This window comes from Desmodus rotundus, chromosome 11 (assembly GCF_022682495.2).
Source record: "Desmodus rotundus isolate HL8 chromosome 11, HLdesRot8A.1, whole genome shotgun sequence".
NCBI classification, from domain to species: Eukaryota; Metazoa; Chordata; class Mammalia; order Chiroptera; family Phyllostomidae; genus Desmodus; species Desmodus rotundus.
In genome coordinates this window covers 75,420,619-75,702,573 of record NC_071397.1, presented here as the reverse complement: position 1 = coordinate 75,702,573, position 281,955 = coordinate 75,420,619, and the positions used below count along the sequence as shown (strand labels likewise).

General features: G+C 36.8%; 2 protein-coding genes, 1 non-coding gene and 1 pseudogene across 8 annotated transcripts; 2 read left to right on the top strand and 2 right to left on the bottom strand.

The window, feature by feature from the left end:
* Window positions 1-38,840: 38,840 nt before the first annotated feature.
* Window positions 38,841-189,348, top strand: THEMIS (thymocyte selection associated). Of its 6 annotated transcripts, XM_071219660.1 has the most exons (6): window positions 46,464-46,553; window positions 79,461-79,527; window positions 90,043-90,201; window positions 108,822-109,280; window positions 122,389-123,440; window positions 189,202-189,348. In XM_071219660.1, the coding sequence occupies exons 3-6, from the start codon at window positions 90,057-90,059 to the stop codon at window positions 189,346-189,348; spliced, it is 1,803 nt and encodes a 600-aa protein (XP_071075761.1). In that variant the 5' UTR covers window positions 46,464-46,553; window positions 79,461-79,527; window positions 90,043-90,056. The 6 variants fall into 6 exon arrangements, with proteins under 6 accessions (XP_071075760.1, XP_045044683.2, XP_071075764.1 ...); XM_071219659.1 differs by lacking the exons at window positions 46,464-46,553; window positions 79,461-79,527 and adding an exon at window positions 38,841-38,954; XM_045188748.2 differs by lacking the exon at window positions 79,461-79,527 and having other exon boundaries at window positions 46,291-46,553.
* Window positions 189,349-228,572: 39,224 nt separating this feature from the next.
* On the top strand, window positions 228,573-234,017 carry LOC112297244 (protein LEG1 homolog; annotated as a pseudogene).
* A 41-nt stretch (window positions 234,018-234,058) lies between these two features.
* On the bottom strand, window positions 234,059-234,166 carry LOC112297466 (U6 spliceosomal RNA). The gene has a single exon (XR_002974037.2). It is a non-coding gene; the product is annotated as a U6 spliceosomal RNA (small nuclear RNA).
* An 11,545-nt stretch (window positions 234,167-245,711) lies between these two features.
* Window positions 245,712-259,295, bottom strand: C11H6orf58 (chromosome 11 C6orf58 homolog). The gene is made up of 6 exons (XM_024552170.4): window positions 258,988-259,295; window positions 255,003-255,089; window positions 253,107-253,291; window positions 252,097-252,197; window positions 248,049-248,287; window positions 245,712-246,120 (listed from the first exon to the last, which is right to left on the bottom strand). The coding sequence occupies exons 1-6, from the start codon at window positions 259,289-259,291 to the stop codon at window positions 246,005-246,007; spliced, it is 1,032 nt and encodes a 343-aa protein (XP_024407938.3). The 5' UTR covers window positions 259,292-259,295; the 3' UTR covers window positions 245,712-246,004.
* Window positions 259,296-281,955: the final 22,660 nt, after the last annotated feature.

Genomic DNA, 281,955 nt, shown 5'->3' with positions numbered 1-281,955 from the left:
TGTAAAAAAGATAAGGGATAAGATTAGAAGAAATATTTGTAAATTACATGTCCAATGAAAGCACCAGCATCTAGAATATATAACAACACTCAAAACCCAACATCAGAAAATGTGCAGAAGAAAAGGCATCTCACTTAAGATGACATGCATATGACAAATAAGCACATAAAAGGATGGTCAACACCATTAACCATTAGGAAAATGGAAATTAAGACCACCAGTTTTATATAAAATGTAAAATGGTAAGGGCATTCTGGAAAAGAGTATGGCAGCTCCTTATATCAAACTAAACATGAAAATAACATACTATCCAGCAATTGTATTCCTAGAAAAATAAATACTTCGGTTCACACAAAAACCACAGCACATGAATATTCACAGCAGCTTTAATATCCCCAAACTGGAGACAGTGCAGAGGTCCTACAATGGTGCATGGTTAAATAAACTATAGTGCATCTAGACTATAGAACACCACTCAGCAATAAAAAGGAGTGAACTATTATATAGGCAACAACTCCAAAGAATCTCCAGGGAATTATTCTAAGTTTTAAAAATCATAGAAAGAAAAGCCCACCCCCAAAGGGCTTATGTTGTCAGGTTCCATTATGTAACCTTTTGAAATGACAGGATTTTAGTTATGGAGAACCAATTAGTTATTGCGGTGGACTAGGAATGTGGGAGGGGCGGGCAAATGGGAGATGGGAGGTGGGCGTGGTTACAAAAGGGCAACACAAGGGATCCTTGTGATGAAAGTATCTTCCCTGTGGTGGTGGATGCATGAACTTACACATGCAACAAAATTGCAGACAATTAAATATATACACGTGCAGGCACAAGTGAGTAAAAGAAAACTGGGTAAATCTGAGTAAGATTGCTGGATTGTTTCAATATCTATATTCTTGTGATATTGTACTTCAGTTTTGAAAAGAAGAGTCAAGCTTCCCTGAAAGGTGCAGCTCAAAGAGAGCTAGTTGGCTGACCAAAGATGTGCTACTGAACACACTTTGCTGAGCAGGTGATCCAGCCACATGCAACACGCAACTACAAAAACTTCCAGCCACTCTCCAGCAGCAAATAATCCAGAACCATGTCCCCATTATATTAAATATAGAGGAAAATATTAGGTGGTCATTAACTCCTGAGTCCACAATCCCTTTTTCAAATAAAGACAGTACGCTTTTCGGCATATATCTTTTATTATTAGAGTGTTAGAAACATGCAAAAGAAAGGGAATAGGAGACAGGATTTTAATCCAAATCTTGTGTTTGTCCAAAACCATGCCCAAAAGAGTGAAACCAGAGAGAGAACGCAGAAAGACAAACATATATGGAGCAAGCAAATAATCAAGGCAGACAGTCATATGTGCTATGCAGAAGATTACAGCTGATGATTTAACATTACCTGGATAGTTGCAGAGAATTAAGGGAGAGGACCCTTTCAATCCAAGGCCCCCAAAACGGAATGTGTAGAAGGAGGACAAAGTGGCTGGTGAGGCAGAGCACGCTGAGGAGAGTGATACAGTGTGAGGTCAGTGAGAGTGGTCCCAGCACCTGAACTGAATAAGCTGGACCCAACAGTTTGGATCTATGATTCACCGTGAAGCTTCGTTCTCTCCACCCTCGCATTGCATAGAGTTCAATGCATTGCACTGCACATGGCAGATTTCAAAAATGTTTGTTAGATATAATTGAAGCCATACCTGGAATCCGGGCTTATCTCTTCTCCAGTGTATTCTCCACAACATCGCCGAGTGCCTCTGCTTCTTAAAAAGCACACAAATAAATCCCTCAGGCATCTGCTTCGGGGATCTTTCCAGGATGATTTTTTTTTTGGTTACACTGTATAGCTCATTCTCCTAAGCACTTTGGCATTTCATTTATAGTATTCATAGGTTCAATGAGCTCTTTAGTAAGTAATTTGACTCTAGACCATGATAAACAAAAAATAAATCAGGGCCTAAGGGGACTATAGCAATTCATCCAATTCAATATCACTGATTGAATGGAAGAAAAGCCTTTCCCCCATTCCAGTCCAAACATGTAAATGATAGCTATATATAAATATATTTTATAAATGCAGAGCCTACAATGAAGACTAGAAATGAAAATCTCATCAATCAGAATTGAAAAGGCAGCATAGAGAAATCGATAGCAGTGAGTGGGCAGTGGTGGGGGGAGGGGGAGCTGCGCTGTATAACCTGGAGGTATCAGGACAGATGGGCAGGACCAGAGCCAAGCTGAAGTCACATGGCTGACTGGCAGTAAGAGATGTGCTGGGTTCCTGAAATCATTTTAAGTTTAAAAAACCAGTTCCAAAGTGTAGATGCTGTAGGATTCCATTTATGTAACCTTTTTGAAAATGACAGAATTTTAGCTATGGACCACCTGTGTGTGCATGTCTGTGGCCTAAGCCATACAAGGCCAGGAGAAAAACAGGCTGCAGAACAGAACAGAGGAGAACTCTCCTCTACTTAATGTGGACTGAGAGCCAAGAAGCACGTCTTTTACCCTGAGTGTCAGTCCTGAGACTGTGTTAGATTCTTCGGGCTGTCATAACAAATTACCACAAACGGGGTGGCTTACAACAGCAGAAATGTGTGGTCTCTAAAAGTTTGAAGTCAAAGTGTCAAACTCCTTCTGACACCTGTAGGGGAGAATCCTTCCTTGTATCTTCTAGCTCCTGGTGGGTGGCTTGGCATTTCTTATTTGGCAGCTACTTCCCTCCAGTCCCTGCCTTCGCCTTTACATGGTGTTCCGGGTCTCTCCTCCTCCTACAATACCAGTCATCGTTCATTAAGGGCCCACCTTACTACAATATGTCTTTACTTTAACTTAACTAATTTCATCTGCAATGAGACAATTTCCAAGTAAGTTCACATTCTGAGGTAATGGGGCCAGGACTTCAACGTACTTTTTGTAGGACACAATCCAGCCACCAACACACAGCAGTAGGTAACTAACACACTCAGCCAATGATTCAAGTGTGAGGGTAGAATGAAGATATCTTCAGGCACATCCGGCCTGTGACGGGGGTGCACACAGAACTGCCTCTCCAGTGGTTGCTGCTAGAACGTCTTTTCCCACACATTCATGTGCCCATGCAATGTGGTTTCACTGTATTTTAAATGTAATATAAATGCTATAGCGTGGGTATCCTGCTGCTCCTTTCTGCTTTTCACGTATGTTTTTGAGATCTATTTACATTAGAAAGCTGGTTCATTTTTTAAATTGCTTTACTTTATTGTAGAGAGCCGAGCTATTTTATCAAAATTTTCTCTTATGGATGAATGTATGCTATTCTCTCTTTGCCTTTAAAAAGTGCATATTTTTTCTCTACTTGCGTCTTAAGAGCTACTCTCTGGCCTTCTCTGCCTGCCAGTGTGTCACGGGAGGCTTAGCGTGAGGGACTGACCACATTACCTGGGTTTTGCCAAGGCAAGACACCAATAGGAGATGAGCTGGCAGGAGGACAGGGAAGTGATGTTTTCTTTTGCTGGTCTACCTTTTGTATTCTGGCTACATTTCTCTACCAACCGACCTCATGTCTTTAGCACTCCAGATTCTGATAACACTTCTTCATCCTCTTACCCTTCAGAACTAGGGATGATGATGATGAGTTTTAGCCCTTGATATTTCCAGGGTGCTTTACCAACTTTCATTGATCCCTAAACAGACTAGTTCCACTATAGTGGTCTTTGTTTTGTTTAAAATCCTCAGTTCATTATTTGGGTATGTCATCAATTTCTTGCCAAAATTTTGACTGATACAATAATTGGTTCCAGAAGTGGCCCTCCAGACAATGTTCATCAAATTGGATAATGGGATTGGGTCACCCATAGATCTGATGAGTGCCTATGGACTCTTTGCCAGGTGAAAATGAGACCCTGGTAATCAGAGGCAAGCAATAGCTGGTATCTTCTCTAAAACAAATCTGTCTCTGAAATATGATGTACACCTATTGCCCTGGCAAATGCTTTCCCTTTAGTTTCTATCAGTAAATATAACCTGCAGAATCTCGCCCTCAGCCCGCATTCAGCAGCCCTCCTTTGCTGTCTTTTATCAAAGCTGTGCCTGATCTCTGCCATGTTATAGTCTAAACCGAAACAGTGATCCTCAAAGTGTCACCTGTGGGCTGGCTTGTGGTTTATGTTTCTTTCTTGTCACCAGTGAATTACAGATTTGCACCAGCATGTGAACCATTTCGCTAAGTGTGCTGTTCAGTCCAGCTGACAATTTCTATCTTAGCGGGATTTTTACTGAAGGAACAAGGTATTGATTTGCAGTCTGGGGCAAGCTGTTTATCTTATTGTTGCAGAAACGTACCTTAAATAGCTGGTATTCTTGTCTAGAGGGGCCTTGATCATCTTGATATACAAGAGAGTATCATGTTGGGACATAATCATTTGACTCTGTCATCAAGAAGCAGCTCACAACCAGATGCCTTAGGAAGACAAAGCGTGACTGAGGAAGGGAAACATGTGAAAGTTCATTGACCTCTGATATTATGACATTTCTAGGAGGACAGTGGTGTGAAAATGTCAAGATTTTGCCTCTTAAATTGTCTCTCAATATCTTGCGAGACAAGTTGCCGCACTTTGCACAGCCCAAGGCAGAACGAGCCCTAGCACTTAGTATATTTAAGGCATTATATTTGTGTCTATTGCTCTGGCCCATCTACCAGGTAACCTGTAAGGCTCCCTGTTCCAAGAAATATGTGGGGCAAGAGAGGGCCTGAGGCAGATCCAGGCTGCTGCGCAAGCTGACCTGCCACTGAGACCTGTGACCCAGCAGCCTGACTGGCACTTGGAGAATTTGTGGCAGATACAGATGAGATATGTAGCAACAGCAACATGACAATGAAGATTCCTGAGGTTTTGGAGGAGCAGTATTTCCTTTTCTGCCAACTACTATTTTCCATCGATAAAGCTGCTTTGGGTTTGCTACGTGGTCCTAGTAGAAAATGAACAGCCAAGTATGGTACAAAACACCAGCACTATGAACATGGACCCTAGGAATGGCTACCATCAAAAACTGAGGGTGACCTGACCCAAGCAATTACAAAGTGTGTGGCAGCATTCCCTTTGGAAGTATGATTGGCATGTATGAGGCAGACCAAACAGAAAAAGAATTCACAACTGTATTTCAGGTATGGTAGCTCAGTCCCTCTGACAGCTGCTCCCCCTCCTCGCTTCCTCTCCCCTAACTCACACCCAGGGCCTCTTCGAGACGCCAAAATTCATCTTGGTTTTAATAGTTTGGTACCAGATTGTCTGTTGGCATGGCAGCACCATTCCCACTCCCCTTGGATGGCAGGGTCTGGAACAGATGTTGGCAAACCGCTGTCTGTGAGCCAGACCCAGCCCACCACCTGTTTGGACTGCTCCTGAGATCAGAATGGCTGTTGTGTCTCCAAACGATTTGGGTTTTGGGGGGGAGAACCAAAAGAAAAACATGAGTTAGTAGCACGTAAACATTATCTGCGATTCAAAAATTCAGTGTCTCTGGTGCCTTCTATTCTAGAACGGCAAAGCGTAAAACATTGACCATCTGGACCTTTACTGAAAAATGTTAACTTTTATCTAGAAGCCTGGGAACCATATTGTCCCAAATTCTTAGTAGATTAGATTCCACTGATGGATGGTGCTCATGGGAGGCTTAGCGGAAAGCAAAGAAGCAGAAGGTAGTATTCCCTTGCTCGCTGTAAAGAAATTTCACGGACTTTGGCAGGCAGCTAGTAGGGTTTTTTGCCAGAATCTTCTAGGCATTCTCTTGTGAATTAACCACAAAGACCCAGCAGAGATCACAAAGGACCCCTCACTTTATGATATCCTGAATTCTGATGTTTAATCTCTTCTTCCTGGAAAAACCTGCAGTGGGTATTTCTGACCTCCTCAAACCTGTCCTGAGTCATCATGAAAAGCACCGAATCAGCAAGGAAAATGGGGCGGCTGGCACAGGGCTCCCAGCTGCAGCTGGAATTATCTGTTCTGTGAGAGCAGAGAGTGGAGGAATTCTCACTATTCTGGAGAATCAGGAGAGGTTTCACTGAGGAAGGAAAGACTGATCTTAGATCTGAAAAACTGAAAAAGTAACCAGGCAAAAGGCTCAAACTTCCAGACCAACAGGAAATGTTATAGGAATGAGGGCTGGTATGCAAATATTCTTCCTTTATGAGGAAGAATATGGTACAATAAAGAGAAAAATGCCGGTTGGAGGGAAACTTAGAGAGCAATGTGCAAGATTAAGCAGGAGAAGGAGAGAGCCATACAATCCAGGTTCTTCTGCGCTGTGTTAAGGATTAGGATTTTTTCCTCTTGACCAATGAGAAATATTTCCATGATCTCTGTTGGTCATGAAAACTCTGTGAACGGGATGACATGAGAGATGGAGCTTTATTAATGGTTGAAAGAGTGGTGAGAGAGGAGGAATTACAAAAAAAAAAAAAAAAAAAAAAAAAAAAAAAACCCTGGGGCCAAGGTGTTGGGAATCGCCCTGCCTGGTTTCAGAAGCTATAAACCCCCATGGCTAAGGCTGAGTGAGAGACCTTGGGACCATAAGCCACTAAGGAGACAAAGCTTATCTCCTTGGCAGGGGCACCGCCTCTGCACACTTTACCATGCTTGGCCCTGAGCCTGACTAGTTAGCCAATGACGGGTAAGATTCCTCAAGGGAGGGACAACCTAAGACAGGTGTGGTCACGAAGAGGCCCTCAGGGAAGGACTTGGGGGGCTATAGAAAAAGGGGGTGATGGACCCTCGCCCCTCGGCTTTGACAGAGCCTGAGTCCTCATTCTGTCTGCAAGAAGTCTCCTAATCTCTTGGCTGCCTTACTTCCCCTGCCTGATTTAAGCCTGAAACAATGACAAAGGGCGGTGCAGCCCAGTGCTGGAAAGGGCAGGTTCCCTGGGGCGATCAGGCCTAAGAAACAATACATAAAACCCTGTGAAACCTGCTTTGCTAATACCCTCAATTTAAATGATAAGGGTCCAAGCCTGAAATGAATTTGTTTCCCAAAATCTTATAGCCCTTTAGCTAACTGACTCAGAATAAGCCCTCAGAGTTCTTTGTTATCTGTTATTTGATCCGTACTGCCTGAGGATGATTGATGAGCTTTACCTGTATTCCTGTGCAAATTGAACCCAATAAAACCCATTGAGGAAAAGGCTTTTGATCCTTCTCCTTTGAGAGATCGGCCACCTTTCCTCCCCAAGCAGATCATGTCTTGGTAGACTTATTCTCATCCACGGCGGCTAGGGGGGCCCTGTGGGCGGAGCCCCCCCCCCACAAAAAGGTATGTTAGTATGTACCAACCAGGTTAGCTGTAGCAGAATACAGTGGAGATTAACTCAAAGCAAGTGTGGAGGCCTAACATGCTAGAGGTTTGGACTTAATTTTGTTGCCAATAAAGTTATCCAGCGACTTTAACTACACTCTCCTAGAACTGTTTCTTATGGTAATCATAAACAGAAATATCAAATTTCAATGTAGGTTGAGAAACACTGTTGCCTTTTGTTAGTGTTGTGTTTTGTGGTTCTTGAAATGAGACAAGGAGGCTTAAAGATACAGGAAATAGGTGGCTTTGGTAATGAGTTTGAGTTTTATATATTAAAAGTAGCTCTTGCAGAGTCTTTCTTTATGCTAGCCCTGTAGAAACAGAGGAAATAGATTATGGCTATTTGAATATTAGGCTGTGTCTTAGTTACCCAGTTTTTGCAATCTTATCTTGAGAAGAAGGCACTGAAAAAGATTCTAACTGCCATTTGACACACAGGCTTTTAAGAGACAAGAAAAAAATAATTTAAGTATACATTTAAAAGCACTATTTATTGTCTTAGCAAGAGGAGCATCAAGAAAATGATTTAGTATATACTTACAACAGCTGGGTAAGAAAAAAGAAATGTCATTCTGACAAGTTAGGAAATGGTGCAGGTCCGTTTCCCTAAAAAGAGACCCTGAGGTTGACGCTAGCATGTAAACAGTTTATGGGGCATATTGAGAACGGTTATGAGGGTGAGGAAAGCAGGATGGGGCAGTGGGAGGTTTTCTACAATGTGGTGGCAGCAGAGCTGGGGTGGCCTCTCAGAGTAGCAGGTTGCCTCTATTGACACAAAGAAGCCAGGCATTTGTGTCCCTGCATTGACCAGTCACTGGCTGCAGGTTACCCAGAGGGAAGGTGCATCACTTTGGAGTAAGGAAGTTTCCACAAACCAAGGGTAATTCCAAGAGAAGGGGTCAGTTAAGAGCTGTCAACAGTTAGTACTGCTGATGCCTGGGGGATGGGTTTACAAAATCTGAGGAAGGATCTGGGTGGTACACTACAGTGTTCATTACCACTCAACCCCATGTATTGAATCCATTTATTTTGTATAATGAACTCACGCCGTTTGGAGTCAGCTCTTCCAAAATTCCAGTTGGTCTCCATTACCAGAAAAAAGTACAAGAGGAAGGTTAACAGCACAAACTTTAGATCCCTCTGTCACAGCAAAATTTCAAAGATATCCATCATCTTCCTCCTCTACTACTCATTCTAGAAATACCTCATTCTTGACTAGCTTCTCTGCTGGTATTGGCGGCTTATGTAGTTGAGTGATACAGACTCTCCTCCATGCTTTGCCCTAGCCCAGCTGCTGTGCTGAGTTGTTTACTGTCAATCATGAGCACAGGAGAACCAAGAGACGCCCCAGGGGATTATTTAGCCAAAGGAATTCTTCTGTACCCTATTGTGTACCAACAGCCTTGCTTCCCCATGAAAATCAGGATCAATTAAACCTTCCACATTAGTGACACCATTGCTTGCCTGCCAAACTCTTGAGTATAAGGAGTTTGAAGTGGCCAGGGGTCAACTTTGACTTGAAGTTTGATGGGACTGTATGTCCTCTGGCAGAAGTATTCTCTCTGTGGGGACAGAATATCTAGGGCCACAGAGTCTGGAGTTGAAGGTATAGGAAACAAAACTTCAGTAGGTTACTGAGATCAATGATAATTAGAGCTACTCTTACCTGTATCCCTTGGTCCCTTTAGCCATATATTTACATGTTGGGGATACAGCACAATATAATGGATATTGATTGGGTCACATTCATCAGCTCTATTATTCATACTGATGCCACATCTGCACATTCACAAGCTATTCCATTATTCCATCAAGCTGGTAGTTTCTAAGTAATACAAAATTTCATAGGATGAGTGGGTCTTATGGTTATGCACTCACTACTGTACTGATTTTTCTTTAAAATGCTTCCTTAGATTTTGTCGTTAAGTGGAATCCCATGTTGGTGGTTCCAAAAGTCTGTAAGACTTTGGATAGTGGGCCAGTGGTTGAGGCCCTGGATGCAGGAGAGATAACCCATACTCAGAATAACTGTTGATTCTAGCCAACATAAATTGTTGGTAATTGCAGTACAGGGTTGGGCAAATGTAAGTTTTTAGTTGTTCATTTGGAAAGTAATACAATAATTAATAAATAACAATATAAGAATACACTCTGTTTTTTGTGTACTTACAGCTGTAGACCTTCTTTAGGGTCTATGCCCACTCTTCACAGAAGAAATTTTATGTACTCAACTTGCCACCAAGGCCAAGTGACTGGTTCATCTCTTCAAGGGATGGTACCACATTGGGAGCTCAGTCTTCGTTTAAGCTGCTGTCAGGTTGAACATTTGCCAGTGGCTAAATGAGAGGTGACCAGCTAAAATGGGGGTGGAGGGCCAACTTAAGTCCATAAATTGTTTAATTCAGTATATGGGTGCAGCTGAAAATAGATTTCTCCTCCGCTGCAGCCCTACTTACTGGTGGCCTTGAAAGACAGTCTAACAATTAGCTGTGTAGTTCTGCCCACTTGGTTGCAGTGAACATTCTCTAGTGTCAATATATAAGACAAGGATGTTCACACTTCATGCCCTCTCTGTAGATATGTCTACACACATCTTCTCCAAATCTCCTTATCTGCCATCATTCCGTATTTCTCCTTCCTAGACCTCAAACAAATAGAAAGCCATCTGGCACTATCCATGAATCTGTGTATATTCCAACATGACTACTCCTCTTTCCACGCAAAGTGGATGACTAGTTGCCCTGCTCAAAATTATATTAAGTGCTGTAATTTTCTTTAACCACTGTCTTTCACGGTCACCACTAAGTGGGGCTGTAATGGAATAGCAGTCTGTTTTCAGCTTGCACCCATATACGGAATTTAACAATTTATGAACTTAACTTGCCCCTCCACCCCCATTTCAGCCAGTCACCTCTCATTCAGCTATAGCCGTACCGTGAGAGAAGAGCGCCGGTGCAAGAGTAATGCATGGCATGGGGGTCTGCAATACCCTACTGTGTAGTTTACTTGTCTTCCTTTGCTTGCTTCAGGTGATATTACTTCCATCCTACAATGAATTGATTACAGCTAGGTCTGTGTGATCTTATGAGTTGGTGGGTTTGAGAAAACTCTCCTGAAAATGAGAGCTCAGTCCCCTTTGGTGCTTCATACCTCTGGTCAGATGCTCAACTTCCTCTAGGGCCCAGCAGCAAAGGGCTGTTTTTCTAATGAGTTCTCTGCTGGCTTTGCTCCAGAACCCATGCTAGGATTCTTCTATTAGGAGGTAGCCCAAATGCCAAAGGATATTTTTCCTACCACAGATAAATTTAACACAGTAAGTCTGTGGTTTCAGGACCCAAGCAGTTAGGATGCTTGAAGTGCAACTTGGACCTGCTCAGAGTCCTTTCTTGCCCTGGATAACCCCACAGGCAGCAGGATTCTGTCTCCAGAACTGAGGAGTTCTGCTAGACACTGCCCTTCCTTCAACTTAGGAAGTGAAAGATGCTAATCTTTGTTTGCTACTTTGGGCAATTCTTTATTCCTTAATTTTTGATGTCTTAGCCTGCCCTAGACCTTTGAAAACTTTACAAATGTGGCATGTCACTGAATCTTTGTAGATTTTATCCACCACATTCAGGAGTTATTATTCTTTGCCAAATCCTACAATGTACTTATCACTACTTGCTCATTAAGTATGATTAGCATTTTTTCATTGAATGGTGAGCCAATTTAACCTTTTGCAAAATGTCCCAAATGGCAAGGTCCTTTTGGACTATTTTCTGACAGATGGTGGTAGAAAACGGAAGCTCCCAGGCAAAACCACAACTATGAGCCTCCCTACATCCCGTGTGAATGTGACCCATGTGGTCCTATTTCTGACAGGGATGGAACGAACTGACTTCCCAGATCAGTGGCCCCATATCACATTTCTATGGCCATGGTAATTTGTTCTAGTTAAGATAATACATCTGGAGTGTCCATTATAATGGAAGTTCCTACTTAATTGGCTGTTTGGTAATCATGGTTACCTAGAGAATCCTGTAGGTGTTTAAGAGGGATGCTAATGTCGGATATTTCCCAATGTTGCAATATTTTTAAAAATTTTATTGAGATATAATTAACATACCATATAATTTACTATTTTAAACCGCACGACTCAGTGTTTTTAGTATTCTCACAGACTTGGGCAATATTGTTTCTTAACTTACATCTCGTGAGGAAGTTTCAAGGGATTCCCCTCAGTTTTTTCTCTATAATAGCTCTTACCTCACAAATCAGGCAACCAATTTGGAGATTCTGCCAAAGCACAAGATACTAGATTTGGAGACTAGTACTGGGTGTGTCCATGTACTTAAGGAACTCACTGTGAATTGGGTTTGGACCACAACTCCTTTTATCATCTGACCCTCACTACCAGTCCAGTGGGGGTCAAAAATGAGGATGCTTTCAATAGTCCTCTACATGTTTGGGTATTCCTCTTTTTTTCAATGTGTAGTAACAAATGCCATGGTTCTCTTTGGGAAAGGGCCGTGGGAATCATTATCCACATACCTGCCATCCTTTCTGATGGTTGACTACTAACCAGCCTCTCCTACAGTCACTGGATTCCCAGATTTAAGAACTAGCTCGAGTCTGGAAACTGAGTAGTGAATCATGGCTCTGCTAGTGAACCAATGATTTATTTTAGTTGCACAGATTGAACACTCTTGTAGATTGTTCATTTATCTTGCTCTGGTAACAGCATGTTTTATTAACTACCTTCGTAGCTCTCTGTTTGCCAGGCCTCGCTATTCCTCCAACATATCATGTCGTTAGCTCTAGACTACAGAAGACAGCCTCTTTAAACTCTTAAAATGTCATTTCCCATCTCCCAAGCACATTCTTCAGTAAATAGAGCGTCTCCTGGGACTTCCAATAGATTATGGTCATCTGGTGATTTTCCTGGATTTATGTAGACTCTCAACTCTAGTATGCCCATTTTTGAGCCCTTTAATCCTATTTTTACCATTTGTACTGACAGTCTTGATATTTCCTATTCACTCAGTATGAGTCATCACTTTCCCAAGCATTTTGGACCCAATCTAACAGTGTAATAGCACCGTCTCCCAAGTTCTTGCCAATATATTAAATCCTGGGGTGATTTATAGTGACCCTATCCTGATAAAAATGTCCTTATCCAAATCTGGATCCCATCCCCCTTGTCAGAGCCCTCCCGAGATCCAGTCTCATATGATCTCACCACTCCTACGTGCACACGTAGCTTCAGTCCTTCATTGCCTTTAGTATCTGGAGGCTGTCTTCTCTTAGTGGGCCTAACACTTTTCTAACCCAGTTATATTGTGACCCAATTCCAGCAGTTTTTCTCATAACCAGAAGAGCAAGTAGGGCTGAAAAAGTATGGTAAACAAGTAATCTATTGTCTTTAAGTCAGGAACCTATACTTTGTATTCAAAGAAAGGGAGAATTCAAATCATTCAGCGGGGTGAGATATTTCTGAAGCCCAGGGGTTCAGAGGATTCTAGATCTTTAGGATCCCTCAGTACATTTTCCCAGATGTCCCCATCCAAGTCTCAGGGCCCTACTCTTTCTCCATCAGTGCCTGGATCTGGGTGTGTCGGACCTGCCAGGGTTAAGAATTCAACCTGCTCTGGAGCAGATTCTCTTATAATTAAGTCCTAGGTCAAATCCTCAGGTTTTTCTGCTCCCTAGCTGTAGGAAATAAGAGTATATGGTGTCAGGGAAAGTCATTGATTTTACTACTAGACCTTATGTTGGTGATTAATAGCCTTCAGCTTTTCACTGTGATTTTTCAATATGTTTATTGCCCCAGCAATAATGACCTGATTCCATCTCTCTTAAAATTATTATTTCTCCAAAGCTCTCAAAATCCTAAGATATTACAGCCACATATTCCATTCCACAGTATCTCACCCCAGTTCACCACTGGTCAAAATGCCTAAGAATTACACTGCAAGTGACGGGGTCCTTATTGCCACACGGCCAGTGGCGGATCTATCTCCAAAATGACATTTCTGAGTTTGTTTCCTAGGTGTACTTCCAGTATCGACTTTCCAGTACCAACTTTCTTAGGTTGCATTCCCCACGAAATAACCTCCGAGGTTCTAGGATTTGCATGCAGATTTATTGGAGAGTTCCTTTACTAGGGAACAAGATAAGTGAGAGGTGAAAGAGGCAAATACTGTAGAGGTTGAAAATGAACAGTGATGCGTTGCGGCAAGGCCTCACCTAATTCTATGAAGGTTTCTGAAACTGGGATAACCCTTCAGAATTGTCAATATGCAGAATATATGAGCTCTGTCCAGCAAAAGCCCAACCATTGTTAATATAACAAGATTGGTTTGTGTCACATCGATGTAACCTGACAGCCAAAGAGAGGGGACTGGAATGCACGTGCATGAACAATTCACTGTACTAGTCAGTGGGGGTGATAGACCACTGAGCGAGCATATGTACTGTGTGGCCATCACATTCAAAATGACTGAGAGACTAGAACAATGAATCTGCATCAAAGTTTGTGTTAAGCTTGAACATTCCTCTGCAAAAAACTATTTGAATGATTCAGGAGGCCACAGCTATGGCCAACTGGAGACTGGCAGCTTCATCAGGACAACATGCCCACTCATACATCATGTCTGGTGCAGAGGTTTTTTTGGTAAAACATCAAATCACCCAGGTGACTCAGCCCCACTATGGCCCAAATTTGGTGCCCTGCAACTTCTGGCTTTTCCCAAAACTAAAATCACCTTTGAAAGGGAAGAGATTTCAGACCATGGATGAGATTCAGGAAAGTATGTCTGGGCAGCTGATGCCCATTGGGAGAACTGCGTGAGGTCCCAAGGCGCCTAGTTTGAAGGGGATTGAGGTGTCGTTGTCCTATGTACAATGTTTCTTGTATCTTGTATCTTCTCCAATAGATGTTTCCACTTTTCAAATTACATGGCTGGATATGTTCTATACAGACCTTGTATAATTTTGTAATATTTGTATTGCAAGAAGCAAATGTAAAGATGAAAGAACAGAAAAACTAACCTTTTGGGGCCAGTCCACATTTAATGATTAATTTTTTCCCTCCAGCAAAATTTGAATTTAAAGAAATTCCTGCCACCATACTGTGTTTGAAGACCCAGAAGAGACAGGCACTGAGGATTTTATAATAATGCTATAATCAACTTTGGGCAGAGGAAATTTTTCAAAACTGACACCTCTGATATTAAGAGTTCTTGGTTCTTAAAGAAACACAGGGGAAAAATCTCTTATAATTTCATAACTACTTTTAAAGAGTTTTGACTAGTTCTGTTTTGCCACTTGTTGTATCTACTGTAATAAATGCTAGAGGAAGCATTGACTGAATTCTACTTGGGTTCAGGTACAAACTGCCACCTATTCGCTGGGTAATAAATTAGTTTCTTAATTGTTCTGTGGCTTGATTGCCTCATATGTAAAATATATGGGAATAATAATGAACTTATTTCATGAGTTGACTGTGAGAATTAAATGAATTGGTAAAGTATTTTGTATAGTGACTAGCATCACTCAATCAGTGATCATGGTTATTATTTTATCTAAGCAGTTGTTTTGCTCTTCCTTTATATGTAATCTTCATCATTTCATATGGCCTCTTAGCTGATTGGATATGTCACTGTGTCTTCGAAACTGTGTTGGTCTTTACTGAATGTTTTAGATTCCACTTATGCCTATTGGAGGGGATGCAAAATGGTTGAAAGTATGAAATCTCTGTTAGTCCCTTTATGCTGGGACTAACACTACAAACCGAGTCCTTTGGTACCAAAATAAGAAGTGTACTCCCAGCCCAGATTTTGCTATATTTCGGTGTTATTAGAGATCATGAAAATTACTTTGTATTTCTTTTTAATTATTTTCTGACACATTAAGGCTCTACACAGAATGGATGCAACATTGTAACTTGTTTATAGAATAATCTAAGGTACAAGAAGGAAAGTTTAATTTTTCTTGACCATTGCTTACAACCTGTTTAATTTTAATTTGCTTTCTTCATCCCTTGATGATATCTAGGGCAGACAGATACCATAGCGTTCCAAGAATTTACAATTAAAGTATATGTGTTATAAATTCTAGAAGAGACCATGACATGACCTAAATCTTAATCAAGTGAAAAGCAACTCCCTTTCTTTATTATTTTTTAATGTATTGATTATGCTGTTACAGTTGTCCCATTTCCCCCCCTTCACTCCACTCCATCCTCCCCACCACCTCCCTCCCACATTCCCCTCCTATAGTTCATGTCCATGGGTCATACTTATAAGTTCTTTGCTTCTACATTTCCTATACTCTTCTTACCCTCCCCCTGTGTATTTTCTACCTACCATTTATGCTACTTATTCTCTGTACCTTTCCCCCCTGTCTCCCCCTCCCACTCCCCTGTTGATAACCCTCCATGTGATCTCCATTTCTGTGGTTCTGTTCCTGTTCTAGTTGTTTGCTTAGTTTGCTTTTCTTTTTTGTTTTATGTGTGGTTGTTAATAACTGAGTTTGCTGTCATTTTTACTGTTCATATTTTTGATTTTCTTTTTCTTAGATAAATCCCTTTAACATTTCATATAATAAGGGCTTGGTGATTATGAACTTCTTTAACTTGACCTTATCTGGGAAGTACTTTATCTGCCCTTTCAGTCTAAATGATAGCTTTGCTGCATAGAGCAATCTTGGATGTAGGTCCTTGTCTTTCATGGCTTGGAATACTTCTTGCCAGCCCCTTCTTGCCTGTAAGGTCGCTTTTGAGAAATCAGCTGACAATCTTATGGGAAGTCCTTTGTAGGTAACTGTGTCCTTGTCTCTTGCTGCTTCTAAGATTCTCTCCTTCTGTTTCATCTTGGGTAATGTAATTATGATGTGCCTTGGTGTGTTCCTCCTTGGATCCAGCTTCTTTGGGACTCTCTGAGCTTCCTGGACTTCCTGGAAGTCTATTTCCTTTGCCAGATTAGGGAAGTTCTCCTTCATTATATTTTCAAGTAAGTTTTCAATTTTTTGTTCTTCCTCTTCTCCTTCTGGCACCCCTATAATTCGGATGTTGGAACGTTTAAAGATGTCCTGGAGGTTCCTAAGCCTCTCCTCATTTTTTTGAATTCTTGTTTCTTCATTCTTTTCTGGTTGGATGTTTCTTTCTTCTTCTGGTCCACACTGTTGATTTGAGTTCCAGTTTCCTTGTCATCACTATTGGTTCCCTGTACATTTTCCTTTGTTTCTCTTAGCATAGCCTTCACTTTTTCATCTAATTTGTGACCAAATTCAGCCAATTCTGTGAGTATCCTGATTACCAGTGTTTTGAACTGTGCATCTGATAGGTCGGCTATCTGTTCGCTGCTTAGCTGTATTATTTCTGGAGCTTTGATGTGTTCTTTCATTTGGGCCATTTTTTTTGCCTTGGCACGCCTGTTACATAAAGGGGCGGAGCCTTAGGTGTTCCTCAGGGCGGGGTAATGCTGGTCGCTGGGCTGTGATGCTGTACGTGGGGGAGGGGCTGAGAGGGAGCAATGGTGCTTGTTCCACTCTCTACCGGATTTCAGTCACTCCCTTTGCTACCCACAATCAAACTGGGCCCTCTGGTGCTGATTCCCGAGTAGGTAGGCTTGTGCACGCTCTAGGCCCCTGTGGGTCTCTCCAATGAACTCTCCTGTGAGGCTGCGAGTTTCTCCTGCTGCCGCCTCAACCCCCACGGGTGCCTTCAATCAGAGGTTTGAGGCTTTATTTCCCCCAGCTGGAGCCCTGGGTTACGTGGTGTGCTTCGCTACCCTGCTGTTCCTCCTGGTCTATCTATGCATGAATGTGGGGCCACGGGGTCTACTAGCTGCGGCCTGGCCTGCCCTGCTCCACAACCTGCCCCCTCTCTGGGTCTGCCAGCCGCTGCCCTGTCCAGAGTCCTCTCTGCCTGACTGCCTGTCTCCATCCCTCCTCCTGGTCTGGATGAATGTTTCTTCTGTATCTCTTTGGTTGTTGGACTTCCATACAGTTTGATTTTCTGTCAGTTCTGGTTGTTTTTTGTTTTTAAATTGTTGTCGTCCTTCTTTTGGTTGTGCAAGGAGGCACAGTGTGTCTACCTACGCCTCCATCTTGGCCCACAACTCCCTTTCCTATCCCAACTGAAGCCGACCTGACACTGTGGTCTTGTGTGAGTGGAAGGTCTGTTCATTTACTCTCCCTCCCTTATAACTGACAAAAGAAATCTGAAACAGCACAGTGATGGAGATAAGAGATTAAAGCCAAGGTGTAAACTTTTTATTTATTTTTTATTTCTTTTGTCTTGCAATTTTATCTTCCCTTGGCTACCACTGAAAAGCAGTCAATGCCTGCTCTGGGGCAGACACCCAAAGGCCAGCCTGTGCTACATTTCGTTCTTTGGAGAACTTGTGGAGACTTCTGCATTGCACCGCATGGTTTCCTGACACCAACGATTCCGTCTATGGCTGACATCTGGCCATACGCAGCTCACCTCCTCTACCCGGTGGGTTTAACTCACTGTCTCTCACTGCTAAGCTTTCCCTGCCCCAGCACTCCACCTACATAAATGGGGATCTTCAACATGAATTTGTCCCAGCTCTGTCATAGCAAACTGTTGAGAATAATGGCTGTGAATGGCTCCCTGGCATAAGGAGCTGCTTCTGTTATCAATTGAACTTCAATGTTATACAGGTGAGAGGTAAATATATGATTCTATGTTAATGTATGTTCCCAAACTCCAAAGAACACAGGTTAAGCTATTGAGTGGTATCTCATTGTACCGCACCTTGATGCAGTGAGGTAGGGAGGGTCTGTGAGTTTCTGAGGCTCAGTAAGTATGGAAGTAAAATCATCATCTCTGGATTATTTTATTGGGCAGCATAGCCCTTGAGTGGAGAAGGGATGAGGGAAGGAGGAAGATGAGAAAAGCCACAGCCCTTTCCTTCAATCTAGTAATGAATATCTAAAAAGATAACTTTACATCTAAAACACCCTTTCCATATTCTTAATCTTCCCTTTATATACCTTGACATATATAGTCTGATGATGGTAGGATTGTTTGCTATGCCTTCTAAAAGTCCTACAGAGGTGTGTATATTGGCTCTTTTTTAGACTGAGTGGGCTCCTATTATGTATGGCTTATAATATTGGTAATTTAGTAAAAATTCTGAGATCAAAAAAGTCCAACCCTGGCCAGTGTGGCTTAGAAGGTTGGGTGTCATCCTGCAAACCTAAAGGCCACAGGTTTAATTTCCAGTCAGGGCACATGCCTAGTTTGCGGGTTGGGACTCCAGTTGGGGCATGTGCAAGAGGCAACTGATCAATGTTTCTCTTTCACCTTGATGTTTCTCTCACTCTTTCTCCCTCCCTTCCCTTCTCATTAGAGTCAGTATAAGAAAAAAAATTTTCTTTTCTTTATTGTTGTTCAAATACAGTTCTCTTCATTTTCCTGCCACCACTCTCCCCCGCACCACCCATCCCCACCTCCCACCCTCAATCCCACCCTCCTTTGGCTTTGTCCATGTGTCCTTTATACATGTTCCATGATGACCCTTCCCATTCTTTACCCCGTTATCCTCCTCACCCCACCCCCACCCCTCTGGTTACTGTCAGTTTGTTTTTTATTTTAATGTCTCTGGTTATATTTTGCTTGCTTGTTTGTTTTGTTGATTGGGTTCAACTTATAGGTGAGATCATATGGTATTTGTCTTTCACTGCCTGGCTTATATCACATAGCATAATGCACTCCAGTTCCATCCATCCTCATAAAGGGCAGGAGCTCCTTGTTTCTTTCTTTCTTTTGTGCAGTATTCCATTGTGTAAATATACCACAGTTTTTTGATCCCTTTATTTATTGATGGGCACTTAAGCTGTTACTAACACTTGACTATTGTAAATTACACTGCTATGAACACTGGTGTGCATAGATTCTTTTGAATTGCTGTTTCAGGATTCTTAGGGTATAATCACAGCAGTGAAATTGCTGGGTCAAAGGCAGTTTCATTTTTAGTTTTCTGAGGAAGTTCCATACTGTTTCCCACAGTGGCTGCACCAGTCTGCATTCCCACCAACAATGTGCTAGGGTTCCCTTTTCTCCACAACTTCATCAGCACTTCTTGTTTGTTGATTTATTTATGATGGCCATTTTGACCAGTATAAAGTGGCATCTCATTGTGGTTTTAATTTGCATCTCTCTGATGGCTAGTGATGCTGAGCATCTTTTCGTATGTCTTTGGGCCCTCTGTATGTCCTCCTTGGAAAAGTGTCTGTTCAGGTCTTTTGCCCATTTTTTAATTGGGTTTTTTGTCTTCCTGGAGTGGAGTTGTGTGAGTTCTTTGAATATTTGGAGATTAAACCCTTGTCCAAGGTATCACTGACAAATATATTTTACCATATGATTGATTCCCTTTTTTATTTTGCTGATGTTTCTTTAGCTGTGCAGACGCTTTTTATTTTGATGAAGTTTGGTTTCTTTATTCTTTCCTTTATGTCCTTACTCTAGGAGACATATCAGTGAAAATACTGCTGTATGGAATATCTGAGATTTTCCCGACTATATTCTCCTCTAGAACTTTTATGGTATAACAACTTTTATTTAAATATTTTATCCATATTGAGTTTATTTTTGTGTATGGTGTAAGTTGGTGGTCGAGTTTCAGTTTTGTGCATGTAGCTGTCCAGGTGGCCCAACACCATTTTTTGAAGAGGCGATTTTTACTCCATTTTATGCTTCTGCTCCCTTTGCCAAATATTAATTTACAATACAGACATGGATTTATTTCTGGGACCTCTGGTCTGTTCCACTGATCTATGTGTCTGTTCTTATGCCAGTACCAGACTCTTTTGATTATAGTGACCTTGTAATGTATTTTGATGTCAGGTATTGTGATCCCTACTTTGTTCTTCTTTTTCAAAATCACTGTGGCTATTCAGGGTCATTTATGGCTCCATATAAATTTAAGGAAAGACAAAAATTTCATGATCATATCAATAGATGTTAAAAAAAGAATTTGATAAGATACAGCACCCATTTATGATAAAAACACTCAGCAAAGTGGGAATGGAGGGAACACACCTCAAGAAAATAAAGGCCATATATGAAAAACCTACAGCCAACATCATACTCAACAGGCAAAAATGAAGAGCTTTCCCACTAAGATCAGGAATAGCAAGAGGGTGTCTGCTTTCACCACTTCTATTCAACATAGTATTGGAAGTCCTAGCCACAGTGATCAGATAAGAAAAAGAAATAAAAGGCATCCAAATTGGAAAGGAGAGAGTAAAACTGTCATTGTTTGCTGATGACATGATAGTGTACATAGAAAACCCCATAGACTTCACCAAAAAACTACTCGACCTAATAAGTGAATTTGGCAAAATAGCAGGATACAAAGTCAATATTCAAAAATCAAAGGCATTTTTGTACACCAACAATGAAATATTAGAAACAGAAATCAGGAAAAAATTCCCTTTGCTATAGCATCAAGAAAAATAAAGTACCTAGGCATAAACCTAACCAAGGAGGTAAAAGACCTATACTCAGAAAACTATACAACATTGAAGAAAGAAATTAAGGAAGATACAAATAAATGGAAGCATATATCACATGCATGGATTGGAAGAATTAACATCATCAAAATGTTAATTCCATACTATCCAAAGCAATTTGCATATTTAATGCAATCCTTATTAAAATATCAATGACATATTCCACAGATATAGAAGAAAACATTTTTTTTAAATTCCAGTTTATCTGTGGGGAATGTTGAATAGTTTGCTTCATCTGTTTGTCCCTTATTTTTCTCATTTGCAAAAGAGAGAAGACAATAACACCTACACAGAGAGTTGTGAAAATTAAATAAAGTAATGCATGCAATCCCCATTGTTGTTTAGCATAGATCTTAATACATATAAGAATTCAATCAGAGTTAGGTACCATCATATAATCTGATATAATCATTTAACTGTAAATAAATATGGATAGAATATGTATTTATTCACTTAACTGTTGTAGGCACTTTGGAAGGAGTAATGAAAAAAGCAGAAAGCTCTCATGAAGCTTAAATTTTAGTAGGGGAGACAAATAACAAACAATAGAGTAAGATATATAACATGTCAGACAAAAATTAGTGCTATGAAGAGAAATAAACAGGGAGAGTGGCTCGGGAGTTCGGAGAAGTGTTGTTATTTTAAATGATGGAAGGACTCACTGATGAGGTGACAGATGAGCAGACATCTGAGGTAGAAAATATTATTCATCTTGTTAGAAAATGTATTAATTAAATTCAGTATTACAATTTCCAAAAGTTTGGTATAATTTATAACTCAAATATGTAACTAAATATCATACCCAATGAAGAAAAATTACCTTAAGCCGAGTGGATTAATTCAGCTTTTCAAGACACAAATTATACTATTTATAAAAAATATCAACCAGTCCAGCTCAGAAATCTTCCTATTTTTTTTTTGATTTTTAGCATGCCTTGTGATTTCGTTGTTGAAAGTCAGACTTATGGTATTAGAAATTAAGGTAAACAGGCCTTTATTGTGAGGTTCTGTGTTAATCTGGCCAGAAATTGGCCTGTGTCTAATGCTTGTCATAGCTGTAGTGCTATTGGCTTCAGATTCCTCCGGTGTCCTCATTTTTGTCTCCTTGTTGTTTGGGGAGTTTCCCTAAGAACTTCTTAGAGTCTGTTACACATTGCAGCTCTTTGAGCTCTAATCTGTTGCTATACTGGAGACCTGTTAGTGTGGTAGTAACGTGTGGGGAAGGGAAAGTGAGCCATAATCTTAGGACGGCAACTCAGTCATTTAGTGGGCCTGTGTCTTTCTTTCATAAGCATTCGACTTTCATAAGTGTTTCTTTGCTTTCATTCTCTTGTTAGGTGAGCCAGGAAGTCTAGAGGCAGCTGGAGCTGAGCAAGGCTAGAGTAAAGTCCTTCCCCCTGGAGAGTAGGCCTTTGTTATAGAGAATTCTCTAGGTACATTTCAAAAAAGTTATTTTCCCTCCCCCAGCCAGAGCCAGGATAGATATTTCTTAGCTCTTTGTAGTAAAAGCCCAGGTTCCCAGAGTAAAACCCATAAAAGTATAGGGGTAAGATCTTACTTTTTTTTTTTTTTTTGAAATAATTAAGTATAGAAGTATAGCTTACACACAGATATGCACAAATCAGAAGTGAAATAAGCCAGTCAGAGAAAGACAAATGCCATATGATTTCACTCATATGTGGAATCTAATAAACAAACTTAACTAGTAAGCAAAACAGAGACAGACTCATAGATGGAGAGCAGATGACAGCTAGTGGGGGGGTGGTTAGGGGTGGAGGGATTGAGAAAATAGGAAAAAGGAATCATGGACATGGACAGCAGGATGGTAACCGCTGGGCAGAAGGGGGTATAAGGTGATTAATGGTGATGGAAACATACACAATAATGAGTAAATCAAATGAAAAGGAAAAAGAAAAAAGAAAAAGAACAGCTCAACAAATTTTCACCAAGGGAAAATACCCACATAACCAGTAACCTGATCAAGAAATAGATCATTGCCAGCTTCCTAGAACCCGGCTCACAACCACTTCCAGTCACTATTCTCTCCAAGGTGACCGTTATCCTTCTCATAGGACTTGTTAGTTTGACCAGTTTTTGCACTTTATAAATCAAACTGAAGAAATTCTTTTGTGCCTGGCTTTATTTTAATTAACATAATATTTATAAGATTAAGCTGTGCTATTGTGTGTAGAAGTAGTACATTCATTCCCACTATGGAAGAGTTGTTTATTGTATGAATATAACATCATTTACTTGTCCATCCTACTGTGATGCACATTTCGGTTGTTTCCAGTTTTTCTCCATTAAGGACAGAGCTGCTGTGCACTAGAGAGAGTACCAGTCTTTTCATGAGCACAGGTCGTCATGACTGCTAAGTGCCTATCTAAGTATATACCGAGGAGGAGAATACACATGCTTGCCGTGAATAGATACTAAACAGCAGATTGGCAAAGTGGCCATGACACTTCAAACTCTCTCCAGCAGCATTTGCGTTTGAGTCACTCCACAAGCTCCCAAGTACTTACTATAAATTTTTTTTAATTTAGCTTTTCTGGTGAGTATGATGTGGAAAAAGCAACTGATGAAATTTAAAATCCACCCATTAATTATCAATATTGACTTCTTGGCAGTCTTGGACTCCAAGTTTTGTCTCTAACACCACGGTATTTTCAAAAAGTTCTCTGGGTTCTCTGCCTCTTTTCAGTTGTCCCCGACCAGATTTTGGTCTTTCACAGTGCTCCAAAAATTGGCAAATGCCCTGAGGAAAGTATCTGTTTTCCATTTTCCTTCTTGTATGTGTGCATGTGGCTTAAAACAACAATCATGGTTTTATTATCTCTCACATTTCTGTGGGTAAAATGTTTGGAAAGGTTTCAGCTCAGGGCATTCCATGAAGTTGCAGTCAGAAGGTGCTGTGGGGCTGGATCAGCTGGGTACTGGTTCTTCCTGCAGTCTGCAGTCTCTCTGTTTGAATTTTGCAAGTGGTCTAGCTTGGCCTTTCTTACAGCACGGTGGGTTGGCACTGCTTACAGGCGGCTAAAGAACGTGGATCCTTAAGTTGTGTAGGTCTCTGCAGTCCCACAAAGCCTTCAAAATTGTATCCATATCTACCCACACACATCACAGACAGAAGTAGAAAGAGAAGTCCTACTTGATGACCTCTTGCTTGTTTGTTACTAGGAAAATTCACAAGGGCTTCTCTGAAGGAAAAAGGGTTTACCATTTTGTTTGTTTGCTTTCTTTATTTTTTTGGAAAGAAAATTCTACCCAACATAATCTGCAAAGATTAAATCTCTTGCATAGGAGAATCAAGATGGAATAGGCTATTCTGAGATTTGTAGGTTTCCGATTCTAAATTAAGTACCGTGAGTCACGCAGCTTTTGAAGTAAGCCATTTTCAGAAGTGTTGAGGACAGCACTTAGAATCCACGGTGTACATCAAACACTCTGCATTGATCTACAATTTAGGAGAAAGGCAGATGGATAAATGTGTTGACATCATCTTGCCATCCACAAACATACCACTAAATGTATTTCTGAAAGTATTGAAAAGAGTAGTGCATACTATCATTTTATAAATTGCAAGTACTGTATTTGTGTTGAGAAGTGATAGAAAAAAAGAAGAAAATAAACAGCTTTAAATGTGCTTTAACCAGGAGAATATGGGTTTAAAAAAATGAAAAAAAAAAAAAAACCATTAAAGGAGTTAGTTGCCTTGGGGTCAAAACACTCAGATAATGAGTCAGCAAAACAAAAATAAGAAAAATCATCCTCAGGAAAAACATGTTAAAAAACATACAGGATTAATTTTTGGTCTTCTGATTTTGCATTTGTCCAAATATATGTATTGGATTTTGAACAAACAAAGTTACTCAAAAGGTATTGACGCAGATCCCGGCCTGCAAGATCCAGTCTTGTGCCTGCAATATACAAATACACACGGACTACAGAAATCCTGTGGAGAAAAAGGGACGGCATGGGCACCCTCTAGGTGAGAGAGGGTGAGAGGGCTAGAGAGAGCCCAAGAACAAGAGAGCCAACCTGCGCCTGGACAGGCTTTTATTGCTTTTCTGGGCACATTACATTGGGGGTGGTCCTCATTTACTAGGCACAGGTTCACCACAGGTGATTACCTTTTAAGGAAAACAAAGGGCAGAATACTGCTAATTACTTCAAAGAGAAGGATGTTACAGCTCAAGGGGGAAACTGCTCACACTCCATACTTGGGTGGTTTAGCACAGACTTTAGGAAGTTAAACATACTCAGTAAACATTTGCTGCCTCAATTCATGGTGAGGGAGTTTTAGCAAGAGCAAGTCTCATAGTCTAGGTACAATGAGGGCCTGATTTCCCACAGGAGAACCTATCCATGGACGTGGGTTCTGCCCGCCAACCTCACTCCCCACTGGCTTTTCTGAGTGGGGGCTGAGCCACATTTCCCACAAGTGGAACAGTTCCCCACAGGTATGCTGTAGAAATGTTCCATAATTAAAAAAAAACAAAAACAAAAACTAATGTCACACACTGCTGTCATCGGGACTAACCTGGCCATATCCAGGAATTACTGACAATTAAAACATGCTATCCTGCATGAATGATGAAATTAAAATAATATATTTTTAGCTCCTACAACAGATGAAAAAAGTAGTTCAGGTGCTGAGAAAGGACATGTAGGAATTGTGTCCTTTTTTCTTTGGTGAAAATGGAAAACATAGGAAGCATTCACATCACTGATCTATCAACAATTATATATTGTTCTCCTCTCCTTACCTCAGCAAGGCACATCTGTCTGACCTTCACCCGAAGGTACCTGTGCTCCTTACAGTAAATAAAAAATCTGATGCTACTGGAGTAGCTACCCATCATTTGCAAGTGCACCTTCTGAAGTTTCAATGACCTATAGTTACCCATGGTTTGAAAATATTAAGAGAGAAGTTATAGATATGAAGAATTCATAGGTTTTAAGTTGCCTCTCCTTAGCAGTGATGAACTCTAACAAGTCTCACTGCTCCCCTACAGCCATGAATCATTCCTTTGTACAGGGTACCCACACCCTATAAGTTCATGCCTGCCTGTTAGTTGCTTAGCAGCTTCCATCCTGATTTTCAGATCAACCATTGTGCTTTCGCGGTGGTTGTGTTGAAGGAGCCCTTAGTTTACTTAATAATGGCCCCAAAGCATAGGAGCAGTGACGCTAGCAATTTGGATATGCCAAAAAGAAACTGTGAGGTGCTTCCTTTAAGTATAAAGGTCGGTACAGTCATATAAGATATTTTGAGAGAGAGAGAACCTTCACATAAGTTTCATTACAGTATAGTTATGATTGTTCTGTTTTATTAATAGTTATGGTTCTTTATCTCTTACTGTGACTAATTTATGAATTAAACTTTACCATAGATATTCCTTATAGGAAAAAACATAGTATATATAGGGTTTGGTACTTTTCCAGGTTTCAGGAATTCAGATGGTCTTGGAATGTATCCCCTGTGAACAATGGTGGGCTTGTTCTTTGTATTTTCTTTTCTGTGCCTGTTGAATTGGGTGAGGGGTATCATATTTTGAGGTGGTGGCCTAAATGTTTAAGAACAAGTAGATGTGTGCCCTTATCAAGGACTCCTGATTTCCCTTACGTGTTTAGGAATCCCTGTGTCTTCAGCATTGGCCAAATTTGCCAGGTCTGGTCACTCCCAGATCTCAGAGGTGGTATTGGCCCCCAGTGCATACTCTGAGATTGGAAAATGAGCTGTACCCCTATATTGTTAGTTTTTTTGAGGTGCCCTGGTTCTCTGCTGGACCATTATGCTCAAGAATAGGTGTCAGATTTATAGGGAAAGGCTGGAAGAATTGAGTGTTTTCTCCTACTGTCTAGGATAGATGGGCCTTCAAAGATGGTGCATACTTGTGCTCCCTCAATTTAGTGTCAGAGAAGTTGAATGTCAAAACTCTTTTGGGCTCCCAAGGCTAGAGCTTTCTTGTTGTTGTTGTTATAATAAAGTATCATCATAGTAAAATACAGTGAAAAATAGGTCATGTTAACAGTAAGCATTTATTTTGTTGTTACTTAACCCTAACTTGTACAACAGACATTGCACAGGTTATTAACTCCATTTTACAGATGAGAAAGTTGAGGCGCCAAGGTGTTAAGTAAATTATACAGGATCATTTAAGGCAGAATAATTGTCCATAGTAAATAAGTGCCATCACTTGTGGTTAAATTCACAGAGGTGTGGTTGGATTATCCACTTCTCTTATAACTCCAATGGCTGCTAAGTGCAGATTTTTGACGAAGCAGATGGAATGACCCCACCTCTCCACATAAATCACGTTAAGAGCTCTCTGTGCAAGAGCAGGCCAGGGCTGTCAGGGCTACAGTTCTTTAGATGCATTTATTTCCCCAGAGTGCTAGTCTGTCCCCAGTCAGATCTCCTTCCAGGTTTTCTGGCTCACAAATCAAAAACTTAATTTTGTCCTTTCCCTCTATTCCAACCCACTGCTTCTGTCTCTTGTGATGACTTTATTTCAGGAATTCCATTGTTCTTTCCTGTGACTAAACCTTAGTGAGGGCTTCTTCCACTGTCTCGAAAAAGTTTCCTTAGTCTCATGAATTCTCCTTGAGTGAAATACTGTGGACGTGGACGATGGGGTGTGCAAGTGCAGTGACGATGACGATGACGATGATGATGATGATGATGATGATGAAGATGCTGTCCTGCTATAATACATCTTTGATTAAAACTCTGGTCCATAGCATTTAGCATCCCAGATATGCTAGTATCGTTTGACTCTCTCTGCTGAGAGCTTCATCATGAATAAGTAAGTAGTCCCGATATTTGCCTGAAGCTTGGATAAGTGGATTTGAAGGGTTTTTTTCTGGTTGGAGAAGAAAGAAGCATGTTAATGTCTACATTGCCAAACAGCTATACAACGTTTTCCTGTTTCCTGTTTGCTGCGCACATCATTTGCTGAACATTTTCTTGCCGCACAAATCTTCCTTCTGAAAGACCCCTAAGAACTTTTAACTGCTATTTTCATTCTGCAAGCATTTTTTTGAATGCCCATATATGTTATATGCAGTGTGGGGTGACTCAAACATGAGTGAGACGAAGTCCCTTTTTCCAAGGAGCATTTTTGTCTGTTTAAGGGTGCAAGATAGCTAATACAAGAACGTGTTCCTTCTCTCAGCTAAATTTCGTCTAACAAATAAAGGCATAAGTGGTGAAAGGGAAGAGCTCTGATTTTCAATGGTTATGAAAAAAGCAAAAATTCTTTGAAGTTTAACCTTTAAAAGGATCTAAAGACATTGGATTGCCAGATACTCAGTAAAATTTAAATTTCAGATAAACAATGAATATTTTTTATTTTACTTTTTAAATCTGGCAACCATAATAAAGTGTGAATGTGTGTTAATTCCTGTTTATGGTAAATATTATTGTTTTTTAAGAAGAAATGACATAGAAAAGGAATGAGGTTATGAATCAACCAGATGTGGATGAAAATCTGACTTTATCAGTTTCATACTAGGTGACGGAGGGAAAGTGATTTGTCTCTGAACCTCATTATCTCATAGAAATGATAATAATTATGATCAAAAGTTATTAAGATCACTAATAATATATACAAATGGCTAACATGTAGTAGGAACTGTATTATTGTTGTGTGCCAGTGGTAGCAATAAGAATAACAGTAACAACCAATATTCATTCAACTCTATGTGCTAAGGACTTGACCTGTATTATCCCATTTCATCCTCATTACAACTTCTTGAGATAAATAAATAATTAAATGTAGTTTTGAAGATAAGCAACTGATGCACGGAAAGTCACACAGCCAGCATATATTTGAAAAAGATTTGAACCCACTCTTCAACATTGTACCATGATGGTTTCCTGCTCTATACTGTTTAGAAACAATGACGTTGAACAGACTAGTGTGACTTGCAGCAACACAACTCCTTCATGACTATTGAAGATCAGAGGTTCTCAAAAGAACATCAGTATGAGAGAGTCTTCTCCCACCGATGGCAAAAGGACGAACTTGGAGGATCAGTTTTTTCAGTACATCTTGGGATGGAGATGTTGGCCACGGCCACTGCTGCTGCTAATAGTGATGATAATCATCATTGTCATCATCATCATCATCATCATAGCTGCTAATATTTTTCTCTGTACCAGACCATTTTGTCAGCATTTTACATGATTAGCCTTCAACACAACCACCGCGAAAGCACAATGGTTGATCTGAAAATCAGGATGGAAGCTGCTAAGCAACTAACAGGCAGGCATGAACTTATATGGTGTGGGTACCCTGTACAAAGGAATGATTCATGCCCGTAGGGGAACAGTGGGACTTGTTAGAGTTCATCACTACTAAGAAGGGAGAGGCAATTTAAAACTTATGAATTCTTCATATCTATAACTTCTCACTTAATATTTTCAAACCATGGGTAACTATAGGTCATTGAAACTTCAGAAGGTGCAATTGCAAATGATGGGTAGCTACTCCAGTAGCATCAGATTTTTTATTTGCTGTAAGGAGCACAGGTACCTTCGGGTGAAGGTCAGACAGATGTGCCTTGCTGAGGTAAGGAGAGGAGAACAATATATAATTGTTGATAGATCAGTGGTGAGAATGCCTCCTATGTTTTCCATTTTCATCAAAGAAAAAAGGACACAATTCCTACATCTCCTTTCTTAGCACCTGAACTACTTTTTTCATCTGTTGTAGGAGCTAAAAATATATTATTTTAATTTCATCATTCATGCAGGATAGCATGTTTTAATTGTCGGTAATTCCTGGATATGGCCGTGTTAGTCCTGATGACAGCAGTGTGTGACATTAGTTTGTTTGTTTTTTTTAATTATGGAACATTTCTACAGCATACCTTTTGAGTAACTTTGTTTGTTTAAAATCCAGTAAATATATTTGGACAAATGCAAAATCAGAAGACCAAAAATTAATTCTGTATCTGTTTTTCAACATGTTTTTCCTCAGGTTGATTCTTCTTATTTTTGTTTTGCTGACTCAGTATCTGAGTGTTTTGACCCCAAGGCAACTAACTCCTTTAATGTTTTTTTTCATTTTTTTAAAACCCATATTTTCCTGGTTAAAGCACATTTACAGCTGTTTATTTTCTTCTTTTTTTCTATCACTTCTCAATGCAAATACAATACTTACAATTTATAAAATGACAGTATGCACTACTATTTAATTTTCATAAGATACGCAGATAAGGGAACTGAGGTTCAGAGAATGTAAGTTATTCACACAGTCCAATTCACTTCACTTACTCAACAATGAACATTTTATGAAACCTGATCCCAGCCATAACTAGTCCTTTATTCCTCTGTGTTTCATTGTATCTTCCCAGAACTCAGTGTTGGGTATGGTTGGTCAATTATTTAATTCTGTGTAATAATTACTCTTAAACTTAGTTTATAAGTTTAAGATATGTATACATGTATATGCGACATATATAGTTTCTTCTGGTTTTTGGCAAGCTCAGTTGGTTGTTTCTCAAGGCCATTCATATGGTTGCAGTCAGATGGCCTGTGCCTGGGGTCAGCAAAAACTTTCTTACTCACATGTCTGTTGCCAGGGTTAGTTGGCCATCTCTCTCCATGGCCCCTACATGTGGCTGCTCTGGGCCTTTTCATGCCACTGGAGAGTCCGACGCCACTGCAGACTCTGGGGCATCGGACTCCTGGCATGGTGACTGAATTCCCCCCAGGACAGGCATTTTAAGAAATAGGAAGTAGAAGCTCCCAGTGTCTTAAAACCTGGCTCAAAATCCGGAACAATGTTAACTCGGCTTGATCAGTTATTCTAATTGGCCAGAGTAGTTGCAGAGCCCATCCAGACTTGAAGATTAAGTCCTCTTTACAGTGGTTTGTTTTGGGGGTTCCTTCGTGATAGCAGCGTCTGCTTCATCATACTCTCACTGCAGGGATCATGGCCTTTACTCCGTCAGCACATCTTGCGTTTCTATTTCTGACATCATGGTGTTTCTGTTGGTTTTATTTCCCCTCCAATATGAGTATCTGGGTTTCTAACCTGAATCCGATTGCTCCGTTGGCCATCTTTAACGTGCCCCACTGGCATTTCTCTGTAAGTGTCTGATGGGCTGATGAATGCATGGGTACATTTTTTAAAAAAATCTAGGCCGAAGAAAGTAAATGGATAAAAAACATATGAGGGGTAAAGATAGATCAAAAATGAAAATATTGCAAAGATTATTACTATTAAAAGTTTAAAAGTACCTGGGAATATGTGTCAGAGTCTAGATATTATAAAATATATAAGTAAGATATATAATATGTATGTATGTGAGCAAGTAGGTAATAGGCAGACCCTTTCTTGTCAGACTAATACATTGGAATGGAGGTATCTGGAAAGTGGTGACAGACAGAACGGCTCTTGGCATTACCTTTTGGTCAGATTAGCTTACTATTCTCTTCGGTTTTTATTCAAGTGTTTCTTCTCCACTAAATAATTTACTTTTGAAAAATCAGAGTGTTTGTCATTTTCCCTCATGATTTTCTGACTCTCTTGCATAAGAAATTTCATATAATATGGTGGTTTCATAAATTTATTTTTTGTTTCCCTAAATGCTAAATGTAACTGTAGTCCTCAATTTCCATTTTATTTTGAGGACTTCTACATAGTAAGTAGAAGAATCCAATTATATTATCTTCATAGCTATCACAACTGGAACAAACTTCCTTGATTCCTGATATCTTCATCAATTTTTCTGTCTCCAACCCTCATCAGTCTCCATCTCAGAGAAACTGCTTTTAAACTCACACAAATCATTTCAACTTTCTCACTGCTTCCTAGAGAGGAGTAGAGGGAATTATGGGACATGAACAGACACATAATGAGAGAGGAAAAACCACCAGGACTTTAAATGTTAAAATCAACAAAATATGCAAAATGCCTTGAGGCAATGTAATATCACTGTCTCACAGAAGGCAGAAGATTACTAGGAGAAATTTAAATGATGTGCTAGAGAATGTCAACTGCATTCAGATTGGAGCTTTGGATTTTTATAGGAATTGAATACACATTTCAGTCATTAAAATGAAGCACTCTGAAATTGTTTCAGATTGAACTTTGCATAGGCCGAAGAAGAAATTACGCTGAAATATATCATGCCATGGTTTTAATTTATGAAATGAGACATGAGGTTTTCTAGCAAATGAAATAAAATGCAACGTGTGTCTCTGTGACAGCTTCTATTCCTAGGGTGTCAAAGTTGAAGGCCACAACTGCACACACATCTCCTCCTCAGCCCCATTAAAACCCCGTGGGGATGATGTAAATATGACCTTCAGGGGCTTCTAGAGCATGAGTTATAGCCAGGAGCAAGTAGATATTAAATTATCTTTGCAGTGCTTTGTTTTGGGGGGTTCCTTCGTAATAGCAGTCTTCCCTCTGCGTCATCGTGCTCTCGCTGCTGGGGTTATGGCCTTTACTTGGTTATCACATTCTGCTTTCCTATTTCTGATATCGCTGTGTTTCTATTTTGTTGGTTTGTTTCCCCTCAAATACAAGATTCTGGGTTTCAAACCTAAATCTACTTCCTCTTTGTCCCTTTAAGTGATGATATGGATGAGGCATCCTTGAACTTGAACAGTAACTTTGGACCACCCAGTTAACAAGAGGGCACAGACCCTTTCTAGGGGATCTCATGAGACATTCACTCAGGAAATGGGCCTCTGTAGCTTCTACTCAGAGATGCACACAATCTCAAAGACAAACAAAGGCCTGCCAGATTTATACCTTCCTTTGCTCTGCAAATCGTAAGGGCTGCCAAACCGAAAAGATTCTTTAAGGTTACACCAAGGATTCTTGACAATGCTAATATGACCTTTTATGTACAACTATTCTCCTTCCACACCAAATCTTAAATATTTCTCCCAAATACTCCATCAGCATTGGTGGTCTCCCATGTCTCCTCCAAACTTCATTTGCTACCTCAGGTTGTCTCTGGATTCTTCTACTCACTGTGTTTTCTTATTACGAAATTTTTCTTATTTTTCCCCAGAATATAATCTAATACGATTAAAGATTTTTCTTCAACTATGGAAAGCAAATAATTCTTTCACTTAAAAAAAGCATAGTCGTTCACACAATTTTGATAGGAGTTTATACAATAATGGTCCTACTTCTGAAAGAACTTACTCAGCCCTGCCATTCTCTCACACCTCTGAGACCCAGGATACCCTTTATCATTGCTTTGCTCTCCTGGGGGGTGGGGATTAGAAAATTATATCAAGAGTACTTTAACAACATGGAAATTCTCTTGATGTAGTGAGAAACTCAGCAATAGTAATCCAGGGTTGGTATAACAACTCTGTGATGCCCTTAGGTGACCCAATTCCTTCCATAATTCCTTTTTAAAAATAAGCGTTTTTATTTTAGAATAGTTTTAGATTCATAGAAAAATTACAAAGATTATGCAAAGTATTCTCATTTATGCCCAATTTCCTGTTACTAACATTTAACTTTACTATGTACACTTGTCACAATTAACAAACAAATATTAATACACTATTGTTGAATAAAATCTATTCTCTATTCAGATTTTCTTAGTTGTTTCTTAACATTCTTTTAATGTGCCAGCATCCAGTCCAGGGTACACTGTTACATTTATTTATGTCTACTTAGGCTCCTCTTCGTCGTGGTAATTTCTCAGACTGGCCTTGTTTTTCATGACCTTGACAATTTTGAGGCGTACGGGTCACGTATTTTTTAAAATGCCTTCAATTGCAGTTTGTCTGATTTTCTCATTATTAGACTGGAGTTTTGGGTTTTGGAGAGAAAAATCTCTAGAGATAAAGTTATTCACCGTACGTCATACCAAGGGCACATACTATCAACATGAATTACCAGTGTTGTTGACTTGTATTACCTAGTTAAGGTAGTATTTGTTAGGTTTCTTACTTGTAAAGTTAATCTTTTGCCCTTTCTTTTCTAAAACGCACTCTCTGGATAGAAGTTATTGAATCATGGAGAGTTATGCTCTACCTCCTTGAAGGGGAATATCTATAAAAATTATTTGGAGTTCTTTTTCATAGGATATTTGATACTGTCTTCCATTCATTTATCATTTTTAATATTGGCATGAACTCATCAATATTTACTTTGTACTTTGGGTTTCATTTCACTACTATGTTATAAACTTTTTTTTCCAAATTGTCCCAGATATGGCTATTGAGACCTTCAGGTGGCTCCTGGGTCCCTTTGACCTACCCCATGATCGAGAGAGCACGTGTGTATGTGCTAATGTGTGTGTGCGTGTTTTGTTTTGTGTTTGTAGTACTTTCTTTCCGACATTACTGAATGTTAGAGGCTCACCTCATCTTATGTATGTCTTGTCTCAGTCCTAAAATCAGCCATCCACTTACTTAATGGTTCAATATCAGTGCACAGGTACCGTCTGGTCAGAAAGGGGGCTCTGCAATCAGTCTAATTAAAATTAACCTCAGAGAGTGATCTGATCATACATTTCCAGCTGGGCAGGTTATGGTGGGTAGGCATGCTGCGGGCCTATAACTTCCCTAGTAAGAGGTTATCCATGACTTAAACAAGCCCTTTTATTCTCATCCATGGAGATTGACACCCTTTGAAATGCCTCTTTTTCAGACTTGCAATTCAGGTGTGACCACCCTCAAAATAGCACCTAATCTTGTTAACTATCCTGTAATCCAGTCATAGAGATTTCTCTTCCTTTATTCCTTCCACTTTCATATAATCTTCCTTACAGTCCTTCCTTAATTCCAAATGCGTTTAGAGAAATCCAAAAGTCTCATTCTTCGGAGTATTTGAGATCTTGCTTTCCTGCATGTCACCAGTTTGGCTCAAACTCTTAGAAGAATTCTCTACAGGACTGAACATTTCTTACCTTGACATAAACTGTATAGGATTTGTTAACCCATAACCCCCATAGGAAACAATTAATTAAATAATAATAGGTTAGCATTTATGGAATCACTATGAACTCTGAGTTAGCTTAAGTGCAGATATATATATATATATATATATATATATAAATATTTATAAATATGTGCATATGTGTGTATATGTGAAATACTATACACATATATTTCTTTGCTTTGTCCTAGAAGCAGTGACATCCCAATAGCAATGAACACACCTAGGACTCAGGTCTTGGTTTTCACTACCTTCCTTTAATAAAAGAAACTAGGACTTTTGGGAAATGAGTGATTTTAGGACTATGGCAGGAGGCAGGCAAGATGAGCCCAGAGCCTATATATGCATTTGATTTGACTTATCATTCTGCTTTCTGCCTTTGGAAATTGAAGAATCCAAAGGTTGCTTAATTTTCAGGTTCTCAAATAGAATTCTTTTCAAATGCTATAGGCTTCCCATGTATTAATTTCCAATTTGGCTCATTAAACAAAAGCCACACCCACAGATCTTTTTAAGATAATCTCTTTTCTACCTTGAGTTTACCTGTGAGGCTGAGGCACAATGCCCTTCAGATTCTTAGGAAGTCTAACTGAAAACCATGCCCTTTCAGTCTTTTGAGGCCTTTTTATCTGCCTGAAATGTACCATGAGGCACTGCCTTAGGTCTTTCAGATAACTCTATAGTCGCTTTTTGGATTTGACCTTGGGTATGAGACCCTTTCTTATTTTGAGAGGCTTTTGCTAGCTGAAAAGACCATTCTGGGCCCTTCGCAAATCCTCAAATGCAATTCAAAATCTGAATGATTTGTTTTTTTAGTTCCTCTCTTCTCTCCCTTTATAATAAGCAGCTAGAGGACAGCAGGCAGCACTCTCAAAGTCCATCCAGGAAGTCCCCTTAGCTAGATCACTAAGTTCATTGAGTATATTTCCTATTTTCCAAGTTACCTCGGATGACCGCTTCCCTCACATTTCTGTCAGTGCATGAAAGGATCTCATTTCCTTCACCTCGTAAGTCTCTCACTTTCCTTTAAGCTTTCACAGATAGCATTCTTCAGTTCTTTTAAGATTTGACTAAATTTTTCTCCAGACTCTAGACTTAACAGTCTCTTCAAGGTTTTTTCATCTTTTGCCTGGTCCTAAACCCAATGTCACATATCTTTGGTTTTTATTATGCACCCTCTTTTAGGTACCAATTCTGTTTCCATTTCTCTCTTGCTGCGTAATAATTTATGGATCAAAATTGACAAGAGTAGTTTTATTGTCTCTCATGGTTTTGGTGTGTCTGGGATTTGGGAAGGGCTTGGCTGTGTAGTTCTGGCTTAGAGTTTCATGGACCTGCAGTCAGTGACTAAAAGTGGAACAGCTCTTTCTCCACGTAGTCCTGGGGCTTATTCATTGGTCTCTCTCTGTGGGTTTGTTGGGACTTCCCTACAGTATGGTGTCCTCAGGGTAGTCAAGGAAGCCAACATGAGAGTGAGCAAGCGAAAGAAAAGATGCATTGTTGTTAATCATCTAGCCTCACAATTTGCAGAACATCGTATCTGCCACATTCCATTGGTTTCAAGAGAGTCATAAGCCCTCAAAGATCCAAGGGGAGAGAAGTTACAATCCATCTCTTGAAAGAGAAGGGAGGGAGTATAAATGAAGTTTTATTTTGTATACTTGTGATTTGTACAAAATGCTTCTGTCTTTGGTATGCAAAGATATAGAGAGGGTGGGCTTATTTGAAAAAGAAGGTCAGGACCCTCTGGGAAGTAAGCCCATTTATTCCCTAGAAATACTTTTGTGTGTGTAATAAAATATATACAACATAAAAATTTTAACCATTTTTAGGCATGAAATTCACATGTTGTTCAATAAGTACATTCATAATGCTGTATGATACAACCGCCTCCCCTCTTCACCAGAGATCACAGCTTTTGAAAGAAGACCAAGTTCAGGAGGACTAATCCAAGTTCAATTACAAGAAAGAAACCACAGCTTCTAAAGAACAGAAAGGACATTGGAGGCTGGTGACTTAGGCTTAGTGAAAGTGGTGGGGAGGGTTTAATTAGATGTGAATGCATTGCTCAGAAGCCCTGTGTTAACAGCCAGATCGCAGGTTCTAGGCTTTAGAGAAGAGCAGAACAGTAGTAGAAAAATAAATCAAATATGACTATATTTTACTCTAATTCTGTGTAGCTCATTGTATTGGTCACTTAGAATTAATGAGTATACCAATCTTCAAATCTAGAGAAAGTTGTCTTTGAAGTGAACTTCTACTTTAATCTACTCTTATCAACCATGTTTACTAGAGTAGTGGATTTTTCATCTCTGACTACCAGTAACTCAGACATTAGAACAGATAAAGAAAATGACAAACCAGTTTTCATTCTAGTATTATTATAGCTCTTTGCTGTCAGGAAAGTCAGGCTGTTTTGCTTCCCTTCTGTAGGAAATTGTCAGTTGATAGGCAAAACTTCAAGAATAATTAAATAAATAGAATATGTACACTCTCCCTTGGGAAATCAATCTTTTGCAAATGTATTTAAATTAATTCAGTTTTCTTCTCTTTTAATAGTGCTTGTCTGGGCAAAACATTTATTTTAGATTTTATATGGCATCCAAAAAACTATGATGCCTCTTTAAAAATAAATTATAGTGTGAAAGTCACAGAGGAAGCTTACTGAAAAGAAAAAAATCTCAGGAACATTCCCTGTGTATCTCCTGCTGATTTACGTGCACTTAAAGTATGCTAAATAAATCTCAAAACACTTCCTGTTACCTGAGGTAATCTTGAAGTGTCTCAGGAAATGTTTAATGCATCCCTACCTCTATGTCTTATTCAGCATGCCAGGAGGAGAGAGATTTGTGTTTGGCAGAGGTTGGCTTTGGCAAATGCCACAGGTTAATTCAGCAGGTGCCATTGGCCTCTGTGTAAATTGAAGGTCTGGGAGCTGCCCAGAAATACTGGTCTTTCTGTTTGGGAAACCAGACTGGGACACTTGGATTAGGTCATCAATGGATGCCAATTCATCTGTTTACCTGACCTATTCTGCCACAAAAAAAGGCATGAAAAGACTTTTTATCAATATCCTTGCTTTGAGAGTGTTCAAGAAGGCTGTGGAATTTGTGTTTAGAACTGGAGGTGGGACCTCAGAGCTCCTGGAGGACTGACGTGGAGTTGGTGATACTAATAGCTCTAGTACCAGCAAGAGGTTTGCTATGTTCTGGTGCGCGCCGGGTGTCATGAGTATGCGATCGCTGATTTCTCTCTCACAGCAACGCTCTGTGGCTGATACCATTACTATCCTGTTGTAAAGGTAAGAAAGCTAAGACTTGGAGAGTTTAAATTACTTCCTTATGGTCTGCCTAGTGTGGTGCAGCGTCAGGCCAAAGTGACACCATGGCCAATGACTCCATCTACTACACTGTGTTGGGAAACAAGCAGACGCAAGGGAGGTGGGAAATATCTGGGCCTTCAAACAACTGTTCATCAACCTCATTTGGTGCAATTTTCCAGTTAGCAAGACATGGAAGGAATTAGATTTGCATAGCTGAATTTAGTTGCTCTCAAGGCTTAGTAAAATCAAGTAGAAATTGCTCCAAACCAGAAGTTTCACCTCTATTGCAAACTACCTGAGTGAATGTGAAAGGGTTACTAAGGCTCTTTAAAATTTGCAGAGGAAATAAAAATAAAAGATGATGAGAGAATCTTTAAGTTCCAGATGTCTTTTTATTGAATTTATTGAGGTGACATTGGTTAATAAAATTACACAGGTTCCAGGTTCCAGGTGTCTTTTTGATTTGTAGTTCTAGTTTTTACCTGATCCCCAGCTGCAAGCTTGCCTTTAAACAATTCTGAACCCTAGTAATAATTTGACTCTTCAGGTTCATCAAACTGGAATTAGTTTCTGTTACTTTCAGCTAGCATAGCAGGAAACACTGAGTCTGGTCCAATTTGGGTTTAACCACATCGAGATTTAAGAGCTCCACCCCATTTGTAGACACACCAGGTTCACAAATGGAGCATTCTGAAGACTCAAGGTTTCTGTTTACATTGTTCTGTTTTGCTGGTGGTGGTGGTAAGAGACCCTGCTTGCTCCCTGCAGGAGAGGAAGGGAAGACCTGGGCGGTTCCAATTCCCTTGTGCAGCAGTGATCCTTAGCATCAGTCTCTGTGATCAAAAGGTACCACTCGGCTTGGTAATCTTTCTTGCCGAAGACTTTCACGGGTTGCACTGCAGTTATCACTGGTACTCTCACAGGTTTCTCTTTTCAAGTTGCCAATTACAGAGACTTAGACCAGATAAACATTTCTCTGAAAAAATACTATTGCTACCTGCAGAATCAGATTGAGAATTCTTTTTTTTTTTAGTATCAAATGCTGTTCATAGGGCATGTGTTATACATGGGTTTATTTATTTATTTTTAATGATGGGCGTCTGTGCTTTGGGGCCTTAAGTGTCAGTCTGGGATTAGTGATGAGGCACTCTCCATACTGGAATTAGGGCCTACCCTAGGAAAGAGCTTCTAAAGTTAGCCCAGCCATGAATAATCTTAAACACTGAATCTTGAAGTGGGGACCTTAACTACGTACTGTAGTGATTAGGGTTCTTTTAGATACCAATGAGATAAGGTGACTCATACTAATTTAAGCAAGAGAAGAAATTTATTAGAAACATATTATAGTATTTTATGTAATCCAAGGAAATGTTGAACCATTAGGCCTTTGAAATGTGAAAACCAGGAAAGCCGGTCTTAGAAGCAGGGATTTATGGTTAGCTTTTTAAACATTCTCATTTAAACGTTCTCATTTCAAAGACAGTTCATTTTCAGTTTCCAGCATGTCTGTTAGTGAGAACACAGCAATATTTAAAAGGCAGAGAAGAAGGAAGTTGCAAATTTGATTGAGAAGGAGAAGGCAGAAAAAGAATAAAAAATTAGGGAAGCCAAGTAAGGATAATATGCCAAGGAAAGCAGCGGGGCCATGAACATGAAGATAAGGAATAAAAATTGTCCACAAGACATAATACAGAGAAATAAGGTAACATGCAGTGAATGAAAACAGTGCCGAGAAGGGGCTAGATATTATAAAAATAAAAAAAGTAACCTCTATTTGTTCAAGGGCAAAAAGATATTTCACCACTTTCAATCTTTTAATTTTTTTAAGTAAAACACACTCAAGTACATTAAAAATATATAATTTAGTATATATTCTAGATTTTGTTTCCTGTTATGCTTCTCTGATATACTCAATTTTTAAATATTGTTAACATTTTCTCAAGTCAACACTGTTTATCTTTGACAACATGCTTTTTGAAGCAGCATAGTGTTCAATCATGTGGATAATTGCTTTAATAAGCTCCATGCTAACGTTTTAGGTACCTTTCATTTTTTGCCATTAAAGGTGATTATATCACCCTGACTGGGTAGCTCAGTTGGTTAGAACATTGTCCCAATACGCCAAGGTTGTGGGTTTGATCTCTGCCTAGGGCACATACAAAAACCAACAATGAATGCATATGTAAGTGAAACAATAAGTTGATGTTTCCCTCTCTCTCTTCCTCCTTCTAAAATGAATAAACTATTTTAAATGATATAAATATATCTTGTGTTATCTGATTATGTTTAAAGGTAAAATTACTAGATCAAATTCACTTTAGGATAGATCACACCAGTTTGCCTTATACTCAGTGACTCAGGATTGTGCTCTCAACAGTGTGTCTTTCATAAATTAAATTTGGTTGTTCCAGCAAATGGTGAGTATATGTGTAAGTGTTTCTTAGTCTGATAATGGATTCTATGTCTTCTCTTCATTTGGTGAATTGCTCATTAGATACTTTGAAGCTATGCATGTTATTGTGGTGCATAGAGATTTAGGGCTTTCCTATCTTCCTCAAGAATTGATCACTTTTTCATTATTAAATGATACAGCATTTTTGTCCCTAACAATGCCTCTTGTCTTTAAATCAGCTTTATCTGATATTGGTGGAGTTTCATAAGCTTCTTTTGCTTAATGTTTTCTTGGTATATCTTTTTCTATCCTTTGACTTTTGGATTTTTCTATGTACTTATAATTAAGGTGTACCTTTTTTAATATTATTTTTTATTAACATTTATCCCCACTAAGCATTATTCCATCTCTATTCACCCTTGTCCTCCTCCCCCTCAAGAACTTGTGTCCATGAGTTCCTTCCCTTTCGCTTTCTATTTGCCTGATCCCCCCAGCTCCCAGCCCCCACCCCAGAACTGTCAGCCTGCTCTCTAAGCAGCACACACTGGACTATTAAATTATTTAAAATTCATATGTGCATTTATTTAATTTAAATTAATTCAAAAAAGAATATATTTTAGTTTATCTATCATCCTACTATTTGCTAGGTTTTTTCCCTTCCATTTTTCTGATTAATCAAAAATTAATTTTATTTTAAATTTGCTATTTTTAGTGGTTTGCCTAAAAGTTGTAAAATACATTTTTATTTATTTTGGTCTAATGTTAATGATTACTTTTATAGGTTCTCTAGAAGATTAGAACTAGAGAACATTTTAATTCATTTACTAGATTTTTATTTTGCATTATTATTACATATTGGAATATTTGTTTAACTATATATAATTTACATATATTTTAAATTCCTTAAACCATTGCAAGTATTGTTTTGTACAGTCAATATTCAATTTACCCTTAAATTTACTGTCCTAATTTCTTCTGAATTTTTGCCTTTCTGTCTGGGGTCACTTTCCTTTGGTCTGAAAAACACCCTTTCAAATGGTTTCATTTCAGGTCTACTAAGAATAAATTTTCTTAGTTTTTCTTTTTTAAAAATATAGTTATTTTGTTACTTTGGGGCTGATTAATTTTTTTTGAATGTAGAATTTTAAGTGAGTTATTATGTTTCAGCATTTTGATATTGGTATTTCCATCATATTCTGGTTTATTGTTTTTTGTTAATAAGTTACATATACAATAGTTTTATTTTTCTCCTTGAAGGTGATAATTTTCTTTCTCAGATTATATTTAAGATATTCTGTTTGACTTTGGTTTTAAAAGTTTCAGTATGATGTTCCTTGATAGGCTTTTCTTTGTATTTACACTTCTTGGTTTTCTTGGAAATTGCTGAATTTATGGATTGATGTCTTTTTCAGCTTTGGAGAGTCTTCAGCCATTATCTCTTGAAATATTGTTTCTCCCTCTATTCTCTTTCTTCTTTAATGACAGGGCTCAATGTACACAGAAGCAAAGACTATTTCGCTATGACTAAACTGTCTCCATGTTCTTTTCTTAATGCCAAGTTCTCTTTATCTCTGTAGATGGAGAGTAGATGTTTTCTACTCTCTCATTTTCTTTTCAGCAGTCTTCTCTTATTGTATGTCCGAATCAGCTATTAAATCCAATTATTAAAGTCTTAATTTCAGTTGTATTTTTTCTTATTTTTTATTTTTAGAAATTTGTATTTTTATTTTTATTGTTTACATTATTACAGATGGCCCCATTTGTCCCCTATACCCACCTCCACCCAGCCCTGGCCTCCCCTTCTTCTCTCTGGCCATCACCCCATTGTTGTCTGTGTCTAAGAGTTACACATACATGCTCCTCGGCTAATCCCTTCACTTCTTCCATCCAGTCCCCCCTCCTCTCTGACAGTTCTCAGTCTGTTTCATGTATCTATGCCACTGTTTCTATTTTGTTTTTCAGTTTATTTTTTTCATTAAATTCCACATATAAGTGATATTATATGATATTTGTCTTTTTCTGACCAGCTATGTCACTTAACATAATAATCTTCAGGTCCATGCTGTCCAAAAAGGTGAGTTCCTTTTTCACAGCTGTGTAGTAGTCCATTGTGTAAATGTGTCATATCTTTTTTATCCATTCATCTACTGACTGCCACTTAGGCTGTTTTCAGATTGTAAATATTGCTGCTATGAACATAAGAGTGCATATATTCTTTCTAATTGGTGTTTCAGGATTCATAGGATATATTTCCAGAAGTGGGACTGCTGGGTAAAAGGTTGTTCCATGTTTAATATTTTGAGGCAGTTCTATACTCTTTTCACAGTTTATATTCAATATTATTTTGTATTAGTATAAGATGTAGAGCATAATGTTTAGCCAATCATATATACACACATACACACACACACACACTATATATATACACACACACAAAGTGTTTCCCCTGATATTTCCAGTACCCACCTGGCACCATACAGAGTCATTGCAATATTAACGACTGTATTTCCTATGTTGTGTTTTACATCCTTATGCCTATGGTGTAACCACCAATTAGTACTTTTAATCCCATCACCTTGTTTCATCCCTCCCCCCTCCACCCCTCACTTCTGGCATCCATCAGTCTGTTCTCTGTCTCTATAAGTCTGTTTCTATTTTGTTTATTTTTCCTTTAATTCCACATACAAGTGAGACCATATATCATTTGTTTTTCTCTGTCTGGCTTATTTCACTTAGTATAATACTCTCTAGGTCCAGCCACCTTGCCATAAGTGGTAAGATAGCCTTCTTTTTAATGGCCGAGTAATATTCCATTGTGTAGTTGTACTGCATCTTTATCCATGTGTCTGTTGATGGATTCTTGGGTTGCTTCTGTAGCTTGGCTATTGTAAATAATGCTGCAATGAACATAGGGGTGCATATACTCTTCCAAATTAGTGTTTTGGATTCCTTTGGATATGTATCCTTAGTTGTATTTTCAATTGTATTTTTCATCTTGAGAATTTTCATTGATACTTTGATAAATGGCACTTCTCTTCTGAAATTCTCCTCCTTCTGAAAGTGTTTTGAAAGTGTTAATAAAAAATTATTTTAAACTTCATGCCTACTAATTTATGTTGGAGTTTTTTTTAATTATTAAATTCTAGACATTGCATTTAAAAAGTTATAGAAGTTCTGGTTACTTTTTCTCAATGGCAGGATTTCCAATTGCTTTTGTCTGGCAGCTAAAATGGAGCAGAGCACCTTAACCCAATCAGGGGTTAAGCTCCTTTTAGTCTGGGGAAAGCATGTTCTATTGATAGTCAATATTTTCTTTTGAGAAGTAGACTTCTGGGGCCCCAGCGGAAAGCAAGGGACAGTTACAGGAGCTCCTCCTTCCATCTTGGTGGGCCCTGACTTCCTAGCACTATGAGACTTCCAGACAGCACTTCTTGGCTTCTTCAAATTCCTACCGATCACTTTCTAACTGGTGTCTCGCAAAACCAACCCTATGCTGCTTTTGAAGGGCAAACCTCTGAAGAGGAAAAGTGGTGCACAATTCATTTCGTTGAGTTTTCCTGGACTCTTGGGAGCCCCAAATTCCAATTGTTGTCTCTCTAGCTATGTGAAACTGCTAAAAACTCAACTCAGCTTCTCTCCTCCTTAACCCTCGCTTTTGCTCTGCTTCTCAGACTCCCTTGTGGTGCCAGTTTCTAACCCACAAATGTTTTGATGGGAAAGAAGTGCAGAATATTGTGTTCTCTCACCTTTCAGGACATTGGTCTCTCAAGTTCTGTCTGCCCTGATAATTCTCTTGTTCCTTAAAACAGACGTGTAAGAAATTATCCATTTTTCACATTGCCCTTGGTAGGAGCATTAGTCAGATTTATTGAATAAAATATGTTTCCCTACTGCTTTGGAAATTCACCCTTTCATATAGTAGCATTTGTCTGACTACTACTATACCTGCAATCTGCTGTTTTAATGATTGAACTTTAATTATTCATTTTAGTACCTGGTGGTACAAAAAGCCTTTCAATACTCCTCTTTGTCATATTTGTCTTGGAGTTCACATCAGGATTTCTTTGCCCACAGTGTCAGAAGTGATTGTGATCAGGACTGAAGTGGGAACGGTGGGGATGCAGAGCGGAGTGAGGGATGTGGAGTATCGCCATCCCTAGTGCATGAGGGGTTTGGAGGCTGGAGATGGCACACCCCATGATGCAGCCTTCTGGTTCGGGAAACTGAGGTGGTGTCCTTAACTACGACTGGGAATATAAGAGAAGCAGATTGTAACAGAAAGGATCATCTGTTGAAAGGGCAGGAGCAAGGGTAGCATAGATAATTATGAAAGATTGGTGATATTTTAAAATGACTTCTTTAGCTAGTAGTATAGAAAGTTGACTTGTCAATATCAAGAAAAAACTCAGGTGAAGTCCAGTGTGGGGGAGATGTCCAATGAAATTTGTTGAGGCACCAGTACTAACAGATGTGTGATTTTAAGGAGCCGTGCACAGCAGCCTTCCTCATGTGCACCACCATGTGAAGTACGCTGTTAGGCTTTACCCAATGCTTGCAGGCAGTTAAGGAGCCTAAACTTAGAGAGAGGGGTGCAGAATGCAGAGCAGTCAAGTTTGGGAGACTTTCAGGCAAAAAAAATTGCAAGTGAGAATATAGAAGCTACTGGCGAAAAAACTAATGATGTGACTCCATTCTAGTCTTGTGAAAAAAGAATGAATTCAGGCAGATTATTGCAGGTATCAAGTAAGTTAATAAGAGCTGAAGAAGTTTTGTAAGCTCTATCTCAAAGTAAGGTAGTGCTATATTTTATTGCTAGGTCATTTATGTGAAGGATATGGTAGAGCTGTGATGAGACCTGACCCTCTCCATTCCGGCTATGCTCTCTGCAGCCTAAAGCTAAAACAGTTTCTAGACAGGGAGTCTGCTTAGACGCAGCTTCTTAGCATCTTTCACTTCTATCTATACCAATGAGTCTTCCTTTATTCACCCTTAAAGAGACTTAGAAAATATCATTCTGAATTGTATAGTCTAGCTCTAAAAACAAAGGATGGATTTTTAAGATTTGCTTTTACAGGATCAGAATTGCAGAATTTTAGCCTGGAAGGAAATTGCACAATCTCCTTGACTCCTACGTGTTCTTCACTTGATAAATGAGACAAATAAAGAACAGCAAAGACAAGGCTGAAGCAACCTGTAAATCAAAAGCAGAGCTACACTCAGGAAACCCAGGTTGCTCATGACAAATTTAGATACTCTCACTATAGTGTGGAGATTCATATTAACTTACTGAATTAATTTACTGTATCACTTTGCATATTGCACCCCTGCCCCACTCTCCTTTAAGATTCAGCAAAATTTTTATCGTGGAAGAATAAAAAGTGGTTTCGATCCTCTCTCTCCAGAGTATCAGGTTTCTGAAAATTGCTGACACAAAGCCCTTGCAGACCCAAATTTAATATAAAAGCACTGAGTATGCAAATAAGGCATAAAGACAAACTTTAGAAATGAACTACAGAGATAAAGAATCAAGATTAAGACTTGTTTAAGATTAGACTTCAGTCCTGCATTTCTGTTCTTTTCTGGTCAACAAGCAACTGTGACCCCAAACTGTAGATGCACACCTGGACCAGTGACAGTCACCAAGCTACTTATCAAATCTCACTTTTGGAGCAATGTCTGTTCAGACATGCTCACCCCACCCCCATCCTGTTTTACTTCAGTGTCAGAAGGAAAGGAAGCCACAACTAGAACAAAAAGAGCTCTAACTCTTTTTGCCCCCTGCCTCCTCCCTCCCTCCTCACTGTCCTCCCCACCTACAGCTACTCCACCCCAGCTGGGCTCTAGTGTGACATCCCTGCCTGAGGGAGGAATCATGAGCAGGGTCTGCATTTACAGGCAAGTGACACCCAGAAGCCACAAGCTTCTGTAAGTACTAGGTCTGCACGAGACCCAAGTCAGAGCAATGGCATTGTCACTGGAAGAATTTGTCCACTCCCTTGACCTCAGGACCCTGCCCAGGGTCCTAGAAGTCCAGTCAGGCATCTACTTTGAAGGTAAGCATCCTCCTATCTGTTGGCTGGCTAAAAGTACTTATAAGGTGTATACTCTTGAGAATTGGAGGAAGAAGTTTTAATAGAACACGTATAAGTTCTGTTAAAGGAAAGGTGATCGTAAAAAAGAGAAAATAATGGTCAAGACCCAAGAGTGTTAGAGAAGAGAGAAATAAATAGGATTCTGGGGCAAATAGGGGGAAGGAATTGTGCAAAGCTGCTTGAGCTTTTCATAGGCTTCTACATGGTTCAACATGAATGGTGAATTATTTGTCTTTTCTTTGAAATTGGTTGTAATGCAAGAGTGAAAAGTTAAGTTATCCATATTTATGTTTCTAGAATATAGAGAATAAAATTTAATTTTATAAAACAAAAGTAATTATTAAAAGGGCAGTGTTTAGAAAGAAAAATTCAGCCAGCTCTTAACCACTTTTTGGTGTTGCCTATGTCAGTGTTTCTTACACCCTTTCTGTAGGGGCCAAACTCCTCATTCTTTAAATGATGCCATTCTTATTTGAAGGTATAGAAATTAATGTTTTCTAATTACAGGATAGTTTTTAAAAATTTATGTTGAAAATTCAGAATTCAATTTGGATTATTGATTAGTAAGTTAATGTGTTTTCATGTAATTTACTATGTTAATTCAGCAAAAGCATGTTAAGGCCTAGAAATGCTTTAAGCAGTTAGTTTGAATAGACGCAAGAAAAAAAAGAGGTGTTTCCTAGGCAAATATATGTTTCTTGTCACAATGGTGGTAGAACTGACGCAGTAACAAAATTAAGTACAGTAAAACTACTAGGAAAATAACTTAAAGAAGTTTTGGTAGGCAGACCTTTCATAGAAAAAAAGGTTTTAGATATTATAATATAAAATAAAACAAAGTGACAAATGTCAGATCCAACACACACACACACACACACACACACACACACAAGCTATCATCAGGTTAATATCAGGTTTTGTTTAATTCACTTGTAAATTGATTATTTGAAATCAAAACACATTTTTCTATGTATACAATATTGTGAAATATATCTTAGTTCTCAAGTCAGCCCCAAATCATTTTTTTGTTTCATAGTTTGTGCTATGGAGGCTTTACATAAAAAGTCAGTCTTCATTTCCAGGTTATGAAAATATTTTCCTACATTATTTTATATCAGTTTCTCCATTTTGTAGTCCGCATTCAGTTTTTAACTCATTTGGAGGACACTTTGCTTTGAGGTGCAGAGGGATCCAATTTTAGGTTTTTTCCGTAAAATAAACCTGACCCTCAGTACCATTTACCCAGTTAAGCATCCTTTCCCCATTGATTTGTGTGGCTGCTTATAAGTTATATTTAAACTTGCATCTGGAACAATCTGTCTCTGAAATATCACTTATATACCATTAGTCTATTTTTTCCTCAACTGTGCCCAAATCACCCTATTTTTGTAACTATGGCTCTGATATGTGTTAATATGTAGTCCATGTATAGATCAATCCCTGTTTTTGCTCCTTTTTTCTAAGTTGACTTTAGCTATTCTAGATTTTTTTGACTATGTTCTTAAAGAAATCAGACAGTTACTTAAGAAATTCAACTAGAATTTGTATTGGATTACATTGATTTTATAGATTGACTTAGGAAGATTTGACATTTTTATATTAAGTCTTAGAAAAGAACATAGAATGTCTCCCCATGTGTTCAGACCCTCGTCATCCTTTAATACTTTACTGCTTTGCTATACTTCAGTTAAGCCGGGAAAGTATATACCTAGAGGAATTTTTATGAAGTAAGTACATTTATGTAACCATCACCCTGGTCAAGAAATAAAAATTCCAAATATTCTAGAAATCTCATCTTGTGCTTTTTTCTCAATCATTATCCTTCACCCTCCTCCAAGGGAATCACTACCATGACTTTTGTTCATTTGTGAACTTTATATAAATAAAACATTATAGCATTTATCATTTCCTAAGTGGCGTATATGCTCAACATCATCTTTTAAAAATTAATCGATGATGTTCTACATAAGTTTATTCATTTCAGTGTGTATAATATTTCATTGAATGAATATACACAATTTATCAGTGCATTCTACTGCTAATGGACATCTGAATTATGTGTAGTATGGAGTTGTTATCAGCAATGTCATCACGAACATGTTTGTACATATGTGTACACATGTATGTATATTCAGTTGGGTATATAAATTAGTGAAATGTCCATGTCATATGGTATGTGTATACTCAGCTTTGGTGAATAGTGGAAAACAAGTTTCCCAAGTAGTTATACCAATTCACATTCCTACCAGTAGTGTATGAGTTTCAGTTAATCTATATCTCTGGCAACATTTAATGTTATCAGTAATTATAATTTTAGTTATTCTTGATTATAGTGTTTATAGTTTGCATCTTCCTGCCTGATGACTAATGAAATTAAGCACCTTCTCATATATGCTATTTTACTGGCCTTTTGGAGATGCTATTTTGTAAAAACATTGTTCATGTCTCTTGACCATTTCTCCACTGGACTTTATAAACTTTTTTAATTGACTGGAATATATATATCCACACACTATATATATGCTATATACATACAGTACACACACACACACACACACACACACACACACACACTGGGATTTCTGACCCTTTGTCAGTTTTCTATGCTGAGATATCTCAGTCTATAGCTTAATATTTCATTTTTTAAATGGTGTGTTTTGATGAAAGTTTTAATTTTAATGGTATTGTATTCAGTTTATAATTGCTTTCTTTTTTATGTCTTGTCAAAGAAATTTTTTTACCCTAAATTCATGAAGATATGTTCCACTTTCTTTTAAGTTTCCAATTTCTTCTTTTTTCAATTACCGTTTACATTCAATATTAGTTGTATTAGTTTCAGAAACACAGCATAGTGGTTAAACAGCAATATACTTTATATAGTAGTCCTCCCGTATTTCAATCACCCACCTGGCACCATGCCTAGTTATTGCAATATTATTGATTTCATCCCCATGGCTATTTTGTGACTACCAACTGTAACTTCTCAATCCCTTCACCTTTTTCACCCAGTCCCCCAACCTTCCTCTCCTCTGACAACCATCAGTCTGGTCTCAGTGTCTATAGGTCTGTTTGTATTTTGTTTGTTCTTTTATTTTGCTCTTTGGATTCCACATATAAGTAAAATTGTATGGTATTTGTCTTTCTATGTCTGATTCAGCAAAATACTCTCTAGGTCCAGCCATGCTGTTGCAAATGGTAAGATTTCATTCTTTTATTATGGCCAAGTATATATATGCAAGTATATATAATGGTAAGATTATATATATATACATATACACACACATACATATATACACACACACATATACACACAGTTGGCCATAATAGTGTGTGTGTGTATATGTGTGTGTGTATATATGTATGTGTGTGTGTGTGTGTATAATCTCACCATTATTTATCCATTTGTCTGTTGATAGGCACTTGGGTTGTTTCCATAGCTTGGTTATTGTAAATAATGTTGCAATGAACATGAGGGTGTATATGGTCTTTCAAATTAGTGATTGATGTTTTGGGTTTCTTCAAATATATACCCAGAAATGCAATCACTGGGTCACAAGGCAGTTCCATCTTTAATTCCTTGATGAACCTCCACAGTGTTTTCCGTAGTGGCTGCACAAAACCAATCTGCATTCCTGCCAACTGTGCACAAGGGTGTTCTTTTCTCCACATCCTCACCAGCTTTTGTTGTTTGTTGATTTATTGATGACAGCTCTTCTGACAGGTGTGTGGCGAAATCTCATTGTGGTTTTAATTTGCATCTCTCTGATGATCAGTGCCAGTGAGCATCTTTTCATACATCTGTACGTTCTCTCTGGAGAAGTGTCTATTCAGGTCCTCTGCCCATTTTTAATAGTGTTGCTTGATTTTCTGGTGTTGAGTTTTAAGAGTTCTGTATAAATCTTGGATATTAACCTTTTATCAGATGTATCATAAGTGAGTATCTTCTGAAATTCAACAGGTTGTCTTTTCGTTTTGCAGATGGTTTCCTTTACTGTGCAAAACGTTTCTAGTTTTATGTAGTCCCATTTGTTTGTTGTGGAAGATAATTTCTTACACCGTCTTTTTGTTTTTTGTTGAGTCTCTCCTTAAGATCTGCAATCTACCTAGAACTTTTTTTGTTTTTTGTATATGGTTTGAGGTTGAGATCAATGTTTACTTTTGTCTTCTATGGAGCCAATTGTTACAGTATTTTTATGGATAAACTGCCTTTTTCCTTCTCTCTAACTGTGTCGTATTAGTCATAAACAGTGTCTGTACATTTCTGGGTCTCTTTCTATAGCTTCTATTCTGTTCCATTCATGTAATTGCTGCACTTACACCAGTTTCACCTTGTCTTCATTAATATGGGTTTGCACCAATGTAAGTACAACTTCTATTATACATGATAATATGTGGCAGAGCCATGCTTCCAAACTTAGTTGCACATTAGAGATATCTGGGAAGTATTAAAAATAGAGATGGCTTGTATCTCCTCAAAAGTCAAGGATTTAATTATGTAGGAAATAAGGCATTACCATGAGGCTTTTAAATATCTCCCTGATGATTATGACATGCACCCAAATTTGAGAACTGCTAGTTCTCTGCTGCTATATAGTGTTCTCCCAATTTATTATTCTCCCCCCGGTGTAGCAGCATGAATTTTCATACACATTTTAGAATGAAATTATTAACTTCCACAAAAGCCCTTTGGCATTCCAATTAACAGTGCGTTGGTTGGACAGAATTGGCACCATTTTAAGTTTTCTAATCCATGAGCCTCATGTAGCTTTTAGGTTATATAGATCTCTTTTCATTTTATAATTTTTTGGAGTTCTTGCACTTATTTTTCAGATTAATTCTTAAGTATGTTTTATTTATTTTATTTTAAATGGTATCTTTTGAATCTGTCATTTTCTTTTTGTTGTGCTTGTTAAATGCCAAGAATATATCTTTAGATTATTTTGGATTTGCTTTGTACATATTCACGGTTTCTGTGAAAATTGGTGGATCTTATTATTTTTAATTATTGTAATTTTTTGCTTTTCTTCAGTTAAAGAACTGGCTAGTGTTTCTATATAATTTTGAGTGAGAGTAATGATAATAGATTTTCTGTTTTTGTTTACAACCTCAGAGATAAATTTTCAGTCATTCCTCTTTAAATAGCATGCCTAAATTTTAAATGTTTCTAATTTTCTAATAGTTTTAAAAATGTCCTAAAGGACATTCAATAAATTAAATATAAATTAAATATATATATATGTATACACAGAATTCAGCACAAATAACACCCCTTTTTTATGAGTTGGTAATCTATACCAAATCTTTTATTACAAAATCATAAGCATGTTAATTCTGTAACATAACAATATCACACTCAAGCACAACATATGACATTTTAGGTGAAATGTCCAAATTGCTGTCCATCTCATGTGAGACACTCACACACTTTACCAACCACATTCAATGTAATTACTTCTTCCGGGCCCTTTACACACACACACACAAACACACACATTTTTAAATGTTAAATAAGACTTTTACTTGTGGAATAAAACTAACTTGGTCATATAATGCTGGTTTACAATTTTGTTTTGTTTTAGGATTTTGTATTTCTTTTAGACAGTGAAATTGACTTGAAATTTTTAGTCCTTGTAATTTCCCAGCCAGGCTTTTGTACTGAGTAATGTTGAACCTATAGGACTTCTAAGGTAGATTTTCTTACTTTTCTTCTACAAATGTGGTGCAATTTTGATGTTACTTATTTAAATACTATAACTTCAAATGAAACCATATACTTAGTAAAATTTCAAATGAAACCATTCTAAAATGGAATTTCTAATATAAAAATATTTTAAATTATGACTTCAATTTTTAAAATAATTATGTCTTCCCATTCATGAGAACAGTTTATCTCTTATTAAAACAAACAAAAATTAAAGCCCATCTTCTAGATCATATATTAGAGTTTAATAAAATGTCTCCATGGAGATCTTGCATATCTTAGATAAGTTCCTAGAATGCACACACACGTGCATATATGTTACACACACATATATCTGTGTGTGTGTAACATATATGCACGTGTGTGTGCATTCTAGGAACTTATGTATGTGTGCATATATATATATACACACACACACATATATCTACATTTAAATCATATTTCTCTTTTTTTCTCATTGGTTATCACTGAAGTAGCAAATGCAAGTAAATAAATGTTATTATTTACTTACATTTTTTTACTTACAACATGCGATAATATCATGTTGATAAACTTCTGTTACTTCATTGGTTTTCCTAAATAGATATGATGTCACTAGAAAATATCAAGAATTGTGTCTTTTTCCTACTATTCTACAAGTGTCTTTTTTAACTTTCATAGTATAAGCCAAGGCCTCCAGTAATAAGCTAAGCAATGATGAGAATCCTCATCTTATTCCTAATCATAAAAAAATACATCTAAAATTCCTCCTTTAAGTTGTAAAGTTCTAAACTTGGTATTTAACCTTCACTAAATCAATAAAGTTTCCATCTATTCCTTGATTTCTATATATTTTTATAATAAACAGGTATTGAACTTAATAGTTTTTCACCATTAAGATAATAATGTGCTTTGGTTTTTGAAATCTCTTGATGTAAGTTATTTTAAAAAATATTTTGAGTTAAATTCTTTCATATTATATGTTTTCAAAATGCAGTGTAGGAGTTTGACTTTATATTTAAGATTCTTGCATTTAATCATAATTGACATGCACTAATAGACTTAACTGTTTTAGGTTTAAGATAACACTAACTTCATAAAATGACCCACAGATTTCGTTGTTTTATATTTTCTGAGGTAATTTGCAAAAAAAAGAAGGATAGAAAGAAAGAAGAGAGAGAGAAAGAAAGGAAAAGAAAAGAAAAAATAGGTTTTAATCTCTTCCTTAAAATTTAGTAGAATTCTCCTATCAGAATAACTAAATATATACTTTTAGAGGAAAATCAAAATTTGGTTTTGTTATTATTCTTTATTGTTTTGTTCCTTTCATTGATTTCTAACTTGATCTTTATTATTTTATTGTGCTTCTTTGCTCCTTTTCCAGCTTTCTAGGTTAAACAGGCAGTCATTTGAAAAATATTTGTTGATTTTTGATAAAAGTGTTTAAAACTGTATTTTTTCTGCTTAATACATCTTTAACTGTTACCCATAAATTTTGCCATGTAGTATTTTTTCTATTTCTCAGTTCCAAATACAATTTTTTATTTTTGACCCAATGGCTACTTATTTATTTACTGATAATATGGGATTTCCTCCAGCTGTTCTTTTGCTTTAATTGATAATTTTATTGTATGTTATTAGAGAACAATAGTCTGCATTATCTTGTGTCTTTCTAATTGAGTGAGGCTTCCTTTGCTTGATGGCATGAACCATATCCTACATACAAATATTTAATATGTGCTTTAAAAAGCACATATTTTGTTGTTTGGTATAGCATGTTTCAATACATACCAAATTGCCCAAGTTTTTCATTGTTTTGTGCTGATATTGCTCTCATTGCTTATTCTTTTGTGGCTTTACCATCATTTCCTAAGAGGGTTATTTAAAAAAAATCCTTTAACAGCTATTGATATATCTAGTTTACTCCTTGTTTCTGTTTTTTGTTTGATCACATTTTTGAGGTTGTTGCATCTGCTTGTGTTAATGAGGGCTATACCTTACTCTGCTATTATTGTTCTTTTTTCTATATGACTTTTTCATTAAGTTCTAGGTTGTTAGAAAATGTTACTAATCCAGTTTTTTCTTGGTACCTCTTTTTCTAAGCATCTATTTTCAGTTTTTTTGCATTTTGTTTAAAGTACAGGAAAACATGTTCCTCATCTTCTTTCTGCTTGTTGTATCAGTTTAGGCAGTGGAACCAGATCTGGCCCATCCTGTGGTGATGACTTCATGATAGAAGATTTGGGAAGAAAGGAGATTTGAGGGAACTTGAGAAAATGAAGTTGTATAAAGTTCTATGGTGCTGGATTGAATGTCCCCAATTTGCAACCACAGTGATAATAAGCAGCATGGCCATCAATCATATGTTGCTCAAGCACTTAGTAAATTGTCCTGTTGATGTGAAGCATGGCACTGGGGTTAAAAACGAAGGTCTCTGAATCCTGGCTGTTACAAATGAGGGCTGATTCCATGGTCAACTTAAAACACTCCAAATCTGTTTTCTTCCTCTCAAGAAAAATAGGCTTCATCATAACCCTGAAGGTCGAGGTGAAGATTAGTCGAGCTATTGCATATAAAATATTTAGCAAAATGACTGTCCTTTAAGAATCTTGCAGTAAATCTTGAGTGTTACTATTACAATTACCATGTTGATATGTTATGAGGAAAACTGAGCAACCATTTCTCAAAAAGTAAAACACAACTGATTTGAATTCCATATTGTTACATACACCAACATAAATTATAGAGAACAAATATTAAAAGTTAAAACATTAACAATAAAAACACTAAAAGAAACCATAGAAAAATATTCAACTAGATGCTTTAAAAAGTGAAAAATTTAAATTCATGAAGGAGAAACTTCCTTATTAAAAAAACAAACTAAAATACATAAATGCAGACGAAAGTCAAACTACAAACTGGGAAAATTTTCATAGTATATACACCAGACAGAATGTAGATATGTAAGTATATAAGGCATTATTAAATAACAATAAACAAAAATGAATGTGAAATTTTAAAATGAGAAAACATATATAAACAAAGAAATTCACATGTCAGGATCATAATAAAATTTTTCAAATTTACTACTAATAAGATGCAAATAAAGAAAAAATCACTCAATCTCTTTTTAGGTCACAGATCTTAAAAGGATTGACAAAACCCAATGTAGTCAAGAGTGTATTATGAGGAGAAGCACAGTTGCTGGGCATGTAGACTGTTACAGACTTTCGAAGTATCAATTAGGCAATATGCATCTACATATAACATGTGCATAAATATACGACCTCTAGAAATTGACTTAAATATACTTACAAAACAAAAATAATGATTATGCAAGAATGAGATCATAGGCAGCATATTTTTATATACAAACATCAAGTGAATATCAGCATGGAATAGCTTATATAAAGTACAATAATACATTTTCAAGGGGCTAGAATTACAGTGGGGGAAGAAAGCAAAGCCCCTACCCTATTGGGACACTATATTTTGGTGGATGGGACAAATGAGAAACAAATGACAGATTTAATATACATACAAGGGTCATGAAGAACTAAATAGGTAGTAAAGCAAGGTGGGGGGGGAATTATCTTTTGATAGGGTAATTGGGGCAGATATCTCTGATGAGATTAAATTTAAGCAGGGGCCAGAATAAACTGCGGAAAGGAGCCTGACACACATCTGGAAGAAGAACATTCTTGCCGCGGACAGAGCAAGTACAAATCACATAACATTCTTCCTAGTTAAGAAACAGGAGGAGGCCAGTGGGAATGAAGCATTGCAATTGCAGGGAAAGATGGTGGGAGATGAGGTTGGGGATGTGGTGGGGAAGTATGGATTGAGTAGGACTCAAAGGCCAAAGTAATACTTAATTTGGTACAGAGTGGGCTGGAAAACAGGTGGGGGCTATAAGATATAGTCACACTAAAGAGCTGATTTAGGGACAGAGAACTGAGTACTGGGAAGGAATCAGCCATGCAAACATATGGAGACCAAAAAGAATTTAGTCTGTTTGAGAAAGAGAAAAAAATATCCCTGTACCTTGTACAGACAGAAGAAAACAGAGAAGAGAGTTTAGGAGAAGAGGTTTAAGGAGTAGGCAGGAGCATTTCAAGGACTTTAGATTTTACAACCACTGCCAATGACCAGTTTGAGGCAGGAGATCGACAGGGCCCGCTTGCTGCTTTAGGAGACTCATTGGCTGCTGTTAGGAGAAGAGGGCAGGATTGCAATGAGACGCCTCAGGAAACCATGCAGTAGTCCCGAAGACAGACTGTGGTGACTTGATTTAGTTTGAAGAGAAATGACCAGTTCAAGATATGCTTTGGAGGTAGAAAGGTCAGAACTTGTTAATGGATTCGGTATGCATGTGAGGCAAAGACTACAGGATAATTGCAGGGATTTTGAGCTAAGACACTAGACTGGTGTTTGTACATTTGACAGAGTTGTGAAGGCCAGGGGAGGAAGAGGTCTGGTGGGAAAAGCAAAAGTTCTGTTTTGACATGTTAAATATAAATATTTATCCAAGTGGAGATTTCAAGTAGACAACTGAAAAGTCTGTTTTGGCCACAGAGAGAGGTCATGGCTGGAATGTCTCATCCATAATTGATCAGGATTTTATATGATCACAAACCTTGTCGGTTAAAAATAATAAGTATGAACCCTTTCTGCTGATATTTATGATCATTCTAAAGTATACACAATAATAAAAATTATAAGAGGATAGAGATGAAATTAATGATATTTTAAATAATTTTAATTTTCTGTTAACAAAATATGTTATTTCATAAAAGATACCTTTATTATATTAACTGTGAATATATTTTACGGAAAGCAATATAACTGAAAATTATTGAAAATATTAGCCCCGGCTGGTGTGGCTCAGTGGATTGCATGCTGGCCTGTGAACCAAAGGGTCACTGGTTCAATTCCCTGTCCAGGGCACATGTCTGGGTTGCAGAATGGATCCCCAGTGGGGGATAAATGAGAGGCAACCACACATTGATATTTTTCTTCCTCTTTTCCCCCCTCCTTTTCCCTCTTTAAAAATAAATTTAAAAAAATGAAATTTGAGTATATCACAGGCTTGTGCTTCCCAACACTTCTGCAGCCATAGGACTTGCAGTGGCCAATTTAATGAGAACAGAAGAATATGTATCATTTGGGGGCAGATGTTTTAAGAACCAGTTCATAATGTAATGCATTTGATCCTGACAGACCATTGCAAAATGGAGCCTCCAGCAGGCTGGCTTCCTGGGTGACTATAGTTATTAGAGACCCTGCCCTGGTGGAATGAAAAATATACCTGCATTGTTTAATTTTGTAAGACGTTGAGGTTTTTTTGTTATTTCAGCATAACCTACACTTTCCTGACTGATACAAGTCATATTTATTATTTCTAGAAATGCACTTATTATCAATTTTAAAAATTAGACATGAGATTTATTCTGGAGAGAGTCATAAAATGCCAAGGAAGTTCCTTGGGTGATAATGCTACCAAATGTTGATGGACGAGTGAGTTCACTGCTCTGTATTCAGGAAACACTACCTATTTCTTCCTTGAGTACTCTTTGTATTGCTAACATTACCATTCATCAATATTCATATATGTAACCATTTTGGTGTTGAATTAAAAATATGGCAAAAATACCTGGTTTGCATTATTATCTTGTTCAATGAACTGAATATTGAGAAAAATATTTCTGCTCTATAGGAATAATCCAGTGACACAGCTGACAAGTTAGAAAATGCAGCACAGAATTACCCCAAACTTCATCAAACAGAAAGAAATACTATTAACATTTTGATGTATTCTCTTCTAATTTTTATGAAAGTATGAATTAACTTTTAAAAAGAGAAAAAATGGTGCTAAAATTCCTTTCACCTTGCTTTATCCAGAATCTCACTACTCACTACAACCACCATCTACCGCCTTGATTCAAGCCATCATAACTTACTGCCAGAATTATTGAAGTAGCCACCTAACTGGTGCCCCTGCTTCTCCACCACTCCTTAAGTCAATTCTCCACATGGCACAGGGAATCACGCTTTTAAATTGTGTGTCAGATTATGTTGTTCCTCTGTTAAAAATCCTCCAATGGTTCTTCATTTTTTTTTTTTTTTACAATGGGCAGTAAGGCCCTATTTTTCCTTCTTGCTCCCATTATTTATTGAGTTTATTGTTTATTAATCTCTTTCTTCCAGCCACACTGACCTCTTCACTGTTCTTCAAACTTGGGGATATGCTCCTGCCTTAAAGCTTTACTCAATCTCTTCCCTTGGGCTGGCTAGCTCTCCTACCAAATGTGAATGTGGCTAACTCCTTTTTAATATAAGTCTTACCATAACTACCCTATCCAATACTGCAAAAATTTGGCACTTCCTCCCTATATTCCCTATTCATTCTACTATGTTCTTCTTTTTTGTTTTGGAATCCAAACACCTACCCTACTCTTCCATGCCATATAAGTTATTGGTTGTTTATTTTTCTGTCTTCTCCTATTAGGTTTTTCTTACATCTTAATTGAGGTATAATTTTCTAAGCCACAAAATCTACCCATTATAAATATGTAATTCAATGACTTTTAGCAAATTTATAGAGGTGGGTAACCACCACTAATTTTAGACCATTTCCATCACCTCAAAGAAGTCCCCTGAACTATTTGCTAATAATTGTCACTGGTATTTCCACTGTAATGGTTCCCCTAGCAACCATTCATCTGCTTTCTGTCTATAAATTAGTCTTGGACATGTCATATAAAATAAATTATACAGTGTATGTCTTTTGTATTTAACTTTTTTTACTTGGTAAAATGTTTTCAAGATTCATGCATGTTGTAGCATGCATAAGTATTTTTATTTCAAATAATTTTTTATTATATGAATATTATATATTTTGTTTATCTAATATCAATTAAAGACCCCTTATATTATTTCTCTTTGAATATCTTGTACCATTTTACCTTTCTACTTACAATGTATTAGGATTTCAGTTCCTCCAAATTCTTACTAAAACCTGGTATTTTCTATTTTATATTATGACCAAAGGTATCACATTCTAGTTTTTAATTTTCATTTCTTTAATGACAAGTGATGTTGAGCAATTTTTTTTGTACGTGTTAGCAATTCACATGTCTTTTTTGATAAGAGCCCCTTCATATTGTTTGCCCATCTTTGTTTGCCCTCTTGTTATTGAGTTATAACTGGTGGAGTCAGTCTTTCTACAACTAAACTAATCTATATGCATTACCTTAGAAGCGATCCTTCTATACCTACAGGTAAGGGGAATGGCTTCCACTAAACGTAACTCACCAGTTTCATCATTCTCAAGACCTGTTTACGGAAGACTTCCTTTTTAGTGCGGCCCATAAGCTAAGAATGATTTTTTAAATATTTACAAATAGTTGAAAAAAATCAAAATGTGATTTTGTAAGAAGTGATTATTACATAAAATTTAAGTTTCTGTTTATAAATGAAATTTTATTAGAATGTTAAAAAAACTATTTCTGTATTTCCATTCTAATATTTGATTAACAAGTATTTTCAGGTATAAAGAGCAAATATTTTCTTCTGTGACATATTTTTTCATTTTCTTAATGTCTTTTAAAGCAAAATGTTTTACATTTTGATGAAATCCAATTTATCAATTTTTTTCTTTAGCACTCATATTTGTAATTAAGATCACACAAATTTCGTCCAATGTTTGACATTGGAGGTCTCCCAGATCACTCCCAGTTTTGATAATTTTCAGGAAATACAGAACGCAGAAAAGCAGTTTTACTTAGAGTTATGGTTTATTACACGGAAAGGATGTGCATTCAAGTACACAAAGAAAAAAGGCACATACGGCAGAGTTCGTGAGAAAAGAGTCATGAGATGCTAGTTATTCTCTAAGTCTCCTGGAAATGATGTGTCACAACATGGGCAGAATTTTTCCAATTAGGGAAGCTCACTCATGCCCTTGTGTCCACGATCTGTATTGGAACAGTGACTTAGGCAGGGAGTAGTTGTTTGATTGACCTTAGTTACTGAGTCTCCAACCCCTCCAGAGATCAAATTACACAGTGTGATTCAGGACCATCGGGTGTACAAAACAGGCATTCACCAGTAATCACATTGTTAGCACAAACTAGCTGCTGTGGCCTGAGATTTCGGATATAGGATAACACTAATCTGGCAGGTTATTTTAAGGGTTTAGATGTTGTCTCTCAGAAGCCTGTAAAGCCTAATCCTTTCTTTGGAATATGCAGAGTTTGAGCACCCCAAGCCCATAGAGTTAACCCTTTACTTCTCAGTTTTTTTGAAAGAGTTTTCTCTCTTATCTTTAGATTTAATTTCCATTTGATTTAGCCAGAATTTTCTAAAGTCTTAAATCCAAGTAATGGAAAAAAAATTAACCAACTTTATACAGTTATTAAGCATACTGGGAAAAGCATGCAGTTAGAAAAGAACTTGTAGTTGGGAGAAGTGAGGGAGTTTCCCAGACAGCTGGCTTTCCAAACCCATAGAACATCTTTACCAAAATGTTATAGCAGAAACGTGTTAATATATTTCAAGAAAAAGTGAGAAACCAGTGAGGTTGGAAAGAGGGGAAGAGTGATTAGAAACGATCACAGAGAGGAAATGGTAGAGAACCATATACAGTACTCTTAGAAATTCAAAATTTTACTCTTGAAATAATTGGAAACTTGGAGATACTAATGAAAACTAGCAAAAACAACTAAAACAATGAGAGAATTGTTCTCTTCACTATGTATTGAGATACCACGAGCAATTTCTTTTAATTACTTATCAAGCAAAGGAATGCTTGATGAAACCAGACATGTATTTGCATAAGTCACAGCACAGTTTTGTGAAATAAGCTCATAAACCCAATACTCAAAGTTCATCTTATGCCAGGTGTTACAGGCCATAAAGGTGAGTTTCCCTTCTTGAAAAGTAAGATTTTTAAGTACCATGTTTTGAATGTATTATTATATTTATTTTTCCTGCCAAAATATATTAGAATCATGGAGATTATTTTGTAAAGTTGTATGTCTCTCTCCTTTATTTTTCCTTATTTCTTTCTTCCTTTTACAAAATAAATAAATTATGATTCTTGCCTTTAAGGACTCCATAGGACAGTAAAAGTAGATAGATATTTTAAAATCTATATTTCTGATATAAAGTGAAATGTTCTCTAATAGACAAACTTTTGGGAATACTGGGAAGAGCACAACTTACCATTCAAGTCAGAGGAAGCTTAACAAGAGGTATATATATATATATATACACATATACATATACATACACACACACACACACACACATATATATATATATATACTTTTTTTTTTTGCTGGGGCTTGCAGACTGAAGATGAACAGGTAAATAAGAAATTTACAAAATAAGAGAGAAGAGATTAAAAGTTTATATACATTTGAAAATTTAAAACATGGTCCAAGAAGAACCCAGGGAACAGTAGATAATTACATAATTTGTAGTCATATTTTAAGTCATTTCTGAATTCTAATGGGGATATTGAATTTACTCTGTAATCAGTAGGAATCTATAAAAGGATATTACTTTAATGTGTTTTCCTGATTATAAAATTAAAACTCGTGCATTGTAAAGGATTTAAAAATTGCAGGAAAAGCCAAAGAATTTTTGAGATGTTTAAGACAAAAAAAAAATCAGTTCTGGTGAATAGATTAGATTCTAGTAGAGGTTTACCAGATGGATTTGAGTCAACCCGTAAGGAGCTAATAGCAGCTAAAGGGAAGAGATAGAATCTACGGTCTTTTAGGTAGAATCTTCTGAGCTTCACAGTTTATGAGGAGAAGCCAGCAAAAAGGAGGAACTGATCACAGGTCTGAGGTCCCTAGACTAAGTAAATGTGGTATGTTAAAAACGTTACTTGAAAGCATTACTACAAGAGCATGGAGATATAGGCATGATTCAGTTATATTCCAATGAATTTGAAGCTCCTTATAAGACACTCAGATGCAAATGAACATTACACCACCAAAAATCTACTTCTGAAGTAAATGAAAGGGGTCATAAACTTGTCACTTTTAACATATTTGTAAGTGGGTGAAATAAGTCTTATTTCAAGAATGGCCCTGGCGTCCATTTGAGAAGAAATACAAGGGTCCCAAAGAACAAGACAGAAGGTGTGGATAGAGGAGGAGCCTGTCAAAACAAAAAGTGTCTTTTGGAGGAGAAGCAGGAGAAAGTGCAGTAGTTTGTTGACAAAAAGAAATGACACAGAGCAATAAGTTTTGAAAGCGTCAAGGATAAAGATTTGCTTTTAGCACATTGTTATGATGGATTATTAACTACGACTATAGCACTATATTCTTAAGGCTCATTGTGGGCCAGGCACTCTGCTATGCCCTTTGCATATATCTGGATATGTAAACATATACAATACGTACATAAATTTATTTTATGTATGTGTATGATTATATGTAAATATATGTGAATATATCTTAAACAACATATATAATTAGACAATACTTTATATGTGCCCATCTATATTCAAATTTAGTATTTATATGTATATATGCACACATATATTTAATCTTACCTAAATTATTTAATTCATTATTTCTATAAAGACATTTAATCCCTGGCTGTATCTTGTGAGATTATTATTATTACATCCATTTGTAAAGTCACCTATGTGCCACATCACCTACATATGCCCTAGAGATAAAATTTATAGTTAAGTTTATTCTTGCTCTGCTCACTTGAAGGGTTTACAAGATTCTATAGTGAATTCTATCATTATAGAACCATCAATGTTTTAAGAAATATTATAATAATTTATTAATGGCAGTTTGACGATACAAACTGGGTTGCTAGAGTAAACATGCACAAGAAATAACTAGTACTAGTTACACATTTGTTTTGTCTTTTAATAACATCACTATTACAATTGCAATTTGATAAGTGTAAACTTGAAGTATTAACTTTAAAGCTGGTTGAACAAGTATATTGAAAAATGATACTTAGTGAATTATGTGTTACATGAACATGACCTTTATGGATTTGATGCATATATAAAGTTCTAGAGCAACAAATTATGCCTATTTTAATGCTATATAATTATTTTATGGCTAATTAAATTTATTTTTTTTCAGGCTTAATTTAGTCAGCTAGGAACATGGTAGTAAAATCAGGACAAATTCGAAAATTATAGCATTGTATTCAACATGTATTTACTCATATTTTATATACTTTACATATTCAGACAAAGCAAAAACTTTCACTTTTTAATATGCATTTACAATACCGATATTAGTTCATACAGACTCGAGAGAAAAGAAATTATGTAAAAATCTAATGAAATATGTATGGCCTCTCACCTTTTTAAAGAAGAAATTTCAACTAAAACAAAACAAAACAGCAATATTTCTTTACATGAGCATATGCTTATAAGATTTATGAAAGACAGCATTAAATTTCTATAGTAGAATCTCTCTACATGTTTATAAAATGTTCTGTTGAGCTTCACCAATTGAGATTCAAGACAACTTAAGTTCACACATGTTAAAAATTGAAAACTTTTTATATCTCAGCTCTAAAATTAAGTAAAATGTGTTTTACCCCAAACTTAAAATTGATAATGTTTTATTAAATAAATCTAAATTTGCTCAGTGTCATTGGCATATGATTAGACACTGAAATAAATATTCAAATAAAATTTGGAAAACGTGTTCATTTTCATTTAAGAAATATATATTGAAATCATACTGATTTGGTAATATGCAAAACTTACATTTGTGGCTACATTTTTAAGGCATAAACTTGTTCGAAATGATGTTGATATTTTCTGCAACCATTTTTACCTAAGACTTGGTACTTCAGCTAATGTGTAATTTGACTATTAGATTGCCTGTAGACCACACACTATAGGTCAATAAGAACCATTGATCTATGGTTCCTTCAATGTAATTAAACATTATATTTTTAGAAATAAGAATCAAAATGTTTAAAGTTTAAAAACATAAAAGAATTTTAAAAGCTTAGTGCATTTTTATGTGTCTGCTTGAATAAAATAGTTTGTTACCCTAAAATTTAGCTCGAGCAGGCCTTATTTTAGGAAAATGTCCTAAAATAAGTATTTGAAGAACATGCAAAAGAAGCTCAGCTAAGAGTAACTTCAGCTGTATTATTTGCTAACGTTTTAGAAGAAAATGACTGTCGGAAATTTTTTGTGCTATTCACTGAAGTGGAGATGTTCTAAAATGTGGACATTTTTGTACAAGGGAACAGGGTATTTACATCTACAGCAGAGTGCTGACATTCAAACCTTTCTAACTCACTTGTCAAGTATCAAACTAGACTATGCAACACAATGTTAAAAAGTGGAGTGGGGCATATGATTCTGTATAGGTATACAAACAGATTGTATACTTTTTTCACTTTAAAAATATAAAGAAAAGACTGAGCAAGATTCAAATAAAAATAATGGTTTTTATTGGCTGCTAGACTTCCAATGTTGTGAAATGGACATTTTGGTTAGGGATCTTAATTGCCTAAATTCATTTTAACAAGTAAGAATTATTGCTCATTTACTTAACATTGAGCAACATTTATTAAAGGAAAAGAAAATTAAAACTTTTGCCTTAAGTATAGTAGTTTATTTTCTGTGTATTATGATATTGATAGATTTTGTTAAGCACCACTAAATGACTAATGATTAAGTATTGAAAATGGGAATGAAAACAACTTTAAATAATGTGTAAAGATATGAAAAAGTGCTTTTAGAAATGTCTATCTGATGCAGTATTCAATTTCTTGATTTTTTTCTGTTAAATTTTATTTATTTATATTAAAAAAATTAATTTATTATTGTTCAATGACTGTTGCTGTTATTACCCCCCCACCAAACATTACAGTTTAACTGGGACATCAACTTTGTTTTACTCCTAATCAATATTGGGAATCATTGTACCTTTTTAAAACTAAGATTCTAGCAAAAGCAATGAGATAAAATGTAGTTAAATAAAATATATTTTTTTTCATGTGAAATAATACTTTGTAAATGGCAATGGACAATCATACTTTGACAAGATTGTGTGGTTGTTATTTTAAGGAAAATTAATTTACTAGAATTTGAGACAAGCTTTCTCCTAATTTATGTAATGAAATTAGCTCTTTAATATTCAGGTTCTTATAAGAAAGATTAGGTCTCCAGTTTTCCTCTAGGGTGTAAGAGTTGGTTTCAATGAGTCAGCATTTGTGTAAGTTAAAGAAGGAACACCTGCCCCATAAATGATGTGTGAAGTCTAACCACAGACCAAAGCACATTTTTTGACTTCTCTATTATAATCAGAAAAAGCTTAAAGCATATTTAAAAACAATTTTTTCCAGAAGCCCTGAAATCAAATCTTGTTTTGCATTAACTGTTCATTAACAGAGATCACTCAGATTTTGCACATTAGGAACACAGTTACTAATTTTAAATATATTTCTGTGTAAATAGAGTCTATGCATTTCTTACAGTAATTTTTTTAAAATTAGCAACGATATAGCATGCTTCAGTGGTTTATAAAATCGACAATAATAAAAACTTGAACTTGTCTTAGATCACACACAGCGGGCCCTTCCTTCTTTCATTCTCTTTTGTGCTGTACTAAGGTGAGATTGGATACATTTACAGATGCTCTTCCACAGTAATGTACTTTGAGCACCCGTTCTGTGCTGCGTCTAAAACAAACAAACAAACTTGCCATCACGTTTTTTTTATTCAAAGAAAAGTCAAATAAGTAACAGGGTAATAATAGAGATGGCACCTAAAAAGATAATACAAAAAAAAAACAAAGCTCCAGATCAACTGTACGCCCACTGTATGCTTTAAAATACCAGGGGAACGTGGTCGCTGTGTCTTTGGTGACCGGGCTAAACCTGCTGCGAGGTCCTTGCAGGAGTGGGCGCCAGAGTCGAGTGTAAATCAGGGCCCCCTCCGGAGGGTTAATGCAGGCCGCAGCTTTCTGGGCCTGTCTGTAAAATATGCAGCAGCAGGAGGCTTAGGGGGCAGACTGTAAACCCTGGGAGACCAGCTCAAAGAGACACGTCCGGTCGGAAATGGTCGGAAACAGAGGGCGCAGCACCAGTTCAAAGGCCCGCAGCAAACTAAGGATGCGATGTCGCCGTCTCTGCTCCCTCCGCCCCGGCGCTCTCACCACCCCAGGCCTCTCCAGGTGCATCAGAGCCCAGACCGCGGAGGAACCAGTTTCCCTAATAGCCCTAAGGATCCATTTTCTTTTTTTCCCCCTACACCTGACCCGGCATAATTTGTCCATTGTTTTAAAAAGTAATTCTGTACATTTCTAGTCAATCTACTCTTTTTACAATGACACAGCATTCTAGATCAACAAAAGTCACTTCATTTTATTGAGTTAGAGACTGGTTTCAAGTCACGTTTTTGTGCAATCATTCCATTCACAGATTATTAATAGAAAGAAGACTAAAACATTTTTTCTAAAACAGGATCAACAATTGTTTTTCTTTTTGGGGGTTTACTCTTTTTTTAAATATATAATCTTTATTATATTTTCCATTACCATTTAGTCCCCTTATATCCCTTCCCCCCTGGCAGTCCCCACCCTGTTGTCCATGTCCATGAGTCCTTTTTTCTTTTTGCTCAACCCCTCCACTCCCTAATCTCTCCCCCTCGCTAGCTGTCATCTGTTCCCCATCTATGAGTCTGTCTGTGTTTTGCTTGGTAGTTCAGTTTGACCATTAGATTCTTCATATGAGTGAAATCACATGGTATTTGTCTTTCTCTGACTGGCTTATTTCACTTAGCATAATGTTCTCCAGGTCCAACCATACTGTTGCAAAGGGTAAAATTTTGTTCTGTTTTTATGGCCAAGTAGAATTCCATTGTGTAAATGTCCCATAGTTGTTTTATTCACTCATCTACTGATGGGCACTTGGGCTGCTTCCATATCTTGGTGATTGTAAATACAACTGCAATGAACATAGGGGTGCTTATGTTCTTTCGAATGAGTGTTATGGGTTCCTTTGGAAACATTCCCAAAAGTGGGATTGCTGGGTCAAAAGGCAGATCGATATTAATTTTTTGAGGTATTTCCACACTGCTTTCCACAGTGCTGCACCAGTCTGCATTCCCACCAACAGTGCAAAAGGGTTCCCCTTTCTCCACATCCTCGCCAGCACTTATTTTTTTGATTTATTGATAACAGCCATTCTGACAGGTGTGAGATGGTATCTCATTGTGTTTTTAATTTGCATTTCTCTGATGTTTAGTGATGTTGAGCACCTTTTCATATGTCTATAGGCCATCTATATGTCCTCTTTGGAGCAGTATCTATTCAGGTCCTTTGCCCATGTTTTAATTGGGTTGTTATGATACTTAAATATAAGGAGGCAGATAAGCAATGAAATGAACAAAGTAATCTTCAAGAATGACAATTTATTCAGTTAACAGTGAGTGACTTGGCAGTATGCTGAATTTGCAGCAACCACGATCGTTAAATAACCATGACCTTCTTAAAGAAGACAAGGCTTCCTCATGAAGTCAGGCATAGCAATTACAAAGCTATCATGACCTGCTCTGCATAAACATGCTCACAACAGGTTATACTCTCACTCCTGGATTGACATGCTTTTGGTCAAGTATGAATTTTTAGATAATGTAACTAAGAGAACATTTGTTTCTCAGTATAAATAACATTATTTTGAAGAATTTTTTAAAGTAGACATTTAATAAACTACTTGTAACACATGCTCCAAAGCTTAAGTGAGTGCTTCAAATCATGGAAGACAAGTAAGAATGGAAATTTTAATTTCTACTATTAAGAGTGTTTTCTTACTTAGAACAATAAGCAATTCATTGATGAGTTCTCATTAAAATTTGACAGTGAAATTAATAACTGATAGATGCTATTCATCTGACAAGTGACCTTCAGCACTGCTTTTTTCATTGCTGGGCTTTTCTGAACAGAATGCTTTGTGAAACAAAGCTGAAATTATCCAAGGAAGCACCATGTTTTGTAAAAACCAGTCTCACCACTCAGGAAAATTCAGCAGCTCCTTTTTATTAAGGTAACCCATCGATGAGTATTAATCTCATCCTATTTATTAAGAGTAACAAAATATCATGCCAAACTTTCTGCAGAAAATGACTTTTTAAAAGATTTTATTTATTTATTTTTAGAAAAAGAGAAAGGGAGGGAGAAAGAGAGGGAGAGAAACATAGATCAGCTGCCTCTCACAACCCATGTGCCATGACCAGGAATCAAACTGGTGATACATCAGCTTGTGGGATGACACCCAACCCACTGAGCCACACTAGTCAGGGTGAGAAAAATGACTTTTGTTGCAAACTGACCAGAACTGATTAGGTCATTAACCATTGTTAGGTGTTTTTTTTTTTTTTTTTTGGATAGACACTGAGAGACTTCAATTCTTGGAAGTACATGGTCTCATGTAATGAAAGAAAATCTTAGATCAAATTTTGCCAGATGTAAAACATTAATTTGCAAGCTGGCATAAAAACAGATATGTGGCCTATTTGTCAGCTGGAAATAGTCCCAGCTACTTGTCTTTTCAGATGCTCCAACAGCACCTTGTATGAAGGTTCCTTAGAGACTTCTGCAGCAATGTTCCAGCAGCAGAACCCAGTTTCCCTTCTACTTAGATGACAAATCTGCTTTGAATCAGCAGCTGCACCAGGACTGTGAAGCACAGGGTTTATATTGGACTCAAATATTCTTATACCCCTTGCAAGAACAGGAGTGCCTATGTCATATATGGAACTAATTAACACACTTTGAACACCACTCACTTCACCAATGAAGCAGCCTTACTAATACCCATTATTGTAATCAAGAACACTTTTGTGTCAATAGGAAATAAATGTAGAGGATACTTGTAGCAGCTGTTTGAAGAGTATATATAGACTTCTAAATAATTTCTTGCATGTTAATAAGTAATCCTGGGTTTATATTTCTGATTAGTGTACTGTACATGTTGGCATTTTCTTCATCTCTTTCTCAGGGCTATATGTTAAAACAATTGAAGAACCTACTTATGAACGTCACTATCTGTGCTGAAGTATTTTAAGTAAGTTACAAGCACATTCTAATAATATTAAGCATTTCTTTTCATATGTGTCCCAGATGCCCTATTTTTCTCACTTTTAGTGGACCTGATTTATGCATAGAAATGCTTTTGTTTTGTTTTGTTTTTATTCTTATAGTTTTAACTAATTCTAAATTTGTCATGATTTCCCAGGTTGACATTGTGGCCCTGTCTTCCCTCTAACTATTTAGTGATTTGTAACGGTAGTTCTCAAACCTAAGTAAACTTTGAAATCTACCAGGGAACTCATCTATATCTATATCTATATCTATATCTATATCTATATCTATATCTATATCTATATATATCTATTCCTGGGTTGTACTCTGGTGAATCTGATTTAGAATTTCTGAACTATAGCCCAAATGTCTTTATTTTAAATTGTCCTCAATGAATTCTGGTGCAGCCTGTTGGCAAACAGTTGTTTAAGAGGAACTGGTAAGACCATCCCTGCTTCACGATGACCATTTAACTTTAGAAACAATATATCATGAACCAATCTTGGTGTTTTTTCCTCAATATTTTCACATATGACTACGCCATCATCCGCTGGGTCTCTGCTTTTCTTTCACCAGTTCCTGCAGGGTCATTTCAGTGTCTGAGACCGCCATCGTATTCAGGCTCTCCTCACTTCATACCTAAGTCAGTGATGCATGTGGCAACACTCCCTCAATTCCCCTGGTGTCTTTTGTTACACCGCCAGCTGCTCTTGGAACTTTCCGAGAACAATAACATTATAATGTCTTAAGTTTGAATCCACTTTCCTTAAATTCTCTCCAACCGACTTTTTATTTTGTAATCAGATCATCTTGGAAAGACACTTGCCTTCAGATAATCCTTTAACATGTGGTAATTTGTTTAAATTTGCAGTGATGTTTGTACTTTCTGAAATGCCCTTTCCATCAATGTTAATAACTCTCCATCCAGATTGACCCTGTTTGGCCACAATCACACATCAACTACTACATATGTAAGAGATTGTACTTTAAATTGTTTGTTGCCGACTTCATTAGCGTGAGAGGACAGCCGAGGTGGCACAAGGATGCTGAGAGTACCAAAGCTCTGAGGCACCTTGAACAAGCAAAACGTAGGCTCTCATTTAAGCTTCAATTTTTCCTTTTAGGAAAAAAGAAAGAAAGAAAGAAAGAAGGAAGGAAGGAAAGAAAGACAGGCAGGCTCTTCAATGCTTTCTTTATGTGGCTTTAAATTAATTGAAGTAAGTAAATTTAAATTAATTGAAGTAAGTAAATTCAAAAATTGAGTTCCTCGGTTACATTAGTTATATTTCAAATGTTCACTGGCCTCACGTGGCTGTTAGCTGCAGTGCTGGGCACCTCAAATTATAATATGTCCATCGTGGCACGAAGTACTATTTTACCGGGCAGTGTTGCTCCGGGGTTCCCAGGAGTCCCAGAGCTGGGGGAGGCTCGCACCGTCTGCGGTAACAGCGCAGCCTACCTTCCTCTCTCAGCCATCACGACTCTCCTAAGCAGTTACCGCAGCTTTGCAGTTGCAGATCTTCCTCAGGATGCTTCTGTTGTACTGCTTTACCTTGATCACACGTGTTTCTGTGTTTGACTCAACCTTTTCAGTCTGCCAATAGTGTGAGAAGTTGCGCTGCAGCACACCCACAGTTTATTTAAATCGAATTACTTATTTTGAGATGATTACAGAGTTTCACACAACTAAGCACTAATGCAAAGAGACCCCGTGTAGCCTTCATCCAGTTCACATCCACCTTCACATCTTGTGAAACGATGGCACACTATCTCAGCCAGATGACTGGCATCCGCACGGTCCAGGCACCCAACGTGGCTGCCCTCACATCGTTCACCCTGCCCTTTTACAGTGATACCCACTTGCTTCCCACTGTCCCATCACATCTTTTATCAGATTCATCCGTCATTCTGTTCAGCATTTTTATAATTTTGTTATTTCAAAAAGGTTATATACAGCAAGTCATACAATACGTAACCTTTTGGGAGTGGCTTTTTTCACCTGGCGTAATTCTCTAGGGATTCATCCAAGTTTTGAATATATTCAGAGTTCATTCCTTTTTACTGCTGAGTGGTACTTCCTAGTATGGTTTTATCAATATTTGTTTAATTACTCACATGTTGAAGAACACTTGGACTGTCTCCAGTTTTTGCCTATTACAAATAAATCTGTTATAAACATTTGTATAAAAGTTTTTATATGAATTTTGTTTTATTTCTCCTGGATAAATACCAATCAGTGAAAGGCTGATAGTGCTTATTTGGTAATTTTTTAAGAAACTAACAAGCAGTGTTTCTGAGCGGCCCTGCTATTTTACATTCCCACCAACAATGTCCAAGTGATCTAGTTTCTCTATACCCTCACCAGCATCTGGTGTCGATGCTATTTTTTATTTTAGCCATTTTGTTAGGTGTGTAGTGATATATTACTGTGGTTTTAATTTACACATCAATATTGGCCAATGTGTTCATTTGCTATTTGTATATATTCTCTTCAGTGAAATGATTGTTCAGTCTTTTGCCCATTTTCTAATTGGATATATATATATATATATATATATATATATATATATATATATTGAGAATTCTTTATAAATTTTAAATTTCTCGGGCAGATATATGGTTTACAAACATTGTTCCCTATCTCTACTTGTCTTTTCACCTTTTCATATTTGCTTTTATAGAACAAAAGTTAATTTTGATGAAGTCCAATTTATCAAGTTTTCCTTTATGAATTATACTTTTGATGTCAACTCTAAGAACTCTTTGCCTGACCCTAGGTCCTAAAAATTTCCACTGTTTTTTTTGTTTCTTATATTTCACTTTTACATTTATACTCAATTTTGAGTCAACATCTATATGCATATGGTGTGAGGTTTAGTAGGTTATTTACTTAAATATTTCATTTATTTTGCCTCTGTATATCCGATTGCTGCAGCACCATTTGTTTAAAAGTCCCTCTTTCCTCCACTGAACTGCTTCTGCAGCTCTGACAAAAGTCAAGTGACTTATTTCTGTGGGACTGTTGCTAGGCACCGCTTCATTTTGTTCCGCAGGTGTGTGCTGCCGGTGCCTGCGTGCGGACCACAGTGACGGCGATTGCGCTCGTGTAGTGGACCTTGAACTCCAGTAGCCTAGTTCCCTCCACTTCATTCTTCTTTTTCAGAATTTAGCTTTCTAGTTCCTTTGCCTTTCCTCACACATTTTAGAAAAATCTTGTCTATTGTTACAAAAAATCTTTTTGAAAGTTTCGTATGAGTAGCATTGGTCCGTATACCAGTTTGGGGAGAATTAACATCTTTATTATGTGGAGCGTTCCAATCCATGACCAGAGTATGTCTCTCTAGTTTTTAAAAGAGCTTTCATTTCTCACATCAGTGTTTTTTACTTTTTAACATATAAGTCCTATACATGTTTTGTCAGATTTGCAAGTACATATTTCATTTTTAAGGGAATGTAAATTGTATTTTCATTTTCAATGTCCATAAATTCATTGCTAGTTATAAAAACAATTGACTATTGTATATTATCTTATATTCTATGACTTTAATGAATTCACATGGAGTTTCTAGGAATTTTTTTTTGTCAATTTCTTAGGATTTTCTATGTAGATAATCATGTCATTTACAAATAGGGACAGTTTTATAGCTTCCTTTCCAGTATGCACACCTTCCATTTCCTGTCTTGTCTTATTGCAGTGGCTGGAACATCCAGGCCTCTATGAAGAGGAGTGGTTAGAACGGACAGTCTTGTCTTGTTCCTGACCTTGGGGAGAAAGCCTTTGATCACTAACCATTAAGAATAATGTTATCTGTGGGGTTGTTTTTGATAAATTCTCTGTATGAATTTGAGGAAGTTACCCTATTCCCTAGGTTTTCAGAAAGTTTTTATTATTACTACTACTACTACTACTACTATTATTATGAAAGGGTGTTTAATTATCTCAAGTGCTTTTTCTGTATCAATTTTTCTGATTATACACTTTTTTCTTCTTTAGACCTTTTGGTGTCTCTGAGCCACACTGGAAAAACAAGAGTTGTCTTGGGCCACACATTAAACATCGCTACACATAGTCCCCAAAATTCTCATAATGTTTTAAGTAAATTTATGATTCTGTGTGGGCCACATTCATAGCCATCCTGGGCTGCATATGGCCTGTGGGCTGCAGGTTTGACACCACTGAGAGGATTACATTGGTTGTTTTTTGACTATATTTTTAAATATTTTATTTATTTTTAGAGAGAGGGGAATGAAGGAGAAAGAAGGGAGAGAAATATTGATGTGAGAGAGAAACACTGATGGGTTGCCTCTCACATGTACCCCACTGGGGACCAGGCCTGCAACCCAGGCATGTGCCGTGACTCAGAATTGAACTGGAAAACTTCCATTTCACAGGATGATGCCCAACCGACTGAGCCACACCAGCCAAAGCTGCTTTTTGGATATTGAACCACCTTGTATCTCTGGGATTAACCACACTCGGGCTTAATATATAATTATTTTTATACACTGCTGGATTCTATTTCTAATATTTGTGAAGGATTTTTTTGCCTATATTGACGAGGGATATTGGTCTGCAGTTTTCATTTCTTGTAATGTTCATCTGGGTTTGGTACAATGATGATACTAGCTACACAAAACAAGTTGGGATGTCTTTCTTCCTCTATTTTCTGGAAGGGATTTTATAGAATTGATGAAAATATTTCCTTAGAATTTTGAAAGAATTTTCCAGTGAAGGGGGGCCTAGAGATTTCTTTTTTGAATATTTTATAATTATGATAAATTTTCTTAATAGTTCCAGTACTGAACCATTTATTCATTTTATATTGAGTGAGTTGTGATATATTGTGTTTTTTTTGCTTGAAAGAATTGATTCATTTCACCTAAATTGTCAAATTAAAATTGTCAAATTACATCCAATTCTGGATTTTTATTCCCCCTTATGGATAGTTTGCATATTTTTCTTTTTCAGAATTGCTAATGGATTGTCAATTTCATTGCTCTTTTAAAAGAATCTTCTGTTTGCTTCATTCATTTTTCCCCTATTTTTCCAAGTTCTTGAGGAAGAAGATTAAGTTATTGATTTGAGATTTTTGTTCTTTTTTTAATTGTAGTACTAAATGATTATTTCCCCCTCAGTAGTTCTGTATCTGTATTTCACAACTTTGATAGTTTATTTTTCATTTTCATTCAGTTCACATATATTTTATAAACTTTCTCTTTATGTTTTCAATCACAGATTACTTGGAGGTATGGTGCTTAAGTATTCAAGGGTTTGCAAGATCCTATGTTACCTTCCTGTTACTGATATTTAGTTTAGTTCATTGTGGTCAGAGAATACTATGGTTCAACTTTTAAAATCTGTTAAGAGTTGCTCTACAGCACAGGATATCTTGGCATATGTTCTGGTGGGCACTTGAAAACAATGTATATTTGTTGTTCGTAGGTATAATGTCCTATAAAAGTAGACTATATTCCATTGTTTAATGGTGTTACTGTTCTCCTATACACTTACTGTCTAGTATGTCTGTCAATTGTTGCAAGATGGATATTGACATCTTCAACTTGGCATTGCCAGGTCCTTCAGTTTCAAGTCTGGGATAAATGAGGTTAGGACAGTATATATCTTACTCCATCTTCCCAGAAATAGTGGTCTTCGAGCCTTTTAGTAAGACTTTACTATGAGCTTGAGACTGGCCATAAATATTTGTTGAATGATTTCATCAATACATACAGTACAAGTACCCTGTTCATGGATAGCAGTGATTGTTGATTTGTCTGTTTCTTCTTTTAGTTTTACCAGATTTTGTTTTATATATTTTCCACCTCTGTTGTTTGGTATATATACATTTAAGATTGCTACATCTTCTTGGTAGATTTACCTTTTTATCATTCTGTAATGTCCATCTCTATTTCTAGTAATTTTCTTTACTCAAGTCTGTAAGATGTTAATATACTTACTTCTGCTTTCCTTTGATAAATATTTGCATGATATATATTTTTCCACCCAATTACTTCCAACCTGCCTATGTTGTTATATTTGATGCAAGTCTCTTGTAGATAGCATATATTTGAGTCTTTTTTTAAAATTCACTCTGTGAATCATTATCTTTTTATTGATGTATTTAAACCATTTACATTTAATGTGACTATTGATATGTCAAGGCTTATGTCTGCCATTATATCTTCACTTTGCTGTTTGTTTTCTGGTTTTTGTGTCTCCTGGAGGGGATGGGGTACACTTCCTCACTATTGCCAGGTGGGGTTAGAAGTCCAGGTTCCCCTTCGGTCTCTATTGACACCTAAGAGGGAGGGGATCCTTCTAGCTGCTTGTTTGAGTGTGAGTACTGGCTCTTTGCTATGCCTTCACTAATACCACACTTGGAAGGATAGGAGTGCCTCATTACTGGCCTCCAATTCAGTAGTAACAGTGCTGATTATTTTCACTAGCCATCCTCTGATATCACCCCACTGTGAGGAGGAGAAAAGGCACCTCAGTATGTCTGTGTAAGGGTGGAAGTCCAAACTCCCCACTTAGTTTTCCTGATGGGGGTGGAGGTTTATTAACGGCTTCCACAGATGCTGGTCTCATCTCTCAACCCTGCCCTTTCTGCCACCACCTCAGCAAAGGGTGGGTGAGCACCTTACTGTACACATCAAGGAGGGGATTCTAAGGCCTCTACTCAGCCTTTCCTTGTGTGGGTGGTTGTGGCACCAAATTATTTTCTGTGGCGTTCCGCTTGAGTAGATTGATTATTGTCAAAATTTTCTTTCTTACTAGACTGATCCTTAACTATTCTTTTTGCTTTGCTAGAAAGAACAAAATTTGTTGGAGCTTTTTGGAGCTTTAAAAATTTGTTTTTATCTGTACCCATTGACATTGCCAGGTCCTTCAGTTTCAAGTCTGGGATAAATGAGGTTAGGACAATATATATCTTACTTCATCTTCCCAGAAATAGTGGTCTTCAAGCCTTTGAATAAGACTTTACTATGAGCTTGAGACTGGCCATAAATATTTGTTGAATGATTTCAGCAATACATACAATACAAGTACCCTGTTCATGGATACCAGAAGATCAGGCCCTTTCTCCTTATATCATGCAAGTTTATTTCATAGTAATTATAATTTTGTAATCACGCATTGGTATGATTTTTTATTAATATCTCTTATTCCAATGTATTAAAAATTTCATGAAGGTGAGACCACATATTTCTTCACCATTTAGTTATATCAGTGGCACTCTTAGGTAGCAGCTAAGAACGAGCAGCCAGAGGGGAAATGAAGGCAGAACCCCTGCCATTATAATCTAACAAAGAACTGAATATAGGAGGCTAGAAGCAAAGGAAGACATGTCTCGTCCTTTGACCCAACATTCCTGAGCCTGGTCCAATGAGATTGTCAGGCACGCCGCACAACTCAAACAAAACTGTGGTAGTACAGGAGGAAGGGAGAGTCTTTGAGACCAGGCTTCTGTAAGCTTCTGTAACAATCTTACTAAAATTTCCAGGTGTTTTAAACATCCCAATGCCTAGAAGGCAGGAGGGGAGTCCTTGAAATTCTGTGTACCGTTTCCACTATCTGGGAAAGAATCCCCACACATACCCACATTTGGGTAGTCACATCCCCCCAAGGGAAGCTGGCAGCACCTTTACCCACCATTCAATACGGAACTCCCACACTAGCATCCTGCCAACTGTACAAGTCCTCAGAACAAAGGGCCTGATGCCTCTTTCCACCTTTGCTTTTACCACCCAAGCTCTTCCCTTTCACCCCCACCTTAGCTAGGCCTGTTCTCTTCCACAAGAACTTAGCAATGACAAACTTTGCTTGCATGCCAATAGGCTTGCTGATCTGTAATTCTTTGCTGCATCAGCAAGAAGAACCAAGTTTTTCCTGTAACAGTGCTTCTCATAGTTCTCTTGTTTAGCAGAAAGCAGATATTCAGTTAATTTGTTGAATAGATAAAAATGAATAAGTAAATAAGCAAAGTATCTTTCAAGGCTTCTTTCTAAATGGCTGTAGAGCTGTATCCTTGCCTGGTATAACAGTTACTTCTCAGCTAACTTCCATATGAAAGAATGCAGCTTATCTTTTGCATTAGGAATGCTCATTCTCCCTATCTCTTTAAATTATGTCAGACACATATACACAATAGAAATATTAGTTTGGCATGTGAGGTAAACAGACAAGGCAACTTGCAGCCAGAGGCCACCAGCCAAAGCCGGTAGTCATCCCAGACCCACCTGAGCGGGTCACTTCAAGGACTGAGAAGTTCAATATGTTGGCATACTTATTACCCATATGTGGCATAACAAAGTTCATTGCTACAAGTTGGGAAAAAAATGACCTTGAATGTATATTTATTTCCATTCTCTCAAGTTCCTATTTTCTCTTCCATAATCTTCTCTTTCTTATGACATTTAACAACAAAAATTTTTTTTAATTCAGGGAAACCCCTTTCCCAACCATAAGAGGAAACTTCTTTCATCTTGACAAAATCATATGAGCTTACAGTAATATAACATTATACTAAATTATTCAGTCTTAAACAATATCATGTAAAATAATAATGATGACAATAATGATGATTAATATTTATTAAACCCTAAGCAGATGCCAGGTACTGGGCTATGCACCTAAAATTTGATTTCTTTTTTTATTCTAAAAAATAATTATTTGAGGTAATATAACTACCATCATTTTAAAGATAAAGAAATTGAGGCACTATTCCTATTTTACAAATGAAGTTATTGCCACGCATCTATTAAATGTAGACCCTGGACATGAACCTGAATCTAGAAAAGGCATTCTTATATGTGACTTTCACCTCAACAAATGCCTAAGAATGAATGCAGAAAGGAAGTGTGCGTGTGTGTGCGCGTTCGTGTGCAGTAAGTTTAACAGCTGTGTCTCTTCAGTGGAGATAACGATCAGCCCTGAAATTTCATCCTGCAGCCTCAACTTTAGCAACAAAACTCCTGTCTGTGGTATTTCAAACACACAGATATATATTTCCTCCCCATAAGACAATGTAAGAGTTACAGGCACAGTGTAACCTAATTTAAACCATGAAATATACATACCTTTCCCCTGACCTTTTGGATCTGTGACTGTTAGCTGTTCCTCTAACTGTATCTGTTCTCTCTTTCTTCTGTAGTAACGGAGGGGGGTGGGTGGTTCTGGCTGTGAACACAACTGCTTGGCTACAGATGATATTACACAGCTCTCTTGAAATTTAATGTTACCACTTGATTAAGTTGGAGGTAATAGGTTGTGAAAGTATTTGAAGTGTGAGATTTCTATTACATGCCACTAAGACAAAAGGAACATTGTCCCCTCTTCTCCATCTCTCCTTCTTACTGGCTGAAATTCAGACATGACATGGTAGGAGTTAGAACAGCCATCTTGGAACATAAGACAAGGTCACAATAGCAACAATAGCAACATTAAAAAAAAGAGCTGGATGCTTTGAAGTTTCCATATATACTCTAACAAGCTACCACTGAGTTGTTACTTGAAAGAGAAATAAACATATTTCTTGTTTAAGCAACTGTTGTTATGGTATTTGTTTCAGCAGCTGAATTGGGGTTTTGGGGATGGGTTCACAAGCATTCATTAATTTGTTTCTCAAAATAGAGAAAGAGTTGTGATTCAAACATACCAATTAATATTAAAGAGAAATTGCTTGGTTAAGTGCAGCTGCATTCGAGCCATCGGTTGTGTCTACGTTTTTTCAAGAACAACAGTGTTTTATATAACGAAAAGAACTCTTCAGATTCCCTCCCCAGCAAAATGAAAATAACAGTCTTCAAAAAGGAGTTGTCAAATATCCTTTTCTATAGCACAGAAAACCCTTCTTTTTCTTGCTTGCCACCAGATCTATCAAGAATTAGAAAAACTTTAGTAGGCTTAGCTACAATTCTTTGTACCTGGTATTAGTGGCTACTAGTTTACTTATTTTTGTTCTTTACCATCGGTGTGTACCTTCCAAGTCCAGCTACCTAGAATACAAACTTTACAAAGGAAAGGGATTCTTTGTTTTGTTTGTTCATTTGGTTGGTTGGTTTTTGATTGTTTGTTTGTATCTTTAGATTGTTTACAGTATTGTGCTCTGAATTGTTTAGGAGCTCAGTGGATGATAGTAACTAATTAAAAAGAGTGAGTACTGAAATTTCTATAAATGTTACAACTGTCAGCTCAATTTTGTATGAAATTTTACTTATTGTTTGCAAAACTTTGTGGAAATATGGGCAAAGTGAGCTCTTTCATAGGCGCAATTTAATATTTACAATGCACTTTAGGATTTCATTGCATTTTGGAATTTCTCAGTCTGACTCTTTTGAACATAAAGTTAAAAAACACTTATTCTTAAAAATAAATGATATTGAAATTTTATCTGTTGCAGACTTGTTTTGATGAGAAAATCCTTAAAAAGACATAATTTGATCTGCAAAAATATACTATAAAATCACATAACTATATAATGATGTTAATCAGTGTTTATTTTATAATTTATATTCACTGAATAAAACTATGGACATTTTGGGCAAGTGACTTATAATGAATATTGTACTTTATAGAAAGACTTGAGTACATTTAATATGTTTTGAAAACAACATAGGTCTTTGATCTTCTCTCTTTACTAAATTAATTTAAAAAAAATTCTTCACTACATCAGAAAACAAGGAAAGGGAAAACAGAGGCAAAAAAAAGGAAGGAAATGTACAGCATAAATCAGACACAATATTTCACAAATGTAAGGGAGGTAAGTTTCACTATTGAGCATTTCCACCCAAATATAGATATTGAACACTTTTCTTATGAAATTGTCTATGCATTTCTGGGAAGAAGGATCCCATTTTTACAAATAACTAGGTGTATTACAACTAACTATGTATATTGAAAGGTATGTTGTGCAACTAATGTGAGATTAATAAAGTAAAACTCACAAAGTTAAAAACATCACTCTCACGTAAACATAAAATGAATGCGTGAAAGATTTTATTTAACTCATTAAATGAGAGAGCCAGTGCAACATTAAAACCAGGTCAAACACACACATACACATGCAAACCACATTCATAAATGCTCAAATGAATTTTCTGGTTTCCAAACCTGATATCATTCTCAAATATGTAATATTTAGGGTTATCTTTTCTGCAAGGTATAGGTCAATTGTATGTGCAGTAAAAAAAATCGTTTTTTATTTTAATGGACAATAACCATTTGCATTGCTAAGGCTCAGTATCATTTACATACCTCTCAATTTCTATAAGTCAATGTAATGTATTAAAAGCTGTATAACTCTATAGAATCAGTAATTCCCAAAAGGTCTGCCAAATAATACCCAACTCTTCATTCAAAAGACACCTCTTTTTTCTCTTCACAAGTGTTGGACAGCTTTTTCCTGACAAGCTTTGACATAGTCTTAAGACATGGTAGGTGCTAAAGGGTTAACTCAACAGGCTTTGGATGTTCAAAATCTGCACATTCTACTGAAAAGACTGACCTTTGTGTGGTTCTTTGGAATATTCTGCCTGATAAGAGTGTCTTTTTATACTTTTGAACTTGGGCTGCCCAAATAGATTATGTTAACAATGTGACTGGTAGTGAATTCCAATTCTGGTTTGACTGGGGTACCAGGCCATGCTCTGTTGGTTTGACTTCTAAAGGGTTGATGAATGTTGAGTAGTTAAGGTCAGTGACATGGGCATCACATGTCTATGTCACTGACCTTCAATAAAGACCTTGGACACCAAGGCTCAGGTGAGCTTTCCAGATTGGCAGTAGTTTGTTCATGCCGTTATCCACCATCTCTGGGAGAGTTAAGCTCTGTCCATGTGACTCCGCTGGCAGAGGACAACCAGAAACTTGTCTCCCAGACTCTGCCTTACACACCTTTTTCCTTTGGTGATTTTAATCTGTATCACTTCTCTGTAATCAACTGTAAGTGTGAGTAAAACAGCTTTCTGAGTCCTGTGAGTCCTTCTAGTGAGTCATGAAACCCAAAGGTGGGCGTTGGGGGCCTTGACACATGCGATTAGACATCATGTTTGCTGGATATTCAGGCAGCCAATGGAGGAAGCCTTTGACACACATCAACTGAGCTTGGTTTTCCACATGAATTTAGTACATATTAGAATGTCACTTGTTACAGACTGCAGTCCCAGCTTCCTAAAGCTGAATGTAGAGGGTGCTGAGCAGGCTATTTATGGCACTTTCTGTACTTCTTTTGCATCATTTCTCCACATCCGTCCCAGCTAATCTTCTCCAAGGTAACTCTATTTAAACTCTCCTCTCTCCTTTTCAGTTGGTCTCCTAGAAGATATCCTGGAATTTCTGTGTTCTCTTCACAAGATGACTTCAAAGAATCAATTCTATGACCTTCCTCTTAGGACCTAGCTTTGACTTCTCTCAACAGGAAACAGGTCTTGTAAATCAAAATGTTTGATTTACAAAACTTTGTTTTCTGATGTATCACAAACAGCCCATTTTTGAAATAAAAACTAAAATACTGAATTTTTTCATCTTTGCAGTTAAAAACAAACCCTAATTTTCTTTGCAGCCAGGCAAAAATTCCTTGGTGCCATACACTGAGTCTTGTCTAAAGTCTACTATATGATAATCTTTCATCATTTGATTCTTATGTTCACATAAAAAGATTATGACAATTGTGAAAAAAAATGTGTCCCTTCCAATAAAGTCTATCTTTTCATGATTACTATCTCCCAAGTATTCAAAAAAATCTTTGAGTCTCAGAAATAACAATGACTAAATCTCTCTTCTTTCCTGGGGAGATAATCTTCATGTCTTGCCTTTAATGATGAAAGGAATGCAAAGGAAGAATACAGCTTCTGGTGAGATGCTACTTTCTTAAATTTACTACTCAGCTTTAGAATGTCTTTACTTTTTATACTATAGGAATTACTTTGGTTGGCAAAGCTCAATGTTGCTAGTATGAAATAGCTGCCCCTTTTCTCGTACAAAGATTTCTAGCTTCGTAGGAAGAAACTTCCAGCCTCCCCTGGAACACTCAAGGGCACACATTTTGCCATGTTACACAATTCCAAGCATGTCAGTCTCATCCATGTAAGTTGTGCTTCAGGTGGTTTTATGATGGGTAGACTGGGCTGTAAGCCATGGTCCTGAACATATTTCAATGATTTGACAGATTGATTTGTTATAAAGAACAACTAATGACAGCTGTCTTCGAACATTTTAAAGTTGCTGTTGGAAGAGTTCAATAGTTGTTTTTCTGTGTGATTTCAAAGGCTAAAAATAGTTCTGATATGTATATCCCATAAGAACACATATTATACTTAACAAAATGCAGAGCTTTTCACAATGAGAGTGGCTCAAAAGTAGAGTAGATCACCTTAGAATAACAGGAATTCCATCACTGAAAGTGTTCAAATATAGTTTGGACAACCATTTGGCAGAGATATCGTGTAGAGACTCAGTCAGACATTGTAGTATATTAGGAGGATAAGGTCATATTTAAGCTCCTGTCTGACACTGAGATTCAGTGATTCCAGATACCAGTAAAATTAGTGACACTTTGCTTAGAGATGTAAATGGAACTGAAACTCACCCTACAGCTGTCATCAGACTATAGAAAGTTGTTGTTGTTCTCAAGTTAGATGTTTTATGCCTCAGTTTGGATAGTTGCCTTGGGAAAAATGCTGGGGCAAGGGAGTCTGTATTCTGCCAGATTTCTTTTAACTAAGTTGTTGGGGGTAGAAGATTAGCCCAAACTGAGGGTTAAAATCTGTAAAAATAAATACCAACCATGGGGTGTAAAGAATGCAAGCTAAATCATGGTGTAGGACTGGGCTAGAAGTAATTTATACCTGACACGCACTCTTCAACTGATGGATAGTCACCTGGAACTTTATGTTGAAGAGGATTATTAGGCCTCATTTGGATTCAGCTGCATGTGTGCCGTGGATGGTTAGTGATGGGAGGGGAAAATGTTAGAATATTCTCTAGATGTTTGCTGTCCCTGTCATGGAGAATGCCTGACAGGCTAGTTAGGTAGAACTGCTGGAATTCATTTCCTAGGGGATTCTACCTGCTTGTGGCTTTGGACTTGAGCTTGTGCAAGTCTAACAATTCAATGCATCCAGGGTCAATTAGGCTCAAGCGCTGCCTCATTCAACTCAGAAGAACATAGCGTACAAATCAAAATGCCAATATAATAATTTGCAATTAGAACTATTACTGTCAAGTTGATTAAAATTCCTGTGTTTTAGCCAGGGCACCCAGGCCGTTGGTGACACTGAGATAGATGAGTTAATAATACCAGTTAAAACTTTACGTATTAAGTTATAAGTTTCTTTTTTTTTTTCAGTATGTTCACATTTTACTCTAACTCCCTCCGACTAGATCCTACTTCCTGGCACTGACTGTGGTCGGTCCTTCACTTATAATTAATGCTTCACGGAAGAGCTTCTCAAACTATCTGTGGTGAAGGCCCAATTTATTTTCTTTTCCCAGTCGATCATGGACTAGTACTTTAATAAAAGGCAATGAAAATAAATTGTTGTAAAAATAATATTTAAAATTTAAAATATACAAAACACAAGCATATTTTTATTATTTAATTTGGTGGGCATAAAATAACTTCAAAATTCTTATAAATGTTTCTAAACCTTTCAAATTCTAAACTATGTTTCATAAGCAGGATAGTTAATGAAGTGTTCAATACACTTTAATTTAGGGAAAATGTATAATATAGTGTTGCTTTATTTTTTATGCATTGTATGAATGCATTGTAGTGCATTGGAACCCTTGTGTAATCAATTCAACCAGTATATCCATAGTCATTAAATAAATCTAGAGACCAGGTTTACTATTTTAAATGTCTATAGAGGTCTACAATAGCTTTATTTAACATTTAGGATATAAAACAATAGCAAATATATTAGAACATAAAATTACTTGAAACCAAGTCCTTCCTAAAACAATAAACCAAACTTCCAATGCAACATTGTTCGCATAAGAAATTATATTATTATTAATGATGGCATTTTGAAGGTTAAAATTAGAGTGAAATGTGGGGAACATTTGATCAATAATAGTATCAGGAGATGAAGAACCACTGATTTGTTCCACCATCGTAAGGAAATGTTCTGTAGATGTGTAGGAAGGATATTCATTTCATACTCCCACATCCCACTTCCCTTTGTTCCGATCATTGCTAACACGGAAACCCACAATGATGACTTCTATCTCACCAACTTACAAACCCACTTCGTGTAGTTTTATTTAATCTATTAAATTTATTCTACCATTAAATGAACATTAAGCTTTTAGCTGGTGTATAAAACTATGAATCTTTCTTCCTCGACCAGTATGACTTACTTAAATGACATGCACTTCAAGCAGCATTTGAAAAGCTGGCCACTTTCTATTTTCTGGACTCACTACTATATTAAGCTGCTTAATTGGCTCTCAGGCTCCAGCCTTTCCAACTTGTTGTGGTTTTCATTGCTTCCCCTTATTCAGACTTCTTAAGACTCACCAACATTCACTGCAGTCTCTAGCTCATTCCTGTCTTTAAGCTTGACTTTCTGGATAATATTTAAATCCCCAACTTAGAAGAAAAACCCCATATTTTTAAAGGTAAGAGAGATTATATCTTAGTCCTTCTTAGTGTGGACATTTCTCTTACTACCTAAGGCCAATGTTTTGCTGTCTTTTGTACTGATATTTTAGAGGTAGAGTGAGAAAGTCTCTATGACCTTGAAAGATCATTTCCTACCAAGTTCAGATACACCTCTCTGTGGTACCTCCAATATCTAAGTAGTTAAATCTACCTCTGGGAAAGCTTCAAGCTTGCTGTTTCATGTTATTTTTCCTACTACATTGTAAAAAATAATCATACCTAATTATGAAGAGTAAAGATACATCTCTGCTGGCAGCCCAATCTGATGTGGTTCTATATACACTCTAATACAATATCCAGCAAACTTTACAGATGCAATATCTTAACTCCTCCAAACCTGTCTCAGATCATTTCATTTCACCATTTCACTTCCTCTTCAAGTCCAGCAATATAAAAATGGTAAACCTAGTTGTAAAGTGGCAAACTTACAGAGATTCATAATATAGAATTATCTCTCCTAATGGTCTTTGTATAGGTAGTTCACAGGGTGGCCAGCTACTCTCACATATGCTTGCGCACTTGATATTAAACATACCAAATGAAAATACAACCCATGCTAGAGCTTTGGGTTGCCCGTGCTTTAAACTGCTGGTGTAGACGGACTACTACTATATTCAAAATTACTTACTGTCATTTTATGCAAAGTTGATATATAATTCAACATTCACTAAGAATCTACTAAGTGACAAAAACTGTGTTACTAGCAGTGTGTATGTGAGGACAAGTATAAATACAGTTATGAAATAGCTTTCTCTAAGAACTCGTAATAAATTCTAAAATATACATAGTATCAATGGTTAGAAAATAATGCCCTAATAGCAGGCTGCGGTAATAATCAATCACATTGGGTCTATAATGGAGATCCATGCACAGAAGAGAAAATTAATTCTCACTTAGGTGTTGGGATCAAGGAAAGTTTGAAGGAGACCAGGAATATGAGCTGGGTCTTTAGGACTGGTTGAACATCACTGGCAGGCTGATGAGGAGATAAAGAGATAAGTGGCCTGTTATGGTGGAGGAAGGGGGCGGGGATTGATAGAATGGTTGAATCTTAAGTAAAGGGGGATTAAACTCTAAATGATGGGTTTCTTCTGCCCTACCATACATTTTTAACTTTGTAGAGGAAATGGAAAAACATCTATTGAACCAATTGTTTTGGCTCTTCTGATGTGATCACAGTATTGCTTATATGAATTGTCAAATGAGATGAGCTCATAAAAGGATATTAATGTGTCATTTCTGTTGTGCAAAGTAGCATTAGAGAAGGTGATTTCAAAGGCACGTGGCTCTTTCATTACAGTCTTCAGGGGGAATGTTTGATCACTGGAAACAGGCCGCTTTGTTCCAGCTCTCTCTGATGTTTGGCACTGTCCTGAATACATATGCTATTGACTTGGAAAGAATTAGTCTGTAAAGATTTAATAGATTTGCATATTCAAAATGCATGTCTTGTTAAAATGAAATGAAAACAAGCTTAATATCTATATACACACAAACGCTTAGTTCAGACACACATCTCAGCAAGTTTTTAAAAGGCATTTATACATATTATATGTGCTTGTTCTAAGATTAGGAAAGTTGGTTATTTTTTAAATTAACAATTTTTTATTTTTGCTGAGAAAAAAGTATATTTTAAGAAACACTGTATTGACAATAAAGCACAAGACCTCTTCAAGTTCAGATATGTTCTCGTCTTCTCATCTATCATGAACATACATTTCTAGTGTTGGGCGTGGCTGACTTCTCTTTATTGAAAGGGGATTAACAACTTTCTTGGTTGGAGAAAATTAGAACCACAAAGAACTAATGATAAATGTTAAAGGTTAGCATTTGCATGAAGTTCTATTCCTTTTATGACTGAAAGAAGTGATTTTCTTTTTTCTAAAGGAGTAACACGTTTGGAATGAGACCTGAAGAGTAAGACGATTTTTGTGTGTTGACTAAAACTCACAGAATTTTCTCATAGAATTTTCTGGCTTCTGTTCCCTATGACTTGCTATGTAATCTCACATAAATTCATCTTTTAATTTTCCAGTGGAGCTTTTGAAAAGGTTGGTGTTCCAAGTCAGTCAGTTTGATATACATCTACAATCAGACATTCATTGCATTGAAATTAAGCCCAACAGACTTCAGGTAAAATGAAATAGGTTACATTATGTTCTATTTTATGTGACAAAGAGAAGTCTTACCACATCACTTAACTACTTAAAATCTTTCCCTTTTCTTGTTTCCATTTTCAACATCCTTTACCTCAATGGCACTGAATGCTTCCTCTGCAGGGCATGGTCTTCCCTACCCAGTCATTGCTACAACAATCTCAGAACAGAGACTATTTCAGTTATACATTTGTTGCCTTGGCCAGTGGTTTCCAAACATTAATGTGCTTATGAATCATCTGGGGACCTTGTTAAAAATGTAGGTTCTGATTCAGCAGGTTTGGGGTCTGGCCAATATTCTAACAAGCTCCCATGTGATGCTGTAGATTAGACTCTGGATAACAAGCACCTTGATACACATGACCTCTAATTAAATTGGTATTAGTTCCTAAACCCTGTTAACAGAAAATGTAGATTCTTTGATTTTGACATTGCTTCAGGTTTTTATTGGCCTTTTAGTTTATTGATGATTTCATAAAGATGCTGCATGATCTAGATTCCCTCAACTTCTCTTGTCTTCTTCTTTTTCTTTTTTAACAAGTCCTTTTTCTTACTTTATATTTGAGACATAACAAGCTACTTGAAATTTCCAGAATATATCACATCTCAGTGCCCTTTCAAATATTATTTCCTCTGCCTGTCCTGACATCTTGTGAGGCTTCCTTTAAAACAGCTCAGCTGTCATCTCCTGAAGGAATCCTTCTCTAATCTCTTTCTCATGTAATTTCTTAATTAAATGTCTCCAGTATCATCCCACAATGCCTTGTATTTCTTAAATTATAACTCTCTCATAATCTGTTTCAATATTTGCTTACTTGACTGTTCCCTTCAAGACAGTGTTTCTGTTGGGGGAGGGGGAGAGATTGTGCATTTTATTTATTTTAAAAAATTTTTACTGTTATTCAATTACAGTTGTATGCCTTTTCTCCCCACCCCTCCACCCCACCCTGCATTTTATTTTTGATGCCAACTGTCAATCACAATGCCTGCATATAGTAGGTTTGAAATGAAAAAGGGAAGTTGATATGTTATAGTTATGCAATAATATAATGCAATATTTCCTTTCATAAAGTTTAAAATTTAAACAGCAGTAACAAAAACTAAAGTCATAAAAAGTTAAGTACAGGATGAAATAATACTGAAGATGTAAAATGTTAGTGTGTGATTAATTGCCAAATGAGGATCATAGAAATTAACTATTCTGAGCTCACTGGAGGAAAATGTCACTGTGGCTTTATTATTATTTTTTAATATCTCAGCTTGTTCTACAAAGAGTTGGTGATGGCTGACAAGGCTATGTATTAGAGTTAATGAAAAGGATGAACACATGTAGTTAAGGGAAGAGTATGAGAAAATAGGGGATTTACGGAAATATATACTAAAACTTGAGGAACAGATACACCAGCATGTCTGCCAAAATGATCCTTATTAAATAATGGACATTAAATTTGGTGTGCTGAATTTTCCTTTCACTCTCTACTTAGGATGTGACTTCTGTGGGGTCATCAGCCCCTCCCTCGTCCTCTGGCTTCTGGCCAATTCTGGCCAGTGAGGTGCCTGGCAGAGGATGAAATGGAGGGAAAACTGTGAGATCAGGATATTTATTTTCTTGCATTGCCTAGAATGGACTGTGCCTTTGTGTAAATTGCCCCTTTGTTAAAACCTTCTCAAGTTATTTTATTTTGAGTGTGCCCCAAATTTCTATTGAGATTCTAATATAATCGAAGAGTTAAGCTAGATTGTATGTCAGTCTCAACAACTTTTATGACAACCGTTAATGCTATAAAAATATTTTAGGTGCCTGCTATATATCAGGCAAGATTCTAGGAAGAGTGGGTCCAATAGAGAAAAATTCGGTAAACAAAAACAAACCTCAAATCTTACGTTTATGTTGTTCACATTTTAGTGTGGTAAAGGTGATATAAATCATATCACCTTTGCAGGTAAGGAAAAATTGATATGTCTTAAACTCTACAGTTTTGTAATGTTTATTTACATCAAACCAGTTTATTTACTGTTTAACTGTAAATTGATAACATCCCAAAGATGTAGTTTTGGGGTTGTTCCAGTTTTACTAGGGGTAGATCATCCAGAATTTTTGCCTCTTCTTTTTTCTGTTGCTCATCTTCTTGTCACTTCCTTGCTTGCTCTTCTTCCGTCAGGAGATAAGAAAGGAAAATAAATGAGTGAAAGGCTTACTCTAGCATCTATGATAAAAGGTTTGCTAGGAAGGAGACTGAAAACCTGAACTAAAATGAAGCTTTTCAGTTTATCTGGACTGGTCCGCCCCCTGTTGCCATAAAAATATTGTTTCAGATGTGTCAAAAAACAAGAAATAAAATGCACAGAAGTCTTACATGCACAATGGTGAAGAGAACCAGGTCAAGAAATAGATATGATGCTCTTGGTATAAAGCCCTGCAGTGCAGACCCTCTGCCTTTGGGTTTGAATTGTATCACAACTGTGCTTGCAGTATTTACTTAGATTATTGTTGACTTGTATACGGTTAGTCCTGTGACGCTGCAAAAATAGATCATAAATCCCAAAAAGGGAGGACATATTTGTAGTTTGACCTTGGAAGATGACCTAAAGGTTCTGAGGAAACCATAAATTCAATTTATAATAATAACAAAAATAAGACTGTTTCTACCTTGCCCAATGGATAAAGTTAAAATCTAATATTTTTCTTGGAACATGTTGTACATTTTGCCGAGCTTGATTAAATTCCTGTTTAGTAGGTAGCTATGAGAGGAACTGAATAAAAACACTTAATATGAGGCTTTTGACTCTTATCTTTTTCTTCATGATTTAATTCATCTTTAAGAGCTGTTTTATTCTTCTTTTTTTCAGGCTCTATTTATGAAATGTTTGGAAATGAATGCTGTTTGTCAACGGGAGAAGTGATTAAAATTACTGGTCTCAAAATTAAAAAGATCATAGCTGAAATTTGTGAGCACATTGAAGGTCGTGAATCTCCACAACCATTTGAACTGCCTATGAATTTTCCAGGTAGAGTATATTGCAACCATTTTTCATTTGTAAAACTGCCTTGTTAATAGATATAGTCATCCATACAATTGAAAACAGTGGAAAAGTGGTAGTTTTTTTTCACTCTAGGACAGTGGGTAAAAGAGTCATAATTCTTATAGTTCAATGATTTTAAGGACTAATAGAAGGCAAATATTTTCTTCCCTTTTTAAATAAATATCCTTTGCTTAGGACTTTATATTTTCTGTTAACAAATATTTGATGAGTTTCAACTATAAGCACCACTAGCAATACTACATAGCAAAAAATAAAGACATTGAAGATATATTTTCATAAATTATGTAGCACTAATTAATATATATGACACATATCAACTCTCCTTATTCCAACTGCCATTTTCTCAGTTTCTGCAGCACCACAAGACTTCCCTGCCTGAACTTGCTGACAAGTCTGGCCGTTTTCCTTTGTCTAGGTAACGCTACTCAGCCTCACACAATTAGACCAAAGAGCATGTCTTCTGCAAAACTTTAGCTGACCCTCTAACCTCATGTAGATATCTCTCTTTTATGTTCCCACAGTATATTGGGCACCATGGTGTGTATCTTATTTTAATCATTGATGATTTTCTTATTCGTATTATTCCCGAGGCCAGGGGTTAACACACCTTTTCTATAAAGGACCAGAGAGTAAATTTTCGATTTTGCTGCCAGATCATCACCATCATGACCACTCCTTTCTGATGTCATAACATAAAAAAAACACATAGATAATAAACCAATGAGCATGGATCAATAAATTTTATGTATGAAAACAGCGGAATTTGGCCTGTGAACTCTAGTTCGCTGACCTCTGCTGTAAACTGACATTCTTTCACAGATAAAATATAACATAAGAGACTTTGTATTTCTAGTAACAGGCACATTTTCTAGCACAGAGAATATGCTCAATAATCATTTATTGAATGACTGATTCGTGGAAGAGAAAAATCTGGCAAACACTCACAATGGAATGCGGTTCGTGGTGTCATTGAAGTAGGCAAGGGCTCTGTGAGAGTCTTGACAAGGACGTTGAACTCATTCCGTCGTGTTTCAAAACAGAGGCTTCTGAGTCCTGACACAATGTTTGAATCCCAGCTTGGCCACTCTCAGTTGTGTAACTTCATCATTATTTATCCTCCTTTCATGTAAAATTAGAATAATAATGCTATTCTCTTCTAGTGTTGTTGGGAGGATCAAATATTGAAATATATTTAAAGTGCATATATGGGGAGAAAAGGCAGACAACTGTAACTGAATAACAATAAAAATTTTAAAAAAAAGAAATAAAAAGAAATATATTTAAAGTGAATAGAATGGTACTTATCATTTGCAAGGGCTATAAAATGTGTCAGCTTCTATTACCTTTATTAATTGTTATTATCATTGGTGGAGTCGGGCAAAGCTTTTTAGCGAATGTTGTACTTAAGCTGAGATTTGGAGAATAAAAATAAGTTACCTATATGAGGAGAGGGTTCTTCTAAGTGCTCCAATATTCCACTCCTTTCAGTGGAAATCTTTCTAATTATTTAGTTCTGATTATTTGTTCCTCACCCCATCCTTTATTTCAATGATTCTCAAACTGGGCTGCACATTGGAATCACTAAAGGAACTTAAAATATCTTGATGCTCAGGCCACTTCCCTGAGATATTCTGATTTATTTGGTCTGGGATAAAGTTTGGTCATCAAGGTTTTCTGAAGCCCCCAGAGTGTTACTAATGAGCAGCCAAGGTTGAGACCATGCTTTAGAAGAAGCTTTTCCTAAGTATTCTAACTGGATGTATCACCTTTTGAATCACTGGAGGCTTTCATGCCTTGATCAGTGCATTTACTACGTTTTGCATGTAATGGAGGTTCTTCTGTGTGCTTGTCTCATGACCTCCATCTGCTGAATCTGAATCTCGGTGATTGCTATAATCCCCAGTGTTCAGAAGACCTGTACAATAAATTTTGAGTAAGTCAAAATAGCTAGAATCTTCGGGTAGAAGGAGCATGTCTTATTGTAGTAGTTAAAACACATAGCTTTTGACTAGTAATTTAACTTGGGAAGTTGCTGCTTAGAATATCCCCTTGAGCTTTCCATTGACATGATCATCCTGCATCGACTGAGTAACAATTTGGAAAATGTATATATGCCTAATTTTATTGTAAGGATCAGGATTAAAATGAAGGGGTAAAGTGGCTGGTGAAGATCAGGGAATAGGTTACTTTAAAAAAAACCTCTTCTAGGTCATGAAAAAAGGAGTCCCAGATATAGGAGCAATTTGTTTGTATCAGCACTAGGGACTAAGCTAAAAATCAAAGCCACTAATGTTTTTTTATAAATTTCAAAAGAGAAATTTCTTTATTTATGCTCTACTCAAACCTTTCAATTTTAACTTCCAGTTAGATTTTAAACTCAAAAAGTTCAATATATTTTTAAACATTCCTTCTTATTTGAGAATTTCCCCCAAATTTATTTGTTACTAATATCTAATTTTATTCAATTGTGGTCAGAAGACATACTTTGTACAATTTCAGTTCTTTTAAATTTACTGAGATTTGTCTTATGACCTAACATACAGCTTTTCCCGGAGAACATTTCACGTGCACTTAAGAAGACTGTGCGTTCTGTGGATGGGCGGAGTGCTCGGCACACGTCTGTTGGTTCACGGTGTGCCCGGTCTTCTGCTTCCTTGTGGATTTTCTTCCTGGCTCTGCCCATTATAGGAAATGGAGTATCGAAGTTTCAAACTATTGTCATTAAATTCAAATTGTCATTAAATAGTTTATTGTCATAAACTATTGTCTATTTTTGTTTTCAATTCTGCAGCTCTAGCTTCATATATTTTGGGGTTTCGATATAAGGTGTAAACGTGTTTATAACTGTTATCTGTTCTTAGTAGAGTGACCCCATAATCCCTTTTATCATTATATAATATTCTTCTTTGTCTATAGTAACAATTTTTGTTTTAAAGTCTATTTTCTCTGACGTTAGTGCAATCCCTCCAGTTCTCTCTGGGTTATTATGTGCCAGCTTAATTTCTATCATTTTATTCTCAAAGGATTTGAATCTAAAGCATGTGTCTTATAGACAGCATATAGTTGGATGATGTTTTAAAATCTATTCTGTGAATCTTTGCCTTTTAATCAGTGTGCAGTTCATTTATAGGTAATGCAAACACTGATAAAATGGGATTTACTTCTCCCATTTTGCTATTTGTTTTCCATCTGTTTTAGACCTGTTGTGTTCTCCACTCCTCTATTATTGCCTTCTTTTGTGTTAAGTAGATCTTTCCTAATGCATCATTTCACTTCCTTTGTTTTATAAAAGAAAATTTATTTTTTAGAGCAAGTTTAGGTTCACAACAAATTTGAGCAAGAGGTACAGAGATTTTACATATTCTACTTGCTTCTAGATAAGAGCAGGTTCCCCAACATCAAAATTCCACAGTGTGTTTTCATGGTTTATAGCTAGCTGACTTCTTTTCTAGCACTGAATGATATTGTGTTGTCTGACTGTGCCACTGTTAATTTAGTCATTCGCCTATTAAAGAACAACTTGGTTGTTTCCAAGTTTGATAATTATCAATAAAGCTGCCATAAACATTCATATGCAGGTTTTTGTGTGGATATTAGTTTTCAATTTGTTTGGATAAATACCAAGGAGTATGATCACTGGAACACATGGTAAAAGTATGTTTGGTTTTAAATAACTGCCAAACTGTCTTCCAAAGTGGCTGTACCATTTTGTGTTGCTACCAGCAAAGAACGAGAGCTCCTGGTGCCCCCATCCTCATCAGCATTTTGTGGTGTTGGTGTTTCGGGTATTGATCATTCTAAAATGTATACACCAATGACAGGTCTTTATTGTTTTAATTTTCAGTTCCTTAGTGACAGAAAATGGGCACACTTTCATATATTTATTTGACATATGTGTATCTTCTTTGGTAAGGTGTCTGTTCAGGTCTTTTGCCTACTTTTTAACCAGGTTGTTTGTTTTCTTCTTGTTGAATTTTAAGAATTCCTGATGTATTTTGGATACAAGTTTTTTCTCAGATATGTTTTTATAAATATTTTCTACCAGTCTGTCAACTGTCTTCTCATTCTCTTAAGATATCATTCACCTACTAGTTTATCAACTATTTCTTTAATAGATTTTGCTTTTGGAATCATATCTAAAAAGTCATTGTAAACCCAAGCTCATCTAGATTGTTGCTATGTTATCTTCTAGGAGTCTTATAGTTTTGCAATTGACATTTAAACCTGTAATACATTCTGAGTTAATTTTTGTGAAGTGTGTAAGGTCTGTGTCTAAATGCATTTTTTTGCATGTGATGTCCAACTGTTCTAGCACCATTTGTTAAAAATGCTATCTTTGCTCCACTGTCCTGCCTCTGCTCCTTTGTCAAAGATCAGTGGACTATACATATACAAACCTATTCCTCGGTTCTCTGTTCTGTTCCATTAATCTACTTGTTTATTCTGTCACCAATACCACGTTGTCTTAACTACTGCAGCACTGTAACCAGTCCTGACATTGAGTCCTGTCAGTTATCCGACTTTGTTCATCTCCTTCAGCATCGCATTGGCTAGTCTTTTCTTTCTGTACCAAGTGGGCAAACATAGCTTTACAGTTGTGAGTACACAAAAGATGGAGCTATTCTTGTAGTATTATTTGTTAATTATATTATTTTCCATAAGAACAACTGTAAATCTACATTTGCCCCACCCGGTGTATAAACGGTAGAGTTAGTTTGTCAATATACATGAACTAACAGTGGGATTTTGATTGGCATTGCATTAAATCTATAAACTTCTTAACAATATTGTGTCTTCCTATCCATGGGCATGGATTGTCTCTCCATTGTTTTTCATTAATTGATTGTATTCATCAGCGCTTTGTAAAATTTTCTTATAGATCTTATAAATATATTGTTAGATTTATACCTAAGTGTTTTATTTTTAAGGTGCTAATGTGAATGACACTGTGTTTTTAATTTCAAACTCCACTTGTTCACTGAAGGTGACTGACTTTTTACATTAATCTTATATCCTGAAATCTTACTATATTCATTAGTTCTAGGAGTTTTAGGGTGAATCTGTCAGATTTTCTACATAGACAATCATGTTATCTCTGAACAAAGATAATTTTATTTTGTTCTTCCCAATCAAGATAATTTTTAATTCCTTTTCTTGTCTTATCTCATAAGCTAGAATTTTCAGTATGACGTTGAAAAGGAGTTGTGAGTGGGGACATCTAAGCCTTGTTCTTAATCTTTGTAGAAAAGCTTCCAGCTTCTTACTATGAAATATTGTGTCACCTGTAGGCTTCTTGTAGATATTCTTTACTGTGTTCAAGAAGTTCTCTATTCTTAATTTGTTGAGAGGTTTTGATTTTTTTAAAGTCATAAATGGATGTTGAATTTTGTCAAATGCATTTTTGCATATATTTACATGATCATTTGATTTTTCTTTTAGCTTGGTAATGTGATTAATTACATTAATAAACTTTGAAATGTTGAATAATCCTTGTATAATTGGATCACTACCACTTGTTTGTGGTGTAGTATTCTTTTCATACATTGTTAGATTTAATTTGTTAATATTTTGTTGAGGGTTTTGCATCTAGTTCATGAAAGGCCTTGGTCTGTAGGCTTGTTTTTTTTGTTTGTTTGTTTTTTGTGTTTTATTTTTGCGTGCAACAATCTTTTCTTTGCCTGTTTTTTTTAAATATTAGAATAATGCTGGTCTCATAGAATGAGAAAAGGATTATTCTTTTTATTTTTATCTTCTAAAAGATATTGCAGAAAATTAGTATAATTTGTTTTCTAATGTTTGGTAGAATTATTTTTTTAAGAAATTGATTCAGGTTAAATGACTAACATTAGTAAAACTTGCTCCTGGCACCAAATGACTAATACATTAACATTTTTCAAAATGAATTTTCCAATTGTTTTATTTGAGAAACTTGATTTTTAGGAAACATATAATATTACATTCAATGGTCATTCATTATACGGGGATATGCAAAAGTAGGTTTATAGTTGTTCATATTGAAAATAATATAATAATAATACAAGAATAAACTCTGTTCCACATACTCAAAACTGTAAAACTACCTTTGCTAATTGCTCTATGTTTTATCTACCATTAAAATGACTAAATCTTTTATGATTAGCCATTTTATAATTCTACCTAATTTTTTAGAAGCTGGCTACAGTATCAGCTTGTAAATTCCTTTGAGAAATTACCTGATAGGAAAATTGTAAGGCAAAATTGTTTAGTAGCTTTATAGTGAATAACCTCTTTACCTCCTGCTTTTTGAAGGACTTTTGTTAAAAGAGACAAAGTATAAGGCAGAATCTGCTCCTGTTTTTCCATCTGGATGTTATGAAGACATGATTCAGAGCAGCCCTAAATAGACTCCCTGCCTTTTGGATAATTTGTTATTCAGGGAATCATGAACTATTCTGGGTCAGCTTCTCTTAAGGCATTGTTTCCCCACTGTGCTCACTTCAGCAAAATAAATTCAGCTATGTCTATTATACAAAATACTTTCCTAGACAAAAAGAGACATTCTGGACATACTATGCAAAAATTTATGATGCAATCTAAGTGCATAAAATGTTTAGGCTTTTACACTAATTTTCAGTTCCTTTTTTGGTCTATTTTTTCTTCTGCTTCTTAGTACATCATCAGATTGTCTCTCTAAATCCTTGATTGTTGAATAACTAAGATGTATGGTATCTGGAAGACAAATAGACCTTTCAAGTCTAGGTTAAAATGTTCTTTTCACCCACCTATGTACATCTAAGCCTCAGACCAACATGATCTCAGAAAGATCATTCTAAAATCAGCCTTTCCACAATTGTCACTATTCTAAATTTTCATAGTGTTAATATTTTATGTACATCTTCTAAAAAATCTATTTAATTACACTTTGCTCATACCACTCCCTTTTCTACATGCATAACACCTCTACATTTCTTTATGGTGTTACCCCAACAATATCACCATCTTGGAACCAGATTTTTCTTAAAAAATTGTCCACTAAGATCTTTAGTTCCTTGGTTCTCTCAACTGGACATTGGTAAAGCACATTATTATATTTACACATAATTATATGTTATTTACTAGTGATGTAGAGGTTCTGCCATTGGGAAAAAAGCCTTTGTTAGTAGGATTTATTTTTTAAGAGCTGTTTTAGGTTTATAGTAAAATTGAGTGAAAAGTCCAGCAGTCTCTCATTTACCCCCTGCCCTTACATTTATGCATAGCCTCCTTCATTATCACATTCCCTGCAAGAGTGGTACACTTTGTTACAACTGATGGACCTGCATTGATACATCATAATCAAAGTTTGTGGTTAACATCCGTTCATTCTTGGCTTTGTTCATTCTTTGGGTTTAGACAAATGTATAATGACGTGTATCCACCACCATAGTATCATACAGAGTATTTTCACCGCCCTAAAAGTCCTCCGTGCTGTGCTTGTTCATCTTTCTTCCCCCATAATCCCTAATAACCATTCATCTTTTTATTGTTTTCATAGTTTTGCCTTTTCCCAAATATATTTGGAATCATAAAGTATGTAGCCTTTTCAGATTGGTTTCTTTTATTTAGTAATATGTATTGAAGGTTCCCCATGTTTTTTTCATGGCTTGATAGCTCATTTCTTTTTAGCACTGAATAATATTCTATTGTCTGGATGTGGCACAGTTTATTTATCAATATACCTGCTGAAGGACATCTTGGTTGCTTCTCAATTTTTGCAATTAGAAATAAAGCTGCTATAAACATCCAAGTGCAGGTCTTAGTGTGGACATAAGGAACACATTTTTTTAAGTGATAAGATGTATTGATTTTTCTCGATACCACACAGTCTTGTAGAAAATTAGAAAGCAGAAGAAAATGCAGAGAAGTAAATTAAAGCTCCCCGTAATCCCATCAGAGAGTTATATAGCATTAATGTTTGTTACATTTCTCCCACTGTTTTCTAGTACATTATACAGCCACACAAACAGACGTATTTAATATAATGGGAAGCAAACTTATTTCGGAGGATTTGCCTATATTATCAAATATTCCTCAAAAACCAATTTTTTATTTTCTGTATAATATTCCCTCATATATGTATATCACAATTTATTAAGTCCATTCTGAAAATGGTTACTTATGCAGTTTGTGCTATAATGAGCAGCTTTTAATTGAAGTTTGATCTGTACTTCTCATTATTATTATAATTTCATACATGTAAAATTGTGACTTCAGAACTTAAAATATTTTTAGAGATTTTGATGCATATTGAAAAATCACATTGCATAAATTCTCTGCCAATTTACATTCCCACCAGGCCACTTCAATTGTTTTTTGAAGCTACTACTTACTGTCCACCTCTCCCTTCCCCAACTTAAAAAAAACAATTTAACAGCAGTACTGAGATACAGTTTACATAGCACAAAATTCAGCTGTTAAAAGTACATAATTCCATGATTTTTAGTAATCCTCTTTCATTTTTTAAAAGCAAGATGAATTTGTAAACCCCAGAATCCCAGAAACCGGCGGGGCCTGACGCCGGCTGACAGGAGGTCGCTCGGGCCGGGCAGGCAGGGCTCTGTGCAGTCGGTTTAGGGCACCAAGCGGCGAGGCCCAGCGAGCCAGACAGAAGCGGCACTGCTCTCGTGTGGGTGTTTATTGTCCCTCTCATGGAACGCCGTTCTATAATTTTGAGTAAGTAAATGTGGGCAGGAACTAATGAATTTGAAGGCTCTTAGAAATGAGTTAATGATCGTTATTTGCAGTACGATCATGCAGCAAAACCAATGGAATCAAGTGAAACAAAAATTTTTAACTTGTTATAAGTAGTATGCTAGATTTTTTAAGAGGGCAGAATTAAAAATATGTAAGTAAATATTAAGAGAGTTTATACATAAAACATGAATAAAAACAAATATTTTTATAGAGAGAAGAATATATATAGTCATAACTTTTCATTTATAACCATTTAGAACATATAATGGTAATATAATTTTAAAAAGCCATGGAAAAGCACAAAACAACTATGCTTAATATCATTATACATAGTATAAGTAATATTATAAAATTAACTCCCTTTTTATTTACTTAAAAATAATATTAAAGCTCACTTATTTATGAAAATAAACAACATATTTTAAGTGCTGGAATCAGAAAACTGAATATTATGTATATCAAATGTACATGAGTTAATTTATGAGATAAACACAGTGATAAACTTATTTCATATACTATAATCATAATTATTATTATGTTGTCTCTTGAAAAAGTAATTCTAAAGTTCATTTGAGAGAATAAAGAAGTGAAAATATTGAAGTAAATATTTTTTTAAAAAACAGAACACTAAGAAGTACTCATCCTGACAATATTAAAACCCATTAAAAAGTTAGAATAAATTATAGCAAATGCTGCAGAAAATCAAAAGCAGAGTCAATAAGTTAGTGACAGTGGTACCAGTTGTTATACAAGCATTAGAGCGATGCTTTCAATTTGACTGTAGTGTCCCTGAACTTAAGCCTTTGCTGATGGGTCAGAAACAGACTTTAATGTAGACTATTACTTTCTACTTGATAAAGTCGGTACTATACATCTGGCATTAAAGGAAAAATTATTTCATAAATTAATGTAGTGTACTTATCACCTGAGAAAGCAATAGATGGAATTGGCCATCAACTTTATACTACATAGCAAAGGAAACTTGAACATTTTAGGTAAAATTACTTTATGTTTGTGTTGAAAACAACTTTCAGCTGATAAATATAATAAAAAGCCATAAAGAATCAACATATCCAATTACATATAAAGGAACTTTCTCTACATCACAAAAGTAAAAACAGGAAGAAAATTTCAACAGCAAAAATGACACAATTTCAAAAATGCTAGATATCGCTAAAATGTAAGACAAAAAAAATCAAATGGTTTAGAACAACACTAAGTGGGAAATGAATAAAGGACAGAGGAAATTTAGATGACTTCTAACCACACAGAAATTAGTCTGGACTCAGTGTAAATTAAAACAATAATGACAACTTTCCCACATATTTATCAGCCAAGCTTTTACAACTATAATAATGAAGTTGAGAAAGGTACTGTCAAGAGGTCATTCAAATCTACCTGAAGGGTATATAGAATGTTGTAAATTTTCTAAAAATGAATTTGATACATTACCAGAGCCATCTGCCAGTCAGTCGGCAAATGCCACCACTTTCATGCGAGTGCAGACAGAGGCTGATGACAGGGATGAGCTGTGTCTCGGTCCCTGACCTCCTGGGACCAGCAGTGTGCTGAGGAGCGGGCCTTCGCTCAGTGGTTCCACTTAGTAGAATAAACTCTAAGGAAATAACTTCTTAGAACTATTTATGCTAGCAAAATAATACAAGCAATTTAAATGCCCAAGAGTAAGAAAAGAGATGTTATGATACATCCCTTACAATGTATTATACAGTTATTAAAAATCAAATTTGTGAAAAATATTTTAAAACATGAGGTGTAATCATGGTTCAATATTAAGTGAAACAGGGGGATTCAAATGAATGTATTTGGTATACTTTAAATGTTGTGACAACATTTCTGTCTATACCTATGTATGTACATATCAAGATTGAAAAAAATACCGAAATTTAAAAAGGCTCGGGTGACTTCCTTGATGTATTTTAGTACATCAGTTTACTCATTTCTTTATCTATGAAGTTGGTAAAATCCAAATACTATTTGTCTTGTAAAACTCTTCCAAGAATTAAATAAGTAAAATGAGGTGATCATTAAGTGCTTCCTACAAACTTTGGCCTATAAAAAGTACTCAATGATTTCAATTCCTTTTATTTTTATTCTTCTTTTTAGCTTTGGAAAATTTAGAGAGGCTCTTCTGTTTCATAGGACCCCGGGTTGCAGGTCTCGAATGTTCTCATTTCAGCTCTGTCTTATTGTGAAAGTAAATTCTGTCTTTGGGAGGCAGTTGGTCTATTAATAGTTTTTGGTGGTGTGGCAAGCTTTCATCTTTTTCTATCATATTATGTGTTGTTTTGCAAACAATTTATTTGGAAGTCAGGAACTATCACGATAAGACTGCCAAACAATTGATCTCGGAAACCACTCACAATCAGACACAAATCATATAAAACTCCTATTCGTTTATCTTCGGTATCTAAAGTAGTCAACAATAGCAAGGTCACTGTCTCTGGTCTTTCTGTGAGCTCCTGTCAGGACCAACCTCTGAATGGCCTGAGGCAGCTCCACAGGTGTTAGCTGTGCCAGACCTTCCACTGAGCTAAGGAAACTCATCTCGAAACTGCTCAGGAGCACTTGCCGACCAGGTCAGTTCTGTATGAGTCCAGCAACCTGTTTTATGCAGCCAATCCAGTGGGCATGGTGGTGTGTTAGCCAGTTAAAGAGCCACTGATTATAGGTGGGATTTGCAAATTCTTGTGATGCGAGTTAGTTTATTTTTTTTGTTGTTGCCTGCCTAGTAATTTGGAATCAAAATGATATCTTTAGGAAGAAAATGTCCCTTTTTATATGCTGGCGAATTTAGAAAAAAAAAGTTTTCTTCATCATGCAAATCAAAATCTATTTAAATCATAAGCTCTGAAATTTATTTAAAACCTACGGCTACATGGGAAAATTATCTCTCTTCCTTATTTGAATTTAATGTAAACTGATCTTAATTGTTTTTGCATAACCATGGGTAACAGATTTTTTTGAACACGGAATGCTAAAAATCAGCAAATATGTCAGACAAAGCACACATTAAAGGAAACGCTGCAGCATATGTGACAGTTATAGAAGAATTGCTGCTGTTTTCACCCTTCACACCAGAATAATTTTTTCAATATTTACCTCCCATGTGTAGAGAGGGAAACATATGGGGCTTTACATAATCGTAAGCATAAACAGGTGGCTACTTAGGTACATTTAATTTGCAAGCAACATCAATACTGAACAACGCAATCAGCGCCACATGGCTCCCAAACTCTCTCCACTAACATTCCATTAGCAAAATTAAGATCATTAAAACAGAGGGAGGGTATACTCCTCCCTCAATTGGCTTCAACTACCTTTCAGAGCCATGAATAAAACATATTTTCAAAAATGCCTCGGCGTTTTGCTGTTTCTTTTGTTCAAGGGAACTTCAGCAACTGTGTAAAATGCATACCTTGTGAATAACTACAAGCAGCACAATATTTGCGTTTTGAAAGTGCTTACATCTCCCTATAATCTGCTCATTATGGGCATAACATTATAATGAAAGCATGGGGTTAGACACACTCTCCAGAGCAACCTGGAAATGTTTCCCCAAAGGCAGTCCACCTAGAAAAGTCACCCGAGACTCATTTCCATATGCAAACGCTTTGGCAAAATCTATGGAAGATATGGTTGCTGGAATTTTTTGCTCAGTCTGTGTCAGATGCTGAATTGTGGATTCTATGTAGTTTATCTTGCCTAATTTGATCCAGTCTGGGTTGTCTAGTTCATCCTCTTGGCCTTATAGGTACTAATCTCTCTGACTTTATAACCATCCTACAACAGCTTAGAATTCCAGAGTTTTTAAAAAATTAGGAGAAATAATAAGCATTAATTTTTTCTTTTCTTTCTTTTCTTTTGGTGCACATTCTTTATTGTTTTCTATGCATGTTGCATTTATTAACTCGTTTAACCATCACATTGATTTTATGATGTATATAATACATTTTTTTTCATTTTACAGAAAAGGAAATTATAGCCCTGAGAGTTTAAGTTCTCAGATTTACACAGTGAGGAAAGGGCTGAGGCCAAATTCAACCCAGGCTGTCTGAATCAACACTTCCTACTTTTAACCTTTCACTTTACTGTTGGGATAGTTGTGTGTCTCAGGCCCTGAAAATTCTATTGTCTAAAGTCACCAGGGCTAGGAGTATTAAATCTGATATTTTGAAGATCCTCTGAACAAAGCCTAGTGAGAGGTTTGGGGTATGGTCCGTGGGGTTTCTTTCCCAGCCCAATGCTTCTGTGTGTCTTCCCATAACCCAAGTGACAAGGCTCTGAAGAACTGGAGTCCAGGGAGTGTGCACCTGCCAAGGTTTATGAGAAGAAGAATTTCTTACATTCTTCCTCCTCATCCTAGGTTTATTACTCATTCTCCTCACTTGGGGGAGAGAAAGCTCAAACATAAACAAGTGTGTATGGCAACTTTATTAACACACTATGATTATAACAGAGATTTAGACAGAGATACCAAATTACATCATTTGATTTCAAGACCTAACATTATTAGTGTAAATTATTTGTTGAACGTCCCAAATGTGCTAGATATTGCAGCATCACTTTTTTCAAGTTTAAATGTTATGTTAGTTGAGAAAGAGGCTTTTTTTAATGCAATAATTGACTGTGAGTTAAAAATAAATTGGAAGGTTTTATGATTTATTTGTTTTACCTCCAAGTAAAAGAACTATTAAAAGCTCTTTATAGTTATTATAGACCATTCCAATTCCAATATAATCGTAAAGACACTTAAACATAGAAATTCTACAACCTTACTTTGTGTCATCTGACATTTAAAAATGGTCACCATCTTTGATATGTCTTCTCACCTCCCAAATACTCAATTAAATTACCATGCAAAATTTTCTTACCATGAACTTTGACTTTTCTTCACATTCCTTATTTCTGATCCTGGAGTCTCTTCTATGAAGACTCTTGGAATCACTGACTAGTTGATGATGTTCAATAATCATATATTTGACTCAGAAATCTGGAGAATTTTCTCATAGTGTGAACATTGTTATCACATTATTATATAACATGTTATTAACAGGATATGCTGACCCAAAAATTGTCTTGGGAATATAACAAAATGATAGCAAAGCCACAAGAAGTACGTAAATTGAGAAATGCATATAGGCAAGTATAAAATAATAAAGCTGTTTAGAAATTCGTTTGCAGAACAAACAGTGCAGTGTTTTAAGAGACAAAACACACACAAAAATGAGTGAGACACACTTTGCTTTGTTGGCAGAGCGACAAGACACATAATCAGAAATATGTAGTAGTCTGATTTATCTCTGAATCTTCTTCACATACCTCAGTGCATTACAATTTTCAAACATGCCTCTCAAATATATGTGTATTAATTTAAAATTGTGTGTGTGTGTTTGACATATATTTGACTGTATCTCAAGGGCAAATTTCTTTACAGGGGTAGTGGATGAGAATCCATATTTTTATAAATTTGTGTTAAAGGAGACTCAGCCAGTTGAATTTTTTATTAGACTAGAGTGCCATTATTTTACCTTATAGTATGGCTAAAGAAAAGCTTGAGTGGGAGTAGAAATGTCAACTCTGACATGTTTTTGTTATTCTTGTGTTTATATTAGTTTTAATTCCAATATATGTTTTCTTGCAGGAAGTATTTCAAGTCATCTACCCATTAGTAAGAGTTATTTTATTTTAAAACTATGATAGTATATTCTAGAAATCCACTTAAATGCGGCCAGGTAACCTGCGGCACATTGAAAGTACATAAACTGGTGTGTGCGGCACTGGCAAACCTTTTGCCTTGTGCGGCCCCTAGGCCTCCTCAGGGGCCTCACCTGCACCTACAGGCATGTGGCCACCTGACCTGTGAACAGATAAGACTTGTGCCCATCAACATCTTAAATGTCAGTGAAGTTCACTTTATGCCATTAGATTTTAAAAGTTCTAAGTCATTCTGCATCCAAAAGCAGGGTAAACACTCACCATCCCTTTAGCCAATAAAAGGCTAGAAAAACAATTTATGATTTCAGATAACAGTGAAAGATTGAAATGTATAATTCTATGATTAAGCCCTTGAGCTTCAGAGACACAAAACATACTTGTCTCTTATGATCTATGTGATGATGGAGAATTTATAGCACCTCTTCAAATATTCATGTGCTTACCTGTGAAATGTTTGTGTTTTATTTGTAGTTACCTTGTGTTGCCATTATAAAATTAAATTGTATCTTACATGTGAGTTTCTAGCACATTGTAAGTTGCTCACATTTTAATAATTCTAAATATTAATATATGAGAGAAAGATGAGAATTAGTAGGGAAAGTTCACTCTAAGATTACCTGTTTCAAAGATGAAGGGACTATATTTGCTTGGAACTGGGAAAGCAAGCTAGAGATGAGAGTAGGAAAAAAGACTATAAACTCTTTACGATGCCCTCATGCTATGTATACTAAATAATATTCTGATATACAGTTGGAAATTTTAATTTAAAAATTACTCCCTATTTGGGTGGTCATTGATGGGATAGAAAGAGAAAAAAGTGGAAAACAACCTGACGAGCACAAATTATGCAGAGTGAACCAGGAAATTATCCTCACTCTTCTCACACTGGAGGGTCTGGCAAGGCTGATCCATGCAAAGGGAGGACCAGCTCTAGAGGTGCATATGCATGATTTGTAAACTGGAGTAAATGTGGTTTCAATGGCCATGTCTTTGTCTGTGATAGGGAGTTGACCTAGCCTGGTGGCAAGAGCAAAAACTCTTATTTGAGAGCCCTGAATATGAAAACCATGGCTACTTCCAGACCCCTCAGCGACAGCATTTGTTTTACTGTCCTTAAGTGATTATCGTGAGGAAACATGTTGCAAATGAAAACAATCATTCAAACTTGAAAATTTGTTACTCTTACTAACAATGATTGCAGATCATTAACAATTAGTTAAAAATATAAACTCCCTGAAAATCTAAGATTCAGAGTCAAGATCTTACATACTAAATTCACTTATTGACTAATTTTCAACAGATCAATTTAATTCAGTTTCTTATACTTTTTCTTTCTCAAGTGACATGCTCTTTGTGAATAATTCCTTGCAATGTAAAAATAATAATAATATCCATTTTAATAGGTAACAGTAAAATTTGGAAATAGAAATCTATCTTCTGCGTTTTAACTTATTTCATGAGGACTACATATTGGCGTATTTTATACTTGCTTTCCTAACCACTCAGCTCCTGAAATGTGAAGAACAACAAATCATATTTGCCTTCGTGAAAAACTACCATACTCTTTGTGAAAAAGATGAAGTATTGGTCTCATTTAAACCTGATCAGGCTTATGGTGCTTCAGTTTATTGTGAAATTGAAGTTCCTTTATGACTATATAGATATGTGCCCTAGTGTTTATAAGAAATGACTTTTGGATTGGCTATAATAGTATATGAAGAAATAAGTTAATCAATTTTTTCTGCACTCTGCCACTTAGTATGCTAAACTGTGTACTTAATCATTTTCTAAGGTAAAACGCTCAGATTTAAAGATGGATTATTTTTGCAATAGAGACGTCCAACAAGACAGCGCTGAAGTGTGTGATTAACTTGAAATAATGGTAGCCCTTAGGGTTTCAGGCTTTTTCTACTTCATAACATTTTAGGTCCGTTATTACCTTAGGTGAACCCAATTCTCCAAGAAAGTAGATACTAAATTAATTTTCTGTGACTTATGTCATCAATATAGCGAGGATAGAAAAACAAAAACAAGCTGTGTTTCTCCACTATTTATGACATTCCAGGTAGCTATTTTTAAAAATTTATTTCACAAAAACTGCTGGGTTTTCTATATCCTGATAATGATTGTGGACTCTTAGACATAAATCTTCGCACACAGACAGATGAGATTAAGTGTTGTGGGAACGTACATGTGCACACACAGGCACACACACACACAGATTTCATTTACCGTGGAGAATTCAAGAATACTACTTTATTAGATTTTCCCCTGATACAAGACATAATAAAATCAGAAGTCCCTTCAAAGTAAATGTTTCTTTGTCTTACAGTCCTCAAGCACACTAGCAGTGGATGAACACCGTTCAATTTCTAAAGGTTTTTAGGACAGATTGCGCTTGCTACCTTACTCATTCCTGGCAGGACTGCACCACCCACACTTTTTCAGGAAATTTGTATTAAAAATAACAAAAATCTTATATTTTTTTGTTTGAGCCAAGATCATCTACAAAGATGACTGACCATAAGTCTTTGTACAGTAAACCAAAATATACATAAAAGGCATTATAACTTGGCTAATAATGGTTTGATATAGAAATGAACTTGGTTGAAATGTATATGTTGAGTAAAACTAATTAATGACTTTTCCAAGCTATATCATTCCATTAAGTTTTTAAAAAATACATTGGCTTCTTTGTTCATGCTAGTATATAATATTATCATTAATTTACTTTTGGGTTCAGAAAGCAATTATGTAATTTTCCTTTATTCATATTTTCTCTGGAATGTATTAAAATGGATGCAGTAAATAAATTCTGAAAATGCTACAGAGCAGATTAAATCAAAGCAAAATAATTCAAAGAGAAGAATTAAACACTTAAATACACAACCATAAAAAGATGTACCTTAAATAGTAAAAATTCATTGTATTAGTGACTATTCCGGTAGTATTAGAGAAAAAATTTCAAATGGCAAAACTATGACAAAATTACAGAAGGAATGAAATGAAAGAATGAAACGTAACTGAGAGTATTCGTTCAATCTAGACCTACCTAACCTGGTATTTTCCAAGGAGAGTTACCTGAAGCACTAATAAAGCATGGTGTGTTATACTGTGATTGATTAGTGGATATTTTACCAAGAGTTCTTTAAACAAAGAAATTTAAAATTTTGATTGCTGTTTTCCCTTCTTGTGAGACACAGTGCTTCTAAATTTTCTGAGAAATATTAAATTAATTAAATTATTTTTTATTGTGGTAAAATACACTTGGCCTAAAATCTGTTGTTTCAAAGTGTACAATTTGGTGTCTTTAAGTTCAGTCACAATGTCATACTGCTGTCACCACTACCTAGTTCAGTGTTTATTGTTGTTTTTGTTTTAGATGAGAAATTTCAACTATTTTTATTTTTATATTTTTAACCTCCCAAAGTATTTTTTACTGTTGTTCTGTTAGAGTTGTCCCAATTTTCCCCCTTTCCTCTCCCCTGCTCCTCTCACCCCCCACTCCCACAGTCAATCCCACCCAGTTGTCCATGGGTCATTCATACTTGTTCTTTAGCTAAGCCCTTCCCCTTCTTTCCTCCCTTATCCTCCACCCCTCTCTGCTCTGGTCGCTGTCAGTCTGTTCTTTGTTTCCATGCCTCTAGTTCCATTTTGCTCATTTGTTTGTTTTATTCATTAGGTTATTAATTTACCCATAAAACAGTGTCCTTCTAGAATATCTCCTAATTTTGTTGTATCTAGAGATTACATTTATGTGAACATTGGTCTAATCCAATCCTCTCATTTAAAAAAATGAAAAAATATTATTTAAGAGATGAAATGCCTTACTTGATGTCACACAGTCAGTATCTCACACAGATTTCTCATTTCCAAGAACAGGGCCTTTTCTTTCTCAAGGAAATTTTTTCTGGTCTCCATTTATGTTGCCTCAATCAGATGGTCCAATAAGCGACAGACAATTCATTAAAATTTTTCCTAGAAGAGTTCAGGATTCACAAAAGTATATCTAATCTTTAAAAAAAAGATACATTACATTGAAAAGTTACATTATACTTGTTTTATAACTCACTGCAATTTTTATAGAAAACTTTCATTTTAAGAACTGTCTTTAATTCACACAATTCTGTTTTTAGGTCTTTTTAAGATTGTGGCTGATAAAACCCCATACCTTACTATGGAAGAAATTACCAGGACCGTCCATATTGGACCAAGTAGACTGGGGCATCCTTGCTTCTATAATCAGAAAGATATGAAACTGGAGAATCTCTTCATAAAGCAGAGTGAGCAAATCATGCTCAACTCAGTCGAAGAAATCAATGGAGAAATAATGGTGAACTGTGGAGTGATAAGGAATCATCAAAATCACTCATTTACTTTGCCTTTGTCACAAGAAGGAGAATTCTACGAGTGTGAAGATGAACGTATTTATACTCTAAAGGAGATCGTTGAATGGAAGATCCCCAAGAACAGAACACGAACTGTGAAACTCACAGGTTTTTCAAATAAGTGGGACTTAACGAATCCATTCCCTAAAGGCTTTTATGGTGCTCTGATACTCAAGCCTGTTTATGAAATTCAAGGCGTGATGAAATGTAAGTATGTACCAACAATGATGCTCTATAAGCAGGGGCACTCTGTGATTTGGGAAAGAGAAAAACTTTAGAATGAAGAATGGGACTTTGTCCCTGACTTGTCCATTAAGCCCTCTGAGAGTTAGATTCTCATGTACAAATAAGCAAAGAACATATTCATTCCAAGGATCAAATTGAATAGTGTATATAAATATATATTGTAAATTATGTGGTGCTAACTAAATGTAAGCTGCTCTGTCTCATACAGACAGATTGAAATATTCATTCATTTTTACCACTGCTAGCTCAACATGGTCAGAAAAAAAGCAACTTTTAAAAATAGAACAGATATGGTTAGACAGAAATGTTCTTGTATGGAAGTGGTCAAAAAGAGGTAAAAATGCAGTTTTCTTGATGTGTCTCTTGCTCCTATTTTTGTGACGACCTTTTCTTCAGCCACCATCACTGGTAATAAATCTTCCCTACTAGCTGGAAGTTCCTCTGACTTAAGGGAAATGATGTGACAAATTAATTTACACATAGGCATGCTTAAATACATAATCTTCAGGTAAGTATTTGCATTTTAAAATATGAATAACTAGAGAGAGCATTGTTACCCTAAAGGAATTAATATCTGAATTTGCAAGGTTAGGTAAATAATCAGGGCAAGTCTGGAGCAAAGAGTTCTGGGCTTGTAGTCCAAAGACCTGAATTCTAAGTTTGGATCAATGACTTAATAGGTGGCTTTGGATGAGCCAGTAAAATTGTATTCATGCAAAAAGGATGATGATATTCCTTTGCCTGCCTCTCGGAGCTGTTTTGAGAACAAAATAAGCCCTTGCCAGTGTGGCTCAGTTGGTTAGAGCACCTTCCTGTAAACCAAACATTTATGGGTTCAGTCTTGTTTCAGGGTGCTTATGGGAGGCAACAAATCAATGTCTCTCTCTCTCATTCCCCCTCTCTCTCTCTCTCTCAAGTCAGTAAACATTTTTTAAAAAGAAAATGAAATAAGATTCTATTCAGGTTCTTTATGTAATACACTTGAGAACATAAATGTAAAAATATTTGGCCAAAGTGTACTCCTCTCTCCAATTCTATATATCCCTCCTCCTATTAATATTGTTGGTCACCCATACAATTATGAAAAAGTTGATGTGAAAATCTGGGTAGGTTTTAGAACTACATATTGAATTTTCTTACACACAAATATTTAAGCACAAGTCGATCAATTCATTTGAGTCAATGGTATAGGTAAGAAATCCCACTCAAATGGTGATTACTTTTTAATATTATAAAAGATTGAGGCCACAGCATGATTATTTTTTAATTGGACAAAAAATGAGGTCACAAAAAATTTTAGTACTCACTTTAGTGTTTTGTTAGTTATCCCAAAATGCACAATCAAAATTGATAATTGACTTTTCCTTAATATTCATAAATAATGGATAACATTTTCTCATTTTATAATTTGTTAATTTTCTAAAACCATTGGCACCTCCTATCATACAGCTGCAAATGAAGGCCAGCCTACAACCTAAGAATCTGAACAAGATGGTTACGTGTAATGAATTTAAATTAGGGCTCGATCAAGTTTTCTCTGAGGAAATGGCATTTAAACAAATGACTTGGAGGGTGAGTAGGAGACAGTCAGGCAAACCCTTGGTGTTAGTTTTAAATATGGTTTTACTGTTAAAATATAGGCTCCATAAAAGAAAAAAGAAGCAAAAAGGGTTTAAATGAAATATTTGTTCTTGAAAATTCTCAGGTATACGCCTTATTACAGGCCTGAAACCCCCTTAATTTTCATATACATTTCATATTTTTTCAAAAATTATACCTTTTTGGAAAATAGATATAAATAATTGTCCAAAATCTCTAATTACTGGTCTCATATAAGTCAGAACAAAATCCATATGTGCTTTTTACAGGAAGATAAAATTTATATTAGTGTAAGAAATGAAATGCCTAATATTTGTAAATGAAAAATTAAGTCAGCTACTTAAATTTGTTTCAAAAAAGAAGCCTTTGTCATTAAAACCTTTTAATGGTGTTATGTTTTGAAGTATAGATTAATAATTTTTTCTTCCCTACCTGAAATTTTAAGTGTTGGAAGCTGCATTTCCCTTAAAGAGAAAAAATGCAGTGGCTTCCGAAATTTGGGGTATGGTTTTTGCTCAAATTTGACCTTTTAATTTATTTATAAGTAGAATTCTGACACACAAGCAGAAAGGCGGTGTCAGAAAGGTGGCATATGAATATTGTATAATAGATGGTAGGTGGGTAGTAGGAAAAAACATTCTGAGTGAAAGACTATCTCATTTTATTTTAAAAAATGAATCCAATCTTTATCAAAGTCAAAACATGTCAAATAGTGGCAAAAAGACATAACAAAACTGTCAGCAAGCCTTGTGCTCTTGATCAGTTCCTAATGCCCCCCATATTCCAGTGTACCTCCTCCAAACACGCGGTCCCTGCTTGCCCGTATTTGCATTTACTTTTCCAACTCATACAGGGAATTTGCTAATTTTCAAACCGATGACTTTTGACAGTAACTACCTACTACCCCATATGGTGATGAAGATTTAATTCTCTTATATTTCTACTTCCTCTTTTCTTACCCCATTCTCTCAGTATATGGTAAATTATAATTAATATTTTCTTTATTGTGACATACGCTGCTGAATCAAGAGGTAGGTAATTACTATAATTCTGCTTTGTTTAACTAACTCTTTGATTTTCTGTAATGATGACCTTATTGTTTCATGCTTATTTTTCTTTAATCCTCTCCTAAGTCTTACAGTATTCTGTAACATCTCTGAAAAAAAAAAACAACGAAAACCTTTCAATGCAATTTTCCACAGAGACCAAACTATCAGGGGATCTACTTTTTCTATTATTTTTCCCGCAAGTATTCCTCCCGGCCCCTTCGTTCTATGCTCTAATTAGAACATGTTGCTCTCTAGACCCAGTGCACAGGCAGCTATAACAAAAACACCAAAGATCAGGTGGCTTATAAACAACAGAAATCTATTTCTCGCAGTTCTCAAGGCTGGAAGTCCAAGATCAGGGTGCTCTCAAAATGGAGTTCTGGTGAGGAGCGACTCTGGGTTGCAGGCTCCTGGCTTCTCGTTGTATCCTCACCCGGCAGAGAGCAGAGAAGGGAGGAGAGCTCTCTCATAATTCTTCTGTGGTCACTAATCCCATTCATGAGGACTTCACTCTATGACTTCCTCTAATTTTAATCACCTACCAAGGGCCCAGTCTCCTAACACCATCACATTGGAGGGGAGGGCTTTAGGGTTTCAAACTGTGAATATTGAGGGACACGGACATTTAGTCCATAAGAGTGCTGTCCTGGGAATTGTATTTTAAATCAACCCAGTGGGTTCCCTTGGACTTGCTTCTGTGCCTGCTAGCGATTTCTGAAATCAAATAACTGCGTTCTTGGTTTTATTACAGTTTTGAGAAGCCCATCCCCAGCTTGCTTCCTGAGATAGGTACAGAGGATTAGTTATTATTTAATTAGAGGACCTGAATATTTGAAAAATCTTCATCTTTTACGCACATAAGATTGATAGTTTGGCTACTTATAGAATTCCAGGGTGAAATAATTCTCCTCAGAATTTTGAAACTTTGCTCTCTCATGTTCTACCTTCCAGCATTGCCTTTAAGAGATTATCCGTAGTATTCGAAAGTTTCACAGCGATGCACTTTGTGGTGGGTGGTTCTGTTATTCCACTGTGATGACAGTTTTCAGTAGGGAAATTTAGGTCCTTCATTTCTGGGATTATTTCTTTGATAATTTCCTTTTAACCATTTTTTTCTCTTCTCTCTTTCTGTAACTTCTGATCTCTTGTTGAAGCTCCCATGCTGATCTAGGACTTTTTTCTTCTCTGCATTATGTCTCCTTGTCTTTGGTTTACCTTCAGGGAAAATTCTTTAACTACGTTTCCAACTGTTTTAATGAATTTTTAATTTTAGCAGTCATGTTTTTAATTTCCAAGAGTTATTTCTTATATAATTTTAAAATGTTATTGTGTTCTTATTTTAAAGTAGCAATACATTATCTCTCTGAGACTTTTACATTTTTTAAAGTTTTCTACTATTCCTTGTATTTTATCTGCCTCTTTTGAGCTTTTTAAGAAAAAGTGTTGGTCTGTCATTGTCGTTAATTGTTTTTTCTAAAATCCTAAATATTTTTTGCTATTTGTTCATATTTGCATGTGAGACTCTTTTTAATGAACACGTGAGGCACTATTTTTCTACAACCTCCTCGTTTACGAATTTGTTTCACTTTGCCACCTTTTTCACAGCACGCTTTCCCAAACTCAGGTCTAGGGGTCTCTTCTCTGGGTCTTACTTGGTTTGACCTGAGAAGAATCTTCGTGCTGTCTTCTGGAGGTTATGAACTATTGTAGCCCAGTGCGGAATGGCGGAGAGTTTCACCCTTCCCCCACAGACTCAGCCTCACCATCTTGGCTTTCAAGCCCATGCTTCTCCCCTGTCCACTTGTGCCTGGTTTCCAGATTCTGGGACCCTGTGCCTCCTGTTTCCTGCATAGAAGAGGTGGAAGCAGTGGTCGCCGATGTTCCCCAGATTAGAGTTAGAGCCTAGCTTTGCCCACTTTTCAGACATTCAAATAATTTCCTTGTTTTTGCCACCTAGCTTGTCTTCCACCTTCAGAGAAGACTCATGCCTCCAATTTGTAGGCATAAGGGGCTTTTGGGGGGGTGAAAAAAGCTGACTTTTCATTGGACTTCTAAGTCAAAGAGGTTTTCCTTTTTCTATTCTACCAAATCAGGATAGCTTCTCTTATTGTAATGAAACTAAATAAATGAAAAAAAATTCATAGAATAGCCATAAAAAATTGAGACCAAAGGCATGACCTATAAAACAAAATTTAATTTAAAGCGCTAGAATAAGGCAGAGCTCAGAAATTATGTGCATCTAATAATCACCATAAAGAGTATAATGTGGTGCAAATGTAAACAAAACAAACTCACTGAGTAATTGAGAGCCAGAGATGGAATTTGTCAAAGCACTTTTGAGAGAAATAAGTACAACTTTCAAAACTAAATGACAAACTTAGAAAGTAAAAATGTCCAACAAATACATGAATTATTATTGTTGTTAAATAATAATATAGGCAGAACTGGAAATTCTCAGAGAGCTGCAGTACTAGAATTTATAAAACTTGTTTAGAAAAAAACACCTTGCCTTCAACACCTGAATAAAATTGCCTCAACAGATGTTCAACCCTGTACTACGAATTCAGGGCCAATTGCAAAGGATAGGTCCTTATATGCTGGGTTGAGACTGAGCATATTCCAGGATTAAATATTAACTTTCCGAGGAAACATGCATTACCCAACATTTCCCAAGCTTACATGTAAGTCTTCATTTTCTTTTTAAAAATAGTGTTTAATGGGGGTGGGTTCCCAAAATTCACAGGTAGTTAAAGAGTTGTTGCAGCAGGAAATGCAAAAAAAGCACCACGTTATGATGAACGTTAGCCCTAACTGCAAAGGGGCTTTCCCTGAAAGAATGGGCATCAGGGCAAAGTTTAGTCAAATGACTCAGCAACATTACGAGGAAACCAGTGCAGCCTTTTTAGAGAAAATGGAATGGGCATTTTGTTTGTTTCGCAAAGCTCCCTCTGAATAACCAGAAAACATACCCAAGCAAGAACAATTCACGTTCGCCCAGAAAGAAAATTTGCGAAGTCTAAACTAAGGCTGCATGAGTATATATTATTTTTACTTCAGATTAGTTTGAAACTGGAAAATTTGTAACGAACCCCTCCAGGAATGTCCCAAGTGCTTTCTTATCTCTTTATCATTTTGAAGTCAAGATAACTTTTGGGGGGAAATTTTCTAATTTAGCTTATGCTAAATAGCTTGTTTTTTATTTTTTTTTTGTTTGTTTGTTTTGCTGGGGGTGGGTGGGTGTAGGGAGAACTACATTCTCCAATTGTAAAATCACAAAGGCTTGTATAAAGAATATGTCATACACATGACTAGGATTATATATACCAAAATGTAAGCAGTGGTAACATAAATATGATAAATTGATAAAAAGATTATAAATCTTTTATCTTGTTTTTCTCCCCTCTTGTTTTTTTAAATATATTTTTAAGATCATGACAATGTTTTTATTTGAAAAACCAAACATAAGGTGATTTGTTTATTTTTCTCTTGGATACATACTTAGATATAACACAATTTGTCATAAAAATTAGTTAATCCCATTCCAGTTTAAACACTGAGGATATAATTTCTAAATTCTAGGTAATTTTAAACAAGTATACATTTTTATTTTAACTTTTGGCTATTGAGAACTAAAAACATGTAAGAGTAAAGAGAATAGCATTAAAAAACCAAGAGGGATTTTATTTTACTTTATTAACAGACATGAGAGCAAAATATGTAAAATTTAAAGTTGATGCAAAATAATCAGGCAGATGGAGTCGTGAGTACACTGGGCATCTGTGGCTTCATAGCAGGTAGAGGAAGAAAAGCAAATGTTCGAATTTGGGTGTCTCTTCCCATTGTGCTGTCAAATTAATCTGCCAAATTCTTAATTTAATTTGGTCATTCTTAATTTCCAATTTTTGATATCCTCCTGAAATAGTTATTTCTTCTCTGCTTGGTATTCAAGGAGTTGATCGTCACAGCCTCACCTTCGGTGGTTCTCCTGTGCAGACCCTGTGCTCCAGGTTAAACCCTGAGACTGGATTACATTTGAGTTATAACCTGTGTCTCGTGCCTCCTGTCTTGATTTGTAATCTCTCCCGGTCCTTAATGGCTCATGTTACAGAAGCATCTTTCATATCTATCTTTTTCTCCATCTCCAAACTAAATGTGTTATTTCTTTCACTCTTTTTCTTCTTAATGTGAATTTAATGAGTCTTTTATGTGATTCCATTTTCTCTTCTCTCAGCCTATCACTTATATTTAAAAAATATTTTTACTACTTGCAGTGGAGTTTGCAATAGACATTTATAATCTAAGTCTACTTTCAAATAATACTGCATCACTTCCTGTGTAGTACAGATACCTTAAACAAAGTATTCCCAATTCCTCTCTCCCTTCCCTAACATTACTGTCATTCATTTCATTATTTATGAGCTATAATTATCCAATATGTTATTGCTATTATTATTTTGAACAAACTGTTATCAGTTACGTCAAATAAGAGTAGGAAAAATAAAGTATTTTGTCTTCATTTATTCCTTCTCTAACACTTTTTCTCCCTTTATGTAGATATGAGTTTCTGACCCATATCATTTTTCTTTTCTCTGAAGAACTTCCTCTAGATTTCTTTCAAGGCAGGTAAGAAACTCTCTTAAATTATGCTTATATTAGAAAGTCTTTCTCCTTTATTTTGTAGAGTAGGTAAAGTTTTATTTTTTACCAAATCAGGGTTTTTCTGCTGAGCCTAAGCATTAAACTGGCATTAGACAGAGTAAGAGAAGAAAAGCATACAAATTCAGATATTTTACCTACGAATTTACCTGTTTCATGTGACACAGGAGCCCTTGTAAGGAAATAAAGACCCAAAGAAACCTGCTTGCTTTTAAATAGGCTTAAACAAAGAGGGACAATTATGGAAAAGTAACTGAACTGTGTAGGGAGGTTAAAGGAAGGTAAGAATTATTGTCACAGGTCTGTTTGTACAGAATTCTCTCGACTCTCCTTAGTTTCTTTCTGCTTGGTAAGGGGAGGACATCTTTCACATGGGAGTTTTTATCTCCTTTTTCTGGAAGAAAAGGGGAGATCACAATGACTTGCTTGCATCTGCTGTTTTTCACGTACTTTTACTTCAAAATAATCCGTATGCTAAAGTGGTATATTTTGGGGTGGCATATTTTGCCACCTTGACTTTTGCAGGATGATCTCACTGGATAAAGAATTCTCAGTTGGTGTTTTTTTTCAACACCTTAAATATAGCAGACACTGTCTTTCTGTTCTCATGCTTTTGAAGAGCAGTCTAATGTAATTCTTATTCTTCTTCCTAGATAGTTAAGATTATTTTCTTCTGATTTCTTCAAGTCTTTTCTTTTCTTTGACTTTCTGTATTTTGAATATGACATGCATAGCTCTTGATTCTTTGGTATTTATCCTGCGTATTGTGGTCTAAGCTTCATTAATTTTGAAAAATGTACAGCCATTATTACTTAAAATATTGCTTCTCTTCCTTTCTTTCTTCCTTTTCATTACCATTTTTTTTTCAGGCGTGTGTGTCACACCTTTTGTAATTTCCCCAGAGGTCTCGGATATTCTATTCAATTTTTTCTCATTATTTTTTCTTTTGCTTTTCAGTTTTGGATGTTTCTATTGATATATTTTAAGCTCACTGATTTTTTTTTCTTTGCTGTGTCCAGTCTAATGATGAAGCCATCTAAGTCTTTCCTAATTACTGTTACAGTATTTCTAACTTCTAGCACTTCCTTTTGATTCTTTCCTAGAGTTTCCATCTCTCTGCTTACATTATCCATCTTTTCTTGCATATTTTCCTTTAGAGCCCTTAAGATATTATCATATTTAAAATTCCTAGTCTGATCATTACAAAATCTCTGCCATATCTAAGTCTGCTTTTGATGTTTGCTTTGTCTTTTCAGGCTATGTAGTTTGCCCTTTAAATTACCTTGTAATTTCTTGTTGAAGGGTAGACACAACCTATCAGGTAAAAGAAACCAAGATAAAGAAACCTTTAGTATGAGGTTTTATATTTATTTACTAAGGATCAGGCCGGGCTTACTCTTTGCTATATAGCTGAGGTGTCAGAGACTAAAATTGTATGTAGTGCCCTTGTTTTTGCCTCCTCTGTTGTCTTTCCTAGAGACCTCCTATTTAAATAGAGTCATAAATGCCATTTTAAAATACTATAATCCCTATTATTACATAGGGGCCCTGTTGATATGTTCAGTAAGGTGTGGGGGAGGAGGAGCATCCTATAATATTATTATGTCTCAGTCTTTTAGTGGTTCGGTGCCTCTAGGTTACGACCTTTACAAGTGCTTCTCAGTTATCACTCTCTTGCCCCCTTAGTGAGGTCGAATGGATCCTGCAGATTGCAGGTTGGAGCTGGGTATTTCCCTCCCTGCTTGAGAAAGGAGAGGTGCCTGGAGTTGGGTAATGCCTAGCCCTTTGTGGGTTAGACTCTGGAAAAAAACCCAAGATAGTTAGTTTTCTTTTTTTAAGAAGAACTAAATGCTGTGGGTATATTTCAAAATGTTTACTTTTCCCCTCATGCTGCCCAAAGCGTGAGGGGATTTTTCTTTGAACTTTATCCTGAGAACCTGGTGAGGTTCTTTGAAGTAAACTTGGGAAAGTGTGGGGAAATCCCCCTAAGTGCGGCCATCCAGAAATTTTCTCTCTCACGCTTATCCATGCTTAGTCTCCAACAATTAGTTAATTACTCTTAAAGCGTTCTTCACCAGTTGATAGCTCCAGCCGTGGTTTCTGTTTCCAAAAAACCGTAACCCTCTGTGTTCACCTATCTCTAGTTTTAGAGGTGATGGTTTGCCTTCGGATTTCAATTCTCTGGTGGATCTAAGATGAGCTGTTGATTTTCATTGTATGTGCTGTTTCCCTGTGGTGAATCTTCTCTTAAAGCATATGCATCATGATTAATGTTATACTTAAAAATGTCTAGATTATTCTTTTGTAGAAACCAAATGATGAATTATTTACTGCAGTTAATAAACTATTAAGATAAATTACAACCTAAAGGGCCACGTTTTATATAAAATATACAATATACTCAATAATGTATAGCAGGAGTTTTAGCAACAGAAGCTATTTCTTTCCAATGAAATTTTACATGAAATTCCACTTGTTAACTGGATGACATCCTTTAATGCTCAGTCAAGGACATTGTTTTGCAATTATTTTTTATTCATTCAATTAATTTAGTGCCTACTATGTTCCAGGCAGCATTCTAAACATGGGGATAGATTGTTTGACAAAACAATCAAAGGCTCCTGTCCCTGTGGATCATATGTTCCAATCAGGGGAAACAAACAATAATCAATGGTAATAATTAATAAGCAAATTATATGGAATGATTGAAGGTGAAGGGTGACATGGAAAATAAAGAAACAGAGCAAGCAAGGGACAGATACAGTTACAGTTTTAATTAAAACGCATTCTTAGTCCATCCATTGGCTAGAACTAAATACCATAGACTGGGTGGCCTGTAAACAACAGAAATTTATTTCTTATCATTCTGGACACCGGGATATTCAAGATCAAGATGCTGGAAGATCTGGTGTCTAGTGAAGGTCTGCTTCCTGTTTCACAGATAGCCGTCTTCCCATTGTGTCCTCACATGGGATAAAGTTAAGAGGTTCTCTGAGTCTCTTTCATCAGGGCACTGACTTCATGACCAGTCATCTCCCAAAGTTAGCACCTCCCAGTGCAATCACTTTGGAGATTAGGTTTCAATGTACGGATTTTAAGAGGACAAAAGCGTTCAGTCTATTGAGCAAGTCTCATTTAAGATGAAGGTAAGCAGACTTGAAGCAGAAGAAGAGGAAGTGCCATAAATATATCCGGCTAAAAGATGTATCAAGCAATGAAACATGCCATGCAAAGAAAGGACCTGAGTAAAAACAAGGTCAGTGAGGCAGCAGTGAGCTGAGATCCAAGAGGTCCCTCGGACCATGGAAAGGGTATTGACTTTTATTCTGGATGAAAGGGCCTGCCCTTGTGGGTCTATAAGCAGAAGAGAGACATGATCGACTTAACATTAAAAAAAAAACTTCAGCTGGCCTATACAGATTTGACTGTAAGAAAACTGGTTAGGAAGCCATTAACTAGGCCAATAAACTAGGCAAGAGATAATGTGGCTTAGGTCATGGTAGTCCTATGACCTAATGGATGCTAGGTGTTAGAAAAAGAGAAAAGGCAATGGTATTTCTGAGGTCTCTGGGCTGAATAAGGAGAAAGAAGTGTTCAATAACTAAGACAGATAAAAAGCAAATATAAACTAGGTTTTGGTTGGGAAGATGAGAATTTCAGTTTGGGCATGTTAATTTTGAGACATCTATTAGGTATCCAAGTAGAGATCCTTAGTAGATATCTGGACTGCAGGAGAAATATTTGGCTAGAGATATACTTTGGGGAGTCATCGGTATACAGATGGTACTTAAAGACTTGAGACTGTAAAATTACAGTAGGCGTGAGTGTGGATAGAGAAAGGAAGAAAATCAAGACACATGAAAAGCTGTGAAGGGGTGGGGAAGAAGTGGGTGGTGTGTAGATAGAAGAAACCATAAAAGAAATTGAGAAGAGTCACAAGTAAGATAAAGAAGTAAGTGAGGCAAATACGCAAAGAGGAGAAAGTGAAATCTGCTCTGCGAAGTGCTGCTGATAAATCTAGCAGGATGAGATAGGCTAGCAAACCGTCAGTGTATTTGGTATGGAAATATTGAAAACAGGTCAGGAATTGGAAACAATAACAACAAAAACCTAGTAGAGGTTAGATAGCTTGGGCTGGAAGCTTTCTCTGGCATCAGGAAAGCCCTCCTAAGTTATTAAGACAATTTCTTGCCCTCAGCACACACTGTGTGCCCAAATATAGATTGAAGTCTAGTTCACATCAGGGTGGACCAATCTGGGAGTCCCCGAAGTTCCTCAGCAGCATCTCTTCTACCAGCGTCTAGCTGTTCCCTCAACTGAGAAATGTCATGTGCTTGTCTGTTGCTAGCTCTACAATTCTTAAACCCAGCTTATTCTGATCTAAATAACGGACATTTTAGAGCTTCAGAATTACCCGGAGGTTCCAGGAAGCCTGTGTCACCAATCTAAAAAATTTGCATATGCTAAATCTTGTAAAATGAACTGATAAAGATAAGAAATGTTCTTTTAGTCCCACTCTCTTTTATTAATGAAGAATTTTCACAATTTTTACCAACCTTCAGCCTACAGACAAGCTTTGCTTTTTCTTTTTTATATTCAAGGAAATAATAGTTTTTCATTCTCTAAGAACTTTGTACACAAAATGCACAGGTAATATGACACAAAATATAGAGTTATGGTTTTCAGATGCTATATGAATGGTTAATAATATAAGTAATGTTTTATAAAAAGAAGTCCTATCTTCTACATTGTTCATTTGCAAAAGCATACAAGGAAAAAAAGATTGACAGAGGGTGCCTGGAGATATTGAGAGACAATGGTGAGTCATGAAAATACTATAAAACATTGTGGTAGGAAGATGTCAAAAAATAAATCATTGTAATATGCTGTTAATAACAACAGATAAGTTTATTTTTAGTGCAAGAATGTTTTTAAATGTCTGCATAGTTTCACATAAAGAGTTCTGGGACTGTCGGCTCTTGAAAAGAACATAGATATTCACTAGTCCCAGTGACACGTCAGGCAAAGAGCACATTGGTGAGCACCTCGCCACCCCCAACCCCGCATACCTAGGGCTCCTCTGACTGTGGCCCATCCTTTGCCACCGTTGTATATCCAGGTGTTAATGTAGCATCGGCAGGAAAAAAATAACTACACATATTGCATATTGGTACCCATTTCCATATATTAATCTTGAGTACCTATATCCCATGATTTTGCAAGGTGGCTATAAGGCACATGATAAACTTTTGTTTTGCGCCTTGTGCAGGGAAAGTGTTATATGAATCAAAACTTTCTCCAAGATAAGTTTACATATATTGTCTGGACTGTAAGAACATGAAAAAATAATATAATAAACATTTTATGGAAAAAATGCACGTGTATACGTTAACGCACGCACATAAATCCATGTATGTTATACGTGAAAAATTATAAAGAAAAATGAGGGTGTGGTTAACACTAGAATCAGGAGAACTGTTACTCTTAGGGGCAATAACGAGCCTGAGGTTTTGGTGAGGTTCATCAGGCTTCATGGGTCCTGGCTGATGTCTATTTTCTAAGTTGAGCAACAGTTTTATGGGTGTTGGTTTTATATATGATCCATTTCATTTTGAAATTTGAAAAAAAGAGAGTCACATATAAGAAATATTATATCATGAATATCAGAGTTTTTTGATTAAATTTATCTATGGCATCTCAAGAGATTGTGTAATCCTACCTCACAACAACCCTTTGATGCACAAAATGTCATACTTTTTTTTCAGTCCAAAAGGATATAGTCCGCATCCTCCCCAGTTTAGATGTTGAAGTCAAAGACATCACTGACAGTTATGATGCCAACTGGTTTCTTCAGCTGTTATCTACACAAGATCTTTCCGAAAGGACCAGTAAAGAGTTCCCCATAGTGGCTGAAGTCATAGAAGCACCTCAAGGAAACCAGCTCCCCAGAAGCATTTTACAGCCTGGGAAAACCATTGTGATTCACAAAAAGTATCAGGCATCTAGGATCTTAGCTTCAGAAATTAGAAGCAATTTTCCTAAAAGACACTTTTTAATCCCCACTAGCTATAAAGGCAAATTCAAGCGACGACCTCGGGAGTTCCCAACAGCTTACGACCTGGAGATAGCGAAGAGTGAGAAGGAACCTATGCACGTGGTGGCCACCAAAGCCTTTCACCCCCCTCATGACGAGCTGTCACCCGTGTCTGTCGGGGACCAGTTTCTAGTGCATCACTCACAGACGACCGAAGTCCTCTGCGAGGGAATCAAAAAAGTGGTGAATGTTCTGGCCTGTGAAAAGATCCTCAAAAACTCGTATGAGGCAGCACTGCTCCCTTTGTACATGGAAGGAGGCTTTGTGGAGGTGGTCCACGACAAGAAGCAGTACCAGATTTCTGAGCTCTGCGCACGGTTCCACTGGCCCTTCAATGTGAAGGTCTCCGTGAGAGATCTTTTCATCGAAGAAGACATTTTGGCTGCTACTCCAGGACTGCAGTTGGAGGAAACCATCACGGACTCTTACCTACTCATAAGTGACTTTGCCAACCCCACTGAATGCTGGGAAATTCCTGTCAGCCGCTGGAATATGACTGTTCAGCTAGTTAATAATAATTTGTCCCAGGACACAGGATCAATTCTAATCAAGACTCTAATTGAAGAGATCACGGAAGAACAATATTACATGATGCGAAGATATGAAAGCTCTTTCTCGCACCCCCCACCTCGTCCTCCCAAGCACCCCTCCGTGGGAGAAGCAAAGCTCACTCTGCTAAACGTGGCAGAAGAAAAGACAGTGGGTCTGCCTAAGTCCCCCAAGGTAAGGCTGTGATTTTGCAGTTTTTCTTCTTGAGCGTTTTTCTTGAGGCGATTTATTTCAAGTCTCTTCTGAGTTTGTTTTTTGCTTACTTTTCTTTCTTTCATGCCGTATTTGAAATGAGCCTTTCCGATGCACAGTAGATGAATGAACATCAACAGAGCATAAGCTGTTGCAGCATTTTGTGTTTTGATGCTTACCCAGTAAATGTGACAAGAAGTTTATGTTGAATTAGAAATAGCAGGGATGACATTTGAATATGCTGACCCAAATTGCCGTTTAAATGGGTTTTAGTAATTAGGAATGTTTGGTAAGGTTACTCGGAAGAAAATCTCTTTTATTTTGAAAGAGCTGTTCATTTTTTCTTGCTAGAGTTGTTTTAATACAATCCTTCATCCAGGAAATGAGTGTACAAAAACCTCTCTTCTTCTGGTGGGTTACCAGTAGCATGCATCTCTAACACATGTCTTCATTTTGTTTCAAGTGCAGAAAGATGTAAAAATATCTTGGCAGAACTATGTGTGAGCATATGAGCATCTGCCCACATTCTGCCTATCTGAGAATTGGAATCTTTAACAGTTCTATTGAAAAACAAAATCAATAAAATCGCAGACAGTATGCGATCATTACAGAATCAACAACTCCATAACCGCTCTGAAGGTGTTGGGAGAGGAGGGGTTGCAGCTTCATTACTACTGGAAGTTTTTGCCTTTTGCAAACTGCCTGCCGAGGGTCTGGAAAGCATTCACCCTTACAACGTGAAGCACGGGTCGTTTATCTGGCCGGCAGTGATGCTCCGGCGTGTGCAGAGAGTGCATTCTGGCCTGGCAGATGTTGTGCTAGCAGCTTGGGGAAACAAAGCCATTAGTAATACAAAGAGAGATGCTGCGTTTACTCTCTAGACTCGGGAATAATAGCTGCCTCAGGCTTCAAGTATGTGGGTATGGAACTACTTATAATTCTACATATCAAATATTGCATCCTGACTGCATGCTAGAGAAATCCAGGAAGGATCTTCAAACTCAGATTCAGAAGAAGGAGGATAAAGCCAGCCAAATTCTTTTTTCCAGAAAAACAACTTTGAAGGTGTCATTGTGAATTAAACAACTGTTCCCAAATAATGTTGATTAACATGCTTCTGTTCATGTGGAGGGTGTCTGGCTTCTCCTGTTAAATGTATTTTTATTGCTGAATTGAGTGATGTGAGACATGGAATGCTGGTTTGTGTTTGACTGGTAAGCGGTAGAATGACCCCAACCTCAGGGTTTCCATCCCTAAGCCTTAAGAATTTATGACAATGGTGCATTGGGTAGCAAAAGAGTCTTTGCACATGTGCTTAAAATTAAGGACTTTAAAATGAGATTATCCTGGGTTATCCAGGTAAATCCAATTTAATTACAAGAGGCCTTAAAAAACTTTTCGTAGTTGAGGTCGGGATCAGAGCGATGGAATGACGGGAGAATCATCAGAGAAATGCGATGCTGCTGACTTTGAAGGTGGAGGAAAGGAGCCTTGAGCCAAGGGGAGAGGACGGTATCCAGAATCTAGAAAAGACAAAGAAACCTTCTTCCCCAGAGCCTTCAGGGCGGAATTCAGCTGTGCCAACACCTTGATTTTAGCCAGTCAGAGTCATGTTAGGTTTCTGACGCACAGAACTCTAAGACAATAAATTTGTATCATTTAAGGCACCAAGTTCATGTTATAGCAACAATAGAAAGTTAATAGAGGGTATAAAGTTAGGAGGACGATATAGGTAAAAACTTTAGATAGAAAAATCTATATTTAAGTTAGAACTTGTTTTGTTGTCAAAGTGGCTTTTTCTTTTTAATAAATTTTTTAGATATGTACCGTTGGAGAACCTAAGGGTACAGCTAAGCTCCAGGACCAATTAGAAGTAGGATCTCGAACATAGCCAGAGTGGTTCTACTTTTCATCACAAATTGGTTTATTTTCATAGGCTAGTTTTATTCATACGAGGCACACTACTGCTTACAGGTACTGCATCTCATAATTCCATCGCTAGGGAAGAATATCTTTTCGTTTGATTACAGTTTAAAAAGAGAAGGACTTGGGATCACATGTCCATCTCCTGGTTCAATCAATTCATTGGCTGCCCCCCAAACAGTCAAGATGAATGGGGAAGGGAATAATGACTGGTTATCTCAAATAATAGATACTGAGACAATATTTGATGATCTGGAGACACAAAAGAATAGATGTCTATCACAATCAGAAAAAAAAGGAACAAAAAATTCTAACCTACTAAAAAAGCATTTATAGAAAAATAGATTAAAAAATTTTTCATGCCCTTGGACAGAATGTCATATGAAAATGAGTTAAGTGTTTTATTAAAAGAGAAATCCACAAAACAACAATGTGATGTCTAGGCTACTGTTTTGGGAAAATCTCCAGTCTTCTCCCTGTGACTCTCCATGACTCTCACATTACTACCACACTGACAGCACTTCTGACCCAGATGTGTGGGGGTTTCCCCACACCAAGCAGTTCTGCAGCACCAGCTAGGTATCCTACAACTTAATTCTGACACCATCCACCTGCAGACAGTGTCAGATTTCACAGGTTAATTTGGGCTCAGTCCCACCAGACAACCCCCAACCCACGTCAGATGCCTTTCACAAGTAGTAGGTCCTCAGGTTGTCCACATCTCCTGTCTGTCTTGGCTACAAATCAGAGGTTGCTGTGACCCTCTCCTCGGGTTCTCTTTGCCGGAGTGGCTCACAGAACCCAGGGAAAATATTTACTTTCATTTACCATTTTTGTTAAAGGATATAATAAAGGATACAGAGGAATGGTTAGATGAAGAGATAGAGAAGGCAAGCTCTAGGAGGGTCCTGAGGTCTGGAGCTTCTCTTCCCAGCCAAGTTGTAATGTGCTACTCTCCCAGTACATGGGTGTTTTCACCAATCCAGAAGCCTCCCAAACCTCATACTTTTTGGATTTCTGTGGAGGCCTCATCACATAAGCATGATCAATTATTAACTCCATCTCCAGTCCCTCTTCCTCCTCTGGATAGTTGGAGGGGGCTGGGGCTCAAAATTCTAAGCTTCTGTTTATGGATTAGTCTTTCTGATGACCAGCTGTCATCCAGAAGCCACCTAGGAGCCCGCCCAGATTCTCCTCATTAGAGCAAAAGATACCCCTATCACCCAGGAAATTCCAAAGGATTTAGGAGACCTGTTTCAGAACCAGGGACAAAGGTGAAATATTAGAACAAAAGATGCTCCTGGGAGTCTCATTACATAGGGAATTAATTACAACAAGCATTTCAAGAGCTCTGCACAAGGAATTGGGAGCAGAGACCAATATATTATCTACATAATTTCTATTATCTCATACCTAGTAAAACAAAACTAATGCTGCCTTAGACTAAATTTATAGATGGAGGATTTTAGGTCAACTTAATAATTCTTAACTAATTTTCACTAGTCAAACCTCACATGGATTATTGTGTCTAGTTCTAAATCCATTTCTAAAGAATAGTGATAAACTGAAACTTCTTAAGATGTTAAGGGTCGTTTGTTATGTTGTTAAAAGGCCCTGGAGACATTTTCATCTGAGGACATATTGAGGGAACTGAGTAATAGTTACAACTTGAATGATTTGGTACTTGATAATATGAGTTATTTCACATATTTATTTAAAGAGCTACCTGTAGCAAAAGTACATTTTTAAAAAGAGATTGCATTTATTTACTTTTAGACAGAGGGAAAGAGAGGGAGAGAAACATTAATGTGTGGTTGCCTCTCACATAGCCCCTACTGGGGTCCTGGCCCACAACCCAGACATGGGTGCTGACTTGGAATCGAACCAGCGACCTTTGGTTCACAGGCCAGCACTCAATCCCCTGAGCCACACCAGCCAGGCAAGAGTACATTTTTATTTTTCATTACAACATTGGTTAAGAGTCAAGGGAAGACAATTTTGATGTAATTGTTAGAACAGATTTATTGTCCCCCAAAATGTTCTAGCAGAAGCTAGGAACCCCTCGGTTCAGTGATGCTGTTGGGAGATTTCTGCTTGACTGAAGGTTTCTCAGTCAGTTGAGAAGGGTCTACGGTGCTCTGTTTATGGCCACATAGTTACATCACACTTTTAGCGCAGCAGACAAAGAGCTATATTTTCCTGAAATTACTTTGAAATGTCAAGGGTACTATAAATTATATGTTTAGACTTACTGACCTCCTCATTTTCAACAATTTTTCTTACCATGAAAATAGAAATCTGCTTAGTGGATAATTTTTTAAATATAAACAAGATATCTGTCAGTTTCTGCATGATCTACTGGAAAATTGTTGTAACCAATTACATTTTATTATTACAATGCCATTCTTCCATCTATTTGTTTTTATATTTCTTCTGATATCTACATTAAAGCTCTTCTATGTACGCTTTTGAAGTGATTGGATAGAACATTTTTTCTTTTTAATTCTAAAGGCAGGAAGCTACCATTGAAAATAAGCCTTTAACATTTTGGACTATATGTGAAATATTGCTTTAAATTCAGAGAACAATTTGTAAGGGTTATTTGAGTTTAAATATTCAAACACACTTAACTCATTAAAATATCTTATTACATATGAAAAGAAGACTATTAGGTGCTTCATTATATAAATTTGCTTTTGTTTTCCCAGTGGATCATCTAAGAAATTTAGAAATTAAAAATATTATAAGGACAGGTTTTAGGAACTAAGATCAATAGAAATCATTGTTTTTCAGGATAATGTCAACTTTTCTCAGGTTTTAGCAATACCTAAATAAGAGAAAATTTACTATAGTAGAAATTTGAGAATTTAATGTGGATATGAGCACAGACAGCTGAGCAAGGGAGATGGATATCAACAGAGATAACAGCACATCTCAAGGCCTAATAAGTTCTACACTGAAGGATTTTATTCTCATTTTAAAAGTATGATAATTAACTGGGAGAATAATGTGGAGAATAATATGGGGTCTAAACAAAGGGGTGAGAATATACCAAGGGGCCCCTAGGCATGTTTAGGCTTATAATAGTGTCATAATGTACATTATGACTTCTAATCAGATGAAAGCAATATTTTGAAACGACTAAATAAATGAGGCTGCGCCTAAAATCGTGTTCTAAATAGGAATCTTGTGGAGTAGACTCTTCTTCTCCAAAGGTTAGTTTCTATGTCAGAAGTAGTTTCAGAGAGCTTGAAAGAATATACACTCATTAGAGTGTTTGCCTGTCGCAGATATATATGGCTATGACTTCTGAGTGCCACACAGGAGAAATGTAACTTCTGTATTCTGATTAAAGAGCCTATAACCGGAGAGAAGAACAAACCTTTGGTTGAGAGATGAGGTATTCCACTCCTTCAGAGACTGCAGCTGGGACCAGAAATCTTGCATTTCACTAACACTGTTTGGCCATTTAATGCCCAAGTGTCCACTTTGCTGCCAGAAATTCTAGATTTCTGTTGGACAAGAACGCCCATAGGAGACATTAAGGCAAGGCAGGCAGTAATGGCAAGGTACTGTGAATTGAACAGAAAACAAACCCTGGCCGAGTTGGGGTGAGGGCTGGAAAAGGCTGAAGGAGAGCAACAGTGTCTGGGAGCTGCACAGAGAACACTTCAACAGCTGCTGTGGGTGCTGGGACCTACTGGTGACCTGACATGACAGAGAGGCTGAGCAGTGTTAGAGAAGCCCACACTCCTGAGCTGAATCTGGATCTTTAGAGCAGCAATTTTCAGCCTCTTTCATCTCATGGCACACATACACTAATTACTGAACTTCCCTGGCACACCAAAAAAAAATATTTTGCTCATCTGAAAAAATAGTTATAATTTTGATTTATTTACACTGGATGGCTATTGCTATGTTGGCTGTTGTCATTTTTTTTTTAATTTGACAATCTAAGGGAAAAGAGGTCAGTGCTTCTGATGAAATAGGTATTGCATGTTTTAAAAATTCTTTTGGTACCCCAATTGGAAATCGCTGCTTTAGAGAATAGTATTATATCCACTCATTTGTCATTTATAGATATTAGACATTTCACACAAACAGTGTGATTTGTTTATATTTTTGTTAACCTGATGTGGTATAAAGACAGAGTATTTGGATTTATAACCAATTCTTATATCCAACATCTGCAGACTGGTATCTATCCACTCTTGGTGGTTACTTTTGGTCTAACATAGAAGCAGTAAGTCCTTTCCCTGTGAATAAGGAAAATTAATGCTTTAGCAATTTTCAAAGACCAATGGCTTAAAGGTGGAATGTAGACACACTCTAAAAATTGGGGTCTTAAGTCTGATTAATAAGAAAATGAAGGGAACTTACAATTGTTCTTTAAACTATTGAGGAATTTCAATTGTGAGATAATTTTAGCTTATTTTTAGCAGGTATTCAAGTTGTTTTTAGAGCAAGATACATACAGATTTTTGAGTTGCCTGAGATTTGTATTCTAGTAAATGACACGAGCCAGTAAACAGCCAAGCAGGAGGAGGTGAAAGAGATGGGAGGAGAGGCAAAGGATGAATAAATTAAGTGCTGAGTTGAAAATTAGCCAAACCATAGTTCCAACTGAAACCTTCCAGAGCATGTTCATTGAGGAATATAGAATATCTACCAGTTCTGTTTGTGTTGCTGAAAGTGGGAATCATAACTCTTAAAATTTCACTCTAGACTTGACATTCAGTACATTAATACTTCTAGCTAGATAGCTAAAGAATGAGTTAAGTGAGTTTTAAGTGAAAAATCATTGGCGAATGTAAGGCATTAGAAAACATTGCCTGATTTTAAGAGAATTTTGACCTCCAAAAATGAGCTATGTATCAAACTATTAATAAAATACTCACTCTCTCTAGAGAGTTTCTGTCCAAAGAACATTGTTTCCTGGTGGGATAACTGAAGAACACTGCTACTTGGAAATGCTTGAATGCACCGAAATTGTGGCCCTCTTTGAGCTTTCAACCAACTAACAATGTTTTCACCAGAGGAGTGAGGAAGGGCTGATGAAAAACATGAGTTAATACTGTTTTTCACCTCCCTCTCCCATCTATGGAGACAAGAACTAAAATACCACCAACTATGAGATTATCATATTTTCAGTTTTAGTATTACTTTTCAGCTGCAAAAATATAGGAATTAAAAAATACATTTTCCCAATGTATTGGCAAAATGTTTGAATGAAATTTGGAGTCAATCATTTCACATTAGACTTCTGGCTTTTACAAGGGTTAAAATACTTTTTATTTTCTGAAATGCCCATAACCTAGAAACCTCTGTTTAGAAATGACCAGTTATGATGGAAGAACCAACAGTTTGGAAGGTTCGATGCACAGTATTTATAAAGTGAGGGCACTTGCATTGACAACTTCCAGTAATCCCTATAGAAATTTCAGTGCCTAGAATCATTGAATCGAGTTTGGGCTTATTAGATATTTAAGTTCTGTTCTTTGAGCTTGCTATCTTCAGTTCTAATTTATATATTTTTAGAAATCTGAAGAGTAGTTGGAGAAATCTAGAGGAGATAAGTTCCAGCTGGCTTTGTAATTCCCAAAATGGATTTATCTGAGTTTCCTATTACTATATTTATCAGCTTGAGTTTATTTTAGAATAAAAATCTTGCCTAAAAATAAGACATGGTAAAATGGTAAGACATAAGCTGTATATTTGAGCAAACACATTTTACTAAACTACCCAGATTCTTGCAGGACAACAATTACTTTTAAATCTTTTGGTGGTATTTTCATTGATGTCAGATCTACAGATTTTTGTGCTTTGCTTTCCAACCCAAATTCCCAGGATAAATGTTAAGATGGGAAATGAGTATAGGATGGCTATGAAAGCATGTATAGGGATAGGCTTCCAAAAATCAGTGGTTTTTTTTCAGATTTAAAAAAGCAGGAAACTTAAGAAAAAAGTTACCTTGAAATAGAAAGAAAGTAGTAAGTCAAAATGAACTTCGAATTTAAGAGATCAGAGGGTCCATAAACACTCTAACAATTCAGAGAGATAGAAATGATAGTACAAATACATTATTTAAGGGCAAACTCTCAGCCAGCCTCTTACAGCACTAAACTTTTTTTCCTTTTACTTCATCCAGAATCTCACTTCAATGATTACAGTGTCTTAGAAAACCTCTACCCACTACTTAATTATCAAGATACACTTATAATAGAACATTTAGTAAGATATGCCTTTTGTTTAAGCATTTACCATGAGCCAGCTACATAGCTAATTTTAAACCTGATGAGGAAAAAAGAACATTAGAAGAAAGTCTATAAATCAGAAGGCCACTGACTATAAAACTAGCCAAATGGAATAAATGTATACATTAAAGACCACAGAACTATATATTGTTTCCTGTTATTGATGTGCTTACAAATTTGAAAAGGGTTGATTTCAAAATTATGGAGTTACACAATATGTAAAACCCCAAAACATCTGTTCTTCTAGTGTAAGAGATAAGAAATGTAATTTTTAATATGCGACATTATACTTATTTTGGATTGCACACATTTACATACTGTTTGTCCTTAATAGAAGTTTATTGCTTTCAAATGTTTTCCAAATCTTAACTGATGTTCAAAAATTACACAATTGCCACTTAGTGAAACAGGATAAAACACAAAGTCACGTAAGGTCTTCGTTATTGAAGGATGGGTATTGCCCTACACACGCTATTTTCCTTCTCATTGTCTTTGGTTCCAGCTTCTGCCCTGAACAGTAATCTTTTCTACATGTTCCACTCATACTTGAACTTTGGTTCAAGTTCCTCAACCAAATTCTCTCTGACATGGTTGTCAGGCAGCCTGTGTGTAGTAAACTATCCAAAGGTCTGCAATCCAGACTGGTCTCAGTCTTTGGTAATTAAAAAAAAACTCCAGCCCATCCTTGACCATGACTGACTGCGAGTGACTGGAACCGTGGGAAGTGAAACCATGCCTAAGGGGTACTACTGTAATTTGTAAATACAGTTCTGAGAGAGGAGAAGATGACACTGGAGAGTGTGTGGTTTGTGGAACAATGAGATGGATTTCTGTGAGGGGGTTAAAAATATAAGGAACAAAAGAGGTACACGAAAAGCCTAACCATAAGCAGTAGGAGAGCATGATTAACTAAGTGCTTAAATTACTTACTCACTATTCTAATCTTTTTTACATATGTAGACTCATTTAATCCTTACAAAAACCCAATAAAATTAGTTCTCAAATTATTTTCTCTATTGTACAGATAATTAATCAACCTTGAATAACTTTTCAAGACCAAAGTCTGAATTATTGGTTTTTAGGTAGAACTAATGAACAATAGGTTAAGAGACTTGGTACCATAGAGAATATTTATGATTTTAGAATTAAAATTCAAGCCATGGATGATTGATGCTTATTATTTTCCCCCACAAAAATGTGGAAATTATCAATGTAATTAATTGGTATGTACCTTAAAATTTTATTGAACTGTAAGTTGTCAAAGGAAACCTTTCTGAAACATGGCTTCCACTATTAGGGACCCATATTGATGTAGGCTCCTTCTTTTGGAACATGGGCAGTTATTATTGTGTGGGTATAAGGAGGCAGAGAATCATGAACTGACAATAATGCACTGGTGAGGGATTGCTCTCTCTATTTCTTCTTTATTTTCAAATATATTTTATTGAGTATGCTATTACAGTTGTCCCATTTCCCCCCCTTCACTCTCCTCTGTCCTGCACATACCCTCCCATCCACATTCCCCCCGCTTTAGTTCATGTCCATGGGTCATACATACAAGTTCTTTGGCTTCTACATTTCCTATACTATTCTTACCCTTCCCCTGTCTATTTTCTACCTACCATTTATGCTACTTATTCTCTGTCCCTTTTCCCCTTCTCTCTCCCTCCCACTCCCCTGTTGATAACGCTCCATGATATCTCCATTTCTGTGATTCTGTTCCTGTTCTAGTTGTTTGCTTAGTTTGCTTTTGTTTTTGTTTCAGGTGTGGTTGTTAATAACTGAGTTTGCTGTCATTTTAGTGTTCATATTTTCTACCTTCTTTTTCTTATATAAATCACTGTAATATTTCATATAATAAGGGCTTGGTGATTATGAACTCCTTTAACTTGACCTTATCTGAGAAGCACTTTATCTGCCCTTCCATTCTAAATGATAGCTTTCCTGGATAGAGCAATCTTGGATGTAGGTCCTTGCCTTTCATGACTTGGAATACTTCTTGCCAGCCCCTTCTTGCCTGTAAGGTCGCTTTTGAGAAATCAGCTGACAATCTTATGGGAAGTCCTTTGTAGGTAACTGTGTCCTTTTCTCTTGCTGCTTCTAAGATTCTCTCCTTCTGTTTCATCTTGGCTAATGTAATTATGATGTGCCTTGGTGTGTTCCTCCTTGGGTCCAGCTTCTTTGGGACTCTCTGAGCTTCCTGGACTTCCTGGAAGTCTATTTCCTTTGCCAGATTAGGGAAGTTCTCCTTTATTATTTGTTCAAATAAGTTTTCAATTTTTTGTTCTTCCTCTTCTCCTTCTGGCACCCCTATAATTCGGATGTTGGAACGTTTCAAGATGTCCTGGAGGTTCCTAGGCCTCTCCTCATTTTTTTGGATTCTTGTTTCTTCATTCTTTTCTGGTTGGATGTTTCTTTCTTCCTTCTGGTCCATACCGTTGATTTGATCCCTGGTTTCCTTCCCATCACTATTAGTTCCCGGTACATTTTCTTTTATTTCACTTAGCATAGCCTTCACTTTTTCATCTAATTTGTGACCAGATTCAACCAATTCTGTGAGCATCTTGATTATCAGTGTTTTGAACTGTGCATCTGATAGGTTGGCTATCTCTTCATCACTTAGTTGTATTTTTTCTGGAGCTTTGATCTGTTCTTTCATTTGGGCCTTTTTTTTTTTTTTTTTTTTTTTTTGTCTTGGTTGGCCTGTTACATAAAGGAGCAGAGCCTTAGGTATTCACCAGGGCGGGGCAACCCACGTTGCTGCACTGTGACGCTGTATGCAGGGAGGGGTGGGAGAGGGAACAATGGTGCTTGCTCCTCCCCTCTCTGCCTGTTTTCAGTCACTACCCCTGCTACCCACAAGCAAAGTGGGCCCTTCTGGTGCTGATTCCCCTGTTGGTAGGCTTGTGTACCTTCTAGGCCCCTGTGGCTCTCTTCAACGAACTCTCCTGTGAGGCTGGGAGTTTCTCCCTCTGCCGCCTGAACCCCCACGGGTGTTTTCAATCAGAGGTTTGAGGCTTTATTTCCCTGTGCTGGAGCCCTGGGTAGCGCAGTCTGGTTTGCTCCCCCTTTGTTCCTCCCTGTTTATCTGCAAGTGAATGGGGACCGCTGGTCTGCCAACCGCAGTCTTGCAGGATCTGGCAGCTGCTCCTTGCTGGCCAGCTGCAGCCTGGACCACCCCGCTCCACAATCTGCAGCCTCTCTGAGTCCTCCAGCCGCTGTGCTGCAAGTCCTCAGCCCAGCTGCGCATCTCTACCCCTCCTACTGGTCTGGACGAATGTGTCTTCTTTAAATTAATTGGTTGTCCGACTTCCATACAGTTTGATTTTTTTTGTCAGTTCTGCTTGTGTTTTGTTTCAAAAATTAATCACATATAATCCTCCTGTATTTCTTGTCTCTGCAAGTGCCACCACCATTTACTAAACCAGACATCTAGAAACAATCCTTTTTCCCCCTCTTTCCATTTATCAATCATTAAATCCTATAAATTCTGCTTCTTTAGCAATTCTTGAATATATACCTCACTACTTTAGATTTTCATGACTTCTGTTATGGATTATTGAGAATGTCTCTTAACTAGTTTTTTAAATTTCTGGTCTCACTATATTCAGATGTATTTATTCACACCACTGATGTACTGATCATTCTAAAAGAATAATATTACTGCTTAACTCTTGCTAAAAATACTTTGTATTTTCCTTTTAATTTTTTTATCATCTGTCCCTTATTTATTTCTCAAGGCTTATTCCCCTTCGTACCTTACCTCACACCTGTAGTTCAGCCATACCAAATTCTCTCCTGAGTTCCCAACCATTCCAAATCATTTACTGGGGGCTTACTAAATTCTAAAAAACAAAAGTATTTTCATTAAGTCTTTTCGGTGTCCCTATTAGTCTTATTATTATTTCTAATTGATACACTGGGAAACTGAGGCTCTGGGAATAATCTCTCAAGGTAGGAGAGCTACCAGTAAGTGCTAGACTTAGAATTCTAAACCATCTTTTACTCTTCATCTACACTACTCTGTATTGTTAACTATTCTAAAAGAATTTCTTTGGCACTCTTCTACCTCTCAACCCCCAGCTCACGGTCTGTGTTTGGTGCTCCTAATTTGGGTTTCTCTAATGGCTCTTTTATGTATCTATCATACTAATTATACTCTGTACTTTAAGCCTAGGAACGTATATTTGTATTTGCTACAGAACAATTAATGAATGTTTGTGGGAAGTAAGGAAATGGGGAGGAAGAAAGAAAGGGAGAGAGGGCCTTGGTCAGGGTGGCTCAGCCAGTCAGAGCATTGTCCCATAACCTGAAAGGTCACAGGTTCGTTTCCTGGTCTCAGCACATGCCTGGGTTGCGGGTTCAGTCCTGGTTCTGGTCAAGGCGAACCGCTGATTCCCTCTCTCTCTCCCTTTCTTCTCCTTTCTCTAAAATCAGTAAGCATGTCTTCAGTTAAGGATAAAAAAAAGAAGAAGGAAGAAAGAAAAGAAAGGGAGAACAGAATGACTTTAACTTTACTTTTCTCTAAACAAATTCCTTTACAGTCCATATATTTAAAAAAGTGAAAATGTCACATTTTTATATAAATTTTCCAGACTACTGGTTCGTAATACTTCTGTGTGGAATATTCAGTTTTTATGTAGCTAAACCTGTTAACCTTTTCATTTACTTTTATTGCTTTTAAATGTATCCCCATTCCAGTGATTCAATACATGTTCATCAATTCTGTTTTAATTTTTTTAGAATTTGGATTTATGTATGTATTTAATATGTACAAATGTGAAAACATACCTAGGTAAATATATGTATATATGTATACATATATGTGAGAATATATACTATATAAGTATTATATACTACTAAATCCATCTGAATTTTATGAAGGTAATTCTAAAATATCTTAATACAATTTATTAAGTAATTCCAATTTTTCATGCTTTATCACATAATATGCTTTTCTATATAACCATCTGTTTCTGGGTTATTGATTCTTTTTTAGTGATCTTTTATTTTATTTTTGAACTAAAAGCATACCTTTAAAATAAAATCCATTATTGTGTGTTTATATATAGATGTACTGTTTAAGTGGTTTTATGAATAAGACATGTTATTTTAGGAAATAGAAAAAACAAAAGAATAAAAGGAAATCACCAGTAATCTCAACACATTAATATTTTGTTTTGTAAATATTTCCATTATTCATTAACATAGACTCAGGCTCACATACATGTATGATTCTTTATGTATCTGTATGTGTGGTAAAGTGATATGTGGACCTATACCCATATGTATACATGTGTGTAGTTTAACAGATTCTTACATTTGACTCTTCAACCTCTACTTTTATTTTACTTTTTTAGCAGAGTTTAACTTTTTATTGAAAGTGTTATGAAAGAGGTTTAGTCAAAAAGACCAAAGCCCACATCACCATCATACATGTCAGATTCATTTTCTTTGCGTCCACTTTCTCCTCCGCAGCTGGGGCAGCAGTGGTGGAGGGGGCAGGGCCCCTCATCGGTGCAGCACCAGCTGCTGGAGCAGGTCCAGCCCCCACATTGTGGATAAGGCTCCCAATGTTGACATTGGCAACAGCCTCTGCAAACAAGCCTGGCCAGAAAGGTTCAGTATTAACACCGGGCTGGCACTCAATCCACTGAGCCACACCAGCCAGGGCTCGTGTGAGTTCCTTATATATTTTGGAGATCAAACCCTTGTCTGAGGTATCACTGGCAAATATGTTTTCCCACGCTGTTGGTTCCCTTTCCATTTTGTTGTTTTCTTTAGCCACGCAGAAGCTTTTTAGTTTTATGTAGTCCCATTTGTTTATTCTTTCCTTTATATCCCTTGTCCTAGGGGATGTATCAGTGAAAATATTGCTGTGTGGGATATCCGAAATTTTCGTGCCTATGTTTTCCTCTTATCCCAATACTATGGGTAAAGAAAACTTGGATTTTTCTTCTCTGCTTCAAGTTATATGGTGAGGCCATCAAATGATTCATCTGGGGCCTTTGACATTGGGCTGGGAGAGTTCGAGAAAAATAGAAACTGGCATATGCCCCATGTCTATAAAGTCTAAAGGCAAGAGACTATGACTGGAGTTTCCCCCTTTTGGGGTTAAGCTATATTGAGAGTAAACTGCCCTTTCATCAGTGGCAGAGCAAAAGTATGGGTTCTCAGGAGACTAGAGGTGAAGGAACGGTGACCAATAAATGTATTTCCTAATGTCCAAGAGCTGAGAGTGGGAGTTGTGAGTGGCTAGCCTTAGGCAAGTAAGCTACCATGTGTTTCCCAGGTGGGATGATTTCCAATCATGCTGCAAAAGCATTCCATGAATGAATGGCTCAGCTTTTAATGTCTGTATATCCAAATTACAGCGATATCAGCAACCCAAGAGTGTTTATCCTTTTTCTTACTTTCATTTTTTCTGTGCTGGAGAAGTAAAAAGGAGAGGTTAGCAAGTAAGGGAAGGAGATGAGGAGAGCTAATAATTAAAAAGTTCACCATATTTTCTCTGCTACAGATTTGGGAGCTTCAGGAGGGTTTAAGTTACTACAGGGAGAAGTCAAAATAGGGAAGGTCTTTGAACTTTAGTTATTATACTAAAATGGCCCAGAATTAAGTGACAATTATACAAATATGGGTTTTAATGGACTATTTGTTTATTAAAAGCTTTAGGATTTCCCCAAGATTTTATGCAGAGTTTGAACAACCACAGATACTTGAAGGGATATAAAAGAAACAGAATAAGTTAGTTTCTGCTTGTACCCTGTCAAGTCCAGCTTGCTCAATGACTTCTTTATAAGTGTGTGTGTGTGTGTGCAGATGTTCATATATGCATACGCCCATGTGTGCATATTTCTGTGTGTGAGTATTTGTGTGCGGGTGCATGCAATGCAGTTACCACCAGTCATCCTTTTGAATGTCAAGTTTTTTAATGTCCAAAGGAAAATCAAACAAGCCCTCAATTTCACATAATTTTTGACATTCCAATGCCCTTCTCCTTTCTTTTTAAAAATCTATGTGGGAGCTTTATATTTTCTACTATGACCTCCTTTGTGTCTTCACTTTTTTTCCTGAATTTCATTTTTTAATTTTATAGTTTTGACATATAAAGCAATCTATAATTAATGTATGTAACTTGGTGAGTTTAGTGGTAAGTATGCACCCATGAAACCATCAACAGTCCATGCCATAAACATATCTATCAGGACTACAATTTCCTCCTGCCCTCTTATTAATGTTTTCACTCTTCAAATCCGTGTAGCATCTCAATACAGGTGTTCCAACTGTGTCAGGTTACTCTGGTCTTTAGTGCTTCAAATGATGAATTTAATTTGTTCTCTTTGATTTTTCAAGGAACTGTGAACAATCTACTTTTGGGTAAAAAGGAATTTGCTGAAGGTCTGGTGAGAATAGCTAGGAATAGGAAGTGAAATTTCTATATGCTAATGCCTTGACCCTTGACCGACTCCAAGTTTTTTCGTCTCACAAAATCAGTGCTTTTCCATTCAGGATCAGCTCATATTTATTGGTTGCTTGTTTTATAATAATTATCATTATTACTTAATGCATTCAAAATACTTATTCTCATAATTTAGTTATGTAGTTTTAAGCTTAGAAAACCCGACCTGCTTTAAAATCAGATTAATTTATGATTATTTTAAAGCATTTTATATTTTCTTATTTATCTCCTTAATCCATAAGGAATTTATATGGTATACATTATGAAAAAAAGTTTATCTCTTAAAAATCGTTAATACATTTTCCCAGTGTCATATATTTATTAAACTATTCCTTACCTATCTGTTTAGGAGGCAGTTTCTCAAAATTTACTTGAGTTCTTTCATTTACCTGCCTTGTCTTAAACCAGTAGTTCAAAATGTAGTATTTTCTATAATGTCTTAATATTGTGTGTGTGTGTGTGTGTGTGTGTGTATATATATAATTAAACATTACCTGGAAATTAAGAAAATGTGATTTTTGTCCTTTCTCCGTTACTAGTTTGTCAGGGTATCTGGGATAATCTTAGCATCCTTGACTATAAAATAAAGTTAAGGTAAATGATCAGTACTATTTCTTTTAGCCTAAATATTCTACCAATCTATGATTCTGTATCTATACATTGGCCAGTCAAGAATCAATAGTAACTGAAAATTTTCATATGAGTCTCTTGAAATAACAAAAAGGTTGCTTTCTTCTAGCTGAAAAATGTTAAAGAGAAGAAGTGGGAAGTACCAAAAAATGAGCTATGGTATTTGGTGGAGATGGTGGTCTCCCTGGTGACGTTGCCTGTAAGTTTCTCTGTCTTTGGCACCTGAAGAGTTTTCCTTGTCTGTAATGCTTGATTTACTGGGGCCTGTTTTGTCTTCTTAATCTTGCATTTAGTAGGAAATTGAGCCTTATTTTTTCTTTTCTTTTTTTTCTGGGAGATTGTTCCCAAGAACTGCCTTGTTTAAGAAGCACCCTTTCCTATTTTGGTCCTACACTTCCAAACCCGATTTGTGGTGGTGGTGTCACTCCATTCAATATGCACATGGCAGTATTCCCATTCACTCTTTTATCTGTTTCACCTTAAAGCTTTCTTGTATTTGTCACGCTTCTTGACATTCTTTTCCAGGGCTAACAACTCCATCCCTGTGTCGCCTCCCCCAGGACCCATTCTTTGTCTGGACTTTTCTCTCCTACATCACACAATGCATCTGATTTTGTGCAGTGGTGCAGCCTATTCCTTCCTGAAGCAAACTCAATTTGTTTTCAAACAAGTATACCAATATTGTTTTCTGCCTCTCAAGGGTGTCATATTTATGCTTCTATTTGGCACTGTAAGACTGGAATTGAGGCACTAAGAGGCTATGGCATGAAAGGCAGAAAGGAAGAGATTGTTCTTGCAAATAAAAAGAAATTTACCCCCATTTAGCTAAAAGCACAAGACCTTTCTAATCAAACATTTGACATCATGACCAGGCTGAGGGAATAGTGTACCTGTTCAGTTATAATCGGTGCTGCTCACCGAAGTTGATTTCTCATTGTTTGTGCGGCTACAGGAGATATGGGTAATAAAAGCACATGCCAGCCTGACTGATGCTGTTCTATAAGGCTTTGCCAGACCACTCTGAGAAGCTGTTATCCCCTATTATGAAAACTAAATCTCTAATCATGGTTAAAAGGTAATCAGTCTTCAAAAGAGTGGTCTGTAGAGGTAAGCAGTAATTCAGCTTTGATTGGCAACACAGGATCTTCAGTAAATAGTTCAAAATGAGAAGCATTCAGGGAAAGCCAGAAACATGACCAAAATGCTGATTCTAAAATTTTCATAACATTGACTATTGACAGATGTTAGAAATTCTTTAAGCTGTGTCTTTCTAAGAAACTGTAATAATTATACATAGTGGTTTTGTTAACTTCATCATTTGAACCCTGTAACACAACCTTGTGATGTAGGTATCATCATCACTAGTGCATAGCTAAAGCCCTTGCCCATGGTTCCCAGGTTTGCATCCAGTGGTAGGGTCGTCCCTTCTTCCTGCTCTCTGTCCACAAAGCCCAGGCACTTCGTATGGTTGGTCCCATGATGCCCCTGGAAAGGTGGTATACGAATGCCTTTCAACTTTCCCTCTCTATTGTTTCTTGCCTGGAATCTATGTTTATTGTTTTTGTCATAGACAAAACAGCACAGTAGCGTCTTTCTCACAGGGTGGTTGTAAAGGCAAAATCCAAAGAAATAACACATCTGAAAATCGTAGCATATCAAAGGGAATTATACGGCTTACCTAAAAGACGGGTAAATTTTTCTTGTTTTATTTATAAATTTTATGATTTGAAATAAAGCTTTTTCCTTTACTTAGCAGGTCTGCACTCAATCTACTGAGCCACACCAGCCAGGAAAAAATAAAGCTATTTCCTTTAGATGAAAGGTGTTATAGCCAGGCCAATCAGTAACATAACTTTAGAAGCAAGCTCTTTTCTGTTTTTATACGAATGTGATGTTGCTGACCGATTGTTGGAGAGACAGGTGTTGTATACCACTTTCCCCATTGGAGCTGCACCGATCTGTGTTTCTGTGTGCTAACCAGGGGAACAAAGACTGTGTTGAACAGTGTACATGGATTGTATATTAGCATTGCCACCAACTTTTTTTAATCTTATAAAATCACCTCTCTACTTGTTTTTTCTTCCTCTGAGATAAAACAAATCTAAATCTCTGAATATTCTTCATTCACTAAGCAGAATTTTCCATTTGGGGCCAAGTAATCAAGTGACTTTTAGCACAGTTTCCTTGTAATTCCTTAGCTTTTGTGCTATTTTTCACTAATAGTAATATTAATGTACGCATGTTATCTCTTTTGTTACACCTGGGATATTCTGTACAGCAAACAGCATGTTTGGAATGAGTATATGACTATCCCCTAAAGATGCTCAGTAGGTCTTTGTCTAGAGTTAAACAAGAGAATAAATTTTTAAAACACCTGAGAAGAATATTAGAATTATATACAGAATTCATCCAGTTTCAGTGAAAAGCTGGAGAACTCTAGGACTTATTTCTAAACTGTCTGCTATTACATTCCATTGTTTATCAAACCATCAATCAGTTATTTGGAATATGTAGATATTGCAAAACAAAACGAAAGAAGCTAACAAAGAACAACTGTTATCCAGGATGAGCAGGCAATGTAGTATTTTATAGGCCCTGAAAAGAACTCTGATTATCTTCTGTGACTGAGATGAAGAGCCAACAAAGAATTTGGAGCAGAGCTATGGCATGATGGGACTTATGCTCCGAAAGAATTACTACGGCTGTAAGGTGGCTCCGAATGGTTACCGTTAGCGATGCTCAGGATGCCAGAGCTTTGTTTCTAACGTGCGATCTAGAAATTAGGGCTCTTTTTGTTCTAATTTCAAAATTTATTTGAAAGTATTTTTCCTACATCAAGGTAAATAAAACCAATTTTATTTGTTTAATAGTTTGTCAGGTTCTGGGCAAGTGGGCAGAAGAGTAATAAGGATTAAGTGAAGGGACCTTGTCTTAACAGAATTTATAAGATAAAAAATTTTATTACCTATTCAGAGATTCCAAAAAGAGAATCTGCTATTATGATCATTTTTGCTTGTCTTTTCAAGGAAAGATACAGGGACAAAATGTTAAAAGAACATATTTCAAATAGGATACTACAATCTAAAAATACATTTTAGTATCATGTTACTACCAGTAAATGGCTAGTCTCAAACATTCTGGTAGGTCAGACTAGGCAATAATTATGAATATCATTGATTTCTTTATTAAAAATGCCAATACTCCTGAAGAAAACATTTTACTTTCCTTCTTTACATTAGTCTCCTAACCTTTTATTATTCAATAACAAAAAGCTATAGAATAAATCAGGAAAGGTCACTAGACTCTTTAGCGTCAACCCCAAGATCTGATTGTTGGAAGGCAATTCTCTGTGGATGCTCTCATGTTACCACATGGTCCAAACTTTCTGAGGAAAGACCACTGACAAACTTGGCTAATGAGTGACTGGCAAGCAAACATGTCCTGGAAGATAGAGGTAATTTATTGCTTCAGATAGATTTAGAGACTTCTCTCTCCTCTAGATATTTACTTACATCCTAAAGTCAGACTATTCTTCTGTGGAGAGGAGGGGCCAATGTCTCAAAGGAGCTGAGAGTCATTATTTTGTGAGCCTGTGATACAGTCCCACTGTATGTGCAAAATCTTAATTTGTCCTCAAGTAGTTAACCAGTTATTTTAACACTGTTTATTCAGGATGATTTTAACAGTGATGCCTTTCATAGCCTTAACCAGTGCTTCCATAACCAGTGCTGAGATGGTCAGTGAATAATAGACTGGGTACTAATCTAGAAACTTTGTGTTTCCTGCCAGGTTATCTATTTGTTTATCTCTCTATCAATAATCTATCCTCTACCTGTCTACCTACTTATCTACCTATCCTATCTTCTACCTACCTGACACTGTGTTTGTGTGTGTGTGTGTGCGCGCAAAGGTGTTGGAGAGAGCCGGATTTCAATGAAAAAGAAAGTTGGAAGAATTTTGAACATGGTCGGGAGAACCTGATATATCTTGTTTGCCATAACTGATATCACAGCTTCAGGAAGATGATTGTTTTTAATAAATGTACTAGTGGTAGGGCTATTTCCAGAGAGTTTCTGGAGTTAGGTCAAGTAATGACAAGTCCTGCAAAAGGGGCTTTTCCAAGGAGCTACACAGATTGGTGTAATAGTGACAATAGTCTGAGAATGAGACTCTTTAGAATTGGTTTTATTGTTGTTGTAAGCATACTTAAGATTCTACCCACTTAAAAATGTACGTGTATAATAGAGTATGCTTCGACATAGGTACAGTTGTCGCACAGCAACATCAAGATCAGCAACATCGAGATGTCGCACAGCAAGATTTCTAGAACTTACTCATCGTGCATAATTGAAACTTTATACCCATTGATTAGTAATTCCCGTCTTCCTCTCTGTTCGGTGTACTGGCAACCACCATTGAAATTTTTTATTTTATGAATTTGAGTACTTTAGGCACTTCACATAAATAGAATCATGCAAGGATTGTCTTTCTGTGACTGGCTTAATTCATTTAACATCAGGCCCTAAATATTCATCCATGTTGTGACGTATTGCAGAATTTCTTTCTTTTTAAAGGCTGAACAGTATTCCACTGTATACCACACTTTCTCTATCAATTTATTAGCTTGTTTCCACATCTTGGCTATCACGAATAGCACTGCAATGAGTATAAAGGTGTATATATCTCTTTGAGATACCAATTTTAATTCTATTGGATAAATACCCAGAAATGTGATTGCTGGATACCATGGTAATGTTGTTTTTAATTTTTAAGGAAACGTCATACTGTTTTTCTGAGGTGCTCTAAACCCAGTGTGCCCCTCTGGTGGCTGCAAGGTTGACGTTTGTTACACCTACTGTGGTTGCAAGGATGCTGGCTTCCAAAGCTGCCCTAGAACTGGGAGAAGGGGAGTAAGATTAAAGCAAGTCAAGACATCACAAAGTAACTGTCCTCATCAAAATTAAGTCATGTTTCTTGAATAAAAGCTTCTTGGGTTGTTGTAAATATTTGGTTAATTTGTAAAGTTCTGAAAAAAATTGATTCTGATGTTTTTGTTAGTGTTCATTACTTTTATGGATGACAAATTTTAGATGTCTGTTGTCTACCATTCCTACTATTGATCTTGGACACATAAGGGGAGACAATTATTGCCTAACACCCCCAATGAACATGGATGCAAATATCCGCAACAAAATATTAGCACACCAAATTCAACAGAACATTAAAAGGTCATACACCATGGCCAAGTGGGATTTATTCCTGGAATACAAGGATGGTTCAACTATGAAATTCAATCAATAAACCACACCATGTTAACAGAATGAAAATCAAATATCCCATAATCACTTCAATAGAGGCAGAACAAGCATTGGCAATATTCAACAACCTTTCATGATAAAAATCATTCAACAAATTAAGTATAGTTCAATATTTTCTCAACACGGTAAAGGTTATATATGAAAAGCCCACAGCTAACATCATACTCAGTGGTGAAAATTGAAAACTTTTTCTCTAAGATCTGGAACAGGGCAAGGGTGCCCACTCTTCAGTAGATGTTGTTAGGAAAGCTGAATATCCTCTACATGCAAAAGAATGAAATTTGGACTCGTGTATTATTCCATACACAAAAATTAATGCAAAACGATTTAAAGACTTAAGTGTAAAATATAAAACCATAGCACTCTTAGAAGAAAGCATATAGGAAAAGCTTCTTGACAAGTGGTTTTGAAATTGTTGGTCTTGACACAATTTTTGGAGTATAATACCAAAGGCATAGGCAACAATAGAAAAATAGGTAAATGCAACTACATCAAACTAAAAAGAATCTTCATAGCAAAGAGACTTATTAACAGAATGAAAAGGCAACCTGTGAAATGGGAGAAAATATTAGCAAATTATATATTACATAAGGGATTAATTTCCAAAATATATAAGAAAATAGTAGGGTTTAATAGCAAAACAAAAAACAAAAAACAAAAAAAACCCCAAATGGCCTGATTAAAAAGTAGTCAAAAGATTAGATTACACATTTCTCCAAAGAAGACACACAAATGGCCTATATGTATAAGAAAATGTGTTCAACATCCCTAATCATCATGGAAATGCAGTCAAAATCACAAGATTTCAGCCCACACCGGTTAAGATGACAATTACTTGTTTTAAAAAAGGTAAGCATTCAGGTTGTGGAGAAATTGGAGTCCTTGTACCTTGTGGTGCAAATATAAAATTGTGCAGCCACTATGGGAAACTGTGTGGAAGGTTCTTAAAAAGTTAAAAATGGAACTACAAGCAATCTCACTTTGGGTATACAAAGTATATCCAAAATAATTTAAATCTAGATCTTGAAGAGATATCTGTTTACTGCAGCATTATTTTCAGTGGCTAATATATGAAAACAATCTAAATGTCCATCAACAGAGGAATGGATGTAGTAGAGATGAAATATATCATGTCTGGTGTTTTCACTACAAGCATTTTGCCATAAACATCTTTGGTGAAACACGCTTTTTCACAAATATTTTCTTTTCTTTCTTTTTCTAATTTTAAAATTATTTTATTGTTGTTCAGTTACAGTTTTCTGCATTTACTCCCCACTACTCCCCCTGCCAATCCCAGCCACACCCACCTCCCTCCCTTGCTTCCATGCCTCCCTCCCCTTGATTTTGTCCATGTATCCTTTATAGTTGTTCCTGAAAACCCTTCCCCCTGTTACCCCCTCACACCTCCCCTCTGGTTACTGTCAGATTGTTCTTAATTTCAATGTCTCTGGTTATATTTTGCTTGCTTTTTTTCTTTTGTTGATTAGGTTCCTGTTAAAGGAGAGATCATATGGTATTTGTCCCTCACTGCTTGGCTTATTTCATTTAACATAATGCTCTGCAGTTCCACCCATGCTGTCACAAAGGGTAGGAGCTCCTTCTTTCTCTATGCTGCATAGTATTCCATTGTGTAAATGTACCATGTTTTTTTAATCCACTCATTTACTGATGGGCACTTAGATTGCTTTCAGCACTTGGCTATTGTAAATTGTGCTGCTATGAACATTGGGGTGCGTAGGTTCTTTTGGATTGGTGTTTCAGGGTTCATAGGGTATAATCCAAGCAAATATTTTCACCACACAACCTATTGGCCATTGACAGTTTTTCCATAAAAGATAAATAACTGCTTAATATTCAGGTTTACATTTGGCAAACTTAATATATTTAAGCTAGTTGTCAGTTTGATTTCTTTTTTACATTGATAAAGTTCTTGAAGAGGAATTTCTTTTATAAAAGAAAAACTTATTTTATAATCAAAAGACTTTGGCTATAATTTATACATCACACATACATAGGTTTTAAAAAGAATTATACCAGCTTAAACTGAAAGGAACAGACCTTTCAAAATAAAAAGGCTTTGAGCCCTTAAACTTCCTACTACCTGGAAGCAAGCTCAGAACACTACTTAACTACAAATTTAGGCCTTTTCTTAAGAAAAAGATGACTCAGGGGGTAATGTCAGGGGTCCAGAGCTTTGGGCCAACAGTGAAGAAAACCCCCAAGGAACATATTTGAGTCCTACTCATCATATTCTGTTCCTTCTCAAGGGGAAATGGCAACTTGTCCTCTTCTGGATCTGATTTTTTTTGAGACCAGTAACTTCTATGTTGCTCCCATTATTCATTTTTTTAAATTGAAGTGCCTATTAGGGTTTGCCTGATCTTGTCTCTCCATTGTATGTTGGGTAAGTGAGGGCATATAGCTTATTTATTTATTTCACAGTCTTCAGATCGAGAAAAGCTTTCCTCCAACTAATATCAACATCGCCAAAGCACCAAGCATGTAGTGTGCCACCTTGGATGTTGCAGACCTAGAAAACATCCCATGGAGCTGGGAGTAAACCACCAATGGAGTAGTGAGGTCCTAAAATAGTGGTGTTTTAAGCCACTAAGTTTTGGGATGACTTGTCATGCAGAATCAATAACTGAGACACTGTTATAAGCCACTAACTATGTATAAGAACATAAGATTATATAGAATAAAAATAAATAAATTGGCTAATTTTAATTTTCTATCTTTGAACCTGAGCTAATCTTAACTTCCGCTGACATGTAAGTGCAAAGTCACCAATATTAGAGTCTTAAACATTTGTTGCTATATTAATTATTATTCTTTAGGTTGTTTGACTTCTTACCTAAGGATGCTTTTTTACAAAGTTAAGTGAGAGTTTAAGCCATTTATAGATCTTGGCAGGGAAGATACCAGATGTCATGTATGTGATGAAAATATCCATAATCTCCCTGTTGTCATTAAAAATCTTTCAAAATTCTTTAGTGGAAGTTTATTTGTAGCTACTTATCAGTAACAAGAAAAAATATATATTTTAAATACATAAAGTATTTTAAGAGATCTCTGAGTATTTTTAACACTATTCATTTTAATGATACAAAATGGGACAAAAAGGGTCAAGTATGTTATAAGAATATAATACTTCTTTTGGAAGTTTCTAGCATTAAAATTTGGCTTACTAGTCATGCAGAAGTATATCAGGAATATGTGTGATGATCAGAAACCGTGATTCTTTCATAAGTTGCTACTCCAAAAACATTCTGATAGATCTCTATGGTTCTACATTAGCTAATGAAACCATTATTAAAAGCTACATTCTTTTCTATATTCCCCAAGAAAGTGCATTTTGGGCCAAAGTTCTGTTTTCTTATCAGCAAAAATCTTGAGATTACTTCTAGCTTCTTAATTATTTTTTATCTTCAAAATCATGCAAAAATTAACTTAGGGGCTTTAGGTACTTAAGTTTGAATCAGCATATATTTATGCATATACACACATTGAATTCTGAAACTTATCTGGTGCTATCAATTTGATGTAGAACAACTTCATTTTTAGGCTACAGAGATTATGACTGGCAGAGCCAAGAGAAGTCTAATAAACAAATTATACTTCTGATACAATAACAATTCCTTGAAGGCTGAGTCTCCCGACCCTTTTAATGAGCTACCTAAATGAAAAGATTAGACTTCTAAATCTGATGCACTATAACTTCTTGTGGTTTTAGACTTTTCTAGGAATGGAAACATCATAATGACATCAGATTTAAAACATATTGCTGTTTTCCCAGGAAAAGGCCACAGGAATTGGAATCTGTTGGCAAGAATCCTTAGTAAAGGTGATAAGAGTGTAGTCTATAAAATTACAGAAATAGGAAGATATTTGAGTGATTCTTACAATACAAAAATGAAACATCACAGTCAAGTTTTTTTTCTAGAGGATGATTTCAAGAGCTTAATGTTTAAGCAATTATTTACATTTAATTAGCTCAGATATGAGGACTTTTTCTTAATTTTCCTCAGTGAACAAATTAACACTTTTTCTGAAGAATGAATAAATAATATAAATAGAAAATTTACAGAACTACAAATGACCAATAAATATGTGAAACACTTCTTAACTCACTAAAAATCAATAATATGCAAATTTTAAAGTAAGATCATTTACCAGGGACAAAAACAGGAAAAAAAGAATGATTAAGAATTAAATAACCAGAAGCCACGAGGAAGCACATTCTCATATACTGTATGAATAATTTTTGACCTAGCAATTTCACTTACCACTACCTAAGAAAATCCTGCCATACCTGAGATTATATGAGAAAATTTTGTTACAGTGTTTGAAATAATGAACACATGGAATCATATAGTCATCGATTAATAAAGGAATAATTATACAGACTAAGAATATCCATACTATGGAGATTTTTTAAAGAATGAGACAGATGTAGATGTATTGAAAATAAAGTCTCCAAGATGTAGTATTAAGTGAAAAAGCAAGTTTAAAACAAAATACACAACACTCTTTTAGTCACTAAAGATACACAAATTATACATTTCCATATTATATATACATATATGTTGTGTTGTACACACATACCATGTTGATTTCAGTGATCCTGTGGAGGGAAGATGGAGAAATAGTGAATTTATGATATGTATATATGTTTTGTAATTGCACAGAAATAAAAAGAATAAGGAAAAAGTTTATGGTGCAATATTTGATTTTCAACCATGCTTCAAAGAACTGTAAATAATTATAGACTGTCACAGTTGCACCTCTCAATGTGAGGTTAGGAATTGCTATGGAAAATAAAGGTAATTTTAAGGTCCTTTAGCTAATGGAGCAGGAATGATGTCTTCCTAAGTTGGAAAAGCAAGTCCGATTGGCGGTAGAAAGCAATGCCTGAGTGTACGGACTTAGTGACACTTTATAAGTGTATAAAGTGTATAAGTGCCAAGCACCTGAGTTCTCGACAGTTGGTACTCATTTTCATGTATTCATATAAAACCAAATAACATGAAAATTTAAACAAATTCTTTATTATTATTTTTACTGTATTTTTCATTTATCCCCCTTATGCCCCCTCCCCTCTGCAATCACCACACTGTTGTCCATGTTCATGAGTCCTTTTCTCTTTTTGCCCAATCCTTCCACCTCCTAAACCCCACCCCCAGAGCTGTTTTAATCACCCATTAAAGAAAACCAAGGAGCACTAACTCAAATGATTTGTCCAATTTAATAGGATCCTTAAAAAATGTAGATTTATTTCAGTTTGTTTCTTTCCTCATTAAACCTTTCACTTGAAGTATAGCTTTAAGAACTCAATTCCCCCAAACGTAATTAATATTTCTATCTCACTGCTGAACCAAAAGGTTACCAAATTTCAGACAAAGATTTACCAAAGAAAAGTCTGCAAAGTGAACTGAAATGAATGCTGTTTTCTGATGTTGTGTTTGAAACACTGTAATATTTGCATTTTAGATGGAGGTCAACACGGTGCTGCTTAAGGGTCCAAATTCTGCAGCGTTAGCCATGTGATAAGCAAGAAAGATCCATTATGTGCGTTAGGAGCTAAGGCCAGGACTACCAAAAAGATTAGAACCTGTCAGTGGAAAGCAAAGCCAACGTGATGAGTACAGGGCGATACTCTCACATTCATCCTTGAGCTATGTGCAGGTAACTTTGTAAAAATGAGTAACTTAGGAGCATTTTAGAAACATTTTAATATTTTTGGAACTGATAAATTTCTGATCTCAGCAATTGTCTGAATACATGAATAATTCAACTGATAATTATATTGTGTGACTTTATATCTGAATTTTTTAAATACAGTTAATTATATTTTAAAGAACTTTCACTCCAATTTACAACCTGTAAGATTGAAAACTCATTAAACACCTTAACTTAGAACTAAATCGAGAAAACTGTGTGTCCGTGGGCTTGGGCGCCGTAGTTCAGAGGAAAGAGATGGTAAGAGGAAACGGGAAGATGTACTTAAAACATTGGAGGGAGGGTGGTCTATCCTAAAACATTAATAAATTCTCACAAATTGTTATATTGGACCTATGGAATATACTTTACTTTTTTTTTTTACTTATCTGAATAAAGGAATTACTGTTTTTCTGGAAGTACAATGGAACAGACTCTAACTCTGTGTCTTATAACCACCTATTTTACCAAAAGGGTCATTAAATTAAACATCTTAAAAACAAAAATGTCCCCCTCGCTGCTGTAGCTCAGTGGATTGAGCTCAGGCCTGTGAATCAAAGGGTCACCGGTTTGATTCCCAGTCAGGGCACATGCCTGGGTTGCAGGCCAGGTCCCCGGTAGGGGGCACATGGAAGGCAACCACACATTGATATGTCTCTCCCTCTCTTGCCCCTTCCCTTTCCCTCTCTCTAAAAAATAAATAAATAAAATCTTTAAAAAGAATTAAATAAAATAAAAACAAAATTTTCCAAACACTATGAATTTCATGCCACATTCAATAAAATTGCTAGTTACTACATCAAACAGACAAAAAGATGCTATATGAAATGTATGAGTTTCACACTGGGGATTCCTGGTGGCTATCACAAAGAAGTAAGCCATCAGTGGAAGAGCTAGACTGCAATGTAATGGGTGCATTGGATGATAATTAAGAGTTTGGAGCATTGTCCTATATGCCCTACGCTTGAGGGTTCAATTCCCAGTCAGGGCACTTGCCAGTCAGGGAGTGTACAGGAGGCAGCCAATCAATGTTTCTCTCTCATGTCAATGTTTTCCTCTCTCTCCCTTCCTGTCTCTCTAAAATCAATAAAGCATATTCTCGGCGAGGATAAAAAAATTTGTTAGAATTCTCACAGGGAATATTAAACAGTGATTTCAGATGTGTACCTTATACTGCAAGTCATGAGAACAGGTCCTTTGAGTTTTGGTTGCTAAATTTCGCTTTGTTTGCTTCTACATTAACCATTCAATAAAGCCTTGCACTAGACTGAGTATCAGTGAGGATTTATGTAAGAGTAATCACTGTTTTTTCCACAAGGATTACTATAATGGTCAGCTAGCACCCAAATACACCTAATACTTTTTCTGGTGGACGTGGGGTTCTTTCACAGTATAGGGAAAATAGAGTCAGTCAGGCTCCCTCCCCCAGATGTCCTGGCAAACATAACTTAGCAATGTTCGTATAACCTTGAATAGGGGCCCACATGCGTAGAATGAAGCTCTGCTATATAACCTGAAGGTCAGTATTAGCACCTCGCCAGCTTTTTGTACACTTAGTGTATAAGGGAGTCTGGACTTCCTGTGGAGACACGCAGCTGGTCGTGTGTGTGGATGGCCCCACCCCAGGATAAAGGTATGTCAGACATTCCCATGGCTCTGTGAATTTTCTTCTGTCTGTCCTAATCCTGTGTGAACTTGCCTGGCCTTGAACGGCTGTAGGACATACGGGAGCCCGAGAAAAGCATTTCATGGACTCACACATGGGAGACTGTGGTGTGGCAAGCTTTATTCTGGAGAAGGGCTGCTCCTGTATCCCATCTCCATCCTTCCTGCCATGAAAAAGTCCAACTGTGTCTTCAGCAAGGCCAAAACAAAGGCCAGTGTGCAGAGTTTCTGTTTCATATTAAAGCTTAGTCCTTTGGAGCCTGCAGTTGGCTACCAAGCAGTCTCAGTTCCCATAACAGGCAGCTTAGCACTATTCCCACCTATCCTCCTGTACCCAGGCTCCTGCCTGGAGCCTGCACTTGGAGTCCACATGGCTGCTGGCTGCATGGCTGTTAGGGCCACATGATCAAGGAGAGAGAATACGCACCAGTACACGGCGCAAGCATGGGTCACTGAGAGAGAGCTCTTCTTTGTTCCTTAGGATTATATTATTTTGGGCTTGGGAAAGACACAAAGAAGTTTAAAAAAATAACCAATCAGTCCCTGGCCAGGTAACTCAGCTGGTTAGAGCATCACCCTGATATATGCCAAGTTTGCAGGTTTGATCCCAGGTTACAGCACATACAAAAATTAACCAATGAATACATAAATAATTGGAAAAAGAAATCACTGTTTCTCTCTTTCTCTCTTTCTTAATTCAATAAATAATTTTTTTAAATAACCAGTCAATTCCCCAAGCTACATTGGCTTCTGATGGGTCTACCCCCCTGGCCAATAGATCCCTCTCCCAGGTTACACTGACAGGCCTCTATGGTCAAGCACCTCGCTCTGTGTCCTTTTGACTTCTACTGTGCATGTGCTTAGCTCCCCCTACCTCCCCATAATCTGGTACCAAAGGAGAAAAGGGAGGAGTGTTAATTCTTGCCCAGACAATGCTGTGATGCTCTGGAGTGCATGAAGCTGTAACTTCCTGGCAAAGCAAACAGGCTTATGCTCAGTCCATTAGGCTCAACAATGTCCAATTCCCTTCCTTATTAATAATTAGCTAACTATCCATGGTAACAATACTATTCAATTTTGATTAAATTGCTTGAGTAATTATTTTATATTTGGCAGTAAAAATTCTCTTTATTATTTTGCAAACAATGGATGTAATAATTTGTAATTTATCATAGCTGGAATTGACTCTCTTATACTTTGAAGCTGGTATGCTGTAGTAAGCTTCCCCATCCATTTTTCCTAGTTGACAATTCATCTCAATTTGGGCTTTTATTGTTCTCTCTTCATCATCTTCTACACTCATGCCATGAGGGAAACTTTGTTGCTTTGTGAAATATTTCCCAGAAAATAGCCAACTGATAATGTTGGTGGACAGTAAAGAGATGTAAGAAAGTAACAATTCTTATCCCTCAAATAGCTTTATACACATGATTTTGGCCTTTGTTTGTAGAACCATTAAGTCTGAAGAGACCACTTACATTTTTTTTTCATTCCACATTATTGAATTTTTAGGAAAAAATTGTTGGATATAATAGTGTCCTTGACTTTGAGAATTCTTGAGAGTCTCAGGGGCTATCCCCAGAGAAATCAAGGGTCTCTTATAACAGGATTAGATTAATAGGACACTATTAATCTATTAATAGGACTGCAGTAGTTTACATGAAGCTTTGAAATTCATGGTTAATGAGGTTTCCCTGGTGGTGGCCTATACAAATAGAGATGTCAGAACAAAATGAAGCATAAACTCCTACTGTAGTTGGGGGCTCTAATTTTATTAAAATGTGAAAGAAGGAGAGGGAAAGAAAACAAAACAAACAACATTTATATTAATCACTTCAGGAAAAGCAGAGTTGGAATGACTTCTATAAAGTTTAAGTGAGAAATAAGAACATATAGATATTCAAAATTTGAATGAGAGAATATAAAAGAGAATATAATACACAAGCTGGTATTGAGTCACAGCGTGATGACCAATGATAGCTGTTGCCTTTGGGTAAAGCCAGCAAGCAAAACCCATCCTTAGGGCCTGACCTGTATCCTTACCAAGTACTACATTATTTTAGGAAATAGTGTCTTAAGTAGTCAAGGGAAGCTGTTAGTGGGCTAGTGTCCCAGTTAAGCCCTTTCTGAAGATATTCTACCTCTGTATACACTGAACAAGGATTTCATTTTATAATCCTGTTGATCACAGAATTCTCCTGCACACATACATTTTATAACCCCTTTTATTTGTCAATATCTGACTATTTCTTAAATATTAATTCTACCTTAAAGGGAAGCAGCTAGGATAAATAAGTCTCAGGTGTGCAGACTTCAACCAAGTGAAAGGGAAAAAAACAAACTAATTTTTGGCAAATGACCATGGAAAAATAGGAAATGGCTTTAGCATTGACTTAGCACCTACCTCATGGGGGTTTTATGAGCATGAAATGCGGTAAAACTTGCACAATGTCAGGTTAGTGGTCACAGCCTCTAAGCGCTCAGTACGTGTAACAAATTGTAAGGGATTCCATCAGCCCCGCTTTAGGACAGAGATTACACTACACACTTTCCTGATTCCAGTTTTCTAAACTGGTGATAGGTATTTTTGTACTCTCATTTATGTTTCCTTAATTAATTCTAATTAAACCATCTTTTAAGAATGTATAAGACTTATTTATTACAGTTTAACCCATAATTATCTGTTCAATAATGATATGATATGAGCCACAGATGTGAGTCATATATGCATTTTTAAATTTCTTAGTAATCATGTTAAGAAAAAAGCAACAAAAACCCCAGGTCACATTAATTTGCTTTATACATTTTTTATCCTCTATTTACAAAATATTATTGATTTCATTGATTTACATGCATTCAAAATAAAATAATTAATGAGATTATTTATATTCTTTTATTTAGTTTGAAAATCTAGTGTCTATTATACTTACACGCATCCTAGTTCCAACTAGCCACACTTCGAGTATTCAGTAGCCACATGGGCCCTGTACTTACATATTGGATGTTGCAGACCTATACAGAGCAGAACTTTAAGCTAAAAGAAGCCATCTCTAATTATGTATTTTCAGTCGTTTGCAAGTGCATAAGGTAATTTTTGATGGGTTTTAGTAAGTAGAAAGACTAACAAAGCTAGGACAAAGCTTTGTTTTGTTTTTGTTTTAAAGTTCTTGTAACAATAACCTATTCTATCATGCAAAAGCCTAGTGTTGCTCAGAAACACCTGCCTCCAACAGACATCAATTCTTTGGGGTATTCAAAATTAACTTTTGTTTAGGATCTTGTTAATGAATTAATCCAGTCCCAACCATAACACAGATCTTGATTTTTATAATGCAATGAGAAAAGGGATATAAAACCACTCTGTAAACTATAAAGCATTATATAATGCATATTAAGGATCAGGAATATTTTAATCACCTAGAAAGTTTATTGGCTGATATAAATAAACTAAAATGACAATGCTCTTTCTCTCCTTCCTAATGGACTTTTCCTTTATAAGTTATTTACGGAAATCAGGCAAATTCTTGTCTTTCTCAAACTCTTAAATTTCAGTTTTGTGAGTTAAAGAACAAAGCCATGTTGGGACTGATTGAAAAAGGGACACTGGAAACATTCCCCTTGTCTTTTCGCTCATCTCCTCCAACCCAGATGTTTCAAATTTATGTAAGGCTCTACGATTATCTAGTTATTACGAGTTATCTATCCTTTTTTTCAGTGCAGATAGCTGATTTCTTAGGTTTTTCTTTAATATTTATGAAAGTTGGTAACTGGTAGGCAGTGCTAAACAACTTCCATCTGTTTATTTAGCCTAGAAATACTTAAAGTAATAGCTCCAAGAAGAGATAATGAAGAAAAGATGACAGAAATTATGAACTCAAGGAAAGGCAATGTCAATTTTTCAGGCTGAACATAATTTTCAGTGCTGATAAGTATTAAAAACTCTTTAGATGGGGTACAGAAAATGATGGGGGTGGTGGACAGCTATTTTAATTAGTTAGATAGAATGGTCAGGGAATAAAGTGAGCAAGCCAGTCATGCCTGTTTCTGGGACAAGAACAGACAGAGTCAGAGGGAACGGACAAAGCAAAGGCCTAGAGAGGAGACCGTTCTTGTCCTGGCTGGAGTAGAGCGCAGAGGTAGGACGTGGGTGTGACTGTTAGCAAGGGGCCAGGTCCTGTAGGCAATGACACAAACTTTAGATTTCTCTTCTGACTAAGGGACATGGCAGCAGAGGGTTTTGAGTAGGGAAGCAACATGATCTAATTTGCATTTGGAAATGTTCCTTTCAATGGCTTTGTGAAGAAAAGATTGTAAAAGGGTAAAAATAAAATGAAAAACAGTATGCATTTTATAACGCAACTCTATCAACAATAAAGGACCTATGATTTGATATTTTTATACTCCCTCTTTTCTTACTGTATCTTATTTTTATTGTATTCTCAGTTCTTCATTTTTCGTATTCTGTTGGTTTCATATATATATATGTACATATATAGGTAACTGTTGACCAATTCAAATATCTTTTAAATTATGTCGTGTAAGTATATATGTATAAATATTATACATATGTATGCATGTATATGTATATACATACATATCTGTGGTATATCTCTCTAGCTATCTATAGAGAATAACTTGCATTATTGTTAAAACATTTGCTACTCTTCTCTATCTCATTCTGCTCTACCAGACCAGGCTATGCCTAAAAGAAGATAATATTCTCAGCACCACCAATATCACGCTTATCCATATATCTTGACTTGGCTGATAAAATGTGACATTTGTGACATGAGCCACTTTCGAGCAAAGCTTTGAGAGCCAATGTATGGATCCACCATTGTTCTCTTCTCCCTACCGAAAAAGTGTTAAGACCTAAACTGTAGCCACTCCAACTTGGTCCCAGAGCCTAGCTATAGCTGAACCCTGAAAAAAAGTGGGTAATGGGAATAAGAAATAAACTATACTTTTGAAACCTATTAAAAATTGGTTATTGTTGATACCACAAGTAAATAATTTAAGCTAATATAGCCACCCACCCCTCTCAGAATGCTGAATTGATTTCTTAACATACAAAGTACCTAAATATATATTATTGCCTTTAGAGATGATCACATTTTTAATATATTTTTGTCTATTCAAGAATATATATAACATTATATATATTGAAATAAATAATCCAAGGCTTAGCTACAACATCATCAGAAACTCTGACAATAATTATAGAATGCAGTAATATATTATACCATGCATCATGGCTAATATGGCCACTAGCCATGTGGGACGAATTATGTTTCAATGAGCTGAAATTAAAATGTAGTTTCTTAATTCAACTGGTTGCAGTTCAAGTGCTCAATGCCACGTGTGGCTAGTGGCTAGTGTAATGAATAGCGCAGATAGGGACCATTTCTATCATCCCTGAAAGTTACACGGGAAAAGCTCTACTGTGGAAAAAATAAATGTTCTTTTGACCTTCAGGACAGATATTTTTGATTTACTACTCTTCCTTTCAGAAAATAAGGTGGTGGCCATGTTTTTAATATGATACTATTTTATTATTGTTGCCACAAAATTGGCAGAAACCTTCTAACAAAGAAAAAGTTATTATATATTGTCCACTTAGCAGAAAAAAATCAAGATTCATTGTACTGGCCTTTTTCATTAGGACATAAATAATTGGACTGCAGAGCAGGTATTTTTGGAGTTTGAGCGACATTACTGCACCCTTATAAAAGCTAAACAATGAGCCACTCTGATTAAACTCACTTTTGAATGAATTTGACGAGCATATTAATATACTAGAAAATACACCATCATTCTAGGCTTTATTTCTTTGGCTAAATAAAGGAGCTGTCATATTAGTAAAGAGTTAATAATTAGTGGAAAATGCTAGAGGATGCAGCTGACTGCCAGTTAGAGAAGTCAGAAGCAAAAAACCAGAAGCTCCATTTACGAGTGCCAGAACGTTTTCTAAAATGTTTTTTGTATATGGATCATTTTCATCTCTTTATTTTTATTCTCATCTTATCAAAAGTAGCATTACAGGTGATGGATACACAGCCCTTTGAATTGGGTCATGGACATATTCTATTAGAAAATGTCATATAATAGTTTTCACCTTTTCTGCTGCTGCAAAAAGTGAAATGGATTAGTAATAACCTCAGGTTTGGTAAAATTTGTCTATGAATTTTTAGTCGCATTTGTGTCATTGATCTACAAGTTAATGAGATGTTTGTGCACTACCTTTTTAACCTGACAGCCGCTCTGTGCAATTGTTCTTCCAAAGTCATACAAATGATTACCTGCTTACATACAAATGATTACATACTGATATTTCTACATGTAGTTTTAGAAGGTTGTATTAACAGGGTTGAAAGGAAATTCTTAACTTTTAAAGACAATGATGACAACTCTTTAAAAAAGGGGATGGGAGAATTTTTTAAATGACATACCTGGTTATATACTATGAATTCTTTTCTGTACTTGGATGATTTAGTGTTAAATATTGATTGCTAAAGTATGACAGGTGAGATGAGAATGTTGCTGATTTTATGCTTTTACTTTATGGAGAATATTTGTGCAACATACAATTAAAAATTATAGCAAGTTGATACCAAAGTAAAATTTTAAAAAAAAACTTTAAAAAAGGTATCTTATGTGCCAGATGGTTTCTTTCAGGATCCTGTAGGGTGATGGAAAAAATACATATATTTTAGATAAAAATGTGAAATATTAAACATTTTATTGGAAACCTCACAAGTCTTTGACCTCTCCATTGCTGTCAGCAGAAATCCAAAATTTACTTATATTGGGAAGGCAAACTAACCAGTTCCTTATGATAACATTTCATTTGAAAAGCATTGAGGTATTTTTTATTTAGGGCCTCAATGCCTATCACGAGCTATAACCACTGATTGTGTTGCCTGAGCCTAATTTCTGTTGATGGCAGCCAGTGGAGAGAACTGACACCCTAAGAATGGCAGAGTGGAGAGATATCAAGTATGTTGGTCTCTGACAACATTATTTATCCATAGCATCTTCAGTTGCAGATACATACACCTTTCATCATAAGAATAATGTATTAAATATCAACTTGAAAATATTATTTGTATTAAATTTCAACAACATTAAAGCAACTGTTATGAAAATGTCCAGAAGCCTACACACATGGTTGAGAGAGCTTTCATAAAAACATTATCCAAATACTTTTACCCAAGGGTAGGAATACCACCCCTTTGTAGGATGGGGACTGCTGGTATAATCTGTGCTCTATAAAGCATTTAAATAGTGTGAAATGAATATCAAACAGCTTCTTTTTTTTAAGTATATGTTATTGATAATGCTGTGATAGCTCTCCCAATTTTTTCTCCCCTTTTTCTCCCCCCTCCACCTTGCACCCTGCATCCTCCAGTATTCCCTCCCCCTTAGTTCATGTCCATGGGTCATACATATAAGTTCTTTGGCTTCTCTATTTCCTATACTACTCTTAACCTCCCCCTGTCTATTTTATACCTACCAATTATGCTTCTTGTTCCCTCTACCTTTTCTCCCCCATTCTCCCCATCCTCCTCCCCATTGATGACCTTCCACATGATCTCCATTTCTGTGATTCTGTTCCTCTTCTAGTTGTTTGCTTAGTTTGGTATTTTTTTTTAGGTTCATTTGTTGATATTTATGAGTGTGTTGTCATTTTATTGTTCATAGTTTTTGATCTACTTTTTTTCTTTTTTAAAAAAATTATTTATTTATTTTATTCAGTTACAATTGTCTGCATTTTCTCCCCTTCCCTCCACCCCACCCCAGCCAGTCACACCTCCCTCCCCCACTTCTACCCTCCCCCCTGATTTTGTCCTTGTGTCCTTTATAGTAGCTCCTATAGACGCCTTGATCTTCTTTTTTTTCTTAGATAACTCCCTTTAACATTTCATATAATAAGAGCTTGATGATGATGAACTCCTTTAACTTGACCTTATCTGGGAAGCACTTTATCTGCCCTTCCATTCTAAATGATAGCTTTGCTGGATAGAGTAATCTTGGATGTAGGTCCTTGTGTTTCATCACTTTAATAGTTCCTTCCAGTCCCTTCTTGTCTATAAGGTTTCTTTTGAGAAATCAGCTGATTGTCTTATGGGCACTCCTTCATAGGTAACTCTCTCCTTTCCTCTTGCTGCTTTTAAGATTCTCTCCTTATCTTTAATCTTGGGTAATGTAATTATGATATACCTTGATGTGTTCCTCCTTGGGTCCAATTTCTTTGGGACTCCCTGGGCTTCCTGGACTTCCTGGAAGTCTATTTCCTTCACCTGATTGGGGAAGTTTTCCTTCATTATTTGTTCAAATAAATTTTCAACCTCTTGCTCTTCCTCTTCTCCTTCTGGAACCCCTATGATTTGGATGTTGGAGAGCTTAAAGTTGTCCCAGAGGTTTCTAAGCCTCTCCTCATTTTTTTGAATTCTTTTTTCTACATTCTGTTCTGGTTGAATGTGTACTTCATCCTTTTGTTCCAAATCGTTGATATGAGTCCCAGTTTCCTTCTGTTCACTGTTGGTTCTGTGTATATTTTACTTTATTACACTTTGTGTAGTTGTCATTTCTCCCTTCATTCTGCAACCATACTCAATCATTTTCTGTGAGCATCCTGATTACCAGTGTTTTGAACTCTGCATCAGATAGGTTATTTGGCTCCTCATCACTTACTCTTTTTCTGGAGTTTTGATCTGTTCTTTCATTTAGACCATATTTCTTTGTCTGGCACACCTGTTAACTTGTAAGGGGGCAGAACCTTAAAAATTCCCCTTGGGCAAGGTAACCCTCTGGTGCTGTCTATGGGGGAGGGGTCAGAGAGGGAACAATGCCACTTGCTCTTCTCTAGTCCCATTTTCCATCGAACTCTCCTGTGAGACTGGAAGTTTCTCCTGCCTTCATAACCCCTACAGTATTTTGCAGCTAGAGGTTTTGAATCTTTAGTTTCTCTGTCAGCCAGCTTCCCCTTGCCTAAACAGTCCGCTGCCTTGCCACAGGTCTTCTTCCCACCCGGCTGCCTATCTCTGCCCCTCCTACCAGTCTGGATGAATGTTTCTTTAACTCCTTGGTTGTTGGATTTCCAAGCAGTTTGATTTTCTGGCAGTTCTGATTGTTTATTGTTTTTAAATTGGTTATTATCCTTCTTTTGGTTGGGGAAGGAAGCAAACCATTTCTACTTATGCCTCCATTTGGTCAGAACTCTTCAAGCAGCTTCTTCATCATATTTTAATTTTATCATAAATTACAACCATTTACTTAAAATTGTATCAGTACTTAGCCAATCTTAGAACGATCGGATTTTTCCTATGTCACGTCAAATAAGAAGATCTAGTTTGACTGTGTTTAGTGCCAATGTTACGGGAATCCAAACCCAAACATTTATTAGGAGAATAGCTCTTTTATTAATGATGTACTGCCATCCTGGTTTATAATTTGTGATTAGACATGAATAAAATTGTACTTAAATTAATAAGTTGTTTTGTGTTTTATTTTTCAGATAGACCTCACATTTCATACAAAGTACAATATAAGGTCTATAAAAACTAAAAGAAATACTTGAATATATGTATGAAGAGACACTTTTCATGTAGTCCAAGATTATGACAAAAATTTTTGCTTTCCTCCAAAGAATATATAAACCATGTTTCCTTGTTTTTGTCTGAGTAAAAACTAAATGTTTTTTCACCTAAAGGTGATTAGAATATGTTGTGAATTAGAGTAGGATACCAGTAATTTTTCTCTCCCCATGAGGACAGCTGTCTCATTACAATTCGGGTCCAATGGAATTAGTTGATTAACACCTGGACAGAAGTGTGGTAATATTCTATAATAACAACAATTATCATGAAGCCATTATACTCTTTTTCTATGTAGAACATTTCTCATATGCATTTCTAAGTGTTTGAGGAGGTAGTGCCCCTATTTCATAAAGAAATGAGCAGAGGTTAAGGATGACATTTTGTTAGTGTCCCAGGAAAGATCAAGCAAAGTGCCTTTTTATTAATACTTTGATCTACTCAAAGCTCTAAATCTGTTCCTATAGTCTGTGAAACCCATGACATAGTATTCTAGTGATCAGTGGAGCTGGCTGCAATTCTCTGTGATGTATTATGCTCTAATAAACTTCCAGCTCAGCTATATGTCCAGGGTAGTATAAGGCTTATTTTATGGCTTAAATTTCATCTTCAATCTAGTCAGGTCCAGGAACATGCAGCCCTATGGCCCGGCAATGTTTGCCGGGTTCTTACCAAATAAGATTACTTAATTGAAGTCTTAACCTTTTTCCCACAGATTCTCCAAAATTTCTCTGGTCTTACCATAGCATCTATTTCAGACTTACCTGTAAATTTATTGCTACAGGAGGGATGCCACTTCCTATGAAAGCACATGGCACATGCAGCAAAAATCCTAAGGGAGAATTGGAAATATGATAGAGCCATTTTATGAATATGAATCATTCTTTTCTGTTTCAAATCATCTTTCAAAATAAGCTGCTGATGTGTGGTGCTTCATGTCTAGTTTCGTGAAGACTTTTCTTCCTCATTAACTTGACATAGAGAGCATCAATCCTGGGGTTTGAATAAATATCAAGTTCAGTTGCTTTTCTTGCAGTTTATAATCACCACATATCTTTATCCTCTTGTCAGATCTGAACAATTGAGACTAAAGAAGTTATTCACACTGTGAGGGGCATAGACTAAATAATTATGTGCTTTTCCAGCCAAAAGAAGAATGGCTTTCCCCCTGCAGTGAGTCCTAGATTCAACAAGGTATAATATCTCCAGGGCTGGATCCGGTTTTACATATGAGGAGATTTTTGCCAATGGCAATATTCTGGCATGTGAAATCATTATAGAGGCTATGCTCAAAGAATTATGGAAAGTTAAACTAAATGGGACCTTAGAGTTCATCTTATCTCACTCCTTCATTTCCATGTATACTGGTAGCCCCTAACACACTGTCTAGTTAGGGGTGGGACTGAGAACCGACACTGATGTCTCTTGGCTTTCAATCCGGGGCTGCTTTTATTATGAAATAGTTTGAGGCATGAAATATTTGAAGTGTGAATATCAAATTTTAATTCAGTAAGGGATAAATAGTGTATTATTTTATTATTATAAGTTAAAATGGAAACTGAGTTTCTGAGAAATTGAGACTTTAGCAAGGTAATCTTATTTATTCATTCCCATTTTAGTGCACTATTATAACACCTCCATTTGACCATCAGATCTTGACTATGTGTGTTGGTAAAGCAGACTCTTCAAATGAACAAATCCACATAAATACAATCCACCCCATCCAGGGAACACTGTAGTCCTACCAGCAGACCCTGCCAGACATTAGCTCCAACTCACAGCTTGGCTAATTGTAGAAAATACTAGCACAAATATCAAGTTGCTTTTTGTATGTGCTCTCTTCATAATGTGGCATTTTTTAGCTCTTTTTCAGTTTACTAAGAGTTGATTTGGTTCCCCTGGGAATTTATTTTCTCTATTTTTGTAATCTATACCCAGCTTGCTTTCTGTGCAAGTGTGCAATAGTGCAAATGTGTATATGTGCATGCATGTTTGTGATAGAAAGAAGTGCCGAAGAGAGAATGGCGGGAAAGTAGGGACACATCCATAACAAAGGAAAAATAAGATGGAGTTTTCTTGTGTCTCACAATTATCATTTGACCAAAGTATAAGGAATATTCAGTATGAATTATGGACTCTATGCTCTTTTGATGCTAATATTACTTAACCCAATATGATCTAAAAATAACTTTAATGTGAGCTGTCTTTTGTACATAAATGCTGTTGTAAAAAACTATTTTGAAAAAGAGATAAATAATCATAAACCTAAACTTGCCTATAATTCTGCTCAATCTGATTTGTAATCTGCTCTTTTTGATTCATTTAATATAAGACCAACATTTCCAAGCACAGTATTATAATATATGGATATACTATAATTTATATAATCAGTCTTATATCACTGGGCATTTATGATTTACAATTTTGTAGTATTAAAATATTTTAATAAGCAGTACATTCTTGTTAAATCATTGAGCACATCTTTGATTTATTACATAATATAAATAGCTAGAATTGGCATTTCTAGATTATACTCCCAAATTTGTGACTGAATAACTTCACATTAGTTGAATTAAATTTTAAAAATACTATTAATCAAATATTTCTTGTACATCTATTTGGTCAAGCACTAGGTACTATGGAATGTAATAAAGAGTAAGAGCTATATGACAGATTGCTAATTTGTTTTCTAATTGTCCTTCTGTACATCCTCCTCTGTAACATAGAATCCCTGATTTGTAGAGTATGGCTACCAGTATAACACTATCTTTCTCCACCTCATTTGCAGCTAGGTCGGTTATGTGACAAAATTATGGCAAATAACATATGAGCATGAAAAGATATATGTAAATTCCAAGAAATGTCTTGAAGGGAGGGTGACAATCAGCCACCGCAATGAACAGCACAGCTGGAGCCTCAGCAGCTACCAAAGTACGTAGGCAGTACTTTGAGGATGCTAGTGAGAGAGAGAACCTCATGATATTTAACAGAATATTATTGCTTGCAAGTAGACAGGAGTAAAAGAATAACTCGTGAGGAAATAGAGAAATAGCTGGACATCAACTGAGTTTGAAATGAATAGTTTCAGTGTTCTAAGTATGAATATCAACATTAGGCATTTTATGCTGTTTAAGTCTTATTCTAGCAGTATGGGCAATCTTTGAGAATTCTATTCATGTTTATAAATATAAGAGAATAGGTCTAGACAATAAGTTACTTGTTTTCTTTAAACAACATAATTCAGCATGTTGAATTAGAATTGAATCCAGATCCACCCACAGGGCAAAATACTAATATATGATGTTTATACCGAGAGACCAGCACTTGTAGTTTGATATATAGAGCAAATACATTATATATGATACCATACTGTTACTTGCTTTTCTCAATATAGCATATAAGTATTTATGTGTTTAAAAGGTCATCTTTTTAAATGGCTTTTAAAATTTACCTTGTCGATTAACCACAATATCCCTAGTTATTCTGCATCACTTGGGGTTTTAATTGTCATTTGAACGATTGTTTCTAATTTTTCTCTATAAAATATTTTACAGTTAAGATTTGTTACTTAGGCAGTTTTCCCATCAGTAGAATTATTGGTCGAGAATATAGTAACATTTACATCCTTGATACATATTTCTAAATTGCTTACCGTAAGGGCTGGGAAATAATTTAAGCTCCCCCGAGTTAGACTGTGTGAGAGCGCTGTTTTGGTTGCCTTGGTTGATTGCGTTCTGAAGTTAGAGCCTTCTGTTTTAATGTCTCCAAAGCTCAGGAGCCATCGACATAAGTTCCACTGTGTTTCATTTCTCTTAGTCTTTTCCCTCTCTTACTTTTTAATTGTACATTTGATACAAAAGGATCTGGGGTAACATATAAGGGAGATGGAGGAATTGAAGGAGGGAGAATGAGCAAGAAGAGACTACTAAAGAGAAACTTTGTTTCCACTGAAAATTTCCAAAGGATCCACTGCTTCAACTTCCTGAGCTAAGGGACCAGACTCCCCTGGCAGCTTCTGTAACTTATTGGAGAATAATGGTCTGGAGCAGTCAGTGGACCATCTGTTCTAGTGACAACTCTGATTGTTGTACCTGATATCAGATATTGGAAACTTGGTCAATTTCAATGATTTAATAATGGTTTTATTTCCAGATCTCAGTTATTTGTATTTACTGTATAGTGTTTTTATCATGGGCCAAAAGCAATTTGTAAAGGATAACATATATTTTCCCTGGATTAGACTTCATATCTGGAAAATCTGGTGTCCAGATGATTAGCAGTCAAGTAATAAACTTGAAATTAAGTGGCTGTAATGCCAAACTATCACCTGAACTCAGATATCATTACTTTAATCTAAAGAAAAGAGTCACTTTGCCTCTTAGTCTTCTCTGCACCACTTGGCATGCTGAAGAATCAAAAGAATAGTCCACTTCCTCTCTCTCTTTCCTTTAATAATTCATTGTTACACATTAAATACTTCTAAGCAAACTTGCTCTTTTATAACAATTTAATACATGATATTGTAAGGCCGAGGAAGAAATATTCCTATGAGACATTGAAATTAAGAACAATCTAACAATAGCCAGAGAGGAGTGGGGAGGGGATAGTGGGGAGAGGGTTTACAGGAACTACTTACTATAAAGGACACAAGGACAAAATCAAGGGGGAAGGTGGAGGTGGGGGATGGAGGTGGATTCGGCTGGGGTGGGGTGGAGGGATGGGGAGAAAATGCAGACAACTGTAATTGAATAACAATAAAAATTTTAAAATAAGAGTGCATACAGTTCAACGGCATTGAGAACATTCACATTGTTGTGCAAACACCAACACCATCCATCTCTGGCACTTTTCACCTTACCTATCTGAAACTATGTACCCATTAAACTGTAACTTCCCATTTCCTCTCCCTGCCACAGCCTGGCAGCTAGCATTCTATTTTCTGTTTCTATGAATTTGGCTACTCTAGGTACCTCATATAAGTGAAGTCATACAATATTTGTCCTTTTGTGTCTGACTTATTTCACTTACATAATGTCTTCAAGGTTTATCCATGTTGTAGACTGTGTCAGAATTTCATTTTGTAAGGCTGAATAACATTCCATTGTGTGTATATTTCACATTTTGTTTACTTACTCATCTGTCAATGGATACTTGTTTGCTTCCACCTTTGTAATCAATACTCAAATCCTATGAGCTTTTGAGTACAAATATACATTCAAGTCCCTGATTTCAATTCTTTTGAATATATGAGGTTTGGAAAAAGTCCAACCATTGTTAAAATAACAAGAACAGTTTGCACATCAGTGTTACCTGGAAGGCAAGGACAGTGGACTGGAATGTGCATGCGTGAGCAATGATGACTTCGCTGTAGTAGTCAGTGGAGGCTGTTGAGTGAGCACATGTACTATGTGGCTGTCTCATTCAAAATGACTGAGCGAGTAGAGCAATGAATCTGCATCAAATTTTGCGTAAGCTTGAATGGTCCTCCACGGAAACTATTCGGATGATTCAGAAGGCTTTCAGGGATGATGCAATGAGTGCAATGCAAATTGAAGTTGGCACAAATGTTTTAAAAATGGTCAAGGGTCTGTTGAAAGTGACCCATGCTCTGGAAGGCCTGCAACAAGAACACCTGAGAATGTTTAACTCAGCCCCGCTACAACCCAGATTTGGCACCTGTGACTTCTGGCTTTTCCCAAAACTAAAGTCACCTTTTAAAAGGCAGGAGATTTCAGACCATCAATGAGATTTAGGAAAATACAATGAGGCAGCTGATGGCAATTCCAGGAAAGGATCTTGCAGAATCCTTTTTGAACAGTGAAGGAGACACTGGGAGAACAATGTGAAGTTCCAAGGTGCCTACTTTGAAGGGGACTGAGTCAGCATTGTCCTGTGCATTGTTTCTTGTATCTCGTATCTCCTTCAGTGTATGACACAGTTGGATACTTTCTGAACGTACCTCTTATATAAAAAATTGCATAGCTAGATCACATGGTAATTCTATGTTTAATTTCTTTAGGAACCGCCATACTGTTTCCTCAATGATCCATATTCTTTTTCCCCCTATGATTTCATATGATGCTCTTAGCTGCCCTGCAAAGAGCTTGCTTAAGTTATTACTATTTTTTAATTCTGCAACAACCAATTTTTTTTGCCATTTTTCACTGGTGCCAAATACTATTCGTTGGTGAATCTAATGCCATTCCATGGAAAATTGTCAGGGTTCTGATGATTTCCTCTGTCTTCCATTTAGCCCGAGCAGTCTTGACCCATTATCTTGGCCAGCCAGTAACTGTTATTCTCATTCTACTGATTGTGAAATTGATTAGATGAGCAGGTCTGTTATGAGAATAAGTTGTTATAGTAAAGGATTAACTGAAAAGCATTGCAACCATAAATGACTTCCACAGGTCACTGAAGGAACTGGAGAAGCTGAATATCAAATTATGTACAGCTGAACACTTTCTGCTGTGTCTCCGGACGTTTCCATTCTTCAGGCCTTAAGAATGTATTCTAGAACTGCTATATATCCTCGGTTGGCTTATCTTTCTTTGTTCAATTCATTTTGAATTTTTATTTTATTATGGAGTAGAGTGCATAACATGTCTGGCAGATTCTTTCTCCCTCTATGATTCTAAGTTTATATTAGTGCAAATAAAATTTGATAAGCAGCAGCAAACAATGCTGTTCTATGAGCCTTTTTCAAGATCAGAAAAAACACCAAGAGAAATAAAAATGAGGCAGCATAGATAATACTTGACACTTAGAAGTACTGAATACTCACCAGAAAACCTAAGAGCAAAGTTTAAAAGAAATGGTAAACTTTCCCATTTTTTAAATAATTTATGTATTGGGAACCATTATGTTTTGCTCTGCTTCTGTTAATAATAACAAACATTATTAACCGCATCTTTGGTTAGAAAATGAAGTTGGATAATAAGTTTGGAGACTTAAAACTGAATTTCTTACAGAGCTACAATATTTGTGGGGTTTCATTGGTTTCTAAATGGTATCTATAAAATTTAACTACTTTTCAGGTGTGGGCAAGCAATATAAATGACCAGAGGAAGGGAGAGGTGGACCTATTTTCAAGCATGATTACAAAAGCAACAAATTTTAAAAGACTCTTGATTTTTAGTTAAAACATGTGCTGATAATATGTATATCATTTATTATATTGGTTATATAATCTGTATCATATTACATGATATATGTATCTTATATATATCATCAAACTGTGTGATATACATTATGTCCCATACATTTTTATTTCCTTTTTCTTGAAAAAAATGTTTTATAGTAAATGGTTTATAGTTTTGTCTTGGAGTAGTAATTCACAAATGCTCCCTAGAGGTCTAATGCTATGTCCCTCACGGATTGTTCAATAAATAAGTCTTCTCATTTCCCACGATCACATGTAACCGCATCCTACCTTTATTTTCAGATAGCAAAGGAAAAAACGATCAAGATGTTTATGCTCTCATATCTTTCTATAGCAGCTCAGCAAAGTGAGGCTGGCCTTACCTGTAGTCATTATGTTAATGACATTGGGAGAATTTAGGCCAATTAAGAGATACTTTTGAGAGAATTAATTGGATTGGCTATGCAATTGAGTTCGATTAAAATCACTTTATTGAGCATTTTTGTTATTTTTTCTATCACTGAGCTATGGCCATGAACAGTTTGAACTTTATTTCCAATAAAGATTTCTAGCAATGTTCAATTCCACTAAGTCTTCCAAACTTCAGTACTGTATGTCTGACGAGATGCTCTTGTTAACCAGGGATCATCACAAACTGGTGACTTTAGCTCTGAAGTCACTCACAAATATGGCCCTTCTTTTTCATTCTATGATCCCTGCTTCTGGGGCTCTGAAGGTGTCTGAGTTTCCAGGGCTTGATTTCATGGGTTTTTAAACGATTTCAGATGGCCTTTGTTTTTTAATTTATTTATTTTTCTAACTTTTCAGTTACAGTTGACATGCAATTTTATCTTAGTTTCAGATGTACAACATAGTGACTATACAGTTATACAATTTATGAAATAATCACCGGACGGGTCTAGTGCCCATCTGATACTATACGCACTTACTACAGTATTATTGACTAGATGCCCTATGCTGTGCTTTCCCTCCCACGACTGTTTTTGTAACTGGCAATTCATAGACTTTAATCCCTTCCCCTTTAGATGGTCTTTGTGATAAAATGTTTTTTTCTGCTCAGAAGGAAAACCCATAAAGCAGAAAAAAAAAAACAACCCCAATTGGTTTCCTATTGCCAAACCTCTAATTATTTTCCTATTTCTTTCCTTGGAGAAATCGGGCAACAGTCTCTGCCTCAAGGTCTAGTGATCTCTTCTCCAATGGCTCCTTTTCCAGCCCTGTCCTCACGTGCCCATGCACACAGTCAGTGACCATGCCAGAGAAAATCAAGATCAGCACTGGCTGTAGATGATGCCTTACTTGAGGGCCGATGTCAGTCTGCTCAATACAAGTGCACCCCAGCTGAATGTGAACCCTTCAATGAATACTGTTAAAAATGACTTGCGTTTAGAAAGAAGGAGCTCCTACCCTTTGTGACAGCATGGATGGAACTGGAGAGCATTATGCTAAGTGAAATAAGCCAGGTGGTGAAAGACAAATACCATATGATCTCACCATTAACAGGAACCTAATCAAGAAAATGAACAAGCAAGCAAAGTATAGCCAAAGACATTGAAATTGAGAACAAGCTGACTGTGACCAGAGGGGAGAGGGGAAGGGATAATGGGGAAAAAGGGTGAAAGATTTACAGAAACAATTGTAAAGGACACACGGACAACAGCAAAAGGGGGTTGAAATGGGGGAGGGATGCAGGGAGGGCTGGGGTGGTGAGGAGGGGTGGGGGAAAAATAAAGCTATTGATTGGGCTTGGGCTCTATTTTAAAAAAATGACTTGTGTTTTTAACTATTAGTACAATGGAATCTTAGAGTACGAGAATATTGGTAAAGTGGCAGATTGCAGAATCATACAAAACCTCTTTTTACTTTATGTGCTTGGAACAATTTGTTAGGTTTACAGCATTAATCAGGCTGCCCAGGCCCTCCCTGTTTCACATGCCACCTCTTCCTTCCCACTGGATGGTTCCTCCTTTTTCCCTCACCCTTAGAGGTAAGCGGAATTAATTTTGATTTATTTTTTGTCCCACAGCAGTTCACCCTTGCTATCCTTGATCCTTGGAACTGCAGATTGCTCTTTTATCTTGAGCTTCTTATCCACATTTGGGATCTAGCTCCCAAATGCTGCATCTGGACTGCTCGAGCCTGGGATCTCTGTCCCCACTCGCTCACAGTACTGGCCTATCCAATAGGCAGGACCAGAGTGCGCTGATCCAGTCTGTCTCCCGAGTTGCCCTTCCATCTCTTTGGTCTCCCGGATCCTCTTGTCTTCTAGGCATTGGTTTATTTGGAGCTCACTTAGCAATGGCAATCTCCTTGGACACTAAAAGTAAAAGTTTCCTTTGAGAGCTATAGAAATGTCTGGGCTTAGGTCTAACCAAGAAATATGGTGTTGGTCATAGAAACCCTGAACTCAGTCTGCATTTCGTGTTCTCATAAGGTTATGTGCTCTCAGGTTGTGGTAGGCTGCATGTGGCCCCCTCCCCCAAAGATGTCTACATCTCAATCACCTGATAATTTGACTATTACTTTATATGGCAAAGGAATGGATATTTCTTTGTAAGGCAACAAGGTGATTAAATTAAGAATCTTGAGAGGAGGGGTTTATCCTGGATCGGCTGGTGGACCCTAAATGCCATTACACATGTCTTGTGAGAGAGAAAGTGAGGGAGTTCAGATGCACAAAAACATAGAGAAAAAAGCAATGCGGAGATGGAGGCAGAATCTGGAACGAGGCAGCCATGAGCCAAGGAACACCAAAGGACTGTCCAGAGCCACGGGAAGCTGAAAGAGGAAAAAAAATAAAGTCTCTCCCCTAGAGGCTCTGAAGGGAACGTGGCCCTGCCGATATTTGATTCCAACTTGTGACCTCCAGAACTTTTAGAGAATACATTTCGGCTATTTTAAGCTAATTAGTTTGTGGGAATTTGCTCCAGCAGCCCGAGGAAGCTAATATAATACACAGGTATTCCAGGATTTCCCAAGGAAAAGTGGATATATGTATTTCCTTGGCATTTTGGAACTTTTTAGAAAAGCCTAGTCAGAAAAGTAACTGTGAGTTATTTAATTGATTAACTCACTCATCAAATATGTATTGAGGACTCCCTGAAAATTTGAAAGGTGAGCTAGTAGGAAGACTGCCAAGAGTACACTATGTAGCAAGATGCACTGGAAAATAAGCAAAGACAGGGCATACTCAGAGAATTACAAAGCAAAGCTGGAAGGGGAGGCATGACATTGAGTGGTGAATATCTTAAAGGTCAGAGTTTAATTTGGAATTTATCCTTTGGGCTATAGAGTAAGAGTTATAGAGAAAATTTAAGTATTGAAGTTAAATTGAAAACTCTAATTGTGTATGAAAAACCTATGACTCCTTGCTATTGAGATAGGAGAGAACTTTCTCTGTCTTCCACTAGGATAAACAATATTACAGCTTTTCCTTGTTTGCCTAAATAATTTGGTCTCTAATTCCTCATCCATCGAAAAATTTCCTTTTTTATGCATGATTGTATTCACATATGATACATTATTGCACAACCGTATTATAGTCCCATTCTCCGTGAATGACTGTGAATTTAGTTCTGAATAATGAGAATTTTTTTCACTTAAGTTTATACTGAATTCTAATGCTTGGTTTATATTATACATATAAAAACAGTTGAAATTCTCTAGATTTGCAACATACTGCCTCGTGTGGAGTGGGTGGGGGAGAGTTGGAGAATGTAGGACAGGGTTAAGTTGCTCGTAGTTTTGTTCAATAGCTTGTGCTTTTTCTGTGAGGTGTGAGTAATGTAGGGGAAAAAAAAGAATTTTCCTCTCTACCTTTATGAGTTCTTGGCTGAGACCTCTATAATCAAAGAAAGATTAACAGAAGAAAAAATAACATGTTTATTAACATGTAAAACTCAAGTGTATGCGGGAGATACCGAGGGAAACTGAATAACCCAAAGAAGTAACTTTAGAATTTAGGCTTGAATATCAACTTCATAGGGAAATGGGTGGGGTTGTGTAGGTCTCTGGGGGGAGAGTAAATGGTTTTAGGAAGGATGGGATGAAGGGGCTGTAAGAAGAATAGGTGAGAGATAAGATAGTTGTGACAAGGTTTGTCGGGGTCATGACTTCCTTTGTCTCCTGTGATAAGAGTCAAACTTCTGGGTGATGAAACTCCAGGGAGGATTTATGACAATGAAGTCCCTTTTGGAGGATTTGTCCTTAGGCTGATCGGGGGAATTCGGAGATGGTCTCTCCCTGCACTGGCTGTTTGTCAACTGCCTACAGCTCAAAATAATTAATATACCAAAGAGGCTGAACTGTTATAGTCTTGTTTTGGGATGGCGTGTTCTACTACCATTCAGAAAAAGCCAAGTGATAAGGACAGAGCCCCATCTCATGTGTGCCTCCCTGAGTCACCGTCATGCCCTTGCCCGAGAAGTCCTTTTCCCCAAAGCCTGACCAGTTACCCCAATCAGGTACCCTGTAAGAATGTTCACAGCTTATTCTCTGTATAAAGTAGAGATAGCATCTTGTATTGTGTGAATTCCAGTCTCAAAAAAGTAATCCACTAATACTGATCCTTATCAGGGATATAAGTTTCTTAGAAGTACAAATTAAAAATAGTTTGGAAAATGCACTGAGGTTTTCTAGCAATAAGGAGTGGATGAATTTCAGTTGCTGATAGTGGCTGAATGCAAATGTCACTGATCATTGAAGTAAGCCTTTTATTCTGAAATCAGTTTATGATATATTTGTGCACATGTAGTTAGAGAGCAAAATCCTCAAACTTTGCACATTAGCCATACATATCTCAAAGAAAGGTACAATTGAATGCCAAGAAAATGAAAATGTTTTAAGTAAATACTCTGGGAGCTGAGGTTAGATGAGAATACTGGAGATATGGGTGGCCTTTGAATACTTCTCCCTTGGCTCTGCTTTAAGAAATACAACACTCTGAAACGTTCACCGGTGCAGTTACCAGCCTCTTGGAGTCCTGAGCATCAAGGAAAGGTGCCAACTGCAATCCTGAGAAGCTCAACTTAAGCCTGGAGTTTATGTAAATAGCCTTTGTCCAGAAGATAAATGGATGACTTGAAAAAATAAAAACCTCTGCCCATGGAAGTCTCTTTTCAAATGAAAGACATTTAATCCTGGAGCCACGGAGTCCTGGCCTTTTTCCCACATTCGAACCGAGTACCTAGACATAGATACAGTGCCACTGCTTTGTCAGCAGTGAGTAGCTAGGCTAGACTTCGGAAGGAAGCTGTGAAGAGCCGGGGAAGACTGCCATCTGGTGGCAGTATAAAATTACTACTAAGATCAAGTCACAACCTCCCCGTGGCTTGATCAAATGTTTGTTTACAACCTAATTTTTAAAGCAAGAGAGACATGATATTTTAAATAAAACAGCCCCTGAGCATCGTTTTAATTAATTACCATATTGTTATTATTTCACAAGTTCCTCGTTTTTTTCCTATTGTTTTGCCTTTTCTCTAAAGCGTGTCGGGGGTGGGGGGTAGAGCTCATACATTGTTTTTATTCTATTTAGTCTTTCAGTTTTCCCTACGCATTATTTTCTAGTTTTCAGAAATGGGACAAACCCTCTAATTACTATAACGGCAATGTAAGACACAATTCTGACTACATTGAGAGGTCAAGACGAATATAGAAGAATGAATAAAATGGCAAGTAACAAGCATCATCTGCACAGAGTCTGAAAGTGAGGAGCCCTTAGCCTGGACTCCCGTCTGGTTTGCGTTTGAGGATATTATTTAATCCTTTTGTACTTGAGTTTGACTAATCAACTTTGGCTCTTACAGTTTCTCTGTCGGCTGAGTTTTAACTTGCAGATAATGCAGATCACAGACTTGTGTAGAGATTTTAATGTGTTTAAAGTGTTTATCTGATCCCGGGGCTAGAGTCTGGTGTTACAAAACCTACGTCAATAAATACTCAGCTCTTAAATATCCCTAATCATCAATTTTACTCTCTACTGAATTTCTCTCTGTTCAAAGTAATGTGTGAGTGGTTTCAAGCATTTTCTGCAGAATTTCAAATGTTACATATACATGTATGCATGTATGCAGGTGTGTATGGTTGTGTGTGTGAACTTTACTTCATAGTCAATATTTCCTCAATATAAATTTAAGATCTCTCCACTTCCTGTACAAACTATATGTAGTAAAATTAATTTCCTCTCAAGCTAATACTTTAGACATGCGTTATGAAAAAATCAGAAAAAGATATATGTCTACATTTTCTGTTATTATGTGAACATTTCATATAGCAGTGGAAAAGACACCTGGATCCAAACATCCTTCTCTTTTCTCTTTATTCCCTGTAACCAAGAGAAAATGCCATGATGGATGATGAACTTGGCCACACTGGAGGATCTGGTCTGTGTTACTGTCTACCGACAAATCCCTGCAGGAAGGTCCAGATCTAAATGACTGGATTTATTGATGATTTTATTCACCATGAATGTATGTGGTCTGATTAACGCTTGGAGGCTTAGTGCCCAAAAATCTTCAAGAAGAATACAAACTAGCTAGCTGACTTCCCTGAACTTCTTTAGGAGGGACATTGATCATCATTAAAGAAATAAGTCTCTACATCCCAGGCCCTGGAGCAGACACCACAGAGTTGCCCATGTGAGCAATACTACTTCATCACCTATCAATGCCTGCACGTCAGAAGAGCTGTCGTGGCGACTCACTTAAAGTTTCCAGAGGCTCCGATGGGTGAGGCAGGTTGTTTCTGGTCCACAGCCCAGGGCCTCTTCAATGCAGTGTCACCTGATTCAGAAGCTGTCTGGTTGTTCTTCCTGGTACCTCTCATGATCCTTGGTGTTGACTTTGAACACATCATATAGTGTATGTTATTTATGTGCTCAGTCTTGTTAAATTGCAACCCCAGTTCCTGAGCACCCAAGCCTCTTCCTGCAACATTTTCCAAATTGCAGTTTGCTGTATACCTTCTGGAGTAGAGTCAACACTCTGAAATTCTCCTTCTCTAAAACCATGGGAGATCTAGACAGGTCATCCTGAGTACTATCCACCAACCTCAACTTTAGGCAAATGAGATGACTTAAGAAACTGTGTCCTACCTACCAGGTCTGTCCACAAAAAGTCAAGCCATTGTTAACATAATGAGAATGGTTTGCACGACATTGATGTAAACTGACAGCCAAGCAGAATGGACTGGAATGCACATGTGTGAACAATGATGACTTCACTGTACCAGTCAGTGGGGTGGTAGACCCTTGAGTGAGATGAATCTGCATCAAATTTTGCATTAGCTTGAACATTCCTCCGTGGAAACTATTTGGGTGACTCTGAAGGCTACAGCTGTAAACAACTGGTGACTGGCAGCTTCATCACGACAGCGTGCCTTCTCATGTGTCACGTCTCCTGAAGAGTATTTTGGTGAAGCATGAAATCACCCAGGAGATTCAGCCCCTCTACAGCCAAGATTTGGCGCCCTGTGACTTTTGGCTTTTCCCCAAACTACCATCACCTTTCAAAGGGCAGAGATTTCAGATTGTTGATGACATTCAGGAAACTAGGACGGGGCAGCTGATAGCAATTAGGAGAATTGTGTGAGGTCCCAAGGTGCCTGCTTGAAAGGGGACTGAGGCATCATTGTTCTACCTACAAAGTTTCTTGTGTTCTGTACCTTCAATAAATGTCTATTTTTCATAGTACACGATTGGCTGGATACTTTCCGGACAGGTCTCGTATTTTCTGAAATTCAGTATGTTTTTTCATGTGTCTTCACGTTGTACATATTTTCTAGGATTGTTTTCCCTGTTAGTGGGCATCCTTTGAAGTGTTCTGACTTGTTTTCCTGTGAATTGGTAGTTAATCTTGAAGCGTGATAATTTAGATTTAGATTTCTTGGACAACCGCTCCATAGCTAGTGAATATTATTTTTTGTCATGATGTACATAACATTTGTTTTTTGTTTGTTTTTAATAAAGTGAACAGCTGTTGGTGATCAATGCTAACTCAAGTCATAGGAAAATCTTGGCCACTGGATCTTGGTTTTGCTTCCAGAGACTGCTAAGCCTGGGGCGCTGCCTGGGTTCCCTGCTGAGGGTATGCAGTGGCACCCTAAATTTCAGGAAACAGCATTCAGCTGCAAATTTGATGAGCCTGGTCAAGGTGTTTGAAAATTGTATTCTGTAGTCAAACAAAACCAAAACAAAATGAACAAGGATTTTTTAAGATTACTTTAAAAAATAAAAATTAAAAAACACTCAACCTGTCAATCAAAGATTGTACTACTAAAGACACCATTAAGAGAGTGAAAAGACAAGCCACAGAGTGGAGGGGACCATTGCAAAAACGGATAAGGGACACTAAAAAGGACTTGTATTCAAAATACATAAAGAATTTTTACCAATCAATTACAAAACTACACACAGCATAGTAGAGAACATGGGCAAACACCTGAAGAGTTACTTCACAAAATAGGTACTTCACAATGGCCAATATAACACTGAAAAGCTATTTAGTCACATTAGTCATCTGAGAAATGTGCATTAAAACCACAGCGAGATAACATTATAGAATCGCTAGAATGGTTAAAGAAAGACTGACAGTACCGAATCTTAGCAAGAATATGAAGAAGCTGAAACTTTGTATACTCCTTCTAAGAGTATATCCTAGAAAACCTTTTGGTAAAGCTGGGCATATACATACTCTATGGCCCAAAAATTATATGCCTACAGAAACATATGTATGTGTGCACCCAAAAGAGAAACATATACATGTGCACTAAATGATGTATACAGGAATATTCATTACACCATTATTTGTAATAGATAAAAATTAGAAACAATTCAAATGTTCTTCAATAGTAAAGAGATGAATACGTTTTGGTATATTCATACAACCGAATACTCTATAAAGTTATACTTAAAAATAAAGAAACCAGATACAAAAGAGAATGTATTCTAGGATTCAAAGTATAAAGGTTTCCAAAGAAGGAAGAGAACTAATTATGATTTTTGAAATTAGAATGATAGGTAGCTTTGGGGAAGAGAGACTGGAAATGTACTGGGTCTAGGCATGAGGGAGCTGCTGGTGGGCTATTAATATTATATTTCTAGCTCTGGATAGTAGTTGCACAGGCTCATTCAATTTGTATCAAGTCACTGAGCTGTTCTTATTATTTGTGCATTTTTCTAAAAGCATTACATACTTCAGTAAGTAAATTTATTAAAATATTGTATTTATGATATAAATAATGGACAACTGAGTGATTTCTTTTAAAAAGCAGAACTGACAACTTTCACACTTCTGATAATGTTTCCTAAGTTATATTAGGAGGAAAAAAAGATGATGAATCATACCCTTCAAGATGTCAGCCAAAAATGTGAAGTTACCAAAATTGAAAGGAAGATTTACAAACATTCGAAGTGAGAATAAACTTTGCCATATTTTTATATTGTTTTGTGTGATTTTAGCAACTGAGAAAATAAAGCCATATGATTAACAATATATTTTAAAGTTAAGCAACAAAAATATAAAAGCAATTTTCTATAGCTTTTTTAGTTTTGCTTATAATTATGTTATGCTCAATCCAGTACTTAATTACATTTAAAATTCACTAAAGTTAACATTAATTCTTTTGAATTTTTAAAACAGTAATAAAGAAAAAAACTACATAATTTTAGTACACTTTCTTCCTAAAAATGGGCAAGTTAATAGAGAGAGGTGATGTGCTGACAAATTAAAACCATTTCTTTTTCTGAAAATACTCTTGGAAAATGTTTAGGAAAAAAATGCAGAAGGTTTCAGTATGCTAATACATGAAACCGACATAGACAGTAAGCAAAAAATACGCATTAGCTATTGTTATTATTTGAATGAACAAGTGACTCTAATGAGGGAGATTTTCTATAAAGTTGCACAAGAGTTCAGGTTTTTCCTGATATGTGTTTATTATGTTTGTGAGACTGTCTTTCAATAATGAAACCCATGAAAAAAATTAATTCATTGAGGAAGCCATTATCCTATTTTTAATGACTTCTTCAGCGAAGGCATTGCTTTACAGGGAAACTGAATTAAGTACAGCTACTGAAATAGCAGCTGCATTGTCTAGAATTTTTAAAAGTGATCCTCAAGGAAGCTTAGACAGATGAATCTATACATGAAATATATTCCCAGTATTACAGCAAAGAAACAGTAGCCAGAAGTTTACAAAGTGCTGCAGAATGTTTTCAATAAACAACAAAAGAAACAAAAGTGTAGAACAAAAATGCAGAGGCCTCCCAACACTGTCGAGACCGGAAGGGAATGTGGCATTATTTTCTGCCATATAAAGGTTTACTGACTACCGTATGATGAATCAGTTTGGAAAATTAAATATGCGTTAATACTAATATTTATTTTACAAAAAAATGAGTGTCACATTTGTCTACCTTGTCCATGGTAAGTGCGTGTCACTAGTCTGCTGCCTGGAGGAACACACACATACACACTTGACTGGCCTTGTAATTAAAAGAAGTAAAACTAACGGCGATAAAAGAATCACCCTGTATAGAACATTTGAAAATGGATTGTGAGGAAGTAGTTTTAACATCATATGCTTTTTATTGCTGAAAACAATGCAGTGAGTATGATGCACCCGACAGGACCTCTCATCTTGCACACTGGAAAAACTAGGAAACAAAATTTCTAACCATTCTTAAAATGTTCTGAAGAATGCTGTGGGTTTTAAATGCAATTATTAAAATGTTAATTAATCAACTACTAATTCAAATCCGTTTTGTTTAGACAACAAACAGACTGTTTAAAAACAGTCTGACATCAGTGAAGGTAGGAATTTCCTAGACAATTTCAGTATCTTTGCAAAATTAGTAGACATTGTTGAAAAATACATATCATGACTTACAGCAATTAACAACGTACTTTTTCACTTGGGTCTATGCATCTTTGTGAAGCAGCAGTGGTGACATTGTTAAAATGCAATATATAAGCCCGCTGAATTATGAAGCGAGGGATTGAATTGCTATACTGCAAAGTATAAAATCAAGATTTGAAAAGTAATGAAAACCATTCAACCGTTTTCTCAATGTTATTAATATTCAAAATAAAATTTTGCTTAAAGTATTTTTAATTTAGCTTTATTTTAATATTTCTACTTTGAGCTTGTTTCATAATGTGCATGATATCTTAATAGAGTAAATGTACAAACTGCATGTGTGTTAGTGAGTATATATGTATGTAATTTAATGTACATGTATGCATATCACATTTATGGTGCATCCTTAAAATTTTTACTGTTAAGAAGATATAATCAGAATGGTTTAGAGATCACTGATTTAGGGTTTGGTAGAAAAGAGAAAAGACAGCAAAGGAGATGAGTGAATGACAATTCAGGAGATAGAGGAAAGATGAGGGTACAGTGTTACTAGAGGCTGAGGAGAAAATGAGTTTTTAAAAGTGATGAGGTGGTTAACAGAGTTATGTGCAATAGAAAGCTCAGGAAGTACAAGGTCTGAGGAAAAGCCATGGGATTTATAACTGATGATTAGAAAGTTACTGGTGAAAATATTTTGTCAAATGGTGGGAATAGAAACCAGATGCTATGCATAAATACCCAGATAGTAAGTCAGTGGGAGGAAAGGCAAAGGAGCAGTAAGAACAGGTCTCTCTTGCTGAAGTCTGGCGGAAAACGAACAAGGCAATGGAGAGGCAGTCAGAGAGTGCTGTAGAGGTGGGCAGAATAATTGAGTGAGTCAGTCAACAGGAAAGGGGGAGGGAAAGCGTCACAGCCAAAGGGGTACACAGAGGATGGGACATTTTGTAAGAAAGGTAAGAATTCAAGTGCACTTCTAAAACAGGAAAAAGAAAGGTGTGAGAATTGATTATCTATGGACACAATCTCAATGAATTAAGTGATTACATACTTTGTGAGCTAGTTAAAACAGGAAAAGATGTGAAATATCACCTATGGATCCCTCACAAAGAACCAAAGGAGAGATCCTCTGATAACCGAGGGACATCGATGTCTCCAGGCAACATGAATGTATGTCAGAGCCAAATTACAAGACTGTTTCTATTTTTATTATTATTATTATTATCATTATTATTATTTATGTTACCAGCTATGAATTAATTTGGGGAGGTGAGAAAACAGAAAGTGAGATTTAGGGACTGGCGAAGAGAATAAAATGGAAAGTGAGAATCTTATAACCACGGTGAAAAAACTGCTAACGAGCTGGTCCTAACTAAGGACTGGGAGTAGGAAAACAAGTGAGGCAAGAAGAGGCTGACAGGCAGGAATGAGCTGAAGACTGAGAGGGAAGAACAGTGTTAAGTAAGTGTGAGCACAGAGGAAAGTCTCAGAATCCACGGTCTCTATGATGGAGAAATTCTGAAGGACAATGAGGTCCAAGTTCTGATTGTCCGTACACGAGGCCGAAAAGGAGTAGAAAAAAAATGTTCGACTAGATGTGAACATTAAGGGCCTCTGATGACATGTTCGCAGAGGGATGAAAAAGAGAAGAACACGGGATGAAGAAGGTGTTACAAACAAATGCCCTCTTTGCAGGGGAGGACCCTGGAGACGACTCCGGTCACGCCTGAGTCCTGTAGAAGTTTAGAGATGGTGTTGGGTGGTGGTGTCAGAGAATGCTTTATAAGGAGCTGGGGAATCGTGTGGGCATGCAGGAAGTAGTGAGAAGGGCAGCCTTCACGGAACAGGGTTTTAAAGGAATGTTGAGGTGGTAGGTGGGAAGCGGCCTTCGAGGACTACAGTCTACACATACGTTGGGCACTTGTTCACAATAGCATGAGCTTTTTAATTTTAGCAGCATTTTGGTGGCAAGAAAGCCATTTAACATTTCACATAATAGGGATCCTCGGAGAAAGACTGAGATGAATCATGCTCATTAAGATTTTTTCTAGCTCAAATAATAATATAGCGATGTTTTAGATCAGGTTGCCAGGATGGATACCTTTTAAAGACTCATGTTGAAAGGCTGTGTTTTAATACCCAGAAAGTGAAAATGATTTCAAATGTAATTTTTAAGGACTGAATTTAGAACACTTCTCCTGGATACAGAACTATTATGTGGTACACCGCGGTTCCCATCTGCCATCTGCAGCGGAGTTGCTCTGCTGGACGCTTTTCAAATGTTATTCATATGTCCACTGATTCAAAACTAATTTCACCAAAAGCTAATCTAAGCAGGAAATGTGTCATATAGTTTATCCTATTGTAATTTCTATTTCTATAATTTAAACTAAGATTAATTTTCCTGCCCTTTGGCCACAGAGTACCTCACACAGTTAGAGTTATGATGTTTGTAATTAAAATAGGAGTTATGGAAGTTATAACAGTAACTATGTGAATTAATAATTTTAAAATTTGCAGGAGGGAAACATAAAGTAAAAGAAGATGGATTCATACCCAAAGAACCGTTCCAGTGTTCACAATACCAACATTGTGAGTGAACCTGTCTTGGTATTTTGAAGGGGGATGCACTTGTTACAGCATCTTTAAAATCACAAACCTTTGAGTGGTTGTCCCTTATCTGGAGTGACAGCACTAGCGTTTTTGAGGGCAGCCAGACCTCTCATTTATATTCTCAAGAATAACAATTGTACAGATAAGCTGCCTATTCTGACCGTGTTTTAAAATCAAAATATACTGGTTAAGCATTGCCTCAAGTGTCCATTTCATTTTTGGCTAAATTCGTAAAAGATTAGAGTGGCAAAAAGCAGATTGAATTGAGCTTGACAAAAGTGTGTGAAGAGCTTCTCTACCATGAGTACTCTGGAACAAAATTCTTCATCTTGTTTTGATCAAACAAAGTGTGTGACTGTATTGAGTTCTTCCTGCAGCCAGGAGCTAGAATTTGATTTTTCCCAAGAGGGTGGTTAAATCCGAGTCAGATCAGGATGGTGCCACTTCTAGATGTTAAATTGTCGAGTTCCCAGTTGCAGTAGGAAAAACAGAGGAAGATGCAACTGAAATATATGGGCACTGTTAATTTGTTCCTTTAATGCATGGTATGTTCTCAAAACATATGTTTGAATGTAAAGATTTAAAGTCATCTCAACAGTAAATAAAGGATTTCTTTCCCAAAGAACATGGTGAGATCTTTGACATATAGTGCCTGTTAAGGTCTCTAATCATAGTTCCAACAGGGATGTGTTGTCTTGGGCTTGGTCCTGGCAATTGCAGCAGATAGAGGATAGAGGAGGAACTTTAAAGAATCGAGGTGGGAAGGTGGTCCCTTATCAGGATGACTTAAGTAAACACAAGCATCTTTCTTTCCTATGGGTCAATTGCCTCTTCTCCAAATCAAGGGAATGGGCAGGGAAGATAGAAAACCCAAACTCTTATAAACATCTGAACTTCTGGTGGTAATTGGAACAGGTAAGGGAAAAAAGGGGTTGTCCCATCTGTCAACCACAATTGGGCCCATGGGTGTCTAAGTATCAAGCCACATTCACACACCTGTGACTGCTGCTGAGGCCCCAATCAAGTGCCAGCTCATACCCACTAGCGTGGTCCCATTTGAAGGAGAAGGTGATCAAAGGGGGAAGAGCACTGGCTGAGGAAGGTAAGTGATGCTCGCAAGGATTCTCACTTTGGAGGACCACAGACTGAAGTTCCAGGAGAAGTGAGAGAGATGGAAATGGGCTTCTGATGAGCCCAGAATACAAGGCTTGCCAATCCCAGGCCAGGGCAACCTCTGTGCAAACAATGTAAGGCTGCAAGGGACAAGAATGGGGTCGATGACGGCTTGTCTTTGGGACTGGGGGGAAGAAACTCAAAAGCATCTTCTTTCAGTGGGTATAAAGAACACATTCTGTGCAGAAGATATAGTTTATGAGCATAGATGGTAATTGTATAAAACATCAGATAACTGAAAGAGGAGACTATTTACATGGATGATCAACTTTAGATGATTTTTCTCTTCATATTCTTGCTTGTTTAAACATTTTTGCCTTCATTTATAGTACACAATGAGAATATTATGGGTTTTTTAAACCACTTGAAAATCTTATAAATTATTTATGACGATTCAACCATATAACAAACAGAAAAGAAAATACGCATGCACTCCACATACACACACATTAGAAGACAGACACATTGCACAGAAGATCGCATGCTCTCCTGGAATGATGGGTTGGTGTGCATCGCGAACTTATACTCCTTATGATTAAATTTTAATCTTATTTCTTTATTTTAATATATAGTCCCTGAATTACTGTTTCTATTATTCTTGATCGAAGTAGAGTTTAATTCTGAGTAAGAAAGTTAGTTAATGAGAAATTTCTTCCCAAGTATTACTTGAATTTACTTTTCTGATTAAAAAAAAAAAAGCAGGAGCGGTGGAAAGAACAGTTGTTTATATAAGCAGAGAAGGAGGTGGTTATCTTTTAGTCTGTTAGGAGTGAGTGATTTTTTACAAAGTATAAAGTGAAGTACTTTATCTGGGATACTTCATGTTGTTTTCAGTATGAATGATATTTAGTCCCTGGGCCAAGACAGGCCCTATGTGGCTTTCTAAGGAAAAGCAAGCCTTATGCATCCCTGGGGAGAAGGAACACAAGTGAGTGTAATCATGAACTCGGAATCTCAACGAATGTTTGGAAAATGATGATGTTTACCCAACAACATTGCTTTAGGTATGAGATGAAAGATGGGTTTGGAAATATCGTTTAATTTTTTTTCATGGAAATCTTATTTTTGGTAATGTTTATTTGTTCCTTTCTTTGTTCATGAGAAAAAATTCAGTACCTCGTAACGGAATCATTGCTTTCGGCAGGAACACTAAAAGCAGTATGCAAACTACAAGCCAAGAATAACATGAGGAATAATTTAATAGTTGTTTTATCTAAATAAGCAGGATCCTAATGACTCATTTCTAATGACAAGTTAAGTGGAAATTACACACAATAAAAGAGGATTTATTTATGGAGTACCACTATAGAGTGGTCGCAAAGGCCTGATGCATACCAGTTCAAATTTATCTGGGTTCCTCTTTATTCTTTGCACACATTTTATTTTTTCTCATTTTCCTCTGGATCTGATCTTTGAGTTGAAGGCTTGATGTCACTGAAGCAGTGCCTGGTGGAGAATCTTCTTTCCTTCATCACTGTGGGGCCCCAATCTTGTGCCTCAGGAACACGGAGCTGCTACTCACTCACACTCAGTCCTCAGGGTCTTGCTCTCCCTCACAGAGCCATTCCATGGTTCTCACTTGAACCAAAGAAGTGTATGGGATATTACGTAACTATCATGTTTGCAGTAATAGCACTCTGTTTATGTAAAAACACAAGATTTGCAATGTGCATTTTTATGGATAAAATAAGGTAAAATACAGGGTCCAGCAGGAGTAAGGCCTACTTGAGTGTGGTTGGTAGGGTGATAATATGGGTGTATTAATGTATACTTTTAATTTGAAAATTTCACTGCCAATGTCATGTGGTGTGCTTGAGTGTGATATTGTTATGTTACAGAATTACATGCTTATGATTTTGTAATAAAAGATTTTGTAATAAAAAGGGGTGTTCCTTGCGCCGGGCCCTGTATGTGTGGCTTTCAGCTATATGATAATAATTACTGTTAGGAGTGACTGGATAGCACTCATAACGTGGGACTATGTAGTGGCCATCGTTATGCTAGCCAAAGAAAAGGTTGTAAAAAATGAATGTATATTTTATTCATGCATTTCTCCATTTATTTAATATGTACTTATTTGATAGTCACTGTATTTAAAACACTGAGAGAAAGAATGAGACATGAATAGGACAGAGACAGTCCTTATTCTAGTTGGTTTGTATTTTTAACCAGCAATAGACATGAAACATTAAACCAGGTGCTATGCTTTGCAGTGCAAGTACAAGGTGCTCAAAGACGAGAAGAAAAAGGTACTGGCTAAAGTCTACAAGGTGAGGGAAAACTTGAAGGAACTAAAGACTTAGTAAAATTAGGGAGGAAAAGTTTGTGTAACGTTCTAAGTGAGTGATTTCCAACTGGCGTGCCACAGCACACTGGTGCGCTGCACAAAAGTTTAAAACAGGCAGCACCTGACTAGTCAGCGGCACCGACCTCTTTTCCCTTAGATTGTCAAATACAAAATGACGACACAACAATTGCCAACTGCTGAGAATGAATCAAAATTATACCTATTGTTTGTTAGATTGGCAAAAAAAATATGTATTTTTGGCATGCCGCAGACTTCTGGTAATTAGTTTATGTGTGCCGTGAGATGAAAAAGGCTGAAAGTCACTGTTACAGGCAGACAAAGTAGCCAAGCCTCAGTCAGGAAGGAAGAATGGTAGGGTTGCAGAACTAAAAGACAGAGAGCTGGAGTCCCGAGTGCTTAGTATGTTGTACAAGCTCCTGCCTTGTTTTATTTCATAAATCTTGCCCCTCCCTGGAGTTATCAACATATAGATGGTAAATAAAGCCACGTAATTGCTGGAATTATTGGGGGATGGTTAAACAAAGCTAGATCATTAACAAAACCTTGAGAAACACTTAACAGTCAATGTTTAACCCAGCAAAGGAGAGTAGGAATGAGTGGTCAGAGTGGAAGGAGGGACACCAGGGCCAGAAGGGAGAGGGAGACAAGATGGCAAATGCTGCAGAGGGGCAACAAAGGGAGAGTCTGACATCTGGCTCTAGAACTAGGATGGCTGTGGTGCAGAGAAGAAAGGGGAAAGAGCCTACAGGGCTGGTGGGTGTAGACAAAGTAAGAGATCAGAGGATCTCAGGTCCCAGTGACATCCAGGAATAGTCCTGGCTGGAAAACCAAACACACAACACAGTCTTGCAGGTAAGAGCTTTGGCTGGGCTGGAAACAAGGACAGAGCACAGGCGAGCAGATGAGAAGGAAAGACATTTAGTAATTTGGGAAGTGGAATGACAGGTTATGACAGGTTTCAGCTGTGACTCTGGTAGAGAAAGGCTGAGGTGGGGGAATGAAAAGTTTATTTGTAACAAGGAGATCCAGTCCGGGTATTAAATGGGGTGGTCCAGTGATCCAGTCTCTAAGTGAAGAATGGATCGCCACTAGAGATTAGTAGGTAGATGACACCAACAAGGAGGGATATGGTGCACAGCTAGATGGCAAAAGTATCAGAGCAGCATTGATTTTTTTTCTTTTTTTTTGCACTGAGGTAATAATGCAATAGGTAGCACAGTGGGCAAGAGTATCATCGGCCTGAGTGTGTGTAGGTTGTGCAGGAAGAAGCAGCCATCTTCACCCGCACAGTGCTGTCCTCAATGGAGAATGAAATTTTAGAAGGTGAAGATAATGTTCTGAAAGGAAGTTGAGTACATAGTACAATTTGCAAACCATGGAGCAAAGTTCTGAAGGCACAGTGTAAGAATTTGAGAGATGATAAGTGGATGGGGGGAGAGAAAGAGAGACACAGAGAGAGAGAGAGAAAATGATTAAGGTTTAAAGGAGTCCAGCTGGGCAGTGACGGATAGAGCTTTGTGGGAGCTTTATTGTAACAGAAAATCAGTATTTGAGCCTGGACTGGAGACTCAGGGAACTCACCAGAAGAACTTAATAGCATACATCCAAACACATTTGTGTAGTTCGTGAGGCCGTGGGGTTCAGCTGACTTGAGTTATTTTCAGCTAATCTAGGCTGGGTTTGCCCAAATGTCTGGGACTCCTCTGGCTGTTATTTGTCTCAACTCAGATGACTGGGATGACCAGAACCTGCTCTTTGTCCTGGTCAACATCCAGCAGCCTGGTCTAGGCATGTCCTCATGGCAGAGTGGAAGGGTAACAATGAGCAAAACCAACTGTGCAAGCATCTTTCCACTCTCTGCTTTTGTTACATGTGCCAATATTCTGTTGGTCTGGACGAAGCCACATGGACAAGTCAAAAGTCAGAGTAGGAGGGCACTGAAAAATTACATGGATAGGACATAGATACAGGGGAGGGTAAAGAACTGGGGCCACAGGGGCAAGCAGCCCACCACGTTGAGCTAATGGATCATAGAATGGTGTGAGGAGCACCTACGGGTCAGGAGACACATCCCCCAGAGCCAGCACTGTTTATTTTGTTAATGTGGGTGAATCATTTAATCATGCCAGACCTTCCTTTTCTTATTGGTCTTTTCCAAGTTTTAAAGCCTTTGATTCGAGCTCTTAATGAATTCATGCTGTGTACAAGCTGTAGGAGGGACTTAGGGGCAGTTGCTCATTGTGCTATCCTTTGGCTAGCATAACATGGCTGTGGATCACAAAAATAGCTAATTTTAACTTTATGAATTTCTGAGCATTTTGTAATCATGCTCAAAGTGAAAAACTGGTAGTCTGAATTTGGGTATGAAGTACAATGCTGAAAGTTCCATTTCTTCTTTAGGACTTTAACTTTTGCTCCTACCTGATGGTTCTTTTGAAGCACACGATATTCCAGTACCACATCAGAGACTATATGGCATCTCATACGTGTGAGATGAGTTTTAGGTCCTACTGAGGCTGTGCCTAAATAATTCATAGTTAGGATGAGTTATTATTCTTCAGTGACTGGAGGAGCTTTGTCAAGTCTGCATAATACTGGTACAAGTGTGATTTATTTTTAGGCTGCTGTTATGATTTGTTTCATAAAAGAATGATAATAGCAGAGAAATGAAATCCCTTCATTATTCAGTATGTAATCATGAACTATATAATAAAATGCAGTATTATTTACTATAGAAATAAAAACTGAGTAAAAATATTCTAAATTAAGAATATTCTATAAGATTCACAAGAAAGTAATACATACAAATCGCTTTCAGAGATGATTTTCTCTGTCTGAGATGACTTCTTATTCTAGTCACTTAGATTGCCACAAAAATCCCCCACCTAGATTAAAAAATATATATATTGATGAAAATATATCGTGGAACTCTATTTGACATGTAGAATGTTCCATTTCACATGGAAGAAATAACTTACCCTCTGATAAATGTTTATGCTTGTCATATCTCTGAGAAGCATTTATTTTGGAGTTGTAATATCAATCACTCTGGCCTGTCTCATTTCAGAGTCTCCACGTAGATATATCCAAGAAACTGCACTCCAATCAAGCTGGCCTGGATTCAAAAGTACTAGCGGGTTGTCAAAATTCCTTGGCCATTCTGGAGAAAGAGGGAAGCAGGAGTGGGGCACTGCGGCAGGAGGCACCGATGTAACCGCAGGTCAGTTAAGCTGCCCCTACGGGACAGAGGCACAGCACACAGAGTCTTGCTACTATTTTTTTTTTTGTGGGGGGCAGAATTTATAACCCAGTCAAAGTGACTGCTTGACCTGCAAATATCATTGTAATAAAGTTTTAAGGGTAGCATAATATTAAACACTCATGCTAATGATAGGTCTCTTCATTGTTTTTTATTAGATTTTTCTCACAGTTTTCATGGCCAAAGAACTTAAGACCACTTGTATTATCGTGAACATGTTATTTTTAAATTTTGGCTAGAATTAACGAGAAGGATTAATGGCTTGAGAAGAAGTTAACATAATCGAGATGTTTCAGTTAAAGAAGAGTCAGACCAGTAATCTAATGCAGACTTGATTTACGACAGCTTAGCTTATAGAGAGGTGATACGACAGTTTTCATCTCCACTAAAAAGAAAACAGGATCAAATAGACTTGTGGAGAAGTCGATGACATTCAATTAACTACCCAGACAAATATCCATATTGTAGGAATCTGGGATGAGTTAACAAGGGAAATATTTTAGACGCACTAAAGGAGCTCCATATCTATTACACTTTCTTTATCTTTGAAACTTTGTATTTTAGTTTGTAGGAAAAATGCTACTGTAATTATTCCTAAGCATATGATTTGTTTCTTCCCCCTCCTTATCTGGTTTTGTAGCTAGCCTCTTTTTTTCCTCCAAGGGCATGTAAAAGTCACAATACCAGATATGAATCCTCTGAAGTGTCGCTGCTGAAACTCTGTTTGTACAATCTGTGTTCTTTCATGGAGTTAGCTTGCTGGCTTCTGACACTCCTATAAAAATATCCCATAGAGCTTTTCTTATTACCTTTTCATTGACTCTCTTTGAGTGATAAAAATGAAATTCTGTAAAGGGTTTTGAAAGCCATGCATATTGCTATTCCTCCAAATTTCAAATGCTAACCAAGTGTGACTATGAAAGAAACAGCTACTGCAGTGAAAATTGCTGCAGTGTGTTGAGTCTCAAGCCATTATTAATTTATTGGAACTATTTTTTTCCTAAGACTATGGATCCTAAAAAGTACCAGATAACACAATTCCTGATATCAAAGCTTTTGTTTCAATTATAGGAAAACTTGTCATCTGACCTATCACTGTGCGTGCTTCTTCCGGGGATGGCAGCCCCACTTTGCACCCTGAAGGAATAGTGCAGAGTGTGTTACAGAGAGGGGCAGCACCTGCTTTGAATATATTGTGTGGTTTAAGTGATGGTTTAAGGAGAAAGAGGTCCTTGAATCACAGTAGGGATTTTAGGCAAGTGAGACCTCTCAATTTATTCCAGAGAGTGAAATCTTACTTAGCTTAAATAATCTCAACATACATATTTTTCAGAAATTATTTAGTATGCTTATCTGACCAATATTTTCATTTGCTCTCCCATTTGTAACTATAATACATTACAGGTACTGTCTCTATTACAAATTAGAGTTGTAGGGAAATTCCGTAAGTAAGAACACAAAAGTTAAGTACAGCAGAAACATAATTCTTCCAATTTCATTTGTCTTATGAGATATAGTATGTATTTCTTTATTTGAAAAAAAAGACTCATTGGCTTGCCACTGAACAGGTACCGATGTGGAACGAACAGCTCATCTCCGAATATTCAGTCACCACCTTGGAGTTCAGACGGGCACATGATACCCGTTCTGAGCTTTCCCCTCTTCTCAGTATTTAGACATAAGGCAGTCATTTTCTAAACTCTCCTCGGGTGAGAGTGGCAGTTTTATCAGAGTCCTTGTGGTATGTGACAGACAAAAACGTGATTAAGACAGGGTTGCTGTTTCGCTAGTTTTGCTCCTTCTGGACGCCCAGATCTCATACTTTCAGTTAGATGATGGGGGACCACTTCAAATGTGTATCTAATAATTACACAAAAGGAAATTCTTTACTTTGGAATTGGGTGTAAACACCTGGACGTTTCAGTGTGAACGCATATTTATTAACGGGGGTTTAGCTGTCACAGCCAGGAGCACAGGAAACTGCACCTCGGGGTCAGGCCCTGCTCCATGTCCCGCACACGCTGACAGAAGTGATTCCCCAGGTCTTAGGGATTACCTTCTGTGGGGACTTCATTCACTCTGGTTGCTTGGTGATGCTCACGTTTTATCTTAGAAACATTGTGATTAGGTCTGCAGGTTGCTTTGTTCATAAATTACTAAAAGAACAGTTCCCTGAAAGTAGGATGATTAAGTGGTTAACCTGTGGCGTCTGAACTCAGACTGTTGGGATTAAATCCTTCCGTCCTCCTCGCTAACTGTGTACCACAAACAATTTAGCGTCCCTACCTCTTTATTTGTAAAAGTGGGTTAATAATAACACTACACCGTAGGCTCTTTCGAAAACTACATTAGGTAAAATAGGTTAGAGTTGGTATAATGTGTAATAAACTCCAATTGAATCATAGCTATTATAATTAACTTCTGCATCTTTATGAGTTGATTGCTAAGGCAAACTGCTTCCTAACAGTATGTTCTGCAAAGTGATGGTTATGACCACTTCATGCGGCTCTTGCAATCTTTGAGTTTCTGTCTGTTCTTTTTTTTTTCTTGCTTTGGGAACTGTATCCTCTTGGGAATTCCATGACCTCTATGAATCCTACAGACATGGGAGGTGATTAGAAATCTCTCTGGAGATGAGTCACTGATTCCTCTGAGTTGATGAAACACTGTAATTGTGCAGAGACAAGGAAGCTCTGATCTCACGAACGAACCCCTATCCCATCTCATCTCTGCAGTGGGCAGAGCACAGGGTTCTGTTTTTAATAAGTTTAAGTGCTCTTCTTGGTGGGTGCCATATGTTAAGAGCAAATGTTTGTTTTAAGCATTTTGTTGCAGGACCTGTTCCCAGGGTAAATTTGCATGTGAAGTTTATCAAGAAGTGTTCTCAGCAACAACTGGTAAGGCAGAGAAACAAAAGCAGGGTTGTTCTCTATTGAGGTAAGGGGGCCAGGCCTTTATGGCCTGTAAATCAGTCAATCATTGGGTGCAGATGGCCCTGAGAAAGGGGCATGGCCGTAGGTAAGGTGGCCTCCTTCATTCAGCCAAGGGCAGGCTTTTGGTATCAGAGGAGTATCGTTTAGTTGTAAGGAGGATGTGATTATTATGCAGGTCATTCACTAATTGCTGTGATTGCGTCAGGTAATCTGATTGGCTAAACAGGAGGCTGATTTCCCCCCTTCTCATGTGTCTCACTAGAAACTGAAATCTTTGCCAGAAAGGATAACCTTTTAAAATATGCCTACTTGATTTTGCCCTATGTAAATGTTCCCTACTGAACAAATTTTATACTCTCCTAATCAACATACTCTAATGGAATTTCCTTTCTTTTGAAGCTGCAACTATGTTCCTCTAACTATCCCTATACCTTTAAGCTAACCCCGTGATTCATCCTCCATAAATTAGACTTGCGAAGTGGTGAGAACCCTAGGCGAGAAAATAAATGCATGTGCCCTAAGGTCTAGGCCCAGCTCTGCACAAACTAGACATGTAGTCTTCCACAAGATATTTTACTTTTCTGAGTTATACTTTCCTCAGCAAAAGAGGAGGTATACCCTGTCCATTCTGAAAGTGTTGACTCTATGGCCTACTCTGGTATCATACCGTGATGCAATTGTTGTTCATCTCTCTGTGAGAATCATGTGGAAATGATGCCCACATCTAAGAACACACTTACGGTGGTGAATTAAATGGAGGAGAGGACAGAGGTCCATGGGAAAATTCTTCACAGAGGTCAAGTTGGAAAATAGAAATTAAGAATGCATCTGTAGGAAAATACAGAAGTCATTATATTGAGCTTAACATTAGTCTAAATGTTAAACTTCTGATTGCACTTCTGTGATGGGAAATAAAACAAAGGCAGTTCCTTATCCAGATGACTTTGAGAATTAGACAACGTGAGGGTCCTATATTAAAGACCCTGATTGAAGACTGAATGTATGCTATAAGGAGGTAGGTGCTTTCAGTAGCGTAAAATATAGGCTTGTCTCTCGATTTTAGTAGAAAGAACACTTCAGCAATTAGTGTTATTCTCAGTAGTGTGTAATTTTAAGTGCAATAAATGCTTTTACTCCAGGAACCTCTTGTTTAAAATAGTGGATGATTTCAAACTGGTCATCCAAAAATCTGGTATGTTTTTTATTCTCATATTTAACATCAATGCAGCATTTTCATAATACAAACAAAATAATAACACCAGTGACATTTCCCTTACATTTCCAGAAAATACTGTCTCAGTTTGGAACTACTGAACAGCCTGAAGTGAAATGTTATAAGATTGCTCTTCATGTTATATAAACCTATTTCCCTCTTCTCAGAAGGTTTAAGTGTTTAAGAATATGCTGGAAGGAAAACCCATAGTCATTTCATTCTTTGAACAATTCCGAAGTATCATTTTCCATTAGGCAGTTGTGTGAGTACTGACAGCCTTGCCCCCCGTCTTCCCTGGAGATTAATTTATTTCCTGCAGTGCTGGCTCTTCATGGAAAATCTGACTCCTCAGCCTTCACCAATGGGAGTTCTCATCAGCAGAATGTTAATTATAAAAGCTAAACCATATACCGTGTTGGAAGGGAGAAGCAGTTCTCTAGGCGAAGGAAACTTTGTCTTCTCTGTCTGTTCTCTTCACTCTATTTTCTTCTCAATCTCTGGCTGGGCAGAAGAATTCACCACTGGGAAAAGAGTCTGTGCAATGGTGGGGTGTAGAGGAAAATGTGCGGGCTTTGCAACCAGGCAGACCCAAGACTGAAGCGTCACATTTCGCTGTGATTTCGTTTCCTGATCTGTGAAATGAGGATGCAGATATTTGCTTCACGTGACAGGGTGTAATGAGACACAGAGTAGACACTAAAATACTGTCAGTATAGAGCTCAGTCAACAGCCTTTATTTAGCACATACTGTATATTAATTGCTGTGGCATCATATTAACCATGCCTCATGTTGGTTTATGAAGGGATCTATTAGAGATTTGAAGAAATACATCTTTCAGCTCTTAGGAGTTAAGAGTGTTAGATTCAAACATTACTGAGTTAGCCTGTTTGAAACCTTGTCTTAAACTCCATTTTCTTAATCTTCTCGCCACCATTTTTACAGTTTTCATAATGCTTGCTAGGAAATTATGAGCATGTTATTTTTTCACCAATAAATTCTTTTTAAAAATCCCCAAACTCTTTGTTAATAGTTTTAGATCTATTAGAACTTGAAGCTGTCTTTGAGTTTATTTTTTTAAATTATTTTATCTAAAATAAAAATTGTCAGTATCTAATGTATTCACTCTCAGAAATAAAACTTTGATAAATTAAATCTTGAGACAAAGAAGGCAAGAGCATAATGGCAAAGTAGAGGTAAGGTTGAAAATTACTAGTTGAAGAAAGAAAATCAATTAGTTTAAAACCTGAGAGATCACTGTTTCAGTAACATGATTATATTTAATAAGTTCATTTAAGTGAATTAACTTTTCCTTATTTTCCCAGTGTTGTTTTATGATTTGAGGTTAACACTAGAAAGAACAACTGAAGCATTATATGATAAAATATAAAACAAGAGATGCCATGGTGTAAACCGTGACAACCAAGCCCTAATACAGGCTGCTCCAAGCAGAGATGAGCTGCGTGTGTGATGTACAACTTACGATAGGCAGTGTTCTTTCATATAACAAAATAGCGTTTTTCTTAGGATCATTGACAGTATCTTAACTTTAGTAGAACAAGGGCCTAGATCACATGATGACCTCTGTCTTTGACTTTTATGGAGTCAGGTACAAATCATCGATTTCCCTTTTTTAATGGTAAATGTATTTTTTAAGTATGAAAGGTATTACTAAATAATAAGCTTTTGAGCCTCTCCCTGATTCCCTCATTTTTCTCATGAATAATTTTTAATCTTATTATTTTCCCCTTTCTTCTCACCATTGTCTTTTGTTGGCAGGTGAAAATGTTTCTTTTATTTGTTTTCCCAAACCAATTCTAGTTCTTATTTTATTCAAGATGCCCATCTTTATTCTGACCCATGAACTAAACAAAGCAAGAAGGAACAGATGACACTCACTTTCAAAATTTATCTCAATGTTTCTCTAAATTCTTGAACATAAAAAGTCACCTTTTTAGTTTTGTTAAAAATACTTATTTAATCTTGGGATCTGCTCTCTAGAGCAGGGTTGGCAAACTTTGGCAGTTGATCAAATCTGTCCCATTGCCTGCTTTTGTACAACCCGTAAGACAAGAATTGTTTTAAATTGTTAAATGGTTGGAAAAAATTAGAAGAAAAATATTTTGACATGTGAAAGTTACATGTAATTCAAATTTCAATGTGTATATAAAGTTTTATGGCAGCTCAGCCACAGTCATTCATTTACACATTGTCTATGGCTGCTTCCGTGCTCTATCGGCAGAGCTGCGTACTTTTGACACACCAGATGCAAAGACTAACATACTTATTCCTTGGTGTTTTAGAGTAAAATTTTTCTATCCTCTGCTCTAGAGAACCTGATTCAGAAGCTCTCAGGTAGGAACTGGGAATTTATTACAACATGTTTCTTGGGTGATTATGGTACAGAGGTACTCAGACCACACTCTTTAAAATAATGCAATAGAAGACTTGTGAACAACCCTTCTTTCCTTCTCACTCATCACAACTGCTACACCAACAAGTTCGATTGGCTTTATCTTCAAACAGTATCTACAGTATGATCACTGTAAACCAGGGTCATTGTTATCAATCTAGTCCAAGCCACCATCGTTTCTTATCTGGATCCTTGTATTGGCTTCCCGACTAGTCTCTGTGCTTCTGTCCGTGCTCAATACTGTCCATTCTCAGTACAAGGGCCACAGCGGTTGTGTTAAACCTTAGTCAGATCATGGAACTCCTTTCCTCAAAGCCCTCTGGTGGTCTTTCTACTTCCCCTGTTCCTCATGATTCTGCTATATTGGCCCCCTAACTATTCCCCAGAAACTCTAGGTGTGTTCCATGCTCAATGCTTATGCAGGCTGTTTTCCCTAATTGCCATAATCTTCCCTCCAGAAATCTACATGGCTTTCAGCTTTGCCTCTTCCAAGTATTGCCATAGTCACATGACACCTTCTGTAACCACCTTATTTGAAGTTCTAACTGGAACTGCCTACCTCCCTTATGCCATCTGTAATGCATGACACCTATTAAACAATTTCTGTATTCAAAAACAATTGCCATGAGTATGCATACAAGACCCCTTTCTGGATATTTTCAACACTATTCCATTATGTAGAATTTTCATCGTATAGGTAAAGTAGACATAACCTCAAAAACATAGATAATTTAAAAAATATAAACTAATTAAGGTGTGAAGTTTTAGTATGTATTGCCTTTATGTGATATAATTCCTTTAACTGTAAATCTAAGTAAATTAATTTTTAATAATGGCTGTGTTTTTAACAACCAGTTCATAAAATTCCTGAAAATTTATCAGTTGGCTCTTGTAATTCACTATGAGCCAGCTTAAACACACTGCTATCCCAATCCTCCCTTCCCCACCAAGACCCCACCACCACCTTCACCTGAGCCATTCAGTGTTTTTCCCAGCTGGGCCTGGTAGGAGGGCCTGACAAGGTCTGGGAACATTTTAGAGTTGAGTGTCTATCCCACATCCACTCCTCTGACCCCTACCAGAGGCCCTGAGAAACAAAACAAAACGAAATGAAATGAAAAATCCCAGGAGATTGGCAAGTTTCTAGCCTTGTAGGAAGACAAGCGATAATATAACATTTGTTAGTGCTTACTAGATGCCAAGCAGTTGTGTAGTAACTTTGCATTGATAACCTGAAAGCTGGTCACGGTGTTAGTATTTATTACAGAAATTAGCAAAGGCTACTGTTCAGAGCTTGGTTTATTTTTTTGCTATTTAGACTTAAAGTGATGGAGAAAATATTAATAATGATTCTTAAACTTACAAGTGTATTGTATCATAGCAGTTACATTGTGAATAGCACAAAAACAAGAAAAATTCTTCTAGTATTATAATAAGTAAGTCATTTGTTACTGTAACAAAATAACCAATATTCATGTCAGAACTATATTCATTTGGCAATTGCAACCTTAGGTTGGCTATCTGTAAAAGAGCTTGGCAAAATATCAATAAAACCTTTCTTTGGTTTAAAAAAAATCCTATTATTTTATGTTGAGATAATCTAATTATTCTAATTATTTCATCTCCCATTTTTCTGCTTACCTATGTACTATCTTAAATCAGTATATTGTCAAGGGACAGTGAGACTAATAACTGTCAAGATGACAGATTGAACTTTCAAACTATGGGCTTATAATAGTTTTACATGAATATAGGATGTTAACAGAAGGTAATATCTCTGTAGCACTCTACATTTTACAAAGCACTTGCAGGTCTATTATTTCATTTAATATTTCTTCAACTCTATGATTCAGTTATTACTATCAAAACTCATTCACCGATAAGGAAATGGAATTCAGAGATTCTTCAAGACACACAGCCAGTAAGTCTTAGAATAAGAAATCATACCTAGGGCTGCAGGTTCTGTTTTCTGTACTACAGTATATCTATTTCATTTGCCCTCAACCCCTTGCTCCCCCCAAAAAGCAACATTGTGAGGGAGAAATACTGTTGTTATCCCTTTTTACAAATAAAGTCACAAAGACAGCAGGTGATACTGGCGGGAATAAAATCTGGGCATACTGCCTAAAACCCCTGTGTTCTTTCATCTATAATGGATGTACTGGAGTGTGCCGCTTCATTGCTGTTTGTGATGTAAGGAAGACCAAAATATCTGAGGGCTGCAATTGGGGATAGCGGAGATGAGGAGAGGGAATGAAATCAATAGGAGCATGGAATCCAGGCTGTCTTTCTCTCATCAGGCCACTGACTGTTCTCATTCTGCCCCCAGCCCTCAGCCTTCACCCAAGTTAACACTGAGAGGAGATGCTGACTGAAGAAAGTAAATTCAGGTTGTTAAGGGAATTAATATGGTATGTGAAGAAATTCCACTTCTTTCTGCGTTGACATCTCTTTTCTTAAAACTTTCCCAATTAGTCTGTGAGCTCCTCAGAGGTCACAAAACTGTATATTTTGTCTTTCTATTTCACACATATAAAAATAACTAGCAGCTGGTGAGACAATAAAATTTGTCTCTGTAAAATATAAAACATTTTACATTCAATTACTCATTTAACCTTTCTCCTAATAAGCACATAGACGTCATATAAAATAGGCAGTATCATACCACCCCCCTCTTTTTTTAAAGATGAGGAAATGAGACACATGAATGTTAGATAACTTCCTTAAGGTTATAGAGTTGGTATTTAGCAGAAAAAAAGAAGGAAGGAAGGAAGGAAGGAAGGAAGGAAGGAAGGAAGGAAGGAAGGGAGAAGGAAGGAAGAAAGACAGGAGAGAAAGGAAAGAAAGGAAAGAAGAGAAAGAAAGCAGAAACAAAGGAGAGAAGAGAGAGTGAGGGAGGGAGAAAGGGAGGAGGAAAGAAGGAAGGACGATATGAAGAGAAAGGGAGGAAGGAAGGGAGGGTGGAAGGCATAGGCTAATGAGCACTTGGGAAGAGCCTCAGAGGATGACTGGTTTTCTCTGCCTTTTGACTACTATATGCTAGTACATGCTATTAGGGTTTTTTTAACCCCCCACCCCCACTGCTACCCAAGGTACACGAAGCCATACTGGGAAAGAATGAAGTGTCTTGCCTGAACACAAACAGAATTCCTGTTTGCAAGAGAGCTTTCTTTCTTGAGTATGAATATGATGCTGTGTTGAAGTCAAATGTGTGTATATGTTAATCAGAAGCTTTAGATCATGCAGCTTGTGCTTGAGACCTGTTGCCTTTTCTTCAATTTAACATTTACAGGTAACCTTTGTCTCCTCTGTGGTCTTCAGAACTCCACGAGGTTCAGGTTCTATTTTGTGAGCATCGTGCCGCAGCCAGAGTGATGGCTCTGCAAACAGACATTTACGTTACAGCACAACCAGCGTCTGTCTCTTTGTGAAGCAAGTCTCTTAACTTCACTGTGAATTCAGCTTTTTACCTTGCATTACCTACATCATAGAGTTTTTAGGAGAGTAAACTAAAAATGCAAAGGAAAGCACTTTGTAAATGAAAAAACACTTTACAAATTTAAGGTATTATGTCCTAGCTCATAAAAATATTTACTTTGTAGCTAAAGAGTTTACATTTCTTACCTTTTTTGACTCTTATTTTTATCCCTATTAGTTCTCAAAAAGCATGTATGCATGAGAGTGTCCTATAAACAGTATTTGAAAGCAAATATTTTTCTTCCTGGCTATTTCCAATACATATTTCTGATGGACCCCTCTTATTTTTCCTTTACTTATAGAAATCTTCAAAAATGGAAAACATCAAAAATAACAAGATTTGACTGAAGCCACTGGTAATGAAAACAAATGTTGCAATGGAAAAGTAAGCATAGCCTTCTAGCTGAAAAACAACTACTTCGCTATGGCCTCCCCAAGAAACTTGACTTGCCCATGCAAAGAAGAAAACGACTTTAAAAATTTTAAGAGATAAAACAAATAAGAGACCTATGTACAGAATTTGTATAGTCTACTCTGTTGCACCAAAATCTTTATGTATGTTTTCATTGTTACTAGGACATATTTATTTAATGTGCACATTTTTGTGGTTATTTCCACTAACAATTATTATTAAGCAATTGAAAAATAATTTGACTTTCAGTTTCTGAGTAAAACCAGTACAAAATAGGATGCCAGCTCACCAAGTAGTTACTTCTATTTTCACCATTGCTTTTGCCATTTTTCTGGTGTTAGAATAATTCCCATTAAAATTAACTTTTAAAAAATTGTACCTGAGAATGATTTAAAATACCCAGGTTTCTTATCTCATTCTCTTGGAACTGTGAAAATGAGTTTTACTTCACATTTTTAGTTTGTTTTGGAAATACTCTGTAAATAAGTGTGTTTGGGGCTTAACAGCTCAAGCCTTGGTGAGTCCCAGCGATTTTGCCATAACTTTCTCCCGTTTCCTAACAACCAGAATTCATGACTGCAATACCAGCAAAGTGCTGATAATATGCCTTATTATTGTATGTGATGTATGTTAGATTACCCTTTAGGTTAATGTTTATTAGGATTGTAGGAAAACCATTTTATTTATGTATTATTATGTATTACATATATAAAGGTAATATTACTTTGCATCTAACAAAATGAGGAGACAGAGAAGTTTCTCAATGAAGTGATATTGGAAGTTAATGTCAGGCCTTGGTTTTGTTCATAGGTTATATATACTCTTTACAAAAGTTCCAGTTCATCTTCTATCTCGTCATTATTTTATGTACGGAAATTATTCATTGGTTTAGGACCAACGAGTTTCTGATGACAACAAATTTTTCAACAGAAAAAGAAAATTACAGTTACAGATCTTTTACACAATGTTTATATTGCTGTCGGTTACCCCTTAACAATGTTTTGGACAATGATGGACCACGTATACAATGGTGGTTCCATAAGTTTATAACGGAGCTGAAAAACTTCCATTGCCTAGTGATGTCATAGTCATCATAACATTGTTGCACGAAGGTTGCAAAAATCAACAAGTCTGTGGATGAGATGGCACACAACCGAAACCTGAGTGTGAGTGAGGATGACTTCGAGGCCCTTAGAGGTTGTTCCTTAGCGATTGATTTATGAGGAGTTGTTGCAACTAGTTGAGGACTAGGCAAGAGAAAAGGAAAGTGCAGGAGAAGAAAGAGAAAACCCCCTGAGGAAATAGAGTGGAGCATTTAGCAGAAGCTTTTTCACACCTCAAAAAATTCCTCAAAATGTTTGAAAACATGGAACCCCAATACCAAAAGATAATCACGGTACATTAACTATTTACAAGCAAATCTGTGATGAAAAACACAAGCGAGCCAAGCAAACCACCATGGACATATTTCTGGACAAAGTGGCACCTCCTCAAGAAGAGCCCCAGGCAGGTCCTCCGGGAGGCGCTCTAGAAGAAGGCATTGCTCTCACAGGAGATGACAGGTCTGCATGTGGGACAAGGTGTGAAGGGGAAGAGGGTGGTATTGATGATCCTCACCGTGTCCAGGCCTAGGCTAATGTGTGGGTTTGTACCTGAGTGAGTAACAAAAAAAGTTTTAAAATTTAAAAAAGAGGCTTATAGAATAAGACTATAAAAAAAATTTTGTACAGCAGTAAAATATGCCTGTGTTTTAAACTGAATGTCATTACAAAAGAATTGAAGAGTTAAAAAATTAAAAACCACATGAAGTAAAAAAAGTACCGTGAGCTAAGGTTAATTCATTATTTGAAGAGAGAAAAATGTTTTTCACAAAGCTAGGGTAGACTACGTGCACAGTGTTTGTAAAGTCTGCAGTAGCATTCAGTGATGTCCTGGGCCTTCACCTTCTTTCCTCACTCGCTCCCTGACTCCCCCAGAGCAGCTCGTAGTCCTGTAAGCTCCATCCATGGAGAATGCCCTGTACAGGTGTACCATTTCTTCTTCGATACCGCATTTTACTGTTCCTCTTCTATGTTTGGGATATGTTTAAACATACAAACACTTAGCACCGTGTCACAGCTGTCTGCAGCACTCAGTGCGGTAACATGCCGCACGGGTTCGGGACGCCGCACAGCACAGCCAAGGCGTTAGCAGGCGATCCCGTCGAGGGCTGTGTAAGTGCGCGCTGGGGTCCGCGCAGTGGTGAATTTCCTAGTGACACATTTCTCAGAATGTGTCTCCACTGTTAAGTGACACATAACTGCTCGGACTCAGTTTACTTTCCCTATCTTTTTTTTCTTTTTAAGTGAAAATGAATTCTGATTTACAATATCCGAAAGATTGTTTATCAATTTGATGTGGTAACGTTACTAATTATCTACAATTTCTGAAAATTTCTGGGACGACCTCCCTGTTTTTGATTTTGCTTGTGTCGGACTCGAAGAACAAGATCTTTTCATTTCATGCCCCCACATGTGGTTTTTGCCGTGCACGGAGAGTCCTTTCTCAACCCAACAACCTCGGCCAGCTCATGTTATTTTTCAAATAATTATGGATACTTAGTTGTGATTTTTTTTTTTTGGTATATGAGAACAATTAAATTTGTACATTTGGTAAGTACAATTCTTTGATTAGAAATATCAAGATACTGTCCCTCTTAGTGTGGCTTTACATCATGAAGGGCTTTCCAGTGGAAATCATACATAACATTTCCAATTTAATACAAATTTTTCTGTGTACTGTGCTTTCAGTTCTTTGATATTGACAAGTGTAATAAACTTTATGCTCACTGATGGAAGACTTGGGAAGGTTGAAAATAAATTTTCTCATTTTAATTCGTGTGTGTATGTGTGTTCTCTGTCATGTTTAGCTGTGACACAACTATCATTTTATAACAAGTAAGTTAAAATATTCCTTAACTGAAAGTGAAATGAATTCTTCACTACTAAGAAGGAGGCTGCCTATTTTAAAGGAGCCAGAAAGAGAGACATCGTCTCCACCCCTACCCATCCCAAACCAGGGACCTATAGTGTTGAACACAATGACCAATTTCACAGCATGGTCAGGCTGCATAGGAAGCTGCCAAGACTATGAGTTATTAATGCTGTGCCAGTCAAGCAGTCAAGGGAAAGGGATGGACATGGAGTGAGAAATGGAAAAAAGGAAAATATTCTTCTTGAGATGTGTTGTTTATATAACCAGCACTTTAATTTTTAAAAAATGTCTGTTTTTAAGATCAAAGTCAACATTAATGAGATTTCTAGATGCTTATCAAAAATATTAAAATACAAATTATTTCTAAAAGGAAAAAGCTATGTATTATTTTTTCATTGCTTTTATTTTTTTTAATTGTACTGTATTTTTTTCCATTACCATTTAAAACTGGTGGCAAGGAAGAGCCAGAATTAGGATCCAAGCACATCTCAGTAAGCTGCAATATAAAACTGAACGTAATAGAATTAAAGCATTCTTTTTATTTTACCATCAAAATATTTCCACCACTTTACCACATCTTATTGCTTCTACTTCTCCCACTGTGGGCTGAGCTTCAGTCACCTCTTCTTGGGTTATTGTACTCACCTGTAACCATGCTCCATTCCTGCTCTTGCTACTGATCCGTCTATTCTTATGCAGTAGCCAGAATGATCTCATTAAAACATATTTATTATTTAACACTACAGTTGCTTCCTAAAATCATCTATAAAATCCAACATAATTTATTCCAGCCATCTCTCTGGCCTCTTCTCCTTTTACTCACTATGCACAAGCCACGCTGGCCTCCCCATTGCTCACATACATGTCAGGATATTTGCTTTTTCCTGACCCAGAAATGTTTTTGCTCATATATCCACCAGGTCCCTCCCTTACTTCCCTCTGGTTTTACGTAAATGCCTGCCTGACCACATGACCACACTACCACAAACTGTACCCTCTACCCTACCTGGTTTTCCTTTCTCCATTCCCATTTTATTTTTTCTACCTAACTATTGATTATATCTATCATACTACGTATTTTCTTAAATTTTTGAGGGTGGCACTAATTTCTGCCAATATACCTGGGATACTGTTTTATGTTTACTACATAGGCCAGAAGTAAGTGAAGGTAATTTTAACACAGCCATTTCACCGTAATAGCTCTTTCTCCACTGACCAATGAATCATTTCTATGGTTCCAAGGATGGTGCATATGTCTACTTTGATTATAACTTCAGAAACGTGCAAATGGCCACTGGTAGGGTCTGTGAAACCAGTGGACTCAGTGGGGGGTGAGTGTGGCCCAGAAGACTCTTCTTATATTTGACCTATGCTAAGAGGAAATGCATTATTTATGGAAGGGTAAATTTAAGGACTCCATGCACCCTGTCACAATTGTTTGGTATATATTCTACCATTAATGTACGGAAGCGATACTAAAGAATGAGAGCTAGATACACACCCCCTTAGGTGACAAGCAAGGTACTTGAGCTGAGAGGTCCTAACCCCTGTGGCTTCCTTACGCTGATGTGATTCACACTCTTAACATCTTCTGGTCATTGCTTGAGAACAGTGCAATGGCTGGGTACGTAAGACACAGTACCTGGGTGTCTGAAGGCTCCAGGAATTTCTTGCTCCGCACAGGGCTTGCTATCTCTCTTCCACCCCTTATTAGAGCTAAGGCAACAACAAAAGAGAAAGTGAGTGAGATGATAGATTTTAAGTTATCACCCAAAATGCAAAGGAAGACAAGGCAATGTAAAATATAAAAGAGATGTTAAAACACATTGAAATGAACTTAAGAAGGCATAAATTTCATTTAATTAGAATTAGAGGGGGAGAAATTGAGAATGGTGCAAGGCTGAGGTGAGGCAACATTCAAAGATGTTACCTAAGAAGTTTTTAGAATTGATTAATAATATTAATTCTCAGACTTAGAAAATATAGCATGACTTAAAAAGTTTTTTTAAAGTAATTTTTCAGCATATCATATAATAGTGAAATTCGAGAAGAAGGATACAAGGATAAGACTGAGGCATCAAATGGGCAAACAGCAGACTGCCACGGCCACGCCAGAAGCTGGAAGGTAGGGTGCTGACGGAAAATCTCTCAAGGACCGTGATCCAAATTAAATAATTTTTTAAAAAAGACTTTTAAGATGAACAAAACCAGAGAGGATGTACAATCAGTTGAATTCTCAGTAGAAGACTACACAAAAGATGAGTTTATGAAAAAAAAAATCCAGAAATAAAGACCTGTGAATCAACAAGAAATGTTAAAAGAATTCCCAGAATGGATGAAGATATTTGCCACATATACATGTACCTAGAATATATGAATAACTCCCACAAATCATTAAGTAAAATGTAGGCCACCTAATTTTAAGGAAGCATAAAGGATTTAAGCAGGCATTTCATATGCAAGGATAGTCAAATGGGTGATGAGCATATGTAAATGTGCTCAAAATCACAGAAGTCTTTAGAAAAATGCAAATTAAAGCTACAATGACATATACCATTACAAATCCACCAGATGGCCACAAAAATGTTTTAAATGACAAGAACAAGTTTTGACGAAAGTGTGGAGCAATCAGAACTCACGCTGAATTTCTAGCTGAAATTTAAATTAATACATCTATTTTCAAAAACTACGTTATCTACTGAAGCTAAATATGAGTATACACCTTCCCTGTGACACAGAATCTCCACTCTTAGGGGTAAATCCAACAAAACCGAGGGTCGTCGCTTACCAATAGAACATATACAAAGATGTCTGTAGTAGCCTTATTTGAGTAGCTCCAGACAGTAAGCAATCCACGCCCATGAGCTGCAGAATAGACAAATAAGTTGTAGAAAACGATAAAGTGACATGCGGGCAATGACACATGCAGGGACGTGAATATGTTTCATAATGATAATTTTGGAAGAAGGAAGCAGACACACAATTAGTACATGCTGTATGATTGCATTTATGTTATTTTAAGAACATGCAACACTGCTTAGTAGAAGAAAGTATGCTGTTTGCATTTGAGTTGGTAATGACTGGACAGGGTATAATAAAGCCTTCTAGGGTGCTGGCAATGTTCTATATCGTAATCTGTGTTCTCATTATATGGAGATGCACATAGATATAAAAGCATCGAACTTCACATTTAAGAATTGTGCACTTCATGTATACGATAAATCAAGGAAATGATGGATAAGCACAAATTTCAGAATAGTACTGATCCCTGGGGTCAAGTCAGAGGAGAGATTGGAATGAGAGCCTAAGGGCTTTGGGGTATATTAAGAATCAATTTTCTCTTTCTTTCTTTCTTTCTTTCTTTCTTTCTTTCTTTCTTTCTTTCTTTCTTTCTTTCTTTCTTTCTTTCTTTCTCCCTTCCTTCCTTCCTTCCTTCCTTCCTTCCTTCCTTCCTTCCTTCCTTCCTACCTTCCTTCCTTCCTTCCTTCCTTCCTTATTTTTTATTATGTACCTTTATTATTTTTTAATTTTCATTTATTTTTAGAGAGAGGGGAAGGGAGGGAGAAAGAGAAGGACAGAAACATCAATGTGTGGTTTCCTCTCCTGTGTCCCCAACCAGGGACCTGACCCACAACCCAGGCTTATGCCCTGACTGGGAAATGAACCTGTGACCCTTTGGTTCACAGGCCAGCACTCAATCAACTGAGACACAACAGCAAGGGCATGTGCCTTTATTTTTTATTTTTTTAAATATTTTATTGTTTGCACTGTATCGGTTGCCCCACTTTTTCCCTTTTTGCTGCCCCTCCACCCAGCCCACCCTCCAATTCCACAATCAGTCCCCTCACCGTTGTCCATGTCCATGGGTCCTTCATAAATGTCCATTGACTAGTCCTTAACTTTCTTTCATTCAGTACCCACCTCAATCTCCCCTCTTACAGCTGTCAGTCTATTCCATGATTCTATTCCTCTGGTTCTATTCTGCTCATTAGTTTATTCTGTTAATTAGATGTCTCTTATAAGTGAGGTCATATGGTATTTGTCTTTCACCAACTGGAATATTTCACTTAGCATAATGCTCTCCAGTTCCATCCATGCTGTCACAAAAGTTAGGAATTCCTTCATTCTTTCTGTTGCATAATATTCCATTGTGTAAAATATACAAGCTTTTTCTTTTTTAATCCACTCACCTACTGATGGACACTTAGGCTGTTTCTAAATCTTGACTATTGTAAAAGTGTTGCTATAAACATGGGGGTGCATAAATTCTTTTGAATTAACCTCTCAGGATTCTTTGAGTATATTCCCAGCAGTGGGATCGCTGGGTCAGAAAGCAGTTCCATTTTTAGTTTTCTTTTTTGTTATTTGTTTTTTTGTTTTTTAAACTTTTATTGTTTTTCAAGTACTGTTGTCTCCATTTTCCCTCCAATTAGTTCCGTTTTTAGTTTTCTTGAGGAAATTTCATACTGTTTTCCACGGTGGCTGCACCATTCCCAACTACAGTGCACTAGGTTCCCTTTGCTCCGCATCCTCTCCAGCACTTGTTGTTGCTTTATGAATGATAGCCGTGCTGACAGGTGTGAGATGATATCTCATTGTGGTTTTAATTTGCATAAGAATGTTTATTTCTTATGATCGTAGGTAGGTATGTAGATGATTTATTTTTATTTTATTTTCTGCCTCAGAATTATGTTTAATGAATAGCAAAGTGTATACAGACATTTGCAGCAGTTTTAAAGAGAAACAAGCAGAGGTCCAATTCATGTGGTCCCAGCAATAAAAACAAATAGGCGTTGGCACGGACTGTTTATATATAAATTGTTGAGTGTAGCAATTTAAAAGTAGAGTTCACTTGCAATCTTCAAAACCATGTCCTGTTATTTCTCACACTGTGCTTTAAGTTAAATGTAGACTGAAATTACTTACAAATTCACGGCAACTGCTCTTTTCCATTTATTATCAGGGACTTTTTAAACTCTCCATCTTCTACTTCCATCCTTTTTTGGCCATTTTCAATGATTCTATTGGTGGTGATTTCTTTGCCATTAATGATTTTGGTGGAAGTCAACATGGATTTGTAGTTACTCATCTCTCCACTACCACAAGACGTGGAGAAGGGAGAAAAGCCTCCATTCCCCAGGGAAGCAAAGGAATTAAATTCTGTATCAAAAGAATAAAAACCACCAACTGCTGGAAATTCAGTGAAGGTGGAGAAGAAAGGTGTGGACTTTCTGCTTCTGCTACTCTGGGAGCTACTCCCACCCCCAAAATGCTCTCAAGTGGGTCTCTGTTTATTTTATTCTTATGTAATATATACATATGATATTGTATATATGTTTTTGTATATAGCAATATTTCATTCACAATAAATAAATGATAAAATAATTTAAGGAAAACACTATTATTTAACTTGGCCAAAGGAAGAGGTAGATAATCAGTTAAACTCCCTGAAAATACACATTATAATTCTCTGGGTGCACTTTAGTAAATCATATGTACCATTATTAAGCATATGTTTTAGCTGTGCTATTTTTGGTAGAATGCATTTTCCCATTGATATAATCTGATAAGTATTTTCATATATTCATTCCACGTACTAATAAACAATAAGAAATTTATTTTCTCCAGCATGTTCCTTTAAACATTCTGAATTATTTTGTTGAAAATAAATGTTTTCTACATTGTATGGCAAATTTCTACCTGTTGCAGTATTTAAAAATCAAAGCTAACGTCTTTGGTCAGTATCATCAAAAGATTGGCCTAGGTAAATCCCTCCCATTGACCTGCCACCAGCAATCAAGGCTCAACTACAAGAAGATAGTGTACTCAGCCCACACAGAGGGCACATCTTAAGAACCCAGCTTGGGTGATAGGAGAGGCTGTGCCACTGGACCCTACAGGACACCTACTAGATTAGGCCATGCTACCAAGACAGGGAGTCATAGCAGCTCTACTTAATACATAGAAACAAACACAAAGAGCCTGCTAAAGTGAGGAGACAAAGAAACATGGCCCAAATGAAAGAATAGATCAAAACTCCAGTAAAAGAACTAAACAAAATGGAGATAAGCAATCTATCAGATGCAGAGTTAAAACCCTGGTTGTAAGGATGCTCAAGGACCTTAGTGAGGACCTCAACAGCACAAAAATATCCAGTCGAAAGTGAAGGATACACTAATTGAAATAACAAACAATTACAAGGAAACAACAGAAGAGTAGATGAAGCCAAAAATAGAGTAGATGAAGCTGAGAATCAAATCAAAGATTTGGAACATAAGCAAGCAAAAAACAACCAATGAGAACAGTAAGAAGAAAAAAAGAATCCAAAAATACAAGGATAGTATAAGTAGCCTCTGGGGCAACTTCAAGCATTCCGATATTCACGTCATAGGAGTGCCAGAAGGAGAAGAGAAAGAACAAGAAATTGGAAATTTATTTGAAAAACTAATGAAGGAAAACTTCCCTAATTTGTGAAGGAAATAGACATCCCTTTGCCTCTTCATCCGTGGTTGAAGAGGCAAGGGGATGAAGAGGTAAAAATTGTAGTTACAGAATAGCCATGGGGATGTAAAGTACAGTAAAGAAATGGAGTAGCCAAAGAACTTAAAAGACCGATGGACATGAACAAAGATGTGGGGATTGCCTGAGGGAGTGGGGGATGCTGGGTTGAGGGGAGCCAAGAGGGAAAAATTGGGACAACTGTAATAGCATAATCAATAAAATATAATTGAAGATAAATAAATGCTCATATTATATTTAAAACTTTTCGGCCAGATTATAATTTTAGTGTTTATGCATAATGTTGATAAGCACTGAGAACATTAATTTTGAAATGTAATTGAGCTGAATTCAGATCCACCTCTGTCACTTACTGGCTATGTGATCACAGAAGTGAGACTCTATTTCTCAGTCTATAAAACGTAGTGGGGAGGGGTGTGTGGCAAACGACATCTGTTTCTAGAATTGTCGTGGAGATGAATTATGATGACAGATGCAGATGAGGCACCGCCCCGTGTCTGGCGCTTGTCTTGTGTGTTATAAACATTAGTGTCTGGTCTCCATTTCCCTCTCTGGTTTTGGAATGCAATCACATTTCTGTTTTCAGTATCAAATCGATATTATATTATCAATATTTAAAATAAATGATCTTTTAAAGCATTTAAATTATGTTAGTAGGAATCAACCTTTTCCTGACAATTTTTAATCTGTATTCAGGTCTTGGATTATTTATTTATAAATTGACTATCAAAGTAGAAAACCCAGGCAAACTCCTTTGCCTCCAGGTAACTATTAGCTATTACTATTTCTTAACACGTATACAAGCCCTCCCTGCCAGATTTTGAGCATTCAAGTGCTGAAACCTGCTGCTCTTATCGCCTGATCTCAAACAGCTGAGTAGGATAAGTGTTCAAAACCCTTGCCAATTCTATCAGTTAAAACAATGGAGAATTATCTGTAACAGGAGCCTTAACGCCTTAATTTAACTTTTAAGATTAACATTGGTAGAATTCAGTCCTGTAACAGTACATGTATGTGTATATTATATATACGTTAACACGGATGCTTATATTTCTCTTACATTGTTTCCTAATTTTATTTTACTTTTATTTTTCTTACTTAATTCAAAACAACTGCCAACACTCTTGGCCTGTGACTGACTTCTGAGCACCAGTGAGGTTATAGAGAGGGGTCGGACATGAGAATGACCACTAGATGTTGCTAGTTGTCTAGTTTATAAACCTAAGCAGTTGTATTTCTCCCAAGCTTGCTTTTTCCCTTTTGTCACCATTGTTTTTCAAACATGATACCTAATCTAATGCTAACTTTCAGTAAAATTGTAGGTTATAAAAAGCTAAAATTATCAAATTATAAATGCTTCTAATTCTCCACTCAATCTCTTTATATCTTAAAATTAAGAGATAGCTTATACCATTCAAATCTGCAATAGTCATATTTAAAAAGTTATTCTTAGTATGAAGTTTTAATAGATAGCTTACCTCCTTTCATACCAATACTAATTTAGAAATGTTTCTGTAAGGACTACTGATAATTCAATTATGAGTTAGTTCAATAGGGCACATTCATTCTAGAACTAAATGAGTAACTTTTAAACTTTTAATTATAGACTGCTTCTATTTCTTCCTTTGCTATATAACTAGGATTTGGGGAAGGGCTAGAACAGAACATTAGGATTTGGGAGGAAAAAATCGTTATGTCTGAAATCTGAACCTGATAGGCAAAACTCAGGTAAGGCAGTCTCAAGTTTTGCTTCAATTAGACAGGTTTTTGTGTTTAACATTTTCCTGCTCGAGCACAGCAGAGGAAGTTAAAGTAATGAGGTTAAAGTAAATGATCAATCAAAGGGCCTGATTCAAGGGACCTGCCTCAGACCACACTGGAGCACCACTTAATTAGCAACACAGAGGACACACCCAAAGGTGGACTCAGCAGGCAGGAGAGACCCGGTAAAGCCAAACCAGCTGAAGTGACTCAGTGGTGTCCAGTCCTGCACCACAACTTGTCTGGAAGCCACAGCCAGTCCTCAGCCATCAGCCTGAGGGTCAATCCCACCCACTGACGTTCCAGCAGCAATCAAGGCTCAACTGCACCAGAAGGCACACACAACCCACACGTGGCACACCCTGGGAACACCTGGCTCAGGTGAAGAGTTGTCAGAAACGGGAACAGAGGCTGAAGATGTTACAACCCTAGTTCATCTCACAGAAACCCCAACAGCCAAGAGCCTTCACCACACAGTCGTAGGGTCAGTCGTGAAGGATTATCAAAATATAGGGGCCGTGAAATAATATGAATCAAGAGGCCAGTGAGAGGGACTACACCTTCCACCAATATTCCTCAAACATGCGTGCCTGGATGTAGATATTCATGAGAGCAGTAACTCCTCCTTTCTTTGGTTCTTCAGATTCCACCAAGGTTAGAGGAGAAAATTTTCTCATCCAAATCTGGATACTTTTGTGGGTGAATATGTCCTGTCAGCAGGTTTGCCAGGCAAACTACCTATCAGGCAAGCTGGAATTACGTCACTGGCTCTAGGTTATGTCAGTGTCAATACCCAATTTTGATAGCATGTACACTTACAGCATTACATGTTAACAGGCAGTTTTGTATTGTGTTCACGTGTTGTATGTAGGGAATATTTTTGAAGGTGACTGTCTCTGGCCTTTGCACATTCCCTCGTCTGTCATGTTGTAGCGGTATTTGTATTCCAGGGTGGTCTAATAATAGTATAGTTCTGTGATCAAAAATATTCAGATATGCAGAATTTACTTTTCATTCTATCTTCAAGAATTATAGGCAGAAACTGGTGATTGATGGACTTCAAAAAAAGTCCTTGTAATTTTTTTTCTTTTGGAAGGAGGGTATGTGATTGTTAGTCTACATATTATTTTCTGCTAATTTCGATTTTGGAGCATGATAAATATTTTCTGGGTTTTTCCTCCTCAACAATTATATACTGGTAAATTGCAAAATTTAATGATGTTTCAGGAGACACATATATGACAGAAGGTGTGTTCTACATCAACAAGAAATAATGATTTAAATTAATATAAAGATCCAGTATTACTCATCATTAAAAACGTTGCTAGCAACTTCCAGGGACAAGCTATCTGCGGTCCATCCATACTTCAATAGATCATGAAAATTTCTAGAAGATACCTGTGAATGCTAAACCAAGGGGGAGAACCACTACTGTTTAGGCAAAAGTAAAATTCCTCTCACGGAAAACAGTATTATTTGCACATGTAATTTTACAATGTTATCAAGAAAGAAAGACACCATTTTATGATCATTGCATATGTAAAGCCCTTTATCCTCAACACACAGGAAAGAGCTTTAGTAGTATGACACACGCATTCAGAAAAATAAGCTAAAACACTTCCCAACAGCATAATGAGTACCCATAATAGCTAGAGCCAGATTTTGAATATAGGTTTACGTATTCTTTCCTGCTAGAACAACATTTATGTGAACTTGGAAAATAATACAGCATTGAATATAACATCCTAAAATAAAATGGTTATATAAAAGTGTAATAAACCTATGCTTTCTATAATCAAACTTAGACCTTACTTTCTATGATTCATTAGCCTTACTTTTGGTCAACAGATACTTAGTTTTAAATGTCCCAAAACTGTTTATGGTCAATTTTGCAAAAACAAATTCCTAAATCATGCCTGTATAAAGAGTTAACCTTGACGGATCTAAAATTTCAATTAACCTAAACACCTCTTTCTTCACCACTTAAGAATATGTGCTATATGTTTAACTTAGTTTGTGAAAAAAAGAAATGGATGAATATGGTCAATACTTTGTTGAATAGAATTAATAATGATATATCACCCTATAGTAATATTATTACTTTAATAATATTACATTTTCATTATAGGAATCTCAATTCTCAGGGAAATACGAAGTTCAGTATACCAAGTATCTTACCTATTTTTAAATACCCCGAAATTGTCTTTCCCATCCCCACAACAGTTTCAATGCATTTGGATGTTTTCATTGCTTTTGGGAAGAATAAACAGCAGCTAACTTTTGTTATAGTATTGTATTACATGTATAATTTTGTTTTGTTATACATACTAAAATTACCTAATCACTTGACCAAAATTGTCAGTTGGTCTAAAAATATCTCATTACATCAGAATCAGCTTCGTCAAGAAAGGGTCATTGAGACAGGTCAGAATCCATGGTGGTAAGAACGGTGACACCTGTTATTACCACTTAAACTTTTCTATGTGAAGCCAATGATTTTTGAAATAATAAATAAATCATCTAGGAAAAACCTACATCGAGATATTTATACAAAAGCTTATGCAGGAACAGTGATTACCAATAGGAAATCAATCTGAAACTTTCTCAAAGATCTCTTACATAATTTTACCATACTTCTATTAGTAACTCTTCTATCCTGAAGCAAAATTGAATAGGTACCTATAATTTTAAATGAATGTCAACAATTTTAGTAGATTAGGCAACTCTGGAAGGCATTAACTTAAAAGGAATTAAATTGTCAACTAACTGAAATTACATGCTAATTTTAGAAACTCGTAGTTCTCTAAAAGTTTATATTCATTGACTTACTAAATTAAGCAATTGGTGTTTAGTTAAATTTAATCAGTCAACATGGTAGAAAAGCTTCTTTATGTTTTATGTCTTAAAGTAATCTTTTGTATCACTTACTGTCAAAGATATACAAATGAGCTTTTTTTAAAAGAGAGAGGGGCAGGGAAGGAGAAAGAGAGGGAGAGAAGCATCAATGTGCGGTTGCCTCTCATGCACCCGCTGTTGGGGACCTGGCCTGCAACCCAGGCACCTGCCCTGACTGGGAAGAGAACCAGCAACTCCTTGGTTCACAGGCCAGCACTCAACCCACTGAGCCACACAAGTCAGGGCAATAAATGAGCTTGAATTTCACAAAAATTTAATTTTTAAAACATCCACTTAAAGAAAACCTAATTTAACTCATCCATTATTTGGGGGTTAGTCAGATACTAGGTTTCTATCGATTTTCACTGGTCTTTCAGAATTGTTTTTACTATAGATACACATGCCTAACTCTCGTTTATGAGTATGTCTCCATGCCTCAAGATAGGAGCCTAGGATCTGAAATAGTTCATAAAAGACAAGCCAGTCTGAAAATGGAGACTAGAGTCTAGGTGCAGGTTACCTAACCATTGTCTCTTCATCTGCATCATCTTTATCCCGGAGGTACATGCTTGTGGTTCAAAGCACCTTTCTGATAATGCTGACCCTGCAGAGGCCTGTTATCCTGTGCAGGTCCACAGACTTGTGTTCAGGAAATCCAAGAAATATCCTGAAGGAAAACGTGGTTTGTAGTAGAGTGAAGTCCTGGCACATAAAGACCACAGGGTGGTGCTATCACAAAGAAATAAACTGTATGGCAGCTAGTTTTTTGAAAAAGCATTTTACTTGGCTGGGTTTCTTTTGTTTTTGTAACAGTAATAATGTATTCTCCATTGAATAAATTCTTTGAAGAAGCTTTTAGTTTAGTCTCTAATTACACAAATGAACCTGAGCATTCCTCAACTATCAACAGATAGCACACACTATAGCTCCAGATTCAGGGAGAAGGGAGAGCTCAGAAGGCCATCTACAAATTTATTTAAGAACTTTTGGGCAAAATAAACTGATGAACACAATAGGAACAGAGGCATAGATACATGGAACAGACTGACACTGCCAGATGGAAGGGTGGTGGGGGTGCTGAATGAAAGAAGGTAAAGGGACTGAGCAAAAAAAAAAAATAGACACATAGACACAGAAAACTGTGTGGTGAAAGAGGATGGGAGTAGGTAGAAGTGGAGGTGGGCAAAGGGGGAAAAATGAGGATGGAAAGGGACTTTGTTTTAGGCAATGGGCGCACGATGCAGTGTGCAGATGATGTTTTGTTGAGTTGTACACTTGAAACCTGCATGGTTTTGTGAACCAATGTCACCTGAATAGATTCAATTTTAAAAAGGTCTGGTCATAATTCTACCAGCATATGCATGGATCTGGTTCATATTAGCATACCAAGGATTTTGAGACCTGAGCTAATACATAAGTATTTCCCAATTCCCAACCTGACTACTGAGTAGGGCACTCGTGGGACAATCCAGTAGCACCGAGCATTGCAGAGGCTTTAAAAAATTAACTGATATTGAAACCACAGCCTACAGAAAATAGGTAGTAAATCGCAGCCAGAGTTTTACCAAGTACATTCCCCACTAAAACAGAAACATCAATATTCTTCCTGGAGTTTAAATAAAACCCAGAGTCTCATAACACAATAGTCAGGATGATGAGGATCCACGCCAAATTATTCAGCATATGCAGAGATGAAAATGTCAAATTTCATGGGAAAAGGCAAACAAAATGTCAACATTTTCTTCTTTTTTATGGCTGAATAGTATTCCACAGTGTGTGTGTGTGTGTGTGTGTGTGTGTGTGTGCTGCATTGAGTTTACATTATGAAAAGCAGAATCTTTATGCTGCTTTTCATAATGTAAACTCAACTGATTTTTGACAAAAGAACAAAAACAATACAATGGTCAAATGTGGTCTTTTAAACAAATGAATATGAGGAATACATCTCTATACCCCTCTATTGTTTTAGGATAACTAAAGCAATACTGACATCAATTGTCGGTGGGCATGCAGAGGAACTAGGAGTCTCATCATATGGTTGGAATGCCAAGTGATATGGCCTGTTATGGGTTGAATTTTATCCCTCCAAATTAGTACTTTGAAGTCCTGAGGCCCAGCACCTCCAAATATGACCTCATTTGGAAATAAATTCTTTGCAAATGTGATTAGTTAAGACAAGACTTGTGTTCTTATAAAAAGAGAAAATGTGAACACAGAAAAAAACAGCAGGAAAACATGAGAGATGAGGTGGTGCATCTGAAAGATGATACAAACTTCTAGGGTACATTTAATAGGTAAAAAATGGTTGTAAAGTCAAAGGAAAAAATGCCAGCAAACCACCAGAGACTAGGACAGAGGCATGAAACCCATTCCCATTCTCCCTCTCAGCCTCAAAAGCAACCAATCCTGTTGACCCCTTAATCTTGGACTTCTAGCCTTCAGAACTGTGACACAATTAATTTCTGTTGTTTAAGCCACCCACTTTGTAACACCGAAGTACCTGGCTTTATTGCCCTTCACTCCGTGCGCATCACAAAGACTGAGTTTTTTACACAGGAATGGTTTATGGCAACCCTGCAGCAAGCAAGCCTATCGGCAGCACGTTTTCGACAGCACTGGCTCACTCCACGTCTCTGTGTTTTCTCCTGGTGAAAATTGTTGAAGTGACAAAAAAGGATTTAGAATATTAGATGAACTTGGTTGATAAGGCAGAGGCGGGTTTTGAGAGACCTGACTCCAATTTTGAAAGAGGTTCTACTGTGGGTAAAATGCTACCAAACAGAATCCCAAACTACAGAGAGTTTGTGAAAGGGAGAGTTAGACAATGTAGCAAACTTCATTGTCTTATTTTGAGAAATTGCCGCAATTTCTAATTTGAAGTCACCCCAACCTTCAGCACCTACCACCCTGATCAGTCAGCAGCCGTTAACTTAACTGAATGTCTGCATAAAACTGAGAAGGAGGAGACTTAAAATCAAGGACGGCTATTCAGATTCATCACTTGGAAGATGGGCATGTTTGATTATAAATAATTAAACGGGCGGCAAAAGTCAACATATCAAAAGTCAAAAAAGAAAAGAGAGAAAATTAAAAATTCTTTGCCACATAGAGAATTAAGTTTGAATAGAAAAATGCAAAGCACTATTACAAATTGCTTAGCAAATGAAAGTTGGCCAGAACAGTCAAATCACAGAAGATACGATTACCTTTGTCAATAAACACATGCAAAGGTCTCAACCTCTCTGGTGAGGAAGAGTAAATTATAAATAGACAAGCAACAGGGTGGCATTTTTTTCGCCCATTATATTTGCCAAACTGACAGAAAATACAGACAGGAAATTTATAGAAAATTAAATACAAATTTTAGGCATATGTATGAAAACATGTTTAAACATACCAGTGAGAAAATACAAATTTAAGGGACCCAACAAAATACCACTAAGTTACCCACCAGATAGAATAAAGTTAAAAGAAAAGAAGTAACTAGTTTGAGGAAAAATGTAGTTATAGTACTCATAGATTTTGCTGGGGATTACAAATTACTATAATGTTATTGGAAATTATTTTAGTAATATGTGGGTGATAGGAAGAAAGAGGCATAAACTTTTTTACCTAACCATTCTGAAGTACAAGTTACTCTGAAGTTCCCATGGAAAAAGCTGTATGAAAGAGAATATTATTCTAACATCGTGGTGTCAAATAGTGGAAACAGCATTATTAAATGTTCATCAAGAGCAGCACGAGTCATAAAATATTTTTAAAACATGTATTTTATGTCCTAATTGCCTGCAATATATGCACACATACATACACACTATTTTTTTCATTTGAGATACAGATCATTAACATCTTTGTAATTACTTAAAGCTGGACCTAGTCACCTCTCAAAGACTCACCATACTAACATTTAGGCTGTAGCACCATCTGCTCATATACTCAGCAAATGATTTCTAATGTATTTCATTTTGGTGAAAGAACTCGATACAATGCAATCCTTTTCAGTTACTGAGATACTTTATGACTCAGCACATAGGCTGTCTTGGTTGACTGTTCCATGCACACTTAAAAATATGCGTATTGTTTACTGATTACTTCTTAGTTTTCATCAGACATTGAGGTTTGGAGGATTAAAATCTCAATATATGTAGGAATAACTTTGTGGTGTTTCAGAAAAGCCAATGGAACACCTCAAAAAATTTGAAATTGCATGGGAAGCACTGTAAAATAAATGACACAAACTTCTAGGGTACATGTAAGAGGTAAAAATGGTTGCCAATTTAAAAAATAGTCAGGCTACAGGAAACCTAAAACAAATGCTTGGTTCTTCCCTGATTCCCGGCTCCCCATTTTTTGGTTTTTGTATTCCTTTAAGCAGAACTTGGATGAAGGAATTTACAGGCTGACATTATTGAAAGGAGACACCTTACAATATTGCCAAAGTTTAAGAAAATGTCAAGTTGGTAACCACTACCTTTCACAGGAGTTCCAAGAAGACAGACCTGAAAGATCTTGATTGTCAGTGAGGATTTTATCAGAAAAGACATCAAACAAAAGACGCTCTTCAACCTCATCAGAAGTTACTTATCAAGTGCCTACCCGTGAATGGACATCTACTTCTGTCTATGAACATCAAGGCTCCTTGATGATAAGAAGCTGCTGACATCATGAGACAGCTACCCCAAGGTGTCGAGAAGGCCTGCATGTGTATGGACTCATACTATCTCTACCTGTCTGCTGATGATATTAGTCATACTAATGGTTATACTTGTTTTTTGCATTTTTCTATATAGTCCAACTGTTTATGATTACTGAAAATGTATGAGTTAACTGTTAGTACTCGTTTCATGGCTTATGCAAATGTAATAGTAGATGCCAAATACAGAAAAATTAGATGGAAGGCAAAACTCAGATCATGATAGCTCACAGTGTAGAAATGATCCAGAGTGTTTTTTCACCATGGAAGCCATAGACCTGACTGCCTTCCAATGTCAATACTGGAACTTTCTGGGAATGAGCCTTCCTAGCACTCTGAAACTACGTTATCTGACCAAAAAGTTGGCCATCAATGCATCCTCTAGATGGATTTGTGGCCAAAAGTCATAAATCCATGGATCATAAAAAGGGGTATCAGAAAAGGGGGAAAGTAACTTCACGAGATGATGCGATCACTGGTTCCTCACTGGGAAGGTCATGGTGCGTAGTCACACTCCAGGCCTATAACTTCCTTGGTAAAAGCTTTTAAGCCATCCTGTTCATTGTTCTTGTGAATCTAGGCTAACACACCTTTGAAATATCAGAGTAATACCCCTTGAATGGGGTACTGACCCTCAAGATAGCACATAATTTTGTTAACTGCACGGTAATCTGATCCCCAGATGCTTTCTCTCACTTCCATGGAACCTTCCTAATGTTCTCTCCTTAATTTCAAATGAATTTTAAAAAGCTGTAAAACTGTTATACTCTGAAACATTTGAAATCTTGCTTATCACCATATATCATCAGTTTGGCTCAAATAAAATCTTATTAAAAATTTTAAAGTATATGCAATTTTTATATATAGTACTCAATCGATTTCAATGAAATCAAACTGATAGATACTGTTGTTCAAATATTGCTTATGCATCTGGAGTTTTTGTTTACTTATTCTATCTAGCAGGAAGAAAAAAGTGTGAAAATCTCAAGCTATGAATTTGAAGTTTTCTACTTTCACCATGCTATACCACAAATCAGGACTCAAATACACCTTATATAGTTCTGACTTATGACCTTGAAGTTTTATTGAGATATTTTACTTTTTCATTTTCTGACAAAAAACCTAAGACTAGAATAGATTCCCTGGGAAATCAGCAAAAGGCATAAAAGGGGTCAGAACTGCAGGTGATACTACAGTAAGGTATGGTACGATAAGGAAAGTTTCCGGTTTTATTTGGAGGGCACTAGAGAGTCTGATAGAGATTATTCTGAAGGCCTTTTCATGTCTTTTTTTTTTAAGGCCTCAAATGACCAAAGTATCTGACCATTGAGTTAGAATACAGTTTTTTCTAATTTTTGTAGACCATTTATATTAATTTTGAACTATGAAAAGTTGCTCCCAAGTAGACATTGTTACTCTAAATTTCAAAAAGCATTTTCCAATTGCCTATCATGCATACACACTTTATACCTTTGGTGGACATTGTGTAATCTAGGCCTAAAAACAAAACAAATAAAACTGTGCAACAAGATATTGAACATCCAGACGAACAAAAGCAAAATCAAAACAAATACAACATATTTATCAGACAGTGCATCTAATAGCTAAAAGTATTAATGACCTTATACAAAGAACCAGTTTTATTAAGATATTTACTATAAAGTACTCCTCTGTACAAAAGATCAAATGTACTTATGCAAAAACTTATTTTATTAAAAATTCAAAATAAATTCAGCAATGAAAGCTGAATGAAACCAGTCACAGTGCAGGTCATTCTTCAGATAGACTCAATGTAATTATGAAAAATGTAAACTCCCTTCACTTGATAACCAAGTCCCTGGTGATCTGATTCCTATCTCTTAGCTCAGGTTTCACAAATTCTAAATAGTCTACATATACATCCTTCTTTTTCTTAGGCCTATTGGTTTTTCTTCTTTCCTTACTTTTTAATTTTTTTAAGAATCCTATCAAATTCAGACAACTTTAATATAAAAATTTTATGATTTTCAAGAATTGAAAGTCATAGAAAATATAAACTATATTTATAAATATATTCAAACTATAAATTAAAAAGATGTTACAATTGAAATTAGAAAAGAGAATTTGAAGGATACAAATACTAATGAAATATATTTTTATATGTAAATGTTCAACCATACTATAACCATACTATAAAACATAATTAAACTGAGATACTTTTGCCTATAAGTAGAGTAATCTAAATATGGCAGTTACAAATGTACACTCATAGTATGTTTTACTGGAAAGATGAAAGATACACACAAAAAAATCAATAATTTTCCCATTTGTGATGCAATTTTTTCCAACATGATAAATCATTACAGAGATACTGTGATTTATAAGAAATAAATATTAGGGCATCCAGATGACCAAAATATATTTCTCATGTATATATTTGGTCTTTGACCACCATTCTTGGCACACAGCTCCCACAGCCCTCTGAATTTCCTAAATGCTGAGAATGATAAAAGTGCTTTTTATTATGTTAGTGTGATGATCCGTGCCTAATGGAGCCAACCATGTGATTAGCGGATTGGACCTTTCAGCCATTCCTCTTGCCCAATTTCCTGGTAGGGTAGGTGGGCTTAAATTAACTTAATTTCCAGTGGCCAATGATTTAGTCAATCATGACTGTGTAAGGAAGTCTTTATAAAATTCTCAAAAGGGCAGCTTGCCTCCCCTTCCACAGACAGCTTCCATATTGGGAAACCAGAATGCTCTCACATGCCACTGCACGGGGTCCCATCTCCAAGAGGACAAAAGCCCCATCATTCAGGACTTCACCCTCTGTATTACATCTCTTCATCTACCTATTCATTCATGCCCTTTAATATCCTTTGTAATAAATCCATGACCTAGTGAGTAAATAGATTTTCTTGAGTTCTGTGAACTGCTCTAGAAAGTTAATCAAATCTGAGGAGGGGTTTGTGAGAACCTCTGATTTGTAGCCAATGGGTCTGAGGCACCTGGGTTTGTGACTGGCATCTGAAGGGGAGCTCACTTTGGTGTGACTGAGCCCTTTACGTGCGGAATCGAATTCTATCTCTAGGTAGTAACGTCCTGCTGGTGTCTGATGAGTATGTGCATGTGGCCCCTACACACAGGCATTATTGGAATTAGTTCCAGAACCCTTTTGGTTTGCAGGCCAGCACTCAATCCACTGAGCCATACCAGCCAAGGCCAGAACCCTTTTCAGTCGCCTAAAAAAATACCATAAAAATCTTCCCTTAAATTACCTAGCAGTGGTGTTTATAGAAAATTAAGTTCCTATTAAAAGTCCAAAATTATTCTGTTACAAATGTAATAGAAATAAGACTTAGGCTCAGATAGTTATAAACACTTATACATTGTAAATTATACAAGCAATGAACAGGATGTGGATATGAGACCTTTATTTTTCATTGTGGTTGATGGTTCACCTTGTCCCTCCAGCACTAAATTCTATTATATCTCATCCTAGGGGAGAGTAGCTTGTAAGTGAGGAATGAAGTCTGCAAAACTATGTAGATCCAAAATGGGAACTATTGATTGAGTTTTCTTTCCTACTCTGTGCTTATGATAACACTCATCAGATGAGTCAAGTCCATTTATCTACTCACCAGTGTTCGCACAGCAGACTGAGCTTCAGGTAGTAGGAAAAAAAATGTCTTTTTCAGTTTACGGTCCTAGTGCCCAGCACAATGCCTAACTCTTAATAACTGTCAATAAGTATCAGCTGACTTACTGGAAAATTCAATGAATGGGAAGCATTTATAACATACTATAAAAGAGGGGGAGTTGGTCAATTCCTCATGGATGGGCTCCTAAACTAAATTGTCTTGCCCAGGGTTGGAGTTCATATTTGTAAACACAGGAAGTAAATTGTGTTATTGTGTTCAGTATGGCTGAAACTTGGCAACCCTTAACCAAATGCAAAAGAAACTCAAACAAGGAAGAGACTATTTACAATAGAGAAGTGAACATGGCAGTACATTAATGCTCTCCGGATGTGGTGCTTTATTTCTGCAGAGGAATCTATTGAAGGAGCCAAATTTCTCAATGAACATAGAACCTGGGCAAAAAGAACCAAATGTTTGGGCTTAGGGGCTTATGTACTGCTGAGGTATTCTGATGCACCATTAATTCTTTAAAGACAGACTAAGAGGACTATCAAATGTCTCTGGTCTATTTGGAACAGGAGACTTATTTTTTTCTTTTAAAAATAATTCTGTGCATATTTTCATTTTTGGTTAACACAATCCTTCAAACCATTATAAACTTTCTTTTTATTTTTGGTATATCTTTGTTAAGTATTCATTGCACACTTGTGAGGTGCTGGGACTTTCCATCTTTGAAGATGACCTCCCCAAATAGAGATCTGATGGGCACGAGTTGTTTATATCACTTGTATGCAATTACAGTTATTAACCACGTCACCAAAAGTATTCAATCACGAGAAAACACTTTTAGTTTTTTACCTATTGAATATGATGTTGGCTGTGGGGTTTTTTTTGTATAGTGCCTTTATCATGTTAAGATAGGGTCCCTTTATTCCCACTTTGCTGAGTGTTTTTATCATAAATGGGGGTTAAATTTTATCAAATGATTTTTCTGCATCAATTAATATGATCCTGTGATTTTTATCTTTCATTTTGTTTATGTGATGTAGCACATTTATTAATTTGCCAATATCGTACCAACCTTGCATCCCAGGGATAAATCCCAATTGATCACAGTGTATGATCTTTTTCTGGTTTTCTGGATCCAGTTTGCTAGTATTTCCTTGGGGATTTTAGCATCAATGGTCATCAAAGATATTGGCCTATAGTTTTCTTTCTTTGTTGTATCTTTACCTGGTTTTGGAACAAGGATTATACTGGCCTTGTAAAAAGAGCTTGGCAGCCTTCCCTCTTCTTGAATTTTCTGGAGTAGTTTGAGAAAGAGAGGTGTTAGTTATCCTGTAAAAGATTGGTAAAATTCACTTGTGAAGGCATCTAGTCCAGGGCTTTTGTTTGCTGGGAGTTTTTGATTACCAATTCAATTTCATTAGTCGTTATTGGTCTATTCAGGTGTTCTGCTTCTTCCTGATTCAGTCTTGGGAGATTGTATGATTCTAGAAATTTATCCATTTTGCCCAGGTTGTCCAATTTCTTAGGTTGCCCAGTTCATAATATTTTCTTATAATCCTTTGTATTTCTGTGGTATCCATTATTATTTTTCCTATTTCATTTCTGATTTTATTAATTTGGGTGCTCTCTCCTTTTTTCTTGATGATCCGTTTAAAAGTTCATCAATTGTATGTCTCTTCAAAGAACGAGCTCCTGGTTTCATTGCTCTTTTGATTTATTTTATTAGTCTTTATGTTATTTATATCTGCTCAAATCTTGGTCATTTCCTTCCTTTTATTCCCTTTAGGCTTGGTTTGTTACTGTTCTTTTAAGTGTTGGGTTATGTTGCTTATTTGAGATCTTTCTATCCTCTCAAGGTAGGCCTGTAATGCTATAAACTTCCCTCTAAGCCCTGCTTTTACTGTGTCCTATAGGTTTTGGGTTGTTGTGTGTTCATTTTCATTTGTTTTCAGGTACCTTTTGATTTCTTCCTTGACTTTATAGATGATCCATTTATTATTTAATTAAGTACCTTGTTCATGGATTGGAAGAATTAGCATCATTAAAATGTCCATACTACCCAAAACAATCTACAGATTCAATGCAATTCCTATTAAAATACCTATGGCATATTTCCCAGATCTAGAACAAATATTCCAAAAATTTATTGGAATCATAAAACACCATGAATAGCCTCAGCTATCTTGAGAAAGAAGAACAGAATCGGAGGGATCACAATACCTGACATAAAACTATACTACAAAGCCACAGGAATCAAAACAGCCTGGTACTAGCATAAGAAAAGATATATAGATCAATGGAACAGAATAGAGGGCCCAGAAATAAACCCACACCTTTATGGTCAATATTTGATACTGGATGTAAAAGCATACAATGGAGTAAAGACAGTCTCTTCAATAAATGGTATTGAGAGAACTAGACTGGTACTTTCAGAAAAATGAAATTAGACCACCAACTTATACCATACACTAGAATAAACTTAAAGTGGATAAAGGACTTAAATATAAGTTATAATACCATAAAAATTCTAGAGGAAAACATAGGCAGGAAAATTTCAGATACTTTGCACAGCAATATTTTTGCCAATATATCTCCTAAGGCAAGGGAAACAGAGGAAAAAATAAACAAAAGGGACTACATCAAATTAAAAAGCTTCTGCACAGCTAAAGAACCCATCTGCAAAATGAAAAGAGAACCCACTGTATGGGAGAACATATTTGCCAATGGTACATCTGATAAGGTGTTCATATCGAAAATATATGAACTCATACATGTCAGCACCAAGGAGACAAACGGTTCAATTAAAAAATGGGCAAAGGATCTGGATAGACACTTCTCCGAGGACATACAGATGGCCCATAGACATATAAAAAGATGCTAAGCATCACTAGCCATCAAAGAGACCCAAATTAAAACCACAATGAGATATCACCTCACATCTGTCAGAATGGGTGTCATTAATAAATCAACAAACAATAAATGTTGGCAGGGATGTGGACAGAAGGGAACCCTAGGGCACTGTTGGTGGGAATGCAGACCGGTACAGCCACTCTGGAAAACAGTATGGTGTTTCCTCACAATGGAACTGTCCTTAAAAATGGAACTGCCTTTTGACCAGCAATTCTACTTCTGGGAATATATCCGAAGAAACCCGAAACACAAATTCAAAAGAATGCATGCTCCCCTGTGTTTATAGCAGTGTTATTTACAATAGCCAAGACTTGAAAACTGTCTAAGTGCCCATCAGTAGATAAGTGGATAAAAAAGCTGTGGTACATTTACACCATGGAATACTATGCAGCAGCAAAAAAGAAGCACTTCTTATTGTCTGTGAGAGCATGGATAGAACTGGAGACTCTTATGCTAAGTGAAATAAGTCAGGCAATGAAAGACAAATACCATATGATCTCACTTATAACTAGAATCTGAGGAACAAAATAAACTGACAAACAAAAAATATAATCAGAGGCACAAGAACAAAGAACAGACTGATAGCTGTAAGAGGGGAAGGGAAAGATTGGGACTAGTTGAAAGAAGGTGAATGGACTAGACAAAGAACATGTATGTATCACCCTTGAACAGCAATGTGGGGATTGACTGTGGGAAGAGGAGAGGCTGGAGGAGAAGGACAAAGGGGAAAAACTGGGACAACTGTAATAGCATAAACAATTTTTAAAAAGAATTTGATTCTTAGCAGTTGTGAGGCACTCTAGTAAGTGTTTTCATTTTCTTTAACATTCTCTTAAGTTTTAGACTAACATCATCAGCACAAGCTGCTCAAAAAAACTCAGATGACTCGAATATGGTCATTTTTAGACAAGATTAAAGGTATTAATTTGGGATAAAACTAAGCTATTAGTTCAGAAAACTTGAGAATCTATAGGTGAAGGAAGCTGCAAAATACAGCTCGATGAGGAAAACGTCAGAGCCTCGGTCGTGTGTGGGCTGGAAGAGGAGAGCTGCCGCCGCCGGTGCAGCGCGGTGTTTCTGTGCAGTGACGCTGTCTGTGAGGCCGCAGTGTCTGGGGTGCGGTCACTCCAGCAAATTTCATACCAGGCATCACTTTGCTGTCCCGTTGCCAGTATGCTTTGGGAAGTTCACTAATTGTTCCTGGTCAGGTAACAGTTTTAGAAGCAGTGAAGCTTAGAATCATACATGTTGAAAGCTGGACAGGATGTAGAATGTCCTTTGTCTGATTATATAAACAAGAGAGCTACACGGTGCTGACTTGCCCAGGTCACTGAGCGGAGAAAGAAAGCTTGGGGGGAGAATCCAAGTCTTCTTCTTTGGAAAATTAACTTTAAATTAAGCTACCTGATTATTTATTTATATCGTCATGCATTCATTATATAAGTGAAACAAAATATTGGCAGAAAATATGTGTTTAGATTTGATTCAGTTAGAAATATTGGTATATCATTTTTTTTTCTGAAATAAAAACAAAGAACAATATCTCTCCCAAGAATAAAGTCACTAAACGTTCCTCCATGGCTTAAATTAATGTAAATTAACTCTCATGATCCAATCCTGTCTCATCCTAGCAGCCCAATTTCTGGTGGTTCACAACTAGGCCCTCATTTTCAGACCATTCTTTGTCTCATATGTTTATCTCAATGCTTTTGCACACAGTATTTGATCTCTAAATTTCCTGCCCCTTGTTTGCATTGTCTATTCCTAGTTAATCTTTCAATTTCAGGAAAACATCCAGTTTGAATTCATTTTCCTATTTCCCCTCCCCCACCCCTACCCCAAAATACTTAGCCGTTTTATATGTCTTTGTTAACACATATATCATTGTATTTTTTTAGTTTGTTTGTAAGTATCTCTCTTCACTGCAGGGCACTATGGACAATCCATTTACCTTTATATGCTGGTGAATACCGTAGTGCCTGTTAGTTGGTACACAATATTTAATGAGTAGATGACAGTATGTTAACTATGAAGTGCTATAAATACATTTGTAATTACGCATTCAGAAAAGGAAAGAGGGTAACTTTGATGGCCAAGGTTAAGTAAGAGATGGGAAATGGCTGCTTAGTAGTGTATGCGGAGAGGCACACTAGGTGAACAAGAGGGGAATTCCTCTCCAGTGACACTCAGAAGTGCCTAGGGAGTGCCTGCTGATTCGGTCTACTAAGATGTCAAAAGGAAATGTCTGTTGAAGTTCGCTGACTTCTATCTAGATAACCTGTGCTAAAGGTTTCCCACTGCTTTAGATTCTCAGTACTAGGTGTGTCTACGGGATCTTCCTGCCTCTTGAATGGGACTGTCACTGATATTTTAACATGTAAAGCAAATGTTCACTTCCCTCTGGACTTCTCAGTTTATCTCAGAATTTGAATCACAAAATATAATCCCTTAATGAATGATTTGTAGTAATTTATTGGAACTAAGATATTTGTGCATTGTTAAAACCATTCTTGAATGTAGAATCCAATCAGAAACTGTCAAATTCTCCAGAATTCCAAGCACTTGTTGCATTAGAAATAGTGCATTAAACAGGAAGACCCCAAAGTTGTGAGTCTCTCCATCCCAAATCACAACCTATGTTAGTGTGTACATGTTACATATGTGTTTTTTAATTACAGTCATCAAATCCTTAAAATAGAAATAATAATGCCTTCAGCATGAAATTATTTTGAAATTACATGAGCTAATAACTCAAAACAACCTAGAAAATAATCAGATAAATAAATTCTAGTTCCCTTTCCTCCCTTCTGCTGAATTTCCCTGGGCCACATAAAATAAAACACATTTTAAATAACCCTAGGTCATTAGGGAAGAAATGGCCCAAAGATAAGAATAAGTGTGAGGAGGGGTAGAAGGGCACTAAATGGTAATAGAAAAAATGAAATTAAAAAGTGTGTTTGTTTTGTTCACTATCAGCTGGGAGACAGTTTTTAGACAAGAATGAAGGTATTAATTTGGGATAAAACTAAGCTATTAGTTTAGAAAATTTGAGAACCTATATGTAAATGAAGCTGCAAAATATAGTTTGACTACATTAATAAATTATCTTTGGAAGTTATTTACTTGAGTCATTCACAATAGCCAATAATCATTCTAATAACCAAATCTATATGGCAGATGCCCATTTATTATCACTGTATATGATTAGCTATGCAGGTGCTGGTTGGTCAGGGTAGCATCTGCTCAGAGATTCATCATTCTCTGATTGGCAGGAAAATATCATCTGACTCTCATCAGCTCTATAATTTGTTATAGTTTGAGACTTAGCCTTAAGCGCAATGGGCAGTGAGAACATGTGGTTTTCTTTGATGATCCCCACTTTTCAGTTCTTAAGCTTCTTTACTGTGAAATTGGTCCAAAAGCCAGCATTAGCCACAGATGAAAATTATAGCTACCTCCCTTTTGGAGACCAAATTAATGGAGAAAGTACAGAATAAAAAAAATCATTGATCCCTGGAAATATGCTAATCAATTGCAAATTTATAAGATCCTTATAACAAAAACAAACTAATATTTTATTTGGTTTGGACAAAACAATACAGGCAATGTATTCTGGCCACTCATCTTATTTTATGGAAAGCTATGTGAAACGGGTATGTACATTTTAATTATTTCCAAGGAAGATTACTTTTTTCTTTTTTCATTACTGAGAGTGTCATTGTCATTATAGTTAATGTGTTTAAGTGTAACTATCTGAATGCTAATGGACTATATAATCAATATTATCTTCCAATATTCAGACATTCTTATGACCTAATCAGATAATTTTGATTAATAAAATTATTTGGCATACCTTTTCTTTACATTTTATGGACTTTTTGGTAAAAATTGCAGTTTTTAAAATAAATTTGTGTAAACTGCAAAAGCATACTGCTTGGAGAAGAAATGCCCCTCTCTGGATTTAAAATCTTCAGTTTTTGAGACATCACCATCTTAAAATGTAATGATCTTGTCAGACAAAGTGGTACTATAAACATCTTTGTTTTTTGAATGAGGTTATTATAGGAACTACGACAAAGGCTTCTTTCAACTATGAAACCCAGGGAGAAGTTCCACACAAATCAAGGTGAGAAACATACTCTCCTTCAGAAGCCTGATCTTTGTCTCATACATTCTAAATGAAAAAAAGGTATTTAATATATGGCTCTCAACACACAGTCTCCTTTCTATTCATTGTCAGATTCAGGCAGAGGAAAAGAATGAAAAACAAGGAAGATCTGGTCTAATAACTGGATCACTCTCTTCCTGTACTGAAGCAATAGTATGGGAACATGGGATAGAGATATGATGCTTCAGCTTGAAACTCTGGGTTTCTAGAAAGACGCTCTCTCTTCTTCCTCTTGTTTCAGAGAGTTTCACTACTTGGCTTTACTGTTTCTAGCCCTTGAATCAATTTTCTTATTACCGAGCTTCCTTCACTGAACTAGCTTTCCATTTTCATGAAATTCTTTCCTAAATGATCTTCATTGCAAGTGACTGGATTTCCAAGAAACTCAGGCTAAGTAGAGAATGAAACAAGGATTAACGTGCAGTGCCTTAGTATAGAAAAATACTTCCTGTACATTTGAACTATTATAAGCAGCTTTCATTATTTAGCAACAACTGGCCCAAAGAATTGAGACACTCTGCTAGCCTAGCTTAGACAAGAGTGTTTTCTACAAGCTGGCATCTCTGAAAAGCTTTTAGCTCTCAAAATGAATGAAATGCTGTGAATGGACCATATTACTGACAGGAATAACCCTCTTTGCATTTTTTGTAGGGGAGTATATGTGTATTTTTCCTCTTTCTCATGACTGTCTATTAAAAGTTTAAACTTTCATCCTAGACATATTTTTTCCACCTATTCTGTTTATTCTGCAGAGTGATTTGCAAAGCCCCCCAATAGTTCAGTCTGTGCTTATGAGGCTGGAGCTACTACTGGCTGTCTATCTGTTAACAGTGGCTGGGGAAATAAGTGTTATATTTGTCCTGTGCTTCTTCACTGAGCTGTGGCTGTGAGGCCTGCTCACTCTGGTTTTACAGGGGCTAGGATAAGTTAGGTTAAATCCTGATTTTTTTTTTTTTTGGTAAAAATATACAATTTTCAGTGCAATTTTCCTTGGAGCTAATTAATTTTTAAAAACAAATAAGAAAGGTCACTCTTACTAATACAATTTCTAAATTATGTACAAAATATTGTTAATTTTAGATAAATACTGAAGAAGATGATCCTTAAAGGTACTCAGTATTTCAGACATTCTGATTTTTATTCCACACACCACCAGCCCCTTCTCCAACTAGTTATTATTTATTCCACACTTACTACATTCTAGCACCTTACTTAAGCCCTTTGGCAGCATAGTTTAAATTTTTACCATGAATTATTATCCTTATAATACAGATAATCAAATAGAAGCTGAGAGATGTGGAAAAATTTGCTTTAAAAAAAAGCTAGTAATAGATTCTTAACATTCACCTTTCTATCTTGAAAATCCATTTTTTAAAAAAATTACTTACCAGTTTGCTTCCCTAAAACTCAATCTGCAAAACTTTGTTAATTTTTTAATTTACAATTGAAACTCATTTTAGGCCTTAAAGGTCACTTTCACTGTAGACTATATCTAGTATCTATGTTGCTTCTCAATGATTTATTTAGAAAAGTAAATTGACTAGGGACAAAATTTTGGGGAAAAAACATGTCTTACAAATGCACATTTCAAAAATAAAGGTTGGTCAAGACCTTTATTGTCCAAGAAAAAATATGAAGGAGTTCAGGAACATCAAACTGGTATTAAAAGAACTGTTAAAGGGATTTTTTTAAGAAGAAGTGGGGAAAAAATCAAGATAAATAAATAAATATCACAAAGAAAAAAATCCACAGTGACAAAGGAAGCACATAATAAAAGCAGTGAATTAACCAACACTAAAGCTAGACAAAGGTAAAACGACAAAAGTAGGAAGATCATGTGTGATTACAACAGTAGATTAAGGGAGACATGCAAACATACACCCAAAAAGCAGTAAAAAGTAATAACAAAAACATAAACATGGAGGGGGTGAGTAAAAATACTATTGATTTTACAATGTGATTGAACATAAAATAGCCTGCTATAAACATAGCTTGCCATGTATGAAGCATATGGTAACTAAAACCCCAAAATCCACAAAAATTCTTAAGAAAGAAAGAGAAAGGAATACAAACACAACACTACAAAAAGTCATCAACATACAAGTAAAGAGCAAGAGAATAAGAAAGGAACAAAGAACTACAAAAAAACAATCAGAAAAGAGTTAATTAAGTGTCATTAACTATATACTTATCAATAATTACTTTAAATGTAAATGGGTTAAATGTTCCAATCAAAAGACAAATGGATGGGGTGGAAGGTTGGGGAGAAAAGGCATACAACTGTAATTGAATAACAATAACAATTTAAAAAAAGACAAATGGATAAAGAAGTGGTACATATATGCAATGAAATATTAATCAGCCATAAAAAAAGAATAAAATCTTAGCATTTACGACAACATGGATGGATCTGGAGGGCAATATGCTAAGTGAAATAAGTCAGAGAGTGAAATACAAATACCTTATGATTTCAATTACATGTGATATCTAAAAAAATAAAGTAAACAAATAAATAAAACAAAATAAGCACAGACACAGAGAACAGACTGACGGTTGCCAGATGAAAGGGGGTTTGGGGGGCCAGGAGAAAAAGGATAAAGGATTAAGAGGTACAGATTGGCAGTTAAAAAATAGTCAAGGGAATGTGAAGTACAGCATAGGAAATGTAGTCAATAATATTGTAATAACTATATACAGTGCAAGGTGGGAGCAAGACCTCTCGGGGTAATCACTTTGTAAGTTATATAAAAGCCTAACCACTATGCTATAGAATGAAAGTAATATAATATTAAATGTCAAATGTAAGTTAAAATTTAAAAAAAAATTAATGAAATAATTTAAAAATACAAAGGAAACAAAACTCTTTCAGGCCCAGGATAGACTGTCCAAAATAAAGTTTACATTGACAATTATCCATTCAGTTTTGAAGATTCAGGTTCAAAGTAGAACAAAGTTGAAAGAGGTCACTTAGTTTCAAAGAGTGAGAAAACAACTTGTCAGCTATAAGACCAAAAACATTTCTTGAAATTCCTGTGTATTTTATATCACTAATTACCTTGGCTGCTTCTTAACAGCTAGATTAACAATCAAAATATCAGTGGTTCCTTCTCTAATTGCCAAGAAGGAACTCAGGAAAATGTGTTTTATTAACAGAAAGCATGGATTCATGCCTGACTACCAAAGCCTGGCTGAGGAGTAGACTTTGCAATAACCCAGGACTGGAAGTTGCCAGAGTCCCTGTAGACAAGATGAATACAAGAATCGAGAATTTGACGAATAGTCCCAAACCAGAAGCACAAGTACTATAGTGAGTACTTGGTAAAAATGATTTGGCATCAAGAACCAGAAGACAGGTAATAAATTTAAGTTAAGAAAATGCATTGGAAGTGGATCGGAAAGAGAGTCAGAACCATGAATCTCTAAAAGAACTTAGAGGTTAGAAGAAGATAGCTCACTGGAAACCTCTTCTTCAGTTTAGGCAGAGTGACCACAAGCAACGTAGTTGAGCATCATCTACATATATACCCAATCTGAAGCACAGGTTGTCCTTAGCCAAACTTTATTAGATACTTTCTGTTTGAAGAGCAAATAAATATAGGGCATGAATAATTTGGAACTATGTTGGAACTAGTTAGAGCTTGTACAAGCATCTATACCCAGACTGTGTCTCTGATGTGTCAAGTTCAAGACTGTGATTACCCTAAGCTCTCCTAGTCCTATGCATTTTCTACAATCAAGTTGAACATAATGGTTTGGAAGATAAACTGGCTAAATTATGTAGTCTAAATTATAATCAATTAATTAACTCCTGTTTGAATAAACAATTGATGATTACAGACACTTCTCTTCTGCTACATTAGAGACCTTACCTTCTGTGTGATTGTTCCATCTTTCCTCGCTGCCGTTGAATCTGAGTTTTTGAGGGATTTACCATACGAGGTAGAGTTAGTCCCTGGAGAGGAATACAGATCTGAAAAAATATATAGCACGTAAGTAGGAATTTCTGATATGCTAACATACAAAACTTTGTTTTAAAATATAGCTATATTTTAGAATATTTTAAAGATGCATCAGATTTTCAAATTTAGAATAAAAACTTATAAAAGTATAGCATTCTCTAGAGAAGTTACTTATTTTTTTCTTTTTCACTTACTGTGCTTTAGAATTTCATTAGTATTTTTAAAGTCCAGTGCTATTATTATCTTTTTATGATTTAAAATAATAAATCTACAACATAAATCCATTCTGCTTGATGAAAGTAGGATTTTTAAGAAAAGCATGTTCAAGTTGCATATGACAATAAAGGAAATTTCTGATAATTTCTGAAGTGCACAGAACTACTGCTTATGATATATAATATGTCTAGATCTGTGAGTTTAACATTATGATAGATTTCCTTACTTCAGAAACAACCCCTTTTGTGTGTTAATGATATTAATAATAACTTTTTGTTTACACAGACTTTAATTATTATCTCTCTGCAGTACCCTTCCTTGCTGCCATTGATTCTGGCATAATAGGGATCCCGTCAGACAATGTCACATTTCTGCCACCATTCAAAAATCAAATTAATTTTTGTTATGATGTTCCTAGCTGTCATTCATCCTTTCCAGAAGCAATAAAAAAGTGAAATGAAGTTTACCAGATGTTTTTCTACTTTAGTTTTTTTTTCTTAATATGGAACGCTTCATGAATTTACATGTCATCCTTGTGCAGGGGCCATACAATCTTCTCTGCATCGTTCCTAGATTATTTTAAGCTCCAGTTTTACTAATTAACTTTGGATTTGTTAAGGAGTTTTGAATGAATTCTATAGACTAAAATAAAATCTTACTTAAAAGGATAAAACAAACAACAAATCGGAATGTAGTTAAACTAGGTACCTTGCTTTCTAGCTTTCTCTAGCAACCGCATGCTCCCACTGATGTTGAGAATTCAGAAACTGTGCTGAAAACCTTGGCAGATACTTTTAATTAATTCAATTATAGAAAAAAAATGAATTAAATACCATTAATAAATATATATTTTCTGCATTTGAGCAACCGCTTTATAGTCAGTCAGTAAACATGCATTGAACAAAGTTTTTAAATTAAAATGCAGCAACATTTTTGAAATCAGAAAGTTTTAGATTTTGTTTTACACTGGAAAATGGACTGAATTTCTTGTACTTTAGCCTTTGTGCTTTAATATTCCTGGGGCTTCAGGTCTCCATTATTTGGCATTTTTAAAGACAGTCATGTATTTACCTCAACCAGACGTGGGCAAAGCCATGCAGAGGAAAGCTCGGTCTGCAGAACAGACCACTTACTTGTATGGCTGCCTGCCTCACTGACAGTGTGGAGCAATGGGGGGAAAGAGTGATTCCTGACTTTTGACATTTTTGAGGAATAAACTCCAACTATCAGCCACCAATCAGGGATTTCCATGGGGAAGAATAAAGGTGGGGTAAGGGTCTCAGATGTTAATGAAAGTAGCTTCCCATGAAATAAATCAACGGGAAATAAACACAATTGTCCTGACATGGGTCAATAGAGGTAAAAGCACTTTAGTCCTAGGCTCAAGACTTCTGTATCTTTCTTTCTGGCACATGACTGATCAATCGATTCTTACATGTTTGTTCTATGCAAAATTCATATCATTAGTAAATGCTTCTTTCCATTTCCTAATAGGATTTTATTTTTATAGCTATATTTTATTTATTTATTTTTCAAGTACAGTTTACATTCAGTATTATTCTGCATTAGTTTTAGCTATACAGCAAAATAATTATACAATCATATACTTTATAAAGTGTCCCCCCATATTTATTTTTTTAATGTGTTCAATATGTCTCCTATGAAAAATTAAAATGTAACAGAAAGTTCTTAGATGCAAATAAACCTTACCCTCTTCATCATTGTCTCTTAACCTTCAAACCTGAATTCCTTGCCTGATGTTTTTTACATTTTGGGTTCGCTCTTGCAAAAAAAATATTTGAACTAGTGGATGTAAAAAAAATGAATAAAGTATTTGATAAAACTATGTTGTTTGGATAAAAATGATTATACATATGGCATTACTCTTGCTATACATTTTCAATTAATCATGTATATCTGATATATTAATAAGTCAATAAATAGTGATACATATCATTCTCTAAAATTAGTACATAGCTTTCCTTTGAGTGGATTTATATTCTTCCCAGTTTTAGACAATGCAAAATGATATTCAATGTTGACTTTTAATAACTTAATTTGTTGGAATTATGACAGATTAATTTACAAAGAACTAGTTCATTGATTAGATATTGCTAAAGTACATTTTAAAAGTATTCCATAGATTTTATTCTTGCAAAATAAAATAAAAAACAAAAAACAAAATGATGCAAATTGTTTATTAAAGTTTGTCCCAAAAAATAAAAATAAAGTTCATGTCTCTTCATAGATGCCAAAATGAATATCAGCAAACTTTTTAAATTTGCAACAGTGTCATATGTAAAAAGTGGCACCACTTTTTATGAGTTTTCATTCTCTAATGTCCATTATTCTCTTTAGTTACTATGTATCATATAAGTTTGAATATAAAGATATAACAATATTAAGATCAAAACATTGTATGTTTTATTAATGCTAATTTCATAGTAGTTGAATAGAAATTTTAAAATAATTTTAACATTTGGGATAAAAAAAATTTTATCTAAAACTCAAATATTTTTACCATTTTTTTTTAGGAGCACTGTCTTTCATTGTATGGAAATTTTTTAATCAAGTTAGAAGTTTCAAGAAACCTTTTCTAGGGATGTTGGAATTCATCCTTCTTTCATTTAATTAAATATTTCTGGAAACGTAATAAAACAAGAATCTACAATGATAATTCCTCAAGGCAAAATGTTGTTAAAGATTGGTTCCCGCATATTTGCATGATTTTTTCTTTCCTTCTTATTTTAAACTTTGAGTTACTATTGCTGTTGATTTGTTTAATTGATCATTACTGAATTAACATCAATAATAAATAAAATGTTTACTGTTCAATGTAGATTACATTGACTAGCTGAAAAATGCTGAGAAGTTAATAAAAATCATAAAACCTGATTGGAATTTTGGATGTTATTCTACCTAATCTGTGTCATGAAATTTGGAGAAAGAGATTTTCATCATCAATAGTGAAGAGGCAGAAAACTTTAAATAAAAATTTATATGATGAATTTGGATTTCTAAAACACAAGAATGTGGTGACAGATGCCTAATCACTACTTTGAAGTTCAGCCCTGAACAAGACAATGGACATTCACTGAGGCAAACGGTTTTTAACTTCTAAAGCCTTTAATCCTAGTTCATCCAACATTCAGTGCATATTATATTGTTGCCTACAGTGTGCCAAGATCAATTTTAAGCACTGGGCAGTATATCTAGAAACAAACATTTAAAATGGTATACATTATTTTCAGACTATAAGACGTACTTCCCCCCCCCAAATTTGGGAGGAAATGGGGGTGCATCTTATAGTCCAAATGTAGCTTACCTGGCTTGCTGGGGGTGGGGGGTGGTGGTGGAGCAGGGTCTTTTTTCCTATTTTCCTCCTCTAAAACCAAGGTGTGTCTTATGGTCCGGTGCATCTTATAGTCTGAAAAATATGGTAATATATGTGTATGTAATATTAAATTGCATCATCTATTTAAAATGTATAATTTGACAAGTTTTGATATATGTCACACTCACTGACTTCTCTCTATATTCAAGATAATAAACATGTCCATCACTCCAAAAATTTCTGCGCCCTTTGGCAACCCCTTCCCCCTCTCCCATCCCCAATTTCCCATCTAGGCAAGCACTGGCCTATTTTCTTCCATGGCATGTTATATTTAACTTTCTAGACTTTTTAAAGAAATGGAATCATAACAGTATGCACTATTTTTGTCTTTTTTTCATCAACCACATTGTTAACATACCAATGTGTCATATTTAACAGAGAACTTCACATGGTATCTATCCATGTTCCTGCTTTCAGTTGGTTTGGGTATATGCGCAGAGGTAAAATTGCTGGGTGCTATGGTACTTGCATAACTTATTCAAGCATAAGTTTTAAAAAACGATACTGATTCAGTTACTGGAAAAATTTAAATATCTTTGAAATGACTTAGATATTTGTATCTACTCTTTCAACTGTAAATTTTATTACCTCTAAACACAAATAAAGTACAAATAACAAAAATTTACCATCAGTAATTTTTGGAAAGTTAATATGCAGAAAAGAATGTAAAATATCTCAATATTTTATGATTCCATGCTGAAATATTTTGAATATGTGGGGTTAAATACAATGTGTTATTAAAGGTTATTATTATTGTGTGTGTGTGTGTGTAGGACGTCCCCTTTATTCCCACTCAGGAACGCAGGCATGCAGCAGTAGCAGAGAGGGGAGGCAGCCCTGCCCAGCACTGGCACCAGATGGCGCCTACTTGGACTAGTCCACTTACTGCTTCTTTCTCTGGTTGATTTTGTCTTACAGGGAAATTATAGATATTTATATTACATACACATAATTATATTCTATTACATATACTGCTTATTCCCTAAAGCAAAATTTGAAATTAAATTAAATTAAAATTAAGATGTAAATCAAAACGAAAATGATTGGACTGTATGTTACATTTAAAACACTGTGTCTGTAATACCTAAGGTAAGACTTTGTTGCTTTAATAAATAAACCTCTAAATTTTAATGGCTCAACACAGCAATTTTCAACCAGTGTGCCATGAGAATTTTTAAAACATACAGTACCTGACTATTTGGTGAAAAGCACTGACTTCTTTTTCTTTAGATTGTCAAATAAAAAAATGACAACAGCCAACATAACAATAGCCTTCTCATGTGAATGAATCAACATTTATAATTATTTTTGTCAGGTCAGCAAAAAATATATTTTCGGTGTGCCGCGGAGTTTTAGTCGTTAGCTTGTGTGTGTCAGGAGATGAAAAAGTTGAAAATTAGTGGCTTAACACAATGGAATTTCAGTTTCAGGGTCAAATGCTTCAGGGACATTTACCCAAGTGTCAGAAAGCTTTCTTCCACAGAGGACAATGATTCTGGCCCCCAGGGTACTTCCATCACTGGAATTACCCTAAAAGAAGGTTTGATATCATTTTAAATACCTAACGCCAGAAATAAACAACTGGTTTATACATACATATAACCTATACTCTCTCTACATAATACCCACACATGCATATATATTATTTCCTTTTAAAAATGCAAAATAAAATAGAAAAATATAAGATGAACCAAAGCAAAATTTTTTTAATTTATACACAATTCACATGGTACCACCGAGTTGCTTGAGTGGCTGGCCGGGGCTGAGAAAGTTGTCTTTTGTCTATATATCATTGACAGGGGAGGCACAGATTTGGTAATTTTCTGGCTATCTTTAGATTTTTATAAGCTCCAATTTCATTGAAAGTCAGCATTATAACTCATATGAGATTTAAGTTGTAGCTATAGTTTTAAAAAAGATAATGGGAATATAGCATTGGGATAAATTAGGAAAACAATGATTCCTGACTCGGGATTTTTTCAAATATATAAACTCCAACCAGTTGTCATCCATCAACAGGTATCTTCTTTCAGCTGCCGGGACAGAAATGAGGGGTGGGGCTAGTTCCAAGGGTACTTTTGGGAACTTTTCCTTCCAGAATAAAAATGATGGTGATTAAACATTACAGTCTTTGGGAATTAGGTATTACTGAGATTTTTTTTAAAGTACTTAGTGATAGTATGGAGTGCTTATGAGCAGAAGGGACACGTTGGGATAGGACAGTTAATGTGCAAGAAACAACAGTTCTGCAGGATAAAGGCCGAGGCCTACTTCTCTTTTCTCTCTCTTGGTAAACGCACACTTAGAAAGGAATCCAGGGCCTCCTATGTGGTGATATTGGAAGGAAGTAGTGAAGTGAAATAGAAAATTGTGGGCCTGCAGTAAGTATGGGCAGATGCATACAAGACAAAACAAAACAGTGACGCGTTCTCCTAGAGGTGTTGGTCCTGGTATGAATCCTAAGGGTTGCTATGCTGAAATGGGCTCTACCTCTTCCTCTGATTTACACTGTGTTTCCTGAAGCTAACTTTATGCTCATTTTGCCTTCTACATACCAGAATGTTGGGTACAGGAAAAATGCACCGTGACTTATGGCCAAAGCCTGATGGACTTCAGGCTCTTAGAATGAGGACAACAGTTCAGTGGACAGGCTAGTCTCTCCATTGTGCACGCCCCACATGAGGAAGTCCTCCAACTTGTGGTAGAAAACTGATTTAGAAAGTTGTCCAAGAGCCTAAAAAAAGGAAAAGAGCAAGGGAGAATAGGGTTGGAATAGAAATGTTTGTGCCTGCAGAGAACTTAGACAGATGTTTACAGAAAGTACAGGTTCCACGTTTTCCTCGAGGTGGTAGTCCTGTGGAAACCTAGTACTGAGGAACACGTGGGAAATGGGTATGGGGAACATAGCCACGTGGCGTTGTCTCCTACGCAAGGATCCACAGGGGAGCTTTTGTTAAGATTAGGGTGCTCAAAAGAGGCACTCATTTGGAGAATCCACTCACTTGGGATGGACCTACATGGCGAGGGAAATAAGACCATGTTGAACCAGAGACTTGGTTCACAACATGAATTAAAACATACCCTCTCCCTGTCCCATCCTCTCCCCGCCTTCCACTATGAATTATTCTGGAGAGGTTCTGGAGAAAGAGGCCTGTTCTTCCTGCCTGGTCTCTTTTCTATCATAATCCCAACTCAGGTGACACTTGGCGTACTATCATCATTAACAATATGTCCTATCAACCCATCCTTTGCAAAACTTGTGCTCATGTGGGAGACATGGAGGCAGTTGCATTTCTAAATCTTTAGTTCTAGAGGCAGAGCCAGGCCCAGCTGACTTAGGCATGTACAATTCCACTCCACGAGAGTTGGAGGGGGACCCTGACGCTGTGGTGAAAATGAGCAGACATTCCCCAGCCCTTAAACACCCCTACTGGGATCTTGTTCTGACCACACCTGAGCATGCTTATTCTCAAGGTCCCTGAATAGTTTGCAAAACTCTTCCTTTTCCCTGCCAAGAGCAGACTAAGTATATCTTACCATGAAGAATTAGTGAATAATAGTGTTCACTCCATTTTAATGTTCAAGGCTATGGTTCATAAGATGACCAAGAATTCTGCATCCTACTTGGGTATGGAAGGCTCAGCAGTACACTTCCCTCAATCAGAGGAACATGACCAAATGCCACTCTTTCAGGCTCCCCAAGGTCTTGAGCCCTGAATGTATAGATGAATGTTGATTTTTGATGAATCCCAGGCAATTCCTTGGTCATGTCTAAATTTCCTTTGAAGGAGGGAATGAGGTAGAGATGAAGATATTTCAGAAGCTGCTGCTTTGTGTATCCCATGAAAATATTTTCATAATTTTTATTAAGGTATTACATTTTAAATGACTGCAAGGCTGCCAGGTAAAATTCTGTAATATTATAGATATATTTAAGAAGATATGTTATTATCCACACATTTATACCAAATCTAAAATATAATAATGACATATTACTTAAAGTACTTTTTAAAAAATTTCAACTTTCCTTTCACATAAATGAGATTTATGTTCAAAAGATATCAAATTTTAAATCTTACCACTTAATCAGTTGCATTAATTAGCCTTTAATTTACCTATGTCAAAAAAGTCTGTTCTTGTACTAGCATTTAAAACAGAAACTGTTAATGACCCTAATTTTTACAAACTAGTGTAGCAGCTCTTTTTCACCAGGAAAGGATAAAATAATATGCTCACACATCATGGATTACTCAGGGAAAGAGAAGTCCATGTAGAAGTTACCAATGTTCTTGTAATTTTTTTCCCTGCTGATAATATAAAGACTTAAAAGATCTCATCAAGTAACTGGTGATTTCTGAATATCAGCCAGATTTTCGGCTTCTAGAACATAATATGAGGAATTCTCTAAAGATCTGTACAAGATCGTGGTGCATGTCTAGTGCTCCAGTGACAAATTGATTGATCACATGCAGCATAAAATATTATTTCTGCGATAGGAGTGTGTTTGTACTAAAATTCGTAAAATGATGTTGACCAATATATTCCAAGTCCATGGTCAATGTCTTATATACAGTTTTATACTGCGTTATGTGGAAATGATAGATGCTAGAATCTTGCTGTTGCACATCACACCTTTATAAAGGGAACAGCATGGCTGTATTATATCCAAATGGGTGGGACCGGAGTGGACATGGGAATTCAGAGCCAGGCTGACTGGTCAGCTCTGCCCCCCGTGGCTCCCTCTGCAGCCCTGCAGCAAAGTGCAGAGCAGCTGCAGTGCCGGCCTCTGGGGTAAGTGAGCACGTCCTCAGGAAAGGCGCCTCGTGCTCACTTGCCTTTTAATTCATTTGTTGTAGCAAACAATTATTCCCCGAAAGAAGACCATCTGTCTTACTGCTGTCTGTCACAAACCGCAACATCTAGCTTGTTCCATACTGCGTCTGAGAGCATAAACAATTGGTTTCTGCAAGAGAATTCACTCCACATTTTTTAAATCTCGGTTATTGTTAACATCAGCACTAGAAAGCTGGATTCTTGACTATCGATGGAAATAACCCTTTAAATGTATGCTCTTCTCTTACTGGGCCTGTAAACTCTGTAAATACGTGATTATAGATGCATTGCCTTTATGATGCTGATTAAAGATCATTATGGAAAAATAAAACTTCCTTAGATTTTACAGAGTGAAACCTGTACAGTGATGGACTTCTCTAGATCACCACTAGATGGTATATAAAACCTATTAAATATAGTTATTGCCCTTTCATTGCTGCTCTGTTTCTTTCAGGTTCTTTCCAAATGACATCTTAATAATTGCAGGTCTAATTATAATTAATTAATATTAATGCTACAATTAATATTTATTCAATGACTTCCACAGCACTCATCCAATAATACTATAGTGAGTGACCTTAGACAAGTCACTTATTTCCCTGTACCTTGTTTCCTTATCTATGAAATGGGAATAATAAGTACCTACCTAGCTCATAAGGGTTGTAACGAGTTAGTGAGTAACTATATTTAAGCATTTAGGCAAGTCCTCGCTACTTTATAAGTTAGCTATTATAATTATTTTCCAGGTACTCACTCTACATGACACTGATATAAAAAATCTGTGTATGTATGTATGTTCTCCAAATTTTAACTTTCCAAAGTGCACAACTGAGACTGAACTAAGACCTTTGCTACTCTGTACTATGATGACTATGTGGACCTTAACACCAGTCAAAGAGCTTCTCAGTGTGCTGTGCTGGGGCTCTTTACACTCAATCCGTATTAACTACTCCGTATTCAACATTTCTTGAGGGCCTACCACATACCAGAAACGGTGGTAGGTTCTGGGGATGTTACCAGCTTCTGGGGAGACAGGTCGATTCTGCCAGCAAGGCAAAGGGGTGAAATAGGGTAACTGTTAGCAGGCAACTACAGGTGCTGCACATTCCCCCAAGAAGAGTATCGTTTTGTTTTAATATGGATGCTGCCTTAAATTAAAAAAAAAGAATGAGTCACTAAAATGGAATGCCCCAAATTCAAGCATATAATAGACCAACTTTAGAGAAGTAGAAAGACCTTTATTTCCCTTGAAATCTCTCCATATACAGTGTACTCACATGGCTTATTTGCTGGCACTTCTGAGTCAACAACATCCTTCTTTTCGAGAAGGGCCCTCTCTCCTCTCTGTTCACATGGTTTGAATGGGAGCTGTTACATTATTTCAGATCTAGTCCTCAAACCCCCACACGTCCTGTGATGTTGATAGCCCAGGATTAGGCTCCAGGATCAGGCTGGGTCAAATGACAGTTTTTCTTGGTCACCTTTGCTTGCTGGTTTTGGGGCCCAGGGCCCCAAGATATCCCACCACCGGCACATTGATTCATTCAAACTGGGACCCATGGACAAAAACAATGCGGGGGTTGGGAGGGGGTGGATTGAATGTGGGAGGCAGGGGTGGGTGGGGCAAGGGAGAGTAATGGGGAGAAAATGGGGACAACTGTAATTGAACAATTTAAAAAATAAAATAAAAATAAACTGATAAACTAAACCAAAAAAATAAAAGAAATTAAATAAAAGATATCACCAGGCCAGATGGCATTCATAAAAAAAAAGACAAAATTGGCTTCCAAGAAATATGCCACCTAAAGGATATTGGAATTGGTGAGGGATGGGGGAAGAGCCTTAATAGGTGAAATTCTAGAAGGGAGACCAGTGTTTGGGTGCCTTCAAAATCAGTGAGGGTATTTCTAGTGGAACAGAAATGTCTTAACCGTCTTGCCTGTAGGCAGATATGTAAGAGATTGCACATTTTCACTTCTTGGAAAATATAATAAATACAGTAAAACATGTGAAAAAAATAAAATGATTTGAGAAGCAGCTGGAGTGGGAGGAGTGCTCCAGCTCTGCTCTGTCTCTCTAAATGCAGGAAATAAATCTCCCTGTGATACGTACCCTCCCTACTCCCATGGGCTGAGAGATGACCTTATTGCAAGAGTTATAAATCCAGAGTTGGAAAAGCCTGCATAAATAAACCTTGTTACACCTTCACTAATTTACTACCTAAGCCTAAGCCTTGCTTAGGTTCCTTTCAAATGAGCACTAACTCTCTTTGCCCTGTCAGTTTCTCACAAATGTATTGTTTCTTGTCTAAAAAGCTCCTACCCTTTGGGACAGCATGGATGGAACTGGAAAGCATTATGCTAAGTGAAATAAGCCAGGCGGTAAAAGACAAACACCATATGATCGCTCTAACTGGAGCCTAATCAACAAAACAAACAAGCAAGCAAAATATAACCAGAGACACTGAAATTAAGAACAAACAGACAGTAACCAGAGGGGAGGTGGGAGGGGATTAGGGGGCAAAGGGTGACGGGTTTTCAGGAACAACTATAAAGGACACAGGGACAAAAACAAGGTGGGGTGGCATCAAGGGAGGGAGGTGGGGATGGCTGGGGCGTGGGGCGTGGTGGGGGCAAAAGGCAGAAAACTGTACTTGAATAACAATAAAATTTAAAAGTATTTAATAAAAAAGAAGTTATATAAATAAAACAGATGTTTTCAATTTTTGAAAATTTAGTTAAATATTTTTGAATGATTTTATACAAATAAAACCATTAAAATTCTAAAAAGACCCTAGTTTGATCACTTCTTTGAGCCTTATTTTATGACCTGAGTATTGTATCATATCGTGATTTCCTGGATGCACATATTAAAGTTGTTATTTCATTAAGCAAGTACAGCTGTGAGAACTAAAGGGCGGGGGCTGAAGTTTCTTCTTCCCTGACACCAGAATGGGGTCAAAATCTGTATTACTGGGCACTGCTACTTATTGATTTTTTCTCTTTTTACTGAGAGCATTTTGCCTTTTTAGTATCATCCATCTTCAAGTAATGTGAGAATTTGGTTTTGTATAGACATATCATAGATGTGTAGTTAATTTCACATCATTCAGGAAGAAGATTTAGGGAGGAAGTTTACTACACTGCCTTTGTTGAATACAGTTACCAAAAAATTGTCCATGTCTTTTGCATTCAGTAAAAACTTATTCATGGTCTTGGATCATCAAAGATGTTTTCACTGCCCCAACATTACAACAGGTGTCTTCCTTCTCTGAGCAAAATTATTGTGACAATTGCTACTTTTTGTAAATCCATATGATTCATTGGGAAGAGTCCTAGTCACTTGATTTTATGTTTTTATTGCCTTCTCAAAATAATTCTGGAACTGGGTTGTATAATCTTCATTTTAACAATAACTAAGCTGAGGCATGGAGGGGGCTAGAAAAATTGTCCAAGTTCACTCTGGAAAAAAATAGAACTGAGATTTAAACTATGCCTTCCTATTCCAGTGCCCATATTATTCAAGCCAATGTATCTATTTTTTTTCCCCCAGAAGTCAGAGGGTAGAATTAGCCTGGGATAAAGTTCTGGGAAACCTTCGTATGTCAGCTCTGGGAGTTACCCCTTCTGGCCAGTACGTTTCTCTCCTAACAGAGAGCAGCTTTCACTCTTAACCATTCTTTATCATGTGTGGACTGAGGAGTAGAAGGAGTAAGTGATTGCTATAAACTTGAGATCCGTGAAAATGCACACACGCACAAAAAGACAAATCAGTTAGGTATTCTGCTTGTCAGTTCAGTTTTAAGAATTTTAAAATTTTAATTGACAGTATTTTTTTTAATGTTCTGGATTTGGGTTGTAAATCAGAAAGATATTGCTCTAAATTTCATGAAAGTAGATTACATAAGATAACAAAAAAGCCATTGCAGGTTCAATATCTGTTTATTATTTTATCAAGGATTTATAATAGCTTAACACAAAACTTCTTTAGATGCTCAAAGTTATATATGGATGAATCAAAAAATCAACAATTATTAATTGAGCAAAATAATCAGAACAAAATTTGAATTTATAGTTAGGAGTACATGTTCAAAATCCTAACAAATGAGCATAAATCTAAAACAACAGAAGCAGGAAAACTCTATGCTGACGATCCAGTTAAAATTTGAAATTGCCGTGTGCAACAAATTAAAAATGGCTACTGTTAACTGATTCATTACTCCTGAAATGTTGAATCAAGGCTTTCAAAAATCATTTCTAAAAACTCCAGAGCTAGCTGTCTTGCGATTTGTGTCTTCATTAACATTTTCCATATTGTCAAAGATAATGAACCTGAAAAAGTTATAAAATTTTTACATGTAAACTTAAGCCCAACTGTTAAAATGTTTATTTTAATTTAAATTATGTGTATTTTGCACACAGATATTATATGTTCATTACAGGATGATTGACGCATAATTTTTTATGGAGTTTATTGGGGTGACATTAGTTCCCAAAACCGCACAGGTTTCAAAAGCACAACATAACAGCGCACAGTCTGCTCACTGTGCTGTGCGCCGGTTGCTCCAGGCAAAGTCTCTTTGTCTCCGTTTTTTACTCCTTTTGCCCCCTCCACTCACCTGCCACCCATCTCTCCCTCTGGTTATCACCACACAGTTGTCTGTGTCTAGGCACACATGGTTTTTAAATTTAAAATTAATTGACCAGCTCTTCACATAAAAATCGATGAGAAAAATGAGATAACTCACCAGATAATAGTGAAGTAACATTTTCTACATAACACGCTAGCACAAATTATAGAAACTGTCCATATGATAGGGGCTGGACAAAAGCAGGAACCTGAATTCACAGTTTTATGGAAAAAAAATTTAAACTCCTGAACATTCTTTTGAGTACCATTTTGCAGTATATGATCCATTGATTTTAATTCATTTCCTTCCTACAAATTTATGTTAAAATAATAACTTATGCCCAAAAAGTATGCATAAAATGCAATTTTTGTTTTATTGCCAATACCTTATACCATAAAATGATCTCTGGTTATGATAAAGTCATTAAATAAAATACTATATATACTTTAAGTAAAATAGTTGGATTAATATATCTTGATATAGAAAAAGCTCTAAAATTTTTTTCAGTTAAAAATGTGTAGTCCAGAGTAGTGTGTATGATTTTATTTGTGTTAACAGCACAGGTTTTATTTATTCATTTATTTTCATTGTCCTATATATAAAAATACAAATCTAGAAATTTTGACCAAAGACAGATTTTTTAAAAATGGGTGAATGACTAACGATGTGATTGAAGGGAGAATATAAGACTTTTTATTTTTATTTCATGTGTTTATATACTTAGACTTTAAAAGTTTAAATGTGTTAAACATACTTTTAAATACATCAGGAAAAGCACAGCAATTAAAATGTGTTTTAAGTAAATAATAAATAAGAGTTTTAAAAGCAATTTTTGAAGCAAAAAAATATTTCCGGTTATATCTGTTAATATACAAGAGGTAGCAGTTCAGAAATATCCAGAACACTGGGTCCCAGGTCTACATTTTTTTCTCCCTAGACTCTGGGGATGGGAGGATAATGCTTAATTTCCCTTTAATGTTCATGAACATCCTTTACTCTTCCCCACGTGGCTGTAGCATCCTACCTGACTGGTGCGTGAGGGCATTTCTTTCATGTTTCTCAGTTGGCTAGATCTAATCTACTAACACCTTAAGACCCAAGAATAGCTGTTTTTTTCTTCTTTTTACCTAGACTAGATAGGTTAGCTTAACATTTTTAAATTTGATAACACTGAGTCAGTCCTACCTTGACACACCTACCAATAGCAAAATGCTGACACCATATTCTAAACTATCCCAGAGTACAGATTTCAGGGTGCAGGGAGATTTGATAGGGAGAAAGAGGATAGGCTTTAAATTAATACTGACAAGATGCAAATTTGCTGGATCATTCACTAGCTTGGGAATTACTTAAACTTACAAAGCTTTACATAGTCTGGTAGCTTCATGGGTCAATAAGAACCCATGAGAAATGACAGACCATGAGTGGAAGGATCAAAATGTGTAAAATAGATGCCAATGGGAAATCATGACTTTCTTTGAAAGCATGTGTTATGATTGTAAACATATATATATATATTTATATATATATACATACAACACACATATATCTCTGATATGATCATTATTTCTTCCTTTAAAACTCAGTGCAATACTGATTTTCTTTAAGGTATTTTTAAAATGTCCTTACCTGTCCAGTCATGCACATCTCGAACAAGACTTAGACCAAGCAGAACTACGTTTTGACGTGTGCTGAAGTCACTGATGGAGGGGGCCCTATCCCCATGCACAAGCACTCGTGGGGGCATACCCTTGCCGAATTCATGTATTCTGATCAAGTTTGTAGGTAACTGTAGTGCAGCTATATACTCCACATTCACAGACCATATTCTTGCAAAATCTGCTTCTGGTTTAGAATAATACTCCAACCTAAAAGAACAGTGGATATATGTGCAATTATAATTAGCACACTCAGAATTTTAGCCTAGTATTTTCCAGAAAAAAAATTATCCTCTGTCAACAAACTAAGAATGTAATTCTTAGTTTCAGAATATAATGGCTTGAGTTCCTACCTTTGAAAGTACAAATATAGTTAGTTAAATTTTTTAATTTGGAAAGGACTATTCAATCTTTGTTAACATTTGGAATTTTTGTCACTTTCAACAAGATTTATATTTACATATTATATAATAAGCAGGTATTACACTATTACTAAGTGATACTGTTTAGAAATATACAGAATAAAGTTAAAGTTTCCAAGACAGCATTTTTGCTAGATTCAGGCATTCTTTGTAACTATTGATTTCCTAAAGTCAGGAGGCCCCTAAAATATTGAGCATCCTAGAAAAATAGCTGTGTGTTTTTCTTGTCTAATTTTCTAAATACATGGACTTTTCCTACATGGATGAAGTCTTCTAGGAAACCAATTTTTCTCACATATTTGGGGGACAAATTATTACCGTGGTAAGGATAAGGGTACAGTAAATAATTATAAGTATGTAATTCATAGTTCCTGCCTCCATTAGCTGTCTAAACATGCTGAATAACTTGCAGTTCTTTTTATAACAGACTCATTCTTCTTAAAATATTGTCTACTCTCTGCTTCGCCCACCAGCTACATTTTCTTTCAAGTGTCATCCTTGATGTCACCTCCTTCACAGTTTTCCAGAACACCTGAGACAGAATTGGCTCTCCTCCTCTTCAATATTCCCATGGTACTGTGTCATTCATATATTTAAAGTTTGTTTTTCACATTAAAATATATTCTCACTTCTGTTTCCATATCACATATGTTGGGTTCATCAAATAAAAAATGCTTACATTATGTTTCCTGATGTTAAAGGGACTATAACATAACCCGCAGGTGAGATCTTGCTGTGTTTGGTTCCCATGCTTGTAGGTTCCTCCCTGACCCCAACATCCAGAAGTAGGAGAATGGGGTCAGTGAACCCTTGATGAAAGAAAACTGTGGCCTAGACTCACAGTCAACTATCTTACTCAGATCACAGCTGACTATGAAATAAAAACAAAAAGATATGTGAATTCACAAGGATTTTGAGCTATGGCCTCAAAGCCTTATGAGCAATAAATTAAACAAACTGTGAAGAAAGACATGAGAGCACCCCAGGTTCAAGACACAGAAATCATATGAGCAGAAGTGTAATTCAACACAAGTCTTACAGATGATTTAATCGAATATATAACTGAACAGTTTACCTAATGTCAGTTGAGATGTGATCAAGTAAAAATATAAAAATATATCTTAAAAGTTTGACTTTAATTATATATATGCATACTCTAAGCCCACCTCATACTCTAAGACCAGAGAGTTTTATTTAAGTTATATAGACTACACAGAGTTCAGCAGTTTTATGTAAATAAAAAATACTAGTATATTTTTTACCTAAAGAAAGTAACACATGGGATTAAGGAAGTGCCCCAGCATCTGCAGATTGCACATATGGCCCCCATTTCTCAACACACTCTGTGTCCCTGTATTTTGGTATGGAACTTTCCATTTCTCCTTCCCCGCTACAGTGGGGGGTGGGGAGGAAGGAGAGCAGCATAATTCCCTGCCATTGGCTCAGCCATAGGATTTGAATTGACCAATAGGATATTAACCAAGTTGACACAGCATATGTTTGAAATAAGTTTTCACAACTTGCTTTCTCTCTCTTGCCATTCTGTCAACACCCTAGAAAAGAGCTAAGCTTGCCGCATGGAGGATAAGAGAAAAGTGGAGCAGAGCTGAGCTTCCCCACTCAGCCCTGTGGAGCCAACGAAAATCAACCAACATGAGGCGAGCCTAGGAGATGTCAGGAGACCTGCCCAGCTAACCTCAGACGTTTAAGCTATAAACGAATACTATTGTGTGGCACTGAGGTTTAGTGATCGTCAGTTGTACTATATTCTTGTTAGAAAAAACTGGATGAAATACCCCTAATAAAGTGCAGAGACAGGATTTAAATCCTGGAGATATGGCTTTACAGCTTATGTTCTTTTCTAGTTCCCTCTACCACTTCTTGTCTTGATGATAATAGATAATTTGTATTCAGTGCTTCCCATGTGCCAGAGGTATGATAAGCACAATGCATGGATTCCTCAACTAATCCTCAAAACTACTCTGTGTAGTGTGTAAAATTATTATTACAGGTTTAAAGATGGTGAGACTTAGTTTAACACTGTTGGGATCCCCAGGCTGCAGGAATCAAATCTGTTTGACTCCGAAGCACAAGATGTTAACTTCTACATTCATACATTTTTTAAGGAATAAATAATAGTCTAAAAGAACTCAAAGAAAAATGTAGGACAAATCAGAAGGCAATAAGCAAGCATTTGAAATCTTCCACCTTAAAAATCCTTAAACAATTCACCTTCCATCAGCATAAGGTATCAGAAGAATTCTATTTGGCAGAGCTCTTTTTTTGAAGTTATAAGTGACATGAATTCATTGAAAGCTTTTGTTCTTAAAAGCAGTTAAGGTGTCTGCAGCCACAAGTCATATGACTCACACTGCCAAGGGAGAAGAGCCCTGTTGCCCAGGTTAACTAAGTCGTCCAAGCCATAGTAACAGGTAGAGGAGAAAATGTTTTGTGAATCTGCTAATCAAGTTAATTATTTACCTTACTGGATGATGAAGTCCACAAGAGAAACAACCACCAGTGAAATAGGAGGCACTCCAACATTCCTGCCTAGATTTACACAATTACTTATACATTACCAATGGTCCTTGATTTTTTTGTTGTTCTTGTTTGTTTTGTTTTGGTTTGTTTTTTTTTTTTTTTTTACCATACCCAAATTTCTATACACCTCATTTTTAGTGGTTGATTCCACCTCTAAATAGTATCTGTGATGGTTGACTGTACCACGGCATAGCCAGCTATTTGGCCAAACATAATCTGGGTGTTTCTGTGAGAGTGTTTTTGGAAGATATTTATATTTAAAACAGTAGACTGAGAAAAGCAGATTGCCCTCCACAATGTTGATGGGCCGCTTTCAATAAGTTGACTGTTGGAAATGGAAGAAAATGCTAACCTTACTTTGAGTAAGAGAAAATTCCCTTAGCTGATGGCCTTCAAGTGGGGGCACAGGTTCTTCCTGGTTCTATAGCAGGTGCCAGCCTTTGAACTAAAGCTGGACATTGGCTTTACAGATTATGGACTTGCCAACCTCCATAATTATAAGAGTTAGGGAGTTAATTTCTTATAATCGCTCCTTCTCTCTCTTTCCTACTGCATCTATTTCTCTGGAAAACCCTGACTAATACAGTGTCAGCATAATCTAAACACGAATTCTTCTTACACCTTTACATCTGGGTATGTAATACCACCAGGTTTACATGTGGAGTGACTTGATAATTTTCCAGGCTATTTTGTGTGCTACTGTATGCTGGTTGATCCTCCCTGCTCCTGCCAAGTATGTACCTATCATATTGTGTATCTATGATCAAAATCATGAATAAAATTTCTTTTCTATAATAGAGAAATTGGTTGCATGTTTTATTTGTTGGTTGGTTGGTATGAGATTTTTCTTCTCAAATTTGTGCCCCTTCTTCATAAAACCCTTTTTGACTCTGATCATACTAAAATATTTACACCTCATCAATAAATACCTCAGTGATTAGATATATTATTTAACGGGAGGACTGACAGTAACATTAGAAGAAGAATAAAAAACCATAAATCAACCCCCAAATTATTTGCCATATTCACTAAAAATGATTTGGGATCCATTCTTACCTGTGATCAAATGATTTGAAAACATCATGCAAGGTTAGGGTGTGTGCATCCCACAAGTATTTCAGCAGGTCCTCAAAGCTACTGAAAGGTGACTGCACGTGCTGTTGTGAAGAGGAGACATTAATTCATGTTTGAGCAAATATAGCACTTTCTGTCCCTACAATTGAATCTTGTTCAAATGGACAATTTAGCAATTTCCTACATAATAGGAGAATTTTGTTTCTAAAAATTAATTTGCATAAGTCATCAGTAACTAACACTCTGGAAAGACTATAATAGTTATCTATTATTAGTATTAATATTGAATGCATCTATAGGAAATGAACTGCAAATATTGTCCCAACAGTCAGGACTTTTTATTGTTTATCATTTTTTCTCTGCTGTTACAGTTGAAATTATCACAAAAGTTAAAGTTTAAGAAAAGTGTAAAATTATTAGAATATTTCATTTAAGCCTATCTAAACTGCTGAACTAAAACTATAGAGCTAGAAAATCTATGTTTTCGGCTTTGATCTGGGTCCATGTCTATGTTTAACCAATGTATTTTTTATTGGTCATTGAATAGTTGGTTTTCATTGCCCCATAACAGTTAGTTCTACCTCTATGTGATCGTTTATTGATGCAGTTTAAATAAGCCAATGGACTATTTGCAGACAAACTCCATAATCAAATTCCTCTCAAGAGTTAGCCTGTGGTTGACCTGAAGTTCCAATTAGCCAGAACAGTCTCATTCAGTGAGATACCTGGGTGCTCTCACATTTACATATAATTTATTTATGAGATGAGTGGATAGATTTTGTATCAATGCTTTATTGGTTCAGAGGATGTTAATGACATGTAATGCCCTGCTGCAATGTAACAATATTAATATAACTTACATAAAAACTTACATTTTTATACTTAGGAAAATACTGCATAATACACACAAAAACCTAAACCAAAGCATTATGCAAAAAAAGAAATGATCTTACCACCTCCTAAAAGAATAAATTACAAATATAAAAAAGAACCTTGTAGAAGGTATTCCACTGTCTCATTGTCCTAGGAAAGGATGACTGACAAGTAGAAACATTAACACAAAACTTTCTCTGATCCTTGGGTGGTGGCAAAAGTATGACTTGGTCTGATGATATCCCCATTATTCCAGAATCAACCGCAGCAAAGAAGGGTAACGCACAGAGGAAGTAATTTATGTCTGTAAGAGTAAAATATATATTATCACCACAAGCACTAACAAATGTGATAGAGGACATTTTTAAGTAATCTGTAAACCATTAAGCAAAACTCACAGAACCAGAAATATATAAAACAATCACTGCAAAAAACTAAAAATCTTCACAAGGATTATATATATAAATATAACATGCTTATATTCATATCCCTACACTCATAAATAAATGTAAGTTAAAGTAGTTGATTATAATATTTTAAAACAAAAAAGTAATTTTAATGGATTTGGTAATAGACATTTTCAAACCATTAGGTGTAAAAGGAAGATAGGTATCTACTTGTGCACAGAAAAATATTATACCTCTAACTGAGATTTTACCATGAAATGTGGCTTTTTTATCTAAAATATTTTATATGTGGTTATTGCATTGATATTTTGCATTTTATTTAACCAAGTTCAATGTACCACTATGATATCACAAAGTCCTTGTATTACATGAAGCCTTTAAGGAAAAATTTTGGATACGTGTTGACAATAGATTTTTGGATATTTAAATTGACAATGAATTAATTTTTTTCCTTCTACATATAAGCTACCTATTCCAGCAGATTGAGACATTATACTATAGTCGGCTCAGAACTTGCACTGACCCCCACTGGTGATTCAGACAATTTTTATCATGCACACACATTTGTGAATGCCATCCAATGCCCCAGTGCAGCAGGCTGATACTCCAAACTACTGAGTCAATCTGAGAAAAACGAAACTTGATTCTAGCCCTTTTTCCACATCTAGTGTGAGGATGAAGACCATTCTTGGCAATCAGGCTGTCCACATTCAAAATAAGGTCCACATCGCTCTGAAGGGACACATAGTTATTGTGAAGGGGACCAGGGGCACCCTGCAAACAGACTTCAATTACATCAATGTCGAACTCAGGCCCAGCTACAGCAACAGCAAAATGCCAGATGATACCTGAGACTTATCTGTGATCTTTTACAGATGAAATAAAAGCCATGCATTGATTTGGGGGGGGGGGGGGGAGAAATTTGACTTTCGACATGTGGCCATGACTGCATGTTGATGTTTGAGAAGAAACGATCAATGTCATATTAAAAAAAATTTGTAAAGATGTATATGATAAGTGTGACTCCAAAAAAGTGAACTTTAAAGTGATTTTGTTCCTAATTATTGAGAAATATCCTAAGAAATTGTGTGTAAGTTACTTTCATTAGTAAATCACAAAATAAATTCAAAGAATTAGAAAATGCCTTAGGACTACTTTAGTATTTCATATTTGACTAAAGCCTTAGATTATTGATTGATAAAATAATTTGCGATGGACTAATCTGTGTTTACCCATTTAAAAGTTAAACACCCCTGCTCTGAACAAAATGAGCAAAAGTATTATTTTCTTGTTCCCTCATTTCTCATTTTCATTCATCCCGCAGACCACCTAACTGTCAGTGCCGGTCTGGCAGAGGCTTTCGTCCTTTGCAGCAACTTGTTTCAGTCCCTCTGCGAAAAGCGGAATATGTCCTAAGGAATCATCATTGCCCTGTGGCTGTTAAATCCTAGAATGTGACAAAAGGCCACATAAAGGTGCATGAGGAAGTAGATTCCTTTTAACAAAGGAATGGTACCACTTTAGTTTTGTCTCTGTGCCTAGAACTTAATGTTGAACACAGTTTGGAGAGAAAGGCTGCTATCTATTTTGCTATTTCAATGAACCTACCAGCCCACCAACTGTCCACAGAGATGCACAACGGATCTCCAGATCCATAGCCACAGTCTGTCTTCTGGCTGGGATCAGCTAATCGACCTAGGAGAGGGGGATGCACACATTATTTATGATGCACATTTTGGAACTGGTAATAATTGTCACTTAATTAGGTGTATTCTTTTGCAAGAATGAACAAAATTTTTAAAATGATTTTTATGTTTCAATTACAGTTGATACTCAATACGATGTTAGCTACAGGTGTACAACATAGTGAGTGGTTAGACATTTATATAATTTAAGAAGTGATCCTCCCCGTAAATCTAGTACCCACCTGACATCACACATAGTTATTACAGCTGTACTGGCTACATCCCTTATGCCGTGCCCCCGTGACTATTTTTAACTGCTGATTTGTACTTCTCAATCACTTCACCCCCTACATCAGGCTCCCAAACCCCCTCCCATCTGGCTCCCGTCAGACTGTTCAAACATTTATCTTCTGATGGCTGGTATTTATCTTCCTGTCACTCTTTGTCCTTCATTTCTGTGCTCTGAACCAATTATTTTTTCCTGTCTCTAGTAGCACCACAAATTTCTACTTTTGAATTATCTGTCTTGAATATTACTGAATTTTGTAATTATTCTCTCTTCTACTTCCTTCCCTTCTTCCCCTCAAAATTAAGGAGGTATAGGCACACAGATTAAAAGAGGCCTACAGGCAAACCAAATCCTGCTCTGTCATTTACTCGGTTTACCTTTGATAAAGAACTTCCCACTAAAAGCTTAGTTATAGAATGGGGCCGATGATACTAACTTTATCATGTGTGTTAAGTGAGAAAACCCACGAAAGCTGTTTTTCAATGAGTATAGTCATTCTTCTTCTCATCCGATGACCATTGATATTTTCTCAACCCCTCTGACTTTTCAAATTTATTTTGTACCATTTTTCCCGTGCTTATCTTTTGCATCTTCGAATTCTCTGTCATACTTTCTTTCCCCCTTTCAACTGGTGCTCCCAGTACAGTTTTTTGTTATGTTTTGTTTTACTGTTTCGTTTTGTTACCTTGCCTCTCTACGGCTTATTCTCCCCACTCTCGTTAACTTCCTCTTCTCTCTGGCTTCTGCCTAAGCAAATGGAGGGCTCATTCTCACTTACTTCTCCAGCTGCTTTCACGACTCTCCTGACCAGTATGTTGCACCTTTTGTTTCTAGCCCTTGTCCTGCTCACCCACTCTCTTTCCTTCCATTTCTCTACAATGTCACCATCTTCATTCTTTGTGTGTGTGCGAGTTCTGCTCATCTCTTTGCCATTTATACCTTCAGTTCTTTTTTCATTATTCTCTATCACTCAGCTTTCCTTAACCTAATTATCCCCAAAGCAATGATTGTTAAAGAGTTGTCAATGCTATTAGCCTACATGAATATCAGAAGTGTGAATTTTCCTAAGTAACTAATCCTCAGACTGCAAAGTTAGAATTAAAGATATGTCTGTAGACCTCTCCTCCTCTACCTCTTCTCTTCCATTTCTTTGAGGGTTCTTCGGCCTCCTCTCTCCATTACTCCACCTCCTTTTTACCTCATGTACTTCCTCCAAGAGGTCACCAGGCAGAACACCTTCAAATATCAACCTGATGTTGGTAACAAATACTCTCCAGCTTTAAACACCCACTTCAGCATCTGTCCTATTCTATTTGTTTTCACCTCTATGGAACATGGCTGAAATTGTACACTGGCCCTGATGCCAGTTGGAATACCACTTTTTGTCTCAGAGGAATACAATTTTGTACTCTTTCGTTTCAAGAACCTCAGTTCTTCTTTGGTCTCTGTGTCCATGCTGAAGCCATGTCCTGTCCTTTCTCTCTGAAGAATCTTTCTGGCCGTCATCGTGAACATTCACTCATCCAGACTGTTCATTTCAGATCTGGATTGTCTCTGCACTATTTGATCTCGACCCTTGTTTTAATCCATCTAAACCAAAATACTCAACCAGCTTCATGCAAATTTTTTCAGTAAAAGCATACTTGCTCCAGAACCTAAAAAATTTTAGAACTCTTAAAACTTCAAACCCAAACCCTAAGCTAAATTTACCCAGTGTATCAATAACATTAATTCCTACATATCAGGAAAAACTTTGCTTTAATTTGATCTTCCACTGTTGACCTTCCAACAACATCCTTCCCTGCATTCCCTCTCTCTGTCTTCCCTTCTTTTCCCTGACTCTTTTTCAACACACCCACACACCCTACACACAATGACATATACCTGTGCCATGGTGTTTCTAGGCTCTGGCCTTTAGCTTCACTTCTCATATTGTTAAATCAGATTAGAATTTCTAACGGTGGACCTAGGCAATGGTTTTTTGGAGGGTTGGGTTTTTTTGTTTTGCTTTGTTTTGTTCTGTTTTGTTTTTGTGGGCATGTGGAGAAGAAGGAAACTTGATTCGGTGCACAGAGCTCAACAGTGTTACTGCAGCACTGTGAAAACAGCCAGCAGGACTGCAGACCAGCTCTGGGACTGGGGCCTTCTTTGGCGCCGCCCCTCTCTGGCTGGGCATCTCCTCTTTCAAAGGTTAGCTCTGCTCCTCTGCTGCTGGCTTCACTCTGCACTACTTCACGCAGGTCGCCTTCACTCTGCTCTGGCGAGACATCCTCGGTATCTCAGCTCAGCCAGAGCAGTGCAGTCTTCAGCCTTTCAGTGAAGCAGTGATATTCAGCGTGCATCCAGACCTGAGTACCGCAGCTTTCGGTCAGTCTTCCACACCCTAGGAGGTTTTGTTTCCACTTCCCTAGTGAAATTCTGTCAGCATTTCAAGTCTTAGTTCAAATCCATTTTTTCTGATTACTCCAGCTCACTGCACTCTCTTTCTTATTCTGCACTTTTAACTAGTGTCCAAGAGTTGTTATTTATTATTTCCTGTTTAATTGTTCTATCTTTCTTGTTCCAATGATGTTGTAAGATTTTTGATGGCAGGGAAACTGTCAGAAATATTTACTTTCACCCCCCCCCCCCCACTCCCACTGCTTTTAGAAAATGCTAGGCACATATAAGCCCATCACTAGATGAGTTTCTTGAAGCTTCATCCTAATGTGTGCATATAATGAAAGAGTGAGAAAGGCACTACTCTACCAGCCCATTCAGTTTCCAACTACCACAAGTCTGCAGGCCCCTGAGGCAGGCATGCCTCCTGTAGTGAACAATGTGTTCATGATTTCTCCTGGACCGTCCTCTTTCTGACTCCAAGGAAGGCCACATAGGTAAGAACAGATTTGAGTCTCAAGATATCCCCTTACCAAGATGGATGGCTCGCCGACCTCAGAAGCTGCTCCACGTGACCGCTGCTCAGACCTCAGATAAACTCTGATCTCCCTATATATTTTTTTCCATTAAGAACTGAACTAGTTTCCTTATGTGTGGTGTTATCAGTATGGATGAGGCAAAGAGGTACCACTCATTTTTCATGAGCTTCTTCTGTATGCCAAAACAAAAATATTTTTTAGATTCTGAATCTTTGGGACAAACACAGCTTCTAAATGATCACAGGCATGTACTTTATTTGCAGAGAAACAGCCTCATGAACAAGGTATCACTACATGCCATCACCCAAAAGGTAATCATAATCAGAACGCTGAGGAATTCGAACTAATTCAATGTCATCTTCTGTTTTTAATGTATCTCCCCTGACTGTTTTGTTCACCTCAGTGCTTAGAATAGGTCTGGACCTAGTAGAAGTTCAATCAATATTTTTCAAATGCTCAATAGATTGGATATAACACCTTTTGTGTTTGGCAGCTATGCCCGTTGTATTTTCTAGTCAAAACAGGCAACACATTAAAGGAGGATTTATGGAGGAGGAGAAAAATAATGGTTATATAGGGGCAGGAGAGAAAAGAAAACATCAATTTCGAACGCATGAAATGACCTACATAGAGCCCCACTTCCCAGTGACTACGTGGTTATGCTGGTAGATCATCAGATTGGAAACAAGAGTCATTCTTACCTGTGCTGTATTGCCAGCCATGCTGCAGAGGCAATCCCCACAATACATTTTTTTCATTTTCTGGTGCAAATATTTCAAAATACCTGGCTGTCTGGGTCAGTAAAATTTTATACATCCCCATTCTCTCAGGATATATCCAGGGATTAATAATGTACTTTCCATTCTCCACCTTGTACCCACTGAACTGACCAGGACTCTCCTCCCACAGTGGGGGATACAGATCTGAGAGACTGGCTGCTTCTGCTAAAGAAACAGAAAAGCAGCCAATTAGTATGCAGGCCCAAGGAGACAGGAGAGCCATCATGCCAAGGCTGGGGATGGAGGTTGTGGCAGGCTTTTTATTGGGAAGTGGAGGAAGGAGTCACTGTATTCGTTTGTGTTTGCCAATAAATCAGTACTGTGTTCTTTTCACTGACAACAATAGAGTGCTGATATGAGTGTTTTTCTAATGCAAATAGGATGTTTTATTTGTTAAATAACAGTAATAACATAGTATGACATTTGTTTAATAGCTATTGAAAATTTATTGTTGATTGAATAAATATTTAAACAGTTAGAAAACAGTTATTATATCTACATTATATTTTATGCCTGTTAAATTAAGTACACTCCTACACATATATCTCTGCCTTACTCATCTGGAAATGTAATAGAGTTCAGCCAGGGGGGGAGAGGGCCCAAATAGGGATTTGTAATGGGGTCCAGAACTCAAGGTGTCCAGGAAATATTAGAATAATACACATAGGATGTCCTCACCCCCACAAGTCTAAGTTGGGGGATGGGACACATGGAATAGGGCCATACAGAGCTGTTTTGTACAGCAGCAGCTGTGCAGCTAACCTCTGACATGGTCATTTAACATAGATATAACCTTTAACTGGTTTCATGGATATGTTAAATGGCTGTGGCCATGCTTTGAGCCACGGGGATGGAAGTGACTTCCACCCGAGATGTAACTGGGAGGCAGCTCCCCCTGGTTACAGTGCCTGCATGAGAGCTTGGAGCTGCAGAGCAAGACTGGTGCTGGGATTTAAACCCAGGCGCGGCAGCCATTCCAAGCGGAGGAACACGCAGCTTTGTCGGAGTGGACACCTCTGGGCTTGGGCGAGAGTCAGGACCAGTGACTTTGGGTCGCCACACGGCTTAGGAAGCAGGAGAGACTTTGCCGGGAAGAAAAGGGGAGAAAGGACTCTTGCTGGTGGGCCATGAGAAGGTGCCACACGGCTCTGGATTAACTGGAGATTGTGGTGGTGACACAGCTGATGGTGCTGGGAGCCTGAACCACGGACTTCTACTTCTATCCTGAGATACGGTACTCTGGACTAGGGCAGAAGGAGAAGGAAGGACTGTGTGCATCTGTGGGTGTTCTAAAGGACTTTAATATTTTAATGAAGACATTAAGTCTTTGCTCTAAGTCTGTATGGCTTTTAAGTAAATAATTCCTTTCCTTTTCACCAATCTCTGGCATTGAGAGATGTCTTTCCTCTGGTGAAGGGCAAAGCGAACCTAGTGAGGGGGGGACCCTGGAGAAGAAGGGAGGGTCCTTTCAGTAATAGTATGTCGTACACCTCCCCTTGGGTCTGTTCTGTAACGGAAATTTAAAAATATGGACATTTACTTTACAGAAAAGAATAAAGAATTTATATACCAGGCTTGTGGCTACTATTAGAAAAAAACACTGCTTGCAAAGTTGGTCCTTAGCTAGCATTTATATACTTGGCTCTCAGAGTTCCTAATCTACAGTTAAGTGACAAGGGTGATTCACTGTTCCTAGGCTGGGCAATCAAGACGGTTTATGCTAAATACTTGTTTTCTTTGTAAAGTCTGAACTCTTGTACATTGACCACCCCCCTCAGTAAACCTACATGATCAGTCCTGAATAAGCAGAGTGGGCACTGTGTCTAGTGGGAATCTCTGGGTAAAAACATCACACACGTGTTGCTACACTGTTATTGCAGGTGGAAAAGTGTGCTCTATGAGACCTTTCATGGAAAGAAGAAAGCATAAGGAAACCTCTACATGCATTACTCCAGATCCTGCCTGTGTCTTTTTCCTTATGGTTTAGTTATGAATCTGTTACACCACTGTGAAGAATCTTAGCCGTAAGTATATCTACGTGCTGAAGCTGAGTAGTCCTTCTGAAGAATGTTTGAACATGGGTCCCTGAGAGAAAAGAGACCTACTAGTTTATCTCTCCACAAAGACTCAAGAAAAACTTTAAAAATATTTAGTATGTTTATTGAATATGAAAACTACTAGCTCTCATAGGGAATCATGTGTCTCTAGATTCTAGAGGAAAAGACAAAGTCTAATAGGCTCTAAATTCAGATGTATAATTTCTAACTAAGAAAGAAATTTCTGTGGATTACAATTTCATTATAACGGAATGGGCTCCCTTGAAAGCAAAGGCTTTCAACTACTGTTTGGGGGTTAATGTAGAGGAAATCGATAAATTAGCTAACACATAAAATAGTTAAATTTTGGATATCCAACTATGTCAAAACTTAAAGAATAGGTCAGTGTGGCCTATAAAATTACAGATAAAACTACTCGTCAGCAGAAACCTCCCAGGAGTCCCCAGCCCACACTGATTGCAAAACATATCACCAATGACATTAGGGTGCTTCCTCCTCATTAAATAAAAAGTTTTAATGTAGTGCACAGAAAGTATGAAAATTGATATACTAGGCGTTAGAGTAATGTGTAAACATGTACTTTAAAAGATATAAATGATTGGTTTAATAGCAATTTCTGTTGCAAGGAAGAAGCTTGAAGTGTGCCTTTGTATGCAACAGACCAACCCAACCTGTTGGCAAAAACTGGTTAATTCCCAATTTTCCTTCTCCCTTAAGATATTAGTTGGGAAGATGAACACCCAGAATTTAAGCTGTATTTCTAGTATCTCTTACACAAGCAGGCATGTTATTAAGTGCTGGCCACTGGGACATAAGTGTAAATGATGCCCATATGACCCTTAAAAAAAAAACAAAATGAGGACATGCCACTTTCTTATCCCTTCTGTTACACTGTGGCTAAGATCTTGGATGAGATGGCTAAATTTCCGTTTTGACGTGTAAGGATGATGCCACTATCTTGAGGATGGCAGAGTGCAAAGCTTGAAATTGTCTGCATCCTAAATAACTTGGAGCCGTGAGACATCCTTGAGTCTCTACACCTGGATTTTACCTGGGGGCAGAAACAGGTCTCTATCTTATTTAAACCACTGCTATCTGGGTTTTGCTTGCACATGGTGAAAGTGATTGACTCACTATTAATAAGGAGTGCATCCGGAAAGCCCAATTACTAGCATCATTAGGAACATCTGTTTCACAGCAGGGCGAGCACATGGTTTATTCCTGGCATGGTCCAGATTAAATATCCCTCAGCAGGATTCAGCTGCTTTACTCCATCATCTTACTTACCTGATAGTCTTCTAATCACTTATTATTCAACTTCCAAACATATTAGTATAAAAGGGAAGAACTAGAAATTGTTATATTCTGGATCAAGGACACACCCATTCTGGTCTTAAAAAATTTATTCCATCTTTAGAGAAAGTACATATATAAATATATATTATAAGACATTCTTTTCTAAAACCAATGTCATCATCATATTTAATGGGGTAACCTTAAGAGTATTCCCTTCAATGTCATATAGGATAAACACAACCACTATAATTATAATCATCAGACTTTGAAGATACCATACAATGAAGTTAATGCAAATAGAGAAATTAGAGTTATAAAGTTATCAGTGAAGAAGTAATATTATCATTTTGCAATTACCATTAAACCCTGCAGTCTACTTAACTGAGTCCAGACCACAACAGCCTGGTCACCTGTCAACTTTTTAGCTTGTCCATCTATCTTCTGTTTCAGAGAAATAACTCATTGTCCCTTTGAATAATCTATTTGCTCTTTTCATTATGTTAGATTGTATCTTTCTCTTTCTCATCCCCACTTAACCCTATTGTACTTTTTACATCAGCTCAAGTTTGTCCACAAATCTTCCATGCTTTGCATGCAGTAGACACCCTTTCAATGCACTTGATTTTATTTGTCTTTAGCAAATAAGATGTATTCTGAGTATCCTCTGCATAGACCAATGGGGATGGGGATGCAAGAGAGCTCATTTACTTTTTTAAAAATATATTTTATCTATTATGTTAATACCATTATCCCAATTTTCCCTCCTTTGCCCCCTTCTGCCTGGTACCCCCATCCCTCCAGCAATCCACCTGCCCACTTAGTTCATGTCTATGGGTTGTGCATATAAGTTATTTGGCTTCTCCATTTCCTACACTATTCTCAACAGGCCCTTGTTTATTTTGTACTTACCAATTATGCTTCTTATTCCCTGCACCTTTTCCCCCATTCTTCCCCTTCCTCTTCTCAGCTGATAACCCTCCACTGATCTCTACATCTATGATTCTGTTCCTGTTGTGGTTGTTTGTTTTGTTTGTTTTTTAGATTCAGTTGTTGATAGTTGTTAATTTGTTGACATTTTAACATTCATAGTTTTGATCTTCTTTTTCTTAAATAAGTCCTTTTAACATTTCATGAAACAATGGCTTGGTGATGATGAACTCCTTTAGTTTCACCTTGTCTGGGAAGCACTTTATGTGCCCTTCCATGCTAAATGATAGCTTTACTGGATAATCTTGATCATAGGTCCTTGCTTTTCATCACTCTGAATACTTCTTGCCAGTCCCTCTAGCCTGAAGAGTTTCTTTTGAGAAATCAGCTGACAGTCTTTTGGGAACTCCTTTGAAAGTAACTATCTGCTTTTCTCTTGCTGCTTTTAAGATTCTCTGTTTATCTTTAATCTTTGGCATTTTAATTATGATGTGTCTTGGTGTGGTCCGCTTTGGGTCCAACTTCTTTGGGACTCTCTGTGCTTCCTGGATTTGTATGTCTATTTCCTTCACCGAATTAGAGAGTAACTTAAATAATGTGTCTTTTTTCCCTCGGGATACTTGTAGTAATTTCTCTTTGTCCTTTGTTTCTGACAGTTTGAATACATGCCAATTTTTTTTTAACTTACGCATCCTGCTTGTTGTTTCCTGTGTTTCATGGCTTTGCACTTGGACATGTGTCATTAATTTTAGAAAATTCTAGGTAATTAGTACTTCAAATACCTCTTTGGCCCCATTATCTTTTCTCTGTTCTTTCTCACTACTCTTTATTTATTTATTTTTCATTTAAGTTTTGGTAATATCTATTCACCTATTCACCTATTTTCAAGTTCACCATTTTTCTGGTGTCACCTCAAGAAAGTATACTGATGGTTATACTGATGAGCCTGTTATAGTCACTCTTCATCTCTGTCATGGTGTAGATTTATAACATTCTTATTTGTTTATCTCTTATAGTTTCTATCTCGTTGTTAAAATTACATTCGTGATCTTGTATGTTAACCATTTTTCCATTAGAGTCTTTAACATATTGATCAAGATGTTTAAATTCTATGAGATAGTTTCAACACCTGTAGCATAATCTGAATCTAGTGCTAATTTCTTTGCAGCTTGGGAGTACATTTATTTCCTTGACTTTTTTATGACCCCCTATTTTTGAACATCCAACATATTAAAAGAATGATAAATATTAATCCACCATTGTACAAAGACAAGTTATATTGAATTCTGAGCTACAAATTTATGTTATCTCAAGGCAAGAAAACACTGAAGCTGGAAAAAGACAAGTACATTTTTGTATGGCAATAGGCACACCTTCCCTTCTCTTAGACCTTTGTGTGGAGGTGGGGGTGGGGGATTGTGTTAATCTAGTTGAGCAGGATGTGGTATTTGTTTTGTTGTTATAGTTACATTCAATGAACCAGAGGCTGGCTTCCAAGTTTTCTGTTGCTCTTTTGTGTTTTATATTGAGGATCGGTTTGCCAGAGGGTTTCTAAAAGTATCTGCTCTACCTTCATCTCAGATTTCCTTCTGCTGTGTTGTACTCCGAGGAAGTTCAGCCTCATTAGCTCTCCCAGCAGTATTTCACGTTTACCTTTGGTTCACATCTGTTGTCCTTTTGGGGTTGGGGACACAGGAGTCATTCTCTAATGTTAGGATGAAGCCTCTGTGTTTGGTAGGTATAGGAAACCGGTTGGTGTGGTCTGGGCCCATCTCCCACTCGGAAAGGCCAGTGGAAAGCGAGGTCTGGCACACAGGACCCACGCCCATGGATAGGTTCTCCCGTGGGGAATCAGGCCTGCATTGTACCTAGGCTGCTTTGAGACTTGCTTTTTGCTAAAACTCCCTCACCCTGAATTGAGGCAGCAAATGTTTACTGCGTATCTTTAAAGTAACTTCCTAAAATCTGTGCTAAATCTTCCAAGGACAGTGTAACCAGTTCAACCACTTTTCCTTTTACATTTGCAAATATTCTTCCTTTTTGATGTAATTAGCAACATCCTCTCCTTTGTTTTATGTAACCACCTAAAGTGAACCTGTGCATAGTAAATGAGGACCATCCTCAAGGTAATTTGCCCAGAAAAGCAATAAAAGCCTGTCAAGGAAAGGGTCAAAACGCTCTCCCCTTGAGAGAGTGGCCATGCCGTCCCTTTTCCTCCACGGGACTTGGTAGTCCGGTAGTCAGTGTGAGTTTGTCTCGTCTCAGCCACAGCGTCGCAGACACTCAGGCACTGTCCGCAGCAGGTAGGCACTGGTCAGGGATGTGGCCAGCACAAGTGCTGTCTACCTTCCTCCTGCTCCAGTTCTGGGCCTCCCAGCATGGATTCTTGGCCCTTCCTCATATACAGAAGACATTTATGTTTCCTTCTCCAGGTGCAATGGATTTACACCTGTGTCCTAAGGGTAACCCTTTGTTGCTCTATTATTCCCTCATTCACAGATTAGGGCTTTTGTTCCATAAAAGAATAAGGAAAAGGAGTCCAGGAGGAGTTTTATGTCCCTCTTCCGGTAACTGCTATTCCCTCTCCCTGCTTTCATCACGGGGAGTCTCTGTCAAGACTCTCACCTTCTCTGTAAGAAACTACATATTTCTTTTACAACAAAGAAACTATATACTGGGTCCAGGAGAAGTGACACCTGCTTACACGTCGTTGGTAGGGTAAGTGAATGTGTCACATGAGATGGACAGCAATTTGAACATTTCACCTAAAATGTCATATGGTGTGTTTGAGTGTGATATTGTCATGTTACAGAATTACATGCTTATGACTTTGTTACAAGAGATTTTGTAATAAAAAGGGGCATTATTTGTGCTGGACCCTGTATATTTTACTGATAAAGTATACATCAGATGAAAGGAAAATGGATAGTGAGAGGTGACTCCCAGGTGTGTGACTTGGCCTGAGACACAGCTGGGTACCAGTCACAAGACCAGTGTGTATACAGTGGTAGTGAAAACACATCTCTTTCCAGACTCATCCCTAAATGAAAGTCACCCTTGCTTTATTCTTGAATTCATGCCTTTTGAATAGCTTCCATGTTTTCTTGCCCTGATATGACCTTAACTGCAATAGTCAGAATTCAATGAAACTTATTGTATCTTTGCACAGAGAGAAGTTGCCAGTTCTAGGATACCAGTACATTGAATTGATGTAATCAAGGAACATATACAATGACATTTTGGCTGTTCTTTATTACCCAAAAAAATATTTTTCCTAAAATCTTCACATCCTTTCTCTAGATTGTAATCAACATGTCACTGTCAGCAAAAGTGAATTGTTTTTTCATTGATTATATCAAGCATCTCAAGCAGTTACGGCTTCCGTCAATACACCTAAACCAAGACTCCTCTGGAGTAAACTTCCTGTTGCTACACTGCATCTCTGAGTTTTGCCATTGTGTGCTCTGCTCCACTTTAAATAATTAACAGATAGAATCCTCAGCCTCTTCCTCGACATTCCCTACATTTCCATTTCTTTGTCTTTACTGACACTTCTCCTTTTTGTTTTGTTTTGTTTGTTTGATTGATTTTTCTTTGATTATTTTTGTTTCTTGGGGGGTAGGGTTTGACGCACAGTTTTCCCTGGTGAATAGCTCTTGCTCATCCTTATTCACTTACAGCTCATAAATCATAGAGTACATTCATCCAGATGGAAGCTACTCTCACTGAACACCTTATTCACACAGTCTTATAACATCATAAACTCTCCTTTTACCACCATTTCTTTGTTTTATTGGTGATGGTTACAGATTTTTAACAATATTCTTCTGTGTGGAAATAATCAATTTGATCTGTCACCTACCATGCGTATCCTCATCTTCTACCATTCATTCTGTTAAGAAAATCAAAACTCATTCTCAGAATTTGACACTCTAGTAGAAACAGGAACATTTACCCCTCCCTCCTGTGATCATGTGGGTTCAGAATCCTGTGTGAATGACAGCACTGTGGTAAATGTTAAAAACACCACAAAATCTTTGCCTCTCCACCCATGAAAGGACAGTCTACCTCTCTACTTCTTCAACTGGTATGATTTGAGAATTGTTTTTAGCAACAGAATGTAGTGAAAGTAATGTTGAGCAATTTCCAAGCATAGGCCTTCTGATGCCTTACAGTTTCTGCTCTTGCCCTTTAAAAAAGCAGACACAATGTAAACAAGCTGCATCCAGCTTGCTGAAGTGGCACATGGTGGAGGATCAGAGGACAGCCAACCACCCACCAAAATCAAGGTCATTCTACACCATCCAGCTTCAATGCGGCCATAGATTACTAAAGTCATATTAGTGAGCCAATGTCCAGCTGAACCTAACCCAAACTACTGACCCAGATTGTGAGCTCATGAATGAGTGTTGTCATAAGCTGCTAAATTTGGGGTGGTTTGTAGCCTACCAACACACAACTGATATAAACACTGTATTATTCAAAATGTAGAGATTGTCCTCTACACTTTTATTACTTGTAGAAAAGTAACATATGCTTTATGCAACCTCGAGGAAAAGTGTAAGCCCACATCCTGTAATCAAATACATTGATGTTTATGCAGTGAAATGTATGGACATTCACACTTAAGGAGTTAAATAAAAAGTATCAATAGTATTGTTTTATTTCTATAATACTAGGCCATTAAATGAAATGGTAGGATAACTTCAAGACCTTTAATCAAACATCTTTACCTGCAGTGTTTTAAATGGACATTCAAAAATGCCACAATTGGGGCTTTAAAACTTTTTGAAACTTACCTCTCTCTGTCAAACTCATCATGAGGTTTCCTTTAGATGCCGAAGGAATTCTGTCCTCTTCATAAAGGTACTTTTCTCTGTGTGGGATTGAGCTTCCTTTCTGCTCACCATTTTTAAAACGATGGCCTTCTTTCAATACACAACATAATCCATTCTCCTCTCAGAAGCTTTCCATGTCTACATAGACAGTTCTTTTTTCCTTTAAGCTCAAGGAACTCTCCCACCACCGGGGTGCTTTACATATTCATTTTCACGTTGTCATTTTTGTTTATACAGTCTGGCTTCCCTGATGTTGAGTCGTCATCAATAACTCAAGCCACGTGCGTATGCAGCTGAAGTATATCATGAAGTGTCAGCGTACACAAACTGGTTGCCTTGCAAACCTATTATAGTTGGTGCATCTTACTACTCGTGAGACCTTAATTGGACTTAATTATACCTAATGATTACTAGTCCACCTATGAAGGCGCTTGTGTGCAGTGTTCTGCAGGTGAGCATTATGCTCAATTGGTTGATGGTGATGATCAGTTCTTCTGGATTGTTCTCAATTTCCTTTATAGTTGTTCACTATTGAGAATGTTGTATTGAAGTTCAAACTAATACTGTTGAATTATTCACTTCCCCCTTTAATTCAGTTACATTTTGTTTCACGTGTTTTGGCGCTCTGTTTATAAATATGTGCATATTTATACTCTTAAATTAATTTATATTTATTTTGAATAAATTGACTCTTTGGTAGTTTCCGGGAAAAGTCTACTGGTATTTTAATGAAGACTGCATTCAATTTGAGGAGAATTAAAATTTTAATCCTACTGAAATTTCATTCCAGTTGCTAATCATTTTTTTTAATTTACTTATGTCTTCTGTAATTTTCTCAGCAATATTTATAATTGTCAGTATTTATGGTTTGCATCTATTTTGGTAAATGTATCTCTAAAAAATTCATGTCTGGGATACTAATATAAATAGATTCTTTAAATTAATGTAATTTCCCAATTGTTCATTGCTTGTATAGAGAAATGTAATTAAATGCTTTTGCTAAATTTATGTAATAGCTTCTTTTTAATATTCCTTGTTATCTTTGGGTTTAAAATCATGTTGTCTACAAACACAGTTTATTTTCTATTTCCAGTCCGCAAAATTTTGTTTTTCTTATTATATTGTAGTCCTAAAACTTCCAATAAAATATAGAAGTGGTAAGAGTGGCATTTGCCTTTGATTCTGTTCTTCAGTGAAATGCAACCCTTACAGGGTAGGGCAACAGTAGGTTTACAGTTCTGAGTACATGAAACACAGAGTTTAATCTTGTATTACTATTTATTTATCATTGTATTATTTTCCATGCAAAAAAACCAATAGGCCTACTTTTGCCTCATACTGTATAATGCTACTTGTAGACTTCTCACAGATGCAGTTTTTTTCAGCTTGTGAAAGTGCCCTTTTACTCCTAGTCTCTATTTTTAACACAAAAGTGTGCAGAATTTTGTCATTCAATATTTCTAAACTGATGGAAGTAATCTTACTTTTTTTCTCCCAAATCCTGTGAATTATTTTGATTAATTTTCAAAGATCAAATTAAACATCTATGCTGGGATAAACCATATTTGTTCATAATGTAGGACCATTTTTATATGTTGCTGGATTTGATTTGCTAATATTACAATTAACGTTTCTGTATCTTTTCAGAGGGGACATTGGTGTGTAATTTCCTGTTTTTGCTTTTGGTGATGGTAACAGGATAATATAGGCCTGATAAATGACTTGAGAATTTCTCTTATTTTCAGAGTTTGTGTAAAATTGTAGTATTTTTTCCTTAGGCCTGGAAAGTATTTATTAGGTCTAGGAAAAGACTTAAAAATTACTTCTTCAATTTCTTTATTTAGTTTGTTCATGTTTTCTATTTATTTTTGTATTCGTTTGTGTTTTAATCTTCCAAAAATCAGTATTTTTCTGTTTTCAAACTTGTTGGCATAAAGTTTTCCATGTTATTCTTAAATCTTGGTAAAATATGTAGTGGTGTGCCCTGTCGTATTACTGATATCAGTCATTGGTGCCCTACTCTCTCCATCAACCAAACTGCATATTTATAACTTGTATTGATTTTTTGGAGAATGATTGGTTTCACTGGTTTTCTTTTTTTTTTTCCATCTTATAGTGATCCTTTGAAGACCCAAGGCACCTTACCTCTTTCTTGACTCAGAAAATCATATATATCTCATTTTAACTTTCTGTCCACGAACTTCTCATGTAAGTGGGGTCCTGACCCTGTAATGTACATGGGGTTTCTGTGCCTACATGGGTGTTAAATTTCATTATTACCTCTTGTTCATCGTTTTCACATAGATTTAATTATCAGATGAGCCATGAGAACCTTGAGGGTAGAAGAATGTTTCTCCCCACAATGGAACATTATCTATTACTTTCTTCTGTGACAGAGAGCATTTTCATGGGAAGGCGTTACACAGCACATCAGTCATGGTCAGACAGTCTCGTCCCTCTAATCAGGCTGCCCCACTACCAAGGTTGTACCTAAAATGTGTACTTGCCCCCGAGGAAAGGGGTGGCAGTGTTCGGATGCTGCCACCATGTGGCAAAAGAGAACAGGCACTGGTCCAAGCTAAAGAGAGGACAAATGGGAAGAGACCCGTTAATTGTAGGTATTTTAGGAAGTCTCCCACTCTCCCTGACAAAAACACCTAATCGTTAAATAATTACCAGTATTTTAGGCTTAATCATCTTTAAGGACTATTAAAACAAGTAACATTGACTTTTATATGCAATGTTATTTCCATTAATAGTTTTCTAATCACATTACTTGGGGGAAAATGTAAAGAATAATTATATTATTTAAAAAGTAGTAGTTAAATGTTTGACAGTCTAACCCTGATTAACTTATTTTCTTAATCATTTATTCATTGATTTAGGCCAATGGTCCTATTGCCAACAATTTAACAATGTAGTAGAAAATTTGGGGTAGAAATTCTTCATATTCTTTATGATGCATACTTTAATTGTTTTCACTAAAATGGAAATATGTAGTTTTTCAACTTATTTTTAAGTGTAATTTAATACTGTATTTTACCAGAGATATTTATAAATTTTAAGAAATGCCTGTACTTATGGACTGACTTTGTCCTTTCTAAAGTTGATATAGTACTACATTGTAAGTACGTATCACCAGCCTGATAGCTGCTTGCCACTGCCAACAGCAGGCCCTTAAAAACACGGACTCAAGAGGCCCTATGGTGAACAACTCAGACCCAGTGTGGATTTAAACCAGCAATTCTCAAGTAGGGGCGACGTTGCTGATCAGGGTACAATTGGCACCGGATGCAATCATTTTTGGCTGTCATACTCAGAAGAGAGGATGCTACTAACCTCTAGTGGGCAGAGGTCAGGGATGTTACTAAGTATCCTACAATTCACCTGTCAGTCCCCTACAATAAAAAATTATGTGGCTGGAAATGTCGATTGTGTCAAGGTTGAGAAACATCTAAACAGAGAAAAGCTAACAGGTTTACTCAATAGAATCTCTTATTAAACTAATGTCAAAGACCCTCCATTATTAAAATGGACACTGAGTTCCTTTGCTTGTTCAGGCACGAAAAAGTAGCCCATTGAAGAAAGTTCCCTGAGTGACCCTCTAAAGTCCAGAGACTCTCTGATAGAAAAGGAAAATTTATTGTAGTTTATACTAATTAAAAAATTGTATCTTGGATCCTGCAAAGGGTAGGATTAGTACATAAATTTGTACTTAACGTATTGACAAACATCCTATTGTTCTTTGGTCATGAAAGGGATCTCCCATAAAGTCCAGTAATGACCTAATATATCACTGGACTTAACTAGCTTGAGTTTATAGTTGTTGATCATCTTTGGCTGATGCATCAATAAAACCACATATTTGTTCATCAGCTTTAATATATTAGAGCCCATTGTGGTTAAATGCAGCATCTAGGGATTTTCTAAAAGGAATTTTAGTTTAAGAATAGGTTTATATTTATTAAAAAGTAGAAAAGATAGCATGTACAACTCCTAAATATGCCATCCCCACTCTCATCCTCTTGGTAATATCTCATGTGAGTGTTGACACATACAATTAATGAACCCACACTGATGCATCATTATTAACTGCAGTCCGTACCCTTTTTAATAAAAAGTAGCTGTAACTCTGTTTTAAATTTTTGATTGAGATGAATTGTATGGAATTTAAGTGATTCCCAAATGCTGGCCTAAATTTTAGCTTTTGTTTTCTGAATAAACGGATTTTATTTAAAGTGGCCAGATGAACTCAAATAAGGGGGCTCCTTGAATGATGGCAAAGACCACTACCCCACGGCCACATCCCCCAACAAGTTCAGCTCCTGTGGCCTTCGATTGTGCCATAGCCTTCCTTTCACAGACCGAAGTTCCTGAACTGCCCGGTGACTCTGTCACCAGCCTACTTGTTCAGTGGCTTACCGGAGCTGCCTGGACAAATGAGAAAAATGAAAACAACTGCAAATTCTACTGATCAAGTGAGGTAAATTTCAGACAATCAGGAATTTTACTTCCTTCTTGCACACACGTTCCAAACTTAAAAAATAAGTGAACTTTGCTCAGCCTGTATTTTAACTTTAATAAAATGACACTAAAAAGAAAGAAAGAAAGAAAAAAAAAAACCCCTCTGATACTATCTGAACATTCAGGGATTCGATATCTTCAAATTTATTCACGGAGAGAAGCTGAAAACCGAGGCACACCAAAAATTCCTGGCCATGTGAGCTATAAAGGTCTTCATATCTGTTTCTGGAAATATGGCCTCTTCCATTCCTTTCTAGCCCCTGGATTTTCTGGCTTCCTGGTGAAACTCAGACCTGTCGTTCCCAAGCAGGAGCAACGAGAGGATGACCACTCTGTGGTCTACCTATGCCAACCACTGTCTGATTTTGAAATTAGAAAACATAGTCTAGACTGAGTGTCATTTCCCTAAGAAAATTTATCATTTGGGTTTAATTTATTAAACCTTCTCAAAAGCAGTGTGGGTTACTATTTTAACTTTTAACCACCAGTTAGACATAAATTAAATAGTCTATGGAAAGAAAATAAACACATATGTGGACCAGGACTTAATTTCCTCACAATCTGGAGTTGGCAGTTACCCTACCTGTTTCATTTACTCCTCCCAGAAGCCAATGGACCGTAATAATCAGCTATAAACAAATAGAGAAGAAACGTTGAGGTGAGCAAGAGTTTCAACTTTAGAACAGGAAACGACATTAAATAAATATCAAGTAATCCAAAACTCATTTCATGTCTTAAGAAGCTGGAAGTTGAGGTCTAGTCCAGAGACATTGATTTGCCCAAAAGCAATTCCTGTTGAGTCAGGAATAGGAATAGGCCTAGAACCCAGATATTACAGTATTTCCATTTGGCTCATTTGTTTGCAGAAATGTGCCATGCATTTAAAAGGCCACAACAATGGACCCATCACAAGAGCAAGTTAGTGATGGTTCTGGCCATAGGGAAGAAGAAACAGTTCTGGGGAACATGTGGGCCTTTCCACCAGCCCAGTGACCACACCAGAGAGGCAACCTGACAGCAGAGGGCACACAACTGTCTTTTTGGGAAAAAAAATCCACCAGGGGGAGAAGTTAAGTAGGCGAATTGCACCAACATGGTCTGTGTCATTGAAGACTTCTTGTTTTGAAACTTTCTAGAATTGTAAGATTTCGAGTTACTTGAATCTGAAGCTATACAAGAAAGAGCTAACATTTGCAGGTTCTTTTTTTAATACCTTAGTTATAGATCAGCTTTGGTACAATTGAAAGCATGGAAGTCAGTGTGGAGGTTCCAGCTGTTTAGGGCAGAGGCATGTCAAATCAAATATTCACTCCCTGAAAAATAGGGACAAAATAGAGAGATGGAAGGAGAAGGAAATCAACAGAGTATACATATGGAAAAAGAAGCGTCAAATGTATTGTTATTTATAAGCAATAAGATTATTTACCTAGAAAATCCAGGGTGACCAAATAAAGAGCTGTTAGTGTAGATGAAAAAGTTTAGAAAAGCAATGTGTGCCTGAAATAAAAATAGAAAATTCAAGGCTTTCCTATTATAAGAAAAGCAAAAGAAATACTTAGGTAAAACCTAAGAAAGAAAATAGATAAGTAAACAAAACACTTGCGGATGGCTAAAGAACAAAGAGATAAATGGATCATTAAAAAAAAGACCAGAAATTGACTCAAATATTTGAAACAATTTGTTATTAGATAAAAGGGAAACTCAAAACAGTTTGATTTTGAATAATCAAAACAGTTTGATTTTTGATATAAGTGACTAAAACCAAGGAAGACTACTACCTCACAAAAATAAATTCTACATCAAAGGAAAATAAATCTAATGAAAATGTGTAATTATAGAAATATTGGAATAAAATATTGGTGAATAATCTCAGATAGAGAAAAGCCTATCAACTTATGAGCCAAAAGACAGAAACCAACAATAAACTTGTAAAGAAGTTTTTTAATTAAAAATCAATTGTTCACATGAAAGTAAAGTTAGAAAAATGAGATACGGAAACTTTCTGGAATCCAGAATTAATTTGATATCCTCAATGCTAAAACCCTTTCTATTTCAGGTGAGTGAAAACTTTGGTTTTCTGCTGGTGACTGAGCAACAGAGCATCTCTAGGGAATTTCACTGAGCTCTTCAGATGCACATTTCTCAGCTTTGGGACCCATACGGTTCTGCTGTTATCAGCCCCAAACTCCTGCTCCAGGGGCCATGCGTGCCAGTCTAGGGGAACATATGACTTAGAAAAACAATGACTCTGGTGTTTCCAACAGTCATGCAGAACCCGGTATGTCAACTGTCGGGAAAAAACAGAGCACAGCGGTATCACTAGGAACTTGTGTTGGTCAGAAATTTCTGAAAGTATGTTTTAATTATATTATCTCTTAGGTATTCATATAAGTTTCCCAGAGGTCTGGCTTTGTGGCCGTCAAAGCCATCCAGAGCTGGTGTAGAAGGTGATTGGTAAAAGTTCGACACAGTCTCTCACGGTGAAGGATTATGACTGAAGAAAACCTATTCGAAACATAGTTATTTCATTTTCTTCTTCCTGACAGGCACAGGAAGAGCCCAAGAGTAGGTGGATGGTACATGATTGATATATTGTTGTACAAATGTATCCACATAACCCAGTACAATGCACTAACTGTGGGAAAAAGGGTGATGGAGTTCTATATGGAACAACATGTTTCCTCGTCACACTCACTAAGAGTCCAAAAGTATTTGTAAAACAATTTTTAATTCAGGTTTGTATCATACCTTTCAACCTTCCAATACACATTTGGCAAATGGCAGCATAGCAGAAGTAGGTTCTCCTGCCATATACAAATCATGCCCACATCATTAAAGCACTGTGGGTCTTTCATCTTGGGCCTTAGGATTATTCAATGTAGCCACGACCTTTGTTGTCAGAGGCAAGAAGAAAATTTTTTCACTGGTCCCATGGTCTCTTCTCCCCTCCTTGGCTCTCAACTCCATGTGTCCTTTGATTCTGCAGCTGGCTCCTAGAGCTGTGCCGCTTCTCCTCAGCCTGCCTTGCTGCAGATTGTCCAGTGTCCCTTGTCATCCATTTCCAGGGACCTGGAATTATGGGAGGAGCAGTGAGAAGCAAGTGGAACCAAAAAGCGTCTCTTCCTCACATGCCTCCTTGGGGTTATTATGCTAAATTTGTCTCTGCCTCTTCACCTGCTTTACACTGCATTTTCAAAAGCTGACTTTGTATCCAAGATATGCCTTAACCTGACCTCAGAAAGAAGAGTAAATATAGGAACAGGGTCACCAGCGGTTGCAGAAGCCCCCATCTCAGGCTCCGGGAAGGAGATCAACTATTTAGAGCAAAGGCTGGTCTCTCCGTTGTGCACTCCCAGGTGAAGAACGTCTTCCACCCTTTGGTAAATGACACAGAAAGTAATCTAGGTACTTACATGGTGGGGGGAGATGGAAACGGGGAAGAGAGGCCGAGTAGAAAATGGCAGGGCTGCAGAAGCATGGACACATGTATCCAAAGAATAGTTGCAAGTTCTCCTGGAGGTTTGGACCTGTGGGTTTTTAGCAGGAAACTAAGGACTGTGGGAAATATATGTAGAAAACATAGCAATTTGGAGCTAATTCTCATGCTAGGCCTCTCATGGGGAGAGGAAAGGATTTCATGAGCATTAGGGTCCCAATTAGAAGGGACCTGTCTGGAAGTCCACTCACTTGGGATGATCTTACATGGAGGGTGTAAAAAGACCACATGGAACCAGAAACTTGGTTCACAAAATGAACTAAAGCACGCCTTCCTCATGGCCCCATCCCCTTGGAATTATCCAGAAAGGTTCTAGGGAAAGAGGCCTACAGTTATTGTTTCATACACTAATTTAGCAAAGGCTGGGGGCCTGTCAGCATTAGCTATCAGTGTAATCATCCTCTCCTTTTATTTTTTTATTGTGTATACTAATTATTTTTTATTGTTGTTCAATTACAGTTGTCCCCATTTCCCCTCTTTCCTCTGCCATACCCACCCCCTACCTCCCACATTCAATCCTTACCCCTCCCCACCATACTGTTTGTCCCTGTGTCCTTTATAAGTGTTCCTCAACTTGACCCTTCCCCTTCTCCCCCACCCCTGTTATCATCCCCCCCACCCCGCTCTGGTTACTGTCAGTTTGTTCTTAATTTCCATGACTCTGGTTGTATTTTGCTTGTTTGTTTGTTTTGTTGATTAGGTTCCACTTATAAATGAGATCATATGGTATTTGTTTTTCACCATCTGGCTTATTTCACTTAGCATAATGCTCTCCAGTTCCATCTGTGCTGCCGGGAAGGGTAGGAGCTCCTTCTTTTTTTTCTGCTGCGTAGTGTTCCATTCCATTGTGTAAATGTACGACAGTTTTTTTCAGGTAGCATCTTGGAGGCAATTGTGATTTTAAACCTTCAGTTCAGGTGAGAGGCAAAGCCAGGCATCAACAATTCCATTCCATGAGAGCTTGGGGGAGGAGCCTGCCATTATGGTGAAAATAAACACATACTCCTTAGTCCTTAAACATAGCTGCTTGGATTCTTTATAGCTACACCTGAGCTGACTGTCCCTTAGTGTAACTAAATAATTTGCAAGACAGTTCCTTGTCACTGTCAAGAGTAGGTTGTTATATCTTGCCTTGAAAAATTGGTAAATAATAGTATTCATTCCCTTTTATTGTGCCATGTACAATAAAACATGCTTAAAAGATGACCAGGAGTCCTGTGTCCTACTTGGATACAGAGGGGCTCAGCAGTACACTTTACCCAATCAGAAGAATATGACCAAACTCAATCTTTCAGGCTCCCCAAGATCTTGAGCCCTGAGTATACCAGTGATGATTGATTTTGGATGAATCCCAGAAGATTTTTGAGTCATCAATGAGTTTCTCTACAGGGAAGGCTGATTTAAAGCAGGGGGATTATTGCAGAAGTTGCTGCTTTATATATCCTTTGTGAAATATTTTTAAACTACCAGTTAACATGATACATTTTAAAATAGCTATGAGAAAGTCACATGGTTTCAATAAATATTCCAGATATTCGTAGTAAATTATATTACATATATATAATGACTATAGGTATACATTTTATATTTTAAGATTCCATTAAAAAACTTGTTCTTCCACACAAATAAATTTACATTCAAAATGTGTCTAATTTTAAATCTTATCATTCAGTCCATTGTATTCATCAGCCCTTAGTTTACCAATTGTTCCCATGCTGTCAGCTAATTCAAGAATTGAAAAGTAAACTAATTAGCAATAATTCAAAAAAGAGCTGGAATAACAGCTCTTTTTTTTAACCTGGGGGAAGAATAGAATGATATTTCCAAGCATTATGAAATCCTCTTACCTCAATGGAAAAAATATATATCACTTTCAAATTTTGTACTTTCCCGTGAATTTTTCCCCATGTGTATCATATCAAGATTTAAATGACCTCATGAAAAACTGGAGAGTTATTTGGTGTACTGAATTCTCCATAGATAAGTAAAATCTCTTGTTACATACACATGTCCCTCTGATGCTCAAGGGACAAATTTATTATCACATGCACTCTGAAATATCATTTCTTCAATAGAAATGGAAATTTATACTAAAATACACAAAATGTTGTTGAACTAAACATAATCTTAAAAATATTCAGTCAAGGTCCTGGCCAGGTAGCTCAGTTGGTTAGAGCATCCTCTTGATACACCAAAGTTGTGAGTTCAATTCCCACTCAGGGTACATACAAGAATCAACCACTAAATAAATGGAAATGGGAAAAATACAATTAATTTTTTTTCACAAAATCAACCAGTGAATGCATAAATAAGTGGAACAACAAATCAATATTTCTTTCTTTCTCCCCCTCTCTCTATAAAATCAATAAAACATAGTTTTTTAATATTCAGTCAGGAGGTCAACATTTTGACATAAGAATCTCGGGTTTTCGGTACATTAAAATTGTGTTGTAGTATACAGAAATGATAAATGCTAGAATCTTGCTGTTGCACATCACACCTTTATGAAGGGAACAGCATGGCTGTATTATATCCAAATGCGTGGGACCGGAGTGGACATGCGAATTCAGAGCCAGGCTGACTGGTCAGCTCTGAACCCCGTGGCTCCCTCTGCAGCCCTGCAGCAAAGTGCAGAGCAGCTGCAGTGCCGGCCTCTGGGGTAAGTGAGCACGTCCTCAGGAAAGGCGCCTCGGGCTCACCTGCCTTTTAATTCATTTGTAGCAGTAACTATTTGTTCGCCAGAAAGAACATCTGTATTACCACCATCTGTTGCCAATATTGATATTTGGCTCACTTTGTACTTTCTTTCAGAATAAATAGCATTATTGTTCTGCAAAAAATTTTATAGCAATTTTTTTTAATTTCAAAGTTATTGTCAATATCAGCAGTACAAAGCTTGTTTCTTACATATCAATTGAAATGATTCTATAAATGTGTATTTTCAGTGAGCCTATAAACTATGGAAATGTGTTATAAATATGTATTTCTTTATGGTACTTTTTAATAGATTACATTAAACAAAATAAAACTTCCTCACTTAGTGAAATATGAATTAATGATGAAATTTTTTAGATCACCACTAGATGGTACTATAAAACCTATTAAATACAGTCTATCCCACCTGTTTTGGTGTTTCCTGTTTCAGAATTTTCCCAGATGCTTTTTAATGATTGCAAGTTTCATTATAACTAATATTTATTTAATAACTTCTATAGACACTGATCAAATTGTACTGTACTAGAGGAGCGACCTTGGACAGGTTAGTTGTCCTCCCTGTTCCTCAGTTTCCTCATCAATGAAATCAGTAAAAGACTCTTGGCCTTCATGTAAGATCCTACACCATGGCCTCCTGGTCTTTGCTGAATACACCAAAGGTGAGCCTGGGATGTCGTAAGACTGACTTAGACTCCTTCTCTGTTTACTTTCCAACTGAAATTAAGAAATGCAGCCATGGCCTCTCTGGTAGGGAGAGCATCAAGGTGTGAGCTGCAGGTGCTGGGCAAGTAGGACAGGAATCTGGCCTTCTCAAGTAAGAAAAAATGAAGCTGAAAAGCAGAGGAGCAATGATAAAAGGCAGAGACAGAGTCCCAACAGTGGTCATGTCCCCAGTTCAAGCGGTTCCTGGAGCCTGTGACAGCCCTGCCCTTCCAAGGATTCATTAGTCACACTTCTTTAATCATATTTCACAACAAGACATCTTCCTGTATGACATACTCCTTTTTTGCCTCAGCTAGTTTCCTGTGGGTTTCCATCGCTTTAACCAACAGAATTCTTACTAATCCAGGGGGTCACTCATCCTATCCATTCAAAATTGTAATCCAGAAGCTTAAATCTTTACCCCATAATCTCTTCAAGGCTAACTCTCATTGTACTTAAAAACACCAAAGAGAAAATAATGCAAAGAGAACAAAAGGCAAAAATTAGCAGAACAAATAGAAAGCTTGTGACCCATTAGGAATAAGTAGCATCTTGAAGGGATACAACTCCCCAGAAATGCCAAGCACTTCGCAAATGGGTGTTTCCTCTAACAGCCATCACTTCAGTCCTGCGATCTGGATGGCTCAGTCCTCCCAGACCTCCTGCTGCTTGAGATTGCAGTACATGTGGTGGGTAGGTGAGTGGTATGACTTTATTCCATTAACTTATAGTGGTCTAGATTCCTCCTTTATAAACAATGGGATAAACATTTTTCAGGTACTTATATCCTCAGAAATTCAACATAAAGGAAATAGCAGAAGATACTAGGGTTCTATTGCAAAAGCTCAAAGCAATAACCCAATTCTCTCTCTCTCTCTCTCTCTCTCTCTCTCTCCATCCCTCCCTTCCTCTTCTTTTCTCTATCCCTTTCCTCTTTCTTGCTCTCTTTCTGTCTCAGTAGGAAAATGTAGAATCTTAAAATCCATTATGTTAATGCACTATCTATGAAAGCAGAGTCCTGAATTGGGGACACTGCTAGGGAGTCAGGGCCATAGAGAACCTGGGGACTTACCTACTACTTTTGTGACTATTTTAAACCAGCAAGAACATACCCTGAATGAATGTAGAGCAGTGAAAAATCCTCCTCTGTTGATTACTACACAGGTCGAATAATAGCTGTTAGAGATGTGAAGGAACAATATAAAATTAAAAAGTCAAATGTGGCTTGAAAACAGACTTTTATAACTATAAACATTTCACTTTCACTTATCCTTTTCTACATCGTTTCAAAGATGTTTAAAAGAAGCTATCAACAAGCCATGGCCCTTCCTCCATCTCTTCTAAAAAACCTTAATTTCTCACCTTTTCCATTTTAGGACTGGCCCAATAGGGTCCAGTTCTCTGAGATCACAGTATTTGGAGTATCTATGAAATGTCACTTCCCTGTACCCACCGAATTTAACTCAATCAATTCACTTTTTGTCCCATTTGAATTAATTACTTCTTCTTTATTGCCATTACTATTTTCTTAAACCAGATTCCAATGACCTCAGATTGGATTTCAACAACTTTTCTTACTCTCTTTGTCTTCCTCAGATATATCCTGTGACTTCAGCTAACCTCTCTTCCCTACCTCAGGTATCCATAGTGTACCTCTGTTGCTTTCATTTCAAAGCAAAACTCTGTTTTGTCCTTTGAAGCCTGCAGGGATTCTTTTACATTTACTTGTGTATTTATGTATTCATTGATTTATTCAAATAAATAAAATATTCGTAGTGCTTTTTAAGATCCTCTGTCCTGAATCCAAGGGATAGAGTAATGAAAAAGAAAAGCAGAAACAAAAATGAATCTCTACCGTCTTGGAGCTCCCATTCCAGAGTGGGGAGGCACACAGGAAACAAATCAATTGACAGAGTATGTTAGATGGAGATACCTGCAATAAAGAAAAACATAAAGCACATAAGGAATGACAGAGATTGTTGAATTGACACAAATTAGTGTAGTCAGATTATTTGGATAGTCAGAGAAGGGGTCGTTTGGAAAAAGACCAGAGAAGTGTGGAGATGAGGTAAAGGACTATTTTGGAGAAGAGCATTCTTAAATCAAGGGAAATAAATGCTTCAAAAATCATCATTCAACATCAGACACCAAAATAAACTCAAGATGGATAAAAGACTTTAAAAAATCATCATTCATGAGCAGCAAGGAGGCCAGTGTGAAAGGAGGAAGTGGGAGAACAGGGCAGAATGAGGGAACCAGATCATGTAGGGTTTTGTAAGTTATTTATAGTCCTTGGCTTTTGCTCTGGAAGAAGGACCAAGCCATTTTTGAAAAT

Bases quoted from the DNA above. Each gene is read 5' to 3' on its own strand.
- C11H6orf58 (XM_024552170.4), bottom strand. From the start codon at position 259,291: ATGATGGCTCTCCTGTCTCCTTGGGCCTGCATACTAATTGGCTGCTTT. The intron at 255,090-258,987 runs GTAAGAATGACT...CCCCTCTCCTAG, and splicing joins TGGCTGGCAATACAGCACAG to GTCGATTAGCTGATCCCAGC. The intron at 248,288-252,096 runs GTAAGAATGGAT...CTGTTCTTTTAG, and splicing joins TTCAAATCATTTGATCACAG to GTTGGAGTATTATTCTAAAC.
- THEMIS (XM_045188748.2), top strand. From the start codon at position 46,463: ATGGCATTGTCACTGGAAGAATTTGTCCACTCCCTTGACCTCAGGACC. The intron at 90,202-108,821 runs GTAGAGTATATT...TTCTGTTTTTAG, and splicing joins ACTGCCTATGAATTTTCCAG to GTCTTTTTAAGATTGTGGCT. The intron at 123,441-189,201 runs GTAAGGCTGTGA...GTCTCATTTCAG, and splicing joins GTCTGCCTAAGTCCCCCAAG to AGTCTCCACGTAGATATATC.